This window comes from Leucopleurus acutus (assembly GCF_964270905.1).
Source record: "Leucopleurus acutus genome assembly, chromosome: 2".
Lineage (NCBI taxonomy): Eukaryota > Metazoa > Chordata > Mammalia > Artiodactyla > Delphinidae > Leucopleurus > Leucopleurus acutus.
Window position 1 is genome coordinate 113,078,197 of NC_139143.1, and position 288,358 is coordinate 113,366,554.

Sequence of the window (288,358 nt, forward strand, 5' to 3'; positions counted from 1 at the left end):
GTATGAAAGTACAGTATAAGTAATTGCATCCTCCATTATTGGAAAGGAGATACTGTTTTGTAGCATAAAGAGAGACAAATCTCTCAGGATTAGGAAAAAATAAAAAAAAGAAGAAGCAGCCAGCCTATTTAGTATAATATTTATCTATCTTTTTGTTTCGTATACTTGTTCATCTATCCATCTATGTGGTACATGTGGGTAGTTGTAACTCAGTTCCAAAATTAAAAACATGAAGAATGGAAAGATCTGTAAGAAATAACTGGCAATCTACCAAGGGAGAAAAAGTATTCATAAGATGAAATAAACATGCTATACTTGAAGGTGATTGAAGCATACAAAGAAAACAACCTATTTTTCCCCCTTAAAACATACAGGTTTCAAACACTTTGGAATAAATCCTGTTATTATCACTAAAATTCAGAGAGACTCATAGGACCAAATTCATATTTTTAAAGTTCAAATGCAAACTTATGAAAGTTGAGATTTTCTTTACATTCACTGGGCTCCAATATAATGTAAAATACTGTCAGGACAGGGAGGTCAAGGAGCAAGTACTGTGATGTGTTGAGCCTCATCTCCTGGGACTAAATCTTGCTAGCATGTTATACCACTCCAAAATGAGCTGACAATTTTCACTTCAGCCATTAATGGGAAAAATATTCACTACAGTGAAGTCATAATTGTTTGACTTCCATTTTCCTGTTATCTTTAAAGAAGATGATTTAAGGTTTTGAAAAATCACTAGAATTTCCAAGTTCAGGGCCTTCGTCTTGGCACCCTTTTGCTAGAAAAGAAATATGCTTGAGGAAAATTTTTAAATGATATATCAGTTTTGTATGAAACTTTTAATACTCCTGTTTTTTTTTTAAATGCCACTGCCATTCGCTTTTTTTTTTTTTTTTTTTTTTTTTTGGCTGCTTTGGGTCTTCGTTGCTGTGCACGGGCGTTCTCTAGTTGTGGTGAACCGGGCCTACTCTTTGTTGCAGTGCGTGGGCTTCTCTTTGCAGTGGCTTCTCTTGTTGTGGAGCATGGGCTTTAGGCACACAGGCTTCAGTAGTTGCAGCACGTGGGTTCAGTAGTTGTGGTGCGCGGGTTCTAGAGCACAGGCTCAGTAGCTGTGGTGCCCGGGCTTAGTTGCTCCGCGGCATGCGGTATCTTCCCGGACCAGGGCTTGAACCCGTGTCCCCTGCATTGGCAGGTTGATTCTTAATCACTGTGCCACCAGGGAAGTCCCTCCTGTATGTTTTTAAATTACAGAAGAAAATTATAATTAGTCAGCTTTTATTTAAAATACTTAAAGAGGTGAATGTTCATTATTTTTAAGACAGTTAATCAAGATATAGTTTAATACAGCAACGTTAGTTGGGGTTCAGTCCTAGTGATTTTTCAGATTTAGAACAACTGTCTTCTCTATTTTAGGTTTTAAATACCAAATTTTATCCCAAAGAAGAATTTTACAGTAAGGTTGTAAATCCTTGCCCCTCCCCCAAAATACTAAAATAGAATTTAAAATGGAGACACAGGCATGGTTTACTCTGAAGCTTTAAGCACAATGATAAACTGTAACTCTCATAAGTTTGATATTGGAGCATCAGTGATCTGTGGGCCAAATCTAGTTTGCTGCCTGTTTTCGTACACACGGCAAGCTAAAATGAATCTACATTTTTAAATTATTGAAAACACTTTTTTTTTAAAGAATACTATTTTGTGACACATGAAAATTACATGAAAACCAAATTTCAATGCCATAAATAAAGCTGTATTGGGACACAGCCATGCTCATTTGTTTATGTAATGTCTATGGCTGTTTTTGTCCTACAATGGCAGAGTTGAATAGGTGCCACGGAGACATGCGGCCCACAAAGTCTAAAATATTTTATGGAAAAAGTTTGTCAGCTTTTAGAGCCTCACAGAAGCAGCTTGCATTTTAGCATGAACATACGAATTAAACAAATGCCATTAAGGAGTGCAGAAGAAATTTTTACCATACAGTAAATCAGCTATTTAATACAGAGAAAGAGAGGATACAAATGCACTAGGATTTGTTGATTACAACAGTTAAGAATTGAGACTAGTACTTTCTAACGGTAGTTTCTTGTTCTTGATAGGAGAGCCCCAATTCACCCTCTCTGTGTGAAAAAAATACAGAAGGCAGAGTGGAGGAAATATGGCACAAATCCATATCCTGAAGTCTTTAACAGTGTGACTCTGGACGGACAATGACTTTGGTCTTTAATTTTTTTTTAATATTCTTTTTAAGACTCTTGATAACCAAGTGACATTATTTTTTTAAAAAAATAATTAGTTAATTAATTTTTGACTCAGTTGGGTCTTCATTGCTGCTCGTGGGCTTTCTCTAGTTGCAGCGAGTGGGGGCTACTCTTCGTTTGCTGTGCACGGGCTTCTCACTGAGTGGCTTCTCTTGTTGTGGAGCATGCGCTCTAGGCACCTGAGCTTCCGTAGTTGTGGCTTGCGGGCTCTAGAGCACAGGCTCAGTAGTTGTGGTGCATGGGCTTAGCTGCTCCGCAGCATGTGGGATCTTTCCAGACCCAGGGCTCGAACCACCCGTGTCCCCTGCACTGGCAGGCGGATTCTTAACCACTGCGTCACCAGGGAAGTCCCTGGTATTTAATTTTGATATGAAGAGGGAGAAGGCAGCAAATACTCAGTGCCTCTTTGAAGCGAAGGCAAAGATCCACTGAGCCTTTCCTTCTTGCATTTGTATAGCTGGTAATGGGTTATGGTAAAGCCAGTAAAATTACTTCAGTGTTCTCATGAGCAATGATTCTAATCCTTCTTAACAGTTTAAGTCACACTTATGTTGTTACTCATACATTCTAATACAGGCTTTCTCCCTATCCACATGAAAAGGATTGAGTAGCACATGTGTCTTAAAATTTGGAGCAAATTATAAGCTACATCATAAACTTTCTTGGAGAATTTTTATGGCGCCTGTATAGAAACCTGCAGGTTCCTCAGAAAGGGTAACTCTGATCTCAGAATATGTTAGAGGGACCTAAAGAGGGTCCCTTGCCTACTAGCCATCCTTGAAGGTAGTGAGTTATTGGCTTTAAGAAGGTATAGCCACTGTCTCTTGAATCCATCACATAGCTAAGAAAGTGGCAGAGGGTGGCAACCAAAATATAAAAGAGAAGGGAAAATAGAGGCCCAGAAATGAAAATGATTGGTGCCTTCTTTCATGTGACACACACATGAAGCATAACAACAGTCTCACCAAAAATGATTAAAATAAAAAATATATATATTCTAATTTTAGATCCTATAAGACAAACAATTGATTATATAAATACTCATCTTCTATATTGCAAGAAATCACATCTCCTTGATCTATGCTCAGCTCCAGTATGTCAATAATTCTGGTCAGATGAATCACATCTGGAACTTGTCAAAGCAAGTTAACTTTACAAGATAGTTCCTTGTAGCAAGACCCCTTCCAAGAAGCAAGGCCAGTGCATTCTTTCCACACATTTCCACTGCAGCTTACCCATGGATAGTCATCATGAATATTAAAAATGAAGGATAAGTTCCCTAAACTTTACACTTTGCTTGAACAAAGTGAACACTTTATTGTAAAATTGGTTTAACAGCCAGCATCCCAAATTATCCTGTCTTTTTTCTTATTTTTTTTTTTAGTTAATCTTGAGTAGGCAGTTATAGAAACTAATGTATTCATGGAATGAATATGCCCACTTCTCTCTTCCATGCTCTTTTGTGGTTATCAGTTTACATTTTCTCTTTTTCAATATGAAATTAGGGAGTCCTATGAAAGAAATTAAGAGAGGAACTAACCACTCTTCTTAAGGCACCTGAAAAGCATTGGATTCTGTTAGAACCCAGGATTTTTGCACTAAACAACTTAGTCCCAACACTGATAATTATAACTCTTCAAATATTCCAGACATTAATTTACAGGAAAATAACAATTGCTAAAACCAAGACATGTAAGATGGTGTCTTTGTGTGGGTTCCCCTTAAGACCAATAACATTTATTAAACTGTGTTATTCCAGGGAGCAGGTATAACAGGCAGGAAGGTGGAGAAGCCAAGACAAGGATGTGTTAAGGGTCTGGCCACCCCTGTGGGTGACTGGTGCACAATCTTGCAGAATCCTCTGAGGGGGCTTTTGAAATGTGTTATAGAGCATTTCACCCAGGTATAAAAGAGGAAGCAAGTATTTATTCACTGCTTTCTCTTCCCCGTTGGTCAACTCCCTCCTCCCTTCCAGGTTGCACGTGCCAGAGTGGCCACAAGCAGACCTGCTCAAACTTTTCCCTGGTGAAAGACATGATCTTTATTTTATTGGTCAGCAAATAAATCTGCCCTCTACTCCAGAGACAAATACTATCTCAGTCGTCCCAAGCTGTTTGCTATATAGACATCCTTAAAAAGACAGCCTAGAACAATAGCTATCAGTGATTCTATTAACAGGATGTGCAGAAAAGTGAGAGATCAATAGAAAATTATCTTCCAACATTTACGAGTGGTATTCAATAGAAATGGAGTTTAACAGGTTTGAGTAACAGAAATGTTAAGAGTCTTTTGAGACTGGTCACCTTGCTTAGATGAGATAATCTCTTCAGAGTCTCTTGCTCCTGGGTTGGGAAAATTCACACAATGATCTGAGCTAAACTATGAAAAAACTTAGAAGTTCTATGGGTCTGCCTTGACCCTTACCCATTCCCACACATTATTGTCATGACTAATAACTACATGTACTTATGTCATATTGACAACTTGTTCCATGCATACATGTAAAACAGAGCTTATGTAAATTTATGTTTCACACCAAGGTGGGAAATCTTCATTGTTTGAATAGCAGTAAAGAGCAGAAAGTATGAAAATTTTAGCAACATTACATTATCGATGGTTAAAGTGTTTGAACAATCTATTTTATACAACTTATAAGCTGTAATTAATTTTCCTTTTGGAGTAACTTGGATGGGAATAATATCTTATTTATTTTTATATCACTATCACCTAGCACATTACCTGGCACATATGAATTATTAAATGAATAAATGAAAAACTAAGGTCACCTAAAGGAAAAGTTAAAAGATTAAAAAGAAACATAAATACCAATATTGAAGTGTAGCACTCCTTGACATACTTAATAGGGTATTGCCATCTTATCTCTACTTAAACATTCCTGTCCATTCAATTAGCAAGCAGGCGGAAAATATTTATGAACACTTATATGGTGACACTACTTTGTATGTTTATGGGTTAAAAAAAAAACCTGATTTTTTTTCAATGTCACATTCTCTTTAAATAGCATAATGTATTTGACAGGTAACATGATACAATGGATAGTGTATGAGCTTTATGATCAAAGTTATTAGATTTAATCTCAGCTCATCATTCATTAACTCTGTGACTGTGGATGAATTACTTCATCTAAAAATAGCCACTGATTGTAATACTACCTGAACAGGTTCTTTTGAGGGCTAAATGACACAGCATGTTTGAAGCTCCTGTAAGACTGCTAGCATGCAGTAGATGTGATTTCTTTTTTTTTTTATTTTTTTGCTGTATGCGGGCCTCTCACTGTTGTGGCCTCTCCAGTTGCGGAACACAGGCTCCGGACGCGCAGGCTCAGCGGCCATGGCTCACGTGCCTAGCCGATCTGCGGCATGTGGGATCTTCCCGGACCGGGGAACGAACCTGTGTCCCCTGCATCGGCAGGCGGACTCTCAACCACTGCGCCACCAGGGAAGCCCCAGATGTGATTTCTTATATCAGTACCTGTGGCTGCTATAATAAACTACCACACACTGGATGGCTTACAACAGAAATTTATTCTCTCACAGTTATGGAGACCAGACGTCTGAAATCAAGGTGTCAGCAGGGCCACCCGCCCTCTGAAAGCTCTAGAAGGGTCCTTTCTTGCCTGGTGCAACTTCTGGGGGCTCCAGGTATACCCTGGTTGGCGGCAGCATAATTCCAATCTCTGCCTCCATCTTCACGTGATCTTCTTGTTTTCTCTCCCTGTTTGTCCTTATGTGTCTCCTATAAGGACACTTGTCATTGGATTTGAGCCCTACCCAGATTAACCAGAATGATTTCATCTTGAGATTCTTGGCTTAATTACACCTGCAAAGACCTTTTTTTTCAAATAAGGTCACATTTATGGGTTCCAGAGACTTGGAGCTGGGCCTGTCTTTGCGGGGCACTATTCAATCCACTATAGTTACTGTCCCATTTTTCCCTTCCTTCCTTAAATGTACACAGCATTTATCTTAAATTAAATCAGAGTATGTTCAAAAGGATATTAGCAAATTATACCTGATTGAGTGGCAGCTGAAATCTCAACAAAAAGAAAAAAAAAATGAACAAAGCAGTCAAGTGATTAAAAACAACTTCTTATGACTGATGAAAAGAGGTTTTATGTAGACAGTGACGTTGAGTGGGGAAGCAGATAGTATGAAAAAGAAGAAAACTAACTTTGCCTATTATGAACCAGACACTGTGCTTTTTTTCACATTAAATATTTTAGTGTAATATTTCAATAATCCTGTTAAGCAGGTAGTAAAATCAGGTTTTTCTTTTTTTCAAACACAGTGTGATGGTTAAACTTATGTGTCAACTTGACTGGGCTATGGAATGGCCAGATAGCTGGTAGAACATTTTTTTCTGGGTGTGTCTGTGAGGGTGTTTCCAGATTAGCATTTGAATCAGTAGACTGAGTAAAGAGCACCCTACCAATTCCGATAGGCATGATCCAATCCATTGAACCAAAAGAGAGTAGAGCAAAAAGGTAGAGGAAGGGTGAATTTGCCCTCTCTACTTGAATTGAGACATCCACCTTCTCCTGTCCTTGAACGTGGGTGTTCCTGATCTCAGCTTTCTGACTCAGACCAGGACTTCCACCATCACCCCCCCTCCCCCCCCACCCCCCTCTTCTAGTGATTTGCAGACACACTCAGACAAGTCTGGTCTGCAGAGTGACTCACTGCTTAGACTGTGCTCCCTACTGCACCAACAAAACAACAGTATCATTTTATAACAGATACCAAACCTTGGAAAGAAAAGGCACGAATCTCTTTGTTTTACGATGGAAAGGAAGTCACTATCTTTTCTCAGTTCCTCTTCTATTCCCTAATGTGGCCATTCAGTGGTACCTACCATGTGTTTACATTTTTTAATGACAAATTGAGGAGACTGCTATTTTACATTTTTATCCAGTTAGGACTATTCTGCTTATGAATTTGGGGTGAGGGAAGAAACCGAGAGCCAGAGATCATCTGAACTTTCTTTTGACTTAAGCCTTTGGAGCTGGCAAGACACTCTTTTAAAAAGCCATTCCCCGTTTATGCTGCCAGATACCCAGCTGTCCTACCTTACAGAGAACTTCAGTTGTTGTAGGACAACCTCAAACATACTTAGCAAACAACGTGGGGACAGGGATAAGACAGGAGGCTGTTTCTTAGCAGGGCACGGAAGTCCCTCATTAACCACCAGCCAGCGGTATTTTAAGAAAGGAAAATACAAAAACTTAAAAGGTAGCTTTGGACTTCCCTGGTGGTGCAGTGGTTAAGAATCCACCTGACAATGCAGGAGACATGGGTTTGAGCCCTGGTCTGGGAAGATCCTGCATGCCGCGGAGCAACTAAACCGGTGTGCCGTAACTACTGAAGCCCACGTGCCTAGAGCCCGTGCTCCACGACAAAGGGAAGCCACTGAAATGAGAAGCCCGCGCACCGCGACGAAGAGTAGTCCCCGGTCGCCGCAACTAGAGAAAGCCCATGTGCAGCAATGAAGATCCAATGCAGCCAAAAATAAATAAACAAATACATAAATTTATAAAAGAATAAAAATAAAAGGTAGCTTTGAGGAAAGCAACTGAGCAAGAAGTACTGTGCTGGATATTCTCTTTGTTCAATATCCCCTCTTCACCCTTCTGCACTCTGTGCCCTGGGAAGCTGATCTCTACTGACTGGACCACATCACCCAGGATCCTTTAACTTCTAGACTCTGGGCAAGGTTGGTTAACCGGCAGGAGAGAGGTGAAAAGGAAAGAGAGGTTGGGGCTTTGTTTCCCCATCTCCCTCCCTGCTGGGCCCCAAATTGACTGGCTGTGTTCCCTACATAAGGCTGCAGCAACCCATATCTCCTCTCCCAGTTTTCTCTCTCACCAGGTTGCAAGAACAGCTCCTCCATTCACCTTCAGGTCTAGAAAATGGAGAAGGTTCCCTGCCCCATCTCCCCATCTCTCCCACTGTTGTTAGTCCCCCCAGCAATTTCATTAGCCCTTAATTTTCCTCATATCTTTGTAAATAGTCCTTCACTAAACTCTCTTCAATTACCCTTTTAACTCTGTCTTTCTTTTTTTTTCCCCAGGACATCAAGCCTTACAAATTTTGGTAACTTTTTTTTTTCAGAGTAATTCTACTTATAATATTCTCACAAGGAAATAATCAGAGTTACAAAGATATATGACCCCTTCTCCAGTGGTGAGCCTAGTTCCCTGTATTTTGTTCCTCTGACAATAGTGATTGTTTGGAAAATAGCCACATGACCTAAGCATACTCAGTTGGGGTGAATTTCAGGTCTCAGGCGTCTTGCTTGGAAACCCCCTGTCAATCAGGGGATGCTTTCTGTCTTCCAGACCAGGAAGCACAGTGGAGTATGGGAAAGAAATTGGATCTCTGATGACAGTCACTGGCTTCTTTGAAGCCCATCCTCACTCTCTCTCCTTTTAAAAAATAATGATTTAAACTGCATATATTTAAATTGTATAATTTAATGAGTTTTGATGTATGTATACCCTGTAAAACCATCACCACAAACAAGACAGTGAACCTACCCATCACTTCCACAAGTTTCCTCCTGCCCCTTTGTAATCAGTCACTCCCACCCCTCCCATTCCCCAGGCAACATCTGATATGCTGCTTCCTTTCACTATAGACTAGCTGCGTTTTCTGGGTTTCATATAAATGGAATGTACTTTTTATATAAATAGGTGTACTTTTTTCCATCTGGCTTCTTTCATTCAGCATAATTATTTAAAAAATTTATTCATGTTGTATGTATCAAAAGTTCATCCCTTTTTGTTGTTGAGTAGTGTGCCATTGTATGGATGTACCACAATTGTTTACCCACATACCTGCTGATGCACATTTGGGTTGTTTCTAGTTTTTGGCTATTACAGATAGAACTGCTATGATCAGGGCTTCCCTGGAGGCGCAGTGGTTGAGAGTACGCCTGCTGATGCGGGGGACACGGGTTCGTGCCCCGGTCCGGGAAGATCCCACATGCCGTGGAGTGGCTGGGCCCGTGAGCCATGGGCGCTGAGCCTGCGCGTCCGGAGCCTGTGCTCCGCGGCGGGAGAGGCCACAGCAGTGAGAGGCCCACGTACCGCAAAACAAAACAAAACAAGACTAATATGATCATTTGTATACAAGTCTTTGTATGACATATATTTCCTTTTCTTTTAGGTAAATACCTAGGAGTAGAATGGCTGTATAACACAGTAGGTATGTGTTTAACTTTTTAAGAAACTGCCAAGCTGTTTTCCAAAGTGGTTATACACCCCACTAGCAGTTTATGAGACTTCCATTTCCTCTATATCCTTGCCAGCGCTTGGTATGATTAGTCTTTTTCATTCTAGTCATTCTAATGAGTGTATGGTAGTATCTCATTGCACATTTTCCTAATGACTCATGATGCTAAGCATATTTTCATTTGTTTGTATGCCAAATGTATATATATTTTTTGTAATGTGTTAAAACCTTTTGTTCATTAAAAAGAAAAAAATTTCTGAGTTTTGAGAGTTCTTTGTGTAAGACACACAAGACCTTTATCAGGTATTTGATTTGCCAATATTTTCTTCCAGTCTGTGGCTTGTCTTTCCATTTTCTTGACATAAGAGTTACAGGAGCCAGTAAATCTCCTTTATTATTTAAGGCAGCTGGAGGCCTAAATTTATAGGTTTATTTGTAATACTGAAAATCTGGAAACAACCTATATGTTCAAGAGAAGGGCATAGTTAAATAAAGAATGAAACATCAAGTTAAATAAAGAATGAAACATCAAATGGATGATTATATAAACTATATAATATATAATTATATATATAATCGAATATATTAATTATATATATAATTAATTATTAAAATATATAATTATATATATATAACATTATATATAAACTATATAAAAAATGAGAAAGAAACAGCCCCTGATATACAAGAGCTAGCCTGGTACTGTTGGCTAAGGCCTTACTGTTCCCCCGTTCAACATAAACAATTTCACAAAACAGCAACATCCGACAAGGCCAGTCTGTGAAGGGGATGGATCAAGGCAAAAGCAAGTCCACTCTATGCTAATGTCAGAACAGAACATGAACCTTGTCCAAATCACATAAACAAATGTTCCCTGGTCCTGGTTAGAGTGAATGACTCCTTGAACTCCATTCCCTTCCCTCCCCTGCTCTCCCCTTCAACTCACCTCATCTCACCATCACATCTCCTTCTCTGACTCTGAGTCTTCTGCCTCCCTGTTATAAGGACCCTTGTGATTTCATTTCACCCACCAGGATAATCCAGGCTTATCTCACCATCTCAAGATCCTTAACTTAACTACATCTGCAAAGTTTCTTTTGCCATCTAAGGTAACCCATTCACAGGTTTCAGGAATTAGGGCATGGAGATCTTTGATGGGACCATTATTCTATCTACCACACCACATAATTATGAAGATTAAATAAGAGAATACATGCAAAATGTTTAGTTTGATAAAATATTATTATTAAGCCTGTGAATTTGAAATTCATAAGCCAAGAATTTTTATATGGGCTGCTAGGTCATCTTTTCTTTGAGGTAATACATGCCTCATATTCTACCTGCCACCTGTGTAAAGAGGAGGGTTGTGAGGTATGAGGAAATGTGGAGTAAAAACTGTCTGTTAAATTGCAAAGATTCATTCCTGCCACACCTGCAGACATTTTCATTGTGGCCCAAATGCAAAGATGTTTACTCACCAGTGAACTAGTTGGCTTCAACGTTCACTCTTACTCTAATGGATCTTCAAATTTAGATCCTCTTTTCTGAGTGAGTGTGAGCTCATCTGGGACCCGCTCCTGGCTTTTCTTTGCACTCTTTTCCTCTCTTCCTTTCCCTTCTCCCTAAATTCCTGAGGAGAAGGCCCAGAAGTGTCAGGAGGGTGGGAGCATGAAGTCAGGGTGGGAGCACAGCTGGGACTGGCATCCTAAAATTGGGCACTGCTCATCTGGGTTGGGCAGCGCCAACCCCACCCCGCCCTGAAGTGGGAAGCAAATATTTTATGGTACCCCATGAGCATTAGAGAACATGAGCATTTCCAGGTGCTAGCGGAGAGGGGCTGGAGAGTGAAACTGAAGGTTGAGGAAGTCTTGCTTATTTCCTCTGAGCAGAGCCAGCTGCTTCTCTCACAGTCCTCCATAGCTGTGTGTAGGCAAGGCTGTAACTCATCAACTCTTAAAATGACAAGCAGCAGGCAGCATCCAGTTTCTTAAAGCCAGGAAGGAAATTCTTTTAAAATGCTGGGAAAAATGTAAGAATGTATTCTGCACAGTGGGGTCAGGAGGTCCCCAGGGGGGAGCTGTGTCTCATTTTGTGAAATGACCTGTAGAAATTAGGAATGTGGACCTTGTGGGAACCAAGGGTTAACACCAAGGATCAGAATGAACACTAAAGAATGGAAGTAACGTTCTTAGGAAAAAAAAAAAAAACGAGACATTAATTTTAAATTATGAGCAGATGTGGTATATCTGGACCAGCTTTGACATATAGTTAGGAAACATTAATAAGTCCTGGTACTTACAACAGATCAATAATTGTAAGGATCACCAGTTATTGAGTTACTGCTATGTTTAGTACTTGGTACTTATTTATGTTATTTTTTATTTTTTAGCGGTATGCGGGCCTCTCACTGCTGGGGCCTCTCCCGTTGCGGAGCACAGGCTCTGGACGCGCAGGCTCAGCGGCCATGGTTCACGGACCCAGCCCCTCCGCGGCATGTGGGATCTTCCCAGACCGGGGCACGAACCCGTGTGCCCTGCATCGGCAGGCGGACTCTTAACCACTGCGCCACCAGGGAAGCCTATTTATGTTATTTTTAATTCTCAAAAAATCCTGCAAGATAATACATTATTACCTTGTTTTATTCTATATGCACTTCTCAGTTTCAGTTTTCTTTATCTTTAAAACTGGAATGCTAATGGCTATCTTATAATATTGCCGGGAGAATTGAATTTGAAAGTATTTCAAAGTGCCTGGCATTTATATTTGTGAAATTATTGTTGAATTGAGCCGAATGGATGAGGATATGAAAGATATTTTGATTATTTCCTTTGGCAATTGTATTGAGTGCCTGCAACATTCTGGCCCAATACAAATAAAATCAAATATAGCCTGACTTTAGGATGCTCCCAGTGTAGTGGGGAAGATAGACAAAAAATTCACTAACCAGACAAGAAAGTTACTGATTAGAATTTATTATTATATATTTTAGGTTAGGATCATAAAAAAACATGCTTCCAAAACCAGGAAGCTCATAAGTGAACTCTTAAAAGGAGCAAGTGGGAATTTGGGTGTGTGTGTGAGTGAGACATCCTGTCCATTCATTTGGGTCAGGGAATATTGCCAGTACTATATGTCAGGAAAATTCTAGGAAAATTCCAGGAAAATTCTGCCAGGAAAATATGCCTATGGGATGGGACTGGACAGGCAGGAGCTGAATCATGTCAGCTTTCTAAGAAGTTTATATTTTATGCTAAAAATGATGGGAAGCCTTTAAAGGATTTTATGAAAGATATACTCTGTTCAGATTTATGGTTTAGAAAGATTATGTAGGTAATAATGTGGAAGAGAGAGGCACAATGTTAGATGCAGGGAGAGTTAGGAAGCTAAGAGGAAGCAGTATAGAGTAGTCATTTGAAATAGCTCTGGAGACAGGTGTCTGGGCCCAGATTTTCTGGCTTCATCATTTTCTAGCTCTATGGCTGTGGATGATTTACTTAGCCTCTTTGGGCCTCAGTTTTCTCCTTTGTGAAATGGGGATAAAGATAGTAACTACCCCATAGGATTGATGTAACAATTAAAAGAGTTAGTAGAGATACAGCAAACAGCACAATGCCTGCCACATAGGAGGTCCACATAAATGTTAGCTTGTTGTTGCTGTTACCGTTATTATTATTAATACAATACGTTAGTGCAAAAGAGAAATGGTGAGTGCTTGGGCTAAAGCAGTGGCACTGGAGATAGAAAGAAGGCGATGGTGTCAAGGAAATGGCATTGAAAGGACTTGTTAACACAGTGGTTAAAGTGGTTTGAAAAGAATGGAAGGGCGGAGGACCTATCTGAATTCACTGTGTGAGTGGAGGAGGTCTGGGTTCAAAGCTGTTCTGGTTGATATCCTTCCTCCTCATTCTTTTTGCATAGGTCGCACTACAATCTGTCATTTTGCATGTCCTTGTCTATATGCACTGGGCTCAAATTCTCATCCACAAACACATATGAATAAGAAATACAAATGTCTTTTCCTCTAGCTCAGCCTAAGTTCTGTTTTGAGCTTTCCCCTCGGATGGCAGAAACATAATATCAGTTAAGTTGGGGTTTCTCCTCCCTTTTCCCATCGTTGTACTTATGTTCCAGGAGTGCCAGGGTGTGAGGTGGGGGTTGGGCATTAGATCATCTGGCCAAACTGACATCCTCTGGGGCCACCATCGCCTCACTGAGTCCTCAGTCTGTGCTCCATGCGGGCTGTCGTTGAGTCAGCTCTCAGGCTCATTCCTAAAGCTCCCTTTGGGTCTGGCCCCTTCTCTTGGGCAACAGTGGTCATTCTGCTGCTGAGTCAAGTGCTCCCATGACCTGCTGGGCAGTGGAAAACTCTGTAAGGTGTCAGGGTCATTCATCACCCTCTTGGGCACACAGAAGGTATTCCATGCTTTCTGCACCCTCTTGGGGAATGGGTGAGGCTGTCTAAGGTGCCTGTTCTCCAGGGTCTTCCCACCTGCAGGACCTCCCCTCTGTTCTTGGCTCTCCTAAACCTATCCCAGATTTCTGTAGACCCCTGCAGGTCTCAATTCAACCTGAGGGATGGGGTGAGGAAGTGCAGATGCTCTTTTCTCAAGGACCCCAAGCTTCTAAGATCTTATTTCTTCCCCTTGACTCTCCTCTCCTTCCACCCTCCAGGCCTGAAGCCAGGTTCTTATTTTTGTTTCTTTTCTCCTTTTTCCTTTTTTTCTTAAAACTGCCCTGAGTCTGTTCAGGTCTCCTGAGGGCCTGGGTTTTGAAACTTAAAAGCAAGGAATAGGCTCTTTTAAAATCTGCTTTCTTCTGTAACACCCCTTCCCTGAGGCAACGAAGGAGGGGAAGTGTTAAAAGATGGGAACGTGTCAAAGAAAAATAATCTGTTAATACTTCATAGATAATATTCCACCACATTTTAAACAGAGTCATCAGGTGGTAATCTACAATCTTTTTTGTCTTTAGTCTTTGAAAGTCTTTTATCTTTTCTCTAGTTGACAGATATGTTGTATGTAATTTTGATAATCATTTGATTTATTGATGCTGGACATGTAGGCAAGTACTGAATATTGCCAGTGAAGAAATCTCTCAAAGGGAAGATGAAGCCTCTTTGAATTAAGGGGGAAATTAGGGTAGGGGTGAAAGATGGACTTCTCCCTCCACACTACCTTACAGCCATGGGGTAGGACAAGGCTGAAACTGGGAAATATCTATAAAAAGCTGAGATGGGAGAAGGGATTTATCTCCAGCTAGACTAGAAGGAGTACACACACTGGTTTGCCTGGGACAGTCCTAGTTTATGCCTCATTTCCTCATGTGCCACCTGGTCAGTGCCCCCTTTCTCTCTCAAAATTGTCACGGCTTGGACAATAAATTATGTGATCACCCTATTTCTAGTTTATATAAGCCTATTAAAATATTCCCATTTGGAGCTATGCTAGAGACACCAAAAGCCTTAATTATGAAGGTTTTTCCTGATGTAATCATTCAAGAGCCTGAGATCAAGAAGGATCTTTGTTTTTAAATCTAGGATGATGTAAGTCAACAGCTACTTTGATATTAAAATCATAACTTCAATATGTATATAAATAAATGTATACTATTTAGTCATTTCTCCTTTGTTTTATTATACACCTCTATCACTGTGGTTTTATAAACGTTTGCCCTTTCAACTTGTAGTGCCGAAGAGAATCTCAAATCATCTGTGGTTCTATGTTTCATACCAATATATTTAGAGTTCTTAATTATCCATGAGTAAAATAAAAGTAATGCTACCTAGATAAAATCCTCCTTTTCAACCACTGTGTGATCTTTCACTAAGACAATTTCTAGCAAAATTACCAAATTTGTATATGTTAGCCATAGATAGCATATATGTCTGTATATTTTGTATTCTATGAGGCTGATTATATTCTGAAGACCAAAATAAGAGACCTGAAGCCATGATGATTTCCAGTAAACACAGATTCTCTGCTCTAGTCCACTACCCTCTTCCCATGAAGCACCTCTTGCCTTTTTAGGAGATCAGGTTGTCAGGAATGGTCAGAGAGTCAGCAGGTCAACTAGTTGTCCTAGAACCTAATGAACTAACTCTAGAGCTTGGAACGACTCCCTGTCTTCTTTCATTTTTTCTTGTTGCTAGACAATTTTGTTGGCTGTCCTCATTGGCAACCTTTGGTTTTATGTCGGAAATTCTGTTTTTCAGCTTTATTATTAGGAAACGTAGTTCTTTGATTTTTGTTAATAAATAAGCTTTTCTGTGTGCGTACATGGCACTACAGTTACTCTTTTAAATGTCTCACTCTACCTTTATAGTATATTTAATGTAACTTTTTTTTTTTTGTCCTTGCCAAGCAGCTTGCAGGATCTTAGTTTCTGACCAGTGATTGAACCCGGCGGGCCACAGCAGTGAAAGCACCGAGTCCTAACCACTGGACCACCAGGGAACTCCCTAAAGGTCACTTTTTTTTTTTTTTTTTTGCGGTACGCGGGCCTCTCACTGTTGTGGCCTCTCCCGTTGTGGAGCACAGGCTCCAGACACGCAGGCTCAGTGACCATGGCCGACGGGCCTAGTTGCTCCGTGGCATGTGGGATCTTCCCGGACTGGGGCACGAACCCGTGTCCCCTGCATCGGCAGGTGGACTCTCAAACACTGCGTCACCAGAGAAGCCCCTTAAAGGTCACTTTTGATGAAGAAATATATTGACTCTATTTCTGCAAATTTATGTCTACTATTCAAACAATTTTAAGAGGTCACGTGTTATGAAATAATTCTTTCTATAATTCACAGTATTTCAAAGATAAAATTTAATTGTTCTTTGCTTTGAGGAACTTGTAGAATATGGCAGGGACTTCCCTGGCAGCTCAGTGGTTAAGATGCTACGCTTCCAATACAGGGGGTGCAGGTTCGATCCCTGTTTGGGGAACTAAGATCCCACACGCCATGCGGTGTGGCCAAAAAAAAAAAAAAAGAAGAATTTACTTTGAAACTGGATAATGTAACTTGTAATCAAATTATTATCAAGACAAGCACATAAAAATTATATGAGCGAATTTTTTTTTAAGAAACAGTGCATACTCCTGTAATTTGTTATCTTTTTGTTATTGAGTAAGTTATCAGCAGAGACTATTAGAAACATGAAGGAGCTCATTTATTCCTTCAGGTCATACGTGGAGAAGATGAAATACTCCAGTTCCTAGCGAAGAGACAGGAAAACTGAACATCCTACTGGGTCATCATTAAATGTCTATGGCTAGTATTTTGAAGATTTGGGGGAAATTCTCAGGAGATAGCAGGTTCTGCCTGGCGGGGAAGGGGTGGGAAATTAGAATAGGTGGCATATTTTCCATTGCAAATAAGACAGAAGATATGTTTTATTGGCTAAGTGAAGTGAAATCTTTCAACTGGACTTCTCTGACGCTTTGCAACATTGGAATCCAAGATAGTGGGAAGAATAAAATAGGAAGCATGGGCAGGTATGTAGAAGAAGCTGGTATTCTGGTTGAATTGTTTAGAATGAGATAAACATAGGCAAAGAAAAGGTAAAACATGATACTTATAAAAAGCAAGTGGAAGGCAGTTTCTGTGACAAGGTCTTTGTGATGACTGGCTCTTCTCATAATGATAACAGCAATACACATCTTTTGTGAATACTATAAAGTGCCTACAAAATGCCAGGTGCTCTGCTAGCTAATTTTCTATGCATTATCTTGAATTCTAACAACTGTCCATAGTAATTTAACCTGAGTTTTTCTGGCTTTTGCTCTTACCTACTAATGCTTTTCAAAACTCCCTGCTTACCCTAAAATATTTCTGAGAGTCCTCAGTGGGGCCTCACATGTTCACAGACAAGTTCAACCAGTGACCATCTTTCTTGGGTACCGCTGCGTCTGCCATGCACACGTTGCTGCGGATTGCCAGGCACTAGTGCTGCTTCCTCTGGACTTTGATGGGCATCAGCACTGTCCTACACTGCTGCTTCTGATTGGTACCATTGTTTCTGCTGGGCATCACTATCAATTCCATTGCCTACCACTGTCAATGGCCTGAAGTCTTGAGGGTTTCAAATTTATATGGTGTTCTATGGAGAAGTGAGGGAGAATGTATCTGCCACACACTGATAAAGGGGTACCAGTGTATGATAGCATTTTTTTCTTTTTTCTTTTTTTTCGGTACGTGGGCCTCTCACTGCTGTGGCCTCTCCCGCTGTGGAGCACAGGCTCTGGACGCGCAGGCTCAGCGGCCATGGCTCACAGGCCCAGCCGCTCCGCGGCATGTGGGATCTTCCCGGACCGGGGCACGAACCCGTGTCCCCTGCATCGGCAGGCGGACTCTCAACCACTGCACCACCAGGGAAGCCCTATGATAGCATTTTTAATGAAAACAGTTCTCTCAGCTTTTTGCTTTTTATTTCTAATCACTCCCTTGCCACAGTAGGTTTTATTTGACAAATTAGGAAACTGAGTTTCAAAAGAGCTAAGTAAGTTAAGTAACTTGCTGGATCACACGGCTAGTAAGTAGTGGAACTGAGGGTTGGATATCAGTTTGTTTAAAGCCTGGACTTTCTCAATATACCATCATCCTTGGTATTTCTAGGGCATTTGATGGCTCTGAGTCTCTGTTTGGAACTTGAAACCCTCTCTTCCTTTTGCCTTTAAGATTGTTTAGACAAATTCTCCTCTAAATTAATTCTTCTTTGTTTCCATTCCCTTTTCTCACCTACTAACTATTGTTCAGTTCTCTTCCTCTTTCCATTACATTCTTTTTTGTACTGACTAGTTTTGCCTGTTACCCCTAAATAAATTTTTCCAACATCACTCATTAATATTTACTCTTATAAGATACCAGGTACTGTGCCAAGCAAAGGAAATGCAAATCTAGCAAGGAATTTATAGTCTAGTGTGGAAAATATTCTGACTATTAACTATAGCACAGTATGATAGGTGCTGTGAATGAGCAGGTATAGAGTGTGATGGGGGCAATAAAAGTAAGGTTGTAAGAGTTGAAAACTACAGAGAAGGGCAAAGAAATGAGCCTGGGAACTAAGGGGAAATTAGAGAAGGAGCCCTTGAACTGTCTTGAAGGAAAGTTGGTGTTAGATAGGTAAAGGGTAAAGGCAGAATGTTCTAAACAGAGGAAGCAGCGTTTACAAAGTCACACAGTCTGGAAGCTACATTACCTATTGCAATATTACCTCTTCTTATAAGTAGTTCAGTAAAATAAGGGGTGTGGGAAGAAGTAATAGGGGATGATATGAGGGTATCCACAGGAAGCAAACAAAAGTGCTTCCGAAGCTAAGCAGATAGGTGAATGAGTGAAGCAGGTTGGGTAAAATACAATATGGAGAGTGGAGACAGTGATAAACCAGAGAGCACATGCTTTGTCCAAATGGGCAACGATTCCTCACTCCAGCCTGATGTAGTCATTATGAATGAAGGTCCAAATATTGTCAGATATTTTTTTGTTATTTTTTCAAGAGAAATCTAACATACAGATTTTTATGTGAATTTTCCCAAACATATTAAAATATGTGGCCAAAAATATACATCTAGCTGCAACATCTGGGCCAAATCAAGATAACCTTTGTATATTAGGATAAAGAGGTTGAACTTCCTTCTAAACACATTTAGCAGGAAATCACTAATATTTTAAAGTGGAATTGCAATAGTCAGACTAGAGTTTTGCAAAGGTTATCAGTTCACTGATAGAAGTATGGAGGATATATTGGAAAGGAGCAGGACTGGAAGATGGGTGATGTGTTAGGTATCTATGGTAGGAACCCAAATGCAGCAATGAGAACAGAGGCAGTGGAGATGGATGAAAAAGGGCAGATACGAGGGAGGTTTGGGATCTGCAGGGCTTGATGACATTAAATATGAGGGACAAAGAGGGAAAATCAAGGTAATTTTCTTGCCCTGTGGGCCAACAATTTTCTAGAAGCCTAGAAATCTTTCCCCTTTCCCTTATCTGCAGCTCAGATAGGGAACAGGAAAATGTTCCAGAATTTTGAGTCAAGGCATGTGTGATGAATGAAAGCCAAGGTGGGTGCTTATGAACATTTTATGGACCCCATTGAGAGACTCATAGTGCTAGGCCCTACACTATCTCTTACGCATGATAGCTGGTTATAACTATAAATTGGGTTATTTTCTACTGCACCATTTTCCTTTCAGAAATGTCTCTCTTTCTTACAGTGGCCAGTTTAGTTCACATCCTTAGACCCTGGTTATTACAATAGTCATCTGTTTAGTCTTCCTGATTCTTGGTCTCTGTTCTCCAAGCTGTCCTCAAGATGCTCCCTTTTTCCAACCAGTCAAGATTAAAGTCCTTTTCCTGGCTTTCAAGGCCCTCCACAATCTGGCACCAACCCTCCATTTGCACTGTGTTCCGAACTTTGGCCTGATTTGTACCTTCTGATTTCTGCAGGCTGGTCTTCTTAAAGCTCATTTTTGCTTCCAAAACTTGTCTCTGTCTGGAATGCCCTACCTTCTCCTCTTGTACTCAGGGAATGCTGTTTCCTCCTTGAAGTCTGTCTTTTTTAGCCTCATTGCTTATCATCGTTCTGAGTTCCTAAAGCAGTTTGTGGTTTCTACTGAATGGGCCACAAAAGGTGTCCTTGAAGCCCTAAAATGCCTGCCACACACAGAGAATGGCCAGTTGTTTCCCACGTAGGCCGCAATGATTCCAACAGGATACTTTTAGTGAACCCAATTCAGTGTTGCAGCCATGGTGAACTTGACTTGCATGGGCACTGTATATGCCAGAGTCAGCTGTATTTGGGCTGAACCATCTCTGAGGTTACTTGTCACAAAATGGACCCCAAAGGCATATTTCATATGGTGGTCAGTCCTCTTTGGGAGAAGGATAAAATGTTAGATGAACAAAGGCATTTATATTCAGGTTGCTATTATGAGAAACACCACATTGTTAATTCTCTGTGTAGCCACTATATTTACCAGTGTAGGAGGAATACCACATCCAGGCACTCTGAATGGCTGGTGAAGCAACTCCCTTTGCTATCCCAGCTTCTGGCATATTTTTGCAAATAATCCCCATCACCAAAGAAAGTCTGTGCATGCATTATACTAAATCAAGCAATTCTGTATATTTTTTTTCAACAAATGTTCAAGGGCTTTAGGCATCTTCCCAAGAAGACCTCAGAGGCATTGCAAATGGAAAGTACATGGGTATCTCTAGGCAAGATCAACTGGCCTCCTTTCAAGAGTCTTCGCAGGATGGATTATCTTGGTGAATTTACCAGAGCCTATGATCTGGCTCTCAGTCCTGTAGATTTAGAAACTGGATTTTATCAACTCTTACAACGTAGATCTATTTGTCATTAGTGGCTTATATTAATCAGCCCACAAAGACTGATGGAAAAAGCCAGAACATCTATATATTAGTTATATACAGATGTTATATATATATTAGTAACTGTCCCAAAGACTGGAATGTTTGCTTAGAAAATGAAATCTGAGTACGGATTACAGTAAGGAGAGTTCCATGTGTCATACATCTGTGAGAGAGAAATGGATGGAGTTGGTGTTAATGCCAGGAACTGCACGTAACCTGCTGCTGATGTTACTGCTGGGGCATCTGGCAGTGAACTACCATCACTGGGGGAGTGTTTGTCACAGATGTGATGGTCTTTCTTCAGTTCCGTGTTTGGTAATAGATAGATATACCTATCCCAAGGACTAAGATGCTTGCATCTGTGGCCAAGGACACTCTCCATTGGACGATGACAATGGTAAATCATATCTAAGAATTTGATTGGCTGACTGGATGGGAGGGATGAGGGAGAAGTAGGAGTCAAGGATGGGCCCCAGGATTATGACTTGAGTAACTGGATGAATAATGGAGCCATAAACTCAGGTAAGAAACACTGATCAATGTGTTCAGTCTTGGACATACTGAATGACTTGGGGATGCCTTTGAGACATCCACACTGAAGTGTCCTGTAGGCAGTTCCATATTCAAATCTGTCACTCAGAAGTGTGATCTGTGCCAGAGATACAAATTGGGGATTTGTCAGTGTATAGACAACTGAACTCATGGGAATTGATATTTTCTCAGTGGAAAGTATAGAGGGCAAAGAGTGGAAGGCCTAGGACAGAATTCTGAGGAACACTGACACTTAATTGTTGGGTAGCAGATGAGAAGCTGACATAAGAGACTAAGAAAGAACAGCCAAAAAAATAGAAAGAAAATGAGGAGTGTGCTAACATGGAAACCAAAACCAGAAACCATTTAAAGACAGGCGTGTAGGTACTTCCTGAACGGTGATGTAAGTTCCAAGTATAAAATGGCTTGGCACTGCATGGAGTTAAGTGTCTTGGATTTAGTAAGATTCCACCTGGTGCAGATACAGTCACTGGCAGCAGTATGTCCTGTGGGATTTTGAGGAGTCTTGGAAAAATCCACTGCATCTATCCGGCCACGGTAGGGGGTGGGAGGCATTTCATTTGGACTAAATTTATGTATGTTTCGCTATATAAAAAGGGGATAAGGAACTTGACTGGATTAGCAACAACAATAAAACAACTAAAAGAAGATCTTAGAATGTAGCAATATAAAGTTTTCTGGTGACCTTAACAAAGCAGTTTCAGCATAGTGATGAGGCTGGAATGAGAATGGGATGTGAAGCCAAAGGCCTGCTCCTAGAAGAGCGGGTGGAGAGTGTGTGTGGCAAATATATGTTACTTAACATGAGGGGAAGAACTGGATCAGAGTTTTGCAAAATACCTTTTAAACAGTTATTGTATACTCAGCCTTGGACATTTCACTTTAGCATGCTAGTTGGATCTTTCTTTTCAAGAGCCATCAGTGATGACTTTAAAAAATTAAGTCTGGAAATGCCAGACTTTTTCTGGGAATATCTGATGCCCAAGGAGTATGACCTGAAACACTGACACGAAAGGAATGCTGGTATCCCCATTTAGCTGCATATGCCTGCCCAGATTAAGGTCAAAGTTCAAAACTGAGAAAAATTAAACACACACTTAAGATGACATCTAACAACCTCAGTCTGCAGGATGGAACTCTAGTGAAATTAAGGGATCACATGCTGCACTCAGCCACATACTCAACTTTCACTGCTGTCTAGAAGCATCATTCTTGGCTTAAACTAGCAAAAAGAGATCTAAAAGCATGCCATTCCTTTGTACTCCCTTTGGGGACAAATTAACTTTGAAAACTTCCCAGAGATGTCTGATTCCTGCAGTACCAGGTAAAGAGGAAAATCCAGGTGCACCCATGAGCAGTAGGGTAGTGGGTGTTTTCTCCTTTGGGGCTGGAGAGGGCCAGGGAGAGGGTCCCTTTATTTCTCCTTAAACAGTCATCCCCACATCCTCATGCTCACACAATTTAAAATAGCTCTCTAGACTTCCCATTCTCTTTCATCTAAACCTCACAATTGAGCACAACTGTTTGTAACCCACTTTCCAAAGAGCAAGAATCCAGTGTACCAGGATGTAGCAGCTACTGTAGTGCACTAACCCTGGAAATGCAATAGCTTCTAACTCGTTCTCCTGTTGTACCATTTCTATTTGCCTCTGGCAAACAGGCAAATTCTAATCTGTATTGAAGACCTGGAAGGTATGCCAAAGCAATCAATCTCCCTCAAGGCTTTGCCTTTCTAAAATGCCCTCTCTCAGGACTGTGTTACTAGGGGACTTCGCCATAATGTTGCAGATTTGAAAACTGGAGGCTTTGGCATCTGGCAGATCTGGTTTCAAATCCTGGTCCTGCCATTTGCCAGCTGTATGATCTTGAGCACATTGCTTTGTTTCTCAGTTCCTGTTTTCTTATCTGTATAATGGGCACAAATAAGGTTATTGTGAGGCTTAAGTAAGATAATTCATGTAAAAGCCCCAACATAGTAACTGACATAGACCAAGGACCCTGAAAAAAATATTAGCTATTAGTATTATTAGATATAGTTTAAAAGCTTGAAAATATTATCATAAATTTAACATCATTGGCAATAAGATTTCCAATATTATAAGTGAAAATTTATTGGAATCTTAGCTTAATGAAAGAGCCTCATACATTAAAAAATCTATTTCTAAAATTTAAAGAATATTTAAAGAGATTTTGATTATGATTTTTAAAAAGGCAAGGATTGAATGACCCTTTAAAAAGACAGCCCTTTTCCACTACAAAAGTAGCCTGAGAAAGCTTCATCCAAAATTTGTCACGGCATCAGTTTTAGGAACTCAGGCTGAGACATCATGCCTCCCCTGCCCCAACGCCACCTTACATACATGACAGTTAAAGAGTTGAATAAAATAATTCAAAGGTCACTATGCCAAGATAAAACATATTTTAAAATTCAAGATGGAAGCAATGAATAAGCATTATAAATTTATACAGTAATGTAAAAACTGAAAAACCTTAACACCAAAAATTTTTAAATATAATTTTCTTTTTTAGAGAAGATAAAAGAAAAGGGTAGAAAGACAGTTATGGAATTAATAATATAGAATAAATTTAGTTAGCTCAACTAGGTATTTTATTTTCTTGAATTACTTTTAAAATTAATTAACCTATATCTAACTCCATTTAACGTAGCTGTCATTGACTGGAAATGCATGATTCTCTTACTTTCCATATTTGTTCATTCATTCATTTAACAAGTATTTATTGATACCCACTAAAGTTGGTTTATGTGGTGAGATAAAACAGATATAATAGATTTCATAGTAAAATATTCCTTTGACAAGAGTATCTTCATACATCGGCAAAAAATGTTTATGCTTACATCATTTTTTGGTGTTGTGATTCATTATGACCTTTTAAAAGACAGATTTTAGAGAATGAAGGTCAAGGTATTTTGTATCTGTGACACAAAATAATGTGAGAACAGACTCGAAAGAATTTAACTTGAAGTGGTTGCTCTTATAGCATACAAAACAGGCTTTGTCTCATTTTACTTGGCTAAGCTTGATAAAGAGGATAAGCAACAGTATTGTCCAGAGGCCAAAAGATCCTAGAGGCAAAAAATTACAGATGGCTTCACAATACAGCCCAAGTTACTGGCATCTAGTAAAGGATGGATTTAGAAATACAGTAAACTTTTGTTTAGCTTGGAATTCAAACAACCAGCATATGCAAATAGTTAAGATATTTTCCTGTCATATTCTGTACTCCATTTTTATGAAAAAAGACAAATAGGAAATATGCTGTTGTCAGAATTTTGGTTTAAAAACCAGCACCAATATATGCCATAGGGTCAGTATAGGTTTAATGTAATTTCTCACATCTTCCATATAGCTATACTGTGAAAACTGTTCAAGGTCAAATAAATCAAGTTACGCCAGACCGACAGTTACTCTGCATTTATTCATACAGGAAACAAGTATGTCTTGCTTCCCAGGTGCCAGGTATACAATAGACCTGCAATACAATTCTGTGCAAAGCATTCAGGGAATGTGTGTGGATTAGAACCTTCATTAAGGAAATAGAGAAAAGGTTGGGAAAATAACTTGGAGCCTGACTCTGAAAGATCTTTGAATATCAGGCTAAAGAATCATGGAAGAATTTTTGAGGCAAGGGGTGATATGATCAAAGAAGTGTTTTAGGAATATTGTACTCATCTGGAAGCAGTTTGCAGGCTCATGTTCTCCCTCTTCCCTCTCATGGGACCATTGCTGAAATGGGCAGAGGAGCAGGGAGTGGGGTTCTGAGGGATTAGGACTATAACAGAACCTTTCATCTGAGATGGCCAGTGGATTTGCTGGACCAAGGGAAGTAAGCTGAGTCACAAATCATAAGGGAAAGTTGAAGTTTAATGTGACAGTGAGTGGTCAAGGGTCACAAAATCACAAAGAGACCAGGAGCAGAGATAAAAGCTGGGGTATGAACCAAAAATTTAAAAATAAAGAGGTGAAAAAGAAGCTCAACATCACTAATTATCAGGGAAATGCAAATCAAAGCCACAATGAGATACCACCTTGCACCTGTCAGAATGGCTATTCTCAAAAAGACAAGAAATAACAAAAGTCACATGGGGATCTGGAGAAAAGGGAGCCCTTATGTACTGTGGGAATGTAATCGGTGGCCACTATGGAAAACAGTATGGAAGCACCTCAAAAAACTAAAAATAGAACTACCATATGATCCAGCAATTCCACTTTTGGGTATTTAACTGAAGAAAATGAAAACACTAATTCAAAAAGATATATGCACCCCATGTTCATTGCAGCATTATTTACAATAACCAAGACATGGAAGCAACCTAAGTGTCCATTGATGGATGATGAATGGATAAAGAAGATGTGGTATATATACACAATGTAATACTACTTAGCCATAAAAAAGAATGGAATCTTGCCATTTGTGACAACATGATGGACCTTGAGGGCATTATATGAAGTGAAATAAATCACAAAGAGAAAGACAAATACTGTATCTTTCACTTATATGTACAATCTAAAAAAACAAAACAAATAAACAAGCAAGAGAAAACAAAACAACCAAGCTCATAGACAAAAGGAACAGATTGGTGGTTGCCAGAGGGGAGAGGGGTGGGAGGAGGTCAAAAGGTACAAACTTCCAGTTATAAAAAAAATAAGTCATGGGGTTGTAAGGTGTAGCATGGTGACTATAGTTAATAATACTGCATTGCATATTTGAAAGTTGCTAAGAGAGTAAATTGCAGAAGTTACATAAGAAAAAAATTGTAACTATGTAGAGTGACAAATAGTAACTAGACTTATTGTGGGATTCATTTCGCAGTGTATACAAATATCAAATCATCATGTTGGAACCTGAAATGAATATAATGTTATATGTCAATTATACCTCAATTTTTTAAAAAGTGAAAAACAACAAAAATAGGTGAAAGTGAATGAAAAAAGTCAGAGATGGAAGAGAAAGGAGGAGAAAAGCTTTGGGGGAAGTGAATGGGAAGGCCTACCTGACTTGAAGGGCCAGGAATGGTGGCAGTGGGAATGGAAAAGAAGGGAAGAATGGGTGAGACATGATGTAGGAGACACCATTCAGGTCTGATGACCCATCTCTTCTCTAAGAACATAAAAGTGGACCCTCTGTTGCCATATTTGTGTTACTTGAATCTGCCCCTTGTCCATAGCTGAATGGATCAACATGGATTACACCTGACCTAAACTGGGTCAATCACATCCTTTCCTGAGAATTTGAAATTTGGATTGAGTCATCTAGTAAGTTGGAAATCTTCCCAAGAGCAAAGATGGTGTAAATTTGGAAGCTATGTTGGCCACATGAAAATAAAAACTGAGGGCAGCTTTGGAACAAAGACAGAGATAGAGGGGGTGGGGGTGATTTATAGTAAGATGTATGTATTTGGTCTTCATCCTCATTTCTGGCACAGAGCTCCTAAAACTCTTGGAATTTCCTAAGTGATGTGAGCTATAAAGGTGTCTTAAGTTATGTTAATGAGGTAATTTTTGGAGCCCACCTAAGGATAAGGGGTGGTGGCCAGGAGAACTAACCTTGTGATTAGAGGGTCAGAACTTTTATTCCCCACCTCCACCCCCCACCTCTGAGGGACTGAATCAATTGCCCATGGCCAATGATTTGGTCAATCATGCCTCTTACATAATGAAGACTCCATAAAAACCCCAAAGAATGGGATTTGGAGAGCTTCCAGGTTGGTGAACACATGGCAATTTGGGGAACATAGCATGCTTGGAGAGGGCATGGAAGCTCCATGCCCTTTCCCCATACCTTGCCTTGTATATCTCCTCCACCTGGCTGTTCCTGAGTTATATCCCTTTATAATAAATTGATAATCTAGTAAGTAAAATGTTTCTCTGAGTTCTGTGAGCTACTCTAACAAATTAATTGAACCCAAGAAAGGGGTTGTTGGAACCTCCAATGTATAGCAGGTTAGTCAGAAGCACAAGTGATAACCTGGACTTTTGACTGGTGTTTGAAGGCAGGGTTGGACAGTCCTGTGGGACTGAGCCCTTGCCCTGTGGAATCTGACACTATCCCCAGGTAGATAGTGTCAGAATTGAGTTGAATTGTAGGACACTCAGCTGGCGTAGGAGAATTGCTTGGTGGTGTGGGGAACCACCCCCATGAACACACACACATTGGAATTGGAGTCAGAATCATTACCAATAAATTCCTTTTGCTGAAGCTAATTCAAAATGTGTCTGTTACTTGTATCAGAATTAGTAGAGTCTGGTGCCCAAACTTTCTCTACCATCAGACAAGACTCTAGCAAGGGTGGAGGCGGTGTGTTGGTTACTTCTTTTCTTTGATAAGATTCCAGAAATTGTGCCTTGAAGGGATGCCAGGATTATAGCTATGACTAAAAGCAGGGTTACTAATCCATAGGGGTAGGGGAAGAGTGGGGGAATCAAGATATGGATGGGAAATAAAAAGATATGGAAGGCAGAGAGAGGGCAGACTGAGTCTGGTAGAAATACTAAGGACCCTTAGATGGGGTTTTGAAGCACTTTTGTTCTAGCTTATATAGGACTCCTGGGTGCTCTCAGAGTTGTAGGTGATAATGGTGACTAACTGGATATAGGGGACAATGACCTTGAGGTACTTCCGGGTTCTGAGTTAACTTCTGAATTATCTAATAATGATATAAATTTGTTAGTAAGTACTATAAATACTTAAATAGTTAAGACTATTGTCATTGCTGAATATATTTTATTATAGTCTAACTTATTGAGCATCTATTAATATGCAAGGCATTGTGTTACATACATTATCCATGTCTGTAATTCTCTAATAATATCCTCTAATAACTCTGCAAGGCAATTGCTGTTATATTCACCTTATACATTTGTGGTTAGATTAATTGGGAATATTTCAGTAAGTCTGAACTTTTGTGAATGCAGCCAGGGTAGCCTTAACTTTCCATGTGCTTTTTATGAAATAATGCAAACCCAAGAATATACAGTAAAACGGAGGTTTTATAGAAACATGTACATTGCCTGTGTGCTACTTTTCTGGGCTCACAAAATGGAACGATCACGGAAAGCACCAAAGTTCAGGCAGTTCTAATCATGCTCACAAATATGAATGGAGGGAAATTCCAAGATCTGGAAAAAGATCTTATATATTTGCTTTTTAAAAGCAGGACTTGCCTCAGTCTTGCTATGCCTTTGGGGCCTGGTACAGAGAGCTGTGCCAGACATATCTCATCTTTAATTCTTTTCTATCTACTTCCTTTCTAAATAAAGGACATGGGTTATTGCAGCACCAGTCATTTATATTCCAGGAGTGCGTTTAGAAAAGAACAGAGCTTTTGTTTTCCTTGTCCATCCTGTGGTCGAGGCACTAATGAGCAGGGAAATAACCAGTTGCACTTAAGAGAAGAATAGGGATTTGAGGTCTCCGAATTAGCTTACAGAATTAATGCTCAAGCCCTGAATAATTGCAACTTAAGAGAAGAATAGGGATTTGAGGTCTCCGAATTAGCTTACAGAATTAATGCTCAAGCCCTGAATAATTGCAAGTTCTATGAATGTAAAGGGAGAGAAAATTATATCTAAGGGTGTTTTAAAATTTTTTATTTATTTATTTATTTTTGGCTGTGTTGGGTCTTCGTTGCTGCGTGTGGGCTTTCTCTAGTTGTGGTGAGCGGAGGCTACTCTTTGTTGTGGTGCGTAGGCTTGTCATTGTGGTGGCTTCTCTTGTTGTGGAGCACGAGCCCTAGAACACGCGGGCTTCAGCAGTTGCGGCACGTGAGCTCAGTAGTTGAGGCACATGGGCTCTAGGGCATGCGGGCTTCAGTAGTTGTGGCATGCAGGCTCAGTAGTTGTGGTGCACAGGCTTAGTTGCTCTGTACCATGTGGGATCTTCCCAGACCGGAGATCTAACCCGTGTCCCGTGCATTGGCAGGTGGATTCTTAACCACTGTGCCACCAGGGAAGTCCCTATCTAAGGTATTTATTAAAGAATTTTAATGCTTTATGAACTCCAAAGGATTTTATGACAGGCATATGGTCTTTTTTTAAAATGAAGCCTCCTCATTGTTTTTTCTTAATGAAATGCTTAAAAGGCAATGAGTATCCTTCCAATGATGAAACTGTAACTATGTGGTTTGAAAAGAGTGTGATTATGGGAATTATACAGCTTATTCCTAATCATTTCCATAGCAAGATATTCTGAGAATTTTAAAAGGCAAATAGCATATAACATGTGGAAAATGATAAAATATAATAGTAGAAGTGGGAATAATCTTTTAAAAAATATATCAGGAAAAGTTAATTAAAGCTCAATCATTTCAACAAAAATATCTCAGTCCCATACCCTTACTTGAACTTAGTTCTCTTTACATACAGGGCAATTAATGCCAGTCTCCAATATAAAGTTGCTCTTAGACATTTTTTGAGAGGATCAGGCCGTCTAGTGGTAAGGAGACCTATCTATCACACGGGGCAGTGTAAATTCACTGTGGTTTACATCCGATGCTGAATGAGGATGGGGTAATTTTTAATGGGTCACTTACCTTTATACAACAAAGAACAGTCACGTAAATATCACCTTAGCCCCAGACAGTATTTCATAAAAGCATACTGTTTTTCCTAACATAGAGAAAGGGAGAAATTCATCACAAATATTGAAAAACAGCACAAAGGAAATACCTGATTTGACAGTTGAAATAAAAAAATTTAAATAATTGCTTATATATTTGAGAATCAGTTTCATATAATTGAGTTTCTTTTATCAAACTAAATGTTGGAGAATCCAGACAGCTGCCTAACAGCTAAGATTTAGTCCTGACAGAGTTTAATTTGCATTATGTACTTACATCATCTAAAAATTATAATTCCTTTTTATGGCTGAGTAATATTCCATTGTAAGTCAGAAAGAGAAAAATAAATACTGTATGCTAACACATATATATGGAACCTAAAAAAAAAAAACAAACGTTCTGAAGAACCTAGGGGCAGGACAGTAATAAAGATACAGATGTAGAGAATGGACTTAAGGACATGGGGAGGGGGAAGGGTAAGCTTGGAAGAAGTGAGAGAGTGGCATGGACATATATACACTACCAAATGTAAAATAGATAGCTAGTGGGAAGGAGCCACATAGCACAGGGAGATCAGCTCGGTGCTTTTTGTCCACCTAGAGGGGTGGGATAGCTAGGGTGGGAGGGAGACGCAAGAGGGAGGAGATATGGGGCTATATGTATATGTATAGCTGACTCACTTTGTTATAAAGCAGAAACTAACACACCATTGTAAATCAATTATACTCCAATAAAGATGTTAAAAAATATATAAATAAATAAACATGATAATTCCAAATAATCAGGGGCTATTACTTGATTAATTTAGTAAATAGTTCTTATGTTCTGGGAACTCTGTGTTGAAGGTAGAAATGTAACCAATTTATCTAGCAGTTTGAACTTACTGGGGAATAAACACGGAGTGGTTTTATTTTTCTCCAATCATTGCTCTCTCAATAGAATCGTAGGCAAATACATAACTTTCTAGTCACCCTCAGTTATTAAACGATCAGTTTAAAACTCTAACATCATCTTCTTTCCTCCCCAGCCCTGGCTTGATTGTGGCTCAGGGGACAAGGACAGGGAGACAAGAGCTGCTTTTTCATGCTCTCTTCTCCCTCTCCCTCTTCAAGCTCTCTTGGGCTTGAGGGCCAGGAGAAAAGATAAAAGGAAAAATGCACTAGTCTTTTTACTTAGCTGAGTCCATTACTGAAATGGATGTGCATCACTTCTCTGGTTAATGTTGATTCGACATTTGTGCCCTCTGTGCCAGATGTCTGACTGCTGTTTCTGGGGGGGGCATTTGTGGGATTCTTCAGAGGAACCACTTCCTTGACACCCTCAAGGATGGTTTACCCCATTGATTGCCTCTTGCTACTGGTGTCATGTCAACCAGCAGAATTCCCATCTAGCTGGGGCACTAGTACGATGGTTAAAGCCCTCCTACTCTCCTGATATTTGACCCATGGGGAATTCATGCATTCTTACTATGCCTATTCCCTAAAACCCCTTCTCTATAGCCCATTCCAATTGCTTTTCCCTGCTTAGGTAGATACAGGACAATCAAAAGGACCACTGCCTAGGAATCTGCCCACTTGGAGAATGAGATTCCAGTCTCATTGTATCATGAGCACCCCAGTCTCTATAAGTTACAGAATTAATAAGTTAATAGCTCTTTAATTTTTTTTGTGCTCCATTCATGACTTGGGGGTGGGGTATGCTCTGAGAGAGTTTCTAGGTCCCAGCACAGGAAGGAGGAACCCAGATGGAGTCTGGAAGAATCTCTGAGTTAAGGAGATAGAGCTGAAAGTATAGGGAGACCAACACAGCTAGAGCTTACAGGAAGGAGAATCACAGAGATGAGAGATATCAGAGAAAGAACTCCATAGATCTGCAGAGGGTCCTCTCAAGTATTCAGCTGAGTACTGATAAGCATGATCATGAAAGTAAAGAATCTCACCTTTGGCCAGGAAACATGTGCCTTTGGCTGGGAAGAACCACCCGCATGGATTAGAAGTAACAGGGCTAGAAATAATGCCCATTCCCCACCAGTCAGACAGGAAAACCTCCAAGTTTATGGGACACTAGGTACAGTATACAAATGCTACTTGCCGCAATAGTGGGTAATAATTAGTTCTAGACTGGGCACTGTTCTGCTTCTAACAATCTTATAAGCAAGACACAATGGGACCAAATTGTTTCCAAGTAACTTAACAGAGTCCAACAATGTTTATAGACATACAAAAATATCTAGGACCCAACAAGTTAAAATTCACAATGCACCCAATCAAAAATTACCAGCTATACAGAGAAACAGGAAAATATAACCTGTCATGAGGAGAAAATTAATCAATTGAAATTGACCCAGAACTGACACAGAGTTAGAATTAGCAAAGACATTAAAAAATAGTTATAATTGTATTTCATATCATCAAAAAGTTAGAGACACTGACAATGTAAAAAGGACCCAAGTCTAACTTCTAGAGATGAAACAATATGTGAGGTAAAAATATACTAGATAGAATTAACAACAGATTAGCTATGCAGACGAAAAAATCAGTGAACTCAAAAATATTAATAGAAATACACTAAAATGAAACAAAGAGAAAAAAGAATTTAAAAAATAGAGTCAAACAGTTTAATATACAGGTAACTGGAATCCCTGAAGGAGAGGAGAGAGAGAGAGACAGAGACAGAGAGAGAGAGAGAGAGAGAGAGGGAGAGAGAGGGAGGGAGGGAGAGAGAGGAATGGAAAAAATATTTGAAGAAATTGTAGCCAAAAATTTTTCCAAATTTGATAAAAAGTATGAACACACAGAGCCAGGAAGCTCAATGAAACCAAAGCAGAAGAAACCTAAAGAATATTACACAAAAGAACATCATATTCAAACTGCTCAACCCCAATGATGAAGAGAAAAATCATAAAAGTTGCCAAAGGGGGGAAAACAAAAGGACATGTTATGCTGTACAAAGGAACAAAGATAAAGATGACAGCAGATTTCTCACTGGGAGCAATGCAAGTGAGAAGATGTTGGAGCAACATCTTTAAAGTACTGAAGGGAAAAAACTGTCAAACAATTCTATAAGAAACTCTGAGAGAGTTTCTAGGTCCCAGCACAGGAAGGAGGAACCCAGATGGAGTCTGGAAGAATCTCTGAGTTAAGGAGATAGAGCTGAAAGTATAGGGAAACCAACACAGCTAGAGCTTACAGGAAGGAGAATCACAGAGACGATTCTCTGTGCAAATATCTTTGAAAGGCAAAATAAATACTTTTTCAGACATATAAAAGATGAAAGAATTCATCATCATCAGACCTTCACTGCGAGAAATGTCAAAGGAAGTCCTTCAGGCAGAAGGAAAATGACATCAGATGGGAAATATGGGTCTGCACAAAATACGAAGAGCAGCAGCAATGTTACCTACACAGGAAAATACAGGCATGCCTCAGAGATATTGTAGGTTCAGTTCCAGACCACCACAATAAAGCAAATAATGCAATAAGGCTAGTCACATGAATTTTTTGGTTTCCCAGTACATATAAAAGTTATGTTTACACTATACTGTGGTCTATTAAGTGTGCAATAGCATTATGTCTAAAAAATGTATACACCTTAATAGAAAAATACTTTATTGCTAAAAATGCTAACCATCATCTGAGCTTTCAGTAAGTCATAATCTTTTTGCTGGTGGAGGGTCTTGCCTCCATGTTTATGGCTGCTGACTGATCAGGGTGGCGGTTGCTGAGGCTGGGGGTGGCCGTGACAATTTCTTAACATAAGACAACAATGAAGTTTGCACATCAAATGATCCTTCCTTTCAAGAATGATTTCTCTGTAGTGTGCAATACTGTTTGATAGCATTTTACCCACAGTAGAACTTCTTTCAAAAGTGAAGTCAGTCCTCTCAAACCCTACCACTGCTTTATCAACTCACTTTATGTAATATGCTAAATCTTTTGTTGTCGTTTCAACGATCTTTACAGTATCTTCACCAGGAGTAGATTCTATCTCAAGAAACCACTTTCTTTGCTCATCCATAAGAAGCAATTCCTCATTCATCCAAGTTTTATCATGAGAGTGCAGCAATTCAGTCACATCAAATTCTAGTTCTTTTGCTATTTCCACCACATCTGCAGTTACTTCCTCCACTGAAATCTTGGATCCCTCAAAGTCATTCATGAGGGTTGGAATCAAGTTCTTTTAAACTCCTGTAATGTTGATATTTTGACCTTTTACTGTGAATCATGAGTGTTCTTAATGGCATCTAGAAAGACAAATCTTTTCCAGAAGTATTTCAATTTACTTTGCCCAAATCTATCAGACAAATCACTGATAGTGATTTGTCTTATAAAATGTATATTTCTTCAATAATCTTATAGTCTTATAAAATGTATTTCTTCAATAATAAGGCTTGAAAGTCAAAATTACTTTTCAATCCATGGGCTGCAGAATGGATGCTGTGTTAGAAGGCATGAAAACAATAGAAACCTCATTGTACATCTCCTTAGAGCTCTTGGGTGACCATGTGCCTTGTCAATGAGCAGTAATATTTTGAAAGGAATCTTTTTTTCTGAATAGTAGGTCTCAACAGTGGGCTTAAAATGTTCAGTAAACCATGTTGTAAACAGATGTGCTTTCATCCAGGCTTTGTTTTTATAGAGCACAGGCAGAGTAGATTTAGCCTGATTTTTAGGGCCCTAGGATTTTTGGAATGGAAAATGAGCATTGGCTTCAGCTTCAAGACACCAGCTCCATTAACCTCTAACAAGAGAGTCAGCCTTTCCTTTGAAGCTTTGAAGCCAGGTGTTCACTGCTACTCTCTAGCTATGAAAGTCCTAGATGGTATCTTCTTTCAATATAAGGCTGTTTTTGTCTAGATTGAAAATTTGTTGTTTAGTGTAGACACTTTCATTAATGATCTATCTGGATCTTCTGGAAAACTTGCTGCAGCTTCTACAATCAGCATTTCCTGCTGCTTCTTGCATTTTTATGTTTTGGAGACAGCTTCTTTCCTTAAATCTTATGAAATAACTTCAGCTGGCTTCAAACTTTTTTTCTGCAGCTTCCTCACCTCTCTCAGCCTTTATATAATTGAAGAGACTTAGGACCTTGCTCTGGATTAGGTTTTGGCTTAAGGGAATGTTATGGCTGGTTTGATTTTCTATGCAGATCACTAAAACTTTCTCCACATCAGCAATAAGGCTGTTTCTCTTCCTTATCATTCATGTGTTTACTGGAGTAGCACCTTTTTTTTTTTTTTTTTTTTTTGGAGTAGCACTTTCAATTTCCTTCTTTTCCTTTGCATTCACAGCTTGGCTAACTGGTGCAAGAGGTCTAGCTTTCAGCCTATCTCGGCTTTTTGACATGCGTTCCTCACTAAGCTTAATCATTTCTAGCTTTTGCTTTAAAGTGAGAGATATGCAACTCTTCCTTTCACTTGAACACTTAGAGGTCATTGTAGGTTATCAATTGACCTACTTTCAATAGCGTTGTATCTTGGGGAATAGGGAGGCCTGGGTAGAGGGAGAGAGATGAGAGAACAGCTGGTTGGTGGATCAATCAGAATACACACATTTATCAATTAAGTTCACTGTCTTGTACAAGCATGGTTTGTGATGCCCCAAGACAATTACAATAGTAACATCAAAGATCACTGATCACAGATCACCATAATAAATATGATAATACTGAAAACCTGGAAATATTGTGAGAATTACTAAACTGTGACACAGAGACATGAAGTGAGCAAATGCTGTTGGAAAAATGGTGCAGATAGACTCGCTCGATGCAGGGTTGCCACAAATCTTCAATTTGTAAAAAAATGCAGTATTTATGGAGCACAATAAAGCAAAGTGCAATAAAATGAAGTGTGCCTGTATATTTTGTGAGGAAAAAAGAAGGAAGAATTGAATTAAGCCAGCCTATCTAAGTTAGGCAGAAAACTAGAGGAGATTTTAGGGCAATGATGTGCTGGGTTGATGTTAAACAAGATCCTCCAGAGAAAACATGGCAAATGTTAGAAGTAAGGCAGCAGCAAAATGGTATAGGAGGAAGGGGAAGGAGTAAGGGTTAAGTTCTTCCTATAAAAAGGTATTTTGGGATGGGGTAAGTTTAACTACAAGTAAGAAAGAAAGAGTCAAGGGTCATTATATTAAACGCTCTAGATGACATTATAAGGTTAAGCTGGAACAATGCTTATTGCTATGTATGTCTCAGGAAGACTTTTTTTTTTTACCTTTTTTTGCTTTACTCTGGTTTTTATAACCTTGTAGACTAATTAATTTCAATAATTATTAAGTTTATAGAATGTCATTGAAATAAAGAGTATTAAAAAGTGTGATATGGCCTTCGATTGGCTCTTTCCAATGGATAACTTATTACCTCTAGTGGACAGTGAAAATATATTACAGTGTAAATTTTTAAAAGCCAGAGGAAAAATTTAACTATTGTTATTTAACTCAGAACCTTAGAAGGATTGAGTGGATATTACATAAAGGCTCAGGATTTTTTGTTTTTGCATTTTCCCCTCAGTGCTTGTCCTGGTTCCATATACATGTAAATATATAAAAAATAATCTTTATAATATAGTTAATAGAATCTAATACTTCAGTACATTCTCTAGAAAATAACAGGATCCTCATGTTCTTCATAGCCCATGTAGAAAGTGCTAATTTAGTATAAATAGAGAAGACCTACCTTTATAAATATATTAAAACTTATGTTTGTTTTTCTTCTCTGACACTTCAGGTATTTGATAATAATGACAATAATAATAACGATGCTCACAATGTAAGTTACTGGGCTAGGCTCTACATGCATAATCTCATGTCTTTACCAACACCTTTTTTTTGGCAGAGGCGGGGGGATTTTTTCTTTTTTAAAAAAATTTTATTGAAATATAGTTGATTTACAATGCTGTGTTAGTTTCAGGTATACAGTAAAGTGAGTCAGTTATACATATATATAAAAATATATATATTCTTTTTTTATATTCTCTGCCATTATAGGTCATTAGAAGATATTGAGTATAGGTCCCTGTGCTATACAGTAGGTCCTTGTACCAACACCTTTTGAGGTGGGTATTTTTTCTTCCATTTTATAGGTGAGGAAACAGATGCACAGAGAAGTTCAGTGACTTATCCAGGTGCTCTGGGCTCCAACACAGGTCTGGGTAATGCCAAAGCCCATGCTCCTAGCCACACCCTGTGCTGCTCCCCCATACCTCTTCCCAATAATAAACACCATGACGGCTTTGAAATTCTAATTTCAGGATATGGTAAGTAATCAGATGCTCATTAAGCATAATTATTCCAAGTCTGTGAGAGTTTCGAGGATAACTTTGGCATAATAATAATTTTGTGGACAGAAGAAGGAAGAAACTCCTGATGGCCTCAAAAGAAAGTAATTAACATGAATTTGTTAAGCACCTACTATGCACCAGCCTTGGAAAACACTCTTCCAAGTTAGTTTTTCCATAATATAACTTTGTCTACTTAACTTTCATTTGTAAGAAACCAAAATCTATAAACTTTTAAGTCACAAAGATTACGGATTTTAAAAGATCTTCTTCTGTACTGCTTAGGTGAAAAGTAAGCTGTAATAAGGTTTCTGCTTGTTTTCCATTCATTTCCAATATGAAAAAAAGGTTGAGGGTTTATAAGAAAATTATTTTAAACCCCATGAGAGAACAAAGAAGCACATTCAGAGAAAATCTTGCTTTACCCCTAAATCCAACAGCTTGTCAGAAGTGTATAGAAATCTCAGCAGCCAAATGTGTAATGTTTTTGCCATACACAACAGACCATCTACTGAAACCCTGAGACATAAAGCAACTCATCAAAGCAGGAATCATCTAGAGAGAGGAAGATAACCAGTATATCGCTTAAGGCCCCGGGTTTAAAACATTAAAGATGAGGAAATACTTTAGAAAAGATTCTGTGGCTATTGTTAACATAGAATTTGCTCAGGGATTGTGGTTTAGTGTTCCAAAGTAGCTAGATCCTTGAAGCTGTTTTTGTATATCCCCACTCTTCTCCTGTTCTAGGAACACTTAAAGGGCTACAGAATTGCAGAAAATTTGGACCTTGTTTATTCCCCCTTACCCTTGAAGTTCTGTTTCTAGTGAACATTATAGTATACCAAGGCCAGGCAAACTTAAAAAAAAAGAAATTTTTTCAGCATTAATGTTGCCAATTTTGGATTGGATAAACTGGATAAATGGTATCATAAAATTCTTAATTTTACCAAATATGATAAAAATTTATCAACACATTGTTATGAAACATTTAGTTGAGTCATATGATCTAGCATGTTTTTCTTTTCTACTTTTTGGCATGGAAATGATGTTTACCCTTTTTTCCTGATGATGATAAAGTTTCATATTAATTTTGGGTTACAAAAATTATAAAGAAGACATGCATACTTTTCATATTAAAGAAGTTATTGTTGGGACTTCCCTGGTCATCCAGTGGTTAAGAATCCGCCTTCCAATGCAGGGGACGCCAGTTCGATCCCTGGTTGGGGAACTAGATCCCACATGCCGCGGGGCAACTAGGCCTGCACTCTCTAGAGCCCATGCACCACAACTAGAGAGCCCTCTTTCCCCAGTGAAGAGCCCGTGTGCCACAGTGAAGACCTGATGCAGCCAAATAAATAAATATTAAAAAAAATTATTGACTTCTATCAGGAAACACATTTTTAGAAAGGCATTCTATTCTTCCCTCCATTACTAACAAGTCTTACATTATAATATGCACTGTGGCTCTGGGTCTGGCCAGAAGACTGCTCAGAACTGTGTTCAGTTTCATCTTCAAAATGGTCCACAGAGGACAAAGCCCAAGGCAACAGTAATAGCTCTGAATGAGTGGTTGAATATAGAGAGTGACTCAGAACTTAGCCTCCTGTAGATACTCAACCACGTTTTAAAAGTGGATGAGAAAAAGAGAGACATCTTTGGAAAAAATCGTGAAAGTAAGGAAGATGCTCAGGACTGTTTTTGGTCCTCTTTTTAAAACTAAAAATAAAATGTTGAACAATTTCATACTCAGAACCTAACCAAATATTTGGGGTTACTATTAAACAATACTTCTCAAATGGAGAAGTTGAAGGGAGGAAATTCTATGCCTACATTTAGGAAAAGGAAATAATGTCTGTTGTTAATCCACCAACCATGGGAAAAGGAGCACCTCATTTAAACTGATATTTACCAAAATGAAGGGTACTAAATATTGGTTAAAAGGGATTACTGTTTCCTTCCACTAGGCAATAAATATTTGCTAGCCAGGCAGATAGATATGAATGCTATCACTGATCAGTATAGCAAACCGATAACAATATAAATATGGCGTTTAAATGAGTCTTCATGGAACGTCTAAGATGTCAAGGAACCCCTTCCTATGAATAACCATCTGGAGCACGGGAAGGTAGATACAGAAAAACCGAAATATTTGGGCAGCTGGAGTTCTGGGCCCTGGCAATTGCTTCAGCCTTAGAAAGAGACACTCTGCTTACTGCTTGTTTCTTACTTTGGGCTTTTATACAAGATTATTTTTGAAAACAGATTAGCATCATTTTTAAGAAAAACCTTGGAAATGCTCCATCTTAAAAACCTTCTACTATGTGCTGAATAAGAAGAAAATGTGAGAAATCTGGTCACTTTTGCCCTCACTCCCAATCAGGGGCAAAGTTCATTTGAAGTTGAATTTATAGCTCATACCATTACTCACTTTCAGTCGCCCTCATTCTTATCTCTATCTGCATCCACTTTCATCCTCTTTCTATCATATCAATAATACATATTTTTTAAAAAAGTCAGTATATGTTAATTTCTTTTCAAACTTTTTCAATGACATTTCTGTCTTTGAATACCAACGTTTAGAGTCCCTAGGATTCTCTCACCAATTTCTCAAATGGAATTTTTGAACTTAGTTTATTTCTAAAAATCAACAAATTTATTACATGGTGTGGTTGATCCTGTCATTTCTCACCTTACTCATATTATAGCATTTTAATATTGTTTAGTCAATTTATTTTTTGAGCCTTCCCACATACTTCCCTATACTTTCTTATTGATGAAAGAAAGTATGAATATTATTTGAGATATTAAACATACAGTTGAAATTAGTAATCTTTTCCAGAAATCCTCATTTCCTTTCCACTAGTTTGAACAGAAGGATGTCAAATCTTTCTGCAAACTGTTATCAACTCAAAATACCAATTGCTCCCTGTTTAGGAGATAAAATATTTTGATTCCTTCTGATATTTTTGCTAAGCTTTGGAACATTATTTGCTATTTTTTATCGATTTTACCAATTTCAGTTTTCTGTCATCAATCTTCAAATGGCATGTCAGCCTTTTAAAAATATTTAAATTTAAATTTCTGGTTTTTACTGGTGATACTATTGCTTTGACTACATTTGAGTTCCTTTTTATCCTTTTGGACATAATTTTTAATTTTTCAGCCTTAGGGTATTTTTATTATTCTTCTAACTCATTGGCGTACTGGTATGTATTAGAATACAGGTTCAGTATCTAGATTGAGACCCAAATTGGTGACTGAAACAAGGTAGATATTTATTTCTTTATTTCCTCTTGTGTAACAGTCTGGTGGTTGGTGCTTCAGGGCTAGATGGTAGCTTTGCTCCAGGAAACCTGGTGGTTGTCCAGGAATCCAGGCTGCTTCTATCTTGTTGCCACAAGGTATTTCCCACACACACATTGCTCAAAACTAGTCAGCATCACTTCTGCATTCCAGTTAGCACAAAAAGGGAAAAAAACATGGAAGGCATACTGTTCCCTTTTAAGGGCAGATCAAGAGGTGCATACATCACATCTGCTCAGATTCCATGCACCAGAAGTCAGTAATGTGACTATACCTAGCTGCAAGCAGACTGGGAAGTGTAGCTTTTATTCTGAGCAGCTAAAAGTCAGTGGTTTCGTTACAAAATAAAGAAGGGGAGAATGGATACTGGATAACAACTAGCAGCCTTGACCACACAGACTTAATTTTGTGTTTCTAGAAATTGGTAACCACAATATTTCCATTTCTTATTAATGAGATTGCTCTGGATACTTCCTAAGCAATTTCATATTTATGGGGAATATACATTCACAATATGGGGGCTCTCAGTTGTGTTTAGGGAAAAAGGGAAAAGAATTTGGTTATTTTCCATGTTTCAGCCAGAGCCAGGTTTCTAAGGGGCGTGAAATCTGGGCATGGTGGTGGTACAAAAGAAACTCAAGGGGCTGTTGGAGCATACCGAGACATTCTGCTGTTCCCATCTGCTTAAATCTTGATGAGATTGGGAAAATGTTTTAAAAAGAAGGACCATTGTTTTCAAAGCTCCCCTAAGGATTTCCCTTCCCCTTGCCTTCCTCTTTCTTCTTTTTTTTCTCCTTCTCCCTTTCCTTCTATTCCCATACTAGCAGTTACCACTAAAGATGTCATAAGTAGTTTTACTGCCCTGAAGATCTTTAATAAAAGCTCAACAGCACTTTGATTGAGTTGGCTTAGACATGGTTGATTTAGTCTAAATATGAACAGGGCCAGTTCGGAATGCAAATACAAGACTTCCCATCTAAGCTCTGGAGATGGTGGTGGCAGGGGAATCATACCCAAAGAGGAGTCCAGAGATTTGTTCAGCTATCTGTTCAGCTAACGGGAGCAAGATATTCTTTTTTTAGAAAGATAGGCTTCCTTCATAGATAAGGGTCAATTTTTCTCCTTAAAAACAAAACAGGGTCAGAGGTCAGAATTATTTAATAGCAAAAGATTATTTAGAAGAGAACTTTCAGTTGAATATGGCTCATCTGACTATCTTATCTGTGCTTGACAACGCTGAGGGGAAAAAAGTGTTTTCCCAGAAGGAAATTTTGAAGGTTGCCTCGTTATCATTTAAATATTATTTTAAAAACATCTCTATATATGCACATCAGTATCCAAAATACAAAATAGAGTATGTTCAACAGAATTAGATCCTGCCTTCTAGCAATTCAAATATCAAAATTGGTATTATTGACTCAAGCTAACAAGTAAACAGAAACCAGCAAATTCTACACATAATAGAAAAAAATAGCAAATTATTTATAGTTTGCAGAAGTTCAGTGACCAGCTCTGAGTTTTTGTGGTCTGAAACTAAGCCATAATCTTCTGACTCCCACTCTGGAGTTAAGACTTTTAGATTTCCTCTTCACAGAGAATTAGCTAACATTTTTAAGACTATGATGTCTTAAAAGATGTGAAAATTAGCTACATTTGTGCAACCTCAATTCCAGGCTTTCTAAGTATTTTATACTACAATATATTTCATTAGACAAGAAAACAGAACCCAGCAGAATATCACTTTTTTTTTTTCTTTTTTTTGGCTGCGTTGGGTCTTCATTGCTGTGCGTGGGCTTTCTTTAGTTGCGGTGAGCAGGGGCTACGCTTCGTTGTGGTGTGCGGGCTTCTCATAGCGGTGGCTTCTCTTGTTGCAGAGCACGGGCTCTAGGCGTGCGGGCTTCAGTAGTTGCAACACGCAGGCTCAGTAGTTGCGGCACACGGGCCCTAGAGCGCAGGCTCAGTAGTTGTGGTCTTAGTTGCTCTGTGGCATGTTGGATCTTCCCGGACCAGGGCTTCAACCCGTATCCCCTGCATTGGCAGGCGGATTCTTAACTACTGCGCCACCAGGGAACAACCAGAACATCATTTTTTTTTTCCTGAGAAAATCTTGAAAGGAATCTATAAAATGTTGAACAAGGCATACTTGTTGGAAGTTGCTCTTTATTTTAGGAAATGCAGTGGCTATTATTTATAAAAGTATGACCAACTTGTAAACATGTTTCTAATATGAAAATAAATGCAAGGTAAATGTTTTTATTTATAAGAAGAAAAACACCATTATTATCAGCATGGACTAAATTTGTAAATCAAGCTGATTAAATAAGTTACATAATCATAATCCAATTTCATTGAGATCAAACAGAAGACAGTATTCTGAAAGAAAAGGAATTGAAACATACACACCTTTAAGACCATCACCAAAACCTTTCAATTAATCAAAGTTTGGGGCTTCAGTTCTTTGATTTACATGAGTGATTCTTAACTTTTAGAAATGGAGACTACCGTTCTTACTTGAAACCGAAAGAGTGATGGAATTAATAAATGAAGGCTGAAACTTTACAAATAATATGACTCTGCTCTACAGATGTCCCTTAACAGAGACTTCTATATATTTTAGAATGAAAGAGACTTGTTTAAATTACAAGTTTTAACAAGGAATGTGCTTGCAAAAGATCAGAAGTTGTAAGTGCCCTGTGGATGACATTAGTTATATTTTAGATTTTCTAGTGATTGTTTTGATAATGGATTTCTAATATGAAAATTATAAGTAATATTATTTTCTGTTTCTGTGAAATTATGAAGACTTGATCAATTAAACATTCATTTACTTCTCTCTGTGCCAGGGACTTTACTATGAATATGACACAATGCCTTCAAAGGACAGATATGATATGTAAGCAAATAACAGTACAATATGGGGTGCCACAAGCTAGCATAGAAGTATGTACAGCAGCTATAGGGACAGAAAGGGGAAAGACCCCTCACTCAGGAAGGTGGAGTGGAGGAAGGATACAGAGGCAAAGAAGAGGAAGGCTCCCCAGAAGTGGTGAAGCATATTAAAGAGAATATTGAAGAGAAATTATTTACCAATAAAACAATTGGGGAAGAAAAGGGCATTTACCCAGAGAGGATTCAATAAGTGTGAGAGCTTGGAACCTGTATGAGGAGTAACAAGTGATTAGTATGGCTAGAGAATAGATCTATACTCATAGGTTGGTGACTGATTCTACTTTGTCCCTTATCCACCACATCTACATTTATCAACAAGTCCCCTTGTTTCTACCTCAAAAATACCTCTGGAATATGGCTAATATCTCTAATTCCATCTCCACTGCACCAGTTCAATCCAAGCCACTGCCATCTCTAACCTGAACGATCGCAATAGTTTCCTTAATGTGTTTTTTCTGCCACTTTTATTCCCACTAAGAATAATCTTTAAAATTAATCAGATGGAGTTATTCCCTAATATGGCTCTGTTAAATGTAGCTTCTGTCTGTCCACTGTTCATATTCTTCTTTGCATTTATCTTGACTATGTTAATTAATTAATTAATTAAACTCTTCATTTTCAGTTATCCTCACTAGACTTTTAAAGAAAAGCCATGCTTGTTTATATGCCCAGTGTTTGGCACAGAGAAGAAGAAAACAAACAAATAAGGAAAGATGGAAGGAAAAGGAAAAAAAAAGAAAAGAGATAAAAAGAAAGATATCGGATGACTAAATGTAATGGGGTATTCTGAATGAGATCCTGGAACAGAAAATAGGAAAAAACTAAGGAAATCTTAATAAAAAATGGCCTTTAGTTCATAAGTACCAATATTGGTTTATTAATGGTGACAAAGTATAGTACTCATGTAAAATGTTAATAAGGGAAAATTGGGTTTAGAGTATGTAAGAACCCTCCATACTATCTTTGCAATTATTATATGAATCTAAATGTATTCTAAATTAAAAGTTTATTTGAAAAAAAGAAAGGAGGAGAAAATAAAGAGGAAAAGTAGGCAACTGGGATTGCAGCTGGGAAAGTAGGCAGGGGTTAGTTAAGAAGTTCCTCATAAGTCATGCTAATAAGTTTGAACCTTTTGCTGAAGTGCTTAGATTTGTATTTTAGAAAAGAAAACTCTAAATGTGAAGGTTGGAAAACTTTGTCTTAAAGTACCATATAGTCAATGTCTTAGAATTTTGTGCTGTATTAATTTCCCAAGATGACTGTAAAAATTTACCACAACCTTGGTGGTTTAAAATATCAAAAAAAAAATTTTTTTTCTCACAGTTCTAGAGACCTTAAGTCCAAATTAAAGGTTTCAGTAGAACTGCACTCCCTCCAGTGGCTCTAGGGGGAGATTCTGTGTCTTCCAAGTCTCTGGTGGCTCTAGGCATTCCTTGCTTTTTTTGGCTTGTATCCATATCACTCCAACCTCATCCTCAGATCACCTACTCCTTTGTGTGTATCTTCTATGTGTATCTCTAACAAGGACACTTATCAGTGAATTTAGTGCCCACTTGGATAATCTAGAATGTTAAGATCCTTTCTTTAATTACAGCTACAAAATGCTTTTTCTAAAAAAGGTAACATTCACGGGTTCCAGGGATTTGGAGGTGGACATATCTTTTGGAGGGCCATCATTCAACCCACTACCCAGGCCATCTGGTCTCTTTTGAAATTACTCATTTCTGCAGTTGTAGCACCAAAGCAGCCATGGACAATATGTACATGAATGAGTGTAGCTATGTTCTAATCAAATATTATGGGTTGGCTTTTTTTGGTCCATGAGCCATAGTTTGCTGACCCCTTATGGCAGTGCAAAAGAGGAATTGGAAGGCAGCAAATAAAGGCAGTTAATCAAGGCAGGAGGGAATTCCTTTTTTTTTTGGCCATGCCTTGCAGCATGTGGAAAGTTAGTTCCTTGACCAGGGACTGAACCCGTGTCCCCCGCATTGGAAGCACGGAGTCTTAACTGCCAGGGAAGTCCCAGGAGGGAGTTCTAAAGGTCAATATTAAGGATGAGAAAGGTTTGAATAAGACAATGGCAATAGACGTGAAAGGGAGAGTAAGAAATTGAGAGCTAGTGATTAGATTCAATAGCACTGGGTGTTAGACTACAGGGGAGAGATCATTAAAGTTCATTACAGAGGTGGAAATCATTATTACACTGAATAGGTTAATACTTTTACCTTTTCAAGAGGACAACCTGAGACTTTTCTACTTTCATTACCTGAAAAATATTACTTTTACCAAGGCAATTTTGTATAACCCATGCAGATAAGTAGTAAAAAATAGAAAGGTTCAAAAGTGTTAAGAGATTTTAGAGAATTCCCTGATGATCCAGTGGTTAGTACTCAGTGCTTTCACTGCTGTGGCCCAGGTTCAATCTCTGGTCAGGGAAATAAGATCCCACAGCCATGCAGCACGGCCAAAGGAAAAAAAAAAAAAAAAAAGATTTTACTGTGCAGCTGGAACTACACAGTATGGGACATTTTGAAGTCAGAGAAGACAATAGTTAGCCAGCTGGTTTATTTCTTACAAGGAATGAAGCAATGCTAGGAAGGATGTCCTTTCCCATTAAACTCACAGTGTATAAATAGTTCCTCTTATCATGCAAAGAGTTGGATGGTTGAGATTATTAATTATAATTAATATTTATACACCCGTTTATAGTTTACAAAGTTCTGACACAATACATCATGTCATTTGATCCTCACAACATTTCTGAGGTAGGGAGGGCAGGTATTATTACGCCTGGAGTAAAAAGCAGTTAAGTGACATTTTCAAGGTCACGCAAATTCTGGTTTCCTGTCTCAAAATTCCCTAAATATTGAGCTATTTCATTTTTAGTGTCTTTGAAGTTGGATCAGAGAGCTGTGACATCATGTGGCCCCTCTAGCTGGGGTGGTCAGCACGACCAGAAAGATAAAGATGAGATTAATGAGGTTCTTAACTAGGCAGTCAGGGTGGCCTTCCAGCTGTCCTTGGAGGGCAGATGGCCAAAGAGAAAATGCAGCCTTGAGAGCAGAACATGATATGGGCAGGCATGATGAGAGAAACTGGACCCAGAGCTGTGTTACAAAAATTATGGCATGCAAGAGATAAAGCAACAATGTCATGAATGTAATCCAAAGAAGTGAGTGCCAAACTCACCACTGCAACAGTTACTTGCAGAGTTTGTTAGAAACATACCATCCCAATTTCCAATTTAGGAGTCTTCTGATTCAGCCAATCTGGGGTAGGGGTCCTGAAGGATCCCCTTCCCACCCAGGAAATCTGGTAGAGAATGTCCACCACATAATCCAGAAGAAAAAATCAGTAGAAACATCTAGAAAGATTTTTGATGTTAGGGTAGTAAAGCGTTGGTAATATAATAACTTCTATTTTTAAGAAACAGCAGAGGGAGTCTAGGCTTCTTCTAGAGAATAATTGAATAATTTTTTTGACACCTGCCTTGTGTATGGCACCAGGCCAAGTACTGGGAGTATAGCAGTGAGTAAGAAATTAAGACAGAGTTGGTCCTTGTACTCACAGAGCTTACATTCTGTATGGGAGACTGATGTCAACTATTATTATTACAAGATAGTTTGTAGGTAATTGCTAAAAAAAAGAGAGAAGTACAGGATATCAGAATAGGTGACAGGTAACAGCGGAGCCTGTCCCAGTCTGGAGATCAGGTAAAGTTCCCCTGAGGATATGGCATATGATTTCAGATCTGAAGGATGAGGTGGATTGACCAAGATAAAAGGGGAGAGGAGGATAAAAAAGACATCTCAGTTAGAATATTAATTAATTACTTCAAAAGTATTTTGAGAACCTACAACATGCCAGGTATTATTCTAGGTTCTAGGTTTTGTTTATTGACAGAGCAATAAACAAAATGGATAAATTTCCTGTTCTCATGGAGCTTATATCCCACTTTATGAGACAAGGAAAATAAAAAATAAATTATTAAAGAGGAAATCATCTGATATCTGATAATAACAACAGTGTAAGATTTCAGTTCTCTCCAAATCAATCTATTGATTGAATGCAATGCTAATCAAAATGCCAGCAGGATTTTTTTTTGTAGAACTTGATAAACTAATTATAAAATTTATATGAAAACACATACAAAGAGAAAGTCTTAAAAAATAAAGTTGGAAAACTTTTATTACCAAATACCAAGACTTATTCTAAAGTGATAATTAAGACAATGTGGTGTCACAAGGGTAGACAAATAGCCCAATGGAATGGCACAGAGTTCAGAAAAAAACTCACACTTAATATATAGCAAAGATGCCACTGCAATGCCACAGGGAAAAGGGTGTTCTTTTCAATAAGTAGTGCTAGGTCAATTGAATAGCCATGTAGAAAATCAGTAAACAAAAATCAGTTCTTGTGCAAACCAGAGGAGTAATACTCCTAGTAGTTAACATAGGAGAATATCTTTATGAACTTTGAGTCAGCCAAGATTTCTTAAACCAGGTACTAACCAAAAAGGGAAATATTGATAAACTGAACATTATTAAAATTAAGAACTTCTATTTATCAAGAGACACTATTAAGAGGGTGAAAAGACAAGTCACAGGGTTGGAGAAAATATTTGCAACATATGTAGCTGACAGAAGACATGCCTGGAATATATAAAGAATGCCTACAAATCAGTGCAAAAAAGTGGCCGGGAGTGACACAGGCATTTCACACATGCCAAAAAATAAATAAATAAAAGATTACATAAAAGACCAATAAGCATAAGAAAAAAATGCTAAGATTTCTCAGTTAAGAGAAATACAAATTAAAACCACGATGGGGTATTACTGCATACCTGTAAGGATGGTTGACATTAAAAAAAAATGAACAATATCAAGAATTAGCTAACTAGAAAAAAAATAATAAAAGAATTAGCTAGGATGTGGAGCAATTTGAGGGGGGTGTATATTGATTGGTACAATCGCATTGAAAAGTGGCCTGGCAGTGTCTGCTAAAACTGAATATGTGCATATTGTATGCCCCAGAAATTCTACTCCTTGTTATATACCAAAGAGAAATACATTCTTAAGTGCACCAAGAGACATGTATATAAATGTTTATAGCAACACAACTTGTAATAGGTCCAAAATGGAAACAACCAAAATGTCTCTCTTAGTCTGTCAGGGCTGCAATAACAAAATACCATAGACTGGTTGACTTATAAACAACAAACATTCATTTCTCACAGTTCTTGGGGCTAGGAAGTGCAAAATCAAGGTGCTGGCACATTCAGTGTCTGGGGGTGAGGGTTGCTTCCTGGTTCAATGTCCATCAACAGAAGAAAGCTTAAACAAATTTGGTATATTCTTTTTTTTTTTTAATGTTTATTTATTTATTTACTTTCTTATTAGTTATCTTATTAGTTTACTTTCTTATTAGTTATCCCTACCCCCCACCACTTTCCCCCCTTGGTGTCCATACGGTTGTTCTCTACATCTGTGTCTCAATTTCTGCCCTGCAAACCGGTTCATCTGTACCATTTTCTAGGTTCCACATATATGCGTTAATATACGATATTTGTTTTTCTCTTTCTGACTTACTTCACTTTGTATGACAGTCTCTACATCCATCCACATCACTACAAATGACCCAATTTCATTCCTTTTCATGGCTGAGTAATATTCCATTGTATATATGTACCACATCTTCTTTATCCCTTTGTCTGTTGATGGGCATTTGGGTTGCTTCCATGACCTGGCTATTGTAAATAGTGCTGCAATGAACATTGGGGTGCGTGTGTTTTTTTGAAATATGGTTTTCTCTGGGTATATGCTCAGTAGTGGGATTTTGCTGGGTCATACGGTAATTCTATTTTTAGTTTTTTAAGAAACCTCCATACTGTTCTCCATAGTGGCTGTATCAATTTTCATTCCCACCAACAGTGCAAGAGGGTTCCCTTTTCTCCACACCCTCTCCAGCATTTGTTGTTTGTAGATTTTCTGATGATGCCCATTCTAACTGGTGTGAGGTTATACCTCATTGTAGTTTTGATTTGCATTTCTCTAATAATTAGTGATGTTGAGCAGCTTTTCATGTGCTTCTTGGCCATCTGTATATCTTCTTTGGAGAAATGTCTATTTAGGTCTTCTGCCTATTTTTGGATTGGGTTGTTTGTTTTATTAATATTGAGCTGCATGAGCTGTTTATATGTTTTGGAGATTAATCCTTTGATGATTCATTTGCAAATATTTTCTCCCATTCTGAGGGTTGTCTTTTCGTCTTGTTTATGGTTTCCTTTGTTGTGCAAAAGCTTTGAAGTTTCATTAGGTCTCATTTGTTTATATTTCCATTACTCTAGGAGGTGGATCAAAAGAGATCTTGCTGTGATTTATGTCAAAGCATGTTCTTCCTATGTCTTCCTCTAAGAGTTTTATAGTGTCCGGTCTTACATTTAGGTCTCTAGTCCATTTTGAGTTTAGTTTTGTGTATGGTGTTAGGGAGTGTTCTAATTTCAGTCTTTTACATGAGCTGTCCAGTTTTTCCAGCACCACTTATTGAAGAGACTGTCTTTTCTCCATTGTATATCCTTGCCTCCTTTGTCATAGATTAGTTGACTATAGGTGCGTAGGTTTATCTCTGGGCTCTCTATCCTGTTCCATTGATCTATATTTCTGTTTTTGTGCCAGTACCACATTGTCTTGATTACTGTAGCTTTGTAGTATAGTCTGAAGTCAGGAAGCCTGATTCCTCCAGCTCTGTTTCTTTCCCCTCAAGACTGCTTTGGCTATTCGGGGTCTTTTGTGTTTCCATACAAATTTTAAGATTTTTTGTTCTTGTTCTGTAAAAAATGCCATTGGTAATTTGATAGTGATTGCATTGAATCTGTAGATTGCTTTGGGTAGTATAGTCGTTTTCACAGTATTGATTCTTCCAATCCAAGAACATAGTATATCTCTCCATCTGTTGGTATCATTTTAAATTTCTTTCATCAGTGTCTTATAGTTTTCTGCATACAAGTCTTTTGTCTCCCTAGGTAGGTTTATTCCTAGGTAGTTTATTCTTTTTGTTGCAGTGGTAAATGAGAGTGTTTCCTTAATTTCTCTTTCAGATTTTTCATCATTAGTGAACAGGAATGCAAGAAATTTCTGTGCATTAATTTTGTATCCTGCAAATACCAAATTCGTTGATTAGCTCTAGTAGATTTCTGGTGGCATCTTTAGGATTCTCTATGTATAGTATCATGTCATCTGCAAAGAGTGAGAGTTTTACTTCTTCTTTTCCAATTTGTATTCCTTTTATTTCTTTTTCTTCTCTGATTGCCGTGGCTAGGACTTTCAAAACTATGTTGAATAATAGTGGCGAGAGTGGACATCCTTGTCTTGTTCCTGATCTTAGAGGAAATGCTTTCGGTTTTTCACCATTGAGAATAATGTTTCCTGTGGGTTTGTCATATATGGCCTTTATTATGTTGAAGTACATTCCCTCTGTGCCCAGTTTCTGGAGAGTTTTTTATCATAAATGGGTGTTGAATTTTGTCAAAAGATTTTTCTGCATCTATTGTGATGATCATATGGTTTTTATTCTTCAGTTTGTTAATATGGTGTATCACATTGATTGATTTGGGTATGTTGAAGAATCCTTGCATCCCTGGGATAAATCCCACTTGCTCGTGGTGTATGATCCTTTTAATGTGTTGTTGGATTCTGTTTGCTAGTAGTTTGTTGAGGATTTTTGCATCTATATTCATCAGTGATATTGGTCTGTAATTTTCTTTTTTTTTGGAGTATCTTTGTCTGGTTCTGGTATCAGCGTGATGGTGGCCACATAGAATGAGTTTGGGAGTTTTCCTTCCTCTGCAAATTTTTGGAAAAGTTTGAGAAGGATGGGTGTTAGTTCTTTTTTAAATGTTTGATAGAATTCACCTGTGAATCCATCTGGTCCTGGACTTTTGTTTGTTGGAAGATTTTTAACCCCAGTTTCAATTTCATTACTTGTGATTGGTCTGTTCATATTTTCTATTTCTTCCTGGTTCAGTCTTGGAAGGTTATACCTTTCTAAGAATTTGTCCATTTCTTCCAGCTTGTCCATTTTCTTGGCAAAGTGTTGCTTATAATAGTCTCTTAGGATGCTTTGTATTTCTGTCATGTCTGTTGTAACTTCTGCTTTTTCATTTCTAATTTTATTGATTTGAGTCCTCTCCCTCTTTTTCTTGATGAGTCTGGCTAATGGTTTATCAATTTTGTTTACCTTCTCAAAGAAGCAGCTTTTAGTTTTATTGATATTTGCTATTGTTTTTTTGTTTCTGTTTCATTTATTTCTGCTCTGATCTTTATGATTTCTTTACTTCTGCTAACTTTGGGTTTTGTCTGTTCTTCTTTCTCTAGTTCCTTTAGGTATAATGTTAGACTGTTTGAGATTTTTCTTGTTTCTTGAGGTAGGCTTGTTTTGCTATAAACTTCCCCCTTAGAACTGCTTTTGCTGCATCCCATAAGTTTTGGATTGTCGTGTTTTCATTGTCATTTGTCTCTAGGTATTTTTTGATTTCCTCTTTGATTTCTTCAGTGATCTCTTGGTTATTTAGTAATGTATTGTTTAGCCTCCAGGTGTTTGTATTTTTTACGTTTTTTCCCCCTGTAATTGATTTCTAATCTCATAGTGTTGTGGTCAGAAAAGGTGCTTGATATGATTTCAATTTTCTTAAATTTACTAAGGCTTGATTTGTGACCCAAGATGTGATTTATTCTGGAGAATGTTCCTTGCGCACTTGAGAAGAAAGTGTAATCTGCTGTTTTTGGATGGAATGGCCTATAGATATCAATTAAATCTCTCTGGTCTATCGTGTCATTTAAAGCTTGTGTTTCCTTATTAATTTGCTGTCTGGATGATCTGTCCATTGGTGTTACTGTTGATTTCCTCTTTTAGAGCTCTTAGCGGTTGCCTTATGTATTGAGGTGCTCCTATGTTGGGTGCATATATATTTATAATTGTTACATTTTCTTCTCAGATTGATCCCTTGATCATTATGTAGTGTCCTTCTTTGTCTCTTATAATAGTCTTTATTTTAAAGTCTATTTTGTCTGAAATGAGAATTGCTACTCCAGCTTTCTTTTGACTTCCATTTGCATGGAATACCTTTTTCCATCCCCTCACTTTCAGTCTGTATGTGTCCCTAAGTCTGAAGTGGGTCTCCTGCAGACAGCATATATATTGTATTGTTTTTGTATCTGTTCAGCCAGTCTATGTGTTTTGGTTGGAGCATTTAATCTATGTACATTTAAGGTAGTTATCGATATGTATGTTCTTCTTACCATTTTCTTAATTGTTTTGGGTTTGTTATTGTAGTTCTTTTCCTTCTCTTGTGTTTCCTGTCTAGAGAAGTTCCTTTAGCATTTGTTGTAAAGCTGGTTTGGTGGTGGTGAATTCTCTTAAATTTTGCTTGTCTGTAAAGCTTTTGACTTCTCCATCGAATCTGAATGAGATTCTTGCTGGGTGGAGTGATCTTGGTTGTAGGTTTTTCCCCTTCATCACTTTAAATATGTCCTGCCACTCCCTTCTGGCTTGCACAGTTTCCGCTGAAAGACCAGCTGTTAACCTTATGGGGATTCCTTTGTATATTATTTATTGTTTTTCCCTTGCTGCTTTTAATATTTTTTCTTTGTATTTAATTTTTGATAGTTTGATTATTATGTGTCTTGGCGTGTTTCTCCTTGGATTTATCCTGTATGGGACTCTCTGCACTTCCTGGATTTGATTGACTATTTCCTTTCCCATACTAGGGAAGTTTTCAAGTATAATCTCTTCAAATATTTTCTCAGTCTCTTTCTTTTTCTCTTCTTTGTCTGGGACTCCTATAATTCAAATGTTGCTATGGTTAATGTTGTCCCAGATGTCTCTTAGACTGTCCTCAATTCTTTTCATTCTTTTTTCTTTATTCTGCTCTGCAGTAGTTATTTCCACTATTTTATCTTCCAGGTCACTTATCTGTTCTTCTGCCTCAGTTATTCTGCTATTGATTCTTCTAGAGAATTTTAAATTTCATTTATTGAGTTGTTCATCATTGTTTGTTTGCTCTTTAGTTCTTCTAGGTCCTTGTTAAACGTTTCTTGTATTTTCTCCATTCTATTTCCAAGATTTTGGATCATCTTTACTATCATTACTCTGAATTCTTTTTCAGGTAGACTGCCGATTTCCTCTTCATTTCTTTGGTCTGGTGGGTTTTCACCCTGCTCCTTCATCTGCTGTGTGTTTCTCTGTCTTCTTACTTTGCTTTACTTACTGTGTTTGGGGTCTCCTTTTTGCAGGCTGCAGGTTCGTAGTTCCTGTTGTTTTTGATGTCTGCCCCTAGTGGCTAAGGTTGTTTCAGTGGGCTGTGTAGGCTTCCTGGTGGAGGGAACTGGTGCCTGTGTTCTGGTGGATGAGGGTGGATCTTGTTTTTAGACGAATTTTGAAGGCAAAATATGAACTATGTGACTAGAACAAACTACTTATTTATTTATTTGTTCTTTTTCATTCATTCATTCCCAGCTTTGTTTAGATATAATTGACATATAATATTGTGTAAGTTTAAGGTTACAATGTATTGCTTTAATACATTTATATATTGCAAAATGTTTACCACCATAGCATTAGCTAACACCTCCATCCTGTCACATAATGACCATTTCGTTTTTGTGTTGAGAACATTTAAGATCTATTCTCTTAGCAACAAGTATATAACAGCGTATTATTAGCTAAATCACCATGCCATACATTAGATCCCCAGAACTTATAAATTTTATAACTGGAATAAACGTCCCCATTTTTTGGATGCTTTGTTCAGAGGCCCATGTTACAACTCACCATGTGGTCTCCATTGACAATGTGAGGGGTACATAGTCTCACTATTGTTGGGTGATGGTGAAAGTCCTGATTCTCCATTAGGTATCTTCTGATACCTTTACAGCGGGGAGGGGGAATCTTGGGGATGCTCGAAATATTCTGTATTTTTTATTAAGATTGTGATTTCACAGATGTATATAACTGTCATAACTCATTCAATGGTATGTTTTAAATGGATGCAGTTTTGTACATAAATTATTTCTCAATATATTTGGTAAGAAAAAATGAGAAGATCTTTTTAATATCATTCTTCATAGCTGAAATCTATTTCTCAGTCAGTAATAACCCTAAACCAATTCTGTGGTCCTGGTTCTACCCTCTGAAACCATGCCTATCAAGGCATGAACAAATTATTTATTCCACTGCAAGAATCTTTCAAATATTTGAAAAGAGCCAGCTTTTCTTCTCCATATTAGGTAGTACCTTTCCCCAATTCCCCACCCCTGACTCTCTTTAAAATATATTCTTTAAATCCTAAGCTATTTAAACTTCCTGTTTTGCCACCTTGAAATATAATTTGGTTTGTCAACATTACTTATAAAAAGAATCATCCAAAACTGATTGCAATTGTCTTATACATTATCTATTAAGTCTTGTTCAAGGGACAAAGAATAATTGTAGAAAGAGCAGAGGACCAGGTATAGGCAAATTTGAGCTCACTGTCTCTGCCAGTGAGTGATTAGCTTGATCTTAAGCAAATCAATCCCTCAGTATAATGAGGGAGCTGGAATTATTTATTTGACCTAAGATTTGATTCAGGTCAAATCTTTAGCATCCAGAAATGAAAGCACAGGTAAGAAACCTCTGAGAAACTTTCTTAATTAAGAAATATAATTCAACTGAGACATTCTGCTTATAAGTGATAGAAGCTAAAAAAAACCCCAACATTTTGTGACTTGAAAATAATTTTTTTGTTTTGTATCAGATATGTGTTTGGAGGGATGTTCATTTTTCCATTTGCATGTGGATCAATGACCCCTAACTTCTGATATTAATAAATTTTCCAGTCATGTGGTTTGTGACTTGCTATGCAATCTCTGTGGATTGGAAAAATTCAAAACATATGGTAGCTCAGATGTTAGGCTGGAAGAAATAAAAAATTAAAAAATTCCAGAGCTGTTTAGAAGATGCTTTGCCATATATATATATATATATATATATATATATATATATATATATATATATATATATATATAATGTTATTGGTATATATGAATATGTTGGGGAAATGCCACTTGGGAATGAAGTCTAAGGAAAGATATATCTTCTTTATACTTTAAGTCCACTCTAGGTAACAGCATATGTTGCAAATAAAATACGATTTGTTCAAAGCTAGAGATTTTAAAAATAAACTTTTTCTAATTGAACATTTAAATAACAACAACAACCAAATCAGTGACAACCGTTGTTCAAAGGAAATAGTATGGTATGTAGAAGGAGCCAGGGGCCAGGTATAGAGAAATTCAGGCAAAATTACTATATTAAAAAATCAAGTACTAATTTCTAGAATATTTCTTGATTTGGAGAAATTTTCAGATAAATTGTGTGAATGGTACTTTTTTTAATCCACGAAAAAATTTCTAATTCTCCAATATTATAGATCATATCCTACCAAATAATTTATTTAGTTAAAATTTCCCCAAATGACTTGTGATACAAAGCATCCTGCTGGAAAAACAAGCTTCCTACCGGTTGGTTACTTGCCCATTTCTACAAGTGTGGGTGGAATATAAAGTGTGAACACAGGCTGCAGGGTTTGGGAGGACTTCTTTTTTGGAGTTAATGCTGTAATTGTTTCCCTAGGATAGCATGGTTTAAGTGTTCTGTTAATTAAGGGACACATAAAATAGGAGAATATGGTTCCTAATGATCAATGACACCTGAAAATTTGACAGTTCTTTTATTCCACGGTTATCTGAAAAAATTCTGACAGTACACATTAACTTGCTTCGCTTTTATATTAATCATTCTCTTATCTTACTTGTCGTTTACTAGGCTTGTAGCGTTTTTATTTCCCTCCCAATCTCCACGTATTTCCTTTATATATATATATATATATATATATACACATTTATTTATTTTATTTATTTATTTTTGGCTGTGTTGGGTCTTCGTTGCTGCATGCAGGCTTTCTCTAGTTGCGGTGAGCGGGAGCTACTCTTCATTGCGGTGCACGGGCTTGTCATTGCAGTGTCTTCTCTTGTTGCAGAGCATGGGCTCTAAGCACACGGGCTTCAGTAGCTGTGGCACGCGGGCTCAGTAGTTGTGGCTCACGGGCTTTGTTGCTCCGCGGCATGTGGGATCTTCCCAGACCAGGGCTCGAACCTGTGTCCCCTGTATTGGCAGGTGGATTCTTAACCACTGCACCACCAGGGAAGCCCTCGATGTATTTTCTTTTTTTTTTTACATCCTTATTGGAGTATAATTGCTTTACAACTGTGTGTTAGTTTCTGCTTTATAACAAAGTGAATCAGTTATATATATACATATGTTCCCATATCTCTTCCCTCTTGCGTCTCCCTCCCTCCCACCCTCCCTATCCCACCCCTCCAGGCGGTCACAAAGCACCGAGCTGATCTCCCTGTGCTATGCGGCTGCTTCCCACTAGCTATCTACCTTACGTTTGGTAGTGTATATATGTCCATGCCTCTCTCTCGCTTTGTCACAGCTTACCCTTCCCCCTCCCCATATCCTCAAGTTCATGCTCTAGTAGGTCTGTGTCTTTATTCCTGTCTTACCCCTAGGTTCTTCATGACATTTTTTTTCTTAGATTCCATATATATGTGTTAGCATACGGTATTTGTCTTTCTCTTTCTGACTTATTTCACTCTGTATGACAGACTCTAGGTCTATCCACCTCATTACAAATAGCTCAATTTCGTTTCTTTTATGGCTGAGTAATATTCCATTGTATATATGTGCCACATCTTCTTTATCCATTCATCTGATGATGGACACTTAGGTTGTTTCCATCTCTGGGCTATTGTAAATAGAGCTGCAATGAACATTTTGGTACATGACTCTTTTCGAATTATGGTTTTCTCAGGGTATATGCCCAGTAGTGGGACTGCTGGGTCATATGGTAGTTCTATTTGTAGTTTTTTAAGGAACCTCCATACTGTTCTCCATAGTGGCTGTACCAATTCACATTCCCACCAGCAGTGCAAGAGGGCTCCCTTTTCTCCACACCCTCTCCAGCATTTATTCTTTCTAGATTTTTTGATGATGACCATTCTGACTGGTGTGAGATGATATCTCATTGTAGTTTTGATTTGCATTTCTCTAATGATTAATGATGTTGAGCATTCTTTCATGTGTTTGTTGGCAGTCTGTATATCTTCTTTGGAGAAATGTCTATTTAGGTCTTCTGCTCATTTTTGGATTGGGTTGTTTGCTTTTTTGTTATTGAGCTGCATGAGCTGCTTATAAATTTTGGAGATTAATCCTTTGTCAATTCCTTCATTTGCAAATATTTTCTCCCATTCTGAGGGTTGTCTTTTCGTCTTGTTTATGGTTTCCTTTGCTGTGCAAAAGCTTTGAAGTTTCATTAGGTCCCACAGTCTTCACCTTTTGGAATATATTCTTGGCCAGAATGGTTTCACCTGGACTTGCTTTAACCCACACCACTCTATTTTCTAGTGGAAGGATAATGTTCCTTCTGCTTAAATATATAATTTTTTTCTCTATCGACTCTGGGCCCACTCTATTCTCTTGCTCTCCCCGTCATACACACATAATACACACAGACAATGCATCTCTCACACCCTCACTCAGACATGCACACACACTATTTGTGTGAATTCTTAGACATTTTGCCCATACATCAAATGAACAAATGTTTGTAAACTGTAGAGCAGGGGTCCCAAACCCCTGGGCCATGGACCGGTACCTGGGCCATGGCCTGTTAGGAACCGGGTCACATAGCCGGAGGTGAGTGGCAGGCAAGTGAGTGAATCTTCATCTGTATTTACAGCCACTCCCCATCGCTCACATTATCGCCTGAGCTCTGCCTCCTGTCAGATCAGCGGTGGCATTAGATTCTTACGGGAGCACAAACCCTACTGTGAACTGCACATGCAAGGGATCTACGTTGCACGCTCCTTATGAGAATCTAATGCCTGATGATCTGAGGTGGAGCCAAGGTGGTGATGCTAGTACTGGGGAGTGGCTGCAAATACAGATTATCATTTGCAGAAAGGTCTGACTGCACAGAGACCATAATAAATCAATTGCTTGCAGACTCATATCAAAGCCTTATCAGTGAGAATCAAGTGAAAACAAGCTCAGGGCTCCCACTGATTCTGCATTTTGGTGAGTTGTATAATTATTTCATTATATATTACAATGTAATGATAATAGAAATAAAGTGCACAATAAATGTAAGGTGCTTGAATCATTCTGAAACCACCCCCCACCCTGGTCCGTGGAAAAACTGTCTTCTGTGAGACTGGTCCCTGGTGCTAAAAAGGTTGGGGACTGCTGCTGTAGAATGCTATATACATTTTGTTGTGACACTGGTGTTTCATAGGCCACTAATCTGAGTTAGTTAAAGCAATGTAATAATGCAGGTGACTTTTTCCCCACCAAAGGCAACAAAGCAAGTTATTACTTTGAAACCATACCTCCTAATTGTTGGAATCCCAGCTCCTCTAACACTCCCTACCCAACTGTTTCCCAGCTGATAACTGAAGGAAGGGGTTTCATAAACTCTCCTGGCTTTAGCAATCCGTCCTATTAACTATCATACGCACAATTTCCTGGCTGATTTCGCAGCTCTTACTTAGGCTGCCACTGCAGCCATGGTGACAGTTCTGTTGCTCATATCCCTGCCTGTGTTTTGGCAGTGTGCTGTTCCGAGGCCAGCAGGGACCTACCAAGGAGGGACCTTCCATTCTGGAAGGCTTAGCAGCACCAGGCCCTGGGAATGGTCTGGGAGCACTGCTTAGCTGGCTCTCCTCCGCAGCCTGGTCCCCACAGCTTCTCTTGCTGCTTCGTTCTGAGTCTGATGCTCCCCGGATGTGAATGAGTCTTTCTCCTGTGCCTAGTACCGGGGGTGAGGGGGGCCTTAACCTCAGCAGTAAGCTACTTTTATTCTTTGTGCACTTCAACATGCCCACCTTTCCTCCAGAAAGTTATCGCATGTTCCCAGGCCTGGAAGCAGACGAGAACAGCCAGAAATGCCAAAGAACATCTTCAGATTTAGCCCTTTCCCTTCTCCGATGATTAGTAATGGTGGCAGTTGTGAGAAAACCGATGTGTCTACTTCTCTTTGTGGAGGCTTCAGACTCTGGGCAGACGTGGATGCAGCACTCCCAGCTTTGTTCCAGGGATCACCAAAAATGTTAAAATATACGCTATTACATGCCCTGTGCTTTCTCAATGCTTTGACATATTTAAACATGAGATAACCCATGCTTAAATGCATTCTAACTCAATATATATCACAAATGAGTATTTATCTGCCAGCTGTAATAACATCTCTCACCACTCTCTCCCCCTTCCTGGGAAGGATTCTAGGCAGATGCATTATTATTGTTCCTTCATGGTGTTTCTTATTTCTGTTATTCTGTCCGTACTCCAATCTGTCTAGTATCTTAACTGGTTACTTGTAACACTGAAAATCTCTTTATTTGTAATTATGATACAATGGTGATACAAAATTATATCACCTCTAGAAATGATTTTATTTCTAAGTAATATATAAACAACTTAATCTTTGATCATGTGAGATCTTGCCAATTACTCTTTTGTCTTTGATAAAAAAAAATGCCTATTCTTAAAATCTGTTTTATACTCTGATCCCTGATATTTAGATATCTTTTAAAATGTCTGTCAGTGGCTTTTAAAAGTTCCCTCAAAGAATCTTTTTGTAGATGTAATATATCCCATGTTTCATTAAGATGGTCTTACAGGGCTTCCCTGGTGGCGCGTGGTTGAGAGTCCGCCTGCCAATGCAGGGGACACAGGTTCGTGCCCCAGTCCGGGAAGATCCCACATGTCGTGGAGCGGCTGGGCCCGTGAGCCATGGTCGCTGAGCCTGCGCGTCCGGAGCCTGTGCTCCGCAACAGGAGAGGCCACAACAGTGAGAGGCCCACGTACCGCAAAAAAAAAAAAAAGGATGGTCTTACATAAATACTGGATGCCAGAATCTTGATTATAACAGTCAGGTAAAGCCTACCTCCTTCAGATACTAACTATCTGAAGGAATGTGTTAATTCCTATTTACACTGGGACTTTATAATAATGGCAGAAGAATTTGTTCAATTTGTTACACAAATCTAAGTACAACTACCCATAGAGAATGTGCACTGGTTATCCCTCTCCCATTTACTCATTCTAAAGAAACTGGTTTTAATTTTTAATTAGGAAATAATTCTATTCCAGTGTGGAATACTGCTATTTGTCCCAAAGCTGCTGTTCTGGGATGTTTGCTTCTTACTTCAGGGTTTGTGTTACATTTTAGACTCTACTTACATAGTTACGCAAAAAACAGCCATTGAATATTGAGTCTTTATCGACTAATTTCTATGGAAGGCTTATACTCTTTGTAATAATACACTCTGGCTAGCTGTGGCTGGGGTCTGGGTCTAACTGGAGCACACTATCTGGCAGTCTCATTAAAATCAACATTTTTGGCTTTGGAGAACAGAAGATACTTTAAATTCATTTTGGCTGAAGAAGTCAACTTCTGCCTAAAAACAAGCAAATGGATCTCCCAAAATATGGGTACTAGTCTCTTCTGCATCATCATTAAACATACCCCTTAGAAGCTGGAACTCAAGGAATTACTTTCTAATTAACATTTGTCTTTTATTTTCTTGGTTACATAGAGACTTACTAAATCCTTCCCTAAAGAACAATTAACCTTTGATTTTCATTCATTCATCTTTTTCTATTTAAGCATCTACTAAATGTATAGATAGCACTGGACTCTTCTGCACACAATTGTGCATAACCCTCTAAATTTTTTTTCTGCCCAAGAATCCCATCCTACCAGACTTGATTTCTTTTCTTTCTTTTTACTTTCTCAGATATTAACTGTACAATTTTCAGAGTCTCCCAAATGCGCATACCTTTTCTTTTCCAAGTCTGACAACAACACAGCATATTTCTGGCTGTCATCCAGAGAAAAACAGTCCTGAAACTACAACATGTCTTGGTTCCTGCTTCTCTAAAGCCATCAGTACCAATATTTCAATATCAGTTCCTCCTGATCAGAGTTTAAAAAGAGTGGAGGTTACAAAGTAGAGAAAAATTTTGATTATGTTGAACTTATGAGAGAGAACCTATGGCATCAGTTGTATCAGCAGAAATCTATCTTCCTCCTGTGTCATGAATACCTATTATTTGTCTTTCAAGCTCTTCCAGTCTTTCAAGAAACTATATTTTGACAACACCCCCCCACCTTTATTTGAAATAAATACACCTTGTTGGTCCATGGCATGCCCAAAATGGATCAAAGATGTAAACTTAAGAGCTAAAACTGTAAATCTCTTAGAGGAAAACATTGGAGTAAATCTTCATGATATTGGAATTTGGCAGTGACTTCATAGATACGACACAAAAAGCACAGGTGACAAAAGAAAAAAGATAAATTGGACTTCACCAAAATTAAAAACTTTTGTGCATCAAATGATACTGTCAAGAGAGCAAAAAGAAAACCTACTAAATGGGAGAAAATATCTGTAAATCATATATCTGATAAAGATTAATATCCAGAATATTTTTAAAAATATATAATAAAAAGATAATAATCAATAAAAAAATAATAAATAACACAAAAAAATTGGCAGAGGACTTGAATAGATATTTTCCCCAAAAGATATTAAAATAACCATTAAGCACATGAAAAGATGATCAACATCATTAGTCCTTAGGGAAATGCAAATCGAAACCATAATAAATGAGATACCACTTCACATCTTCTAGGATGACTAAAATTTGTAAAAGATGGAAAATAACAAGTGTTGGCAAGGAAGTGGAGAAATTGGAATGCTTCTGCATTATTAGTGGGACTGTAAAATGATATACTAACTGTGAAAGACAGTTTGGTTGTTTTTCAAAAAATTAGAGTTATCATATGACCCAGCAATTCCACTCCTAGGTATTTATCTAAATAATTGAACGCAGGGACTGAGAACAGATTTTTTTTTTTTCTGCTTCAGATGCTTTTTATTTATTTTTTTTAAACTTTTTATTTTGGGGGCTTCCCTGGTGGCGCAGTGGTTGACAGTCCGCCTGCCGACGCAGGGGACACGGGTTCGTGCCCTGGTCCGGGAAGATCCTAGATGCCGCGGAGCGGCTAGGCCCGTGAGCCATGGCCGCTGAGCCTGCACGTCCGGAGCCTGTGCTCCGCAATGGAAGAGGCCACAACAGTGAGAGGCCGGCGTACTGCAAAAAAAACAAACAAACAAAAACTTTTTATTTTGTATTGGAGTATAGTTGATTAACAATGTTGTGTTAATTTCAGGTGTACAGCAAAGTAATTCAGTTATACATATATGTGCATCTATTCTTTTTCAAATTCTTTTCCCATTTAGGTTGTTACATAATATTGAGCAGATCTCCCTGTGCTATACAGTAGGTCCTTGTTGGTTATCCATTTAAAATACAGCAGTATGTACATGTCAATCCTGAACTCCCTAACTATCCCTTCCCTCCACCCTTCCCCCGGTAACCACAAGTTCCAGAACAGATTTTTACAGCTGCATTATTCACAATAGCCAAAAGGTTGGAAACAACACAAATGTTCATCCGTGGGTGAATGGATAAACAAAATGTGGTATATACATACAAATAGAATACACAGCCTTAAAAAGGAATGAAACTCTGATACTTGCGACAACATGGATGAACTTTGCAAACCTTATGCTAAATGACGTAAACCAGACACAGGACAAATACTGTGAGTTCACTTATATGAGGTACCTAGGATAAGCAAATTCTTCGGGAGGGAAAGTAGAGTTACCAAGAGCTGGGGGAAGGATTAAGATTTCTATTCAATGAGAATAAGCCACAGTATCCTGAGAGGCATATATTAAAAAGGAATTATAGACTTCTGGGGAAAAGGAGAGGAGGGAAGATTGGGGGCCCTGGCGATCCATTGCTTGGAGCTCGGCTTAGCCAGGCTGGGGGGTCCTCCGGGGACCGGTGAATAGGCGCTCGGCTCTGAAGGCCGGCGGGGAGGGGAGAGCGGGCAGCTGGGACGGCAGCTGGGGAAGGTGGGGACTGGGGCCTGTTGCGTCTCACAGGGAGGAAGGGACGGGAGAACGGAGACCCCGCGGGGAGAGGGGTCAGGGTGTCCGTGGGGAAGTGGTTGAGCTTTCCAGCCGAGTGTCGGGCGGCAGCGGACGGGCGCGGCGAGGTATAGGACCGCCGGCGCGACCCCGACCGCGACCGCAGTCCGCGCGGCTCCTCAGTCGCCTTCGCGTCAGAAGGGGCGGGCGAGGCCTGAGGCGGCTCCGCCTCTTGAGGGGCCGGCTGGCGCACTTTTGTGTTGCTTTGATAGCTCCTGGAGCCCCACGTGTTTACTTCCAAGTGTGTTTCCTTCCCGGGGCTGGAGCTGGTGGCCAGCGCGCGTGTAGCCGCGTGCCCACAGCGACGCGACCTGCAGCCCCGCGGGCCCGGTGCCGGCGCCCGCGCTCGGGTCTCGGCCACTCACCCGGCCGGAAGTCTTCCGCTCTGCGCCCACGAGTCTGGGGTGGGCTTTCTCGGATTTAGGGAACGTCACGGGGGTATTTATTCTTCAGACCCAGATTCGGTTCCTGCTGGAACTTCCCGGCCCCGGGTTCCCCTGGAGATCAGGCGCTCCGACTGTAAGGACCTCTCGGCCGAGACTCGGGGTATTAATTTGTTCCCACGTTCATTCTCTTACTTAGTCAAATTCCCTGCAGTCATTTGTGATGGTTGGTTTTTCCAGTGAATTGTTGGTATGAGTCTTCACTGATTAACGGTTTCTGGCAAATCAATATTTCGTATCTGGGTTTCTGCACTTTTGAAATAAGTGTATTTCTGAGAATAAAAATTGTAAGAGATAACTAATAGATCTGAACATCTTATACAGTAAGGATTATAGAAGGTAAGAAGATGCTAAATTGTCACTAAAATAATTAGGTAAGGTGCAGGTCATTTCAACAATCAGCAAATTATGTAGTTACAGAAACAGTTTAAATATTTTAAGTGATTAGTTAGAGCAGAAGCAAGCACTTAAAAAAAGAAAACATAATTTTATACCACATGCTGAAACTAGAACTTTGTAAAGAATAATCTAATGTGGAAACTTAGAAAATCTGACTCTAAACCTAAAACTTAAAATTAATTAATCCAAAATCTATCATCTCCTACAATAACAAACTCATATTGAAATATGGTAACGTCTCTTGTAGGACCTATGTTTAGAAAAATATATTTATTTACATAATTCAAGTGCCGAATCCCACGGTCTTTTAGAACCTTCATGATTTGATTACGTGAATCCTGAATTAGAAAAACAGATCACATTTTTAAACTGAATATTAAAGATTGGGGGATAAAATTTTAAGCCTCAGAATTGACGGAAAATTATTTTTATTTAAAATTATTTTTATAAACTGAACATTGCTAATGTATTTATTCCACAGTGAATTGTTATGGACCATCTGCTATGTATCAGGCACTGTTCTGGGTTATAGGAATACATTAATGAGTAAAAAGTCCCTGCTTCCTCTACAGGGAGAAAGATAAACAACTGAACAGTTATAAATTAGTGCTATAAAGAAAAATAATGCAAAGTATAAGGATGGAGTATTTTAGATAAAGGAGGTTTTCTTTCGTAGGACTGCATCACAACTAAAATATATACATAATGTTTTTATTCTGGACCCAAACAAGTTATATTCTCTTTTATGCCAGAACTAGGAGTCAAATCAAAAGTTCTCTTGAAAATATTTGCTGTTTATATAGGAGGTTTTTAGATTAATTTATGAAATATTTTTTTCGGAAACAAATATTTTTAATTTGCAGTTTTATTGTTTTGTTTGCAGCTTCTTTTAGAATAAAGAGTTCAAACATGTGCGTGTCAGCCTTAAGAGTTTCTACTTAAATTCTGAGGTACCATATAAAAGTGGTCTGGAATGTTTTAATTTGGAAAACTCTTTTTGTTGTTTAAAATTATATAATTTTCCTAAGACTAGAAAGGGAATATTTTGTTACTTTTTGTATAATATAGAAACATGATTGGCATTTTAATTTATACTTTATTGGGTAATTGTTTTCAGCTTCTGAAATTCTTTACTTAAATAAGTTGTTAAAGACTCCAGTTAGCAATTTCTGAGTGACTCCCTTCTGCCTCCCACTCTGTTATCCTAGGCTTCTATTGTCCACATAATTAAATTGTTTTAGACATTTGTAGAACCATGCTAATTTGTTTCAACTTTACTGTTTCTTTTTGTTGGTGACTAAATGATTAATAAATTGAGAAAAATGAAGAGGACAACTAAGCTAAACAGGTAGAAAGGGGAAAAGACCAATAACTAAACCAATGAAAAACCCCACAGTATTCTGATAAAGTAAGAACAGTCCTTAATGTAATCAAATTTAGCCCTCTTGTTAGTAGCATTTTGTCAAGGGGTGCATGCGGAAGCGTTCCTCTTTCCCCCACGTACTTCCATGCGTGTTTCACTATCACATCAGGGAGGACTCAAAATTGAAGGGACTGGACTTCCCTGGTGCAGCAATCAATCAATCAATCAATAGGTACATACATACATACAAACATACATACACACACACTGCTCTGACTTGGTAATATGGATTTCTCCACGAGATGGCGCTCATATAGTGTCAGATTTTAGTTTCCATCCTAAGGAAAGCTTTGCAATGTATTAACTATCACAGAATAAATAGAAATGTGATTTTATATTTTTTGGTATGTGCGTCTGATTTCATGTTTTGTCATATAGAATCTTATATCATGTTTCATCAATTAGAAAAAAGTTGAGTTGTAGTGTTGATGTGTAGGGGGAAGAATTACAAGTATGTATCTGTAGAAATAATTCTACTCTCTCCTGTTAAATTTGAGGCTTTGCTCAGCCCTAGATTTTTGCTATATTCCCAGGTAGCCAGTGCTGAATGTTTTTATCCTTTACATTTAGATAACATCTTTGGATGTAAAAATTATCTTTTTAAAAAGGAATGTAAACATTTATATATATGTTAGGTAATATAATGTAAACATACGTATACATGTTAAACTAGTAAATTTGTTTATTTTGATAAATTCAAACATATATAAAAATAAACATTGAGGAACTCCACGTACCTATTACGTAGCTTTAGCAGTTATCAACTCATTGCCAATCTTGTTTCATCAATAACCCTCAACATTTCTCTCTTTATTTTGAAGCAAATCTACTCTATCCCTTGATTTTGAAGGAAATCCCTGCATATGTACACAGTACATTGTTAGAAACACACACATTCACAATAAAATGCACTATCCTAACTCAAAAATAATGGTATGAACAAAATATTTTAGGAGCCCGAAAGGAGCCATTAATTCTGCTTTTGGGTAATTCAGAGAAAACTTTGAAGAAGAAATGGCGTTTGACCTGTGCCATTAAGAATGGGTAGGAATTTGTCAGGTGGAGAATGGAAGAAAACACTCTTAAGCATTGGTGCAGAATGAAGAGAGGGGTACATATGTGAATATGTATGAATGAGTGGAGAACAGAGAATAATGTATTTGAATATTTTAGCACTTTGGAGGAAGTTACAAAAGATGTTGCTGAAAGGCTATCTGTGGTTATTTTGGGAAATTAATGATTATAGTTTATGGATCCAGAAATTTTGTTTCTACATCTTTGTAAATAGAATATAAACTACTTATTTTTTGGGTATTTTTTAGATTTGTGACAAAGTCCAGTTTTTAACAATGCTGAAATCAAATGACTCCTTGTTTTCCTTGGATAACTTGTTTTTTGAAAAAACAGATGAAGCTGAAAAGTAAGTCTGCTTTAAAGAATGATAATAGTATATTGCTTAAGGGTTTTTGATTTTTAAGGCATTTTAGTTTTCTCTCTGGTAAATTTATAAATAAAAAACGAGAGAACAACAGAATGGCATTTCAGGTATATGCTTGGTAAACATGGAATTCAGATATAAAGGAGTAACTGAAGTTTAACATGTTACATGTTACAATTTTAAAAACAGAGTAGATTCTTGTCTGTTTGGCTTTCATTCATTTGCATTTCTGGTTTGTTCAAATTATTTTTGGCTAAAGTAAAGACTGAAAGTAATGGTCAAAGAGTAGCTCAGGACAAGGAGTGATGATGGCACCTTTTGGAAACAGAAAGGGCAGTGTGCCAAAGGCCAAGTGTGATAGGCAGATTCAGTGCAGGCAGGAAGTAGGGGTGGAAATAAAGATGTGGTACCAAAGGAAATATGAATGGGGAATAGGGAGTCTGTTAAATACTGGCTTTTATGGATTTTCACATGTGAATCACTTTAATTCTAAGTTTTCTATGTATTTGTTCTATCGTACTACCCTTTTTAATGAAGCATTGAGTAAATTATTTACTGCTTCATTTATTCTTCCATTCATTCAAATATTAATTCAAATATTGACTGAATGCTGAAAGGGATATAAAAAGAATGAAACAGACTTTTACTTTAAAAAACTTAAAGCCTATTTGAGGTTAAATACACATATAGAAAGGTCATTCATAAATAATGTGACCATGTAATTCAGACTGGGACACTTTTGAGAGTGAAAGAGTGCATTCAAATGAAGCAACAGGTGTTAATCAAGACTGACCTGGGCAAATTTGGAACATATGGTCGCTCTTCTAACAATACAAAAAAAAAGTGCAAAGCAAATTATAAGCATATATTCACGCAAAGAAATTTCAGATTTGGAGAGAGACTTGGGCCAGACTGTTTAGGTCAGGCTTTATGGTAGTTGGGGGAGACTTCAGGCTTTGAAGGACTGGATAATTCTTTTTTTTAAAAAAATATTTATTTATTTATTTATTTGGTTGCACCGGGTCTTAGTTGCAGCAGGCAGGCTCCTTAGTTGCAGCACGTGGGCTCATTTGCTGTGGTATACGGACTCTTAGTTGTGGCATACATGTGGGATCTAGTTCCCTGATTTTGTGTGTGTAAGATTAGAAATGGATTTTTTTTTTTTTTTTTTTTTTGCGGTACGCGGGCCTCTCACTGCTGTGGCCTCTCCCGTTGCGGAGCACAGGCTCCGGACGCGCAGGCTCAGCGGCCATGGCTCACGGGCCCAGCCGCTCCGCGGCATGTGGGATCTTCCTGGACCGGGGCACGAACCCGTGTCCCCTGCATCAGCAGGCGGACTCTCAACCGCTGCGCCACCAGGGAAGCCCAGAAATGGATTTTTAATGAGCATATGCTCTGCTGCCTAAAACAATGCCTGGCACATAGTACTCAGTAAATAATTGCTGAATTGATTAATGAATTAAAAAAAAACAGTTGAACTTCTATAGTTGGATATAGGGGTAGTGTCGGGTATAGGGGCAAGCCAAATAAAGAAAATAGTTTTGAAGAAAGATAAGGACGGACAGAATGTGTTATCTGTTTGGTATACAAGTAGTTCACTTTGGTCTGTACTATAAGGGACATGTAGGAGAATTGAAACTGTAACATGACCTAAGGCCTCTAGGTAGTTTTGTGTTATTTAGAAGCCACTGAAGGATTTTGAATGGAATAACATGAAAACAATTCCAAATTAATGTGATAGGAGTACACGAAATATAGAGAGAAAGCCCAGAGGCAGTGAGGTCAATTAAAATACTGTTGTTCTCAATCAGACATAAGTTGCTTAGAGCCTTGATTAGGATAGTGCTAATGGAAATACAAGGAAGCGATGTATTCAAGAAGCTTTATAAGGAAGATGCAGTAAGAGACATGGATATAGTGGGTAAAAGACTGTACTATGGTTTGGATTCTGGGTGATGGGGAGAATGATGACACCTCTGGAAAATACGGATATCAAGGAAGATTTGATTTTATGGGGAGGCTGAATAGAGAGCTAGATGTGTGCTTTTTGTATCTTGTTAACGTCTTTCTTGGATTTTCAGGAATAGTCTCTGTGCAGAAAAGAGTTAATATACCAGGCCCAAACCACTATCTTTGAAAAGGCCTACTTGTAAGGTTGGCCTCTGTCTGGAGTCTGAGAACTTGGATTTTAGGAAGCTTCCTACCGTTAACTTATAAATTGGCTCACTGTGTAAAAACTGTTTATAAAAATAATGTGATTTAGGGCTTCCCTGGTGGCGCGGTGGTTGAGAATCTGTCTGCCGATGCAGGGGACATGGGTTCGTGCCCTGGTCTGGGAAGGTCCCACATGCCGCGGAGCGGCTAGGCCCGTGAGCCATGGCCGCTGAGCCTGCGTATCTGGAGCCTGTGCTCCGCAACGGGAGAGGCCACAACAGTGAGAGGCCCGGGTACTGCACCAAAAAAAAAAAAAAAAAAAAAAGAAAGTGGTTTATAATGAACATCTGCTCTTCTGGGAATCTGGAATTTAGGTATGTGCCAGAGAGGGATGCCTACATGAGTAGCCCTCAATAAAAACCCTGGGCATTAAGTCTCTAATGACTTCCCTTGTTGGCGACATTTCACGTGTGTTGTCACAACTTGTTTTGGGGGGAATTCAGCACATCTTGTGTTACTCTAGTGGGAGAGGACCTTTGGAAGCTTGTGCCTGGTTTCCCCTGGACTTCACCCCACAGTCATGAGTAGGACTATATGCTGAGTCCTGTAAGTCGTCCTAGGGAATCATTGACCCTGGTGGTGATCTTGGGGACTCTGTGACATAGTCCTAAATTTCAGTTGCTTTGGTGTATTGTCAGACAATCTGTCAGACATTGTCAGGTGATGTGTTGCAGATTTTTGATTTAGAAAATAGAGCTGTAGTAGCTATGTTTGAGGTGCTGTGAGAGGCAGAAAATTGAAAGACTGGGCCTCTCACTTCTGGGAGTTTAAAATTCTAAATAAAGAGAGAAGAAAAAATCATAAAATCCTTGGGACTTGGCTTAGACAGTTTATGTGGTATTCTTCTCAACTTTATTTTGTTACCTAATGCTTATCTTTTTCTTCTAATGAAGGACAAGCCAACTTTGGTTGGAAAGGAAACATTAAAACATTATATATTAATAGGATTGCAGCTGAAAGATAAGGAACGGTAGTTAACAATGCAAACAGGGTGACAAAAATCTCATCAATTACTGTAGGTTTACAAAGTGATTGTCAGTTTCAACTGTTTTCTTGGATTTTCCATGGTTATAGATGGTTCTGGACCAAGAATATTTGGATTAAGACATTAATTCGTAATAATGTTTTAGGAGTACTCGAGAATACCAATACTGGTGTCATTTACACACTTGTGACCCATGATGAGATGTCAGGTGTATCATCAGTAATTTGTTACTTGTATTCGTTAAGATGCTAAAGTTTCAGAATGATTTACTACTTCCTTTTTATATTGGAGCAGATTTAAGATTCCTGTCACAAGCATTTGAATTGGAGAAAAGAAAATGGAGTTATAGCCATTATTTAGGTAGAATATCTCACATAGCATTGTCATTAATCACATGACACACAAGGAAAAAAGAATGCTGCTATCTAGGGATAAGTCAAAGTCACCACAGAAAGGTAGTATATTAAGTTTAAGAGTCTATAATTGAGTAATGTTTCATTAATAAATACATAGTTTCTTTGTTTTTCTTAAATAAAATTATTTTATTTTTTATGGCTCTGAAAATTCACATTTTAAAAAACACATATGGAGAGGTATTACAAAACATTTAAGGTAGCCCATGATTACATTTATTTGTTCATAGGCTGTGTAAATCTTTTTTTTTGAATTTTATTTACTTTTTTATATAGCAGGTTCTTATTAGTCATCCATTTTATACACATCAGTGTATACATGTCAATCCCAATCTCCCAGTTCATCACACCACCACCCCCATCCCCCCGCCGCTTTCCCGCCTTGGTGTCCATACGTTTGTTCTCTACATCTGTGTCTCAATTTCTGCCCTGCAAACCGGTTCATCTGTACCATTTTTCTAGGTTCCATATATATGCGTTAATATACGATATTTGTTTTTCTCTTTCTGACTTACTTCACTCTGTATGACAGTCTCTAGATTCATCCACGTCTCTACAAATGACCCAGTTTCATTCCTTTTTATGGCTGAGTAATAGTCCATTGTATATATGGACCACATCTTCTTTATCCATTCATCTGTTGATGGGCATTTAGATTGCTTCCATGACCTGGCTATTGTAAATAGTGCTGCAATGAACATTGGGGTGCATGTGTTTTTTTGAATTATGGTTTTCTCTGGGTATATGCCCAGTAGTGGGATTGCTGGGTCATATGGTAATTTTATTTTTAGTTTTTTAAGAAACCTCCATACTGTTCTCCATAGTGGCTGTATCAATTTACATTCCCGCCAACAGTGCAAGAGGGTTCCCTTTTCTCCACACCCTCTCCAGCATTTGTTGTTTGTAGATTTTCTGATGAAGCCCATTCTAACTGCTGTGAGGTAATACCTCATTGTAGTTTTGATTTGTATTTCTCTAATAATTAGTGATGTTGAGCAGCTTTTTATGTGTTTCTTGGCCATCTATATGTCTTCTTTGGAGATATGTCTATTTAGGTCTTCTGCCCATTTTTGGATTGGGTTGTTTGTTTTCTTAATATTGAGCTGCAGGAGCTGTTTATATATTTTGGAGATTAATCCTTTGTCCGTTGATTCGTTTGCAAATATTTTCTCCCATTCTGAGGGTTGTCTTTTCATCTTGTTTATGGTTTCCTTTTCTGTGCAAAAGCATTTAAGTTTCATTAGGTCCCATTTGTTTATTTTTGTTTTTATTTCCATTACTCTAGGAGGTGGATCAAAAAAGATCTTGCTGTGATTTATGTCAGTGTTCTTCCTGTGTTTTCCTCTAAGAGTTTTATAGTGTCTGGTCTTACATTTAGGTCTCTAATCCATTTTGAGTTTATTTTTGTGAATGGTGTTAGGGAGTGTACTAATTTCATTCTTTTACATGTACCTGTCCAGTTTTCCCAGCACCACTTATTGAAGAGACCATCTTTTCTCCATTGTATATCCTTGCCTACTTTGTCACAGATTAGTTGACTATAAGTATATGGGTTTATCTCTGGGCTCTCTATCCTCTTCCAATGATCTATATTTCTGTTTTTGTGCCAGTACCATATAGTCTTGATTACTGTAGCTTTGTAGTATAGTCTGAAGTCAGGGAGTCTGATTCCTCCAGCTCCGTTTTTTTCCCTCAAGACTGCTTTGGCTATTCAGGGTCTTTTGTGTCTCCATACAAAGTTTAAGATTTTTTCTTCTAGTTCTGTAAAAATGCCATTGGTAATTTGATAGTGATTGCATTGAATCTGTAGATTGCTTTGGGTAGTATAGTCATTTTCACAATATTGATTCTTCCAATCCAAGAACATGGTATATCTCTCCATCTGTTTGTATCATCTTTAATTTCTTTCATCAGTGTCTTATAATTTTCTGCATACAGGTCTTTCATCTCCCTAGTTAGGTTTATTCCTAGGTAGTTTATTCTTTTTGTTGCAATGGTAATTGGGAATGTTTCCTTAATTTCTCTTTCAAATTTTTCATCATTAGTGTACAGGAATGCAAGAGGTTTCTGTGCATTAATTTTGTATCCTGCAACTTTACCAAATTCATTGACTAGCTCTAGTAGTTTTCTGGTGACATCTTTAGGATTCTCTATGTATAGTATCATGTCATCTGCAAACAGTGACAGCTTTACTTCTTCTTTTCCAATTTGGATTCCTTTTATTTCTTTTTCTTCTCTTATTGCCATGGCTAGGACTTCCAAAACTATGTTGAATAATAGTGGTGAGAGTGGACATCCTTGTCGTGTTCCTGATCTTAGAGGAAATGCTTTCAGTTTTTCACCATTGAGAATGATGTTTGCTATGGGTTTGTCATGTATGGCCTTTATTATGTTGAGGTAGGTTCCCTCTATTCCCATTTTCTGGAGAGTTTTTATCATAAATGGGTGTTGAATTTTGTGAAAAGCTTTTTCTGTATCTATCGAGATGATCATATGGTTTTTCTTCTTCAGTTTGTTAATATGGTGTATCACATTGATTGATTTGTGTATATTGAAGAATCCTTGCGTCCCTGGGATAAATCCCACTTGATCGTGTTGTGTGATCCTTTTAACATGTTGTTGGATTTTGTTGAGGATTTTTGCATCTATATTCATCGGTGATATTGGTCTGTAATTTTCTTTTTTTGTAGTATCTTTGTCTGGTTTTGGTATCGAGGTGTCCTTCCTTGTCTCTTGTAACATTCTTTATTTTAAAGTCTATTTTATCTGATATGAGTATTGCTACTCCAGGTTTCTTTTGATGTCCATTTGCATGGAATATCTTTTTCCATCCTCTCACTTTCAGTCTGTATGTGTCCCTAGGTCTGAAGTGGGTCTCTTGTAGACAGCATATATATGGGTCTTGTTTTTGTGTCTATTCAGCGAGCCTGTGTTTTTTGGATGGAGCATTTAATCCATTCACGTTTAAGGTAATTATCGATATGTATGTTCCTATTACCATATTCTTAATTGTTTTGGGTTTGTTTTCGTAGGTCCTTTTCTTATGTTTCCCACTTAGAGAATTTCCTTTATCATTTGTTGTAGAGCTGGTTTGGTGGTGTTGAATTCTCTTAGCTTTTGCTTGTATGTAAAGCTTTTGATTTCTCCATCGAATCTGAATGAGATCCTTGCCAGTTAGAGTAATCTTGGTTTTAGGTTCTTCCCTTTCATCACTTTAAATATGTCATGCCACTCCCTTCTGGCTTGTAGAGTTTCTGCTGGGAAATCAGCTGTTAACCTTGTGGGAGTTCCCTTGTATGTTATTTGTCGTTTTTCCCTTGCTACTTTCAATAATTTTTCTTTGTCTTTAATTTTTGCCAATTTGATTACTATGTGTCTTGGCATGTTTCTCCTTGGGTTTCTCCTGTATGGGACTCACTGCGTTTCATGGACTTGGGTGGCTATTTTCTTTTCCATGTTAGGGAAGTTTTTGACTCTAATCACTTCAGATATTTTCTCAGGTCCGTTCTCTCTCTCTTCTCCTTCTGGGACCCCTATAATGCGAATGTTGTTGCGTTTAATGTTGTCTCAGAGATCTCTTAGGCTGTCTTCATTTCTTTTCATTCATTTTTCTTTATTCTGTTCCGCAGCAGTGAATTCCACCATTCTGTCTTCCAGGTCACTTATCTGTTCTGCCTCAGTTATTCTGCTATTGATTCCTTCTAGTGTATTTTTCATTTCAGTTATTGTATTGTTCATCTCTGTTTGTTTGTTCTTTAATTCTTCTAGGTCTTTGTTAAATATTTCTTGTATCTTCTCGATCTTTGCCTCCATTGTTTTTCTGAGGTCCTGGATCATCTTCACTATCATTATTCTGAATTCTTTTTCTGGAAGGTTACCTATCTCCATTTAGTTGTTTTTCTGGAGTTTTATATTGTTCCTTCATCTGGTACATAGCCCTCTGCCTTTTCATCTTGTCTGTCTTTCTGTGAATGTGGTTTTTGTTCCACAGGCTGCAAGATTGTAATTCTTCTTGCTTCTGCTGTATGCTTCTCAATAAATACATAGTTTCTGATGTTATATCTTTATTGACATATATTCATACTTTTATATTTTATATAGCCATCCAGACAATGAAAAATCTTTGGATTGGTTTCTGCCACCTGCTCCATTAATTTCGGAAATTCCAGAGACTCAAGCATTAGAGGAAGAAATGGAAAGTCATAAACTGTTAGGTAAATTGTCCCATATTTTTTGGGAAGCCAAACCCATTCAGCTCGTGTCAATGTAAAAAAGTCTAATATTGAAATATTAATTCTTTTATTTTAATGCAATAAAATGAAAGTTAGAGACCCACTCAAAATAGTGCTTAGCAAATCTTAAAATCTGAAACATTTTCCCTCTCCATACTTACATATACACACATATGTATATTATATGCATAAAATATACTATCACACACACCTGTTATATTGTTCTGTGAATTTGTTTCCTCTTACCATTAAAATTGTCAGTGCTATTTAGTTTTTGCCTTACCCTTTACTAAAGGTAGGATCCTCTCATTTAGGGAACCAGATTCATGAAATATATTGAGTGAAAAAAACAAGATGCAGATTATATATAGTTTGTTACCATCTTTACAAAGCTAGAAAACCAGCACACTCAAACAGTATTTGTGGTCTAACATGATATTGTTGGTAAACCTGATTATTAAATTGAGTGGTAGGTTCATGCATGTACATTTTATTATTAAGCTTCGTAATTTTTGTATATTTTATATATTAAAATACATATTATATACTCTTGTATGTACCAAATAATATGTAGAATTTTTACATATATAAAATATGATAATTCTCTTATATGTTATATTAGAACACCCATATATAATATGTATTTGTAGTAGTATAGTATGTACACCTAAATGATAAAGCAAATTTAAGCCATGGGCTTCTCTGGTGGCGCAGTGGTTGAGAGTCTGCCTGACGATGCAGGGGACACGGGTTCGTGCCCCAGTCCAGGAAGATCCCACATACCATGGAGTGGCTAGGCCCGTGAGCCATGGCCGCTGAGCCTGTGCGTCCGGAGCCTGTGCTCCGCAATGGGAGAGGCCACAACAGTGAGAGGCCCGTGTACCGCAAAAAAAAAAAAAAAAAAAAATTTTAAGCCCTAATGAGGCCTCCAGACTCCTTCCAAACCTTTCAAAGATGCTTATAAAGTCTCTGTAAAGACACCTTTAAAATTCTGTCACCTTGATGAAAGCATTCCCTTATCTTGATTTTAGAAGCTAGATTACAAATTTAAAAGCATTGTGTCATGTATTTTAATAGTGAATCTATTCAGTAACATTTTATATGATTGGTCGCTGTATTTTTGTGTATAAATTATTTATATAATTTTTAAAATCTTCATAATTACTTATATAATTATATCATTTGTAGTAGATAAATACTTAAACATTATAATTATGGTTATTTCTGTGGGTCATAAATTAAACCTATTTTATAATGTAGGTTTAATATAAATTTCAAATTTAATTTCATTAATTCTTAACTAATTTCTGAGTATCCTGTAGTGTTATAATATACCATAATAGTAACAACTACCTGTTTTTCAAAATCACATATAGTATTACAGATTATCTTGTTATATTCATATTTACCTAGTAAGTTGTTTTGAAAATTTTTATTAAATTTTTCTATCATTATTTTTCTATCATTACATGTAGTAATTAAAATATTCCATTTTTGTAGGTCAGAGAAAGAGGTCAAAAATGTTACCATCAAATTTGAGGATCACTAATGAAGACACAAATTATATTTCACAAACACAAAAATTCCAATTTGCCTTCCCTTCTAATGAAGAAGATGATCTAAATTTTGGAGGGGCAGGTAACAATGACTTACATGTTGCTGGCAAGCTGACATATGGTTCTTCTCAGAAATGGAAAAATCACACTGGCACTGAGATAGCACTTGAGAAAAATGTTCCGGATGATACGAAGTTAATTAATTTTGCACAAGATAAAGGAGAGAGCACGTCAGCCTTCTGCAAGAGGTAATTAATTAAATGAAATAAATAACATTCAATGATAAAGTTGAATATTTATGTGTATGTCCAGACGTATGAAGTACGGTAGAATCTGAATGAGAAAAATATCAACAACAAATAGAGTCTACCAGGGACTTCCCTGGTGGTCCAGTGGGTAAGACTCCGTGCTCCCAATGCAGGGGGCTGGGGTTCGATTCCTGGTTGGGGAACTAGATCCTGCACACATGCCACAACTAAGAGTTCACATGCTGCAACTAAGAAGTCCGCACGCCACAACTAAAAGATCCCTCACACTGTAACTAAAGATCCTGCATGCCCCAATTGAGAGCTGGTGCAACCAAAATAAATAAATAAATATTAAAAAGCAAACAAAGAAGAAACCAAACAGAGTCTACTATGTACTAGACACTGTTAACTGTGGGTTCTAGCCATAGGTTCTTGCCTTCAGAGAACTTACAGTTTATTGAGGGAAAGGCAGATAGTAAATAAAAGTAATTGATTGAATACTTTTTGCACCACAATTATTTTGATGAGATACATGGTTAGAGCAGAGGTTCTCAAACTTTGTTTACAGGACCCTTTTACCCTTAAAAATTACTGAGGATTCCCATAGAGCTTTTGCTTATTTGGGTTATATCTATTGATATTTAACCATATTGTAAATTAAAATTATGGAAAAAAGTGTTATGGAAATTGTTTTGATCATATGAACTCTCTGAATCTTGACCACCATTTGAGAACTGTTGTTAATATGAGGTCCTAATCTGCTCTGCACAATCAGGGAAGACTTTCCTGAGGAAATGGTATTTAAGCTTAACATTAAGGAGGAATAGAATCAAGCTGAATGCAAATAAAGAAGGAGAGTGTGCCAGGCAGAAGGAATAGTATGTGCAAAAGTACTAAGGTAACGCAGAGCTTGGCTTATTCTTAGAAATTTTTCTTTAGTTTAAGTAAGAGAGAATGCTAAGAGATAAGGTGTGGAGGGGCCAAGTCATTCAGAGTCTTGTAGGTCATGAAACACTTTGTACATTTAGGCAGTGCTTATTAAACTGTGGCCCATGAACTCTCTGCATCAGAATTACCTGGAGTGCTTGTAAAAAATTTGGATTCCTGCTTTCTACCTTAGACGTATTGAATCACAGTCTGGATAAAGGTGGGGATGGGACCCAGGAATCCAAATTTTTAACAAATTTTCTAGATGATTGTTATGCACACTAAAGTTTGAGAACCGTTGTTCTAAGGTCCTGGGTTTTAAGCAGAGGAGTAAAATTAGATTTTCTTTTTTATTTAATGTCCATTTTGGCCCCAGTATGATAAATTAGAAGAGAGCTAGAATACATTGTGAAGGGTCACTTAGGCTATTTTATTAGTGTAGGTGAGAGAAGATGGTAGCCTGACCTAGGACTGAGATAACAGGAATGAAAAAGTTCAAAGTTTTTTAGGAGATAGAATTCCCACAGGACTTAAATGACGTTTGGATACGAGACCTGACTTCTAGGTTTCTGGCTTGAGCCAGAATGATGAAGGATGATAGTGTTCTTTCATGATACAGAAAACTGTAAAGGAAGAATAGGGGAACTTGGTGAGTACAGATTTCGACATGTTGATTTTGGGTACTTACAAATTGTCCAAAAGACAATTGGATGTATGGGTTAAGGATTCAGAAGAGATCTAGTTGACAGTTTTTGTTTTCTCTGTGACATAAGAGGCAAAGTCATCTGTGGAGTTTGAGGGGAAAAGTGGGGTTATTGAGCAAGTATGAGAAGAGTGGAAGAAATTGCGGAGAATGGGAAGGCAACTAATTAGAATAATGGTAGGATTTTTGGACACTGTAAAGGGCCCAGTTGAGGTTGATGTCTATGAATTTTAAAATAAATTTTATTAACATGTAATTCACGTATCATAAAATTCATTATTTTCAAGTGTACAGTTCATGGTTTTTAGTGTAGTCACGGAGTTGTGCAAACGTCACTACTCTCCAATTTTAAAATGTTTTTGCTGCCCCAAAAGAAACTCTATACTCATTAACAGTCCCTCCCCATTCCTCCTTCCCCCATCTAGCCCCTGACAACCACTAATCGTTTTCTGTTTCTGTGGCTTTACCTATTCTAGATGTTTCATATAAGTGGAGTCATACAATATCTGACCTTTTGTGTCTGGCTTCTTTCACTTAGCATAACATTTTCAAGGTTCATCCGTGTTATGTCATGTATCAGTATTTTATTCTTTTTTTATGGCCAAATAATATTTCATTGAATGGGTATATCACATTTCGTTTAATGATCTGTCAATTGATGGACATTTGAGTTGTTTCCACTTTTTGGCTATTATGAATAATGTTGCTATGAACACTCACGTATACGTTTTTGTGTGAATATATGCATTTGACCCTTGAACAACACAGAGGTTAGGAGTGTGTTGACCTTCTGGGAAGTCAAAAAATGAAGTATAACTTTATAGTTGGCCCTTTCTATCCACAGTTCTGCATCAGTGGATTCAGCCAACCTCAGATCGTGTAGTACCATAGTAGTATTTACTGAAGAAAAAAATTCCGAGTATAAGTGATCTGGTGCAGTTTAAACCTATGTTGTTCAAGGGTCAAATATATTTTAATTCTTTTGGATTTATACTTAGAAGTGGAATTGCTGGGTCATATGGTAACTCGATATTTATCTTTTTTGAGAAACTGCCAAATTGTTTTACAAAGTAACTATACCACTGAACAGTCCCACTAGCAATATATGAGGAATCCGATTTCTCCAGGTCCTTGCCAGCACTTGTTGTCTGTCTTTTTTATTATAGCCATACTAGTGGGTGTGACGTGTACCATTGTGGTTTTGATTTGCATATTCCTGCTGACTAAAGACGTTGGGCAACTTTTCATGTGATTATTGGTTATTTTTATATCTTCTTTGGAGTAATGTCTATTCAGATCCTTTGCCTGTATTTTAATTGCGTTGTCTTTTTATTGTTGAGTTGTAAGTGTTCTTTATTCTGGATAAAAATCCCTCATCAGTTATATGATTTACAAATAATTTCTCACATTCTGTGTGTTGTTTTTCACATTTTTGTTCGTATCCTTAGCAGCCCAAAAGTTTTTAATTTTAATGAAGTTAAGTCCAATTTTTCTAATTTTTGACTGGACTTTTGGTATCCTATGTTGATTGGACTTTTGGTGTCCTATCTAAGAAACCATTGCCTAATCCAAGTTTGCAAAGACTTACTCCCACATTTTCTTCTAAGAGTTTAATAAATTTAGCTCTTAAATTTAGATCTATGATCCATTGTGAGTTAACTTTTCAATATGGTGCAAGGTAGGAGTCCAACTTCATTCTTTTGCACATATATATCCAGTTGTTAAAAAACAAAAACAAAAACTATTCTTTCCCCATGGAATGTCATGGCACCCTCACTGACAATCAATCACCATAAATGGAAGGTCTGGGGGTTTTCTTACACCATCCAATTATCTGATTCATCAACACCAATGGGTGTCCAACAGTTCAATTCAGTTTTCATACTAACTCCTGGAGTTAGCATCAGACCACATGAGTTAAGGGTTCAGTCCTTTGCCCTACTTGAAATGCCAGCCACAAATAAGGTGCTAGGCTACTGACATTTCTGCCTTGCAGACTACAAATTTGGGAGTTCCCACTACCCCACATTGGGTGTAATAATTTGCTAGAATTACTCACAGAATTAGAAAAATGCTTTACTTATGTTTACCAGTTCATTATAAAGGATACAACTTAGGAACAGCCAAATGGAGGAGATGCATAAGGCAAGGTATGGAGAGGAAGAGTGTGCAGAGCTTCCATACCCTCTCTGAGTGTGTCACTCTCTCAGCACCTTGATGTGTTACCAATCTAGAAGCTCTCCGAACCCCCTGTCATTTAGGAATTTTTTATTCGTGGAGGTTTCATTACATAAGCGTGATTGATTAAATCATTGGCTATTGGTGATTGAACTCAATCTCCAGCCTTTCTCCCCTCCTTGGATGTTGGGAGTGGAGCTGAAAATCTCAACCCTCTAATCAAGTTTAGTTCTTTCTGGTGATCGGTCCCCATCCTGAAACTGTCTAGGTGACAAGAGTCACCTCATTAGCATAAACTCAGGTATGATTGAAAGGGGCTTATTATGAATAACAAAAGATGCTTCTATCACTTCTATCAAGCAGGGAATTCCAAAGGTTTCAGGAGCTCTGTGCCAGGAACTGGGAACAAAAACCAAACATATATTTTCTATTATACCACACAAAGGTTTTTTTCCATGCTCTCAATTCTATTCTATTGATCTGTATGTCTGTCCTTATGCCTGGCATAAGGATATTTTTCACAATGGCATATCCTACATTTTCTTGATTGCTGTAGCTTTGTATTGATAGTAAAGTTTTACATCAGGAAGTGTGAGTCCTCCAACTTTGTTCCTTTTTTTCAAGATTTTTTTGCTATTCTGATTTATTTGCATTTTCATATGAATTTTAGGATAAGCTGGTCAATTTCTGCAGAGAAGCCAGCTGGGATTTTGATAAGGATTGTATTGAATCTGTAGGTAACCTGATGACTATTGGTATCTTAATATCATTAAATATCCCAATCTATGAACTGGGATATCTTTCCATTTATTTAGGTTTTCTTTAATTTCTTTCAAAGATGTTTTGTGGTTTTCTGTGGACAAGTCTTATACTTATTTTGCTAAATTTACTCATAAGTACTTTATTCTTTTTGATGTTATTTTAAATGGAATTTCAGATTGTCCATTGAAAGTGTATAGAAATACAGTTGATTTTTGTATATTGATTTTGTTTCTTCAGTCTTGCTAATGATGACTTTGAATTTTAATATAACTCATCTACCTAACAGTTGTACTTTTTCCAGTAGTGCCCCACCACCCGGCTGCAATTATAAAAAACAATAGATAGTTAGATTCATCTAGAATTGTAGATTTGCAAGATAGTATGATAAAAGGCTAAAGGGGAAGAGGAGTTTAGAATATTGGTAAGAGAGTGGTTGAAAAGATAGGTTGTGGTATTAAATTCATTAAAGGTACGTGAGAAAAATGAAGGGGAAGATGGTTTGGGAAAAAATAAGGATATTAATTATAGTAATTTTGTTCTTTGACCTCATTGGTACCTTGAGCAAACAAGCTAAAAGGATAGGAGGTTGTGTTCAGAGAATGATATGTTGGAATCGTTGATTTGAAAAGAGGAGCAGTTCTGGATAATGATAATGTCTAAGGTGAGAGAGTAGGTGACTGAGATCATGTGAGGGATAAAGCCACTGAAGATAAAAGCCTAAGAAACTGAGAGGGTAGGATTTTGAATGGGTTGTCTACATGAGTGTTGAAGTAACCCAGATGATGGCAGAGTTTGGGATTGAGAGGAAAAGATTCTAAAGTGACCAGAGGTTGATATATGATACATGCCATGAGGAGGGTTACAAGGTGGTATAGCTAGACAGCACAGATACTTTTGTGAGAGAGTGGAAAAGTAATGATGTAGATTTGGGGTGGAGAAGAAGGCTCTCAACCATCAATACATTGGATGTGGGAGAGTTAGCAGTTTTTTCCACTTAAGAGTTTTTTAAGGAGCAAGAGTTTTCCAGGAAAAATAAATATTTTTGTTAAGACCAGGAAGTAAATATAAAATTCAGTAAAGAAGCTGAGGATATGTAGAATGTGGAGTGGGAGTTCCAGAGGACCTAGGAAGAATCTGAGGTTCAGAGAATTTAGATAACTAGTATGTGGATAATATTTTTATGGTTTGAAAAACCTATTTCAAACTCTAAAGTCATGCAGCTAGAAAGTGGAGGAGCTTTGGATTTATATTCAGGTTTGTCTGATTCCAAAGTCTGTCCTTTTAACTGATATCCCAGCATGTAGCAAGGAGTCATCTTGTGGCATAAGTGTTTTCCTTGTCCTCAATACCATTTCATAATGGGATTCTATTATATTATCTAAGACTAACCATCTTCTTTTGAATTTTCTGTCTTCAAAAATAGAACTGCTGGCCTTGGAGGATGCAACTCTACAGTTTGTTCTAAAATACATTTCTCTCTCTAGTTTTTTGAAAGATTGGTCTTTCTCATACAAAAACCTGTCATTAAGATTAATAGTCAAAATAATTTAGAAAGTATTCTGTATTTGTACAGTACTTATTTGGGTGTCATTCCTTACAGAATTCTGTAAGACTGATAACCTGCCATCACCCTTTTACTTATTCTGTAATGTGCTAGTGTTGTATTAGGAACCCTATTGGTCACTTCTTCCCTTAGGGCTATTGTGAACAAATTACTTTGACGGATTGTCTTTGAATCAATCGAATATAGTAAATTACAATCATACAATGGCCTTTCTTTGTTTTCTAGAACTTTATAAAGAACTGTTTCTTACACTAAAATGATTATTGAACAGTGTTTGGAAAGTTGGTGCTGGATACTGACAAGAAATCTCAGTACCTGTCCACATGGGCCTCTCTATAGGGTTGCTTCAGTGGTCTCATGATATAGTGGCTAGCTCCCCTTAGAGTGAGTGATCCAAGAGACCATGTGGAAGTGACAGTCTTTTATGACCTAGCCTTAGATGTCACACGCTTGTCCTTCCACAGTACTCTGCTAGTCTCATAGGCCAGTCCTGATTCAAGGAAGGTGACTAATAAAGGGGGTGAGCACCAGGAAACAAGGATCATTGGAACTATCTCAGAGGCTGGCTACCACAGATGGATTTATCTGAGTGTTAGGAAAAGAAATAATTCAGTGGTAAATTCAGCAAATTATACTTTAGGAGAATGATTAGCTTTTGTGTTCTAATAAACCAAAATCTGTAGGTATTTTTAAAGGGACCAATTTTATGCTAGTTTTTCACATTCTAAGTAACTATTATAAATGCAAATATGTTTTGTTTTGCAGATTATTTAAAATATCTGACAGTATACACGGAAGTGCTTATTCCAATGACAGAGTAAACTTGGACTCTCATATTGGCTCAGTGAAAACTGTCCAAATGGAAATGAGCAAAGGGAAATCATGGAAATATAGCAATAGTAAGCAGAAACCTCAATATTCAGACATTAATATGTTTAGAGCCAGTGATACTTTTTCTGCTTCTGAAATCAGAGAAGGCATAATCAAAGGACCATCTTTTTCAGTTGCCTCCCAGCCTCATGAAGTTCAAGGTAATTCCTTGCTTTTTCAGTTGGTTTTCTAAAAGTACAGTCTAGTCTGTTTTTCTTAGCATAGGTAAGGATACAAAAATTTGAGTAGGCTGTCTCTATGTACAATTTCTTTACTATATTGCATTGTTTTTTTAAACTGTGATCTAATATTGTTTTAACTGTGCTCTCAATGAAAAGTTATACAAATTTTATTGAAGTAGCTTTTATGGAAAAGGTTAAAAATATGCATAAGTATGTAGGATTTTTTTTTTTAGGGGTAACAGAAAATGGTTTCAATTCCTTGAAGGCTGTCACAGAAATCCGTATCCTTTAAATTATTTTACTATAGCAGCATTATATTTGAAGTCATAATTTTAGAACATTTTGTATCATTGTGTTTCTATTTGTTTGTTTTGGTTGACAAAGAAGAAGAGGGAAAAGTGAATCTTTTGGGTGATGTAAGAGTCCCAATATGTGTGATAGTGCTACTGAAAGTGTGATCTGTGGATTGGTACCAGTTGTGAACTGTTTGTTACCAATCTGTGACAAGTACAGATATGAGATTTGTATTACTGAATGAACTGTGAGCATATTTACTTACAAATTGATACAGATAATTTCCTATATTTTGTGTAAGAACAGCGTATTGGTATAAACATGGGTAGGGGAAATGACTGAGAATGGGATATTCTATGGACTGGGGACATTTTTACAAATCTAGTAATTTTTGAAATAACCTAATTTGTAGATTATACCTATTTACATGTCTGGGTATTTCCAACGTAATTATTTTGAGTATATATGTGTGTTCTGGAGGTAACATTCTCTTTGCTTCTTTGATACTTTGTATATGTCTGTAACAGTGTACTTATTCTATTTTATTATAACTCATCAGCTGTTTCTGTAACTACTTCCCTATGACCTATGAACTCCTTGAAGGCAAGGACCAAGCCTTATGTATCTTCTTATCTCCAAATTCATTGAAAGCCGTATAAAGAGGAGAAGTTGTTCTGGCAAAAGAGTAGCCATGAGCAAGGGCAAGGGTAAGAAAGTATGGAATATGTTTGGAAAGAACAAGTATTCCAGTTTGGGTGAAAAAAGTCATGATTAAAGGAGTAGTAGGGGGACTACCCTGCTGGCGCAGTGGTTAAGAATCTGCCTGCCAATGCAGGGGACACGAGTTCAAGCCCTGGTCTGGGAAGATCCTACATGCCGCGGAGCGACTAAGCCCGTGTGCCACAACTGCTGAGCCTGTACTCTAGGGCCCATAAGCCACAACTGCTGAGTAGTTGTGAGCCCCACAACTACTGAAGCCTGCATGCCTAGAGCCTGTGCTCTGCAACAAGAGAAGCCACCATTATGAGAAACCTGCACACCACAATGAAGAGTAGCCCCCACTTGCCGCAACTAGAGAAAGTCCATGCACAGCAATGAAGACCCAACACAGCCAAAAAAATAAATAAATTTTTTTTTAAATGCAGTAAAAAGGAATTGTATTTTTTTTAAAAAAAAAGGAGTAGGAGGAAATAATGATGGATAGGTATTTTAGGATTAGATCATTTAATGCCATGAATACCAAGAAGCTTTTATTTTTATTTTTAATATATTTACTAAGCCATGAAGAGAAACCATGCAATATTTTTGAGCAGGTCAAGTTACATTACCTAAGCCATGCTTTAGGATTACAGAATTAGTGACTCAAAGCTGGGGAAGGCTCTAGAATCCACGAAAGTTATGATCTAGTTGGCAAAACAGTGAATTCCAGATATGGGGCCGTTGAGCTAGAGAAATCTAGGGATGAGTGATTCTAATCCTGGGTACTCTGGGGACTGAGAATTCTGAAGTATAGTTAGAAAATGTTTGGTTGACCACTTGTGAAAAATTGCCTCCAGTGCATATAACTGAACTGAATTAGAATGGGAGGAGGGGACAATAAAAGGATTATATATGATATAATAATGTCAGAAATGGCCAGCCATTAGTGCTCCTCTTCATCATGTTGTCTCAGTCTTGTTGCACTTCCTTCTCTCTGGTGATCTAAACAGTGTGGGAATGTAGGAAATAGGTTAGCAGTAAACAGTTAAAAGTAGTTTCATTATCTGTATGATGGAAAATTCTTATCCCATACCTGAACTTGCCATAATGTGACTAATTTTTGAAGAGTTTTATAAAGATTTTCTTGCTATCTTAGCATAGCTGAAGTGCTTCTGTTGTTTAGGTCTCTTTGTTAGCTAGACTACTGCCTACTCTTGTGTCCATTGATTTATTGTCCAAAAAGTTCATTTGCTGTCAAACTTGTTGAACTTGCTGCACTTTATTGTTTCCAAGTGTATATTTAAAGTGGAAGATTGAATGCTAGTTACGATAATTTGAGAGTCTGGGGATTACTTGGACTTATTTTCTGATTATTTTACAATAGTTTACTATATTTGAATCCTCAGGACAATAGAAATTTGGTCAGATTGATCCTGCTACAGTACTGTTGTCATTTTCAGTTCTGCAGACATCCCGCTCCTTCCGCCCCGCATCCCGTTATAACATGTAATTGCAGTGAGACTGCTGAGAATTCTTCGGACAAAAGGAAAAATTTGGGGCTTCCCTGGTGGTGCAGTGGTTGAAAGTACGTCTGCTAATGCAGGGGACACGGGTTCGTGCCCCGGTCCGGGAAGATCCCACATGCCGCGGAGCGGCTGGGCCCGTGAGCCATGGCTGTTGAGCCTGCGCGTCCGGAGCCTGTGCTCCGCAACGGGAGAGGCCACAACAGTGAGAGGCCCGCGTACCGCCAAAAAAAAAAAAAAAAAAAAAAAAAAGGAAAAATTTGATATCAAGTGTTGATAGTGATGATAAATGCTATACTTAGTAGCTGAGTTTTCTCATGAGCTAGAAACTGATTTTACATCTACTCTGAATCATAGATTCATTTTTGTGAGTGTAAATTGATGTGGAATTACCTGATGAGAGAAAAACCAGCATGATGACCCACTTGTGGGCTTGTTACAAATAAATATTTTAAAGGAAGAGATAGATTTTGAAGGAAAAATGAGATTCGTTCAAAAACTGATGGATTGACAAACTCAGTATTACATTTTTGTTTTGGAATGAGTATTCTGACACAGTGCACAATTGAAAGTAAAATGAAGGTTTATAAATTATCTGCTTGATTTAATAAATGCAGGCCTGTATTAATTGAGTTCTTAATGTGTACCAGGCATTTGGGATATGTCAGTTAGTAAAACAGGCAGTGAATTCTTGCCCTTGAGAAGTTAACATTCTTGGGATGGGGGTGGAGAAGAGGATAGATCAGAACAATTGTAATAGTATATAAATAAGTCATATAGTATTTTAGAAGGTGATGAGTAATATGAAAAAAGAAAAAAATGGGGCAGAGTAAAGGAGATTACATTGGGAATTCTGGAATGGGGGCTCAGGATTAGAATTAAATAGAGTAATTAGGGTATGTCTTCTTTAGAAGTTGAGATGTAAGCACATGAAGGAAGTGAAAGAGCCAAGGAAATATGGAGGGAAGAACAATCTAGGCAGAGGGAAGGCTTTACAGCAAAAACATGGCTGATGTTTTTGAAAAACATAAAAGAGTCCAATAAAGCCAGAGGAAATGAGTCAGAAGCAAGAGTAGTAGGACATGAGGTCAGAAACACAAAGGTGGAGTGGGGAGGCAAGATTATGTAGGGCCTTGTGGCCATATACTTTGAGAGAAATGGGGGAATTTGAGCAGAGAAGTAATATGCTCTGATTTAACTTTTATCAGGATCACTTATCACAATCCATCAGTTTTTTAATATCTTCATAAAAATATAATTGCTTAAATAACTATGTATTTGTGTTCTCAGATATATTATCTGTTTTATATCTCCTAATTGATTGTAACAGCCTCAGTTGCAGGAACTCATTTTCTTCTTTATTTACAACTTCCTGCAGCTTTCTGAGTCTAGTATTCTGCACAGTGTTTCATAAATGTAGTTGACAAATGTGATTCAGACTAATAAGAATCCATACAAGTACAAATATCTCCCAAACTGGCAATAGACTCTTAACTTGGAGAGGGGACAGTTTATTCTTTATATCTATTAATATTTTTGAGCTTTCTTAGAGGAAGGACGATTTAAGTCCTTGTTGAGCCAGTATGCTGATAATTGCAATTAAATCCACCACTTAGCACAATGAAATTACCAAAAACAAAGGAATTCAGGGTTAGGTGACCAGCAGCAACACACATCAGCTAATGAAACATAATCAACAATTAAAAAATGAAATTTGGAATTTTAAAGAAGAGATAAATATCAAATGGCCTCATCAAGATGAATAAGAAAAAAATACCACTCTGGAAAAGATAAACTACATTCTTAGTTCTGATATACTTTTACATATGTTTTTGCATCTCTTCTATCAGATCTAATTGTCAAAGTATAACCCTTATATAACCTTGTTTCTCCATAAGGACTTTACAAGTTCTTTTCAGAATATGGAAGGTGACTGGGGACTGGAATAATTTTAATTCCTCCCCCACCCCAGCTTTACTGAGGTATAATTGACAAATAAAATTATAGTACATTTAAAGTGTTCAATATGATAGTTTGATAAATGTATACATTACAAAATGTTCCCACCATCGAGTTAGTTAGTTAATCCATCACCTCACATATTTACCTTTTTTTGTTTTTTTGGATGAGAACAGTTAACACTTAAGTTCAACTCTCTTAGCAAATTTCAGTTATACAATACAGTACTTTCAACTCTACTCACCATTTTATACATTAGATCCTCAGATCTTACTCATCTTGTAGCTGAAAGTTTGTACTCTTTTACCAGCCTCTGTTTCTCCCATACCCCCAGCCCCTGGCAACCACCATTCATTGTACTATTTTTATGTCTGACTTTTTTAATTTCCACTTATAAGTGATATCATGCAGATATCACAGAAAGGATCTGTCTTTCTCTGTCTGGCTTAATTCACTTTGTATAATGCTCTCCAGTTTCATCCATGTTGTCACAAAAGGCATAATTTCCTTCTTTCTAAAGGCTGAATAATATTCTGTTGTATACATATTTTCTTTATCCGTTCATTTCTTAATGGTTATGTTGTTTCCATACTTTGGCTACTGTGAGTAATGCTGAAATGAACGTGGCTATACAGATATTTCTTTGAGATACTGATTTTGTTTTGTTTGGATATAACCCAGGGATTGCTGGACCATGTGGTACTCTTATTTTTAATTTTTTGAGGACACTTCATAATGTTTTCCATAAGGACTGCACCAGTTTATATTCTTACCAGTAGTGTACAAGGGTTCCGTTCATCCATATCCTTGCCAGCATTTATCTCTTATCTTTTTGATTATAGCCATTCTAACAGGTGTTAGGTGCCAACTCACTGTGGTTTTGATTGGCATTTTCCTAATGATTACTGATGATAAGCACCTTTTCATGTGCTGTTAGCCATTTGTATGTCTTCTTTGGGAAAATGTCTATTCAGGTCCTTTACCTATTTTGATTTTTATTTATTTATTTTTTTGCAGTACGCGGGCCTCTCACTGTAGTGGCCTCTCCCGTTGCGGAGCACAGGCTCCGGATGCGCAGGCTCAGTGGCCATGACTCACGGGCCTAGCCGCTCTGCGGCATGTGCAATCTTCCCAGACCGGGGCACGAACCCATGTCCCCTGCATCGGCAGGCAGACTCTCAACCACTGCGCCACCAGGGAAGCCCTGGATGTTTGGTTTGCAAATATTTTCTCCCATTCCATAGGTTGTCTTTTCATTTTGTTGATGGTTTCTTCTGCAGTGCAAAAGGTTTTTAGTGTGACGTAGTCGCACTTGTTTATTTTTGCATTTGTTGCCTTCGCTTTTGGTTTCAAATCCAAAACATCATTGCTAAGACCAGTGTCAAGAAGCATTCCCTCTTTGTTTTCCTCTAGGACTTCTATGATTTCAAGTCTTATGTTTAAGTCTTTAATCCATTTTGAGTTTATTTTTGTTTATGGTGTGAGATGGGGGTCCAGTTTCATTCTTTTGCATGTGGATATACAGTTTTCCCATCACCATTTATTGAAATGGTTATGCTTTCCCAATTCTTGACTCCTTTGTTGAAAATTAATTGACCATATATGCATGGGTTTATTTCTGGGCTGCTCCATTGATCTATGTGTCTGCTTTTAGTGTCAGTACCATACTGCTTTAAGTACCATAGCTTTGTAATATAGTTTGAAATCAAGAAGTGTGTTACATCCAGCTTTGTTCTTCTTTCTTAGTATTGCTTTAGCTGTTTTGTTTGTGTGTGTGTGTGTGTGTGTGTGGTTTCATATGATTTTTAGGATTGTTTTTTCTATTTCTGTGAAGATGCAATTGGAGTTTGGATAGGGATTGCATTGAATTTGTAGATCATTTAGGGTAGTGTGGACATTCAGCAATATTAATCCTTTGAATCCATGAATATGAAATATCTTTCCATTAATTTGTGTCTTCAATTTCTTTCATCAATGTCTTATAGTTTTCAGTTTACAGATCTTTTACATCCTTGGTTAAATTTATTCCTCAGTATTTATTCTTTTTGATGCTGTTGTTAATGAGATTATTTGCTTCATTTTTCTTTCTGATATTTCATTGTTACTGTATAGAAATACAACTGATTTTTGTATATAGATTTTGTATTCTGCAACTTAACTAAATTTGTTTATTAGTTGTAACAGTTTTTTAAATTTGTTTATTTGTTTTGTTTTGTTTTGGTCTGTGTGTGTGGAGTCTTGGTTTTTCTATATATAGTTTCTTGTTGCCTGGAAATAGAAACAGTTATACTTCTTTGTTTCCAATTTGGATTCCTTTTCTTTTTTTTTCTTTTTTTTTTTTTTGTTGTCTGATTGCCGTGTCTAGGATATCTAATACTATGCTAAATAAAAGTGGCAAGAATGGACATCCTTGTCTTGTTCCTGACCTCAGAGGAAAAACTCAGTTTTTCATAATTGGATATGAATGTTAGCTGTGAGCTTGTTATATACAGCCTTTATTATGTTGAAGTGTATTCCTTCCGTACCCAGTTTCTTGAGAGTTTTTATCATGAAAAGATGCTGTATTTTGTCATATGCTTTTTCCTCATCTATTGAGATGATATGATATTTATTCTTTGCTTTGTTAAAGCAGTATATCACGTTGATTGATTTGTGGATGTTGAACCATCCTATATCCCAGGAATAAATTCCATTTGATCATGGGGTATGATCCTTTTAATGTACTGTTGAATTCAGTTTCATAATATTTCGTTGAAGTTTCTGCATCTATGTTTATTAGGGATATTGTCCTGTAATTTTCTTTTCTTATGGTGTTCTTATCTGGCTTTGGTATCAGTGGAATGCTGGCCTCATAAAATGAGTTTAGAAGCATTCCCTTCTCTTTTAGCTTTTGGAAGAGTTTGAGAAGGATTGGTATTAATTCTTTTAAAATATTTGGTAAATTCACCAGTAAAGCCATCTGGTCCTGGACTGTGTTGGGAAATTTTTGATTACTGATTCAGTCTCCTTACTAGTAATTGATCTGTTCAGATTTTCTATTCTTCATGATTCAGCGTTGATAGGTTCTTGTTTCTAGGAATTTTCCTTTTCTTCTAGATTATCTACTTTTTGGCATATAATTGTTCATAGTAGTCTCTTATGATCCTTAGTATTTCTGTCTTATCAGTTGTGTTTTCTCCTCTTTCATTTCTGATTTTATTTATTTGAATCATCTCTACTTTTTTTCTTAGTTATCTTAGCTATAGTTTTGTCAATTTTGTTAATCTTTTCAAAAAGACCCAGCTCATTGTTTCATTGATCTTTTCTATTGTTTTTCTGGTCTCTTATTTATTTCTGCTCCAGTCTTTGTTATTTTTTCCTTCTACTAACTGTGGACTTATTTTGTTCCTCCTTTTCCAGTCCCTTGAGATGTAAAGTTAGGTTGTTTATTTGTGATATTTCGTTTTTCTTCATTTTTGTACTTATCACTATAAACTTCCCTCTTAGAACAGCTTTTTATTGCATCCCAAAAGTTTTGGTATGTTGTGTTTCCATTTTCATTTGTCTCAAGGTGTGTTTTTGATTTCCCTTTTGATTTCTTCTTTGACCCTAATAGTTGTTCAGGAGCATGTTGTTTAATCTCCATATATTTGTGAATTTTCCAGTTTTCTTCTTTTAATTGATTTTTAGTTTCATGCTATTGTGGTTGGAAAAGATGCTTGATATGATTTCAGTCTTCTTTTAAAACTTAAGACTTGTTTTGTGCCCTAACATATGATATTTCCTGGAGAATGTTCCATGTGCACTTAAGAAGAATGTGTATTCTGTTGCTGCTGAAGGGAATGCTCTGTGTATATCTGTTAGAGCCATCTGGTATAAGGTATAGTTTAAGTCTGATGTTTCCTTATTGATTTTCTTTCTGGATGATCTATCCATTATTGAAAGTGGGGTCTTGAAGGCCCCTACTATTATTGTATTGCTGTCTATTTCTATGTTCAGATCTGTTAATATTTGTTTTATATATTTAGGTGTTCCAATGTTGGGTGCATAAGTATTTACAGTTGCTGTATCCTCCCAATGGAGGATTATATAATTATAATGACCTCTTTGTCTCTTATTACAGTTTTTGGCTTCAAGTCTATTTTGTCTGATGTAAGTAGAGCTACCTCTACTTTCTGCTGATTTCCACTTGTATAGAATATCTTTTTCCATCCCTTTACTTTCTTTGTGGGTCTTTAAAGCTGAAATGAGTCTCTTATAGGCAGCAAATAATTTAGTCCTGTTTTTTTAAATCCATTCAGCCACTTTATGACTTTTGATTAGAAAATTTAGTCCATTTACATTTAAAGTATTTATTGATAGGTTGGACTTATTGTTATTTTATTGTTTTCTGATGTTTTGTAGTTCTGTTGCTCCTTTCTTCTCCTCTTGCTCTTTTCCTTTGTGATTTGATGATTTTCTGTAGTGGTATGTTCTTACTCTTTTCTATTTATCTTTGTGTATCAACTGTAGAGTTTTGTTTTGTAGTTACCTTGAGACTCGCATCAAAACATCTTACAGTTTTAACAGTCTCTTTTGAGCTGATCAAACTAACTTTGAATGTGTACAAAAGCTCTACAATTTTACATTCACTTTCTCACATTTTATGGGTTTTTTTTTGCGGTACACGGGCCTCTCACTGCTGCGGCCTCTCCCGTTGCAGGGCACAGGCTCTGGACGCGCAGGCCCAGTGGCCATGGCTCACGGGCCCAGCCACTCCGCGCGGCATGTGGGATCTTCCCGGACCGGGGCATGAACCCATGTCCCCTGCATCAGCAGGCGGACTCTGAACCACTGCGCCACCAGGGAAGCCCTCACATTTTATGTTTTTAATGTCACAATTTGTATCTTTTAATATTGTGTCTCCATTAATAAATTATTATAGATACAGTACTTTTGTCTTTTAACATTTATACTACAGTTATAAGTGATTAACTACCACCATTACAATATTAGAGTATTCTGAATGCAACTATGTATCAACCTTTATCAGTGAGTTTTGTACTTTTGTATGTTTTCCTGTTACTAATTAGCATCCTTTCATTTCAGCTTGAAAGAACTTCCTTTAGCATTTCTTGTAAAGCTGGTCTAGTGATGAACACCTTCAGTTTTTGTTTGTCTAGAAAACTCTTTATTTTTCCTTCAATTCTGAAGGACAGCTTTGCCAGGTAAAATATTCTTAGTTGGCAGTTTTTTCTTTCAGCACCCAGAATATATCATTCCACAATCTGGTCTACAAGGTTTTTGCTGAAATATTCACTCAATCTTATGGGAATTCCTTTGTATGTAGCAAGTTGCTTTTCTCTTGCTGCTTTTAAGGTTCTCTCTTTGTCTTTAACTTCTGGCAATTTAATTACTGTGAGTTTCAGTGTGGGTCTCTTGAGATTCACCTTCTTTAGTAATTTCTGGGATTTGGGGATCTGGATGTCTGTTTCTTTCCCCAGGCTAGGATAGTTTTCAGCCATTATTTCTTTAAATAAGCTTTCTTCCCCTTTATCTCTTTTTCTTCTGGAACCCTTATAATGTGTATATTGGTCCACTTGATGGTGTCCCATAAGTTCCTTAAGCTGCTTTCACTCTTTCTCACTCTTTTTTTTTCGTTTTGCTCCCGTGATTGCATTAATTCCACTGCCCTGTCTTCAAGTTCACTGATCCTTTCTTTCAGTTGATCTGTCTTCTGTTGAAACCTTCTATTGAAATTTTCAGTTCAGTTATTCTGTTCATTAGCTCTATGATTTCTGTTTGGTACTTTTTAATATTTTATATGACTTTGTTGGAATTCTCATTTTGCTCATGCATTGCTTTCCTGACCTTGATGGGCATCTTTATGTGTTATTTTGAACTATCAGGTAAATCACTTGTCTCTGTTTCATTAAATTCAGTTTCTGGAGATTTATTTATTTATTTATTTTTTAAACATATTGCCCTGTTTCTTCATTTTTCTTGACTTTCTGTCTTGGTCTCTGAATGTTAGACAAAACAGGTACCTCCCCAGTCTTGAGAGATTGGTCTGGTATAAGAGATGAACCTTGTCAGTCAACCTGGCCTGGGCTCTTAGTTACCTGTCAAACCTTTGTGATTATCCAAGCCTCTGCCTTTGTTCTTAGTGGCTCACAGAAGTTAAGGGTGTGCCAAGATCCATCAGTGTCCCAAAGGGGAGGATTGCAGTCAGTCAGCACCTAGATGCAGGTTGATTAGAAGCCAGAACTTCAGGCAGCAGCTGAGAAAGTATGCAATAAAATTCCTTTCAGGGAGAAACTGAAGATGGGCATTTTTGCCTGCCCCCTCTGCACTGAGCCTGGATGTATACCTGCGGGGGTAGTGGGATGTTCCTGTGCCCATTTAAAAGATGCTTATTTTCTTTGCTTATAAATGCAAGCCCTTCTGGCTTCTAGAACTGGGTGTTCTGAGAGCCCATCCCTCAGGCAGGAGCCTTAAAAATTGGGGCACTAGATGTGTGGTCCAAACCCTCTGCTCCTCAGGGAGGATCTGGGAGTTGGGGGTTTCTTCCCAATTGTATGGTGATGTGCCAGGAGTGGGATTTATGGCAAGAGTTTCTCAGCCTTTCCCACCTATTTTGATGTAGGTATTTTCTCATTCATCTGTTGTAAAGGAATCATTCAGCTAGTTTGGGGATTTCTCTCAGAGGGAATTGCTCCACGTGTAGCTGTTTGTTCAGTGGATCCATGGGAGGATGGAAGTTCAGGAGGCTCCTATGTTGCCATCTCGGTGCTTCCCTCTATATCTGTTAATTCCTTTCTTATGATAAAATAGCAAGTATTAAGCATCATCATTAAATATTGTCAAAGTCAATATTAACTTAATTTTTAAGTTAAGAGTAACTGATTTTTAAAATTCTGAAATATTTCACTCCTTAATGTTATTCTCAGCGGCAAAATTTAGAAGTATTTTCAAAGAATTCCCATATTTCAACTATATACAGTCCAAAGCCTTTGATGATGTAAGTATTTTGTTTAATTATTTACTTATCTGCCTTTTCTTACTAGATTGTGTGCTCTCTAAGGGCAGAGACTAGATCACATTCATCTTTTTGTCTTCAGTGCTACACTCAGTGACTGGTACATTATAGGAGCTCAAAAAATGTTTGTTAAATGAATGCATGTAATTTTCATAGGTGGGTTGTTTATATTTATTAGATTTATAACAATTTTTCTGGAAGCTAAAGAAATTATTTTCTTCTAGGTCGATCTAGCATATTACTTTGACCAAACAAGATGATAAATTATTAATAGTTTTATTTTTTGAGGGTGATAGACCTAGAGCCAGCTTATAATTTTAATAAGTTTAGGGGTAAAGATGTTTGAACTATTATTCCATAGAGTCTTCTTAAGGCATATTTTCTAACAAATTGAGAATTGAAAATTTCTGTATATTCTATGGTTGATTAAATTTTATTTTTTAGCTTCTTTATACAGATAGGAATTTTGTGATTTGTGCTCCAACTGGTTCGGGGAAAACTGTATTGTTTGAGCTAGCTATAACAAGATTGTTAATGGAAGTACCATTGCCATGGTCGAACATTAAAATTGTTTACAGTAAGTATTTATATATTGAAAGAGTGATAATTAATTATAATAATGATAAACCATTGAGGTAAAAGTAAGAAATAAGTTCAAATTCAAGACATAAGAATTATTATTTGGTTTTCCATACTTTTTAAATAAAGACATGTCACATTTGGTCTTATCTGTTAACATTAAATTCAAAACACATTTTCCCAGATTTACAAATAAAAATAGTATTGGAATTGAGAATTTGGCCTTTACATGTTTATTTTTAAAAGGACAGGGAAGATGAACAAATAGAATCAAACATTTTGTAATCTGAGAAATTTCCATAGGAACCTCTATTCTCTTTTTTTAGGTATATATTAAAATGTTTTTCATCAAAATAATTTATACACATGGTTAAAAAAATCAGTGATCACAAAGGGTGATAATTTCCACCCTACCTTTCTTCATTCTTAGTTACAATCTCCTGAGGAATCACTTCTTTTTCTATTTTTAGTTCTGTTTGGTGATTACTTTTATAGTTCTAAATAATACTAGGCAGCACCTAGATGTGTGTTAACTTTATTAACTATTTGTGAAAATAATTTTTAAATTGCACTGATATTTAAAATAAATATCTTATATTGTTGTAGTGGCACCAATAAAAGCCCTGTGTAGTCAGCGTTTTGATGATTGGAAAGAAAAATTTGGACCAATAGGATTGAACTGTAAAGAACTCACTGGAGATACAGTAATGGATGACTTATTTGAGATTCAGCAAGCCCATATTATTATGACAACTCCAGTAGGTGTTGCTTATATTTTATTATTTCCTTGGTTTATTAGCAAATATCTCTTTCTCTTCACCATGGAAAAAAGTTAAAAGAAAATACAAAGTAGAAGACTATATTTGCAATGTGAAGCAAACAAACAATACGTACTAATATTCAGGGTACATACGGAACACTAACAAATCAATTAAGTAAAAGACAAACAACCAAATGGAATAAATAGGCAAAAGATATGAATAGGCAGTTTGTTATTGTGGTTGATTTGTAATCATACTTACTGCTTGTATTCTTTATCCAAATATTATGTATTGTAGCAGGAGGACCTTGGTAGAGCTTAGAAAGGGTAATTAGACTATACTTTTGAATATTTTTGATTAAACTTAAAAAATAAATGGGAGTTCAATTTTTTAAATACATGATTATCAAAATTCTTTAAAATTTTAAAAATCTTTAAGTATCTTTTGGGATACTTTTAAGACATCAACTAAAATATTGCCCATCATTTGTAACAAGTCATGTTAAAAGTTTTACCAACATCTTAATAATACTTATTATAATTCCTTATCATGTTAAACCACTTGCATTTTTTCTCTAGGAAAAATGGGATAGCATGACTAGGAAATGGAGAGACAACTCTTTGGTCCAACTGGTTCGATTGTTTCTCATTGATGAGGTAGTGAACGCGTTATTCACTTTCAGAGATAAACATGAAGAGATGATTTGAATGGATATAAAGAAACAAGACATTTTCAACCAAATTCTATGTTTGCTTTATCCCTTCAAGTGGAAAATGCTTATTTTCTTAAGAAAGAGTGTTTAATATTGTTTTACATTTTAATTGACTAGATAGATTTTTATTTTTATAGCTAATGAGTCTTAATTTTTTTCTCAGATACACGTTGTAAAAGATGAAAATCGTGGACCAACTCTTGAAGTGGTAGTCAGCAGAATGAAAACTGTGCAGTTTTTATCTCATGCTGTAGAAAATACCAGCAGTATTATTCCAATGAGATTTGTAGCTGTATCTGCAACAATTCCAAATGCTGAGGATGTAAGTTAGAATTTTAGTCTATCAGAATTTTTTATGACTTAGTGAAATATTTAATCTTAGAGAAAAGTGAGGGTTTTTTTTTTTCTGTAAATCACCTAACCAATTTAATAGGAAAGGTATATCGTGGAAAGTTATGGTTAGATCTCATAGGTATGACAGCATTAAGGCCATAAAATTTGGTTGATTGGGCTTAATAAAATACGTTTGGTGCAAGTCTATTGTTTAATAGTATCTAAAAGTCATACTTTCATGGGTTTTAGACACTTCATAATATGAGGTGTTATGTTACCCCCAATTCTATGTGCCTGGAATTGTGGTAAGCACTAATGATAGATGCAAAAGTGAAAACATATAGACCCTGCTCTTGAAGAGGATCTCATGGTTAATAGGGTACATGAACATGTAAAGAAATAATTGTACAGTATTATACTTTCTATAACAAACACATGTCCTAATTTTCTTCTTCAGTTTTTTGGCAAACTTGAAAAGTAGTACAATTTCACTCTGCTTTCTTACTCCTGTTTACTTCTCAGCCTACTGTAATATGACTTTTCCCCCAGCTAATTCTTAGAAATTGTTTCCACAAAAGCTGTTGTACAGTATTCTCTAATCCAATGTAAAATTTTGCCTCTATCTTTAGTTTAACACAGTTAATCCTTTTTGTTCTTAAAATGACTACTTGTTTTGTTTATATTCTAGAATAATAGAGAAAATTTTAAAGTATGTGTAAATTAAAAAAAACCCAGCATTTGTCCTTCTAGATGTATTGATGGAATCATAATATACATACACTTTTATGACTTGCATGTTAGCTACAAATGTTTCCATGTTATTAACTACTCTTCTTTAATACAATTTTTTGTGGTTTTATTGTAATTTATTTAATACCTTAATGGTGGAAGATTGTTTCCATTTTTTGCTATTGTAAATAGTCTTGAAATTATATCTAAGAAAACATCACATTTATTTCCTTAGGATGGTCTGCTAAAGTAGAATAACTGAGTCAAAGGGTATATAAAACTCTAAGAACACAGTGCTTTCAATAAATGTTATATTCATTTATACCTCTACCATCAGCCATTTCTCTGTATTCTAATGTTGGATAGTATAATAATGAAATTATTATTGTTCTTATTACTTTTAAATAGTTCTCAAATTTGTTATTTGAAATGGTACCTTATTTTAAAATTTTGTACTGCATTGATTACTACTGAAGTAAATATTAATATATTTGTCAACTATTTTAAGTTCTTTTTTTGCAACTTGCAAGGTCATATAGACTTAACCCTTTTTTCACATTGGGATACTAAACTTTTCTTATTTATTTGTAAGCAGTTACAAAATATCAATACTCTGTCATTCTTGAAACTCTCTTCCCCTTTGTGATAATCACTACTTCTGTGAATGCTATCTCTCTGTCTCTTTCTACAAGTCCTCTACCTCAGTTTTCCCCTGAGTTAAGGCCTTCAACCTTTGCCTTTTGCTCTGCTCAAACTGTAAATTCTTATTCTCATCCCTACCCATGAGAGCCTTGAAAATGTTTTAATATTTCCTTCCTGTGCCATTAAAAACTCATTAATTTATCTTCCTGTCAAAGAAACAATCAGTTTCATAGCAGGGCACGGAAGCCTGATTACTAACCAGGCTATGTGAAGTTAAGGATGGCTCTCCACAGCTCCAGAAATTAACTAAGGACTCTAGCATTGAGTCTGAAATGTGCTTTTGGCACTGCCATCTCTCAGTGTTTATTTGTTCTTTGTTTAAAAAAGTTGTCAGCCTTTGCCAGTCTAAGCCAATCATTACTTTGCTACTCTTCAGCTAATATTTAGGATAACACAAAAGAAGTGTCAGCCATATCTGGGCATCATTCTGAAAAATAGCAAAGAAGTTACAGTACTAGTGAGAAATTTGACTTCTCTGTTGAAATTAATTTTAATTTTACTTTAGACTCTTAGGAGGAAAATAAAACAAAATAATAGTAATTAATTGGAAGTTTACCATGTTAAAAGTGGGTATAATCTTGAACCACTGTTATTGAAAATATTTACCAATATATCAATAGAACAGTGTCACTAGAATATGTAATGTTGAAAAAGACTACTTGACTAAATACTTTTAAACTTGACTTTAAAGTGAACTATAATTGGGCTTTTTAGCCATAAAACTTTACTAGAAAAAAATTTAATGTGTATGTTTCTGTCATTTACAGATTGCAGAATGGCTTTCAGATGGTGAAAGATCTGCTGTATGTCTGAAAATGGATGAGGGACATAGACCAGTGAAACTTGAGAAAGTGGTCCTTGGATTTCCCTGCAGTAATAACCAAACCGAATTTAAGTTTGATTTAACCCTCAACTACAAAGTTGCCGGTGTTATACAAACGTACTCTGATCAGAAACCCACGCTTGTGGTATGGTTTGTTGGTTGCTTATTTTTTAGTGTAATGTTCAGTTTTTAATATGATTAATACAAAAATTATTCATTCATTTTTAGTTTTGTGCAACAAGGAAAGGTGTGCAACAGGCTGCTTCTGTTCTTGTGAAAGATGCGAAATTTATTATGACTGTGGAACAGAAACAGAGGTATATTTTAAATTTTTTTCTTGGAGGTAGAAAGACTTTTAGGGATAACCTAGATGAGATGAGAAAACTGGGTTGACCTTTTCAAGTTACTTGACCTCTCTAAGCCTTAGTTTCCTCATCTGTGAAATAAGGATAAAAGTAAGTTGGATGATTAAGACAATGAATCTTGATGCAACTGTGATCCTGTCTTCTTTATTTCATAGCCAGATTTGAAAGATTATTCATATTGCTGTCTTCAATTTTTTACTCACTTTCAATCCAGTATCTGTTGTAATCTTTTACTAAAGCTGATCTTGTTAATTGATCTCTCAGGAGCTTCTAACACATTTGACCACTCCCACCCAATTTAAAAATTCCAGACTCTGTGTTTCCATGATCATTTCTACCATGTTTCTTGCTATTTTGCTTTCTACTCATTCTCAGTCCCTTTTCACTTATAATACCTGATTCTTAAATGTTAACATTCTAGGGGTTCTATCCAAGGTTCATTCTTTCTAATGCCACACTCCTAGGTATTTGAGTCTCATTATCACATGGTTCAAAGAATATATGTATACACATATTTATATATGTCTGTGAATTTACAAATTTACAGCTCCAACACAGACCTCCATTCTGAGCTCCAGGTCTACCATCCACCTGCCTGACATCTCCGATTGTATATCTGTGGGCATGTCAAACTCAGTATATCCAAAAGAGAACCTTGGTTCTTTCTCTCTAGTCAGTTCCTCCTCCAGTGTTCCCCGTCCTGATTATTTATCATCTCCCTAGTTGCTCATGCAGAAACCTGTCATTGACATCTCCTTCACCTTCTTCCCCATAGGCAATCAATTACCAAGTCCTGTCTATTCTTACTTGTAAATATATCTCAAATATATCATTTTATCTTCATCAGCACTGCCACCTTCCCCATTCAAGTAATTATTAATCTCTTGCCTTTTATCTGATGACCACAAACACACTCTTATCCCACTTTAATCTGTTATATTCATAGCAGAGTGATTGTTTAAAATTACAAATCTAAACATGTCATTTTTCTGCCTAAAACACTTTAATAGTTTCTTGTTGTCATTAGGCTAAAATCCTAAATACTTAGTATCGCCTGCATTACCCTGTATAATGTGTTCTGTGAATACACCAAACTGTTATCCTACACAGAGCTTTCCTGAATCATATTTTCTTTGCCCAGAATTGTTTTTTACCTCTTATTCATCCTTCAAGTCTCACCTTTAATATCCGTTTCTTAAGAAGTTTTCCATGATTCTTAGTGTCCCTTTATTTGCTTTTACAGGCACCCTATATTTTTATTTCATAAAACTTACTGTAATTGTAATAAATATGCTTTTGTTTAATTGTTATTTAATATCTGTTCTATTCCTTAGATTTCCTCAACGTCTTGAGGAAAGAAGGACTCATGGTCATCTTATTTACCCCTCAATCTTAGCAAGACTCAGCAGAGTGCCAGCACATGCTTACTACTAATATTAGCTTATTATTAATAACAATTTTTGGAAATAAATAAATAAGTTTAGTGGTAGACCTCAAACCAAAGTTGGATTAGATCATTACATGTGGATATGAGCAGATACTGATTTTTCTGACTAATTTTCTATGGTGGGGGATGTACTTTTCTTCACTTTGGATCAGATCAGCTTTCCAATTACAGTCTACCCTGTGGCTACACCTCTGGTTACTTTTCAACCAAAGATGTGTACCAAACCTAGAGGATACCACTTTAGCTTTCCGACATTTGACTTTCTATCCACTAAAAGGGTGGATCTCTAGTCATTTAGTGCATTAAAGAATTACATATGCAGCCACCTATCCATGCTGTATATACTATTTTCATAATTTTACTTCTGCTTTAAGGATTTAACTTGATCTCCTTAGTTACAGCCATAAGATAAAAACTCTCTATGGTGCAGCTTTTGTTACAAACATCAGCAAAGCATGATTAAACAATAAGATACAGTAGAGAGCCAGAAAAAGTGAAACCAAAATAGAGCTTATAGCCAAAAAAGTACATGAGGTCTAAGAGGTAGACAGAAAGGGAAAATGTGAAATTAATGCTATCAAGATAACAATAACATAGATTTCTTTCTACCTACCTCTGTTTTATACTCTAGAGAATATTTATCATATATCACAGTCAGTCTGTTACTCAGGCACAATAAACAGTTGAATAGATTCTCATTTGTATGTTCGGCTTTTACTTCATTCCCTGAGAAAAGCATAAGTGAAAAGGAGTGGAACGCCATTTTGAGTTGCTATAGACTAGGGGAAGAGACTGCTGCTTATGTCAATTCCCCTTTAACCAGTCACATTCTAGCAGCTCCCACAAGATTTCTTTTTGCCCATAAACCCCAGATTCTGTTACTAAGGTTTCTAAACTTGTCTAACATGCCCAACTTTTTGTGTACTCTGGTCTCTTTAGCTTTTTTAAAAATAATTTTTCTGTTGTATCATGCATTTAACTTAAAAAATATTTCTATATTTTAAAAAATTTTAGTTAACTTCAGGAAGTTAATTGGTAGTATTCTCATTGTGAAAATGTTTCCTGAGCCTTTGGGGGTATTTTTCTCTCTCTTTTTTTTTTTTTTTGGTGATTTTATTTATAATTATTTATTTCCCTATTTTCCCCAGTTTTTTTGAGATATAATTGACATATAGCACTGTATAAGTTTAGGGTGTACAGAATAAAGATTTGACTTACATATAGCATGAAATGATTACCACAATAAGTTTAGTGCATATTCATCATCCATACATATAGATACAAAATTAAAGAAATAGAAATGTTTTTCACTTGTGATGAGAACTGTTAGGATTTACTCTTTTAACAACTTTTGTATGTAACATGCAGCAGTGTTAATTATATTTATCATGTTGTACATTGTATCCCTAGTACCTATTTATCTTATAACTGGAAGTTTGTGCCTTTTGACTCCTTCATCCAGTTGCCCCTCCCCACCCCCCCAACCCCTCGCCTCTGGTAACCATAAATCTGATCTCTTTTTCCATGAATTTGTTTATTTTTGAAGTATAATTGACCTTCAACACTGTGTTAGTTCCTATTACACAACACAGTGATTTAGTATTTCCATACATTTCAAAATGATCACCATGATAAGTCTAGTTACAATCTGTCACTATGCAAGATATTATATAATTATTGACCATATTCCCACACTCTACATTTTGTACCCATGACTCATTTATTTCATAACTGGAAGTTTGTTCCTTTTAATCTCCCTCACCCATTTCTTTCCTCCACCCACCTCTCTCCCCTCTGGCAACCACCTGTTTGTTTTCTGTATCTATGACTCTGTTTTTATTTTATGTTTGTTCATTTGTTTTGTTTTTTAGATTCCACACGAGTGAAATCATGTGGTATTTGTCTTTCTCTCTCTGAATTATTTCACTTATTTGTCTTTCTCTGTCTGACTTATTTCACTTAGCATAATACCCTGTAGGTTCATCCAGTTGTCACAAATGGCAAGATTTCATTCTTTTTTATGGCTGAGTAATATTTTACACACACACACACACACACACACACACACACACACACACACACACATAAGTACCACATCTTCTTTATCCATTCATCTGTTGTTAGACACTTAGGTTGCTTCCATATCATGGCTATTGTAAATAATGCTGCAATGAACATAGGGGTGTATATGTCTTTTTGAATTGGTGGTTTTGTTTTTGTTGGATAAATACCTCGGAGTGAAATTGCTGGATCATATGGTAGTTCTATTTTAAAATTTTTGTGGAATCTCCATATTGTTTTCCATAGTGGCTGCATTAATTTACATTCCCACCAATAGTGCATGAGGATTCCCTTTTCTCCACATCCTCACCAACACTTATTTGTTGTCTTTTTGATAATAGCCATTCTGACAGGTGTGAGGGTATATCTCATTGTGGTTTTGATTTCCATTTCCCTGATGATTAGTGATGTTGAGCACCTTTTCTTGTTCTGCTGTCCATTTGGATGTCATCTTTGAAAAAAATGTACATTCAGGTCCTCTGCCCTTTTTAAAATTGGATTATTTAGGGTTTTTTTTTTTCTTAGTTATAAATTAGGGACTTCTCAGTATGAAAGTTAGATATTCTCTGCTTCTTAAAGATGGTTTTCAAAAAATGATGTTGTGAAAATATTTTGATATCTGTAATCTTCAAAATAATTAACTAATACACTAAGAGTTTTGATGTTAATGGGAATAACTCAATAATTTTGTGTTTTTTAAAATAGGTTACATAAGTGTGCATATTCCATAAGAGATTCAAAACTGAGAGGTAGGTTTAGAGATAATTTTTGAATAGTATTTTCAGCTATAGATAAAAAGAGCCAATTACTGATGAAATATCAACAGTACATAACAGATGATATATTTCTTTTATAGATATCTTAATACATGGTGTTGCTTATCATCATGCTGGTATGGAGCTGTCAGATAGAAAAGTAGTTGAAGGAGCTTTTACTGTTGGAGATCTACCAGTTCTTTGTAAGTAAAACGTATTCTTGTGAATATTATAAGATCTTTTGGAAAAAGAAAAAGCTCAGGTATTCTGACTCATTTCTGCTTTTCTTCCAAGAATCTAAAATTATATAACTATCCATACATATACGTGCTATAGTAAACTCTCTGGCAATTTTAGTTCTTTATCATCTTACTGAACATAGTGCAATTTGAAAAGTAAGAATTAGTAGGTTTTTGGTTTTAAGATATATTATTTTACGTTGTAATGTTTTCTTTTTCCTTTTTATTCTAAATTTCCTATATATGAGTTTTATTACATTTATAAGAATATATCTTTTATAAGAAAATGTTTACTTGAAGCAATAAAGTTATATGACTTAAAAGTAATATTCCGTAATTTGATGCAGTTACTACCAGTACCTTAGCCATGGGAGTAAATTTGCCTGCTCACCTAGTAGTTATAAAATCTACAATGCATTATGCTGGAGGAATGTTTGAAGAGTACAGTGAAACAGATATTCTACAGATGATTGGTAGAGCTGGTCGACCTCAAGTAAGTGACAGTGTTTCACTTTTTGTAATTTATTGTAAAGACAAGATAAAAAGCAAAAAAAAGGAATAATTTTGTATTTTTTGTTAAACAAAAGATTAACATTTCACATTTAGATTAGCTTTAAGCATAAATGTAACTAAGAAAATGTACTTTAATGGAGGAGTAGAAGTAAAACAAGTCTCACCAAAGGAGACATACTCCCTTCATTCCCTCTAAGCTCCCATTGGTTGATGAATGGTTGGGTTGATGAATGGTTGGGTTGATAAATGTGTATGCTGTTAAAGAGTTTTTTTGGTTTTGAGTATTTTTGTTTTGTTTGTTTTTTATTCTGAATAGGGATGCTATTGGCATTTTGGATGGGACAGTTTTTCATTGTGTAGGACTGTCATACATTGCAGAACATGTACCATCCCTGGATCCTAGCACAAAATGCCAACAGTGGTCCCAAGATATTGCGACAATTAAAAATCAGCCCATACGCATTATAAAACATGGCCTAATCTGACAAATTCTTGAATAAAGAAGTCATTCATATAGGTACTAAGGGAAAATTTAGGAAGAATATCTTTTCAAAGAATATCAAAATATTGTGTCATACAAATTTATAATTATTATAGGATAAATTAGATTATAAATAAATTGCCCCGAATCTTACAGCTTTTAACCAGTTACCTAAGTTTGTTTTGATATTACTACTGCCAAAATTATGTTACATTGAAACCAAAGTGGTACTTTTACATCTATACTCTTGGAAGGTTTTTAAGTCAAATTTTCAGTTAATATTCAAATTCAGAAGCATTTTTAAGGCCTTCTTGACCTGTTGTTTAAGACAGGGAACTGTTTAATATAAAATGAAAATCTTGAGTTATTGAAGAAGACTGGTATCAACATGTGCTTTTCTTTACTAAATTTCTCTGTTTTCTTTTTTTTTTTTTTCCTTCCAGTTTGACACTACAGCTACTGCAGTTATTATGACTCGGTTAAGTACAAAAGAGAAGTATATTCAGATGCTAGCGTGTAGTGACACTGTAGAAAGCAGGTAATATGGAAAATATTCCCAAAAGATGTAAATATGTTAATGTTAATATAGGCTGTATTTTTCCTTTTAATATATTAGGGGATTTTCTAAGACCATTTTCTTGAAACTTTTCAATAATCTAATTAGAAAGTGTGTACTTTTAAGAAATTTAATAGTTAAAAAAGAGACAGTGTAATATCTTTGTTCAGCAATGCTTCTTAGCATGCAGTTGCATGTATCCTTGTTATAAAAGGCCAAATTAGTAATGGGAGGAATGTAATTTTCACATCTTTTTACATCTTTAAAATTTGCATAATAGTAGGAGACAGGCAACCTGAGACCTTTTAGTAAAGTGTTTAATTATAATACTTCTGGGGAAAATAGGATGTAATCCACTCCCCACCCTTTTTTAAAGCAATAATGTCTTCTAGATCCATGGAGTAGAGAGAAATCTATAATGTTTTTAAAAGTTAAACTGACATTTTAAGGTTTTGTCATATTTTTGAAAATTAAGTTAACTTTCATGAATTATTAAAGTAACAATATTATTCAATTAAATTATTGAATTATTCAAATATTATTCTAAACAAGTAACAGTTGTATGGCACTGAAATATATATTACTAATGAAAAGGTTTTTTTTTCATTAGTTTGCACAGACATCTTATTGAGCATTTAAATGCGGAGATAGTATTGCATACCATCACAGATGTGAATATTGCTTTGGAATGGATACGATCAACCTTGCTTTATATCAGAGCCTTGAAAAATCCATCTCATTATGGTTTGTTACTTTGATTTTGAAGAGTAGTAATTTTATCAAGCCAGTTGGGCCTACTTTATACTAATAAGTTACAGAATAGATTATAGAAACTAATAGTTAGCAGAAGTAAAAACAATTATAACAAATACAGTTAGAGCAAGAGTAGAGAAACGTGAGAAATATTTATCTGTTTTACTTCTAGTCTTTTAATAAGGCTTGAAATCAACACCATTAAAAATAAATCTTTTAGAAAAAAATTATCTCAAAAATTTTTTAAAGGCCTAAAATTATTTAAAATAAGTTAAAGTCAAAAAGAAATTTTGAATTTTGTCTGAACTGGTGTTCAAATCAAAGTATATAGTAATACTGTTGCTGCTGGAATTTTCTTCTTGCTTCTGAAGCTAGCACACATATGGTTATGTTGCTTCTAGAGGGTTCTTTCATGTGGTACAGGTTATAAAATAAAAATGCTTGGGATTGCAGAATATCAAATTAAAACCTGACGTGTTATAATACCATTCTAATACACATAGGTTCAAAACTTTCAGACCTCTAAGGAAAAAAAATACATGTAGTATTCCTGGTCACTGTTATACAATAAAAATAACGAGAGATAGCCAATTGATATTGAAAGGATTTCACAACAGTGTTTATTTTCTATAGATGTTTAAGCCTTGTTTTAACTTTAAGCTACTTTTTTCTTCTATTTAAGACTGAGTTAGATTACTCTTTTCTAGTTAACTGGGGTATAAAGTGAGCTTATAAAGATGAATTTATCTCATTGTATTTTATTTTTAATAAATTGTCATAACATATAGGTTTTGCATCTGGATTGAGCAAAGATGGAATTGAATCAAAATTACAAGGTTAGATGCATTTCCTTCTAAAAAATTATATTCTATACATTGTAATGAAAAAGTTTAGTTATTTTGAAAGTAAGAATGCTCCAGGAAAGTATTTTTTAAAGTAACCTTGTTTGCAGAAAAGAAAATATGGATTTCTTTTTCACAGGTAAATAAAGCTTGGCACATGTACTTTTTTTCTGTATTAATCTATTTATTAATTCTATCAGAATATCTTCCTTTGTATAACATGTTAACTTGGTTTGTTTTTATTTTTAAAATGATCCTGGTCTTTGGAAATGTTGCCTATAGATACTCAACTCTTTATATTCCTTTTCTAGTTTACTTTTAACTGAAAATATAAGCCAAGCTTGATTATGGGCTTCTTATCTTAATCTGTGCTAATGAAGTATTCCTATCAAACCCAGTTTTAGTTTTCAGTTAATCACTCAGTATTTCATTACCTATCTTTTAAAATATCAAAATATTGTTAAGCATTTATTAGGAGTAGAAATTGCTGCCTCTTCATTGTATTGAGACTGTCTTCCAGGAAAAGAAAACATGTTAGATCCCAAAAAATATTTAGCCAATTTTAATTTATTCTCTACTTGGATATACACATATGGCAAATAAAAATGCAGAGATAAGGATGAAGCAGTAAAATTGTCTTTCTTAAAGAATAAATATATTGTTAAAACATGCTGATTAGGGGCTTCCCTGGTGGCGCAGTGGTTGCGAGTCCGCCTGCCGATGCAGGGGACATGGGTTTGTGCCCCGGTCTGGGACGATCCCACATGCCGCGGAGCAGTTAGGCCCGTGAGCCATGGCCACTGAGCCTGCACGTCCGGAGACTGTGCTCCGCAACGGGAGAGGCCAAAACAGTGAGAGGCCCGCGTACCACAAAAAAACATGCTGATTAGCAATAGCTTATGTTCATGATGCAGCTGTTGAGAAACAGATCTATAATATAGTTGTATTATTCTTTATGTATTGACCAAATTTGTAATGGAGTTTTAAAAGCATATATTTTTTATCATAATGATCAAATACACAAAATGAGACAGACCAAGAAATATCTTGCTATATTCTGGTAACTGTAAAGATTTAACTTTTCTTAAATGTTCTTTTTTTTTTTCATTTTAACATCTTTATTGGAGAATAATTGCTTTACAATGGTATGTTAGTTTCAGCTTCACAACAAAATGAGTCAGTTATATACATACATATGTTCCCATATCTCTTCCCGCTGGTGTCTCCCTCCCTCCCACCCTCCCTATCCCATCCCTCCAGGCAGTTACAAAGCACTGAGCTGATCTCCCTGTGCTATGCGGCTGCTTCCCACTAGCTAGCTACCTTACGTTTGGTAGTGTATATATGTCCATGCGTCTCTCTCGCTTTGTCACAGTTTACCCTTCCCCCTCCCCATAGCCTCAAGTCCATTCTCTAGTAAGTCTGTGTCTTTATTCCTGTATCACCCCTAGGTTTTTCATGACATTTTTTCCCTTAAATTCCATATATATGTGTTAGCATACGGTATTTGTCTCTCTCTTTCTGACTTACTTCACTCTGTATGACAGACTCTAGGTCTATCCACCTCATTACAAATAGTTCAATTTCGTTTCTTTTTATGGCTGAGTAATATTCCATTGTATATATGTGCCACATCTTCTTTATCCATTCATCCGATGATGGACATTTAGGTTGTTTCCATCTCCAGGCTATTGTAAATAGAGCTGCAATGAACATTTTGGTACATGACTCTTTTTGAATTATGGTTTTCTCAGGGTATATGCCCAGTTGTGGGATTGCTGGGTCATATGGTAGTTCTATTTGTAGTTTTTTAAGGAACCTCCATACTGTTCTCCACAGTGGCTGTATCAATTTACATTCCCACCAACAGTGTAAGAGGGTTCCCTTTTCTCCACACCCTCTCCAGCATTTATTGTTTGTAGATTTTTTGATGATGGCCATTCTGACTGGTGTGAGATGATATCTCATTGTAGTTTTGATTTGCATTACTCTAATGATTAGTGATGTTGAGCATTCTTTCATGTGTTTGTTGGCAGTCTGTATATCTTCTTTGGAGAAATGTCTATTTAGGTCTTCTGCCCATTTGGATTGGGTTGTTTGTTTTTTTGTTATTAAGCTGCATGAGCTGCTTATAAATTTTGGAGATTAATCCTTTGTCAGTTGCTTCATCTGCAAATATTTTCTCCCATTCTGAGGGTTATCTTTTGGTCTTGTTTATGGTTTCCTTTGCTGCACAAAAGCTTTTAAGTTTCATTAGGTCCCATTTGTTTATTTTTGTTTTTATTTCCATTTCTCTAGGAGGTGGGTCAAAAAGGACCTTGCTGTGATTTATGTCATAGAGTGTCCTGCCTATGTTTTCCTCTAAGAGTTTGATAGTTTCTGGTCTTACATTTAGGTCTTTAATCCATTTTGAGCTTATTTTTGTGTATGGTGTTAGGGAGTGATCTAATCTCATACTTTTACATGTAGCTGTCCAGTTTTCCCAGCACCACTTATTGAAGAGGCTGTCCTTTCTCCACTGTACATTCCTGCCTCCTTTATCAAAGATAAGGTGACCATATATGCGTGGGTTTATCTCTGGGCTTTCTATCCTGTTCCATTGATCTATATTTCTGTTTTTGTGCCTGTACCATACTGTCTTGATTACTGTAGCTTTGTAGTATAGTCTGAAGTCAGGAAGCCTGATTCCTCCAGCTCTGTTTTTCGTTCTCAAGATTGCTTTGGCTATTTGGGGTCTTTTGTGTTTCCATACAAATTGTGAAATTTTTTGTTCTAGTTCTGTGAAAAATGCCAGTGGTAGTTTGATAGGGATTGCATTGAATCTGTAGATTGCTTTGGGTAGTAGAGTCATTTTCACAATGTTGATTCTTCCAATCCAAGAACATGGTGTATCTCTCCATCTATTTGTATCATCTTTAATTTCTTTCATCAGTGTCTTATAATTTTCTGTATACAGGTCTTTTGTCTCCTTAGGTAGGTTTATTCCTAGATATTTTATTCTTTTTGTTGCAATGGTAAATGGAAGTGTTTTCTTGATTTCACTTTCAGATTTTTCATCCTTAGTGTATAGGAATGTATCAAGTATCTTTTCTGACCACAACGCTATGAGACTAGATATCAGTTACAGGAAAAGTTTTGTAAAAAATACAAACACATGGAGGCTAAACAATACACTACTTAATAATGAAGTAATCACTGAAGAAATCAAAGAGGAAATCAAAAAACACCTAGAAACAAATGACAATGGAGACACGACGACTCAAAATCTATGGGATGCAGCAAAAGCAGTTCTAAGAGGGAAGTTTATAGCAATACAATCCTACCTTAAGAAACAGGAAACATCTCGAATAAACAACCTAACCTTGCACCTAAAGCAATTAGAGAAAGAACAACAAAAAAACCCCAAAGTTAGCAGAAGGAAAGAAATCATAAAAATCAGATCAGAAATAAATGAAAAAGAAACGAAGGAAATGATAGCAAAGATCAATAAAACTAAAAGCTGGTTCTTTGAAAGGATAAACAAAATTGATAAACCATTAGCCAGACTCATCAAGAAAAAAAGGGAGAAGACTGAAATCAATAGAATTAGAAACGAAAAAGGAGAAGTAACAACTGACACTGCAGAAATACAAAAGATCATGAGAGATTACTACAAGCAACTCTATGCCAATAAAATGGAGAACCTGGAAGAAATGGACAAATTCTTAGAAATGCACAACCTGCCAAGACTGAATCAGGAAGAAATAGAAAATATGAACAGACCAATCACAAGCACTGAAATTGAAACTGTGATTAAAAATCTTCCAATAAGCAAAAGCCCAGGACCAGATGGCTTCACAGGCGAATTCTATCAAACATTTAGAGAAGAGCTATCACCTATCCTTCTCAAACTCTTCCAAAATATAGCAGAGGGAGGAACACTCCCCAACTCATTCTACGAGGCCACCATCACCCTGATACCAAAACCAGACAAGGATGTCACAAAGAAAGAAAACTACAGACAAATATCACTGATGAACATAGATGCAAAAATCCTCAACAAAATACTAGCAAAGAGAATCCAACAGCACATTAAACGGATCATACACCATGATCAAGTGGGGTTTATTCCAGGAATGCAAGGATTCTTCAATATACGCAAATCAATCAACGTGATACACCATATTAACAAATTGAAGGAGAAAAACCATAGGATCATCTCAATAGATGCAGAGAAAGCTTTTGACAAAATTCAACACCCATTTATGATAAAAACCCTCGAGAAAGTAGGCATAGAGGGAACTTACCTCAACATAATAAAGGCCATATATGACAAACCCACAGCCAACATCGTCCTCAATGGTGAAAAACTGAAAGCATTTCCACTAAGATCAGGAACAAGACAAGGTTGCCCACTCTCACCACTCTTATTCAACATAGTTTTGGAAGTTTTAGCCACAGCAATCAGAGAAGAAAAGGAAATAAAAGGAATCCAAATCGGAAAAGAAGAAGTAAAGCTGTCACTCTTTGCAGATGACATGATACTATACATAGAGAATCCTAAAGATGCTACCAGAAAACTACTAGAGCTAATCAATGAACTTGGTAAAGTAGCAGGATACAAAATTAATGCACAGAAATCTCTGGCATTCTTAAATGTTCTTAACAGTTCATATTTGTCTTTTTTCAGTTATTATAGGTGGCTAAGTTTTGCCTATAGAGAATAGCCAAATTTATTATATAACTGGATAGAATGTTTTGGTTTGCTTGGAGGTCTGCCTTAAATTTCTTAGGAAGGGTCTTTAGCATACAATATGCTGTTTCCTAAATTTTGTTATACTTTCTTACTCAGTATCCTCCAGTACCTCTCCCATCACTCTTAGAATAAAATGCAAACTTTCACCAGAACCCACAAAGTCCTATTTGGTATCCCCATGCCTATTTCTCTAACTTCATCTCTTGTCACACTTTCTCCCCATTTATTCCACTCTGTCCAAATTGGCTATCTTGCTGTTCCTTAACCACATCAAGCTTGTTCGCACTTCAGGTCCTTGCACTCTCTTTATTCTTGAAACACTTCTTGCATATTTTACATGGCCTGAACCTTCATTTTATTCAGGTCTTTGTTTACATATCAACTCCTCAGAGAGACCTTCCTGGACTACCTTATTTAAACCCACATTTACAGAGACAAAGGAAAAACAATTTCCATATTGTTACTGCTGTTTTCCTGCTCTTGGAAAAGGTGATGTGTTTATGTTGAAAATTAGGATGACTACATCCTTACTTTAATCAGAAATTATAAGCTGTGTATCTGAAATACACGTAAGCTTAATTAAATAAAAGCTTAAAAAACTCTGTTGTTCTTTAGTTCCTGTCTCAGCTTTATTTTCCTTCATAATACCTTTCTTTTTTTTAATTTTTATTTTATATTGGAGTATAGTTGAGTAACAATGTTGTGTTAGTTTCAGGTGTACAGCACAGTGGTTCAGTTATACATATACATGTATCTATTCTTTTTCAAATTCTTTTCCCATTTAGGTTATTACAGAATATTGAGCAAAGTTCCTTGTGCTATACAGTAGGTCCTTGTTGGTTATCTGTTTTAAATATAGTGGTGTGTACATGTCAATCCCAATCTCTCCCTCCCTCGTAATACTTATCAATACCTGAAATTATTTATTTGTTATTGATTGCTTTCTTCAGTAAAATACAAGTTTTATAGAAGAAGAACCTTGCCTTGTTCACTACTATAAACTTTAAGCTTAGAATAGTGCTCAGCATATAGTAAGCATTCTTGTTTGATTAACTTACTGAATATTAATTTTTTTGAAGTTGAAACTTGAGAGCATTGTTTTTTTTTTTATTTAAGTGTAGTCGATTTACAATGTCATGTTAGTTTCAGGTGTACAGTATAGTGATTCAGTTTTATATATATGTATATTTTTCTTCAGATTCTTTTCCCTTATACATTATTACAAAATATTGAGTATAGTTTCCTGTGCTTGTACAGCAGGTCCTTGTTGGTTATCTATTTTATATATAGTAGTGTGTACATGTTAATCTCAACCTCCTAATTTATCCCTCCCCCTCTTTCCCCTTTGGTAACCATAAGTTTGTTTTCTATGTCTGTGAGTCTCTTCCTGTTTTGTAAATAAGTTCATTTGTATTATTTACTTTTTTTAGATTCTACATATAAGTGATATCATGTGATATTTGTCTTTCTCTGTCTTGCTTACTTCATTTAGTATGATAATCTCTGGGTCCATCCATCCATCCATGTTGCCACAAATGGCATTATTTCATTCTTTTCTATGTCTGAGTAATATTCTATTATGTGTGTGTGTGTGTGTGTGTGTGTGTGTGTGTGTGTGTGTATATATATATATATATATCACATCTTCTTTATCCATTCATCTGTTGATGGACATTTAGGTTGCTTCCATGTCTTGACTATTGTAAATAGTGCTGCAATGAACATTGGGGTGCATGTATCTTTTCAAATTATAGTTTTCTCTGGATATATGCCCAGGAGTGGGATTGCAGGATCATATGGTAACTCTATTTTTAGTTTTTTAAGGAACCTCCATACTGTTCTCCCTAGTGGCTGTACCAATTTACATTCCCACCAACAGTGTAGGAAGGTTCCTTTTACTCCACACCCTCTCCAGCATTTATTATGTGTAGACTTTTGTTGATGGCCACTGATTGTTAATTTAATAGTGGGTAATTAAGAAAATTAGCAAAGACTTCAAAAGCCTTACTTAACCAAACACTTAAAACTATCAAGCTGCCTTAGCAATGTTGCTTAAACTAAAGTATTTTTCAAAGAACCCTGCTTTCTAAGGGCTATGTTTTTGTGAGTGGCTATTCTATATAACATTGAATAGGTTGTGGTATTCCCATTCTCTGCTGTTAACTGCCTCCAATCTCCTGGGCTTTTTTTTTTTTTTTAACATCTTTATTGGAGTATAATTGCTTTACAATGGTGTGTTAGTTTCTGCTTTCTAACAAAGTGAATCAGTTATACATATACATATGTTCCCACATCTCTTCCCTCTTGCATCTCCCTCCCTCCCACCCTCCTTATCCTACCCCTCTAGGTGGTCACAAAGCACGGAGCTGATCTCCCTGTGCTATACGGCTGCTTCCCACTAGCTATCTATTTTACGTTTGGTAATGTATATATGTCCATGCCACTCTCTCACTTCGTCACAGCTTACCCTTCCCCCTCCCCATATCCTCAAGTCCATTCTCTAGTAGGTCTGTGTCTTTATAGCAGGGAACAGAGAGAACACTGAATGCAACAGGTTACTACAATTGCTCTGATCCCCATCAATCAGTGAGAGTGAACTTGCATTGCTTCCTATTCAGAGGTTCCTTCCAGGTACAATAGTGTCATATTCAGAGATGCTGAAGTAGATACTAGAAACATCAGCTAAAATAGTCATAATGGTTACCTTAAGAGAGTATGGCAAACTAGGAGGAGGGGAAAGACTGGTGATTTTTGAACAATCTCTGTAGAACTATTTGACTCTTTATACTTTGTGTGTATATATCTTAAAGCTTTTTTAAAAAGAAAAACTACTGCCGTATTAGAAGTCAAATGGCAAAACAGTTATTTAGACCTGGAGCAAGTCACTTAGCTTCTCTATTCTTTAATTTCCTAACTTGTATATGAAATAATATTAATACCTGCCATGTTGTGTTTTGAGGATTAAATGAGATAGTACAAATATATCATTTTAAAAGCTCCAAGTTGTAAATGTTATCACTTGAGTGTTATTTTTATTATTTGTATTATTTTTACTGTTAGAAAATTTTTTCAGCATATTAGTCAGCTCTTTTGTTTAAATGAGGTTTTTTTTTTAACCACTTAAATAGGGACTACAGTTCTTCCCAGAACAATTACACTGAAATACACCTTCAGGATATTTTATAATAAATTCTATTTTGTGTTGATTCTTTATTTTACTAAAGTAAAAAATGTGTTTTCTATAATTGAACAGAATTATGTTTGAAGAATCTGAATGATTTATCATCTCTGGACCTGATAAAGATGGATGAAGATGTTAATTTCAAACCAACTGGTAATTTTTCCATCATTGTTAGTAAATTTAACAATTGCTTACTTAAGGCTAAATTAAAATTTTTTTTCTACTAAAATTTAGATGATGGTAAAATTGTGGTTTCAGTTCTCAGTAGGGTATCATCATTATTAGTATGATCAATTTATACGAGTTTTATTTCTGAAATTATAGATCTTCTTTTTGACAGGCACAGAATTTGTGTTCGCTAACTCCGGTGACTTTTAGCCGAGGATTAAAATGCTCACATCTTTGGGTTGCTTCAGTCCTGTCGTAACTCTTGTAGCTATCCTTTTGCCAATTCTTAATTATTCAAACATTGCTTATATGGATGGTTACTTAGGCTCCTTTTCTCTCTGTCTCTCTCTTTTTGATTCTATATAGGGTATAACAGAAGCAAGAAAGAATGTTTTGTAGTTTTTACCACTCATGATTAGAAGTTTCTTAGGGGAAAATATTGACTTCATTATAACAAATTAAACTTTTTAAGAAGATATACTTTACTGAATAAAAATTGGGAAGTATAGGAAAGTTTAAAAAAATCAGACTATCTGTTAACATTTCATGTATCTTTCCATTTTTAAATGCATTTTTACATACTTGCAACTGTACTATAGAAATGTATGATTTTATATTATGTTTTTATTTGTATTTATTTGTATAAGGTTTTTAAAAGCAATTTACCTCCCTAACTCTCAGCCCTAGATTTATAACATTTGTTTCCTCTCCCATGGTTCTCATTCTGATAAACCTAATTTGTTTGTGAGAATTACCTTCTTTGTATTCTAGGATGTCTCACTAAAGGGGGCATGAGAATCACTAATATAACTTCTTCATCTATTCTTCAGATACTTTAATTCTCAAGAATCTTATTCCCACTATAATTCTTTCCCTGTGGAACTTCTTGAATCCACTGACAACATTCCTTCTGCCTTTAAACATACCTAATAAATGATATGTGTAATATTTGTCTTCTTTCTCAATCATCAGTGAATACTACCTGATTAATTTTCTTCTTTTTAACATTCTTTTGATTCTCTTTCTGCTTCTTTAATCAATTTCTCTTTGCTGACCTTTTTTGCTTTACTATGGGCTTCTTAAATGTGTAGATGTTGGACCTTTATTCCCAGTTTATGATAATTTCTTTGAAAACATAATTTACCTTCACAGCTTAAGCTATGGTCATTATGTAAATGAATTGTAGTTTTGATCCTGGTCTCTCACCTTTGCTATGACATTTGAACGTTAGTTTTCTATTGGAAATCTTTTCTTACCTATATGACATGAAACTTGACACCCAGAGCATATAACAGTTAATTTGACCTGGAATACTATACAGTGGAATGAACATAAAATTTGTGTTCCAAATGCCTGGATTTCAGTCCCAGTTCTGCCACTATGCTTGCTGTGACCTTATGCTTACTGAGCCTTAGTTTATTTATCTGTAAAACAAGAATATATTACACATCCTACTTACCTTACTGGGTTGTTGTGATGATGAAATGGGATAATGAACATATACAGCAAAAAAAATTCCTCTGAAAACATGAGTCGTTGCTTTGTCCAAGGTTAGGAAAATGTATCTCTACTTGCCTCTTATTCTCAATAGCATAACCGGTTTGTTAAGCCTATTAAAAAATGTTTGATGTCTTTTGTTTCTCTTTCATTCCTCACTCATTCCATGTCCAGGCAGGAATGTCCAAAAGGACAATCCAATCTTGGAGCTGAAAATATTCCTTATCACGTAGCAGGGTAATGTTTCCTAAAGTGCAGTTGGGTTAACTACTTCCTCTCAAAGTCAACTGAGGGTGCTGTTATGTTAAAAATGAAATTAATGAACCCTACTCCAGACCTACAAACCTCACCTTCTAGGAGTAAAACCTAGTAATTTAGATTTTAAGCTTGTTCCCTGGATGCTTCTTTTGCACATTAAAATTGAGAACTGCCTTGGGATTGATGTTTCAATAAATGGTATAGTGAAAATCTATTTAGATCTTCATGTCATACACCAATTTATCTTAGTGAGTGTTCTGGGGTGGGGGGTGAGAGACTCCAAATTAAAATAGAGAATGCAGTTTTACTCTAAACTATCTTCTCTAGGAGATTCATGGGGTTCAGTAGCATACTAAATGTGCTAAGAAGAAAGGTAGTAAAAAAGAGATGAAATTGATTAGCCTAAGATTTTTACATTCTTATTTGTCTACAGAAATCTTTTAAATGGAAATCCATTAATATTGCAAAGAGCACTAATATTCTATCAGTGTTCAGTCTTATCAATTTAAATGTTAATATCATCCAAAACACCTTTACAGACATACCCAGAATAATATTTGACCAAATATCTGGGCACCCTATGGCCCAGTTAAGTTGACACATAAAATTAACCATCACAGCAGCTTAACATAAAATATACATTCTAGCTGAATGTAGCTGAGTTTTCAGAGGAATACAGTATTGTACATGATGCTGTTTTACCTGTTCCTCCTCTGGACCCAGTTTGGTCATGTACTCTGCTTTGAAAGCACATATTATGCAATGCCCAATCATTGGACATTTTGTCCTCTGTATTTATTAACTCAGCAGCCTCAACTCTTGTTACACCCTACACCATCAAGCTACTTAAAACACACACACATAAAGTGTTACATACATGTATGTATATATAACTTTATGAGGAATTTAACATGTCTTTTTAACTGTGCCAGTATTTTTATTAGGATCATTTAGGTTAGTGCTCTTGTTATAAGGTTGTATGAATTTTTTAGTTGTTTGCCTCAATACTTTTTCCCATAAACCTTGTTATTTTTAGTATGTAGTTTATAGAATACAAGATTTTATAGGAATGCATATACTATATATTTACAGGAAATAAAGGTTTATGTAAATGTATAGGAATACTATATATTTATTTAAGGCTAAGAATTTTTATTAGCGGTGATTTGTAATAGTTTCATTATCAATCAGTTTGTTGTATTTTCTAATTTTCATTATTTCTTCTTTGACCTATGGGTTATTTGGAAATCTAGTTCTTAATTTCTGTACATATGATGGTTTTCTAGTTATTTTTCTTTTCAGTTTTTTTGTTGTTGCTGTTGTTTTTGATATTTGATACAGTTGCTTTGTATCAGATAATATTTTCAGTATGATTTCAATCTTTTGAGAATTGTTGAGACTTGTTTTATGGCCCAGTATGTGGTCAATTTTTATAAATATTTTGTGTGTGCTTATCCCTTTGGTTTTAAACCCTCTCCCAGATAAATATCTTGTTACTTCTTTGCTGCCTTATAAAAGATATTTCATATGTTTCATTTATCTGACTTAGTTGCCTTCAGCAGAGGCATTGGTTCATAATTACTTAGCCTGCTGTTAATGTGGATAGAAGCTCCTTACATATTATTTCTAATTAATTCTTTCTTTATGACTTCTTGTTCCTTTGTGTTACTATTACTTCTTTTATCTCTTTGAATATTTATTTTTTGTATTTAAATTTTTAGTCTGTATGTTCCAGTAATTCTGCTTCATATAGTTTTTGCTTTTTTAGTTTGTGGTTATAATACTCAAGTATCTAGGTATTTTTATCTGTATGCTTGTGTTCTTGTCCAGATTTTTAGCTATTCTGCCTGCTAATGTGTATAGAAGAAGGGCTCAAAAGGCCAAGTCTTAGTTTGTGCAAATTTATGAAGGATTAACAACCTTATGAAAATGGGCAGTAATTGCAAAAGGCATGGAAAGTCATTAAACTGGGATGCAAATCTTACCTCTGTGAAGGAGAGTGAAGGAAGGAAGGAGAAAAGGAAGGAAAGAGAGAAGGAAGGAGAATTTTATCCTGCAATGCAGTCCTAAGACCATTTGGCAAAGTTGATGGGGAATCTTCAAGTCAAAGTTGCCCATCCAAAGAGTCCCTTGGCTTATAGATCTTTCTTAATATTCCTGCCATGCTCAGTCGTTTGTTTGTATCTCCTGAGAAGTGTGATCTTGGTGTGTACATAGTGATAGATTCAGAACATAGCAGTTGGGGCCATCCATCAGAGCACTTCTTGCAGTAGGATATGTGAGAGGTGCATTCTCATGACCTCTGCTTCCACTCTCCTTACCCCAACTCTATGACTTTTACTTTGAAATACCCTGTATTTGCTATTATTCAAAAGCTGTATTGATAGCAAGTTGCCTCTTTATTTTCTCTCTTCACTTGCAAATTTTAAAAAATTATTTCCATTGCTTCTGCCTTGACTCATTTTCTTTATAGCTTTCTTTCTAGTTTATTTTTATACCTTAACTAGGAAACCTTCGTCCTTACTAATAAGCCAGCAAATATCAAGCCTTTTCTCAAAACCTTTCATTTTGACTAGCAGGGAGATACCCTATATTAATTTATAAACATCTAGGATAAGAGGAGCATCTTAAAATTTACCCTAAATATAACATATACTAGTTCCCTTGGTAACCATATTCTCGCTATCTCACACACTGCTCTTAGAATCTCCCTTTGGTGAACCACTGCATTACTCACGTTTTGGCTGAACATATTCACTAGACTCCTAATTGAGAAAGTGGCTATTCCTGAGTCTAAGTTCTGTCTACTGTACCTTATTCTTGGTGCCTATAAGTGATGGAGTGTCAAATTCTTTCCTCTTCAGCAAAACCTGTAGCACATACTTAAATATTAGCCTTTTCCTTGAGCAACAGTATGCCTTTTTCCTCTTCTCAGCTGTTTTTTGTGTGTTCACAAGACTTGAAATTCTTTGTAATGTTCTTGACAACTTATAATTGAAGCCAGTAACCTTTTAAATGAATTCCATTTCATCAATTACTTATCCTCACTCTACCCATCCTCCTACCCACAGCCTACCTGATGTTTTATTTCCAAAACAATTTAGTTTCAAATTCAAATTTAATTGAAATATTGCTCAAGAATTTTAAGTGGTCTTCTGTTATTTTACAAATCAAAACCAAAATCTAAACTCCTTTATAGCATTTAAAGGCTATTTCAGGGCCTCTGTATTCTACCTTTCATCATGTTTTGATAACAAAAGTAGGCAACATCTATTTAATGTTGGGCACTATGCTAAGTACTATGCATGTATTATTGCATTTAATCTTCTTCACAACAAACATATGAGATGCATACTTTTATTATTCCCACATTACATTAAGAAACTGGTAAAGTAACCTGCACATGATCACCTAGTAACTAGTAAGTGGTGGCCCAAAGATTCTAAGCAGGTCAGTTTGACCTGAATTTTAGTCTTATGTTTATCAAGCCATATCTCTCATTACATTATTCTAAAGAGTCTTTTAAACTTTACTCTTTTGATAAACAAGTTTTGTTTTTTCCTGAGGTCTAGAAGGTAATCCCACATGGACCATTCTTTTAGGCTTAATTTCCTCTGTACTTAAGTTTGTGTATGTAAACATTATCATTAACTGGATTTTGTACTCTAATCTAGCTATTTCACATGTGGTTATCTCCCTAGCTAACCTGTAGGTTCCAGAGACCATGTCTTCTAGATTTTTTGGTGTCTTTTGTACCTGATGCTGTTAAAGTCACAGCAAAGATGCTAAGGAAATGTTTGTTAAATTGATGAAAATTCAAGTTGTTTCAGCTGATGGGGAATGTTTATTTTTCTGTCTTTTCCCACAGAGGCAGGAAGATTGATGGCTTGGTATTATATTGCATTTGAGACAGTGAAGAAATTTTGTACAATCAGTGGAAAAGAAACTTTATTGGATCTGGTAAATTAATTTTCACAAGAAAATAAATATATAATGATATAGTATAAAATAATATTGGAGTAAATAATTTGTGTATCTCATGCAATTTAAGAATAAATGAGCAGAAAAGAAAGCATTTCTAATAGTGCTTATGTTTTTCCTCCTCATATGCCTTTGTAAGATATAGAATAGTACTCCTTAGAATATATTTCCAATTGTATCTCTGTGTTAGGGCTAAGAAAATTCATATACATACCCAAAGTCAGGATGGCAACTGCCTTTCAACTTATGTGGTAATGCTGATTACCTTGGTAGTGGTTACCAAGTGTAATATGTTGAGAAAGAATGTGCTGAGAAAGATTCCAAGATGGTGTGGCATGGTATATTGGGAAAGTCTGCCATGAATGAGGGACACTGAGGGACGCATGTGCCTCCTACTTGCAACTCTTCCCTAAATCCTTTGCATCAGAATAATGATAACAGTAGAAAGAGAATAGTATTGGTGATAGACCAGGAAAAAGAACTGATTTTGGAGAAGATGGGAGTAAAAACAGGCTATACTAAGATAGCACCAGTGGGGGCAACTTTGTAGCTATAGCAGTGAATAGAACCATAGTCATGTTTTTGGCACCTGGTAACTGTATTTGTCCTTTCTTCCATTACTGGAGATATGAACATGAAACATGACATTTATATTTATTGTCAAATCCAAACTATTTATTTTTATTTAATATATCTAAGTTGATTATTGTGATAAGATTATTATACTAAAAATTGCATTAAAATTGATGAGTAGAAGGCTTGTATTTTCATGTAAATATTATTCTTTTTAAATTTATTTTTTATTGAAGTATAGTTGATTTACAATGTTGTGTTGAATATTATTCTTAACTGAGAAGAAATCAAGAATAGAAACTCCCTAATGTTAACATTAACTCATCTGATTTTGAGTTCAGTAAGTGTGAGAGAGAATTAGAAAGGGTGTTAGTTTCATTTTACAGGTGTGAAAAACCAAAGCAGAGTCATTTGACAGAATTAGGCTCTAGAATACAGATTTCTTAATACCTACAACATTGTTTTCATTACAAAATAATCCTCAATAGGAATAATAATTTGCAAACTATAGAAGGGTAAATAATAATATAACAGTAGTAATAGTGATAGTAATGAAATCTTCATTTATTGAGTGCTTATTATGTGTTAGGTGCTACGCTGAATATTTTAAATTTTATCTTGTTAATCTTTACAATCTTACTGATATAGCCCCAGTGTGTAACACAGTGTCAGACATATAATAAGTGTTCGTAAACTTTCGTTAGTGAATGAATGAATTCTTAAAGAAGCAAAATGTATAAGGCAGGTTTTTAACTCTATTATGCTAAACGTGATGTCCCAAGGCAGCATTAAAAATAAATAAATACAGAAAAAATAAATGAGAGAAAAGAAGTAAAGAATGGACATAACTAAATGAACAAATGCTGAAATTTTATAGGTCACAATGGTAGCCAGCTGCAAGGAATTTCTAGATATACAATTAAGAACAAATGAAAAGAAAACACTGAATACTTTGAACAAAGATCCAAATCGGATAACTATCAGGTACAGAAATTAAATATGTTTTAAGTAATTTTAAAAAGGTTTCATTCAGTTAAAATAAATAATAATAATAAAAGTTTTGCCTTGTTTATTTACAGATTTCCAATGGGAGGAAGAATTAAAACAAGAGAAATGAAAGTAAATTGGTAAAGAAAATCAGTTGTTAAATGTCTTAAAATACTGATTACCTGTCCCTGATTCATATTTATGAAGGTTTTTTTTTTAAACTTATTTTAAATTTCTTTTCCTTAATACAAAAAAGAACATATTTATATAAGAATGAGGAGTCAGAATGTAGGTGCGAAATTAATTTCCCAAAACTCAGACTTTAATTAAAAGAGATAATTTGTGAATTTTTAAATCAACAAACGTTGAGAGTGTAATCTGTTGAGGGAAGTTAGACAATAGAAGAAGATATGCTTCTCATCCACAGGAACTTTCAAGTTGGCTTGAATGAGAAACATTTGTGTATAAAAATAATGGACAGTATGAAAACACATACAGTAAATGTCTATTGAATGATAGTGGTATTCTGGGAAAGACATACTAAATGCAACGATATCAGTGAAGGAATGTATTTGTGACAATGGTATGACTATTCTCCCAGAAAAGGGAAGTTTGTATAGAGGAGTAGTAGCTGGAAGAGTAAACTAAAGTTACATTGTATTGTAATGACTTTACCCAGTTTCCAATCACAAATGGTGCCAAGTGCTTGGTTTTCTGAGTATATAGGTCTTAGTGTTAAACCATTTGATTTAGATCATTTCAGGTAAAAATGATTTTTTTATGTGGCTCAATAAAACCAGTTGGCCAAAGAATTTCCTTTTTCTCCTTAGCTAAAGGAGGTCACTCGTTCTCTGGGATACTTCCTAACGTCTCATTGAATTTTATCTCCCAAATACCATGGCATCTCATAAACAAACTTCCACTGCTGTGTACAACTCATCAGGCAGATCTACAGCTTGGACAACAGAAGTTAATGTTCTGTTTCTTAGATACATTTCTTTAGAAATTTAAATATCCTTAGAGATCATACAGAACTTAGAGATCCTGTACCCAGGTCCTCTCATTTTACAAATGAAGTAAGTGATGCCTAGATAAGTTGTGACTTGCTCGAGGTTATGTTGCTATACTGGGGGCTGATCTAGAACTAGAATCTAGACCTCTTGATTCTCACAATGTTTTTTTCAATATACTCTGTTGTATCAACTACTGAGTCAAATTAAATCAAGGTATTTTTCCACAAGCACCTTGTTGGGAACACTCTATTTGCAATTTTAACGCTTTCATTTACCTTACCTTAGATTGGGTCATACATTCTTTTCATTGGGACTGTCAGATTTTAAAATTGATGACTTTATAATTGTTTTTATATGTATCATAATTTAACTTCCCATTATAATTTCCCACCTTTATGCAACTACTTGAGTGTGGCTAGGAAGAGTGAATGTGTGTGGGGTATTTTCTTAATCCAAAATGTACAGTCTTTTGGTGGGTGATGATGGCTAATAGTTACCACTTTTATGTCTCTCTCATATTCCTGTTACTTTGCTGAATTTCAGATCAGTTCTTTTTCAGGTAGGTGTTAATCCTTTTAATTTTAAAATTTTATCCTTCACCTTTCTGCCCTTTAAGGCTGTTTTTTAATTTTTCATAATTCCTGGGTCTTTCATCTTAAGCACTAGCTCTGTTTTCTTTATTTGGTATTTTTCAATGAACTTATAGGGTGTATTTCCAAGTCAGTGATTTCTTTTCACATTTGTTTGTTTCTTCTTATTATATAAGTAACGCATGGATTCATTTTTAAAGATTCAAAAATAAAATTTATAAAGCAAAAAGTCAGGTCTCCCTTGACCCCCAGAAGTAACTGTTATCAGTAGTTTGCTGTGGGTCCTTCCAATTTCCTTTCTATTTATTTCGTACATATATATGGGCTAATAAACATATGTTATGTCTACATATAAAAAAGGTCATACTATAATTATTGCTCCTGTCATGAAGTTCTTCTATATCAGTACATACACGTCAACCTCATTTATTTTGATACCAATGTGTGTGTGTGTGTGTTGTTTTTTTTTTTTTGCCGTACGCGGGCCTCTCACTGTTGTGGCCTCTCCCGTTGCGGAGCACAGGCTCCGGACGCACAGGCTCAGCGGCCATGGCTCACGGGCCCAGCTGCTCCGCGGCACATGGGATCTTCCCGGACCGGGACACGAACCCGCGTCCCCCACATCGGCAGGTGGACTCTCAACCACTGCGCCACCAGGGAAGCCCCCAATGTGTGTTTTAATAGCAGTGTATTCTATAGTATGAACATATTGTAAATTTTAACCACTCCTTTACTGATGAAGAGTTAGATGGCTTACAAACTTTTGCTATTACAAATAGTGCTGAAATGAACTTCCTTTTATTTACACCGTATTTTTCAAGAATTTCTGGGTGAAAAGGTATATACATGAAAAGATTTAATATTTAATGCCAAATTGCCTTCTAAAAAGCTTACCTTATTTACAGTTCCCACCCACAGTGTAAAAAGAATGACCATTTCCATAAATCCTCCCAATACTTGTTTTTTATCTTGAACTTTTGTCAATCTAATGAGTGAAAAATTTTAAACTTTTCAAATCCCTAATTATTAGGAGGGAATATACATATTATTTGGTTTTATACAGAAATTTTAAATTGTTATAAAATCATGCATGTCAGTCATTTCCTTATGACTTCTAGGTTTTGTGTCTTGCTTACTTAGGAAGGCCTTTCCCATCCTGTATTTCTTTTTTTTTTTTTCATCCTGTATTTCTTAAGATTAGGTTCAACTACATAAAATGGTAATAAAATGAATTAACAGTAGATTCAACAAAATAGGCTACTTTTCTCTCACAGAATATACAACTCAAGGTAGATAGTCTAAGGTAGATATAGTGGCTTCAAGGTGTCATGAATACTATGTTCCTATCTTTCTGCTCTGCTATCCCACACGTGACTTCTATTTCAAGGTCACCTCATTGTCCAAAATTACTACTAGAGCTTCAGCCATTACACTTGAATATCCTCTCTCTTTTCAGTAGGTTTCTTGGAAGTCCCAGATAACCCTTTCTCACCTAATACAGCTAAGTGCAAAAGAGACTGGGAAATGTCTTGGTGATAGTGTGCCTATATTAAAATTAAGATTCTGCTATTAATAAGGAAATAAAGAATGAATGTTGGGTAGGTAAAGCAGTCTCTGCCACACATCCTAAGATCATAGGACTTTTTCTATCGTTTCTTCTAATACTTTAAAATAATTTTATTTTTACCTAAAGGCTTTTCATAGGCATCTGGAGTTAATTTTTATATGTGGTATGAGTTAAGAATTTAATTATATTTTGTCCCTGAAAGATAGTCAGGAGTGTTTGATAACTATGTTGTCTTTCTCTCTTTGCCTATTGATTTGGAATGCCACCTTCTCATAAACTAAATTCCTAAGGATCTGATTCTGGACATTTACTGTTAGCCTGTTTATTTTGTTGCCATGACAATACCACATTGTTTTACTTGCTATTCTTTTATTGCATGTTTTGTTATCTGGTAAGGCAAGTCCGTTCTTACTGTTATTTAAAAAATGTTTTTGGATATTCCTGCATTTTTCCTCCCTGTGAAATTTAGAATCAGTTTGTCAAGATTTATAAGAAGTCCTATTGAAATTGGCTTTATAGATTAGTTTGTGGAAGAATTCTTCCTTTAACAGTTCTGAAATCTTTCTATCTAGGAATATGGTATCTCTCTCCATCTATTCAGATCTTTATGTCTTTCTGTGATATTTTATAACTCATCATTTAGGTTTTATATTTCTTGATAGGTTTATTTCTTGGTATTTTATGGAGTTTGATATTGTGAGTCCTTCTTTACATTGCATACCATTGCATTTTATGGTCAATTATTGATGGTATATAGGAAGGCTATCAATTTTTAAAATTTTGATTGTTTTATCTGGCTATCTCACTGAACTCTCTTAATAGTATGAGTTGTCCTTTAGTTGGTTTGCTGGGATTACCTAGATAGACAATCATATTATCTGTAAATAGTGATAGTTTTATCTCCTGATTTCTAATAGTTGCAACTCTATTTTTCTTAACTTCTTGTAGATAGAAACTTTAGTATATGTTCTCTAGTTTTAGAGAGAGCAGACATCTTTGTCTTTTTACTGTTTTTAATTGTCAAGTTTCCAGTGTTTCACCACTGGGGAATTTCTCATACTTTTTGGATTCGATTGTGGAATCCATTAACCTCCTTCTCACTTATTTGTAAAAACAGATTTGAATTCAGAGAGAAGAGCGAGCAATCCATTTTAGCTCACCATTGTCTCTGGATCTAAAAGTTGGGTTTCTCTACGATTTCTTTCATTTTTTGTTCTTTGCAGGGTTGCTAACTTTTTTTGAATCAATTTTTCTTACTTTATATGTTCCTGAGCTATTCATTTCACCCAGCTTGTCAGTTTTTATGGCATAAAGTATTTTGTCCTCTAATAAGTTAAAAATTTCCCCTAAATATATAATGTCTTTTCTAATATCTAATATTATTTGTATCGTCTCCTTTTTTCTTAATCAGATTTGCTAGAGGTTTCTATATTTTGATCTTTTCAAGCCATTTATTTTTGACTTATTGATCATGTTTAATAGTCCTATTAATTTTACATTTTTAATCTTTCTATTATTTTTTATTTCATTAATTTCCCATTTTGTCTTTATTTTTTTCCTTCTACTTCTTTTTGTAATCTTTTAAATTGTATTTTTCTCCATTTATTATTTTTTTTAATTTTCTATAAAATATGTAAAACTACAAATTTTCCAGTGAATACCACTTTGACATTGTTCTATAGATTTTCTAAATCTATTGCTATTCTTTCTAAATAGTTTGTAATTTCAGTTTTAGTTTCCTCTTAAGAATTATTTAAAATTATGTTTAAAATTTTTAAAGTTATACTTTTTAAAAATTGTCATTCTTTTATTGTTAATTTCTAATTTTATTGGATTGTAATTAGAGAATGTGGCCTGTTAGCGTTCTGCTTTATGATAGATATTGTGGTTTTACTTGTGGCTTAATACATGGTTAATTTTTATCATTATTCCATGTGGATGGTAAATGGATAAATGAATGATGTGTTCCTTAGGCACTAAATTGCATATTTTGCCATTAGGAAGAGTTTGCTAATTGTGTTACTCAAAGTGAAATATCACTCATTTTTCATGTAAAGTTTTATTAATCAAGAGAGTAATTTATTATATTGGAAGAGGAAAATATATTGAAAATATAGCCAGATTATAGAATGGATCTAAAGATGTAATGTCAGATAGTTCAAGGGAATATATATATACCACCAATATATTTGGAAAAGCAAACAGAAAAGGAACAAGTACACAGTAAACAGAAGAGTGACATATTGTCTAATCAGCTGTGACTTGTGGAAATGACTATAAAAGTATAGGATGGATTATACAATAAAGGAACAAATCATAAGGAAATTGTCTTCTTAGGATTGTACATAAAAGGAGTTGTACTTAACCTGTGTATTTACACATTTGTTAGGTACTACAGGCCTATTGGCCCGTTTGTCCATGTTGCCTTTCTTGTCCTGTCTTGTCGTTTCTGCTGATGGAAAGAGGCAGGTTAGATGAGTCAACTAACTGTCCTATTGAATACATTTTGCTTTTAATTCCGTTTTGTCTACTATTAATAATATTGCCATACTTGTTTTATTTAGTATATCATTTAATCTTTTTCTTCTTAACATTTTCATATTGTTTTATAATTTGTATAGATTGAATATAGTTAGATTTTATCACTTTTCTTTTTACCTGATCTCAGAATTCTTTAATTGAGAATAAGTTCATTCACATTTATTATAATTACAGTAGTCCCCCCCCCCCTTATCCACGGTTTCGCTTTCCACGGTTTCAGTTACCAGTGGTCAACTGTGGTCCAAAAATATTAAATGGAAAATTCCAGAAATAAACAATTCATAAGTTTAAAATTGTGCACTGTTCTGAGTAGCAATTCATAAGTTTAAAATCTCACTTCGTTGTGCTGTGTCCCACCTGGGACATGAATCATCCCTTTGTCCAGTGTATCCTGCCTGTTCTTCACTTAGTACCCATCTCAGTTATCAGATGACAGTTGCCATATTGCAGTGCTTGTGTTCAACTAACCCTTATTTTACTTAACAATGGCCCTGTGGAATTAAAGGAACCTCAGCTAAAATTGGAATCAGGACAGACCTGTAGGGGAAGCTCTCACACTCTGCCATGCGTCATCAGTTGCTCCAAGCAGAAAGAGGTGTACACCTACCTCTCTGATAGGAAAATCCCTCTACTTTACTATCCAGCAGGAAAAAGAAAACTTCTCTTTGCCCTGACAGCCCAGCCAGTCGGAGACTGTACCAGCCCGACTAATGAGAAGCCTCCATACTTTGTACTACCAGCTTCCTCCAATGGACCCTGGTTTTCATAGCCCCTCCTATCTCCCCCCTTTTCCCTGTAAAGCAAATTTCCTTGTTCTCTTGATTTGCCTGTGCTTTGCCATAGTTTGCATATCCTGAATTGCAGTTCTTTTGGCTCTTCCTCAATAAACTTGCTTTTGCTATAAAGCAAGTTTATAAATAATACAGTAGCCAGTTATAAAATAACTGGCTACTGTATTATTAAAGTTGACAGCTCCAAAGTGCAAGAGTAGTGATGCTGACAATTCAGATATGCCAAAGAGAAGCTGTCAAGTCCTTCCTTTAAGTGAAAAGGTGGATGTTCTAGATTTAATAGGTTCTAGATTTAATAATTTAGAGGTTGCTATGCTGGTTAATAAGAGGTTAATATGCTGAGGTTGCTAAGATCTACAGTACGAATGAGTCTTCTACCTGTGAAATTGTGAAGAAAGAAAAAGAAAGGAAACTGTGAAGAAGGAAAAAGAAAGTTCATGCTGGTTTTGCTGTCGCACCTCAAGCTGCAAAAGTTACAGCCATAGTGCATGTCAAGTGTTTAGTTAAGATGGAAAAGGCATTATATTTGTACAATAGCATATTCTGAGAGAGATAGAGACCACACTCACATGACATTTATTAACACTATTAATTGTTCTATTATATTATTAGTTATTGTTGTTAACTTTTAGTGTACCTAATTTATAAGTTCAACTTTATCCTGGGTATGTATAGGAAAAAACAGTATATGTAGAGTTTCATACTATCTTTGGTTTCAGACATCCGCTGAGGAATCTTGAAATGTATCCCCTGAGGATACTGTGTTTGGACTTAATCTTATTGTATGTTTTCTAATTTGCACGATTATTGCTTGTTTCTTTTTTCCTCACTTATTTCTTCTGCCTTTTCTGCCTCTTTTTGGATATGTCAAGTTTCGTTTGTTTTTGTTCTTCTAACTAGCTCTTCTTTTAAAATTTTATATGTTTTTAACCAATGTCTATAGAAAATGAACATTTAAAAACTTGCCATATGAGATAAAACTTTTATCATATTTTCAATTTCCTCTTGCCTCTTGCTCTCTCCCATGTTCAGATCATCTTGGATTTTAGTTCCAGATTGTTAAATTTAAAATATTTTACTGTGCATTAAAAATTGTAGACTTAACCTAATTTCTTTTTTTACTGATTGCTTTGCTTACTTTCTGCTTTTTAAAATCTCTATCTTCCTTTTCCTTAGATATATAATTTATTTTTTTTGGATACATTCTCAAATAATTTTCTGAGTCCTTCTGAGTCTTTGTAAGCCTGAAATGTATTTTGCCCTATCATTTGAATAAGTTTGGCTAAATCATTCTTCAGATGTTTATACTGCTCTTCTTGCATCCATTGTTGGTGATCTAATCTATTTTCAGTACTTTTTTAAAAAATTAATTAATTTATTTATGGCTGTGTTGGGTCTTCTTTGCTGCACGCAGGCTTTCTCTAGTTCTGGCGAGTGGGGCTACTCTTCCTTGCGGTGTGCAGGCTTCTCATTGCAGTGGCTTCTCTTGTTGCAGAGCACAGTCTCTAGGCATGCGGGCTTCAGTAGTTGCAGCACATGGGCTCAGTAGTTGTGGCTCGTGGGCTCTAGAGCGCAGGCTCAGTAGTTGTGGCGCACAGGCTTAGTTACTCCACGGCATGAGGGATCTTCCTGGACCAGGGCTCAAACCTATGTCCCCTGCATTGGCAGGTGGATTCTTAACCACTGCACCACCAGGGAAGTCCCCATGTTTTCAGTTCTTTATTAATAACTTTTTTCTTTATCTGATTTAGGAAATTCACCAGAAAGTCTGCGTGTGTCTTTATTCTTTATTTTGCACAGCATTCTGTGGAACCTCTTAATATGTAGACTTGTATCTTTCTTCAGCTCTGGGAAATTTTCTTCTATAATTTAATTATTTCTTCTCTATTCTCTCTGTTCACTCCTTCTGGAACTCCTGCTGGATGAATGTTGGAACTTCTGACAATCTCCTCCACATATTATACTTATCCTTTCATATTTTTTATCTGTTTATGCTTGGCTTTTAGGAGAATGTCTTAGCTCAGTTAGCCATCTCACTGATTTGCTCTTCAGCTTTATCTATTGAGTTTTTTCAGTGATAATTTTTTTTTGTTTTTTTGCATTAAAGCATATCAGGGATTTATTAGAATTCTTCAAAGAATTTTAGGTGAAATTTTAAAGCATTGATATTTTGAAAGCTCCTACAACATTACAAAGAAAATAACTGATAAAATTTGTATTTTACTGTATCTCTGCTTGGCTTTCTAAAATATACATGGTATTTCTTTTTCTGTGTGTGTGTGATTTTAAAAGTTTATTCTGATAGCAATACAAAACAAATTGCATGAGTAAGATTAAAGGTAAGGACAGGGTTAAGAAATAAGTTTCTTTCTTTCTTTTTTTTTAAAATTAAAAAGAAAAATTTTTAATTTAATTAATTTTTTTACACAGCAGGTTCTTATTAGTCATCAGTTTTATACACATCAGTGTATACATGTCAATCCCAATCTCCCAATTCATCACACCCTCACCCCCACCCCCACTGTTTTCCCCCCTAGGTGTCCATACGTTTGTTCTCTACATCTGTGTCTCAATTTCTGCCCTGCAAACCGATTCATTTGTACCATTTTTCTAGGTTCCACATATATGTGTTGATATATGATATTTGTTTTTCTCTTTCTAACTTACTTCACTCTGTATGACAGTCTCTAGATCCATCCACACCTCTACAAATGACCCAGTTTCATTCCTTTTTATGGCTAATAGTCCATTGTATACATGGACCACATCTTCTTTATCCATTCATCTGTTGATGGGCATTTAGATTGCTTCCATGACCTGGCTATTGTAAATAGTGCTGCAATGAACATTGGGGTGCATGTGTCTTTTTGAATTATGGTTTTCTCTGGGTATATGCCCAGTACTGTGATTGCTGGGTCATATGATAATTCTATTTTTAGTTTTTTAAGAAACCTCCATACTATTCTCCATATTGGCTGTATCAATTTACATTCCCGCCAACAGTGCAAGAGGGTTCCCTTTTCTCCACACCCTCTCCACCATTTGTTGTTTGTAGATTTTCTGATGAAACCCATTCTAACTGGTGTGAGGTTATACCTCATTGTAGTTTTGATTTGCATTTCTCTAATAATTAGTGATGTTGAGCAGCTTTTCATGTGCTTCTTGGCCATCTGTATGTCTTTTTTGGAGAAAGGTTATACATGGTATTTCTAATCTCTCTGAAAAAAAATTTAATTATATAAATCAATTATGCTTATTTTGAAACTCTTTTTCTGTGCACTTAACTCTGTTTCCTCAATTGTTATTTCATTTATTAATATTGTGTGTCTTTTTAAATTTTTTTCTCAAATGTTAGGTAGTTCTTCATTGTTTGCTTTTGCATTTGTAAATATATTTTTGCCTACCTATTCTGTTACTTACTATCTCTAATGATTGTGGAGAAGTAATTAGATTGACTCCCATAAAAGTGTGGAAATACCTTGCAATTTAAGAGTAAAGTCTTTCTACTTCTACTGGGGTTTTCGTTCCTACCTGGAGAACTGTCCTGCCTCTCTGGCCTCAGTGTCTACACTCCCTACTTTAGCCTCTCAATATATACTACAACTGCTTAATGTTTTCCACAAATGAGAGAGAGTGACAGGGGTAGACTAAACTACCTGCTCAGAATACAGCATTCCAGTGAATTGCTCCAACAAATACCCTAGGACCCTCTCTCCTTCTTGATCTATTAATTCTTCTGCATGTACTATGGATAATGTCCGGTTTTGTTTTTCTCATAGATTTGATCTTTTTCATAGATATGATTTCTAACATTCAACTTTCTGGCCCACCAATGGCATGCTTTCTTGCTTTCCTGTAGTTTTGTGGATAGAGACTAACACACAAAAACACACCTATATAGTTGTCCATCATTTTATGGAATTTAAAGAGGAGTTATATGTATAGAAGGCTCCATGTGCCATCTTGATTTTTTTCTTTCATTTGATTCTTTGGGCATTCTTATTCTATGTTTAGGCAGAAAAAGATGACTTCAGAATAACTTTTTCTCCTCTCAAGAGAGTTGTACAGCTTTATAGTACACCTTTAACTTATCTTCATATGAAGGATTTCTACTCTTTCTATACCTTCCTTTACTAAGTTGGCCAGTATACAGAAGTCTTTTGGGAAGTTCTGGTATCATTTTTATTAGTTGGCTAACTGTGGAAGCTGAGAGCAGGTCATAAATGGCTCAACCATTGATAATAATAATAGTAATAACCATTGCTTGAATATTTGCTGTGTTCCAAGCACTGCATTAGATGCTTTACAGGCATACCTTGGAAATATTGTGGGTTCAGTTCCAGACCACCACAATAACATGACTATCTCAATAAAGCAAGTCACACAGTTTTTTTGGTTTCCCAGTCCAGTGCATATAAAAGTTATCTTTACACTAGACTATAGTCTGTTAAGTGTGTAGTAGCACTGTCAAAAACACAGTGTACATACCTTAATTTAAAAATTCAAAACAATTACAACAGTAACATCAAAGATCACTGATCACAGATCACCATGACAAATATAATAATAATGAAAAGGCTTAAAATATTTCAGCACTTAACAAAATATGACACAGAGACATGAAATGAGCAAATGCTGCTGGAAAAATGGTGCTGATAGACTTGCTTGATGCAGGGTTGCCATAAACCTTCAATTTGCAAAAACCCCACAATATCGGCAAAGTGCAATGAAGTGAAGTGCAATAAAATGTGGTATACTTGTACATACCTATGGCAGAAACTGCTAGCTGACTGTCCAGTATTTATCTTACCTTCACAGGGAAAAGATTACATTTCCCAGTCAACTTTGTAGCTAAATAGGGCCCTGTGTCTAAGTTTGTCCAATTAACGAGATGTAGGCAGAAGATGTAAGTCTTCCTAGAAGGCTGCTTAAAGGAAATGGAGTCAGGTGGTAAACAGGGCATCAATTGTTGTCTTCCACCACTTCCTCCAACATGTTGTATGGAGTGAATGTGTAATGGCTGGAGATCCAACAGTCATCTTAGACCATGAGATGGCCTGAAAATGGAAGCCATACATGGCAGAATAGAAATATAGTAGGATCCTAGGTCTCTGGTGACTTGTTGGACTACCATACCAAGCCCTAGACTGCCTAACTCTGGAGTTCTTTTACATAAGAGAATAAACCATTTATATTTAAGCCTCTATAGTCTGGTCATGGTTGAACCTAATTCAAATTGCATTATTACTTTATTTCATTTAATCCTTACAATAACCCTGATTTAGTCATATAACTATCATGCAAGTCTGACCCCATTAGTTGAGATGGCAGAGGTGCCATCTTACCTGAGGCTGTGAGACTTTTACTTCTACTGAGGATAAGCTCAGGCTGGCCTTATCTGGTGGAGAGAGACAGACAGCCCTGCCAAGGTTCTGTACCTACTAGAATAAATCCCTGTTCTCCCTTCCATTCCTGCTTATTGTTACCAAGTTCAAGCTTGTACTGCTCGCTGCATGACAGGACAGTAAAACGAGAGACAGGTGTTGGGGCAAGGAAAAGCCACTTATTTGGAAAGCTAGCAGACCAAGAAGATGGTGGACTCATGTCCCAAAGAACCATCTTACTCGAGTTAGAATTCAGGCTTCTTTTATACTAAAAGGGGAGAGGGTGTAGCTGGTTGTTGTTGCAGACTTCTTGGTGCCAGAATCCTTTGTTCTTGCAGCTGTCCACGTAAGTTTGGTCCCAATGTTCCTGTAAACCTCTAACATGACAATCAACAATCATTATTTTCTGTTCTGCAACTTTTTATCTCTACATAAATGTAAACATGTTATACTTTTAAAGGTCAAGCCTAGGAGGCAGAGCATTGAGAAAGGGCTATTATGTATATTTGAAGCCATAGGCAACATTTTTACAAAGGTTCAGAGCCAGCATGACTAAGTATGGGCAACAGACACAAAGGTTAGAGCTAAAGGAATAGATCCAATATGGAGTCAGGTTTCTTCTCTTACATACTGCTTTTTGTGGTAAAGTTTCTGACAGAGAAGTATGATGTTGAAAAGTGTACTATTTTTTAAGGTATATTGATGTTAAACATAAATATTACCTCAAAAGTCTTATTTTTACTCTATAATTTTGTATATATTCTGCATTTGTGCATTCCAGAATAGTTTCACAAGAAGTTTTATTTATCCAGCACTTGAAAGCACCCCATCCACATTTTCCCATCAGTTCCTTCTTTGTTAACAAACCATGTAACTTTATAACCATTTCTTTCTTTCCTTTTTTTTTTAGTTTCCAACTTTCTTTAATGCTAATCTTAATGCTAATAGGTTGTGAGATATGTTTTTTTAATTGAATGAAATATTCTTTAAATTCTATAGTGCTTTACAATTTTCAGAAGTTTCACACACATGATTTCATATAATCCCATAATAATCCTATATTTCCCCACTCTTGTATTGCCCCTCCCCCTTCCCTCTTCCCATGGGTAACCATTAATTTGTTATCTATATCTGTGAGTCTGCTTCTTTTTTTGCTTTATTCATTAGTTTGTTGTATTTTTTAGATTACACATATAAGTGATATCATATAGTACTTGTCTTTCTCTGACTTATTTCACTTAGTATAATGCCCTCCAGGTCCATCCATGTTGCTGCAAATGGCAAAATTTCATTCTTTTTTATGGCTGGGTAGTATTCCACTGTGTATATATATGTGTGTATATATATATATATATATATATATATATATATATCTCACATCTTCTTTATCCATTCATCTGTTGATGGACACTTAGGTTGCTTCCATACTTTGGTGATTGTAAATAATGTTGCTATGAACATGGGGTATACAATCATTTCTAAGTAGATGATATAAAATAATTTTCAGAAGCATATATTATAACCAGAAGAAGTAATCATTCTGTAGTTTCAGCTGTATGCACCCATTCTGTGAAGTTAGTTGCTTCTTTCTATTTTCATATATTGTTTGCTAAAACTAAACCATAAAATATAACTATTCTACCCTTTCTCTTTGTGTACCTGTTTTTGGTCTTACAAGAGATCCCCCCAGAGAGTAATACAAGTCTAATAATTTTAGTTAGAATCATAGGGGGACTTGCATATCAAGGTCCTGTTAGATAAGTAAACAGACGAAAGAGGTAGCAAAGACCTGGGAGATAATAGGCACAATAGATGGTAACTTCTTTTCTCCCCTCTTTCCACCCCTCAAATTTTGTAGCCAAGCAACTGCTTGTTGCTAATAATCAACTAATAAGCTACCAACCTTCAAATGTTGAACAGAATTTTATCACCTAACAGTATGCTTTTTACTCAATAGGTACTTAATAAATATATGGTGATTATATAAATTGTGTTGTTTTCTATAATACCTATATATAGTAAAGCCCAAAGTCAGCTGCACTGGAGAAGAATATGATAACAAATTATAGATGTGTTGAAATGAAAAAAACAAAGTGCAAGTGCCCTGTGATCATTTGAAATTTATCAATCTAGAGATTATAACAAAAATCTTGAGAAGAAATGAGATTTTTGAGAGAAAGAGAGGTTGAGTGAATAAAGAAGAGTAGAAAAATGAGAACTGACCTTTTAGAGGCTGGGAAGAGGAAGTCAACAATTACTTGCAATAATGATGATACAAGATGCAGAGTCATGTAGTGTCACAGAAATCAAGGCAGAGAGGAATTTTAAGAAGAGATACTTCAGTCACTGATGTCAAACACTGTGAGATAGTAATTTTTAAAAAGAAATAATAAAATTTCTTCTTTCCTCAGTCTTATTCAGGCTCAGCTAGGATGCATTCCCATACAAGACTTTGCTTTGACGCAAGATACTTCGAAGATTTTCAGAAATGGCTCACGAATTACAAGATGTATGTTAAAGGATTAATGGATTTTCAATATTTTTCCAGTAAAATAGTATACTAGATTTAATATTGGAAACTTTTTTTTAGGGTTGTCAGATTTTATGGCTATTCAAGAAAAGTTTGCTGTACTGTTGAACAGTTTGATTTTAGCGAAGTGTTTTAGATGTAGACTTTGGGAAAACTCTCTGCATGTATCCAAACAGCTGGAAAAAATCGGTAGGTACTGAATACAGGTAGGCAATGTATCAATGTCTGCAATTTATTTTGTATTTCACTGTTAGAAAAATTGTTCTAAGATGGTTATAGACCTTTAAGGAAAAATGTGTTTATGGGCCTAAATAAGTTACTATACTTTCCTTCCCTTGAAAATCTGATTTTCATTTGCTTATGCTTAAAGAATTCTATTTGAAATCAATTTGGAAACCTAATAAAAATTAATGTTCTTATTTTTAAATTTGTTCTCAAACCAAGAGTGAAATTTTGTTTTAGTAATTAGGTAACTATGTGTTGTTCTCTCTTCTACTTTTATGACTGTTTTGTTTTGATCTCAATGACAAGGTACAGAGCTAGCAGTCCTGGTCATTCCTAATTCATTACAGAAAATTGTCACTTATTTATATCTTAACTTTTTCTCTTTTTTCAATAACATTTCAATATTAGTAATGATTTTCATAGAGATTCTATAGACAGGTTTCTTTCCTGTCTGTTGGGATCTAGCTCAGGATGTGAACTGAAAAACTCTACACGGTGCCATTTACAAAGACTGGGATATGCCTAAAGCACTTTGGAATTTTTCACTTTGGTGTCTTTGGCTTTGTGACCCTGTTCCTTCTTAGATAGCTAGAACTCCAAAAAGAGAGTTATTTCATGGCTGACAGTCTTATTAGCTTTATAATTTTGTATGCATCTTGGGGACATTAAAAAATTAGGTAATGGGTCACTGGGGATTGTCTAATTATTCCTTAGAACAAAGATCTCCAGCTATTTTGTGAGGAAGTACTACTTTGTATTTCCTTGAAGTTTGAAATTGGTGGGGGAAATCAGTCAGAGAGCTGAGCAGTCCTGGGAACTGGGGTGAAGGTGGAGATTGACTGGTGAAAGCAAGGTCAAAGTAGAAGAAAGATTCCTGATTAAAGGCTCACCTTCCTATCAATACATAAGTCCTGGCAAACCAAATGCCATGCCCATCCCACAGAGATAAGAGTTCTGAATTGGGAAGAAGGTTACATACAATATTTAGGAGATTTCAACTTACAGAAAAATTTGAAATTATATAGAATGATTATTAATAGTATAGCACTAAAACACTTATATTAGAAAAGTAGAAAGTTCTCTAGAGTGATTTCAGTTTCCATGTGATAAGATGAGAAAAAGAACAAATTAAACCCAAAGTGGGCAGAAGAAAAGAAATAATTTTAAAAGAGCATAAATAAATTGAAAACAAAAAAATCAACAAAACAAAAAGGTGATTATTTTGAAATATCAATGAAATTGATAACACTAGTCAGACTGATCAAGCAATAAAGAGAAAAGACACAAATTTCCAAAAACAAAAATGTGAGATATAACTATGGATCTTATAGATGGCAAAATGATAGAAAGGGAATGCTATAAACATTTAATGTCAATAAATGCCACAACTTTGATGAAATGGGAAAATTCCTTAAAAAACACAAACTGTCAAGAGTCCACTCAGGAAGAAATAGACAACATGAGTAGGCTTATATTTATTAAAGAAATTAAATTTGTAGTTTAAAACCTTACAAAGAAAATCCCAGGCACAGAAGGTTACACTGGTGAATTCTACTGAACATTTAAATAAGAAGCAATATCAGTTCTACACAAACATTTTCAGAAAATTTAAAAGGGGGGGTAATACTTCCCAACTCATTCTATGAGGCCAACATTGCCTTGTTATCACAACCTGACAAAGACATTCAAGAAAGACAGACCTCAGTAATATAAAAAAGATATCCCTCAGTAATATAAATGCAGTAATTCTTTATAAGTTTTTAACAAATTGAACACAATGATAGATAAAGGGGCTAACATATCTTGGCCAAATGTGGTTTATTCTGGCAATACAAGATTAGTTTACCACTTGATGTCAATCAATGTAATTCCTCATATTAACAAACTAAAATAGACCATATGATCATCTCATAATGCCCAAAAAAGTTGACAAGATCCAAAATCCATTTCTAATTAAAACTTTCAACAAATTTAAAATAGAAGGAAATTTCTCAAATTGATAAAGGACATCTATGAAAAACCTACAGCTAACATCATATTTAATAGTGAGAGACTGAATGCTTTCCTTCTAAGATCAGAAACAAAAAGGATGCTCACTGTAACTACTTCCAGTACACATTGTACTAGGGGTTCTAACCAGTACAGTAAAGCAAGAAAACGAAACTAAAAGCATACAGATTGGAAAGGAAAGAAGTAAAAATGTTTTTATTCATACATGATCACATGATCATCTCTGTAGAAAATTCCATGGAAGGTAGGAAAGGTTTAGCATGGTTGAAGGATGTAAGGTCAATATATAAAAATTAACTTTATTTCTACATACTAGTAAGAAAAATCAGAAACTAAAATTAGAAAAACTATGCTATATTAGTTTTCTATTGCCATTGTAACAAATTACCACAAACTTTGTGGCTTAAAACAACACAAATTTATTATCTTAAAGTTCTGTAGATTAGAAATCTGATGTGGTTCTCACTGAGATAAAATCAAGGTTCGGCAAGGCTGTTTTCCTTTCTAGAAACACTAGGGATGAATCCATTTTCCTGTCTTCAACTTCTAGAGAATACTTGATTCCTTGATCATAGCCCTCTTCCTCTACCTTCAAAGTCAGCAGGTGATCTTGGATTTGGCAAAGAATTTCTTAGATACAACACAAAAGCACGAACTATATAAAAGAAAAAAAGTGGATTTAATCAAAACTTAAAACTTTTGCTTTTCATAGTATACTATTAAAGAAGGAGGAGGAGGAGGAGGAAACAAGCCACCAGACTGGAAGAAAATATTTGCAAAACATATAACTGATGGAGGACTTGTACCTAGAATGTATAAAAAATTCTTATAACTCAATAATAAGACACACCACTGAGTAAAACAATGAGCAAAAGATTCAAACAGACACATCACCAAAGAAGATATGTATATGGCAAATAAGCACCTGAGAAGGTGTTCAACATCATTAGTCATTAGAGAAATGCAAATTAAAATGACAACGCAATACCAGTACACATCCACTAAAATAATTAATTTTTCTTTTTTTTTTAAATTTATTTTTGGCTGTGTGTAGGCTTTCTCTAGTCATGGCGAGCAGGGGCTACTCTTTGTTGTGGTGCATGGGGTTCTCATTGTGGTGGCTTCTCTTGTTATGGAGCTCAGGCTCTAGGAGCATGGGCTTCAGTAGTTGCAGCGCGTGGGCTTCAGTAGTTGCGGCGCGTGGGCTCAGTTGCAGCACGTGGGCTCTAGGGCACGCAGGCCTCAGTAGTTGTGGCGTGCAGGCTTCAGTAGTTGTGGCTCATGGGCTCTAGAGAGCAGGCTCAGTAGTTGTGGCACATGGGCTTAGTTGCTTTGTGGCATGTGGGATCTTCCCGGATCAGGGATCAAAATCGTGTACCCTAGCGTTGGCAGGTGGATTCTTAACCACTGCGCCACCAGGGAAGTCGCCACTAAAATAATTAAAACTTGACAGAGTGCTGGAGAGGATATGGTTCAACTGGAACTCTCACTGTGGGAATGTAAAATGTTACAACCACTTTGGAAAACCATTTGATTGTTTCTTTAAAAGTTCAACATAAACCTACCATTGCAACCGGCCCTTTCATGCTTAAGTACCCAAAAGAAATAAAAGCATGTAGACACACAATTCTAATAACCAAGACATTTGAAAACAGCCTAAATATCTATGAACACGCAAATGGAAAATAAATTGTGGTATATCCCATAGTATGGATATATATACTCAGTAATAAAAAGGCATGAAGTGTTGATACAAACAACAACATGGATGAATCTTACAATAATTATACAGAGTAGAAGAAGCCAGACTAAAAAGAAAACTATTTAATTCCATTTAAATAAAAGACTAGAAAATACAATAGTGATAGAAAGCAGATCAGTGGTTGCTTGGGGACTGTGTGGGGAGGGGACAGAAGAGGTAGCGAAGAATTACAAAGTGGCACAAGGAAACTTGTAGAGGCAATGGTAATGTTTATTAGCTTGGTTGTGGTGATAGTTTCTCATACACACACATACATAAACACACAAAATCACATGTCAAGTATATTGTATGTGAATTATACTGCAGTCAGTAAAATTGTAAAAATAAATAAATAAATCCAAAGGAAACTGTATTCACTCACCAAATGAGCAAAAATTAAAAGTCCTGTAGTGGAGATAGTATAAGGTTATGAACATTCTCATGCAGTGTTGGTTGGAGCCTAAGCCTCATTATATCTACCAATTAAAATGCACAACCTCTTTAAAACAGCAATTTCACTTTAGCAATTAAATTTATAGAAATATTTCCACATGGATACAAATATAAGCATTGTTTATAATCACATAATCTTAAATGTCCATCAATAGCAGAATGATTAAGAAAAGTATGAATTATCCATAAAAATTGATTAATAAAATTTCACTATACTGGAAGAAGCCAGTCTTTCTGACTTTCTAGAATATTGTCAGTCTGGGCATCAGTTGCATTCTATCCCTTCCAAATTGTTGAACACGAACATGTTTTTCACACTTAGTACAGCTGAACAAAAAGAAACAAATATTGACCAGCAAAATTCATGTAATAGAAAAGTGAGAGAATCCAAACAAAAAAGTAAATCTAAGTTCTTATTGAGCACCAGGAAAAAATAATGAATGCAAAATGATTTTCAACAATGTTTATAAACTAAAAATTAAAAACCAGGAAAGGTTATAAGGGAAAATGGAAATGAACATTAAGGAATTAAGAATACTAGGAGTTGTGTCTAAAGATTGAGTAAGAGAAATTCCCAAGAATAGTTAAAGATATGAGTAAGGAAAGGAGTATCATACCCTCATCAGTAATATGTGTGCCTTAAACAAGGTGGTACTAGTTTAGAATTTTATGCTTCTGACAATATCTTCTATTTTGGGATTTGGTTAAAATCATTCATATGAGTGTAAGAATTAAAAATTACAGTTTCTCAAAGCATGAAGAAACAGAGAATGTCCAAAGATCGAAGAGCACTTGATGTATTTAAGGAGCAAAATTAAAGCCGGTGTGGCTGGAGAATAGTCAGCAAGAGGGGAATGGTAGGAAATTAAATGGAAGAGGTAGGCTGTGTTCAAGTCATATAGGTAAGGGAGTTTGGCCATAGTAAGGAAATTGCCATTTTATTCTAAATGCAATGGAAAGGCATTGGAAATTTTAGGCAGAAGAGTAAAATTATCTGAATTAGTACAGAGAACTCAGTTTCTTGAGTTCCTGTTTCTTTAAAAGTTCAGCATAAACCTACCATGAACTCATTTCAAGACAGAAATGCTCAGAGAGCCATAGCTTCATGAAACAATATTCCCATCCCTGAATAATGTTGCCTTTTTTAAAAACATGAGTATAACCATAGATGTTTCTTGGTACTTGCTCTATGACATAAGGTAAAACTAAGGGTTGAGACATCATGTGGACCAAAGAATTCCTCTTTCTTTTATAAAGCACATGAGTGTTTTATTTGAGTTTGAAAAAATAAATATGAACAATCAAATAACGTCACAGCCCAATTAATCCAATTGAGAACATTTTTTGACAACTTTAAAAATAAGTCATTAGTCTGGCTCTTTAAATTTTTCTTTTTTACTAATGTAGTTGTTAAATATTTAAGTGTAGATTTAGTTTTAAGTGGATTGTTTAAAAACTATTTGATTAATTTTCCACAGGTGTAACATTATCAAATGCTATGGTAAATGCAGGTTTGACTACCTTTAAAAAGATAGAAGAAACAGATGCAAGGAAACTTGAACTGGTATTTAATATTTACTTATTCCTAATGTTACCTGAATTCTGTATAAATTCTAAAGCCTGACTTTTGTATCTTTATTTCTGCCAAAAAATGATTTCCCTCTCATAGTCATACATATATATATATATATATATATGTATATATATATATATATATATTTTTTTTTTTTTTTTTTTTTTTGCGGTATGTGGGCCTCTAGCTGTTGTGGCCTCTCCCGTTGCGGAGCACAGGCTCTGGACGCGCAGGCTTAGCGGCCATGGCTCACGGGCCCAGCCGCTCTGTGGCACGTGGGATCTTCCCTGACCGGGGCACGAACCCATGTCCCCTGCTTCGGCAGGCGGACTCTCAACCACTGCACCACCAGGGAAGCCCAGTCATATATATTTTTAACTTAAGATTTTAGATAATAAGCATGTTAAAACTATTGACTCTAAAAAATATTTTACTAAAAGAGTTTTTAGTGTTGTAATAAGAACATAATGACATAAATATGTTTTAGATTTTAAATAGACATCCCCCTTTTGGAACTCAGATAAAAGAAACAGTGATGTATCTACCAAAATATGAACTTGAAGTGGAACAGGTAAATATTTTCTATTTTTCATATATTTTGATTTTCAGGAATAAAGCTACCCATAGCTGACTTGGAGGTGAGTATGAGTAGTAAGGTTATTTTTAACACTTTTTATGCCTATCCTTTTTTAAAGATTGCAAGATATAGTGATACCATGGCAGAAATATTAGTGACTGTTACATTAAGAAATTTTGAACAGCTACAAACTAAAAGAACAGCACCAGATTCCCACTACGTTACCTTAATCATAGGTGATGCAGATAATCAACTGGTTTCTAAGCACAAAATTATGTAAGTGTGAAATTTCTATTTGTTTTATTTCTAAGCATATACTATAAAAGAAAAATTCTGCTGAGGAAAAGAGTAATAAAATCATGGTGGGATCAATTAAATTACATTTTCCTGATTCTATAATGGGATAGTTTGTCTATTAAAGAAGATACTAATATTGGGTCTGTTGGTTTAGATAATATTTAGTACTCAAATGAACAAAGTGTAAAGTCTATCACCATGGTTTGAAACAAGTAATAGATGACCTTTAGGAGTAGCTCTAATTCACTGTTGCTGAACTTTCTTATTTTGTTGCTTTTCTCCTATCATTCATGACCTTACTACTCTTTGAGTGCAATCTTCCTCCTACTTACTTCAAAATATATCTTCTATTTCCAAATTAAAATCTAACAAACTACTACCGCCATTGTAGGATCCAGGCAACCAGATCCAATAGATAAAGGAGGTACCTTGCCTTATATCTAGTTCTCTAGCATGTCATTCTATAATTTTACTTCAGCCTTTTTTCTAATACTATTGCATATTGATATTTTCTCCCAGGATGTCATAAACAAACTCTAAAGATAATAGTTGTAGCTACAGCTAATATTTTTTGAGCACTTAGTAGGTTCCAGGTATTGAATTGTTTAGTCTTTGTATGAGATAGGTGCTATCATTATATATACTTTATAGAGGAGAAATTTGAGACCAAGGTTATATAGGTAGTTTACAGCAAAAACTAGTTTTGAAGCCAAGCATTCTTACTCCAGAGCCTATGCTCCTAGCATATAACTGTACCTGTAAGTTCAGGATGGCAGTGATTCTGAAATGGGAATCTCCTAATTTTTGCCAGTGTACTGGAATATGGCTTCCTAAAACATCCTGTGCAAGGTTCCTAATGGGACTGCAGTGACTGATAAGGATATCCTTTTCACTGATAATTACTCTCCTGCAACTAGCCGTGATACACTTACAGAGAATATATAATTATACAAATCTTTATTCTCTGTGACGACTAAATCTAATGACAGCCTTGACTATAGGAGGCTAAAATAAGTTCAATCACAAAATTGGTTGGTGGTGTTGTGTTATTAGACACAGACTATTTCATATCATTTAAAAAAATACTGTTGAAGTTCTCACAAATCCATGTAACTTATGTATAGCCATTTTAAAGTGATAGTGATTTAAGGTCAAGGTCATAGGTTATTGATAGTAATTATATATTCAAGCAGGCCTGAAATGATTCAGTGCAACTTAGAACCAGCTGTTGGGTGAACATATAGTTAAGAAAATTATGGTAACGGTAGCTCCATTGACACTCCATTTACCTATTCTCAGAACTTGGGGAAGGTAGTTTTCAGTCTCACTTCAGTTTACTACCAGATAGGACCTATCTTAGGATCAGTTAGCCCTTGAACATTAATTTATTATTTCATTTCATTTAGTGTTCAAAATCACTATTAAATGATGCATTACTCTTTTTCAGGGATTCTGTTTTGCTAAAAGCTGGAAATTGGGCTAAAAAGATTGATGTGAGGCGAGCTCTTAAATCTGAAGATCTTAGCATAAATCTAATTAGTTCTGAATATGGTAAGTTCACTGAAGTAATGAAGACATGAATGTAAAAAATATGATAGCATTTAAAAATTATTTCCTTTATGTAAAACAGAAAAACAACATAAGTGATATTGTGTAAAAATAATTTATTTAAGTAAAATGAATAATTTTAAAGGAGGCTTCATATATTTGGATATGTAAAAGATGGCAGAGACTAGGATAATAAAATTAAAATTTTATCTGTTCATTTATAGACATTTTATTTTTTAAGATAAATTTCAATTACTGTAGGAACATTGATTTTTATTTTTATGACAGATGTATAAATTTTCATTTGTTATACTTTTTAAAGTATCTTTAAAACATTTCTATTTCCTGGACTTGTTAGACTTTCCAGTTCAAAAAGGTATAAAATATAGCAGGTATAAAAACAAACAAATGGTCTCATGTGTGGATTTATATGACTTAAATAAGCATTTGTATGCTTTTTTTTTTCTTTTTTCAGTTGGACTTGATATACAGCAGAAATTTACAGTCTTTTACTTAGGACCCAAGAGATTTGGAAATCAAATACTTATGCGAAAAAAAACAGAAACAGAGATGTCCCATTTTAAACATTCAATAGCAGGGCCCAGTAAAGGTAAATAGCTGTATTTAGTCCTGTTTTGCATTAAAGCAAAGATATGGCTAAGGGTAGTATCATCAGTATAGTACTGCTTTATTCAGATTGTGGATACTGTGGAATTAGATGTTTAGACTTTCTAATAATTGCATTAATAATGTACAGTAGGAATTCTTAGTGTTAATATTTGTCAAAATTGGGGTGATTTTTGGAGTAAAGAATTATTTGACTAGTTTTTTGTACACATTTCCCCCTTTTCATACCCACTCCTTTCTTATGGCCATGGCATGGGGAGAGCAAGTGATATACAAGAATTAATGGATTTGATAAGGCAAAGCAGGTGACAATTTTTTTTTTATTATGGGACATTCAAATAAAGACGAAAGTAGAAAGAAGTGTATATTGAACCTTCATGTACTCATCACCCACCTTAAACAATTATCATCTCAGGGCTAATATAGTTTCATCTGTACCTCTGTTTAGATTTCCCCTTGTATTTTTTGAAGAAAATCAGATATCATATTATTTCCTCTGTAAATGTTTCAGTATATATTTGTAAATGGTAAGGATTTAAGAAAAAAATACTGCGTTACTCTTAGACATAAAAAGCTAATAGTAACTAATAATTATCCAATATTGAGTTAATGTTCAAACTGCTGATTACTCATAAATGTTGTAGATATATCATCTTGATACCATCTAGACATACCAGATTGGCTCCTGAATCCTTTTGTTATGTCCCTAGTAGTCTTGACAGCTTCCTTGCTTTGTGAGGTTATATGATGTTCTAGGTTTAACCTTTTATAATTCCAGACCCAGACCTGTAATAAGCCTTTTCTCCAAAGATACCTGGTTTCTTTTCATGATAAATAGTTTTCTGTGTGCTGGAAGAGCTCATTGCCATTGACTGATTACTATCTCTTGCCTTTTCCATGAACAGATTTAGGAAATACGTGATTTTTTTCTTTTTGAGATAAAATACATAATTGATTCATAGTTAAATGTCCAAATCAAATTCAGGGCTATAGTATTTATCCTTAAACTCAATAATCTGTATCTCCTTTCTGCCATGCTGAGAGATTTGTTTCGCAATAACTCCCAAACTGATAGAATGTCACTAATTTTCTTTTTTTTTTTAACATCTTTATTGGAGTATAATTGCTTACAATGGTGTGTTAGTTTCTGCTTTATAACAAAGTGAGTCAGCTATACATATACATATATCCCCATATCTCCTCCCTCCTGCATCTCCCTCCCACCCTCCCTATCACATCCCTCTAGGTGGTCAAAAAGCACTGAGCTGATCTCCCTGTGCTATGCGGCTGCTTCCCACTAGCTAGCTATTTTACATTTGGTAGTATGTATAAGTACATGTCACTCTCTCACTTTGTCCCAACTTACCATTCCCACTCCCCATGTTCTCAAGTCCATTCTCTACATCTGCGTCTTTATTCCTATCCTGACCCTAGGTTCTTGAGAACCTTTTTTTTTAGATTCCATATATATGTTTTAGCATACGGTATTTATTTTTCTGTTTCTGACTGACTTCACTCTGTATGATGGTCTCTAGGTCCATCCATCTCACTACAAATAATTCAATTTCGTTTCTTTTTATGGCTGAGTAATATTCCATTGTATATATGTGCCATATCTTCTTAATCCATTCATCTGTCGATGGACACTTAGGTTGCTTCCATGTGCTGACTATTCTGAATAGAGCTGCAATGAACATTGAGGTACATGACTCTTGTTGAATTATGGTTTTCGCAGGTTATATGCCCAGTAGTGGGATTCCTGGGTCATATGGTTTTTCTATTTTTAGTTTTTTAAGGAACCTCTATACTGTTCTCCGTAGTGACTGTATCAATTTACATTCCCACCAACAGTGCAAGAGGGTTCCATTTTCTCCACACCCTCTCCAGCATTTATTTTTTTATGATGGCCATTCTGACTGGTGTGAGGTGACACCTCATTGCAGTTTTGATTTGCATTTCTCTAATGATTAATGATGTTGAGCATCCTTTCATGTGTTAGTTGGCAATCTGTACATCTCCTTTGGAGAAATGTCTATTTAGGTCTTCTGCCCACTTTTGGATTGGGTTGTTCGTTTTCTTGACATTGAGCTGCATGAGCTGCTTGTAAATCTTGGAGATTAGTCTTTTGACAGTTGTTTCATTTGGAAATATTTTCTCCCATTCTGAGCGTTGTCTTTTCGTCTTGTTTATTGTTTCCTTTGCTGGGCAAAATCTTTTAAGTTTCACTAGGTCCCATTTGTTTATATTTGTTTTTATTTCCATTTCTCTAGGAGGTGGGTCAAAAAGGATCTTACTGTGATTTATGTCACAGAGTGTTCTGCCTATGTTTTCCTCTAAGAATTTTACAGCGTCTGGCCTTACATTTAGGTCTTTAATCCATTTTGAGTTTATTTTTGTGTATGGTGTTAGGGAGTGTTCTAATTTCATCCTTTTACATGTAGCTGTCCAGTTTTCCCAGCACCACTTACTGAAGAGGCTGTCTTTTCTATATTTTATATTCTTGCCTCCCTTATCAAAGATAAGGTGACCATATGTGCATGGGTTTATCTCTGAGCTTTCTATCCTGTTCCATTGATCTATATTTCTGTTTTTGTGCCAGTACCATACTGTCTTGCTTACTGTAGCTTTGTAGTATAGTCTGCAGTCAGGGAGCCTGATTCCTCCAACTCTGTTTTTCTTTCTCAAGATTGCTTTGGCTATTTGGGGTCTTTTGTGTTTCCATACAAATTGTGTAATTTTTTCTTGTAGTTCTGTGAAAAATGCCAGTGGTAGTTTGATAGGGATTGCACTGAATCTGTAGATTGCTTTGGGTAGTATAGTCATTTTCACAATGTTGATTTTTCCAATCCAAGAACATGGTGTATGTATCCATTAGCTTGTATCATCTTTAATTTCTTTTATCAGTGTCTTATAGTTTTCTGCATACAGGTCTTTTGTCTCCCTAGGTAGATTTATTCCTAGGTATTTTATTCTTTTTGTTGCAATGGTAAATGAGAGTGTTTCCTTAATATCTCTTTCAGATTTTTCATCATTAGCGTATAGGAATGCAAGAAATTTCTGGGCATTAATTTTGTATCCTGCTACTTTACCAAATACATTGATTAGCTCTAGTAGTTTTCTCATAGCATCTTTAGGATTCTCTGTGTATAGTATCATGTCCTCTGCAAACAGTGACAGCTTTACTTCTTCTTTTCCGATTTGGATTCCTTTTATTTCTTTTTCTTCTCTGATTGCTGTCGCTAAAACTGCCAAAACTATGTTGAATAATAGTGGTGAGAGTGGACAACCTTGTCTTGTTCCTGATCTTAGAGGAAATGGTTTCATTTTTTCACCATTGAGAGCAATGTTGGCTGTGGGTTTGTTGTATATGGCCTTCATTATGTGTAGGTGAGTTCCCTCTATGCTTACTTTCTCAAGGGTTTTTATCATAAATGGGTGTCGAGTTTTGTCAAAAGCTTTTTCTGCATCTATTGAGATGATCATATGGTTTTCTCCTTCAATTTGTTAATATGGTTTATCACATTGATTGATTTGCATATATTAAAGAATCCTTGCATTCCTGGGATAAACCCCAATTGATCATGGTGTATGATCCTTTTAATGTGCCATTGGATTCTGTTTGCTAGTATTTTGTTGAGGATTTTTGTATCTATGTTCATCAGTGATATTGGCCTGTAGCTTGCTTTCTTTGTGACATCTTTGTCTGGTTTTGTTATCAGGGTGATGGTGGCCTCGTAGAATGAGTTTGGGAGTGTTCCTCCCACTGCTATATTTTGGAAGAGTTGGAGAAGCATAGGTGTTAACTCTTCTCTAACTGTTAGAATTCTCCTGTGAATCCATCTGGTCCTGAGCTTTCGTTTGTTGGAAGAGTTTTAGTCACAGTCTCAATTTCAGTGCTTGTGATTGGTCTGTTTATATTTTCTGTTTCTTCCTGGGTGAGTCTCGGAAGGTTGTGCTTTTCTAAGAATTTGTCCATGTCTTCCAGTTTGTCCATTTTATTGGCATATAGTTGCTTGTAGTAATCTCTCTTGATCCTTTGTATTTCTGCAGTGTCAGTTGTTACCTCTCCTTTTTCATTTCTGGTTCTATTGATTTGAGTCTTCTCCTTTTTTTTTTCTTGATGAATCTGGCTAATGGTTTATCAATTTTGTTTATCTTCTCAAAGAACCAGCTTTTAGTTTTATTGATCTTTGCTATTGTTTCCTTCATTTCTTTTTCATTTATTTCTGATCTGGTCTTTATGATTTCTTTCCAACTGCTTACTTTGGGATTTTTTTTGTTCTTCTTCCTCTAATTGCTTTAGGTGTAAGGTTACGTTGTTTATTTGAGTTATTTCTTGTTTCCTGAGGTAGGATTGTATTGCTATAAACTTCCCTCTTAGAAGTGCTTTTGCTGCATCCCATAGGTTTTGGGTTGTCATGTTTTCATTGTCATTTGTTTCTAGGGATTTCTTGATTTCCTCTTTGATTTCTTCAGTGGTCTCTTGGTTATTAAGTAGCATATTCTTTAGCCTCCGTGTGTTTCTATTTTTTATCGATTTTTTCCTGAAATTGATATCTAGTCTCATAGCTTTGTGGTCAGAAAAGATACTTGGTATGATTTCAATTTTCTTAACTTTACCAAGGCTTTATTTGTGACCCAAGATATGATCTATCCTGGAGAATGTTCCATGAGGATTTGAGAAGAAAGTGTATTCTGTTGTTTTTGGATGGAAAGTCCTATAAATATCAATTTAGTCCATCCTGTTTAACGTATCATTTAAAGCTTGTGTTTCCTTATTTATTTTCATTTTGGATGATCTGTCCATAGGTGAAAATGGGGTGTTAAAGTCCCCTACTATGATTGTGTTACTGTCGATTTCCCCTTTTATGGCTGTTAGCATTTGCCTTATGTATTGAGGTTCTTCTATGTTGGGTGCATAAATATTTACATTTGTTATATCTTCTTCTTGGATTGATCCCTTGATCATTATGTAGTGTCCTTCTTTGTCTCTTGTATTAATCTTTATTTTCAAGTCTATTTTGTCTGATATGAGAATTGTACTCCAGCTTTCTTTTGATTTCCATTTGCATGGAATATCTTTTTTCATCCCCTCACTTTCAGTCTGTATGTGTTCCTAAGTCTGAAGTGGGCCTCTTGTAGACAGCATATATATGGGTCTTGTTTTTGTATCTATTCAGCCAGTCTATGCCTTTTGGTTGTATCATTTAATCCATTTACATTTAAGGTAATTATCGATATGTGTGTTCCTATTACCATTTGTTTTGGGTTTGTTTGTTATTGTAGGTCTTTTCCTTCTCTTGAGTTTCCAGCCCGGATAAGTTCCTGTAGCATTTGTTGTAATGCTGGTTTGGTGGTGCTGAATTCTCTCAGCTTTTGCTTCTCTGTCGAATCTGAATGAATTCTCTGCTGGGTAGAGTAATCTTGGTTGTAGGTTTTTCCCTTTCATCACTTTAAATGTGTCTTGCCACTCCCTTCTTGCTTGCAGAGTTTCTGCTGAAAGATTAGCTCTTAACCTTATGGTTATTCCCTTGTATGTTATTTGTTGTTTTTCCCTTGCTGCTCTTAATATTTGTCTTTGTATTTAATTTTTGATAGTTTGATTAATATGTGTCTTGGTTTGTTTCTCCTTGGCTTTATCCTGTATGGGACTCTCTGCACTGCCTGGACTTTATTGACTATTTCCTTTCCCATATTAGGGAATTTTTCAACTATAATCTCTTCAAATATTTTCTTGGTCCCTTTCCTTTTCTCTTCTTCTTCTGGGACCATATAATTCGAATGTTGGTGTGTTTAATGTTGTCCCAGAGGTCTCTGAGTCTGTCCTCAAATCTTTTCATTCTTTTTCCTTTATTTTGCTCTGCAATAGTGATTTCCACTATTTTATCTTCCATGTCACTTATCCGTTCTTCTGCCTCAGTTATTCTGCTATAGATTCCCTCTAGAGAATATTTAATTTCATTTATTGTGCTGTTCATCATTGTTTGCTCTTTAGTTCTTCTAGATCTTTGTTATTTTCTCCATTCTGTTTCCAAGATTTTGGATCATCTTTACTATTATTACTTTGAATTCTTTTTCAGGTAGACTGACTATTTCCTCTTCACTTGTTTGGTCTGGTGCATTTTTACCTTGCTCCTTCATCTGCTGTGTGTTTCTCTGTCTTCTCATTTTGCTTAACTTACTGTGTTTGCGGTCTCCTTTTTGCATGCTGCAGGTTCGTAGTTCCCATTGTTTTTGGTGTCTGCCCCCAGTGGCTTAGGTTGTTTCAGTGGGTTGTGCAGGCTTCCTGGTGAAGGGGACTAGTGCCTGTGTTCTGGTGGCTGAGGCTGGATCTTGTCTTTCTGGTGGGCAGGATCGCTTCCGGTGGTGTGTTTTGGGGTGTTTGTGACCTTATTATTATTTTAGGCAGCCTCTCTGCTAATGGATGGATGGGGTCGTGTTCCTGTCTTGCCAGTTGTTTGGCATAGGGTGTCGAGCACTGTAGATTGCTGGTTGTTGATTGGAGCTACGTCTTAGCATTGAGATTGAGAGCTTTCGCTGTTTGATATTACGTGGAGCCGGGAGGTCTCTAGTGGATCAAAGTCCTGAACTCGGCTCTCCCTCATCAGAGGCACAGGCCTGACACCCAGCTGGAGCACCAAGCCTGTGTCAGCCACACGGCCAGGCACGTGGGGAGTTTCTTGCCTTTTGGGCATCTGAGATTCTGCCAGGATTCAGTAGGTGTTCTGTAGGAGTTTTTCCACATGTAGTTGTATTTCTGATGTATTTGTGGGGAGGAAGGTGATCTCCATGTCTTACTCCTCTGCCATCTTGAAGGTCTCCCCACTTATTTTCTTTATTCTACATTATACACACAACAAAGTCTCAGGATAACAACACCAAAGTGCACTTTTTTTTTTTTTGGTCACACTGTGCAGCTTGTGGGATCTTAGATCCCTGACCAGCGATCGAACCCATGCCCCCTGCTGTGGAAGCACAGAATCCTAACCACTGGGCTGCCAGGGAATTCCCCAAAGTGCACTCTTAATGTCATTATTAAAAATACTTTAAGGTTTTTATGGTAAATATTTTTATTCTTAGACTATATCTCACTAGGCATGTGTAATCAAATTACTGTGTTTTAACATTACTTGGAATAGATCTTCTGCGTGTGGGTATCCCACCAACTGGCTACACATGTACTATTTTATTTATTATTTTATTTTCTGTTGTTTGAATAGTTTTTAAGAATTAATTCTGAGTGATAGTAATGTAAAACATTTACAGTGTTCCATAGCAAATCTACAAAACAAACACTAAATGTTGTTAATACTTGAGGCATAGGCAGTCTACCATACAGCTCTTCCTTATTCACTTGGTTCTATTTTCACTGCTTTGTGAAAGGCCCAGTAAAGGGAGCAATTAACAGGTACTGGGGAATGTGAGAGCAGCAGCTACCTACCAAAGTAATCTAAACAGTCATGTTCTCTGAATAGTATAGGTAGTTATAATAAACAGTAATTGCAGTGAATGATGGCAAAAGAGGACATACAGAACTACTCTGTGAGCCGAGGAGCACTCATCCTCCTCTTTAAAGAATTCAGAGGAGCTTCCACTTCTGGGTAGGATGAGGTAATTTGGGACAGGCCAATGCTCTGATAGCAGCAATTATAAAAGCCTACATAAGTTATAAAAATTACAATTTTTAGGACATCTATGAAAGCGAACTAAAGGGACTAAAATTCCAGAGAGGGAGAGCCATTCCAGGGCTGAGGAGTCAAGGATCCATAGGCTCTTAATTGAAAGGCCGGGTAAGCCATGCCTTAAAAAGGGTTTTATATGATCAGCTACTCACCATGTTTGCCTGACAGAGAAAAAAAGAAACCCTCTATGGTGGAATATAACATAATCTGGAATCTGTAGATATAATGTCTGCCATACAATAAAAAAATTGTGAGACCTGCAAAGAGGAAGGGCCATATGACTCATAATTAACTATATAAGAAAATGAAGCAACTCTGTGGATGATTCACATGGTGGCGTTGGCATTTAAAGATTGTAAAACAACTATGATTAATATTTTCAAGAAAATAGAGGAAAAAAAAGACGAAATGAATGAAATGATGGAAATTTTAACCAGAAAATTGGAATCCATACAGAGATTTAAGTGAACTTCCTAGAACTGAAAAATAAAATATCTGAAGTGAAGAACTCTTTGGGTAGGTTTAGTAATAGATTGGGTATGGCCAAACACAGGATTTGTGAACTGTTAGACATATCAATAGAAAATGTCTAAATGGAAGCCCAGAGATAAGAGAACAGAAAGAACAGAAAAGAGCATAATACTCAAAGTGCTAACATATGCGTAAAGGCTGAGAAGCAGTGTAGAGAAAGAATGGGACAAATGCAATATTTAAAGAGACAATGGCTGAGAACATTCCAAAATAATGAAAGACATCAACTCACAGAGTTTAGAGTTTCAGCAAACCCAAGCAGAGACAAATACATAGAAAACCACACTGGGGCACAATATAGCAGAATTGCTGAAAATCTTCAAAAGCAAACACAGAAAAACTACACACTACCCTCAAAGGGCAACAGTGAAACTGACAGCTAACTTCTCAGCAGTGATGATGGAAACCAGACGATAATGGAACAATAGCTTCAGAATGTTGCCAGCCTAGATTTCCATGTGCAGTGAAAAATATCCTTCAAAAATTAAAGTGAAATCGAGACATTTTGAGAAAAAAAATAACTGAAGGAATTAATTATTACTGCTAAATTTATCAGCCAAATTTATTGGATTTGGTTCTTTGAAAAGATGAATAAATTTAAGAAGTCCCTACCAAGACTGATAAAGAAGAGATAAAACATGAATTAACAATATCAGACTTCCCTGGTGGCACGGTGGTTAAGAATCTGCCTGCCAATGCAGGGAACATGGGTTCAGGCTGTGGTCCGGGAGGATCCCCCATGCCTCAGAACAGCTGGGCCCATGTGCCACACCTGCTGAGCCTGCGCTCTAGAGCCTGTGAGCCACAACTGCTGAGCCGCATGCCACAACTATTGAAGCCTGCGTGCCTGGAGCCCGTGCTCCACAAAGGGAGAGGCCACCACAGTAAGAGGCCTGCGCACTGCAGTGAGGAGTGGCCCCCACTTGCCACAGCTGGAGGGGGCCTGCATGCAGCAACGAAGACCCAATGCAACCAAAACTAAATAAAATAAATTAATTAATTTTAAAAAAATATCAAGAATGAAAAAGGTGATATTATTACAGATCCTACAGGCGTAAAAAAGACCCCAACAAGATACGAATAACTTTATACCAATAAATTTGACATAATTGGGTAAAAAGGAACAAATACCTTGAGGAGAAATCTTACCAAAACTGACAGAAGAAATAGAAAATCTGAGTAGTCTTAACACTAATAATGAATTTGAAGCAATTTTTAAAAAATCTTTCCATAAAGAAACCCTGAGCCTTAGATAACTTCATTGGTAAAATTTTCCAAATATTTAGGAAGAAATAACATCAAACTTACCCAAACTTTTCCAGAAAAAAAGAAAGAATATTTTCTAATATTTTAATTTTTTTGAAGGCCAGCATGACTTTGATTTCAAATCCTGACAAGGACATTAAAAGAAAGAGAAATTATTCATCAGTCTATTCATGAATATAAATCCAAATGTTCTTAACAAAATATTAGCAAGTGGAATCCAGCCACATATTTAAAAAGCATAATACAGCACAGTTAAGTATGGCTTATTCCATACATGCAAGAGAGCCTTAGCATTTAAAAATGGATCAATATAATCCTTACATTAACAGGGCAAAGAACAAAAAGGAAAAAAAAACATGTGATCCTCTTGATAGAAGTCAAAAAAACTTTGACAAAAATTCAATGTTAATTTTTCATTAAAAATATACAGCAAATGTATATATATAGCAAATACACAATACTGAAATATTTTTAAACTTTTCTATTTAAAGGGAGAATGATGAATGTTCTCTCTTACTATTCAATACTTCTTTTCAACATTGTGCTAGAAGTCCTAGTCAGTACAATTATATAGAAAAAGAAATATAAGGGATAAGGGTTAGGAAGAAAGAAATAAACTGTCATTACTTGAAAGCAACATGATTATGTACCTAGAAAATATAAAAGACTCTATGGACACACTATTAGAATTAATATATATATTTAGAAACATCACTGGATAAAGAGTCAATATTAAAAATTGTACAATAACATCAAAAAAGAATAAATTAATAAATTTAACAAAATAAGTGCAAGATGTGAACACTGCAAACTTCAAAACACCATTGTAAGAAATTAAAGAAGACCTAAATAAATGGAAAGGTATGCCATGTTCATGGATTGGAAGTCTGAATATCATTAAGGTGGCAACATTTCCCAAATTAATTCACAGATTCAATACAGTCCTTATCAAAATTCTAGCTTTTTTTTTTGGCAGAAATTCACAAGCTGATTCTAAAATTCATATGCAAATGTAAGGGACTCAAAATAGCCAAATCAATCTTTAAAAAAAAGAACAAACATGGAGACTCACAATTCCTGATTTCAAAACTTACTATAAAACTACAGTAATCAAGGCAGTCTAGTACTGGCATAATAATAGACATATAGATCAATAGAATATAATTGAAAGTACAGAAATAAATCTATACATCTATGGCCAATTGATTTTGAACAAAGATGCCAAAACAATTCAGTGGGGAAAAGATAGTATTGCAACAAATAGGGCTGGGCATCTGGATAGCCAGTTGAATTAGTTTGAACCTCTACTTCATACTATATATAAAAATTTTCTCAAAATAGATTAATGACCTAAAGATAAGAATTAAAACTGTAAAACTCTTAGAAGAACACATGGGTGTATATTTTCTTGACGTTGGATTAGGCAGTAGTTTATTAGATACGATATCTGAAGCTCAAGCAACCAAAGAAAGAAAAACAGATGAATTGCACTTTATCAAGGTTAAAAATTTTTGTGCTTCAACTGACACTATCAAGAAAGTGAAATACAACCCAAAAGATGAGAAAATATTTGCAAATCATATATCTGATAAAGGACTAGAATCTAATATATATAAAGAAATCTTACAACTCAACAATAAAAACACAAATAACCCAATTAAAACTGGTCAAAGAATTTAAGTAGACATTTTTCAAAGAAGAGCTACAAATGGCCAATATACAACATGAAAAGATGTCCAACATCATTAATCAATACAGAAATTCAAATCAAAACTACAGTGTGGTATCACCCAGTAGGATGGCTTTAATAAAAAGATGGACAGTAACAAGTGTTGGCAAAGATGCAGAGAAATTGAAACCCTCATGGTTTGGTAGTGGGGATATGAAATGGTGCAGCTGCTTTGGAAAACATTTTGTCAGTTCCTCAAGAAGTTAAACATAGAATTACCCAGGAATTCCTCCTCTAGGTATATATCCAAACAAATTGAAAAATATTCATACAAAAACTTGTACATGAATGTTTATAGCAGCATTATTCATAACAGCCAAAAAGTAGAAACAACCCAAATATCCATCAACTAATAGATAAGTAAAATGTGGTACATTCATTCAATGGAATATTATTCAGCCACAAAGAGGAATAAACTACTGATACATGCTACAACATGGATGAACCTTGAAAATATTATGCTAATGAGAGAAGCCAGTCACAAAAGATCAGATATTGTATGATTCCATTTATGTGAATGTCTAGGATAGGCATATACATAATGACAGGAAGTAGATTAGTGATTCCAGGGGCAAGGGGTAGGAAGAAATGAGGAGTGACTACTAGTGGGTTCATGATTTCTTTTTGTGGTGATGACAGTGTTCTGGAATTAGATAGTTATGATGGTTGTACGACCTTGGAAATATACTAAAAACCCACTGAATCATGTACTTTAAAAAGGTCTTTGTGGTAAAAATTTAAACATCAGTTGTATTACTACTTACCAGCAAAAAAAATGATAGAAATCATAATTCTGAAAATACCATTTACAATAGCATTAGAAATCTCAAATATCTAGTAATACAGTAGCAAAAGATATGAAAGACCACACTACAGGAAAACTAGAAATCTCATGGTTTATATGTTTAGATATAAAAAAGGAAGAAGGTTTCTGTCTATCTTTCAATGACTCCCTTTTTCTTAGAACTGACTGCCACATCACAGAAGTAGGTTGTTTGTCTTGTTTGTACTGCATTCTCCTCGGACCCCCATTCTGGCCACTATTTTTCTGACAGCAAAATTATCAGGAACCAGGGTGACCTTCTTTCATGCAGTTCAAAGTCCAAATTCCTAGAAGAAAAGAAATACCTCAGTTTAAGAAAGACAATTTAGAATTAGGACTGCACTAAGAGAATATAAAATCAGAGGTGTCGGTGGCCATCCTTTACCATGTACAGAAATAAAGTTAGCTGGACCATGTAAGAGAAGACTAAATCAGAGGTATAGAAAGAAGCAAAGGTGAGAAGGCCAGAGCTGAAGTTCTGATGACTTTCCATTTCTTGGTTTCAGTCCCTCGTGATGCCTAGCTGCATTGCTGCTTTTGGATTCTGTGACATAGCTATGTTCATGTAATACATTTCCACCACCCACCACATGGGTTTTTTTTTAAATAGCTTGAATTGTTTCTGTTGCTTGCAACTGTAGTGAAAATTACGATATTTACTATACTTCCTACTAGCATGAGACTTTTTTTTTTTTTTTGCGGTACGCGGGCCTCTCACTGCTGTGGCCCCTCCCGTGGCGGAGCGCAGGCTGCGTCCCGGACGCGCAGGCTCCGTCCCGGACACGCAGGCTCAGCGGCCATGGCTCACCGGCCCAGCCGCTCCGTGGCATGCGGGATCCTCCCAGACCGGGGCACGAACCCGCGTCCCCTGCATCGACAGGCGGACTCTCAACCACTGCGCCACCAGGAAAGCCCTAGCATGAGACTTTTATGAGAGCAAAAGTCCCCCACATTTTCAGCATAACCCTGTGGAAAACAGATAAAAGATGCTTCCTATCAGGCAAATGTTTTATTATACACATACCCCCTTCACATACATATATTATATATAAAACCATCCCAAATCTTATGAACATTCTGATTATATAATTCAGTTCTTATGTGCAAATTCAAGTATCCCCAAATAAAGTTGGATAATTATACCTTTATATATAACATACATACACTATCTGTATTTTTTTTCTCAGTAACTTACACAATGAAGGGGTCATAGATTTACCCTACTAAGGTTGTGACAACAGCCTTTTCAAAACAATACAGATTTCAGTTTTTCTGACCTCTTGTCAGACCATTTTATTAAATGATAAAAACTGATATTTAGTTCAGAGAATATAGTTGCTAAATGATTATTTCCAAATGTGCTTGTAGGTTCAACAAATATTTTAATATTTTATATTGTCAAATTGTAGGACCATATTTAAAAACAGAAGTATGCACCTTAGAGTACAAATATAATTAGAAATTTTTTTATGCTTCCTACAACTCTTTCAAAAAAATTTATTTTTTAGTTGTTTCTCATAGTTATAGTCCAAGAGATAAAATTTTTGTAAAATTTTAGGAAAAATATTTTTGCTATTTTTAAGATTAGACAGTGTGAAAAATACACCTTTTTAGTTGTAAATTTTTTAACTTTTATTTTTATCATTTAAACTTCTTATCCTTTAAATGCATTCTCAATAAGAAATATGGGCTTTGTATACTTTGAAGAAAATTGATTTGACATTAATAAGTTCATCTGCATTTGCTATGCCATTTTGAGTGTGAAAATTTAATGTACTTGAAGAATGCAAGGATAAAACCAGTGCCCAAGCAGTTTGGAGGTGTGCACATTTAAATACTAGTCAAAAGGCAGTCTGCTTTTCTTTGTACTCTTTGGTGTATACATGCATTAAATTGCAAAATCAAGGACTCCAATTCATTAGTGCTATCCTTTTCTTGATAAATAACAAAATGATAGTGTAATATTTGACAAAAAAAATGAAAGGAGATTTGCTTTCTCATTTAAAAAGTAAAATTATAAAGTGCATAAATATGATTAGCATATATCAGGAACTGCAAAATAAAAAGTAATATTCTTTTAAAAATATTAATTCCAGTAGCTTATGCACAGACCACATTATTTGAATTTATAGTTAGGTTGTGAAGCTGTGTCAGGGATGCCGCCTATTTTTAATTTTTTTCTGGATTTTTTTTTTTTTTAAGCAACTGACCCTTACCCCACTGGTCATTATCGACCCTGTTAAAGTAATTTTAAGTATTTACTTCAAATATATTTCTAGTTCACATTAATGATTTATTTTGCTTTAAATACTTGGAAACGGGAACTTTAAAAACATGTAAATTAATATATTATGTGACAGAACTAAGAAAATATATGCATTTCAGATTATGATAGTGATGGGGTATGGGATCTGTTAATTTTATACCTAAGTGTACAGCTTAGGTCAGTTTTCTCTCAGAACCTTATTTTTCCCTCAGAACCTTATTTTTACAATTGACAATCTCTGTAAGCTTGTGTTTGTTAATAAGACAAATTCAGACAGTTCTCAGACTTAGGGAGTGGAGTTGCACTTATATATAAGTGGAGGAGCACTTATATTTTCTAAGTATCATTTCTAACAGAAATACAGTAGAAGTTTTGTCACTTAGGTAGTAATAGCCGTATGCTAGTATTCTGTAAACAAACTTGTATATAGTTCTCATTCCTAGCAAGACTTGCCAACACTGCCTTGAAATTTTGGGGTGTCCCCAGAATCTCTATAATTAAATTTCCAGATCCTAGTTATTTTCCACCACTGGGAACAAATGTGTATAGTCATTGTGCACCATCTTGTGGTAATGTTTAGAAGTTCATCTATTAGAAATTGTTGGATAAGGGACAAAGTGACTCCTTATCACTTACTTCAAAACAACAACCTTCAAGGCGTTTCCTCCTATTCTTCCCACCCCACAAACTGTAGATTACTTCCCTAAGTAAATTAAATGCATTATATGGGGAGAAGTAAGGCAGCTAGTATAACTAGTAAACTAGCAGGGTGGTTGAGAGATCAGGCTCTGGAATTAGACCACCTGAATTAGAATCTCAAATTTGCTACTTATTATTTCATAGTTTTGAACATGTTACTTAACCTCTTTATGAATTAATTTTCTCATCTGTGGAGATATAATAGGACTTCTGTATAGGCAGACAACCAAGGATGAAGAGACATTTGAGGAAAATTTGGAACATTTGAAAGAAAGCCCAAAATAAGTAAACAGAAAGTGGACGAAAGAACAACCGGATAATTCAGAGATGTAATAAAACGTAATATAAACTAATCAGTAACATCAGAGAAATTAAAGACTAAATTGAAACCATAAAACAGAAGAGCATGCTGTGAAAAAAATAAAAATTAAAGAAGAAGAGCGAGCACAGGGAAGTAAAAATTATGATTTGAAAAAAAAAAAAACCAGCTTAGCTGGAGAGCCAGAAAATAAAATCAGTATAATCTGAATGAAAGCAAAAAGACAAGGAGACAGAAAACATGAGACAAGAGGGCAATCTGGAGTCTGATACCCGACTAATAAAAGTTTCAGAAAGACAGAACAAACAAATCAGAATAAATAATTTGAGAAGATTCACTAGACTTAAAGTGAGACATATATCTGCGCATCAAAAAGGCTTACTTAAAGCTGGTTAGGATGAATGAAAGAAGATCTACAAAGGAAGCAATGTTTCAGAACATCATGGATAGAGAGAAAATCATAAATGTTTCCAAGGAACAAAAATTGAAGTAGTTTTAATGTTTTTATCAGCAACACTGGATGGTAGAAGACAGTGGACTTAAAAATCCAGGGGGAAAATGATTTCCAACCCCGTGTTCTATACTCAGGAAAACTATTAATTAAGTGTGAAAGTAAAATAAAGACATCTTAATACATTCAAGGATTCAGAAAGTTTAACTCTCATACATCCTTTCTCAGGCAGTTGTTCTAGTATGAGCACAATCAAACAAAGCAGTTAACCAATAAAGAAAAAGTCAAAGAATCCAGCAATAGTGGATTCAGCCCAGAAGCTTAATGAAGTTCCAGGATGACAACTATAGCACAGGCCTAGATTGCATTGGGAGGAAGATGGAGGGCTCAAGAAAGGAGGTATATATTGGGGGAGTAAATGGGTGAGGTGTTTTCATATAGTTGCCTTTATCTTTGAAATATTGAATGAACTAAAGAAACTTTAGGTAGATATTGCTAGACTAAAAGTCAGTAAAACTTCAGGGAAAATAATATGTTTCTCAAGAAAGAAAAGCACTCCACTTGATTCTGCATTAAAAATATTTTTACCTTCTATGTATCTCTCAAATTAGTCCATTCTCTTTGAATCTACTAATACTACCACTCTAGACTGTTACTGTAATTTTCTTTTATCTGCTCCGTCCTCTCTCAAATCCGTTCTCCTACAGTAGCCTCTTAACTAGTTTTCTTTTTTTTTTTTTTTTTGTGGTACACGGACCTCTCACTGTTGTGGCCTCTCCCGTTGCGGAGCACAGGCTGCGGACGCGCAGGCTCAGCGGCCAGGCCTCACGGGCCCGGCCGCTCGGCAGCATGTGGGATCTTCCCGGACCGGGGCACGAACCCGCGTCCCCTGCATCGGCAGGCGGACTCAACCACTGCGCCACCAGGGAAGCCCTTAACTAGCTTTCTTGTATCTACTCTGTTCTCTCTCAAATCTGTTCTCCATACTACACTCCATAGATTGCTTTTTTCAAAATGCAAATTCAGTTATGTCCCTTCTTTGGTTAAAACACTTCAGTGGCTCCCCATAGCTCCTAGAATAAAAGATCCACATCATTAACATCCACTACAAGGTTCCATACTAACACTAAGTCAATCAGTTCCTAAGTAGCAGTGGGGTGCCAGCTGCTATGTAGTCTTGCCTCACCTCCATAGGATTGACTGGTAAAGACACAAGAGACCCAAATATATTTAGACAGTTTACTACTTACACAGACAGCAAAACATGATCAGCATGGTATCAGTTGCATGGATCCATAATCCCAGAGGATGACACTGAACTGGAGGGACCAGATGAGAATGATGGGTTGCTTTGTTTTTGAGGAGTCAACTCTAGGCTGCAGCTAAGCAACTTTATAGCCTCCAGCTGTACCTGAAAGGGTCAAGGTGGAAAGTCCTATGCCTTACTAGAACCAGGAGACGGATGAGAAACTGCCTCATGGCAGCCTTATGCAGGATAGGCAGCCTCCTGCAAGCTAAGGAGGCAGATGAGAAATAGCCTTTAACAGTTCCTCGCAAGACTGCCTATCTTGACATGTCCCAGGGAGGATCAGAGGGCATTCTGTAACTAACTGAGCCTTGCCTAGGTGGAGACATGCAATCACCAGGGTGCCATGGTGGAGCTGTTTCCCTAGGAATATAGGCTGATCTTACTACCACTGTAGTCTCATCTCATGCACTCTCATTTTTTGAGCATCAGCCACATTGACCTTCTTTTAATTTCTCCACATGTCATGCTTTCTCTTGTTTTTGAGCTTTTTCTTGAAAAAAAGCTTTCTCTTGAATGCTTCTTCATATGCTATCCCTTTCTTTCTCCTACCCTTTGCCTTGTTAATGCCATTCTTTTTTCAGTCCTCAGTCCAATTATCACTTCATTAGGAAAGTCTTCCAAGACATTCCTGACCAGGACCATTCCCCCTGTTATGTAGCATTGTGCCCCTCTCCTTCATAGCACTCAGAACCATTTTATATTTACTTGTATAATCTTTAATTAATGTAATAATAGAGATAATACATACACTAATATATTAGTTTATTACTTAATTTTAAAATGCTATCACATACGTAATTTCATTTTATCTTTTTACCTCTGTGAGGTAACAAAACAGGTAGTATTATTTTTTTAATAAATTTATTTATTTATTTATTTATTTATTTTTGGCTGCTTTGGGTCTTCATTGCTGCGTGCGGGCTTTCTCTAGTTGGGGCGAGTGGAGGCTACTCTTTGTTGTGGTGCACGGGTTTCTCATTGCAGTGGCTTCTCTTGTTGCGGAGCACAGGCTCTAGGTGCACAGGCTTCAGTAGTTGCATCACACGGGCTCAGTAGTTGTGGCGCACGGGCTTAGCTGCTCTGCGGCATGTGGGATCTTCCCAGCCCAGGGCTCGAACCCGTGTCCCCTGCTTTGGCAGGCGGATTCTTAACCACTGCACCACCAGGGAAGTCCAAAACAGGTAGTATTATTTTTAATCCCTGCTGTTGTTGTTTTTAACAGAGAACAATCCATATTAGAACTCATGTTTTCTTACTCTAGTTTAGGGTGCCCTGTACTTCACCACTGTGTTTTTCATGTAAATACATTAAATATAAAGCAGCATACAGTAGGTGAGAGGGGCAAAGAAAATGCCATAAGGGCTTGAAGGAGAGAGAAATCACTTCCAATTTAGGTGATCAGTATAGATTTCCATGATAGAGGTGCCATTTGAGTTGGTCGTGAAAGCAGATAGATAGGCTTCTGGTAGACAAAGAAGGGTCTTCTAAGACAAGAGGTAATATCAAAGGTACAATCATAGAAAGGCTTGGGACTATTTGAACACTAATGGCAAGTGAATGTATGTTTTTGGATGTAGGGTTAATATGGGTGCTAGAAGGGAGGCTAGAATTACATTGTAGAGGACCTTAAATATGGAATTAATTTTGTTGGCAGCAGGAAGTAACTAACGTTTCTAAGTGGGCAAATTATCTGATCAGAGTTGAATTTTGGGAGGATTAATTAAGGAACAGCATATAGATAAATTGTAGCATGGTAGGACTGGATTCAAGGAAAACAGAGATCATGAACTGGGGCAAAACTTCTCAACCAGTAAGCCGTGACATACCTTGTAAAGTATAACGTTGAAACCTTTCAGACAAGGATCACTAAGAGCATACCTATATTTGAGGAAAGTTAGGTATTTTTTAATTTGCTGCAGCAAAGGAGAGCACAGCACCTGCAGAACTGTGGGTCATCTCAGGGAATTGCGAGGAGCCTATTATAGGAGTTCAGCTTGTGCCAGGTGATTCTTAGAAGGGTTTGGGAGAAGCAGAGGTCAGTTCTAGATTGGGTGCTCTCAGCAAGTGGGATATTGGATATTTTGGTATATCTTATCTTGGAGATGGGAGAATTAAAAAAATAGTAGTCATTTGTGTTAGCCAGAAGAGGGAGATGTTTAGTTATTTTTGTGGTTCTTCAGCGTCCTTGTCTCTACTTTCAGAAATAATTACACACTAGTCTTATATCTGTCTTCTACTATGATCATAGAGTGGCCTTATCTGATTATTGTTTATATTCTGCCGAAATTGTTTATGTTCAGTTGGGAACACTATGGTTCAGCTGTCAGCTACCAGCTGCCAGGGTTATTTTATTACTTTTTCAGTACCCAGTACATTGATCTGCTCAGCCCCCAAGGCATCTAACCAGTTGCCTCATATGGTGAGCAGCCTTATTCATTTACCCCTGGGTGCTATACATATATTATCATTGTTCAGATGTGCCATGCCTTGAAAAAGTTGACTGAGCAACACGCTGAAAATGAAGATTAAAGGACCGAGAAAGATTACAAAAGTTTTCAGAGCTCTTCACTACCTCCAACATTTCTAATTTAAAATCTGTGCTCCAGCAAAAATAAACTGATGTGTTTCTATAGTCTGTGGTTGGTTGCCTTTGGATATTATGCTGTCTATCTGGAACATCTTCCTCTGGTCCCCTTCTCATGTCCAGATCCTGTCTGTCCTTCAAGGACCACTTCAAATGTCTCTCCCTTCTCCCATGTTACTCGGAGAATTAAAATCAAGAAAAAACCTACTTAAATATAATAAATGAAGAATAGATTATATATTTCGATATATTAATTCTAGCTTAGAGGGGTCAAGCTGGAAGCAATCTCTCCTTTCTATGAATTCATATAGCAAATTTGTTTATATCCCTAAAGCACTTATTTCTAACATTTATTAAATATGCATGGTGTCCTATCTACTAGCTGCTGTCAGTGGTACCATCAAAATGCCATGAGGTTTCCTTCTTTCTGGGTTCTTCATGCTTAAGTATAAAGTAGAAAAGTTTCAAAACTCCACCCTCATTCTTATCTCATTCAGCAGGAGTTAAGTGATATTTGGTTCTATTTATATCAGGGAGGTTAAGAGAAGCTTACAGGTGACTCAGTGCTCCTTGTGAAAAGCTGGGATGGGCCCCATAGTGGGCAGGGACTGATTGTTATCAGAATATCTTTTTAAAAATACATATTAAAGGGGTTAACTTTTGAGGGAGTGTGAAAATCATAATCTTTTTATACTGCCAGAAAGGACAGAGCTGGATAAAAATTAATTATAATTAGTCACATTAATAGATGTAGTGAAAAAGAGGCTTTCTTTTCTTATATTAATTTAGGAATGACTGCCTGCAAAAAACCTGGGAACCGAGAATGTAAACATCACTGTAAAAATAAACATACATGTGGACACGACTGCTGTGAGTTCCATAAAACAAGTTTATTTCAGGTTTTAAAAATTGAAAGGTCATTGAAGAATAGTAATAATATCCTAATTATCTATGTATGATATTTATATTATGCAGCTTATAACTCAAATAATTTTCTTTCTTTTGTGGTTAACATTTTTAAAAAGTAAATATTAGATTAGAAATTTTGAAGAAATTTGGCTTTATATGAACAATACATAAAGTTTAACTTAAACAATCTAGAATTTCTTCTCATAGGTAAAAATGGAGTTGCACAGAAGTCAGAAATGAAAGAGTCAGCAGTTTCTTCATATTTATCTGATTTAAGAAACAGAAATGCTGTTTCATCTCTTCCTCCAGTGAAACGTCTAAAGGTTAGTTTTAATAACATTTATCCCTTGTTCTGTAATTAAATGTATATGAATATCCCTTTATTCTGGGTATCAGGTAGGTATCCACAGAGTACTTTAGAGTTACATAAAGGCTTGAGTAGGAAAATGACTATTATTCATAATACTGTTTCTATAGGAAAAGATACTATAGTTTTTAATAATTAATCTATAAATCCACTTTTGGTGCATAGGGGCATAGTTATACATCCCTTTGCTTCATTAGCCTTTTTTTTTTTTTTAAACCAGAGAAGAGGGATATGTAGCTTGCTTTGGTTCAGCAATTGAAACTAGAAACTCTTGCCCTTTTGTGGCTCCATCTGTGGTGGACTGCGCTGGAAAGTCTGAAGTTGATTTTGATTGACGAACATAGATGAGTACTGAGCAAGAGTCTCCCTTTCAAGTGGTGAAGAAATGGGAGTCGCCACTGGTTGATAGGCTAGTCACTAGCAGACTTACTCTAAGCCTAAGTCATCATATCCGGGGCAAAATAATTGATCAGGCCACAAAACAGAACGAAGAAAATGGCAGAGTGCCTGATTCTTTTCTAGGTCTTTTTTTTTTTTAACATCTTTATTAGAGTATAATTGCTTTACAATGGTGTGTTAGTTTCTGCTTTATAACAAACTGAATCAGCTATACATGTACATATATCCCCATATCTCCTCCCTCTTGCGTCTCCCTCCCACCCTCCCTATCCCAAACCCTAGGTGGTCACAAAGCACTGAGCTGATCTCCCTGTGCTATGCGGCTACTTTCCACTAGCTATCTATTTTACACTTGGTAGTGTATATAAGTCCCTGCCACTCTCTCACTTCGACCCAGCTTACCTTTCCCCCTCCCCGTGTCCTCAAATCCATTCTCCACATCTGCGTCTTTATTCCTGTCCTGCCCCTAGGTTTTTCATAACCATTTTTTTCTTTCTTTTTTTTAGATTCCGTATATATGTGTTAGCATACAGTATTTGTTTTTCTCTTTCTGACTTACTTCACTCTGTATGACAGACGCTACGTCCAACCACCTCACTACAAGTAACTCAATTTCATTTCTTTTTATGGCTGAGTAATATTCCATTGTATATATGAGCCATGTCTTCTTTATCCATTCATCTGTCAGTGGCCACTTAGGTTGCTTCCATGTTCTGACTATTGTAAATAGAGCTGCAATGAACATTGTGGTACATGACTCTTTTTGAATGATGGTTTTCTCAGGGTATATGCAATGCCAAGTAGTGGGATTGCTGGGTCACATGGTAGTTCTATTTTTAGTCTTTTAAGGAACCTCCATACTGTTCTCCATAGTGGCTGTATCAATTTACATTCCCTCCAACAGTGCAAGAGGGTTCCCTTTTCTCCACACCCTCTCCAGCATTTATTTTTTGTAGATTTTTTTGATGATGGCCATTCTTACTGCTGTGAGGTGATACCTCGTTGTACTTTTGATTTGCATTTCTCTAATGATTAGTGATGTGGAGCATCCTTTCATGTGTTTGTTGGCAATCTGTTTATCTTCTTTGGAGAAATGTCTATTTAGGTCTTCTGCCCATTTGGGGATTGGGTTGTTTGTTTTTTTGATATTGAGTTGCATGAGCTCCTTGTAAATTTTGGAGATTAATCCTTTGTCAGTTGCTTCATTTGCAAATATTTTCTCCCATGCTGAGGGTTGTTTTTTCATCTTGTTTATGGTTTCCTTTGATGTGCAAAAGCGTTTAAGTATCATTAGGTCCCATTTGTTTATTTTTGTTTTTATTTCCATTTCTCTAGGAGGTGGGTCAAAAAGGATCTTGCTGTGATTTATGTCATAGAGTGTTCTGCCTATGTTTTCCTCTAAGAGTTTTATAGTGTCTGCCCTTACATTTAGGTCTTTAATCCATTTTGAGTTTATTTTTGTGTATGGTGTTAGGGAGTGTTCTAATTTCATCCTTTTACATGTAGCTGTCCAGTTTTCCCAGCACCACTTATTGAAGAGGCTGTATTTTCTCCATTGTATATTCTTGCCTCCTGTATCAAAAATAAGGTGACCATATGTGCATGGGTTTATCTCTGGGCTTTGCATCCTGTTCCATTGATCTATATTTCTGTTTTTGTGCCAGTACCATATTGTCTTGATTACTGTAGCTTTGAAGTATACTCAAGTCAGGGAGCCTGATTCCTCCAGCTCCATTTTTATTTCTCAGGATTGCTTTGGCTATTCAGGGTCTTTTGTGTTTCCATACAAATTGTGGAATTTTTGGTTCTAGTTCTGTGAGAAATGGCATTGGTAGTTTGATAGGGATTGCACTGAATCTGTAGATTGCTTTGGGTAGTATAGTAATTTTCACAATGTTGATTCTTCCAATCCCAGAACATAGTATATCTCTCCTTCTGTTTGTATCATCTTTAATTTCTTTCATCAGTGTCTTATAGTTTTCTTCATACAGGTCCATGTCTCCTTTGGTAGGTTTATTCCTAGGTATTTTATTCTTTTTGTTACAATGGTAAATGGAAGTGTTTCCTTAATTTCTCTTTCAGATTTTTCATTAGTGTATAGGAAGGCAAGAGATGTCTGTACATTAATTTTGTACCCGGCAACTTTACCAATTTCATTGATTAGCTCTAGTAGTTTTGTGGTAGAATCTTTAGGATTCCCTATGTATAGTATTATGTCATCAGCAAACAGTGACAGCTTTACTTCTTCTTTCCGATTTAGATTCCTTTTATTTCTTTTTCTTCTCTGATTGCTGTCACTAAAACTTCCAAAACTATGTTGAATAATAGTGGTGAGAGTGGACAACCTTGTCTTGTTCCTGATCTTAGTGGAAATGGTATCAGTTTTTCACAATTGAGAATGATGTTGGCTGTGGGTTTGTCATATATGGCCTTTATTATGTTGAGGTAAGTTCCCTCTATGCCTACTTTCTCGAGGGATTTTATCATAAATGGGTGTTGAATTTTGTCAAAAGCTTTTTCTGGGGCTTCCCTGGTGGTGCAAGTGGTTGAGAGTCCACCTGCCAATGCAGGGGACACAGGTTTGTGTCCCGGTCTGAGAAGATCCCACATGCCACGGAGCAGCTGGGCCCGTGAGCCATGGCTGTTGAGCCTGTGCGTCCGGAGCCTGTGCTCTGCAATGGGAGACGCCACAGCAGTGAGAGGCCCGCATACAGAAAAAAAAAAAAAAAAAAAAAAAAGCTTTTTCTGCATCTATTGAGATGATCCTATGGTTTTTCTCCTTCAATTTGTTAATATGGTGTATCACGTTGATTGATTTGCATATATTGAAGAATCCTTGCATTCCTGGGATAAACCCCACTTGATCCTGGTGTATGATCCTTTTAATGTACTCTTGGATTCTCTTTGCTAGTATTTTGTTGAGGGGTTTTGCATCTATGGTCATCAGTGATATTGGCCTGTAGTTTTCTTTCTTTGTGACATCTTTGTCTGGTTTTGGTATCAGGGTGATGGTGGCCTCATAGAATGAGTTTGGGAGTGTTCCTTCCTCTGCTATATTTTGGAAGAGTTTGAGAAGGATAGATGTTAGCTGTTCTCTAAATGTTTGATAGAATTCTCCTGTGAAGCCATCTGGTCCTGGGCTTTTGTTTGTTGGAAGAGTTTTAATCACAGTCTCAATTTCAGTTCTTGTGATTGGTCTGTTTATATTTTCTGTTTCTTCCTGGGTCAGTCTCGGAAGGTTGTGCTTTTCTAAGAATTTGTCCATTTCTTCCAGGTTGTCCATTTTATTGGCATATAGTTGCTTGTAGTAATCTCTCATGAACCTTTGTATTTCTGCAGTGTCAGTTGTTACTTCTCCTTTTTCATTTCTGATTCTGTTGATTTGAGTCTTCTCCCTTTTTTTTCTTGATGAGTCTGGCTAATGGTTTATCAATTTTGTTTATCTTCTCAAAGAACCAGCTTTTAGTTTTATTGATCTTTGCTATTGTTTCCTTCATTTCTTTTTCTTTTATTTCTGATCTGATCTTCATAATTTCCTTCCTTCTGCAACCTTTGAGGTTTTTTTGTTCTTCTTTCTCTAATTGCTTTATATGTAAGATTAGGTCGTATTTGAGATGTTTCTTGTTTCTTGAGGTAGGATTGTATTGATCTAAACTTCCCTCTTAGAACGGCTTTTGCTGCATCCCATAGGTTTTGGGTGTTGTGTTTTCATTTTCATTTGTTTCTAGGTATTTTCTGATTTCCTCTTTGATTTCTTCAGTGATCTCTTGGTTATTAAGTAGTGTATTGTTTTGCCTCCATGTGTTTGTATTTTTTACCTTTTTTTTTTCCTGTAATTGATATCTAGTCTCATAGCTTTGTGGTCAGAAAAGATACTTGATATGATTTCAATTTTCTTAACTTTACCAAGGCTTTATTTGTGACCCAAGATATGATCTATCCTGGAGAATGTTCCATGAGCATTTGAGAAGAAAGTGTATTCTGTTGTTTTTGGATGGAAAGTCCTATAAATATCAATTTAGTCCATCCTGTTTAACGTATCATTTAAAGCTTGTGTTTCCTTATTTATTTTCATTTTGGATGATCTGTCCATTGGTGAAAGTGGGATGTTAAAGTCCCCTACTATGATTGTGTTACTGTCGATTTCCCCTTTTATGGTTGTTAGCATTTGCCTTATGTATTGAGGTGCTCCTATGTTGGGTGCATAAATATTTACAATTGTTATATCTTCTTCTTGGATTGATCCCTTTATCATTATGTAGTGTCCTTCTTCGTCTCTTGTAATAGTCTTTATTTTCAAGTCTATTTTGTCTGATATGAGAATTGCTACTCCAGCTTTCTTTTGATTTCCATTTGCATGGAATATCTTTTTCCATCCCCTCACTTTCAGTCTGTATGTGTCCCTAGGTCTGAAGTGGGTCTCTTGTAGACAGCATATATGTAGGTCTCATTTTTGTATACATTCAGTCAGTGTATGTCTTTTGGTTTAAGCATTGAATCCATTTACATTTAAAGTAATTATCGATATGTATGTTCCTATTTCATTTTCTTAATTGTTTTGGGTTTGTTATTGTATGTCTTTTCCTTCTCTTGTGTTTCCTGCCTAGACAAGTTCCTTTAGCATTTGTTGTAGAGCTGGTTTGGCGGTGCTGAATTCTCTCAGCTTTTGCTTGTCTGTAAAGGTTTTAGTTTCTCTGACGAAGCTGAATGAGATCCTTGCTGGGTAGAGTAATCTTTGTTGTAGATTTTTCCCTTTCATCACTTTAAATATGTCTTGCCACTCCCTTCTGGCTTGCAGAGTTTTTGCTGAAAGATCAGCTGTTAACCTTATAGGGATTCGCTTGTATATTGTTTTTCCCTTGCTGCTTTTAATATTTTTTCTTTGTATTTAATTTCTGATAGTTTGATTAATATGTGTCTTGGCATGTTTCTCCTTGGATTTATCTGTATGTGACTGTCTGTGCTTCCTGGACTTGACTGACTATTTTCTTTCCCATATTACGGAAGTTTTCAAGTATAATCTCTTCAAATATTTTCTCAGTCCCTTTCTCTTTCTCTTCTTCTTCTGGGACCCCTATAATTCTAATGTTGGTGTGTTTAATGTTGTCCCAGAGGTCTGTGAGACTGTCCTTAAATCTTATTTCTTTATTCTCCTCTGTGGTAGTTATTTCCACTATTTTATCTTCCAGGTCACTTATCCATTCTTCTGCCTCAGTTATTCTGCTATTGAACACTTCTAGAGAATTTTTAATATCATTTATTGTTTTGTTCATCACTGTTTGTTTTCTCTTTAGTTCTTCTAAGTCCTTGTTAAACGTTTCTTGTATTTTCTCCATTCTATTTCCAAGATTTTGGATCATCTTTACTATCATTACTCTGAATTCTTTTGCAGGTAGACGGCCTATTTCCTCTTCATGTGTTAGGTCTGGTGGGTTTTTGCCTTGCTCCTTCATCTGCTGTGTGTTTTTCTGTCTTCTCATTTTACTTAACTTACTGTGTTTGGGGTCTCCTTCTCACAGGCTGCAGGTTTGTAGTTCCTATTGTTTTTGGTGTCTGCCCCCAGTGTCTGCTTGGTTCAGTGGGTTGTTTTGGCTTCCTGGTGGAGGGGACTAGTGCTTGTGTTCTGGTGGATGAGGCTGGATATTGTCTTTCTGGTGGGTAGGACCGTGTCTGTTCGTGTGTTTTGGGGTGGCTGTGACCTTATTATGATTTTAGGCAGCCTCTCTGCTAATGGGTTGGGTTGTGTTCCTGTCTTGCTAGTTGTTTGGCATAGGGTGTCCAGCACTGTAGCTTGCTTGTCGTTGAGTGGAGCTGGGCTTTAGCGTTGAGATGTAGATCTTTGGAAGAGGTTTTGCCATTAGATATTACGTGGAGCTGAGAGGTCTCTGGTGGACCAATGTCCTGAACTCGGCTCTCCCACCTCAGAGGCACAGGCTGACACCCAGCCAAGAGCACCAAGACCCTCTCAGCCACACAGCTCAGAAGAAAAGGGAGAATAAAAGAAAGAAAGAAAATAAATAAAATAAAGTTATTAAAATAAAAAATAATTATTAAAAATAAAAATATTAAAGTAATAGAAAAAGAAAAAACAGAAAGAAAGAAAGAGGAGAGCAACCAAACCAAGAAACAAATCCACCAATGATAACAAGCACTAGAAACTATACTAAAAAAGAAAAAACAAACCAAAAAAACCCAGACAGGCAGAACCCTAAGACAAATGGTGAAAGCAAAGCTATACAGACAAAATCACACAAAGAAGCATACACGTACACACTCACAAAAAGAGAAAAAGGAAAAAAATATATATATCTTTGCTTCCAAAGTCCACGGCCTCAATTTTGGGATGATTCGTTGTGTATTCAGGTATTCCACAGATGCAGGGTACCTCAAGTTGATTGTGGAGATTTAATCCACTGCTCCTGAGGCTGCTGGGAGAGATTTCCCTTTCTCTTCTTTGTTTGCACAGCTCCCAGGGTTCATCTTTGGATTTGGCCCCCACCTCTACGTAAAGGTAGCCTGAGGGCGTCTGTTCTTCACTGATACAGGACGGGGTAAAAGGAGCAGCTGATTCGGGGGCCCTGGCTCACTCAGGCGGCGGGGAGTGAGGGGTACGGAATGCGGGGCGAGCCTGCAGTGGCAGAAGCCAGTGTGACGTTGCAACAGGTGCAGGCATGCCGTGCATTCTCCTGGGAAAGTTGTCCCTGGATCACGGGACCCTGGCAGTGGCGGGCTGCACAGGCTCCCAGAGGGGAGGTGTGGATAGTGACCTGTGCTTGCACACAGGCTTCCTGGTTGCTGCAGCAGCAGCAGCGTTAGCATTTTATGCCCGTCTCTGTTGTCTTCACTAATAGCCGCAGCTCGTGCCCATCTCTGGAGCTTGTTTAGGCGGTGTTCTGAATCCCCTCTCCTTGTGCACCCTGAAACAATGGTCTCTTGCCTCTTAGGCAGGTCCAGACTTCTTCCCAGACTCCCTCCTGGCTAGCTGTGGCGCACTAGCCCCCTTCAGGCTGTGTTCACGCAGCCAACCCCAGCCCTCTCCCTGCGCTCCGACCGAAACCCGAGCCACAGCTCGCAGCCCCGCCCGCCCCGGCGGGTGAGCAGACAAGCCTCTCGGGCTGGTGAGTGCCGGTCAGCACCGATCCTCTGTGCGGGAATCTCTCCGCTTTGCCCTCCGCACCCCTGTGGCTGCGCTTTCCTCCGTGGCCCCAAAGCTCCCACCACCACCACCCCCAGTCTCCAGCAGTGAAGGGGCTTCCTACTGTGTGGAAACTTTTCCTCCTTCACAGCTCCCTCCCACTGGTGCAGGTCCTGTCCCTATTCTTTTGTCTCTGTTTTTTCTTTTTTCTTTTGCCCCACCCAGGTACGTGGGGAGTTTCTTGCCTTTGGGAAGTTTGAGGTCTTCTGCCAACATTCAGTAGGTGTTCTGTGGGGGTTGTTCCACATGTAGGTGTATTTCTGTTGTATTTGTGGGGAGGAAGGTGATCTCCAAGTCTTACTCTTCCGCCATCTTGAAGGTCTCCTCTCTAGGTCTTTTATAAGAAAGAAGATTCTCAGTCATGAGGCTAAAACAAGGAGAATATTGGGAAACATGGAGAGGTTTACAGTTTGAAATGGCAACCACCTTTTCTGAGACAATTATTTTTTAGTGTCCCAAGTTTTTCCTACCTTTTTTTTTGTACTTATTCCATATCATCCATCCCTCCCTTCATCCCTCCCTCCCTCCCTTCCTTCCTTCCTTCCTTCCTTCCTTCCTTCCTTCCTTCCTTCCTTCCGTATTCATCGAGCACCAAGAATGTGCCAAGCACTATAGTAGGTGTAGAAGATCCAGTGATAAGACCGTTTTAGTCCCAGACCTCATAAAGCTTACAGTTTGAGTGAAGGATACAAATAAGTAAATAGGCTTTTTCAATACAGTGTGATGAGTGATTCTGTGACAGAAGTGTAAGATAACTTGAACTTATAGAAAGTGCATTCACTCCACATTTGATAGGCCAGGGAAGGATTCCTAAGAAACATGATTGAGACCTGAATGATATATGGGTATAAGCAAGTATGGAGAGGTGAGTACCAGAGTGGTGGTAAAGAGGGATAGAAAAGTATTTCAGCTATAGAGAATATGCAGTGGTTCAGAGCTGAGAAAGAGATAGAGATCTTTTAAAAACTGAAGTAATATGGTATATCTGGAGTTCATTTACAAGTAGGAGGGTGGAGAAAGATAAGGCTGAAGAAGTAGGAGCTAGATCATGAAAACATTTTTGCTATTTTAAGGATTTGGATTATCCTGAAAGTACTGGGAAATCACTGAAGGGCTTTAATCAGTGGCATGATTGGAACCGCATTTTATAAAGTTCACTCTGGATGCAATGTAGAGAATGCATTAGAGGATAATAGAAAAGGAACATAAGGACTCATTAGGGAGGTTTTGCAGTAGTCCAGGCAAGACGATGGCCTAGTCTAGTGTAATGGCAGTAGCAATGGAGAGAAGTGGCTGGGTTTAAGATATTTTTCAGAGGTAGAAACAACTACCTTGCTACTTATTGGTTATAAGGGGTGAAGTAGAAGGAATAAAGATGATGCCCTTCTGGCTTGAGCAACTGGGAAAAAAGTGGGGCCTCACTAGGGTAGAAACTCTAAATGGAAAACAAGTTTGGAGGAGTAGAGACTTGATAAGTTCATTTGGGAAATACTGAATTTAGAGGCCTACAAGATGTCTAGGTAAAGATGTTCTATAGACAGTTGGATAATAGCTGTTTGAAAGTCAGGAGAGAGTTGAGCTAGAAAATCAAGAAAGAGAGCTAAGCTCAAATCTACAGAGAGCTATAGATTTGAGAGTCATTCATGTGTAGATGGTAATTGAAGCCATGGGAGTAAATGAGATCTATGATTGAGAATGAGTGAGAATGAGAAGAGAAGAAGGCCTCGTGATGAAGAACCATGAAGAATATCAACATTTAAGAAGGGCCTGAGAAGGAGATTTGAGTTGAAAACTAGCTTGAGTTTCTCACAATTTATTGGTTTGGGGACTATATGTATCAGCAGGAATTTTGCTGTTTGGCTTATTTGTTAAAAGGTGTATTGATATGAAATTGATAGTTGAACTTGTTAATTTTTCATTAATAGATGCAGATGAATAAATCTCAAAGTGTGGACCTTAAAGAGTTTGGTTTTACTCCAAAACCTTCTCTTACCAGTATATCAAGGTACAAATATAATGTTAATATCTGAGGTAAAATATTCATCATAAACTCTCTGTTCCTCCAAATAGTCATTTATTCAGAGAAAGATTGTTACTGGCTACCTTTGAATCACAGTAATCATTTAGTTCCATAATGAGGTAATTACATCAGGAGAGTTTTGTTATCTTTTACACCCCAAATTTATTTAGAACTCTGCAGTCATAAGGATACTTTAACATTGATCTAATCTGCTCTTTCCTGGAAAACTACCCATCCTATGTGTCATGCCTCCAGGCTCTCTCTGCCTTCTAAACTTAAGATGACAAGAGTATACTTTAAAAAGAGAAGTCATGTTGGTGTATAAAGTCTAATATTTTCCATTTAGGGGCCCACTCTATATTAATAATACATCAGATTTATAAAATACTTTATAATTTAAAAATTGCATGTTTGTGCATTCTTTCTTTTGAACTTAACAACAACCTGGCTCATAAACCAAGGTATTTTTATCCTATTATATAGATGAAATAACCAAAGCTCATATTCAGAGGGCCCTAGATGATAATTCAGCATTCTTTTCCTATTATGATACCTAAAAGGTAACAGTATATGAATTTCCCTTCCAGATAAGGGCATTTTATATGCTGGGATGACATTTAATATACTTAACAACCAGTACAGAACAGCCGCTGACCAATCAGAATAGATGCCAACACTACTTCAAGAGATCCTAACTTTTGTTATCTAACTGAAAGAAGCATTAGAAATAAATTTTTAAGGCTACACACAAATAGCAGAAATCTACCCAATGGGGGAATGTAAAGATGACTAAGTGACCTAAGTAGTTGTCACTTCCATTAAACACCTATTTTTTTACCTTTTACTACTCAGGCTAGTACAGTTTATCATAGAAGTGTTGAGTGGCTGAACCAGTTTTTTCCCATTTATATGAATCAGTAGTTTTCAAAGTCAGATTAATTTTAATATTTTCTTTAACATTTTTATGGTTTTATTTATCTTTATAAAGGTCAGAATATTTAAACATACCCGAATTGCCTATAATGGAGCAGAGGTATCAGCATGAGATCTACACAAAAAGTCAACAACCAGAACCATCTGCATATCAAGACAAAGGTAAATTACTGTTGATATTGACTTGAGAGAGAAAATGATTTCTCACTACTTTGGATTGACAAGCAATGTTATTGAAAAACCAAAATCTAAAATTATGATTATTAACTTGGCAACATTTTTCTCTTCACTTATTGAAGCAGTTTCAAATTCTTAGGTCTGTTATTTCAGATGGTCTTGTTGTGTCTATCATAGATTCCTAAAAAATCTTTTCGTACATAGCATTGACTATTTTAATTTAAAGATAATATGAGGGGGCTTCCCTGGTGGCGCAGTGGTTGAGAGTCCGCCTGCCGATGCAGGGGACACGGGTTTGTGCCCGGGTGTGGGAAGATCCCACATGCCGCGGAGCGGCTGGGCCCGTGAGCCATGGCCGCTGAGCCTGCGCATCCGGAGCCTGCGCTCCGCAACGGGAGAGGCCACAGCAGTGAGAGGCCCGCATACCGCAAAAGAAAAAAAAGATAATATGAGGAAAAGCTGAGAATATAAGGGATCTTAGGATATGCAAAGTATTAAAATGCTGAACGATTACTTTTATATGTCTTTAGAATTATTTGAAATAATTTTTTATTTATAAAATTAGTCCATTTTATAAAATAGCTGTGTGACCTTGGGAAAATTATTTAACCTCTTTGGGTGTTAGTCTTATCTTTAAAATTAAGGGATTAAATTGGGTGGCCTTTAATATCTCTCCAGTTCTTAAACCTATGATTCTTACAATCTCTATGATATGTGAGACTATAACCTAGTTTGTGCGATATAGCTGGTTTGTAATATAGATTTGCTTTTTATCTGTGTCTGTCATTAAATTAAAGACATAATGCATATAAATTCTTCAACTTTGGGCCTGTTTCATCATTTCTCAGGGTCCTGCCATTAATAGCACCATTTCTCTGGGTCATGCTACTATACTAATAGCAGTCTGTTAAAACGTGTGAGAAATAATTCTGGCCACAGAGTTGTTTGTTCAAGTGGCTGTATGCGGAAATGGTAAACTTGGGATTTTCTAAAAACAATTAATTTCATGTGTGTGTTGTTTTTGACTTCTATTGCCACTCTTTCCTTCATTCTTTCACTCTATTGCTTTCTCTGGCCATAATTTAAGATCTTAGGTAGGCAAGGGCTGGAGTACCCATCACCCCTTATGACACCGTGGCAGCCATTAGGCCCAATATCAGATCAAGAAAAATCCCCTGGTCTTACCTAGACTATCAGAACATTTATCCAATTTGTTCAAAGCCTGAAAATATTATTACAACATGAATAGAAGATGTAAGAGTGTCAATCCTCTTATTTTTATCTCTCTTCAACCTGTAGCTCTCTAACTTATTCCTTGTATGGCTGATCTATTCCCTGCCCTTCTCCACACCAGAGTTTGTCCTTCCCTACTTTCATGTTGTCTTTACATAGTTTTTCTACTTTTATATCTTTCCCACCCACTATTCCAAATGTGATTTGTATTATGATATAAAAGTCTCATCTAGATAGTTTAAACCTCAATAATAACTGTATCCCTCTTTTACTGAATGCCCCCCCACCTTTTTTAAAGAAGCTGTATAATATAGTAGTTCAACTTACAGGATCTAGAGATTATCTGTCTAGGTTCAAATCCTAGCTCATTTAGTAGTTGTATGACTTTTCATAGTATACTTACCCAGTTCATTTCAATTCCCTCATCTGGTTATATTTTAGGGTTAAATGAGATAATATATATAAAGCTCTTAGCATAATATCTGGTACTGTTATTAATAGTAATTGAGTATATTCATTATACTTTTTCCACATTAGTCTTTGGTGACAAAACATACTTTAAATGTATTCAAATACTGCTCTTAAGAATGTTTTAAGAAAAACATGGCAATTTTTATCATCTGTATTCCAGGTGCAAAAAGAGAAGAAGAAAAAATGTCAGAAATTATGAGAAAGCATGTTGAATTGTAAAATTTAAATTGTAACGGACCTTTGTGCAATTTCTCATTTTACAATGAAAGAAGCCAAGACTCAGAGATTAAATGACTTGCCCAAAATTACATATCTAATTAATAGCAGGACTAGAAATAGATTTCATATCTCTTGATTCCCAGGCAATGCCATTTCTATAAAATGAAATTGACTTTTAGTTATCAGTGGAGAATTGAAAATCAAACCTGTAATATACAAACTCTTTCAACTTTCCACCCCCCCCAAGTATTATATTTCTCTGTTTCTGCACCCATCCATAACTTTCTATTTATTTTGAAAGAAGAATTATCTTTTCTTCTATTCAAAGTTTATCTCTCCACCTGTAATCGTTATCTTTCCAATTCTGCCCCCTCTGGGTCTTTAGAAGACCAGCTATCTCTCTCCTCTTGCCCTTATTTTCAGTATCTTCTCCCTGTGGCCTCTTTCTTTTCAGCATATAAATATGCTCAAGTCTCTTCCTTCTTTAGCTGCCAGTCCCCATCTAGCCAGATGGTCTTCTTCTCTTTATATTTCCACTGCACTTTGTACCTACTTCTCTTTTCAGGACATAGCATACTGTGTATGTGTATCAAGGCACAAAAGTAGAATAATGTGTACTGGAGTTGTAGGTACAGTTGAAGGATAGAGAAGGATTTGGATAGTGAAGAAAAGGATAGAGGTTATTTAAAGTGAAGGAAACTCACTTTAAATTTTACTGGAGCAAGCTTGTACTAGCTTGTGAGATGATTATTAAATTTTGGGGAATCAGGCATCATTAAAGTTTAATTATATAAACTTACAATTAAGTTATATTAAACACAAAGGTTATAAATATTAAAAACTAACCATTTCCTAATTATTCTACTACATTTTACTGTTATCTGTATTCTTGAGATTATTTGCATCTATATTTATATCTGTATGGTGGAAATACTGTATAAAGGGGTGCTATTGTGCATTTCTTCCCAACTTTGCATTCAGTTACGTCACATTTATAGCTTGAAATCAGTCATGGTGGGAATACTTATAGAATGGAAATCAGCAAACACTACAAATCAGGGCCTAACTTATTGTTTTGTTTATTGTTTATACCTAAGAAAGTGATGGAGAAAATGACAGTAGTGCAGATTTAATTTATCAGTGTGTCATGTCTGTAGCCCTTATATTGTGGATAGCAAGAAAAATTGAAGGAATATTCTTCTAGCATTTGAAAATTATTATCTAATTCAGCAAGGAAATTGCTTAAGGCTATGGGTGAATGAGTGAAATCCCAACATATGTCTTTATTGTTTTACTTTTATTAAAGTCAACAAAAATATCAAACAACGCTCGAATTGACAAATGAATGTGAGAACTACATTCATTTATAAATTGTAACCATAGGTTGATACAGATACAAGAGTTTGGCAAAATTCAATGAAAACGTTCAGTGATAATCAATTAGATATATGGAATTTACAGTTAAGCATGCTGTATATTTTATCATTATTTGTAAATTGTGTGCTATACATCCTTTACATATAATACATATATATGCATAAAATTTTTTGGAGAAGCGAATTATTGAATATTTATTAACCACTGCTATGGAAAACTGTACAAGTAAACACATTTAGTCCCCATAACAATCATATGTATTAGGTACTATTATTTATTTATTTATTTGGTTGTGTTGGGTCTTAGTTGCGGCAGGCAAGCTCCTTAGTTGTGGCTTGCCAGCTCCTTAGTTGTGGCATGCGAACTCTTAGTTGTGGCATGCAGGTGACATCTAGTTCCCGGACCAGGGATCGAACCCGGGCCCCCTGCATTGGGAGCGGGGAGTCTTAACCACCATGCCACCAGGGAGGTTCCATGTTAGGTACTATTATTATCCCCATTTTGCAGAGGAGAAAACTAAGCTCAGAGTTTAAATTACTTGTCTAAGATCATCCAACTAGTAAATGATGGAGGTGGAATTTTCACCCAGGTAGTCTGGCTCTAAACCCAGGCTATAAACAATGGATAACACTGAGGATATTTTAGAAGGAGAAAAATAACAATATATTTTCGTAACAATACTCAAAATTAACTGCTTGTAGGGAGAAGAGATGGGGGAGGAAGCCCATTTTAGAAGCTATTACAATCCCATCTTGGAGTAAGATTATTCTTATGTAGGAATTAAGAGGGAAAATTAATTCTGTCTAGAAGAATACCTTGAAAATTAAATTTAGTGCAGCAGTCAATCACTACATGTAATACAGTAAATAAAATTGTTGAATACAATACTCAGCAATGCTTTAGAACACTACTACTCAAGACCTCTGTTTAGTAGTTGAAAGATGTGTTTGATATGTCAATAGATAATGATGCTTAAGGTTTAAAAAGTGCCTATACTCATTTATACATACACATGACAGATTTTTCTAGACGGACCTATTCTACAACTTCAAATGAGAAAGCCCCTCAAACAATGCTGTTCAACAGAAATCTTAATGCATCTGAAAACCAGGATTTGACAGATGCGGTTAAAAGTAATTCTTCATTTTCAGAAGTTTTGAATGTGAACTTTGAATTGGGAAATGAAGTTTGGGATGATTTTGATGATGAAAGCTTAATAGAAGTTACTAGCTTTTCAACTGATACCGAGAAGACAAAAACATCAGGTAAATAGCATGAAATATATTTCATTTGTATGTATGTATTTTTGTATATATGTGTGTATTGTATTTGAAATATATGTTAGAATGAAATAATTTTATGAGAAATTATTTGAATATTTTTCAGTTAAGCTTTTAGGACTAATTTTCTTTTTTGTGTGCTTGCTTAATTAGTTTCAGTTTGTTAAGATTATAATTTTTAGCAAAAGTAAAATTTGACCCTCCCACAAATAACATTTCCTATCCCTAGGGACAGAGGTCAAGGTTATTCCATGACGACGATATAGGAAATGAGCTTTTTCTATTCTGTTGCTCCTTATCTTGTAAAGGCTCTATTCAAATTCAGATTGTTTATCGAATTTTCCCTCATAAAACAGACTATCCTGCTCTCCATTTTAAGATCTCACGTAGTCTGGTAATGTTTGTGAAAAACAAAAATGTTCCAATTTAAAAAATATTCTTTTTTCACATGCTAGCAAAAAACATAACTTTTATTTCTAATAGAAATATTGACTTTTCAAGTATAAATAAATAAACAGGAAAAGATTAGTTTCTCTTGTATTAGATATTGTGCTTAAATCATATACAATCCAAAAATAATGGGACTAGGCCTTTGAGTTACTGGTGAATCCACTCTATTTCACCAAAACAGAGAAGTGAAAATCTTGGTAAGTATAAGACAAGATAGGGAGACGGAGATACTCTTTCCCAGAATGGCTGACAGATGGAAATCAGTCCCTTGCAGACCATTGAAAATATTGAATGAACTTCGACTTGATCATTTACATGGCTTAAAAATAAATAAATAAATAAATAAATAAATAAATAAATAAATGATAGTGGTTGGGGACCTTTTAATATAGTGACTAATAAGCTAACCTATGTGTTTTATAGTTTTATTCTCTTAGCTTTGCTCCTTTGTTTTGTCTATGCACATTAAATTTGATTATTGAGAAGAATTTTTCATTCTCTCCTTAACCAGATCATATCTGTTTGGAGAGATATTCTACTCTAGAATAGAATACAGATATTCTATTCAATTTATTTCAAAATGTTATCTTTTTACCTAGGATTTGGAAACCCTTTGAGTTCAAGAACCAGGGAAAGTAAGCTACCCTTTGAAGAATCAAAAAGCAAATTCCAAAGAGAAATGTCAAACAGGCAAGTTTTAGAACTTTATTTTCAAACACTTACAACTTTATATCCTCCTGACATGTAAGTGGAGATGGGGATAAAGTCATTAGATGTCAGAGAAGCAATAGGGTATTAGCCAACTTAAAGCCTCTTAATCTTAGAGCTGTGTTTCTCAAAGTGCTGTTGTCAGACCACCCCAAAATCAAAATTACCCAGGGGTGCACATTAAAAATGCACATTCTTGGGCCCCATGCTAGACTTACTGAATCATGGTCTCTGGGGCTGGAGCTGAGGAATCTTCACTTTTTATAAGATGTGAAAACTGAATAGGAGTTTGACAGGTAGAAAAAAGGAGACTAAGGCATTCCAGGTAGAAGAGTACATGTAAAGGGATAAGGCTTGAAAAGGCATCCCATGCTCAAGGGTCAGTAAAGTGTGGTCTATGTAGCCATAGAATTAAGGCTGAGATTGCTGAGGTCTGTGAGGGGCCATGAATGCCATATTTAGATACCTGTGCTGTATCCAGTAGGTCAGGGGTCACAAGCTCAAACTGCCTTTGGCATTTCATGGGCCAAGGTTAACTGTAGAGTGTCCCATCTAAAGGGAATAACCACTACTCAGCTCCAACCAGTTGTTGCTGTACAGGAAATGTGAGTCGAGTGTTGTCAAATATCCTGATTTTTAAAAAAAGCTAAGATCAAAAATTTATGTGACATCTCCTAACTTTTAATTTTTTTTTAACATCTTTATTGGAGTATAATTGCTTTACAGTGGTGTGCTAGTTTCCGCTTTACAACAAAGTGAATCAGTTATACATATGTCCCCATATCTCTTCCCTCTTGCATCTCTGTCCCTCCCACCCTCCCTATCCCACCCCTCTAGGTGGTCACAAAGCACTGAGCTGATCTCCCTGTGCTATGCGGCTGCTTCCCACTAGCTATCTATTTTACGTTTGGTAGTGTATATATGTCCATGCCACTCTCTCACTTTGTCCCAGCTTACCCTTCCCCCTCCTCATATCCTCAAGTCCATTCTCTAGTAGGTCTGCATCTTTATTCCCATCTTGCCCCTAGGTTCTTCATAACCATTTTTTTTTTTAGATTCTATATATATGTGTTAGCATACGGTATTTGTTTTTCTCTTTCTGACTTACTTCACTCTGTATGACAGTCTCTAGGTCCATCCACCTCACTACAAATAACTCAGTTTCATTCCTTTTTATGGCTGAGTAATATTCCATTGTGTATATGTGCCACATCTTCTTTATCCATTCATCTATTGATGGACACTTCGGTTGCTTCCATGTCATGGCTACTGTAAACAGAGCTGCAATGAACATTTTGGTACATGACTCTTTCTGAATTATGGTTTACTCAGGGTATATGCCCAGTAGTGGGATTGCTGAGTCATATGGTAGTTCTATTTTTAGTTTTTTAAGGAACGTCCATACTGCTCCCCATAGTGGCTGTATCAATTTACATTCCCACCAACAATGCAAGAGGGTTCCCTTTTCTGCATAACCTGTCCAGCATTTATTGTTTGTAGATTTTTTGATGATGGCCATTCTGACCGGCATGAGATGATATCTCATTGTAGTTTTGATTTGCATTTCTCTAATGATTAATGATATTGAGCATTCTTTCATGTGTCTGTTGGCAATCTGTATGTCTTCTTTGGAGAAATGTCTATTTAGGTCTTCTGCACATTTTTGGATTGGGTTGTTTGTTTTTTTAATGTTGAGCTGCATGAGCTGCTTGTAAATTTTGGAGATTAATCCTTTGTCAGTTGCTTCATTTGCAGATATTTCTCCCATTCTGAGGGTTGTATTTTGGTCTTATTTACGGTTTCCTTTGCTGTGCAAAAGCTTTTAAGTTTCATTAGGTCCCATTTGTTTATTTTTGTTTTTATTTCCATTTCTCTAGGAGGTGGGGCAAAAAGGATCTTGCTGTGATTTATGTCATAGAGTGTTCTGCCTATGTTTTCCCCTAAACTTTGATGGTGTCTGGCCTTACATTTAGGTCTGTAATCCATTTTGAGTTTATTTTTGTGTATGGTGTTAGGGAGTGTTCTAATTTCATTCTTTTACATGTAACTTTCCAGTTTTCCCAGCACCACTTATTGAAGAGGCTGTATTTTCTCCACTGTATATGCTTGCCTCCTTTATCAAAGATAAGGTGACCATATGTAAGTGGGTTTATCTCTTGGCTTTCTATCCTGTTCCATTGATCTATATTTCTGTTTCTGTGCCAGTACCATACTGTGTTGATCACTCTAGCTTTGTAGTATAGTCTGAAGTCAGGGAGCGTGATTCCTCCAGCTCCGTTTTTCTGTCTCAAGATTGCTTTGGCTATTCTGGGTCTTTTGTGTTTCCACACAAATTGTGAATTTTTTTGTTCTAGTTCTATGAAAAATGCCAGTTGTAGTTTGATACGGATTGCATTGAATCTGTAGATTCCTTTGGGTAGTAGAGTCATTTTCACAAGGTTGATTCTTCCAATCCAAGAACATGGTATATCTCTCCATCTATTTGTCTCATTTTTAATTTCTTTCACCAGTGTCTTATGGTTTTCTGCATACAGGTCTTTTTTCTCCTTAGGTAGGTATATTCCTAGGTATTTTATTCTTTTTGTTGCAGTGGTAAATGGGAGTGTTTCCTTAATTTCTCTTTCAGATTTTTCATCAGTATTGAATAGGAATGCAAGAGATTTCTGTGCATTAATTTTGTATCCTGCTACTTTACCAAATTCTTTGATTAGCTCCAGTAGTTTTCTGGTAGCATCTTTAGGATTCTCTGTGTTAAGTATTATGTCATCTACAAACAGTGACAGCTTTACTTCTTCTTTTCCAATTTGGATTCCTTTTATTTCCTTTTCTTCTCTGATTGCTGTGGCTAAAACTTCCAAAACTATGTTGAATAATAGTGGGAGAGTGGGCAACCTTGTCTTGTTCCTGATCTTAGTGGAAATGGTTTCAGTTTTTCACCATTGAGGACAATGTTGAGTGGGTTTGTCATATATGGCCTTTATTATGTTGAGGAAAGTTCCCTCTATGCCTACTTTCTGGTGAGTTTTTATCATAAATGGGTTTTGAATTTTGTCGAAAGCTTTCTGTGCATCGATTGAGATGATCATATGGTTTTTCTCCTTCAATTTGTTAATATGGTGTATCACGTTGATTGATTTGCATGTATTGAAGAATCCTTGCATTCCTGGGATAAACGCCACTTGACCATAGTGTATTATCCTTTCAATGTGCTGTTGGATTCTGTTCGCTAGTATTTTGTTGAGGAGTTTTGCATCTATGTTCATCAGTGATATTGGCCTGTAGTTTTCTTTCTTTGTGACATCTTTGTCTGGTTATGGTATCAGAGTGATGGTGGCCTCGTAGAATGAGTTTGGGAGTGTTCCTCCCTCTGCTATATTTTGGAAGAGTTTGAGAAGCATAGGTGTTAGCTGTTCTCTAAATGTTTGATAGAATTCTCCTGTAAAGCCATCTGGTCCTGGGCTTTTGTTTGTTGGAAGAGTTTTAATCACAGTTTCAATTTCAGTGCTTGTGATTGGTCTGTTCATACTTTCTATTTCTTCCTGGTTCAGTCTCGGAAGGTTGTGCATTTCTAAGAATTTGTCCATTTCTTCCAGTTTGTCCATTTTATTGGCATATAGTTGCTTGTAGTAATCTCTCATGATCTTTTGTATTTCTGCATGTCAGTTGTTACTTCCCCTTTTTCATTTCTAATTCTATTGATTTGAATCTTCTCCCTTTTTTTCTTGATTAGTCTGGCTAATGGTTTATCAATTTTGTTTATCTTCTCAAAGAACCAGCTTTTAGTTTTATTGATTTTTGCTATCGTTTTCTTCATTTCTTTTTCATTTATTTCTGATCTGATCTTGATAATTTCTTTCCTTCTGCTAACTTTGGGGTTTTTTGTTCTTCATTCTCTTATTGCTTTAGGTGTAAGGTTAGGTTGTCTATATGAGATGTTTCATGTTTTTTAAGGTAAGATTGTATTGCTATAAATTTCCCTCTTATAACTGCTTTTGCTGCATCCCATAGGTTTTGGGTGTCGTGTTTTCATTGTCATTTGTTTCTAGATATTTTTGATCTCCTCTTTGATTTATTCAGTGATCTCTTGGTTATTAAGTAGTGTGTTGTTTAGCCTCCATATGTTTGTATTTCTTACAGATTTTTTCCTGTAATTGATATCTAGTCTCATAGCATTCTGGTTGGAAAAGATACTTGATACGATTTCAATTTTATTAAATTTACCAAGGCTTGATTTGTGACCCAAGCTATGATCTATCCTGGAGAATGTCCCATGAGCACTTGAGAAGAATGTGTATACTATTGTTTTTGGATGGAATATTCTATAAATATCAATTAAGTCCATCTTGTTTAATGTATCATTTAAAGCTTGTGTTTCCTTATTTATTTTCATTTTGGATGATCTGTCCATTGGTGAAAGTGAGGTGTTAAAGTCCCCTACTATGATTGTGTTACTGTCAATTTCCCCTTTTATGGCTGTTAGTAATTGCCTTATGTATTGAGGTGCTCCTATGTTGGGTGCATAAATATTTACAATTGTTATATCTTCTTCTTGGATTGATCCCTTGATCATTATGTAGTGTCCTTCTTTGTCTCTTGTATTAGTCTTTATTTTCAAGTCTATTTTGTCTGATATGAGAATTGCTACTCCAGCTTTCTTTTGACTTCCGTTTGCATGGAATATCTTTTTCCATCCCCTCACTGTCAGTCTGTATGTGTCCCTAGGTCTGAAGTGGGTCTCTTGTAGACAGCATATATACGTGTCTTGTTTTTGTATCCATTCAGCCAATCTATGTCTTTTAGTTGGAGCATTTATTCCTTTACATTTAAGGTAATTATCAATATGTATGTTCCTATCTCCACTGTCTTAATTGTTTTTGGTTTATTATTTTAGGTCTTTTCTTTCTCTTTTGTTTCCTCCCTGGAGATGTTCCTTTAGCATTTGTTGTAGAGCTGGTTTGGTGGTGCTGAATTCTCTTAGCTTTTGCTTGTCTGTAACGCTTTTAATTTCTCCATCAAATCTGAATAAGATCCTTGCTGGGTAGAGTAATCTTGGTTGTAGGTTTTTCTCCTTTATCACTTTAAATATGTCCTGCCACTCCCTTCTGGTTTGCAGAGTTTCTGCTGATAGACCAGCTGTTAACCTTATGGGGATTCCCTTATGTTTTATTTGTTGTTTTTTCCTTGCTGCTTTTAATATTTGTTCTTTGTATTTAATTTTTGATAGTTTGATTAATATGTGTCTTGGTGTGTTTCTCCTTGGATTTATCCTATATGTGACTGCCTGTGCTTCCTGGACTTGATTGACTGTTTCTTTTCCCATATTAGGGAAGTTTTCAAGTATAATCTCTTCAAATATTTTCTCAGTCCCTTTCTCTTTCTCTTCTTCTTCTGGGACCCCTATAATTCGAATGTTGGTGCGTTTAATGTTGTCCCAGAGGTCTGTGAGACTGTCCTCAATTCTTTTCATTCTTTTTTCTTTATTTTGCTCTGTGGTAGTTATTTCCACTATTTTATCTTCCAGGTCACTTATCCATTCTTCTGCCTCAGTTATTCTGCTATTGAACACTTCTAGAGAATTTTTAATATCATTTATTGTTTTGTTCATCACTGTTTGTTTTCTCTTTAGTTCTTCTAAGTCCTTGTTAAACGTTTCTTGTATTTTCTCCATTCTATTTCCAAGATTTTGGATCATCTTTACTATCATTACTCTGAATTCTTTTGCAGGTAGACGGCCTATTTCCTCTTCATTTGTTAGGTCTGGTGGGTTTTTGCCTTGCTCCTTCATCTGCTGTGTGTTTTTCTGTCTTCTCATTTTGCTTATCTTACTGTGGTTGGGGTCTCCTTTTCACAGGCTACAGGTTTGTAGTTCTCGTTGTTTCTGATGTCTGTCCCCAGTGACTAAGGTTGGTTCAGTGGGTTGTGTAGGCTTCCTGGTGAAGAGGACTGTTGCCTGTGTTCTGGTGGATGAGGCTGGATCTTGTCTTTCTTTTGGGCAGGTCCACGTCTGGTGGTGTGTTTTGGGGTGTCTGTGGACTTATTATGATTTTAGGCAGCCTCTCTGCTAATGGATGGGGTTTTGCTCCTGTCTTGCTAGTTGTTTGGCACAGGGTGTCCAGCACTGTAGCTTGCTGGTTGTTGAGTGGAACTGGGTCTTGGCATTTAGATGGAGATCTCTGGGAGATTTTCGCCATTTGATATTACGTGGAGCTGGGAAGTCTCTTGTGGACCAGTGTCCTGAACTCGGCTCTCCCACCTCAGTGGCACAGCCCTGCCACCTGGCTGGAGCACCAAGAGCCTGTCCTCCACATGGCTCAGAATAAAAGGGAGGAAAAAAGAAAGAAAGAAGATAAAATAAAATAAAGTTATTAAAATAAAAAATAATTATTAAGAAAAAGAATTTTTAAGTATTAAAAAAAAGTTAAAACAGACAGATACCTAGGACAAATGGTAAAAGCAAAGCTATACAGACAAAATCACACACAGAAGCATACACATACACACTCACAAAAAGAGAAAAAGGGAAAAATATATATATATTGTTGCTCCCAAAGTCCACCTCCTCAATTTGGGATGATTCGTTGTCTATTCAGGTATTCCACAGATGCAGGGTACATGAAGTTGATTGTGGAGATTTAATCCGCTGCTTCTGACGCTGCTGGGAGAGATTTCCCTTTCTCTTCTTTGTTCACACAGCTCCCAGGGGCTCAGCTTGGATTTGGACCCACCTCTGCGTGTAGGTTCCCTGAGGGTGACGGTTCTTGGCTCAGACAGGACGGGGTAAAGGAGCAGCTGATTTGGGGGCTCTGGCTCACTCAGGGAGGGGTACGGATGTGGGGCGACCTGTGGTGGCAGAGGCTGGTGTGACATTGCACCAGCCTGAGGTGCGCTGTGCGTTCTCCCGGGGAAGTTGTCCCTGGATCCCGGGACCCTGGCAGTGGCGGGCTGCACAGGCTCCCCGGAAGGGGGGTGTGGATAGTGACCTGTGCTCGCACACAGGCTTCTTGGTGGCGCAGCAGCAGCCTTAGTGTCTCCTGCCCGTCTCTGGGGTCCGCGCTGATAGCCGCGGCCCATTCCCATCTCTGAGCTCCTTTAAGCGGTGCTCTTAATCCCCTCTCCTTGTGCACCAGGAAACAAAGAGGCAAGAAAAAGTCTCTTGTCTCTTCGGCAGTTCCAGACCTTTTCCCGGACTCCCTCCCGGCTAGCCGTGGTGCACTAGCCCTCTTAGGCTGTGTTCACGCAGCCAACCCGTAGTCCTCTTACTGGGATCCGACCTCCAAAGCCCAAGCTTCAGCTCCCAGCCCCTGCCCGCCCCAGTGGGTGAGGAGACAAGCCTCTCGGGCTGGTGAGTGCAGGTCGGCACTGATCCTCTGTGCGGGAATCTCTCTGCTTTGCCCTCCGCACCCCTGTGGCTGTGCTCTCCTCGGTGGCTCCGAAGCTTACCCTGTCCGACACCTGCAGTCTCCGCCCGCGAAGGGGCTTCCTAGTGTGTGGAAACCTTTCCTCCTTCACAGCTCCCTTCCACTGGTGCAGGTCCCATCCCTATTCTTTTGTCTCTGTTTTTTCTTTTTTCTCTTGCCCCACCCAGGTACGTGGGGAGTTTCTTGCCTTTTGGGAGGTCTGAGGTCTTCTGCCAGCGTTCAGTAGGTGTTCTGTAGGAGTTGTTCCACATGTAGATGTATTTCTGATGTATTTGTGGGGAGGAAGGTGATCTCTGCGTCTTACTCTTCCACCATCTTGAAGCTCTCCTGACTTTTAAATTTTGACAGCTCATTTTTTAAAATGTGATATGGTCTGCAGCACCCTCTCTCCAAAAAATAATAATAATGCTTGTAGACCGTATGTAGCCTAGAGGCCTCTAGTATTTGATCTCCATAGTAAGTAGTGAGGGCCCATCCAAAATATTTAAGCACAGTTTGTATAATTTAATCAGAAAAAATCATTCTAGCAGTGATATCTAGAATGATTTGTAGAGGGTGGGACCAGCAGGGGCATGGTGGCCAATGAGAAAGGCAGGCTATGATGAGGCCTCAACTAGGGTAGAGGTGATAGAAACTGAGAGGTAGAATTGGATTTTCAAATATTTCATAGATAACACAGATTAGATTTAGCAATTGCTAGAATATGGTAGTAAAGGAAGAGGGAAGAATAAATGGCAAGTGGGTAGATTGAGGTATTATCTGAGAATATAGAACATAGACGTTTGGGAAAAAAACAATAATTTTAGAAATGTTCAACTTAAAGTATCTTTTTTTAAATTTTTATTTTATTTTTTATACAGCAGGTTCTTATTAGTTATCTATTTTATACATATTAGTGTATATATGTCAATCCCAATCTCCCAATTCATCACACCACCACCACTGCCCATCCCCACAACTTACAGTATCTTTGTAGAAATGTAAAATGCATTTGGATATTGGACCTGATTAGAACTCAAGGGAGAGAAATTATAGCCAGAGCCAAAACTTTCCCACAGAGAAGAAACATTGATAACTTTTTATTCATGGTCCAACTTTCTACTTAAGGATTATTTATGTCTCCTGCTTTAAAAAAGTTTTGAATTTGTGGTGTCTTTTGATACTTTTGCTATTATTTAGTCATTTTACTAAACATTAGTATCAACATCACAGAATCATAGATTTCAGAGAATTCCAGAGTTGAAGGGGGCTTAACTTAAATGTCATTTAGTCTCACCACCACTGGATCCTTGAATAACCATCCAACATCACTGGCAAGTAATCATGCTGTTTATACCAAGACAACTCCAATGTCCAGGAGCTTATTCACTCTTCAGTGCTTGTTTCATGTTTGTATCTCTCAGATCACTCAATAGCTTTTAAAAATATTTGTCTAAAATTTGTCTTTTTATCATTTACATTCATTGCTTCTAACTCTGAGTCATACGGAATAAACAGATTAGAAACATCAAAGTGGAACAAAGCCGGAGGTATAGAGAAAATAGGCAAATCACAAGTCGGAAGATAACAAGGCATATGAACAGTTTTGTGCACCACACTTTTAGAAAAGTACAAATAATTCTGGGAGAGTTTAGAAGTGACCAACAGAAGATAAGTGGGTTTAAAAAGGAATCCTATCAAGAAACCTCTGAGAAACCGATGCCAGAATTTGCGGCTAGGAAGAAGGCCTGTGGAATCTGAGGGTCTGAGATGAAAAGGAAACACGTGCTTTTCCTTTCATACCCTTTTTACTATATTAATTCCTTGCCATTCATCAGAGATAAAGAGATTCAGTTCTTATCAATATATGTGATTCTTCCCTACCCATATCTACTGTTTATTGCTCCTTGTATGACTGTCACATTTTAGCCTGTGTCAGCTTAAATTGTCTCCTCCTCATAGCGGCATCCATGACCACCTTTTTAAAGTGGATTTGTGCCTCCACACTGTTATTTCCTATAATATTGCTCATTTCATTTCTTTCATATCACTTCAGGATCTATAATTATATTTATTGTTTATTCATTGTCTGTCCCTCTATAGATGATAACCACCTGAGGCTGTGTTTACTATTTCATACTTAGCTCCTAGTATAATGTGTGGCATACAGTAGTGAATAGTAAATGTTTTTTAATGAATTAATTTAATACAAAAGATTAAAGGTGAATTCTAGTATACAGTTATACATGAACAGATAGGTAGAGATGTCTGTCTACAGTGAGACCAGAATAGGGAAAGGAGACTAAAAGTTAAGCAAGTGGGATTTAGAAAAGATTTACAAACTGCTAGATGATAGATGATTAAGCATAAGACAGTTTTAATGAAAATTGTTGAATGATTATTTCTGTAGGCCTTTAAAAGTAACATTCTTATTTTATTTGGACTATATAAGTTGTTGTTTTATCTAAAAGAAAGGAGATACACCAAGTTCTCCATGAGTCTAAGAAATGGAGCATTAATTTTGGTGTTGATAAATATGATAAACTCTAATCATATTTTCCAAAGAATCACTGTTGATCTAAATTAGAATGGTTTGTTTCTCTTATTTGCTGTATTTTATAAATAATTCATTTTGATTTTTAGTTTTGTTTCATCACATGAGAAGCCAGATATTTATTTATCAAATTCTGCTATGTCCAAGTTTGCTGCATCCTCCATGACAAAATTACCTCAACAAGCTGGAAATGCAAGTATTATAAGAAGAAGCACTTCTTTGTTTTTCTTTTAAATACCACCTGAATAGTTAAACCTTCAATGATTGTTAATTTTTTTAACCTCAAAATATAGGTCCATTTACAAGAAATAAAACAACAAAGTCTGTCTCCAGAGATTGAAAAGCTGTGCTTTACGCACTCTGAAAAAATACCAAGCTCTTCAAATTTTGTTAAGAAAGTGGATTGCTTTATTAGAAACAGTGAACATAAAAAGGAGATTGATTTCAGGTAAGAACTCTTTAAAAATATTTTGAAACTACACTAGTAAGAACTTTTTACAAAGAAGTTCAGTATTCCTTATTTCATTTTAAAGATCAGAACCTAAATTTTTTATTTACTTAAAGACATTAAAATTTTAGACCACTGGTGACCTAAGCTCCTTAAGATAATTCAACATATCAAATATCTCAATTTTTGAGAACCCATATATTTGATGCTAGTAATTAAAACATTATATTATGTTGATAAACTTTTTTTTACTGATTTGAATACACTATGTTGATAATATGAAGTGTAAGGTCACTTGAGAAATGAGATCAGCTAATTTTTTTAACATTCAAGTTGTATTTTAGCCACCAAGTTCTGTTACAATTCTACAGATTCAAAGAGAAGGTCAGACTAAGTCTAATCAGTGCCCCAACTGCTGGTCATTTTTATGGGTAACTCTAGCAGTTTCCCTCTCCTTGAATAGTCAAGGTTTATAGACCTGTTGACACTGATTAAATGGCATTACTTTCCAATATGTTTAAAGAAATATCTAAGACACTTGTCTCTATCTTTCACAGTTTATGAAATCTTAATTTGCTCCAGACTTTTTACAAGGTTATGCACATTGAAGTTTGTTTAATAAATTAACCCTCTCAGCAATCTTCAAGTTTATCCATTTTATATTTATTATTATTTATTGTAAATTTAAAAATAAATTGTGTTACAAAAATAGTTATTTTTACGTTTGCTTTTTCCTCCAGTCGGTATTATCCTGAGGATGAAGCTGATGAGATGAAGTCTTTTCTGGGAATATTTGATGGTATTTTCTAAAACAATCAGACAAAAATGCTTTTTATATTAATAAGACAAAGTATTAAAGACACCTAATTACAAAGCATGATTTTTATTTTTAAAAAGTAGTTCATATTTGTTCAGATTTTTTTTCTCTTGGATTTGACTAGCTTTGTTGACTCTTTTGCAACAAAATATTTGGACTGATTTTTTCCCCCATCATATTGATAACTTCATATAAAGCACTTTTGCAGTGGCTTTGTTTCATAAGTTGATAATTGTTTCATTTAGAAATAATTATTGGTTATTAATTGGGTTTTGACGGGAACCAATTTTATATTTTCTTAACAAGAAGAAAGGTATTCTGTGAAAGCAAAATGATGGTAGGTCAGTGAATCTATTTACTCTATCGATTTTTCACCATTATTGTTTTGTTTTACTAAAGATTTTTAAGAATCCAATGGCTGCCTGAACCTATTGTTATATCATTTCAAGCAACAATAAATGAAACATTAATCAATATAGACTGTTTAACTTGTTTCTCAATGTGACAAATTCTAAAACTTTGTTATGTTGACTTTTACTATAGCAAAAGCTATTTTATGTTATTTTCCAGTGGGATATATCTCAAATTTCTTTACTGTTAAGTAGTATATAGGCACTGTAAGCAATGTTTGTTTTTATATAGTTGGGTTTTGCTTTCTAATCCAGTCTGACCATCTTTGACTGTTTAGATCATTTACGTTTTTTAATTTTCCCATGAATCCATAGGTATGGGTTAATTTTATCTTTTTTTCTTATTAGTTACTTATTTTATACATAGTGTATATATATCAATCCCAATCTCCCAATTTATCCCATTACCACCACCCACCTACCACTTTCCCCCATTGGTGTCCATATGTTTGTTCTCTACATCTGTGTCTCTATTTCTGCCTTGCAAACTCGTTCATCTGTACCATTTTTCTAGATTCCACATATATGCATTAATATACGATATTTGTTTTTCTCTTTCTGACTTACTTCACTCTGTAGGACAGTCTCTAGGTCCATCCACGTCTCTACAAATGACCCAATTTCATTCGTTTTTATGACTCATTGTCATAAATATACACATAAATGTCTCATTGTATATATGTACCACATCTTCTTTATCCATTCGTCTGGCGATGAGCATTTAGGTTGCTTCCATGACCTGGCTATTGTAAATAGTGCTGCAAGGAACATTGGGATGCCTGTGTCTTTTTGAATTATGGTTTTCTCAGGGTATATGCCCAGTAGTGGGATTGCTGGGTCATATAGTAATTCTATTTTTAGTTTTATAAAGAACCTGCATACTGTTCTCCACAGTGGCTGTTTCAATTTACATTCAAATCAACAGTGCAAGAGGGTTCCCTTTTCTCCACACCCTCTCCAGCATTAGTTGTTTGTAGATTTTCTGATGATGGCCATTCTTACTGGTGTGAGGTGATACCTCTTTGTAGTTTTGATTTGCATTTCTCTAATAATTAGTGATATTGAGCAAGTTTTCATGTGCCTCTTGGCCATCTGTATGTCTTCTTAGGTCTGTTTAGGTCTTGAGCCCATTTTTTGATTGGGTTGTTTGTTTTATTAATATTGAGCTGCATGAGCTGTTTATATAATTTGGAGATTAATCCTTTGTCTCTTGATTTGTTTGCAAATATTTTCTCCCATTCTGAGGGTTGTCTTTTCATCCTGTTTATAGTTTCCTTTGCATGCAAAAGGTTTTAAGTTTCATTAGGTCCCATTTGTTTATTTTTGTGTTTATTTCCATTACTCTAGGAGGTAGATCAAAAAAGATCTTGCTGTGATTTATGTCAAAGAGTGTTCTTCCTATATTTTCCTCTGAGAGTTTTATAGTGTCCGATCTTACACTTAGGTCTTTAATCCATTTTGAGTTTATTTTTGTATATAGTATTAGGGAGTGTTCTAATTTCATTCTTCTACATGTAGCTGTCCAGTTTTCCCAGCATCACTTACTGAAGAGACTGCCTTTTCTCCATTGTATATCCTTGCGTACTTTGTCATAGATTAGTTGACCATAGGTGTGTGGATTTATCTCTGGGCTTTCTGTGCTGTTCCACTGATCTATATTTCTGTTTTTGGGCCAGTACCATATTGTTTTGATTATGGTAGCTTTGTAGTATAGTCTGAAGTCAGTGAGTCTGATTCCTGCAGCTCTCTTTTTTTCCCTCAAGATTGCTCTGACTACTCAGGGTCCTTTGTGTCTCCATACAAATTTGAAGATTTTTTGTTCTATTTCTGTAAAAAAATGCCGTTGGTAATTTGACAGGGATTGCATTGAATCTGTAGATTGCTTTGGATAGTATAGTCATTTTCACAATATTCATTCTTCCAATCCAAGAACATGGTATATTTCTCCATCTGTTTGTGTCATCTTTGATTTCTTTCCTCATTGTCTTGTAGTTTTCTGAGTACAGGTATTTCGTCTCCCTGGGTAGGTTTATTCCTAGTATTTTATTCTTTTTGTTGCAATGGTGAATGGGATTGTTTCCTTAATTTCTCTTTCTGATCTTTTGTTGTTAGTGTATAGGAATGCAAGAGATTTCTGTGCATTAATTTTATATCCTGCAACTTTACCAAATTCATTGATTAACTGTAGTAGTTTTCTGGTGGCATCTTTAGGATTATCTATGTATTGTATCATGTCATCTGCAAACAGAGACAATTTTACTTCTTCTTTTCCAATTTGGATTCCTGTTATTTCTTTTTCTTCTCTGATTGCTGTGGCTAGGACTTCCAAAACTATGTTGAATAATAGTGGTGAGAGTGGACATCCTTGTCTTGTTCCTGATCTTAGAGGAAATGGTTTCAGTTTTTCACCATTGAGAATGATGGTTACTGTAAGTTTGTCATATATGGCCTTTATTATGTTGAGGTAGGTTCCCTCTATGCTCACTTTCTGGAGAGTTTTTATCATAAATGGGTGTTGAATTTTTTCAAAGGCTTTTTCTGTATCTATCGAGATGATCATATGGTTTTTATTCTTCAGTTTGTTAATATGGTGTATCACATTGATTGATTTGCGTATATTGAAGGATCCTTGCATCCCTGGGATAAATCCCACTTGATCATGATGTACGATCCTTTTAATGTGTTGTTGGATTCTGTCTGCTAGTATTTTGTTGAGGATTTTTGTGTCTTTGTTCATCAGTGATATTGGTTTGTAATATTTTTTTTTTGTAGTGTCTTTGTCTGGTTTTGGTATCAGGGTGATAGTGGCCTCATAGAACGAGTTTGGGAGTGTTCCTTCCTCTGAATTTTTTGGAGGAGTTTGAGAAGGATGGGTGTTAGCTCTTCTTTAAATGTTTGATAGAATTCACCTGTGAAGCCATCTGGTCCTGGACTTTGGTTTGTTGGGTAATTTTTAATCCCAGTTTCAATTTCATTACTTGTGATTCATCTGTCCATATTTTCTGTTTCTTCCTTGTTCAGTCTTGGAAGGTTTTACCTTTCTAAGAATTTGTCCATTTCTTCCAGGTTTTCCAGTTTATTGCCATAGAGTTGCTTGTAGTAGTCTCTTATGATGCTTTGTATTTCTGCAGTGTCCATTGTAACTTCTCCTTTTTCATTTCTAATTTTACTGATTTGAGTCCTCTCCCTCTTTTTCTTGATGAGTCTGGCTAAAGGTTTATCAGTTGTGTTTATCTTCTCAAGGAACCAGGTTTTAGTGTTATTGATCTTTGCTATTGTTGTCTTTGTTTCTATTTCATTTATTTCTTCTCTGGTCTTTATAATTTCTTTCCCTCTACTAACTTTGGGTTTTGTTTGTTCTTCTTTCTCTAGTTTCTTTAGGAGCAAAGTTAGATTGTTTATTTGAGATTTCCATGTTTCTTGAGGTAGGATTGTATTGCTATAAACTTCCCTCTTAGAACTGCTTTAGCTGAATCCCACAGGTTTTGTATCATCATGTGTTTGTTGTCATTTGTCTCTAGGTATTTTTTGATTTCCTCTTTGATTTCTTAAGTGATCTCTTGGTTATTTAGTAACATATTGTTTAGCCTCCATGTGTTTGTGTTTTTTTCCCTGTAATATACTTCTAATCTCATAGCATTGTGGTCAGAAAAGATGCTTGATATGATTTCAGTTTTCTTAAATGTACCGAGGCTTGATTTGTGATCTAAGATGTGATCTATCCTGGAGAATGTTCCATGTGCACCTGAGAAGAAAGTGTAACCTGCTGTTTTGGGATGGAATGTCCTATAAATATCAATTAAACCTATCTGGTCTGTTGTGTCATTTAAAGCTTGTGTTTTCTTATTAGTTTTCTGTCTGGATGATCTGTCCATTGGTGTAAGTGAGGTGTTAAATTCCCCCACTATTATTGTTTTACTGTCAATTTCCTCTTTTATAGCTGTTAGCATTTGCCTTATGTATTGAGGTGCCTCTATGTTGGGTGCCTATATATTTATAATTGCTAGATCTTCTTCTTGGATTGATCCCTTGATCATTATGTAGTGTCCTTCCTTGTCTCTTATAACATTATTTATTTTAAAGTCTATTTTATTTGATATGAGTTTTGCTACTCCAGCTTTCTTTTGACTTCCATTTACATGGAAAATCTTTTTCCATTCCCTCACCTTCGGTCTGTATGTGTTCCTAGGTCTGAAGTGGGTCTCTTGTGGACAGCATATATATGGGTCTTGTTTTTGTATCCATTCAGCAAGCCTGTGTCTTTTGGTTAGAGCATTTAATCCATTCACATTTAAGGTAATTATCGATATGTATGTTCCTATTTTCATTTTCTTAATTGTTTTGGGTTTGTTTTTGCAGGTTCTTTTCTTCTCTTGTGTTTCCCACTTAGAGAAGTTCCTTTAGCATTTGCTGTAGAGCTGGTTTGGTGGTGCTGAATTCTCTTAACTTTTGCTTGTCTGTAAAGGTTTAAATTTCTCTGTTGAATCTGAATGAGATCCTTGCTGGGTAGAGTAATCTTGGTTGTAGGTTCTTCCCTTTCATCACTTTAAATATATCGTGCCATTCCCTTCTGGCCTGTAGATTTTCTGATGAGAAATCAGCTGTTAACCTTATGAGAGTTCCCTTGTATGTTATTTGTTGTTTTTCCCTTGTTGCTTTTAATAATTTTTCTTTGTCTTTAATGTCAATTTGATTACTATGTGTCTTGGCTTGTTTCTCCTTGGGTTTATCCTGCCTTGGACTCTTTGCACTTCCTGGCCTTCAGTGGCTATTTCCTTTCCCTTGTTAGGGAAGTTTTCGACTATAACCTCTTCAAATATTTTGTCAGGGCCTTTCTCTCTCTCTTCGCCTTCTGGGACCCCTATAATGCAAATGTTGGTGTGTTTAATATTGTCCCAGAGGTCTCTAAAGCTGTCTTCATGTCTTTTCATTCTTTTTTCTTTGTTCTTTATTGCCAGCAATGAATTCCACCATTCTGTCTTCCAGGTCACATATTCATTCTTCTGCCTCAGTTATTCTGCTGTTGATTCCTTCTAGTGTATTTTTCATTTCAGTTATTGAATTGTTCATCTCTGTTTGTTTGTTCTTTCATTCTTCTAGGTGTTTGTTCTTTCATTCTTCTAGGTCTTTGTTAAACATTTCTTGCATCTTCTCGATCTTTGCCTCCATTCTTTTTCTGAGGTCCTGCATCATCTTCACTATCATTATTCTGAATTCTTTTTCTAGAAGGTTGCCTTTCTCCACTTCATTTAATTATTTTTCTGGGGTTTTATCTTGTTCCTTCATCTGGTACATAGTCCTCTTCCTTTTCATTTTGTCTATCTTTCTGTGAATGTGGTTTTCGCTCCACAGGCTGCAGGATTATAGCTCTTCTTGCTTCTACTGTCTGCCTTCTGGTGGATGAGGCTATTTAAGAGGCTTGTGCAAGCTTCCTGATGTGAGGAACTGGGTGGTGGGTAGAGTTGGGTGTTGCTCTGGTGGGCAGAGCTCAGTAAAACTTTAATCCACTTGTCTGCTGATGGGTGGGGCTGGGTTCCCTCCCTGTTGGTTGTTTGGCCTGAGGCCACCCAGCACTGGAGGCTGTGGGCTCTTTGGTGGGGCTAATGGGGGACTCCAGGAGGGCTCATGCCAAGGAGTACTTCCCAGAACTTCTGCTGCCAGTGTCCTTGTCCCCAGGGTGAGCCACAGCCACCCCCACCTCTGAAGACCCTCCAACACTAGCAGGTAAGTCTGGTTCAGTCTCCTACATGGTCACTGCTCCTTCCCCCTGGGTCCTGATGTGCACACTAATTTGTGTGTGTCCTCCATGAGTGGAGTCTCTGTTTCCCCCAGTCCTGTTGAAGTCCTGCAATCAAATCCCACTAGCCTTCAAAGCCTGATTCTCTGGGAATTCCTCCTCCTGTTGCCAGACCTCCAGGTTGGGAAGCCTGACGTGCAGCTCAGAACCTTCACTCCAGTGGGTAGACTTCTGTGGTATAATTGTTCTCCAGTTTGTGAGTCACCCACCCAGTGGTTATGGGATTTGATTTTATTGTGATTGCGCCCCTCCTACCATCTCATTGCGGCTTCTCCTTTGTTTTTGGATGTGGGGTATCTTTTTTGGTGAGTTCCAATGTCTTTCTATGGAAGATTGTTCAGCAGTTAGTTGTGATTCTGGTTCTCTCACAAGAGGGAGTGAGTGCACGTCCTTCTACTCTGCTATCATGAACCAATCTCAGCAATGTTTATTATCTAATTTATTCATAGTTACAGTGTGAAGTTGAAGCCACTTAAGATATTTTAGGAATTTTTCTTTAGATATAAAAGCCTTAGAGACAAGAGAAGCAAAGAAAAAGATGAGGTTGTTAGTTATTATTAGTAAATATTTATGAGGCATCATATGTATTAAACTTAGAACAAATCTAAGAGGCTTTGTCTCTGTTGAAAAATAAGAGCAACCAGCCCTTATTTTAGTCATCTTTACAATTGGTGTTTCTTCATCTGAATCCATCATACTACAACCTTTAAAAGTTATTAAACATTATTAAAATGAAAAATTGGTACACTACAATCTGCTCATCTAGCATATATAGACTTTGATACTAAGGAAATAGCAATTTAGCTCAATAAGACTTATTGTGATCTGCTAAGTGAAAAGTACTATGCTTGTTAATGCAAGGGACACCAATGATGAAAACACTGTTTTTGGTCTCATAGAGCTTACTTTACATTCTGGTAGAGAAATTAAGACCTATAATGAAGCAATAATAAAATAAAGAATACATTAGAGAAGTGGTTCTCAAGCTTCAGGGTGTGTTGGAATACTCTAGAGAGTATGTTTGAAAACAGATTGCTGGGCACCATACCCAGTTTCTGACTCAATAGGTCTGGAGTGGGGCCTGAGAATTTGCATTTCTAACAAATTCCCAAGTGATGCTGATGCTGCTGTTCCAGGGATCACACTTTGAGGATCACTGCAATAGAAATTTAAAGAACTATGGGAGTTCGTAAGAGGGAGAATATTATCCTGACTGTGGGGTCAGGGAAGCCTTTACAGAGAAGTTAAAATTTGAGCTGAGCCTTGAAAGATGAATAAGATTTTGATGGGAAAATACATGAGAAAAGGACATTGTAGGCAGAGGGGACAGCTTGAGCAAAGCTCCGAGGGAGGAAAGTATGTGGGGAATAATGAATAGATAATTCTAAACATAAGTTAATGTTGTAGGAGATGTTTGAACTGTACCTAAGGTCACTCTGTGGAGTACTTTAGATGTTAAAATAAGAAACCTGAGCTTTACTCAGCAAACTGATGTTTCCCAAACTTGCCTCATCATAAAAAACATATAGATAATATGTTAAGTGTACAAACTCCCAGACTTCATCTCAGAGCTACTGATTCAGAATCTCCAGTGGACAAAACTGGGAGTTCTGTAGTTTTAACAAGCACTCTAGGTCATTCTTTATGATCAGGCCAATCTTAGAAACACTTGGGTAGATAATTTGCCATTTGTACAAGTACTTACCTGAAAAATTATATGTATGTTAAATGTATTAATTCAAAATCCTGTTACGTATACTGATCACTTAAAGGAGTACAGTCACTGGGTATTCTTTCCATGAAGTGAATAATAACCCTAAGTTTTCCTATTTATTAGTTATGTTCTAAATATATTGGGTTTATTTATTCTTATAGAATGAACCATACAACAGAGCTTTCACAAAAATCTTTGTTGGGTTATATTTTTTCAGAAGTTTTTTTCAATTAAAAATGTCCTTAATTGGCTATATTTTTCTCGTCCATAATGTTAGCATAATGGCAGCTACCTCACACATATGGAGTGAGAATTTAATAAGCCACTGCATAGGAAGTTCTTAGTTTAAGGACTGATACATAGTATGTGCTCAATGAATGGTACCTGTTTGTGCTAAAAACAAAGTGTCCTTAATGGCACTTTAAATAACCCATTGGGAAGGGGTGAAATAATACAGTTTTCAGTTGTCATATTTGAGTTGCATTAAATTGCATAGGACTTGAAAAATGAACTCTTGACTTCCACAGATTATCATCCATGGAAAAACGTTAATCTTAGACCTCCCTCCTACATATACTTCCTCATGCTTTCAAATAGGTCCCCTCCACTCCCATTCCCTCCTTGCCAACACTCTTAGTTGGTTTATGGTCAGAGCATACAAATCTATTTTAATATTACCTTAAGTAAAATGTAATTATAAAATAAATCTTCGACATATTCTATTATAATACATTCTAAAGCCAAATCCAAATGATTGCTGGATTATTCACTCTTTTAGGTTTTGGCACAATTTACTTCTTAGTAGTTTATGGAGCATCCCTTACCAAGATCCCATTTCTTAAAAATGGGAACAACACAACAAGCACAGTAGAGAACCACTCTCTGAGGACCTCTAACCGAGGGGGAGAGCATTGGATAAATGGATAACATTTACGTTTGCATCCTAGATAATAACAGGTGTGTATAGAGAAGGCACCAGTGAGGAGGAAGTCAGGGCAAAGAGGAGTAAACTAAGCTAAGCTTAGAATTAAGCTAAGTAAGTAAGCTAGGAATTTAGTGTGAGTTTTGGTTAGTTAGTAGAACAAACAAAACAAAAAGGAAAATGCTGGTACTTCTTGTCTTTTGGCATTTCAACTCCTGGCTGCCAGTAGTTAAAGATCTTGCCACTCAAAGTCTGATCCAAAGACCAGTAACAAAGGAGATCCCTGGGAGTTGGTTAGAAGGTCTTAGGCCTCACTCCAGACCTTCTGAGTCAGAATCTGCATTTTAACAAGATCCTCATGTGATTATGTGTCATGTTAAAGTGTGAGAAGCACTTGTTTTCGTTGGAAAGGAAAGGAAAGGGACGATATCAGACTTTTAAGAGACTCCATTCCAGAAGACAAGTATAAAAGAGTAATGATGATTACTTGGTTTTCTGCACATATATTTCCTATTTTAAATGTAACATGGTGGTATAGCTATTGTTTAATGCCTTTTAGTATAGGTTGTTTCTTCACCAACTGTGTAAATTATCTTTATAATTCTCATACATCAACTAGGTATTTTGTTATGTAGCTTGAGAGGCACTTAGATGCTCTATAGAGTTTTGTTTTATTAACGTAATAAAATCAGATAATTCAAAAGAGCAATCTTTGTCTTTCTTATTTTCACATTTCAATTCAGAAACCTTTCCCTAAACTAACACATGCCTTAAAAATCCCTACATACTTCAGCAAAACAAAATGAAACAAAATAATCCAAACCCTGTATAGCACTCTGAAAGATTTAGAAAAGTGTGCATAAACCTACAGTCACGAATTATATGTTGTAGCTATAAAATGTTTTATTAAAAGAGGAATTAAAATTCTGCTGACATTAGCATTTTGCCTAAAATACCTCCTTATGACAGTTAGATGGCTTCAATCCTTTAAAATTACACACACGGGATTTCCCTGGTGGTCCAGTGGTTAAGACTTTGCCTTTCAATGCAGGGGGTACGGGTTTGACCCCTGGTTGGGGAGCTAAGATCCCACATGCCTCACGGCCTAAAAACCAAAAATAAAACAGTAGCGATATTGTAACAAATTCAATAAAAACTTTGAAAGTGGTCCACATCAAAAAAAAAAATCTTAAAACTACGCACACGATAAAGTCACCTTTTTTTTGTTTACTTTCCAAATTGATGTTTGGAAACTTAACCTTTTACCATTTAGAATTTTTTTAAAAGCTAATTTTACTGCAATATTTTTTTATCATTTCAAGTTTATTAAAACTTTAGCAAGGCAAATTATACAGGTTACAGATTATCAAATATCAATTCAACTAAGTCCACATTAAAAAGAAAAAAAAAGTCAAAAACCTAAAAACAGTGAAAAGATGAAAACAACATAAAGGAGATTCATCAGCAAGTCTCCAAACTTAAAAATTTAGACAAAATGGAAATTGATTTGCACAACTCACTGATCCACTTTTGTCTTCATTTGTCCTAGAGCTTGATTCAAATTTTTTTATTTTTGTCACGTACATGGTCATTTTCTTGACCATTTGATTTTTGGTTTTCCGTTTCCACTGAGGTTCTGGTTTTCCCATGCTCCTGATTAGGAATCTGTTTTCAATTATAGGAGGATATCTTCTGGATGGACAATAGACTGGGGTCGTGCTTCAAGATTTTCAGCCTCATTTCACTAGATACATTTTTCTTTCATTTTTCCTTTTTTGTGTTTTCAGGAATTTTTCCTATGTTTCTTTTTAAAAATTTCTCTTCAGAAGCACTTTCAGAATCAGAAGAATCAGAAGAGCACTGAGAATCTCTTCTGAGTCATGGGATGATGATGAGGATGGTGATGATGACTTATGCCTTTTCTTCATTTTAGTTTGGGAATTAGCTCTCTGCAACTGAATACATGCACCTCAGCAAATGGTTTGCTAGCTGCATCTGTTTTCTGATTTTCTCTCTCTCACAACTTCTTGACCAGAAATCACTTTCCCCAAAACAACATGATGCCCATCTAAATGAGGAGTTGGTTTCACTGTTAGGAAGATCTGTGAACTGTTTGTATCCTTTGCTTTCTTTGTTGGTCATTGGTAAGAGAAATTCTCTCTTGTATTTAATAGCAAAACTCTCGTCCAAAATATCCTCCATTAATAGATTCCCCTCCTTCTCCATTTCCTTCACTGAAGTCACCACCTTAAACCATAAAATTTTTGACAACCCTGTGAAAAAGACAATTCTTAAAACATAATGGCTTCTGAGTTGATTTCTCTGTCCCCTTTTCACTGGCACAAAGACAATAAATGTTCTCCCATGTTTGGGGGCCCACATCAGAAAATAATTCAAAGACAACTCTTCCAGCAGGTTGATTATTAATGGTGATGTCAGAAAGAAAACATTGAGGGTGCCGAAGCTTTATCCCGATGGCTCCAATACTTCAATCTTTAAATAAAGAAAAATCAAGGAAAACTGATCCAAAAATCTTTTGGTTCCTGCACCAGTGCACTCTCTTCTTCCTGGGGTCCTGTCCTTTAAAGTGTTTCAAATCTACCACTGCCAGAAAAGGCTCTGAAGCCTACTACTACAATCCTTTTTAATGACTAATTTGCTACAAGAGTTTTATTTAAAAAAATAATTTTTAAGCTTTTTTTATCTGATATAGTTTTTAAATAAGGGAAATAATTGAATGGTGCAATGGTACAATGAAAAAAATGTAAAGATTCTAACTCAAAATTTTGATTTGCAGAAGGGAAAACTGAGCGCCCCCAAATACTAAATTACTTGCCCATAATTTCTCAGCTAATAATTGGTAGAACCAGAACTGAGCCTAGGTTGGTTCCATACTTTTCCTACTTCAGTTCTAACATTAAGGGTTATATCTCATGCTCAGTTTTGTATAACGTTTTTTGTTTGTTTGGTAAACTCTTAATCTTTTGATTAGAAATGTAAAATGTACTTCACTCTCTTCTTCCTTAAATGTATTAAGAAATTCTTCTCTACCTATGAATCATAATAACTCAATTCCAAACACAATTTTACTCATAGTTGTTGCTACACTTATATTTTTGAAATATTGTACACATATATTGTAGTATATGGTGTATGTAGATTAGAATGCTCTTGCTATGCATTACTGTTTAAAAAAAGGCAAATATCTTATTGTTCTTTCATTCAATGTACTGATTAAACAATTGCTATACTATCTATTGTATCATGAACTAGTCCTAGAAAGATAAATATGACCACGCCATGTTTCAAAGGGCTCATAGATGATCCAGGTATCAGGGATCAAAATTCAACAAAAATATATGACCTTTCACATTATCAAGTTTTTTAAAAAACAAACATCATCACCATCAAATAATATTATCAAATGTCTCTGACTTCAAGGCTTTTCTAGACTCTACATAAGATGTACAGTGTCTGGACTTCTTAAGAAGGTAATATGCAGACATAGTCAAATTTTACAAAAAGGAAAGCTACACATTCTTTTGGATAGCAAATTATAAATAAAAAATGTGAAGCTAAAGGATGGAATAAATTCAGAGAGTAACAAGAGATCACTGAGGAACATTGACAAACAGGTTAAAGAAGGAGAAAAAAAGCAAGGAGAGAGTAAAGAAAAGAAGCATCCTCATCTGGCAGACTAGTGTTAGAATCATTATATGCATAAAATTTATGTAATTAATAATTATAAAGGAAATTATAAAATCAAATACTTAATAGTATATAAGGTAACCCATGTTTTTAACCAAAGACAAATATTTTAGTTGGGAGACTTTTTAATTCATTATGGAGAGTATTTAAAATGTAAGTTTAGATGAAAATGATAAAACATACATCTCTCCCTACTTCAGTGTATTCTGGTGTATTGAACTATCGTGTTTGTTTGTTTGGTTCGTTGATTTTGTTTGCTGTTGCCCCCTCATTGAAGCAACTAGACTATGAAGTAGATATTCCTCAAGGGAGATGTCAAATACTTGATTTTTTTAATTTCAAAAGTCAAGATCCAGACTTGAGATGAAAGAATTGGAAAAATACCTGATGAGTCAAAACCTTTTTCCCTGTCCCCAAGACTGAAGACTCTCTAGACTTGTAGAGAAGGAGAGAAGTCAGAGGAAAAGTAAAGATGCTAGGTACCTGAAAAAGGACCTGTGCCCAGCTTTCTCCTGGATTCATCTGAAGCAGGGTGTGGTAAGGTTTAGGGAATAATAGAACACTCATCTCTGCATAATTTTGGAGATTTAAGAGCAGAAAGAATGTCACTTTTCCTACTTCCTTTGAGAAACTGATAAGACCCTACAGTCGATGGTTTGGGAGCAGTAGAGTAGCAATGGCAGTGTTGTGTGTTAGAGTTGGAAAGGGGGACTGAGATAAGCTCACAGAGTCCCTTTGTGCCCCAGGATAGCATGGGGCACAGCAGAAGCATTTTCTATGAGCCAGAGGCTAGAAGGGGATGGAGTAGGGCCTTTTAGTGCCCCATTCATTTTTCCACTCTCCCAACAGTCACAGAAGCTGATGTCCAACACAAGGAGGACACGGACATAAACTTTGTACATCAGGACCAGGATGTACACCTTACCAGATAGTAGCATAGAGAGAGGGTGACAACTGACAACAGGTAACAGCCCCCTGGAACATGGATGCAATCCCAGTGTAAGGGGAGGGAAAACTTGAGTTGACTGTGATTGTTTTTCCAACATCTAGTGGAAGGGGGGCTTGAAAGAAAAATTAAAACTTTTTTAACTTTTTAACATTTTTTTTAACATTTTTTAACATTTAACATTTTTTAACATTTTAACTTTTTAACTTTTTAACATTTCTTGCATCCTTGAGCTAATGGACCGAGGTTTGTACCCACTATATTATTAATAGTGATAGATTTGTGCAAGGTCTCATTTCTTAATATTATTAGTAACAAACAATGTCTTCTTCAGATTCAATATGATCTATCAAAAACATTACAAAACACTAATCTCAATTGCTATAAAAATTCAGATCTGAATCTCAGGTGGATGCTCAAATGTTAAACATACTTCCTGCATAAGGCCATTGGGCACATAGTACATGGATGGCATATTTAGCTTAATCCTTACAATAGTCCTATGAGGTAAATTCTCTTGTTGTGTATATATTTTATACATGAGGAAGTTAAATAAATTGCAAGAGGTCAAAAAGCTTGAACTTTGTGCAATCCAAGAATCCTTTGTGTAAACATTATGCCATTCTGCTTAGAAATGAGTGAAACACTGACTAATCTTTATAGCCGCATAAAATTATCAAAATCCATGTTTTTCCTAATCTTTAGAGTTTCTGTGTTAGAGAATTTAAGGCAAATTCAAGAGGGCTTTTAGCCAAGACACCTCCTACATTCTCAGTGGCCAGTTTAACTCTAGTTTCCAGAGAAGCAAGACTGCTGTGACCTCCTCCCTGGAAAACCTGGTCATTGTGCTAGGCTGTTCCCCTTTGCAGGTCACCTGTCAACATTAGTAGACATCTCTTCTTCCCAACTGGCCCTGAGCCCTCAGGTCATTATTTTGTTTCTTGGTTCTCACACAAACTTCTGTACTTTAACCTGCTTTTTGTCCTGCCTCCTGATCCCTGGAGACTATTTGTTTGTCTTTCCTAGGTCAGTGACTTCATTTTGAAACCCAATATTTTGGAGAGAGAGAGAGAGAAAAAAAAAGACGCTGTGTTCAACAAAATTCTTTTCGTAAAGACAGCTTGGTTTTGTCTGCTAGTGGTATGTCATAAAGCTTCTCTCTGCTGCCAGTGAAAACTAACTTTAAAAAGAAAGAGAAGAAACCCAGTTCTTTGTGACCTTTTCCAGGATCGAAGGACTTAAGTAACATCTGCTTGAAATATGACTCTCATCTTGCCACTTTCCCCCATAATAAATAGTTATATGTGACTTTTTTCCACATCTCTCATCTAGGAATATATTGTTTTGAAGAAAAGTTTGCAAGTTAAACACAGTCTTGCTGAGAGTATTTGATATCTATCTTATAAAAATATGATTGAATAAAGTTATTCTTAAAGTTCTATTTTTATCCTTAAATTAAAATTTAAAGAAAAGAAAGGGATTATCAGTTATTATTAGATTTTTATGTTAAAAATTATGAACTTTCAATATATAAATTTCAAGTTTTTCCCAATAGGCTTTATTACTTCCTCTGATTGTCTTTTCATTTTCCTGTGCTGTCCATCAACCATGTCCTATCCTTCTGGGATATTCCTCAATTTCTGTTTGTGTTACAATGTCATATTTCTTTTATTTTAAATGATTTTAATTTCATTTTTAATATATAGTGAGAACACTGTAATAAATTCATTTCACTACTTTTCACTTTCAAAATAACTTTGTCTTTTGAAATTTTTGCCTCCTAAAATAAATCATTTTAGAGTCTTCATAGAAAGAAATATTCTCTTTTCTCTTTGAATTTTCTATACTTATAGAAAAGAGTTCCATATGTCCAAACACTTTTCTAAAGTAGGTGTGTTTAGAAAAATAGAATCTTCAGTGTAATAAATATTTCTCCAGTTGGATATTTCATTTACAAAATTATGTAAAGCAATTTATGCTCTTATGTTAGAAGAAATAATTATCTTTCATTTTTCCTTCTTCATAATAAAAAGAGCTTTGCTGGATTTTTTTCTGATTATGAAAGTAGCATATGCATATTTACAGTGCCTATACTATGAAAATAGTTCAGCAATAGACTAGTACGCAAACAACAGAGGCCTAAACAAACAGTACTAGGTGAAAAATGTTAAGGAATAGAATATTGGAACTAAGAATAAGTTTCAATAGAATATTGAAACTAAGTAAATTTAAAATATCTGAACAAGAAAATATATTTTATAGAAATATATGCAAACTAAAAAGATTTACATCAAATGCATTAGAATTGTTGTCAGTGGGGGGTGGTTTGGGTGATCTAAGTGGGAAATGTGGATAAAAGAAAATTTCAGATGATACAGAAATATACAAAGAAGTTAAAATCACCCTCAATCCCACCACTTGATGATAATCACAGTTTGCATATTTTGGAATACAGTCATCCAGATACACACACTCACACACACTTTAAAGTGAGATTATAATCTGTTTTTTAATCTTTATTTTCTTCTTCATTTAGCAATACAATATAAATGTTATACATAATAATTTTTCATGTAGTACAAGCATGGATGTGCATAACATTTAATGATTACCCTACTGATATATATTTAGATCGTTTCCAGTTTTTTTAATAACTAGTATTACAATGAGCATTCTTAAGCATACATCTTTATCTATTTGCCTTTTAAATTATTGAAACAAATTGTTATCAAATTGCCCTCCAGAAACTCCATTTTTACATTCCCAATATGAAACTTTCTGATTCTTGTAGGAATCTAAAACTTTTGTAAAACAAACCAACAGAAACAAAGTTATCTCCATATTCCAGGTCACCGAAATGTCCACATCTTAGCAATAGAGTAAATTTGCTCACAGAGTCCTTTCTGTTCTGTGGAAGATCAAAGACTACACAACATGTTAATGTCAGGGTGCAACCGACAATTTAGCACTGACTTCTGATCTAAACATCAGGAATCAAGTGAACTACAGCAAGAGAAAACAGCAAGGGATGCACCTAGAACTATCGCTCATGCCATTTGTATGTATTCGTTTAAGTAGTACCTCAACGTTTTTGCACTTGTATATGTATCAGAATTCTGAAATTTAGAAAAAAAAATTAAACCCTTTAATTACTAGGGGTGGGACTTTTGTTCTAAGTAACTATGAGTTCTCTATTTTTGAACCTGATTCCTAAAGTGCCTTTAAACTTTTCTTGAAGGTTCTGACTTCATTAGTAACCTTATGTCCCAAACAGTCCGGTGAGTTTTCTAACACAGCTTTCAAAGGAGACAGCAATTCTAGTGCCCCCTCCCGCAATGGGGGTAGCCTGGTGGGGTGCACGGAGCCAAGCTGGAGCCAGTCAGACGCTGGGTTTCCTGCAAAACCCCATGCTGCGGGACGGTAGGCTCCTCACTAAGGTCCTCTATCTCAGTTTCCTCAACTGTTACATGGACATAGGATATCCACTTGACTATCTCCAGTATCTAGAGCAAATATTTCAACAAACATCTGTGTAGTGACTTAACTCATGGACAATTAGGAATAACAAATGTGAAATGTCTGGAACCTAGCAAATATTCATTGAGCGGCAGCTATTGTCAATATTAGGATAAAATATGGGGATGTTGTTGAAGGAGAGAAGCAGAGAGCAGAAAAATTCAGATAGTCCTGTCAGCAAGTGGGAGTCCCAGTTTAGGTGCTGGGGCCAGTGTGAGTCTAAAAATATGGGAATTCCTATTGACAGGTTAGAAAAAGAGAGGGAGTTGCTCTGAATTAGGCTCAGCATTCAGGGCTACCAACAGTTTCTCTGAATGGAGAATACCCACGTGGCTTTTAACAGTGTGTGAATGTGAATAATCAACTCATCAAGGTGAAGTCCTTAAGCTTTTTCTACCCAGTTTCATTGCTACACCCAAACCACATTGCAGAAAGAATTCCTAAATGCATGTTTTTTTAATGCTACTATGTGGCAGGAATTTAAGTTGATAATCTCTTTTCAAGGCACATCTTTATTAAAAGGGAATTATTCAAAACCATCTGACTGGTAATTACTACATAAAGGCTAATTGACCTAATTAATCTAATATGGGTCAATGGCTTTATAATACCCAAAGAAGAGCATTTTCAAATGAGAAAAAAAGAAACTCCAAAAGGAATTTCTTTAAGTGAACATCCTTAAATTTAGTGAATCTGATTTATTTCTTGCACACAGATGTTATATTGCTGCATATTATATTGCTGGAGTGGCTGAGCTGGGATAAAGAGAGATAGAGAACCTAATTCTCTGAGGGTACTGAGGAATATTCTGTTCATCACTCAGGGGAAGGCACTATATAAATTACATTTAAACAATACTGCCTCTTTCTGATAACATAGCACTGAAAGAAGAATTCAACGTGACAAGAAGTCAAATTTACTATCATACTGTTTTGATTCTCTTGGTGATGTGATAAAGTGCATGCTGATACCTGCTTTTTATTTGATTAACTTTGGCTTCTCTGAATGCCACCTTGTCCCATTTGAAGTATTGACTGTAAAATATAAACCAGTACTGCTAATATCTGGGCCCCATGCTTGAGGAAAGAATGTATAATCCACACCTGTGGTAGACAAAATAAGGCCCTCACAGATGTCCATATTTTAATCCCCCACATCTGTGAATATGTCAGTAACATGGCAAAAGGGACTTTGCAGATGTGAAGTTAGGGATCTTGAGATGGACAGATTATCCTGGATTACCTGGGTGAGCCTATTCTGAAAGTGAAAGCCCACTTCCATTTACAAGTGTCCATATAAATGAAAGAGGGAGGCAGGAGAGTCAGAGTCAGAGGAGATGTGACGGTGGAAGCAAAGCTCAGAAAGAGAAAGAGAGAGCGGGACAGATTTGAAGATACCACAGTGTAGCTTCTATGATGGAGAAAGGGGTCACAAGTCAAGGAATGCAGGTGGCCTCTAGAAGCTGGAAAAGGCAAGGATATGGATTCTCCCCTAGAACCTCCAGAGGGAATGCAGCCCTGGTTTTTAAAATCAAGTAACCTTGATTTTAGCCCAGTAGCCCAGTGAGACTGGGTTTTTTTTTTTTTTTTTTTTGACCTCTGATCTCCAGAACTGTAACTAATAAATCTGTATTGTTTTAAGCCACTAAATTCGTGATCATTTGTTACAGCAGCAATAGAATCTAATGTACCACCTTTTGCCTCATGGCACAGAACCACACGGATGTCATTTTAATTGAATCGAAATGACTTTCCCATGCCTGTAATCCAAAACAGGGAGTCCCTGCAGCAGAAGCTCACTTTGCTCCTGTTTATTTTCAGGAGAATTGGAGTGTTAGTGAGGGTTCCTAAGTATGGGAAGAAACCAGTGAGCTAATTTCCCTCTCCCAGGTTTTTAAAACCCAAAAATATTTTCTAAAAAACTATTCACAACTATACACGATGTCTTTTAATCAATTTGGCCCCTGTTCTGTACTCAAAATTAAACAAGAGTAAACCACTTGGAGGATGAGAATGTTCACAAAGCCTTTAGAAAGTGGTTAAGTGTTTTCACTGGGGTCACAAGCTTCAGCTACACCCTTGGGCTGATAGTGTAGGCTGGGAAGGAGTTTGGGGCAGCTGATCAAAATCTCGCTGGGGGCCAAGGAGTTGAAGTTTAACAGCCACTGTGCTAAGGCACACTTACATCACATTAAGGAACATTTGCATTAACGTATTATCCCATTCTTACCATCCCTATTTTCAATGGAGGAAATTAAAGCTTGAGAAATGGCACCATCTCCACATCGCCTACAGCTGACTCACGGTAGATTTTATGCACTCCAAGTGTGAGCTGTTAACAGCTACTCTACAGCCCTTCTCCACATCAGAAGCTCTATGGCTGACAGCCAAGAAAGTTTTCTGTATGACAGAGTCATGGCATATTTATTGTTTTCTTGATATTCTAAGTGCACTACCCCAGCAGATTCCTTAGAATGCAGGAAGGTTTTGCTAGAGGAAAAACATATATCACATACAACACCAGGCAAAGTTCTACTGCCAAATGCAGTCAGAGAATGGGCTGATTGTGAGTGCAAGCCTGGCTGTCTCTGAGAAGTGTACTAGTTCTTACAGCCCCAATGGGAAAGTTTGCTAACTGATGTCATGATAGTGAGTCCATCAGAAGTAAGGCAAACAATGAAAATGATTAAGTGCACAATTTGATCCTGACTATTGCAGTGGTTCCACCAAGGAAGAAAAACTGGAGGAATCAAATGAGATCAATTGGATTGGACAATAAGCTTTCTGATGAGCATGGATGAAAGCTGAATGGGATGACATGTACCCAAGATTTGGAGTAGCTCAAGTCTTGGAGGAAGACTAATATTGGAACCAGACAAAAATAGTAAAGAAAATAAGAAATTCAGAGTGGGAAGAATTCTGAGAAGGGAACGGCCCAGGGCTTGAAAATAATGATGCTAGGTTGGCATGTAACAACAGTGAGGAAGCAGAACCTCTCCACTCCTGTTGTACTACCTTTAAATATTTTTTCTGGGTAAGAAGACTGCTCATCAGACTTGACTGGAAAGGGTGTTGATGAGTGTTGATAAGAAGGAATTGGAGCCCCAGTTTATTCAAGACTCCACATCTGAACCACTGCATTCCAAGGGAAGGTAATATAGTATGTTGATTAGGAAAACAGGCTTTGAAGTCAGACCTAGAGTCCACTTTGTTTTCCTAGCAAGTTACTTAACAGATTTAAATTTCAGTTTCTTCACCTGTAAAATCGGGATAATGGTATATACCTCATAGGGCTAGGGTGACAATTCAATGTAAGCCACTTTAACACAGCACCTGGCACATAATAAATGCTCGATGTACAGTAGCTATTCATTTTATCATTATTATTTTTATAGACTAAAACTATAGTTGAAATGACATCAGAAATCTTTAAGAAATTGTAAAGAATAAATGTTGTGAATAAGTAAATCGTCAATAAAACTAGGACTAATTAAATTAAAGATAGTTTTAAAGAGTTTCCAAAGTAAACAGTGATCTCTAGGAATAGTGTAGGTTCAGTAAGAATAGAGCCATATCAGTCTAAATGCATCTTGCTTTTTCTAAAGGGCTATATACTGGAAATCAGAGGAATTTTATAGACAGAGTATTGGGACTTCAGTATGACCAAGAATTCAAGATATCCTTATGAAAGAACTGTGGGCTCGTTGTATTAGGTAAGAGGATTTTTAACTTGTTGAATAATACAAACAATGCTAGTTAAGAAATATTATAAATTCAGAGGAAGTTTTCCAGGAGGAATAAATTAGAGGTTGATCCCTCAGCCCTAAAATGTTCAACATTTTCACTAATGACTTTTATGCTAATATCTGCAGCTTGGTGATCAATGAAAGAATGCTGGGTTACAAAATTAGAATTCAAAAAAATTCTCATATGGCTGAAACAACAGACCAAATCAAACAATACAAAATTTGCCTACAAAAAAATCTAGTCTTTTACTTTAGTCCAATATTAAACTTTATAAGCAGAGTATGGGGTACATGTCTTAGCAGCTTGTATTTCTTATAAATAGGTTTTATTCAAAAGCATACTACAGTGCAAGGATTTGAAAAGAAATAGTGTGTGGTTGGTGGTAAACAACTTCTCTCCATCTCCACTGATGAGCCCTTCTCAGACTAATGTGTATATGCCTTACCTGGGGGTCTTGTTATAATGCAGATTCTGATTCAGTAGGTCTGGGGTGGAGCCCGAGATGCTCAGTTTCTAAGCTCTCAGGTGATGATGATGATGATGATGATAATGCTGACGGTGATGATGACCCAAATCCACAGTTTGAAAAGTAAGAGAGTAACAGATTTAAAATTGCAGTGGAATGGATACAGGGCAGCAGTGGTTCACCACACGGGTTGCTCACTAGAATCATCAAAATACTGACATCTGGGCCTGATCAAGACCAACTAAATGAGAATCTCTGGAGATGAGGCTTGAGCACCGACATGTTTTTCAGCTTTCCAGTGATTCTTATTCTCTAGATTGACTGGTTGATATATCTCAGAAGTTTTGTAACTAAGAAGCTTATTTTTTATAAAAAAAAAAATATATGTAACTAAGAAGTTATATATAACTAAGTTTTATACATATATAAAACTAAGAAGGTTTGTAATTTATATATACATATATAAATTATAAAACTTCTTAGGTATCACTATTTATATATGTATGAGTTACATATATAATTAACATATAAATTCTGGGGGGCAAATTTCCATTAAAACTATATATGTAAATACCTGTATATATATATATATATACACACACACACACAGGTGTTAGAGGAGCTCCTAAATTACTCTGTACTATAGTTGTAAACATACTTGGCAAATCTAATTTATGGTTAAAAAATATGCCATTCTAATATTTGTAATAACCTGTAAGGGAGAAAAATCTGAAAAACAAAATAGATATATATGTATGTATAACTGAATCACTTAGCTGTACATCTGAAACTAACACAACATTGTAAATCAAGTATACTTCAATAAAAATAAAATAAAATAAAATGTCATTCCAAATGTGAAAACTTTCATGATAATATTAGACAATGGTTCTTGTCCTTCATTGTATTAAAAATAAACCAATGTATACCACCTTATACCTGTTAGGATGGCTGCTATCTAAAAAAAAGAAAAAAAACAGAAAATAAGCCTTGTTGATAATGTGGAGAAAGTAGAACCCTTGTGCACTGATGGTGGAAATGTAAAATGGTGCAGCCACTGTGAGAAACAGTATGGGAGGTCCTCAAAAATTAACCATAGAATTACCATGTGATCCAGCAATTCCGCTTCTGGGTATATAACCAAAATAATTGAGAGCAGGGTCTTGAAGAGATATATTCATACTCATAAATAGAATATATTCCTATTTTCCTATTCATATAAATAATGGTATTATTCACAATAGCCAGAAGGTAGAAGGAACCCAGGTATTCATCAACCCATAAATGGATAACCAAAAACGATTTATAGATACAATGAAATATTATTAAGCTAAAAAGGAAGGAAACTTTGACATATGTTGCAACATGAATGAACCTTGAGGACATTATGCAAACTATAATAAGCCAGACACAAAAGGATAAATACGGTATGATTCCACTTATATATCTAAAGTAGTCAAATTCATAGAGACAGAAGATAGGATGGTGGTTGCCAGGGGCTGGAGGGAGGAGAGGAATAAGACGTTATTGTTTAACGCGTACAGAGTTTCAGTGATGCAAAATGAAAAGAGTTATGCAAATGGATGCTGATAAAGGTTGTACAATAATGTGCATATTTAATACTACTGACCTGTACAATTTAAAATGGTTATGATAAATGTTATATGTATTTCACCACAATTTTTTAAAAAAGTAAACCAATGTAAAATCTTAAATATAACAAGAGCAACTTGTACCATAATGTTATATAGATACATAATAATATATTATTATCACCTGGTATTTTGTATCTTTTACAATTTTGTTACTGATAATAATTGTGAGATGCACAGGACAGACATGATCTCTGTTTTAAAAATGAAAGAAACTGAGGGTCAGAGAGATGAGCTTAGAGCCCAGGACACCTGACTCAAGGACCAGGTATTACTTCTTTCCAACTCATCCCTGGCCACACTTTGGTCCTAGTGGCTGGAATTCTGGGGTGTGTGTGTGTGTGTGTGTGTGTGTATGAGATTTCAGTTATTAACATTAATATTGTGCTTGGATGTTTTTGCAGTTATAAACATCTCTGATAGGTTGATGTGGTAGAGGTGTTTGTCTCTTTGCCAAGCTGGTGACAATTTAATGATAGTATTGTCAACCAGTGTCTTCAATGATTATACACATGTATTAGACAGTATAATCATCTCTACTATGCCAGTTGCTCAAACACCAGAAATGAAGCTCCAGGAATAGTCTATTACTCTGACAGGGATAATAGGTCATTATTACCAAATCAGCAGCACAGTGCTTTAAAAATAAATGACCCTGCTTCACATCAGTATTTATTTTTCATAAATGCCTCAGGTTTGTCTTAGTATCTAAGAGCAGGAGAAAATTATCCCCTTAATATTCTTCTATTTTTTTTTGCATGTCTTAAGTGGTCTTAAATGGTAAATGGAACGTTTCTGTTGACCCCAATATAGAAGCCTGGGTGGTTTTATAGGAGCATTAATAGAAAATGGGTAGAATTCATCTTATATGCACACCAAATGCATATATAATCTTTTCCTTTTCCATCCAATTCTGTTGACAAATAAGGCCAGCTAGGAAGATGGGAGTTGGAGGGGGAAAGGAGAAATACTAGGTACTTACCCCATGAATTAAGGTGAGTTTTTTTTTTCCAGTGATATATATCAGGAATAAAAATAATTTGGCACCTTACGTTTCTTTTTTTAGCATCTTTATTGGAGTATAATTGCTTTACAATGCTGTGTTAGTTTCTGTTTATAACATAGTGAATCAGCTATACATTTACATATATCCCCATATCTCCTCCCTCTTGCGTCTCCCTCCCACCCTCCCTATCCCACCCCTCTAGGTGGTCAAAAAGCATGGAGCTGATCTCCCTGTGCTATGTGGCTGCTTCCCACTAGCTAGCTATTTTACATTTGGTAGTGTATATGAGTCCCTGCCACTCTCTCACTTCGTCCCAGCTTACCTGTCTCCCTCCGCATGTCCTCAAGTCCATTCTCTACGTCTGCATCTTTATTCCTGTCCTGCCCCTAGGTTCTTCATAACCTTTTTTTTTTTTTTTTTTAGATTCTGTATAAATGTGTTAGCATACGGTATTTGTTTTTCTCTTTCTGACTTACTTCACTCTGTATGACAGTCTCTAGGTCCATCCACCTCATTACAAATAACTCAATTTCGTTTCTTTTTATGGCTGAGTCATATTCCATTGTATATATGTGGCACATCTTCTTTATCCATTCATCTGTCGATGGACACTTAGGTTGCTTCCATGTTCTGACTATTATAAATAGAGCTGCAATGAACATTGTGGTACATGACTCTTCTTGAATTATGGTTTTTGCAGGGTATATGCCCAGTAGTGGGATTGCTGGGTCATATGGTAGTTCTATTTTTAGGTGTTTTTTTTTTCTTTACCTTTCTCCCAAGCTTTTATTAAAATACTCATAAAGATTTTTAAAAAGACAAGACTGCACCAATTACTAAGACTGCACTTAGACCAATTACTAAGTATACAGAAACATGATATTCAAACATCATTAAAATGACAGAAATCTTTTAAGATCTGCTTCCCATCTCAGTCTAAATCAAGGATCTGGCATTGTCCTCAAGGAACTAACCACAAATAACTCAATGCATGCCTAATAGCTTTTTTTGTATTCTCTTTGTTGGTCCAGCTACTTGCTTTATAATTCTTCCTTACCTGAATGACATTATTAGCAATAGAAAACACACAAATATTACCATAGGAATTAGCTAATTATTAAAAGCTGATTATCAGCTATATTTATCCTATAATTTAATTTCATCTGTTTTTTTGTAATTTTGCTTTTACATACAAAATTTACCACCAAATATGTATCTCTGGCTCCCTAATATATAAACGACTTGTGTAAGAAAAAACATTTGATGACGTACATAAAATCACAATCACAGTAATTGAACCATAGTTAACACTAATTCAGAACAGAGGAATTTATGCTCATTTATAAATGATTGTATAAAAGAAGAGAAAATGCGTTAGGTAACAAAATGATATTAAATTTTTTATATGAACAAATTACATGAATCCCAAATTCTTAAAAGAGTTTATGTTCTATTTTTAGTTTTTTAAGGAACCTCCATACTCTTCTCCATATTGGCTGTATCAATTTACATTCCTACCAACAGTGCAAGTGGGTTCCCTTTTCTCCACACCGTCTCCAGCATTTATTGTTTGTAGATAAATTGATGATGGCCATTCTGACTGGTGTGAGCTGATATCTCATTGCAGTTTTGATTTGCATTTCTCTAATGATTAGTGATGTGGAACATCCTTTCATGTGTTTGTTGGCAATCGGTATGTCTTCTTCGGAGAAATGTCTATTTAGGTCTTCTGCACATTTTTAGATTAGGTTGTTTGTTTTTTTGATATTGAGCTGCATGAGCTGCTTGTAAATTGTGGAGATTAATCCTTTGTCATTTGCTTCATTTGCAAATATCTTCTCCCATCTTGTTTACGGTTTCCTTTGCTGTGCAAAAGCGTTTAAGTTTCATTAGGTCCCATTTGTTTATTTTTGTTTTTATTTCCATTTCTCTAGGACGTGGGTCAAAAAGGATCTTGCTGTGATTTATGTCACAGAGTGTTCTGCCTATGTTTTCCTCTAAGAATTTTACAGCATCTGCCCTTACATTTAGGCCTTTAATCCATTTTGAGTTTATTTTTGTGTATGGTGTTAGGGAGTGTTCTAATTTCATTCTTTTACATGTAGCTGTCCAGTTTTCCTAGCACCACTTATTGAAGAGACTGTCTTTTCTATATTTTATATTCTTGCCTCCTTTATCAAAGATAAGGTGACCATATGTGTGTGGGTTTATCTCTGGGCTTTCTAACCTGCTCCACTGATCTATATTTCTGTTTTTGTGCCAGTACCATACTTTCTTGATTACTGTAGCTTTGTAGTATAGTCTGAAGTCAGGGAGCCTGATTCCTCCAGCTCCATTTTTCTTTCTCAAGATTGCTTTGGCTATTCAGGGCCTTTTTTGTTTCCATACAACTTGTGAAATTTTTGGTTCTTGCTCTGTGAAAAATGCCATTGGTAGTTTGATAGGGATTGCATTGAATCTGTAGATTGCTTTGGGTAGTATAGTCATTTCCACAACGTTGATTCTTCCAGTCCAAGAATATGGTATATCTCTCCATCTGTTTATATCATCTTTAATTTCTTCCCTCAGTGTCTTATAGTTTTCTGCATGCAGGTCTTTTGTCTCCTTAGGTAGGTTTATTTCTAGATATTTTATTCTTTTTGTTGCAATGGTAAATGGGAGTGTTTCCTTAATTTCTCTTTCAGATTTTTCATCAGTAGTGAATAGGAATGCAAGAGATTTCTGTGCATTAATTTTGTATCCTGCTACTTTACCAAATTCATTGATTAGCTCTAGTAATTTTCTGGTAGTGTCTTTAGGATTCTCTATATATACTATCATGTCATCTGCAAACAGTGACAGCTTTACTTATTCTTTTCCAATTTGGATTCCTTTTATTTCTTTTTCTTCTCTGATTGCTGTGGCTAAACCTTCCAAAACTATGTTGAATAATAGTGGTGAGAGTGGGCAACCGTGTCTTGTTCCTGATCTTAGAAATGGTTTCAGTTTTTCACCATTGAGAATGATGTTGGCTGTGGGTTTGTCATATATGGCCTTTATTACGTTGAGGAAAATTCTCTCTATGCCTACTTTCTGGAGGGTTTTTATCATAAATTCATATTGAGTTTTGTTGAAAGCTTTTTCTGCATCTATTGAGATGATCATATGTTTTTTATCCTTCAATTTGTTAATATGGTGTATCACGTTGATTGACTTGAGTATATTGAAGAATCCTTGCATTCCGGGGGTAAACCCCAATTGATCATGGTGTATGATCCTTTTAATGTGCTGTTGGATTCTGTTTGCTAGTATTTTGTTGAGGATTCTTGCATCTCTGTTCATCAGTGATATTGGCCTGTAGTTTTCTTTCTCTGTGACATCTTTATCTGGTTTTGGTATGAGGGTGATGGTGGCCTCGTAGAATGAGTTTGGGAGTGTTCCTCCCTCTGCTATATTTTGGAAGAGTTTGAGAAGGATAGGTGTTAGCTGTTCTCTAAATGTTTGATAGAATTCTCCTGTGAAGCCATCTGGTCCTGGGCTTTTGTTTGTTGGAAGAGTTTTAATCACAGTCTCAATTTCAGTGCTTGTGACTGGTCTGTTTATATTTTCTATTTCTTCCTGGTTCAGCCGGAAGTTGTGCTTTTCTAAGAATTTGTCCATGTCTTCCAGGTTGTCCATTTTGTTGGCATACAGTTGCTTGTAGTAATCTCTCATGGTCCTTTGTATTTCTGCAGTGTCAGTTGTTACTTCTCCTTTTTCATTTCTAATTCTATTGATTTGAGTCTTCTCCCTTTTTTTTCTTGATGAATCTGGCTGATGGTTTATCAATTCTGTCTATTTTCTCAAACAACCAGCTTTTAGTTTTATTGATCTTTGCTATTGTTTCCTTCATTTCTTTTTCTTTTATTTCTGATCTGATCTTTGTGATTTCTTTTCTTCTGCTAAATTTGGGCTTCTTTTCTTCTCCTTTCTCTAACTGCTTTAGGTGTAAGGTTAGGTTGTTTATTTGAGATGTTTCTTGTTTCTTGAGGTAGGATTGTATTGCTATAAACTTCTCTCTTAGAACTGCTTTTGCTGCATCCCATAGGTTTTGTGTCGTTGTGTTTTCATTGTCATTTGTTTCAAGGTATTTGTTGATTTCCTCTTTAAGTTCTTCAGTGATCTCTTGGTTATTAAGTAGTGTATTGTTTAGCCTCCATGTGTTTGTATTTTTTCCGATTTTTTCTTATCATTGATATCTAGTCTCATAGCGTGTGGTCAGAAAATATACTTGATAAGATTTCAATTTTCTTAACTTTACCAAGGCTTGATTTGTGACCCAAGATATGATCTATCCTGGAGAATGTTCCATGAGCACTTGAGAAAAAAGTGTGTTCTGTTGTTTTTGGATGGAATGTCCTATAAATATCAATTTAGTCCGTCCTGTTTAATGTATCATTTAAAGCTTGTGTTTCCTTATTTATTTTCATTTTGGATGATCTGTCATTGGTGAAAGTGGGGTTTTAAAGCCCTCTCCTATGATTGTGTTACTGTCGATTTCCCCTCTTATGGCTGTTCTCATTTGCCTTATGTATTGAGGTGCTCCTATGTTGAGTGCATAAATATTTACAATTGTTATACCTTTTCTTGGATTGATCCCTTGATCATTATGTAGTGCCCTCCTTTGTCTCTTGTAATATTCTTTGTTTTAAAGTCTATTTTGTCTGATATGAGAACTGCTACTCCAGCTTTCTTTCAATTTCCATTTGCATGGAATATCTTTTTCTATCTTCTCACTTTCAGTCTGTATGTGTCCCTAGGTCTGAAGTGGGTCTCTTGTAGACAGCATGTATATGGGTCTTGTTTTTGTATCCATTCAGCAAGTCTATGTCTTTTGGTTGAGGCATTTAATCCATTTATATTTAAGGTAATTATTATGTATGTTCCTATTACCATTTTCTTAATTGTTTTGGGTTTGTTATTGTAGGTCTTTTCCTTCTCTTGTGTTTCCTGGCTAGAGAAGTTACCTTAGGATTTGTTGTAAAGCTGCTTTGGTGGTGCTGAATTCTCTTAGCTTTTGCTTGTCTGTAAAGCTTTTAATTTCTCCGTCAAATCTGAATGAGATCTTTGCTGGGTAGAGTAATCTTGGTTGTATGGTTTCTCCTTCATCACTTTAAATATGTCCTGCCAGTCCCTTCTGGCTTGCAGAGTTTCTGCTGAAAGTTCAGCTGTTAACCTTATGGGGATTCCCTTATGTGTTATTTGTTGTTTTTCCGTTGCTGCTGTTTTTCCCTTCCCTTTTAATATTTGTTCTTTGTATTTAATTTTTGATAGTTTGATTAATATGTGTCTTGGTGTGTTTCTCCTTGGATTTATCCTGTATGGGATTCTCTGTGATTCCTGGGCTTGATTAACTATTTCCTTTCCCATATTAGGGAAGTTTTCAAGCATAATCTCTTCAAATATTTTCTCAGTCCCTTTCTTTTTCTCTTCTTCTTATGGGACCCCTATAATTCGAATGTTGGTGTGTTTAGTGTTGTCCGAGAGGTCTCTGTGACTGTCCTTAATTCTTTTCATTCTTTTTTCTTTATTCTGCTCTGCATTAAAATTTCCACTATTTTATCTTCCAGGTCACTTATCCATTATTCTGCCTCAGTTATTCTGCTATTGATTCCTTCTAGAGAGTTTTTAATTTCATTTATTGTGTTATTCATCATTGTTCGTTTGGTCTTTAGTTTTTCTAGGTCATTTTTAAACTTCTCTTGTATTTTCTCCATTCCATTTCCAAGATTTGATCAACTTTAATATCATTACTCTGAATTCTTTTTCAGGTAGACTGTGTATTTCCTACTCATTTATTTGGTCTGGTGGGTTTTTACCTTGCTCCTTCATCTGCTGTGTGTTTCTGTGTCTTCTCATTTGTTTAACTTACTGTGTTTGGGTCTCCTTTTCACAGCCTGCAGGTTCATAGTTTCTGTTGTTTTTGGTGTCTGACCCCAGTGGCTAAGGTTGTTTCAGTGGGTTGTGTGGCTTCCTGGGGGAGGGAACTACTGTCTGTGTTCTGGTTCATGAGGCTGCGTCTTGTCTTTCTGGTGGGCAGGTCTGCATCTGGTCTTGTGTTTTGGGGTGGCTGTGACCTTATTATGATTTTAGGCAGCCTCTCTGCTAATGGGTTGTGTTGTGTTCCTGTCTTGCTAGTTGTTTGTCATAGGGTGTCCAGCACTGTAGCTTGCTGGTTGTTGAATGGAGCTGGGTCTTAGCATTGAGACGGAGATCTCTGGGAGAGCTTTTGCCGTTTGATATTACATGGAGCCGGGATGTCTCTGGTGGACCAATGTCCTGAACTTGGCTCTCCAACCTCAGAGGCACAGGCCTGACACCTGGCCAGAGCACCAAGACTCTGTCAGCCACACGGCTCAGAAGTAATGGAGAAAAGAAAAAAATAAAATTAAATTATAGTTATTAAAATAAAAAAAATTATAGAAAATAAAAAAAATTTAAAGTAATAAAAATACAGACAGAAAGAAGAGAGCAACCAAACCAAAAAACAAATCCACCAATGATAACAAGCACTAGAAACTATACTAAAAAAGAAAAAACAAACAAAAAAACCCAGACAGGCAGAACCCTAGGACAAATGGTGAAAGCAAAGCTATACAGACAAAATCACACAAAGAAGTATACACATACACACTCACAAAAAGAGAAGAAGGAAAAATATATATATATCTTTGCTCCCAAAGTCCACAGCCTCAATTTTGGGATGATGTGTTGTGTATTCAAGTATTCCACAGATGCAGGGTACCTCAAGTTGATTGTGGAGATTTAATCCGCTGCTCCTGAGGCTGCTGGGAGAGATTTCCCTTTCTCTTCTTTGTTTGCACAGCTCCCGGGGTTCATCTTTGGATTTGGCCCCCCCTCTGCGTAAAGGTAGCCTGAGGGCGTCTGTTCTTCACTCATACAGGACAGGATTAAAGGAGCAGCTGTTTCAGGGGCTCTGGCACACTCAGGCCGTGGGGAGGGAGGGGTACGGAATGCAGGGCGAGCCTGCAGCAGCAGAGTCCAGCATGACATTGCAACAGCCTGAGGCACGCTGTGCATTCTCCCGGGGAAGTTGTCCCTGGATCACGGGACCCTGGCAGTGGCGGGCTGCACAGGCTCCCAGAGGGGAGGTGTGCATAGTGACCTGTGCTTGCACACAGGCTTCTTGGTGGCCGCAGCAGCAGCCTTAGCATCTCATGCCCATCTCTGGTGTCCACGCTGAGAGCCATGGATCCCACCCATCTCTGGAAGCTTGTTTAGGTGGTGCTCTGAATCCCCTCTCCTTGCGCACCCCAAAACAATGGTCTCTTGCCTCTTCCGCAGCTCCAGACTTTTTCCCAGACTCCCTCCTGGCTAGCTGTGGCGCACTAGCCCCCTTCAGGCTGTGTTCACGCAGCCAACCCCAGTCCTCTCCCTGGGATCCGACCTCCGAAGCCCGAGCCTCAGCTCCCAGCCCCTGCCACCCAGGTGGGGGAGTAGACAAGCCTCTCGGGCTGGTGAGTGCCGGTCGGCCCTGATCCTCTGTGCGGGAATCTCTCTGCTTTGCCCTCCGCACCCCTGTGGCTGCGCTCTCCTCCGCGGCTCCGAAGCTTTCTCCCTCCGCCACTCGCAGTCTCCACCCGCGAAGGGGCTTCTAGTGTGTGGAAACCTTTCCTCCTTCACAGCTCCCTCCCACTGGTGCAGGTCCTGTCCCTATTCTTTTGTGTCTGTTTTTTCCTTTTTTCTTTTGCCCTACCCAGGTACATGGGGAGTTTCTTGCCTTTTGGGAGGTCTGAGGTCTTCTGCCAGCGTTCAGTAGGTGTTCTGTAGGAGTTGTTCCACATGTAGATGTATTTCTGTTGTATTTGTGGGGAGGAACGTGATCTCCACATCTTACTCCTCCGCCATCTTAAAGTCTCCCCTAAGGTGAGTTTTTAACGTTCTTTTAATGCTGTTTGATCGGGCCGTCAGAGTGTACAAGCATTTCCCAAATGCTGTCCCTTCCCTATGTAGAGTGTTTTAAAGGGAAACTCATAACTCATGAAAGGAAAAATTCCCCTCCACTTGCGGAGGGATTCCCCTCCTCCTCTTGGACAGGACAGCCTGTGGGGTCCTGAGGGGTCTTCCTGGGGCTGGACACCTGTTCTTACCACCTGGCAGGAGACTTCTGCTCAGAGAGCAGTCCCCCTTTGTACTAAAGTCTGGATTAAATCACAACCTGGCTGGAGACTGGCGATACCCACAGCTGCAGTGGCAAAAAGGTGCCAGGAAGGACGGGAGCGTTTGTTTCCCAAGGAGGGAAGGAGCGAGCTGGCTGGGTGAGGAGTCCTGTTTCTTTGATAACTGAGAACCGTCCTCTTAGAGGTGGCCGCTCGCTTTCAAAACAAAAAGAAGCTTGTAACTGTAAAAGGCTCTGATGGGTTTCCTGCTCCCCCACCCTTTTAGAGGCAAAACCTATTTATGAGGCTTTATTAAGTGCAAATAAGTCCCTCAGCTTCAACGGAGAAGCAGCAGCTGCTGAAGATGTGGTCATTTGCATATAAATGACATAATTTCAGCTCAGAGAAGAATATTGAAAAATATACATGTCGACAATGGAATCCTGATAGATTCACACATACTAACGTCAGATATTGTAATTTTTAAGGCTGCTGCATGCTGATGGCTTCATGCTGATGACTTCATCCTACCACACATTCAATTCTGTTTGGGTTATATGAATTTTATCTTCTATGAAATGGAAGATTTTTTATTGTGAATTAATTAGACTACATTTTTTTTCTAAACATGAGAACATTTAGGTCAATAAGCTAAATGCTCTACAAATGCATAGGCTGTGTGACAGCCAAAGTTATCAGCTTCAAACTTGGTTTTCTGTATAGCTAACAAAGAGGGTTGTGTGCCCAGGGGTCTCCTGGGGAAGAGACAGTGGTGCTTTCTCTGCTTTCATTCTGTCCTCTGCAGGGTCAACCTTCTTTTGAAGGGTGAAAGGAAGCTCCAGTTTCCATATTCTAAAAAGTTTTTCCAACAGCCTGGCTAAAAGATTAGGGGAGAAATTACTGTGGCCTAGAAACCCCTGAAAATTTACCAAGTACCCACCATATGCCCTTGCACCATGGCCTGTGGCTTAAAGGGTCACAGCTGGTGAGAAACAGCTCCTGGAATCATCTGCCCTGCTTCCAGGCAAGTGTCCCGCATGCTCTCTGGAGGAAGGAGATGGGTTCCTCTGAGATTTGCCCCAAATTTTGGCCCTGCATCAGTCCAGTGCTTATTGGCTCCTTCCCCATCTGCAAAATAGAGCTTGTTTAGAAACTGCTTGCTGTATACTGGCTGCTGGGAAGGCCAGAGAAATAGATAGTAGCACCTTCAACTTGCCAGCCAGTCCACAGTCCCCTCAGGGAGAACATCTTCCTGTAAATGATGATCCCTTAAGGGATAACTTTAGATTCTCTTATAGAAAAGTAGTATCTTGTGATCCTTTAAGTAACAGACTTTACTCATTGATTCAGCCTTTGATCATTGCATTATTTATTCATTAAATAAGTTAGGTAACTAATTCTCAATATATTTTTAAACCTTACATATTAATATTTATTGGATGACAAAAGTCTTTGGTATACACATCCTTTTTAAAAGAGAGAAAGATGACTAATAAATAATTAAATAGCTAGCAGGGTAAAAGAAAAATTTAGAAACTCACCATAAAGAGATGTTTTCATAGAGAACTTTAGAGCCTTTAGAGTACTCTATTATGCTAACTTGAAAAAAGAATCTCAATGTTGATTTGCTGAAGTATTCGATATATTCCCCATAAAGAGGTATATATAAAGCTTCGGGTTTTTTTTTTTTTGGCTGCACAACACGGCTTGTGGGATCACAGTCCCCGACCAGGAATTGAACCTGGGCCATGGCAGTGAAAGCCCAGAATCCTAACCACTAGGCCAGCAGGGAACTCCCCAAATCTTTAGGTTTAATAAAGATTTTAAAACTATAAATTCTAAAAAGCTTAGTCCTGGTAATCGATCAGATTATACACATAGAAGATGATTATATTATCCAAAGTTTGACATCCCAGGATTAGAGAAGGGTGATTAAACCACCCAGGGGTAGATCCAGGTATTGTGAGGCCTGACGCTTATTCAATTTGGAGGACTCTCTTTAAGGAAAAAAAAAAAAAAAAATCACTGATACAAAATTGAGTACAAAGTGAATATTTATTTAAGTGGAGGGAAAAACACAACAAATTATAAATTAAAAAAAGGAAGCAACACATTGTAAGCCTCACAAAAGCCACAAAACTAACCTATGTTAATTAACTGGCTACACCTCTATGACACTTTCCCTGCAATTGACTACCTACCTGTTCAGTCTGTCCTTTAATGTGGTTGATAAAAATTCATTTCTTATTAATGATAGCTTTTAAAAGTTTACTCCATCTTTACAATGTGTTATATGTAATGTCACGTAAAGTTTTAGGATCATTATCAAACTGGGGAAAGCCTCTACTTCTTTCATACATAAGCTGTGAAATGTCAGGGAATTTCAAGTTTTCCTGTGGAGCAACTGATCCTAAATACTTTCACATATTCCTGGCACCTTGGGCCACAGAACACATTGGTTTCTATTGCAATGTGCTCTTGGGTACTGCACTGTTGTGTCCCCGAAACAGTGTTTATAGAAGCTGTCCCTATATCAAGACAGTTAGCATTATCTTGACTACACACAGAATTGACCGTAAAACAGATAATTAAATGTACTCCCAACTCAACTGACCTGGGTGAAGGGAAAGAATCTATTAGAAGAGCTCTGCGGGGGCAGAAGTTGAGACACAGATGTAGAGAACAAATGTATGGACACCAAGGGGGGAAAACTGCGGTGGGGTGGGGATGGTGGTGTGCTGAATTGGGCGATTCAGATTGACATGTATACACTGATGTGTATAAAATGGATGACTAATAAGAACCTGCAGTATAAAAAAACAAACAAACAAACAAAAAACCAACTAATACTAAACTTTCTTTGGGTTATTTGTATGGAAATATGTTAATGTTTCAGATATTACATGAAATTTCTAAAAATCTTATATGTTCTGGTATAATGTTATAAGTCATAATTCTAGTTATTACTTTAAAATGTATATCTCAGAAATAACTAAATTTCCTTGTCAATTACATTATTATGAACTTTCATCAAATCTTTAACTGTGGTCATTTTTAAGTCTTTTGTCATCTACAGACAGTTTTGAGTGTACTCTGATGCTTTTGCAAAAATGTTCCTATAAAAGGGTTTCATCTTCAAGGAATTCATGGAAAAGACTGACAAGTACAGGTTTCTGGTAACTGACTATACTGCTGAACTGAATGAATAAGCATTTTCAGAACTCTAATGGAAAACTGATGAATTCATAAAAGTGCTAACAAAAGATCAAGGTGAAAAAATAATTAATTACATGGGACTGAGTGAACTGATGAGGTTGATTATAATTTTTGTGACTTTCTGTTTGAATAAAAAAAAAAATTCCCCCTCCGAAAAAAAGGAGAGCCTCTGCGGAAAGCTTTCTGGGCCCTTTCTGCCTTTGGTCAGTCTGGTGGTTCTTATACACCTGGTCGTGGCTGATTTTCAAGGCACGGTGTCTGGGATGAGAGAAGAGGGGCTGTAAAAGCAGAAGACAGGTGAACATTTTCCCTCTGGCAGCACAAGCCCCTGAAAGTTAAAAAAAAAATGCTATTCCCTAAGTTCACAAAAACAATACCCCCCAGACTCCCTCCTACCAGCATTCTCTGTATACCAGTTCAGTTCCTCCAGAGTAGAATTTAAACCAGAAAATGCCACGAGAAATAGAAAGATAAGAGCCCCAGGTGGATGCAAGTCTCTCTGGGGTGTGATTGCCTGAACACAACCAATTCTCTGGTGGATCAATGGTCATCGTCTTTTGGCAGAGCTTTGCTAAAAGCAGCACCTCTCGGAGCTGCCAGAGAGGAAATGGACACTTTGATCTGTCCTAGACAGAAGAGGAAGCAGGTAGTTTAGACTGCTGAAAAACAGTTTGAGGTGAGCTTCTAGTTCAGTAGAAATTAATCCGTGCCTCTAGATAGCACATAAGCCTATTGGAAAGCTTCTTCAATTCAAGCAGTTAATAATTTATCAAGTCTTGTAGCTTAAGGGATACAGTTTTCAAAATTATTGTACTGAGGGAATCATAAATTCCACCAAGAGGAAGGTTGTAGTCCAGATATTTTATTTTAGATTTCCAACCAGGGTGCATTATGACACGCCACATGAAAGTCAAATCGTCAATGTAAAACGGTTTCCAGGTGATAAGTTTACCCCAAGGGGTCCAGTAAAGTAATACATTCAGAGTTATATCTGACTTTCACAATCTATAAAGACTAGTTATCAATTCTTTGAAAGATTTGATAAGCAGGAAGAAAAAAATAGCTTGTGGATGCTGACATTTGTCTCATTAATGGGAGCAGCATAAGAAGTACAAGCTCCTTCTGGATTTGGCTGTAAATACACCACTGACATACATTTTGGAAAGTTGCTGTTTTGTGCTGGTGGGAATGTATTTGTCTAACCTTGCCCTGACTCTAATAGACATAAGGAAGCAGTGATATTACTGTCAGCCACATTCAGCTTTTTAAAACAGGGGCACCCACTCTGCCAATATCTGCCAGGTTCCAGGCCACTGCATATTAAAAATTATGTTCAAGCAACACTATCTGGCCTAGTGAAAGTTTTATTAGGAAATAATTCTCCTGTTTCGCTTGGTGAAGGGAAGAAAAAAAACCCACTTCACCCAACAGGATTCCAAGGAATAATTAATGTTTCTTCCATCCTCAGAATAGGAATGCTGCCGCCTTCTCTAATGTTTCACGTGGAAGACACAACCCCACATGGCAAGGACAGAACTAATCAACATACTAGAAACAGGCAGGAGATGCAAGTTCTAATTAATTGTCAGTTTGAGTGTTGCCTGTCATTGCATCATTCTTTGTACTGTAGGCAATATTTTCATAAGTTACTCCCTTGTCAACAGGGAAAAAGAACTAGATTCTTTTTTTTTTTTTTCTGGAAGATTGGTAGGTTTGCTGAAGATGCTTATTAAAACAATAATAGTAATAACCAAGTGTTGAATTTTGCTTGGCTTTGGTTAAACTCTCTAGTTTAAAGTGAATTCCCTGGAGGATGCTGACTGCATCCTTTCTGCATCCTTTCTCCTGCTGACTGCAGGAGAAATTCTTTGAGCATCATCGCTTGAGCTCATCGGGTGAAATACAAAAAATGGGTGGGTACACTGTTCACCCGTGCAGAACTTATGACTAAACCCATTCTTTAAAAACTCACCATGCACTTGAACAGAAGTATACTGCAGGGCTACTTCATTTATCTAGCTAGCACCATCAGGAAATGGGTTGTTTTCCCTAGAAGTAAATCGTTCCTAAATGATATTTAAATTTTAATCCATTCAGTGTAAGCACATTGCATTTTAGCATTTCTACAAAAATTGCATACTTGCCTACCTTTTATTTTTTTAACATCTTTATTGGAGTATAATTGCTTTACAAATGGTGTGTTAGTTTCTGCTTTATAACAAAGTGAATCAGCTATGCATATACATACGACACCATATCTCCTCCCTCTGGCATCTCCCTCCTACCCTCCCTATCCCACCCCTCTAGGTGGTCACAAAGCATGGAGCTGATCTCGCTGTACTATGCAGCTGCTTCCCACTAGCTATCTATTTTACATTTGGTAGTATATATAAGTCCATGCCACTCTCTCACTTCGTCCCAGCTTACCCTTCTCCCTCCCTGTGTCCTCAAGTCCATTCTCTACGTCTGTGTCTTTATTCCTATCCTGCCCCTAGGTTCTTCAGAACCCCCCTTTTTTTTTTAGATTCCATATATATGTGTTAGCATACGGTGTTTGTTTTTCTCTTTCTGACTTACATCACTCTGTATGACAGACACTAGGTCCATCCACCTCATTACAAATAACTCAATTTTGTTTCTTTTTATGGCTGAGTAATATTCCATTGTATATATGTGCTACATCTTCTTTATCCATTCATCTGTCAATGGACACTTAGATTGCTTCCATGTCCTGGCTATTGTAAATAGAGCTGCAATGAACATTGTGGTACATGGCTCTTTTTGAATTATGGTTTTCTCAGGGTATATGCCCAGTAGTGGGATTGCTGGGTCATATGGTAGTTCTATTTGTAGTTTATTAAGGAACCTCTATACTATTCTCCATAGTGGCTGTATCAATTTACAATGGAGCAAAGACAGCCTCTTCAATAAGTGGTGCTGGGAAAACTGGACAGCTACATGTAAAAGAATGAAATTAGAACACTCCCTAACACCATACACAAAAATAAACTCAAAATGGATTAAAGACCTAAATGTAAGGCCAGACACTATAAAACTCTTAGAGGAAAACATAGGCAGAACATTCTATGGTATAAATCACAGAAAGATCCTTTTTGACCCACCTCCTAGAGAAATGGAAATAAAAACAAAAATAAACCAATGGGACCTAATGAAACTTAAATGCTTTTGCACAGCAAAGGAAACCACAAACAAATTGAAAAGACAACCCTCAGCATGGGAGAAAATATTTGCAAACGAAGCAACTGACAAAAGATTAATCGCCAAAATTTATAAGCAGCTCATGCAGCTCAATATCAAATAAACAAACAACCCAATCCAAAAATGGGCAGAAGACCTAAATAGACATTTCTCCAAAGAAGACATACAGATGGTCAAGAGGCACATGAAAAGCTGCTCAACATCACTAATTATTAGAGAAATGCAAATCAAAACTGCAATGAGGTATCACCTCACACCAGTCAGAATGGCCATCATCAAAAAATCTACAAACAATAAATGCTGGAGAGGGTGTGGAGAAAAGGGAACCCTCTTGCTCCGTTGGTGGGAATTGCCTACCTTTTAGATTTGAGTGAACACCTACTTTTTCTTTGTGAAAATGAATTCTTGTTACTGGTCACCACCCAGCAGTGGCTGCTGGGTCTGCTGGGCCGCATATGGCTCTTCGGTTGTGGCTTTCAGCCTCCTCCTTTGCTTGAGCATTTCCTTCTCCTGCTCACCCACTGTGTGCTGCCCCTAAATCCCCCTCACCACTTCTAATCAGACAAGGCAGGATTTTGCGGGTGAGACAGAGCAGGGGTTTTGGAGTCCAACATTTTAGGGTGAATTCCAGCTCCACCACTTACTTCCTGTGTGAACTTAAACAATTAATTTCCTCAGTTTTCTCATTTATAAAATGGAGAAGAAATACTTGTCTAGGGTTATTGTGAGATGGAGGGATGTGGGTACAGAACTTGGCACAGACTTCTGGGGGCCGCAGCTTACCACGAGGTACCCCGAGAAGTGAAATGTTTTTAAGAGAGGACCCGGGGCTTTATGGCAGCTCAGTGGACAGTCGGGGGATGTTTTCACTCACTTGCGTGTTCATTGCTGGTCACTGGAGGGCTGACCTTTCCAGCACCTCACCCCCAAAGACATGGATACACAGACCATTGCTGTGCCTAGTGATTTAAAGCAACACCATCCAGCATCCTCTCTGTGCCTTTTTTGTTCATCTATCTATATAAATAATTTTTTTTTGTACTGTTTTCCCATTACATGGGAAGGATTGAGCGGATTTCATCAGACTTGGAGGCCTGACTTTGCATATGGGCTGTACAGAATGCCAGGTCGGTGGTCCTCAGACTTGAGCTGCATCAGTATTGCCTGAAAGGCTCATTAAAACACAGATTCCTGGGCCTCACTCCCAAGGTTTCTGATTCAGTAGGTCCGGGGTGGGACATGAGATGTACCTGTCTAACCACTTCCCGAGTAAAGCTGATGCTGAGGCTGACATGGCTGGTCTAGGGACCATGCTCTGAGAACTTCTGCCTTGGGTGAGCCAAAGTAGAATGGGTGGTGTTGATCCGCAATCAGCCAGCCACACACACTTCTCCTCTATGGGCTAACAATTCTCCAGAGGTGGCTGGAAGGCCAGCTAGTCCTCCTAAAGCAGCAGTCCCCAGCCTTTTTAGCACCAGGGACCAGGTTCGTGGAAGATAATTTTTCCACGGACGGGGAGGGGCGGGAGGTGGGGGATGGTTCAGGCGGTAATGCGAGTGATGGGGAGCCATAGGGGGTGATGGGGAGCGGCAGATGAAGCTTTGCTAGTTCGCCCACTGCTCACCTCCTGCTGTGCAGCCCGGTTCCTACCAGGCCGAGGACCAGTACTGGTCCATGGCCCGGCGGTTGGGGACCCCGACACTAAAGTAAAGCCTGCTCTTAGAGGCAAGTGGGGTTTTTTGTTTGTTTGTTTGTTTGTTTGTTTTGTTTTTGCCGTACGCGGGCCTCTCACTGTTGTGGCCTCTCCCATTGCGGAGCACAGGCTCCGGACGCGCAGGCTCAGCGGCCGTGGCTCACGGGCCCAGCCGCTCCGCGGCATGTGGGATCTTCCTGGACCGGGGCACGAACCCGTGTCCCCTGCATCGGCAGGCGGACTCTCAACCACTGCGCCACCAGGGAAGCCCAAGGCAAGTGGTTTTTTGCAACTTGATCCCTAAAAAGCGTATGACAGAGGTGAGGTGCAAGGCAGATTTTTTGTAGCTTTAATTCCTTTCCACACCCCATTGTCTAGTGAGTGCAAATAGCTGAGGCACCCTCTCCAGTGCCTGACCTTCTCTTATTTCCTCCCCTGAATCCACAGTGGCTGAAAAAGTCGGGGTTTGAGTGTGGGTTGTGGTCTGAATTATTAGCTCTTGGGTAAGGTGAGACCCATTTAAATTGTTCTTAATTTCCCACCACAGGCTTGGGTTGAGAAGGAAGCAATTTTGTAACTATTTGCAAGTCAGAAATAGTGCTCACAAAATATCTAATTGAGATAACCCAAACCACATTTCCAAAATCCAAATCCCACATACTTAATTGAAATGGAAATAGCTGTGTGAGACCTGATCTCAGTGTCCTGACATTGCAGGTGAGGGTGTTTCTGGGAACTCTGCCAGAGCCAAAGAGGAGAGCTATAGTCACGGGCCAGGCTTATCCTACTTGTGTCTGTGTGAGGTCTGAGGAGAAAAGTGGGGCAGTGAGAAATCCTGGGTTGGAGTGTGGATGGTCAGTGTGAGAGAAGCCAAGGAACTTTTAGGAACAGGGATAACGAATTTTCAAATTAAATGTGTGATGTATTGTTGTATAACCCCTAATTTTAGAATGAGCCTGCTGTAGTCACTACTCTGTATTACCAGGACTCACAGGGGGGGGGTCTCCATGGGACGAGAGAGGGGAGCAGCCCTCATGTCAGGTGAAGCGTTGGCAGGCCTCGGAGGTTAGTGAGAGAGGTGACTCAGCAGAGGCCTAGGGATTTACAGAGATCCTCTGGCGCAGTCACTGGACTTCCCATAGCTTGTGGCCCACAAGGTTTGAGGTGTTTTCATTTAAGTAGTAAAGAAAAAAGTGGCCTAGCAAGGGGGCACCCAGGTGACAGACTCCTGGGTAACCTGAGGTTATAGGAAGATTCTGAAATCAACAACTCTGGTTGTTTTTGCCCCATTCCTTTTTCAGATTTCTCCAATCTAAAGAAAGTGTGTTCATTGCAACAATATTTCCGAGTGGCTGCTGGGGCCTGGCCGTGTGCCAGATGCTGAGGAAATCTTGGGGACCATAAGGCAGGCCTTCATCTCTAGGAGCCTGTTTTCTTGGTTCCCCACCCCCCACTCGTGTCTTCTTTTCCTCCAAAGCCCAGTTCCATCATGTTTGCAGTGCAACCACCTTCCTCTTCTGTGCTCTCACCAATGACCCACTCCCAGAGCCTGGGGTATTCACCCATCTATTAAACAACTGTGTGCCAGGCACTGTTTGGGGCAATGGGGGGACTCAGTAGTGAAGAAAAGAGACAAAAATCTCTTGCCTTCTTGAAAAAGACAATCAATAGGATAAAATAAAGCAAAGACACAGTTTGTAAAACTTCAGTAAGTTAGGCAGTGATAAAGAAAAAATGAAGCAGGGAGGGGAATAGAAGGAGTCTGGAGTGGGGTTTAATGGACCAGCCAGGGCAGGGGCTCTTTGAGAAGGTCTGAACTGAGCCAGGGAGAAAAGGCAAGTGCAAAAGCCTGAGGTAGAAGCTCACTTCTGGAGCCTGAGGAAGAGTGGGGAGGCCGCAGTGGCAGAAGGCAGAAGCCGATGCAGGAGGGAAAAGCAGGAGATGAGGTCGGAGCTGGGCAGGCTGGGAAGACACCGGGTATGTCTTGCAGGGCCTAGTAAGGCCCTGGCTTTGCTCTGCACCATGTGGGAAGTCATAGTGGGGTTCTGAGCTGAGGGGTGGCCCAGCATGTCTTAGTTTTAGCAGGGTCATGCTGGGTGCAGTGTGGGGAATGAGCTGAAGGAGAGCAAGGGAGAATAATTAGGAGGCTACGGCAGAATCTAGGCAAGAAATGATGGTGGCCTGGACCAGTCTGTGATGGTGGAGATGGTGAGAAGTGATCAAATCCAGGATGTATTTTTAAGGTAGAGCCAACAGGATTTGTTGACAGATTCTGAGATAGAAAGAAAGGACCCAAAGAACGTCAATAGACATTTTTTCCAAAGAGGATGTACAAAAGGCCAACAGGTACATGAAAAGGTGCTCAATATCACTAATCATCAGGGAAATGCAAATCAAAGCCACAATGACCTATCACCACACACCTGTCAGAATGGCTATCATCAGAAAGTCAAGAAGTAACAAGTGTTGGCAAGGATGTGAAGAAAAGGGAAACTTGTGCACTGTTGGTGGGGATGTAAATTGGTGCAGCCACTCTAGAAAACAGTATGGAAATTCTTCAAGAAATTAAAAATAGAACTGCCATGTGATCCAGCTATTCCACTTCTAGGTAGATATCCGAGGGAAATGAAATCACTATCTTGAAACGATATCTGTACCCCTGTGTTTATTGCAGCATTATTTACAATCACCAAGACATGGAAACAATCTAAATGCCCACCAATAAATGAATGGATAAAGAAAATTTGGTATATTTTCAGACATAATGGAATATTAGTCAGCCATGAGAAAGAAGGAAATTCTGCCATTTGCAACAACATGGGTGGAACTTGAGGGCATTATGCTAAGTGAAACAGGACAGATGAAGACAAATACTGTATGATCTCCATTATACGTGGACTCTGAAAGACAAATCAAACTCATAGAAACAGAGAGTAGATAGGTGGTTGCCCAGGCAGAAGAGTGGGGGAAATGGGAGAAGGTGGTCAAAGGGTACAAACTTCCAGTTACAAAATGAGTAAGTTCTGGTTGTGCTAATGTACAGTATGGTGACTATGTTAACAATACCGTATTATATACTTGAAAGTTGCTGAGAGAGTAGAACTTAAAAGTTCTCGCCCCAAAAGAAAAAGGTAACTGTGTAAGGTGATGGATGTGTAATCATTTCCTAATATATACATTTATCAAATCATCACGTTGTACACCTTTAACTTACACACTGTTACATGTCAATTATATCTCAATAAATGTGGGAGGAGAAGGACCTAAAGATGGCAACAAGTTTCTTGACCTGAGCAATTAGAAGAAAGGGTCACTATTTATTAAAACAGAGGAGACTGCAGGAGGAGCAGATGGGAAGATTCTGAGCTTGATTTTGGACCAGTTAGAGATTGAGAAGCCCATTAAACATCCAAGTGGAGATGTCAAACAGACAAATGGATATGTGACTGGAGCTCAGGAGAGAAGTCCAGATTTAAATTTGGGAGTAATTGTTATGACCCACCACGGACTTAAGCTGGGAAAAGAGGACATGAGGGGTTTGAGGGTCAGCGAAAGGGGGAAAGGATCAGTTGATTTGGAGCCGGGGAGCCACTGCCACATAGAGCCACAGAAGAAGCAATGCCTCAGAAGAGCAAGTGTCAGCACGAAGTAAGGAGCATTCAGAAAATAAGTGGAGGATCGAATAGAGGGATATTGCTGCCAACTGACTGAATTCCAGGGAGCACAGAGGAAGAGCTTCAGGAGAAAAGGAAAGGTGGGAGACGGGGTCAGAAAATGTGACGTACTGGACTTACTGTGCATGAAGTGTCCAGGGCATGAGGAATGATGGCTGAGTTTCGGCCTCTCTTGGGGAAAGAGGTAAACAGGGATGAAGCTGGGCGGAGACCCCGACTGCCGGTCCCAAGGCTCGAGGGGGAGGGTGGATGTGAGTGCGCATGCGCACGGGGAGGGGCGTGGCCGGGAGTGTCCTCCTTGCTCCCGAGCTCCCTTCGTCCCGGTTCTTTTCAACTTTTACCCTGGGCTGGGCAGGTTGTATTCGTTCCATCTCAGCCTCCGGTCGGGGCTCTTTTCCTGCTGGACCGGTTGACTACGTGTTCCCTAGGCGTCCGTCTGATCTGGGGCTCTTCTAACACCTGCCCTGCTTTGGAAACACCAACCTTACAAAGATTCCTTCTGCTGATTCACACAGGCGCTGCGCTCTCGCCTTCTTCAAGATCCTAAAAGTAAAGATGCATTTGGGACTCGAAGGATTGCCCAGTGTGTGCCTGAACCAAGCTCATCTTTTTTTTTTTCCGGTACGCGGGCCTCTCACTGCTGTGGCCTCTCCCATTGCGGAGCACAGGCTCCGGACGCGCAGGCCCAGTGGCCATGGCTCATGGGCCCAGCCACTCCGCAGAATGTGGGATCTTCCCGGACCGGGGCACGAACCCGTGTCCCCTGCATCGTTAGGCGGACTCTCAACAACTGCGCCACCAGGGAAGCCCCAAAGCTCATCTTTCATAATCCGTCACATTTCTGTCAATATATCCTTTCTCTCATGTCCACCCCCTTAACCAGCCATAAATGACGCCAGACTTTTTAAGGCCAGTGTTTTGCGTTCCTTATTTTTAATTTTTAAAGAGTTAAAGTCAACTTTCTTCTTTGTGGCCTTTTTCTTTTTTAATTCCTTTATGTCTATAAGATTGATGACTTCTGTGATAAAAAGGATTCCCTTGTCCTCTTCTAGCACTTGGAATCATTTATTTTCCAACAATTTTTCTGGGGGCCTTCTCCTATCTGAGGACAGTGGTCTGACCACAGCCTTTCAACCGCCTGGGGTTTCCACCCTCTTGCCCACATTGTCTGGACTCCTCTTCCTGACCAACGACTTGGCACTGGCTCTCCAGGACTGCATGGTCTTTGAGCTACACTAGATGCAAAAAAGTCACCCAGCAGAAGAAAGAAATGAGAAGATGGAGTTTGATTTACTACCCACCCAAGGATGAGGATGAACAGAAAAGACTTATTGCATGGGACTCTGTCATATCTAAAATACAAGGGCAATTAGAAGGACAGAGAGAAGAGACCCCTTTAGTGGCCTGGTTATTCTCTCTAGAGATGCAGTCTTTTTTAGTTATTGTTTACAGCTCTGCCAACAGTTTTCCTGTCAGAGATTCCAGGGCGGAATGAAACTAATAATTATTAAATGTTCAATAGCAGCTACCACAAAGTTGGCTCAGAGCAAGTGATTGCTGGGTTCTGGCTTTTAGTTTTCTTCTAACACATGAACACAGAATTTGGTCATCCTGACCGACAGGCAGCTGGGCCTGCACCCGGCTTCTGCCAGGCTCTTCAGAAAGCATCTGTTACAGATCATGGAGGAATACATCTCTCTTGATGTGCTGTGCATTGTTTCCTCACTTTGGTCACATCCCCTTTTTAATTATGATGACGACCCAAAGCTTGAGGAACTTTGGAAAGTCACCCACCTGTCTCTGCATGTGTGCGCAAACGTATGTGTGCTCTCCAAGAAAAGAAAAACCATCCTTTGCTTTTTAAATTATCTTATCATGCTATTCCTTAAGAAAATAACCAGGGCAAAAGGCATGAGAGATGGTTATACTTAGGGTTTTTTAATATACAAAGTGATATATAGGTATAAAAATAAAGTTAATAGACAAAACCAAATTTTAAATTGTTTTAACCAACATTTATTTAATGCCTAGATGTTGTAGGCATTTTATATATAAGAACTTGCTTAAGCTATATAATAGCCCTGAGTAGGTAGTAGGCATTATTAACCTCATTTTATACATAAGGCAAAAAAACTTGCTAAAGAATATGCAGTTAATAAAAGACAAAACAGAGGTTTGAACCCAACTCTGACTTACTCTGAAGTCTATGTTTATTCCTCTACATCATGATGACTTTGAAAGAGACCATATGGCCTATCTAGAAGGTGAAAATGTCCTTTGCCTCAAGAATAACCAATACAAATTTACTGAGTACTGGCTGGATGGGAGCACTTCACGCATTCAAATGGGATGGAAGTTAATTCTCCTGAGTTACAGTTGAGTAGCAGCCAGGAAAGTGGCATGTCTTTTATTATGTCAAGCTTGCGTCTCAGGTAGCAAGAGATGAAACTGCTGATATTGTTTGTCTGAAGGAGGCAGAAAAGAACTAGACATCTTCTACACAGGGAAAGAGCGGACTTGGGTTGTGTATCTGCTGTGATATAAATTGTGACGTTACCTGAAACTGTGTCTCCATCTCAGCCTAGCAGGCAATCCTAGCTGCACTGTATTCTGGCTGGAACACACATACACACTCCTCTTCACGCTTCACCTGCCCCTCGCTGGTGCTGGTGCAGATCAGGAGTGGTCAGCAAAGCCCTCCAAGGGTTTCCATTCACTCCAATGTCTGGGATTAGTATCATAAGTTACAGCAAGCTATTCCTGTCCTCTCTCTGGCAGTTTGAAAGGGCCACTGCCACATCTGGTCAAAGTAACTTTGTTTTTCCAAGATGGAATCTTTCTTAGAATATTTTCTTTTCTTGCAGAGTTCTACTAGATTTCAGATAGCTTCAGAACAAAACTAGAAATATATGTGGATAAATAGGTAGATATTGTTATATAGATAATATCTTAATAACTACATATTTTAGTAATTATTGCTTGTAATTCATAATTATTATTATCTATGTTATATAGCTATACTAGATAATATTATATATTATATAACTATATATTATATATAACTAGCTATATAGATAGATATAGAGAGGAATATATAGGTGTAGATATATAGATAGAGATATATATCCTTTCTCCTTCATTGTTTTAAATAATATAATATAGAAATATTTCTGGCTTAGGATACCACATCTATATAACTGTACCTATATCTATAACTATATCTACATATCTATATCTATATCATATCTATATATTCCTCTCTTGAGAGACACTAGTCTCCTCTCCTGTTGGCCTTGATGACAAACACTTTGCCTTCCTGCATTAAACACATAAGGGTGCGACTTAGACCCTATTGCTCTTGCTGGGCCCAGACAAGACTGTGGGCAAGCCAGGCTACTTGGTCACTCTAGGGGTCTTGCCAAGGCCACTGCCACTGAACTTCTTTGGGCAGCAACCCCAGGTCTTATCCTGATCTAAATAACAAGCCAAAAGCAAAGAGGTGACTCAGAGGCAGAGAAAATGTGTGCAGGGATCCCGAAATTTGTCCTGCTATTGGCTATCTTTCCTTGAAAGAAGCCACCAGCAATTAAATAGCAAACAAAAGAGAGATCACGCACATGCACATCCCCGCCCTGCCCAAGGTTCTGGAAGAGAGACCCCAAGGGTAAAATAAAATTTAGGAGGTGTGTTGAACCCACTGTAGAGCCGATCCAGAATTTAAATTGATTCCATAATTTATTGCATTTTAATTAGCAATCACAAGAGACCAAGTATTGTTTACTCTCTTGTTATAGGAGCTCTAGCTGGAAACAAATACCAGAGAGTCTTAATAAGGATGAGTTATATTTACTGTTTTCCATTTTACAGTCTTGTTATAATCATCACAAGAAGAGATTCATTTAGTGCTCATCTGTTCTTGGTATGACATTTGTTGACCACTAGGGTGACATAAAATCAGAACATACCCCATAAGCCAAGAAAGAGCCTCCCCACCTCCACCCCACCCCATGTTTATGCCTTCATTGTTTTCAATCATATAATTTAATGTGGAAATACTTCTGGCTTAGGTTAGATGACATGAGTTCGCATGTGCCATTGTCACCCAAAATGCATCTAAATGACTGCTCTTGGTTATTTATTTAGGGCAGAATAATGCTACAAACAGCAGACAGCTGTATTTATATGCACCACTCCAACATGGAAAGAGCCACGTGAACAGCTGAGAAGCTGTCAGTCTGTGGCAGCGTACACCCGGCAGCCTATTAGGCCCCCATCTGATGGGTTACCACACTTGTTTTGTTTCATTCCATTATTTTTGTTAGCTTCTAGAATATCAATTATTTTTAATGACATTTCCCCAGGGTCAGAGCTTTGGGGGTTTCTAAAGAGCTCTTGCTATTATTACTCAAGCAGGAAGAACTCTAAGCTTCTCTACTTGTGGGATGGGACTCTGGTACAATGTATTTCTTTGAGAGCATGCTGGGTCCTCACTGGGAACATTATAAAGTACTTTAAATACCACTGCATATTATTACAGTGATTCACATCAGTCAACCAGCTCTGCCTCTTGGATCAGACACCCTGGCAGGTAATCGAGCTCATTATCTCAATTCTAAAGGATATTTCATTAAACTAAGTGGAAGGACTTGATTCCAAAGGCCACTTTCAAAAAAGGCATGTTTTGTGTAATCTGAATACACATACCCTTTTGAGGCCTTTTCATTCAAAATGGACCTTCTTCCCCAAAAGTAGGTGAAGTAGGTGCCATTATTTACCCTGGTTTTTCTCCTTTAACCCAGTTTTTCCACCCAGGCACAGAGGCACCAATCCGGTGCTCGGGTTTTAATTAAACCTTGTTCCCTGTTAAAAAGCTCCTATTGTTCCTTTCATTTAAATAGGATTCTTCTTAGATCTTTAACAAGACCACAGAGGAGTAATAAATCTAAGTAATTGTCCTTATTAAGAGGAGATTATTCTCACAAGACTATAACAGTCACCAAAGTAACTAAAGCCATTTCCAGGTAGCAATTAGAGAATCCTCCTCCTACCCAAATACAGAAATGCCTCGTTAGTCACTTTCTTTGTATTTCAAATTAAATTAGATGGCATTCTGTTTATTTTTCATATCTTTTGCTAACAGAAGAAGATTTTCCCTTTGATGATATTAATCAGGAAACCTGAAGTCCAACTGCACTGAGTTCATGGAATGGTGGTGACCTCTCCCTCCCTTCCTTCCTCCCTCCCTTCTTTCCTTCCTTCCTCCCTTCCTTCCTTCCTCCCTTCCTTCCTTCCTTCCTTCCTTCCTTCCTTCCTTCCTTCCTTCCTTCCTTCCTTCCACAGCTGATGCCTGGGTGCCTGCTGTGCTAGGCACTCTGCTAGGCACTAGTGGTTCAAAGATGAAAGACATAGTCCCTTGGATGGTATATTAACAAGTCATCTAATACTTACCAACCATCTTCCATCTTTACAGTGCAGGACACTGTAGTAGGTGCTGAGTTTTCAGAGGGAAAAAAAGCCAGACATAGTCCCTGCCTTCTTAAAACTTGAAATGTTGCAAGAATATAGACATTAACCCAACAATTCCGTAACTGGTTAACTGCAACCATGGAAAAAAGTTATGAGAGGACAGGGTGCCATGTGAGCATATTTTAGGGAGTTATAAGCAGTCCCTTCAGAATTATCCACTTAGTTTGTTTTATTACATATGACCGGACATCTGCTTTCTTATCCCACAAAACTGCCTAAGAAACTTCCTCATTTCCCAAGTTCCTACGAAGGCAGTGGCTCCTGATGTTTTCAATTTTTATTTAAAACCCACGTCCTAAACTGGCCTCCCTTGGTTAGAGAAATCTAACTTAACATGTGTAGAGTTGTCAAAGAAAAAAAACGACAGCAGACTCAAGAACCCATCAAAGCTTTATTTCAGAAGTATACTCATGTATGCATGCATGTGCACATGGAAGCCTGCCAAAAAACACATGCCCTAAAAAGCTTGGGGAGGGGGCTTTACACCAAAAAGGAGAAAGTATGGGTTGTCAACCTTATCCGCTGCAGTCTTTGTTTTCAGGTCTGGAGGACATAGCTTACATCAGCTCAGCTCTTATACTGAGCTGTGAGTACACTGTGATTTCTTTTTCGGAAATTGTTAATAAGAACTGATAAGTTTGTTGCCTCCAAAATTGCCAGTAACATAGAAATTTTGGGTGTTACGTGCAAAATTCATTCCTGGTGCACTAAAGAGAAGCAGCCTAGAGCTGTGCAGAGATGGGGATTGAAAACTTATCATTTGAAACAGAAAGCATCTATCATATGACCAAAAACACAAACAAACAAACAAAAAGAACGCTCTCTTTCACTCACCCAACAAGTCAAAATGTTTTCTTGAAAAACAAGATCATCAGTCCATCTGCAGGGAAGCCTTGACTTGTGGCCACCACTACCTTTGCGGGTTGTCCGGGGGCTGGTCTAGATTTCAGCCTTGCGGACTCAGAACTTTAACAACCCGCCAGGAGCAGATCCATTTCTTTTTTATTATTCTAGATAAAGATTCATTAGCCAAGTAGTGAGGCTGAAGAGTGAAAGCAATATACCAGGGTACTAATTGGCAACAAGAAGTAACTCTCATAGGGACCAAAATGCTCAAAAGTCTACACGAGGGCTTCCCTGGTGGCACAGTGGTTGAGAGTCAGCCTGCCGATGCAGGGGACTTGGGTTCGTGCCCCGGTCTGGGAAGATCCCACATGCCGCGGAGGGGCTGGGCCCGTCAGCCATGGTCGCTGAGCCTGCGTGTCCGCAGCCTGTGCTCCGCAACGGGAGAGGCCGCAACAATGAGAGGCCCGCGTACCACAAAAAAAAAAAGTCTACACGAGCACTACATTCTTTTTCTGAAGGCAGACACTACATATTCATCAGAAGATTGCCTGCGGGTAGAGGGAGGGTTATGGAATCAGAACAGCAGTGCTAAATGACCTGGATGTTTAGTGAAAGCAAACTAATATAAACTGATGCTTCCATCGAAAACTAACCAGGGCTAGTTAGAACATTAGAACTCAGCTGGCCTCAACCCTCTGTGTTCATCTTCATATTAAGGATGTCTTTGCCAAGGGGGCCCAGTGACTCAGTTCGTTGGGCTGGATCTCCTTTAACCTGGATGAATCTTCCCCAAACAGCACTTTGCTATTTGCTATTCACAGTAAAGTAACTGAGAGAGCAGCTGCATGAGAGCCTTTTTGGGGTCTTATATATAAGCCTACTTTCTCATTACCCAGGGATCATTTTCTTTCTTTCTTTCTTTCTTTCTTTCTTTCTTTCTTTCTTTCTTTCTTTCTTTCTTTCTTTCTTTCTTTCTTTCTTTCTTTCTTTCTTTCTTCCTTCCTTCCTTCCTTCCTTCCTTCCTTCCTTCCTTCCTTCCTTTCTTCCTTCCTCCCTCCCTCCCTCCCTCCCTCCCTTCCTTCCTTCCTTCCTTTCTTTCTTACTTTCTTTCTTTCTTTCTTTTGTTGCACCACCACGCAGCTTGCAGAATCTTGATCCCTGGACCAAGTATTGAACCTGGGCCCTCTACAGTGAACACACAGGGTCCTGGACTGCCAGCGAATTCCTACCAAGGGATAATTTTTTTAGGAAAAAAAATCCTCATCTTATACTTGAGCATATATGATAGGCATTTAAAATTAAGAATCAATAATTAAGTATATTCCATATACCCTGAGAAAACCATAATTCAAAAAGAGTCATATACCATGATGTTCATTGCATCTCTATTTATAATAGCCAGGACATGGAAGCAACCTAAGTGTCCATCAACAGATGAATGGAGAAAGAAGATGTGGCACATATATACAATGGAATATTACTCAGCCATAAAAAGAAATGAAATTGAGCTATTTATAGTGAGGTGGATGGACCTAGTGTCTGTCATACAGAGTGATGTAAATCAGAAAGAGAAAAACAAATACCGTATGCTAACACATATATATGGAATCTAAAAAAAAAAAATGGTTCTGATGAACCTAAGGGCAGGATAGGAATAAAGACGTAGACGTAGAGAATGGACTTGAGGACATGGGGAGGGGGAAGGGTAAGCTGGGACAAAGTGAGAGAGTGGCATGAATTTATATATACTACTAAATGTAAAATAGATAGCTAGTGGGAAGCAGCCACATAGCATAGGCAGATCAGCTCCATGCTTTGTGACCACCTAGAGGGGTGGGATAGGGAGGGTGGGAGGGAGATGCAAGAGGGAGGAGATATGGGGATATATGTATATATATAGCTGATTTACTTTGTTATAAAGCAGAAACTAACACACCATTGTAAAGCAATTATACTCCATTAAAGATGTTAAAAAATAATAATAAAGTATATTCCAGAATCATGACTTCTATAGGGTAAGATTCCTTTCCATGGTTTCCTATTGCATCCGAAAAGCTTGGTTTTTGGAAAAAAAGCAAGATAGCACAGTATTGGCCATCTGGAGGAAATGGAGGAAAAGGGGTCTTAAAAACAGTTGAAATAGGTAAAAAGGAGAAAATAGAAGGACACTGAAGACAAATGTAAATATTTCATCATTTTGGGGACGACCAGTCCCAATTCCTCTGCCCTAGTATTCGAGACCCTTTGCTTATGCCATCAGCACATGTCCCAGATTTTCTTTTTCTAGGCTTCCAGGGCTGACTAGCTGCTCTTCTAATGGACATATTCTTCCTTTGTATATGTCACACCTTCTCTGAATTGCTAGCGGGGCTTTACAGACTCCTGAGACATTTTGTCTCCTTTGAGTGACTTTGCTTCTCTTTGATGTTGATCTTGGTTCTCAAAGGGCAATCTTATTTCCTGGTTCTCGGGGAAGTGGGTGCGGTGAGGGAATACCCCAAGTACACAAATAAAGGCATTATCATCATAGCATATTTGAAACTACCAGCATTAACAGGGTTTGGACTTTGGCAGGTACCACAGTGCACATGTGTGAGAACACACACACCCAACCCTCCTCTTTTGTGGACTCTACCTTGAAATTCTCTAATGAGAATATTCCTTTGAATGAAGGTATGATTACGTGAAGTGACAAAGGGGGAAATTTTCATTTTCTCTAAACTTAATAGAGTTCATTAATAAAACTTTTTTAGGACAACTTAGCACAACAGATTTTCAATGACAAATATTTGCAGATAATGAATAGAAAACTATCAAGTGCTTTAGATCTAACCATATATTCCCAATTAGGAAGAGAATGATGTTTTTCAAACTTAAGACTGGGTCCCAGAAAAATAGGATGGATTTATCTTTCTTACTAGTTTCCTGTATAGAATCCTTGCTGCGTATAGTTGCACTTCTTGTATTATCCCTTTCTTGAAAAGCAAAAAGGCTGTCCACTGTGAGCTGCCTGTCCTAACACATAGGGCTGTCCTGTGACTCGGGTCAGGAGGTGAGCTACTCAGAACACTTGTGTCCAAGGGTCTCTGGTTTAATGACTATGGATATAGAAGAAGAAAGGCCTAGTAGATGGGATATAAAAATTTTAGGAAGAATGAAAAGGACCTTTTAGTTTCAAAATCATCCCCAGTGGAAGTGGCTCCCTTACTGTGTGTGGCAGATACACGGGTGTAAATGCCATTTTAGGGCCTGGCCCCTAAAATGCCCAGCAAGCTCTTCCGTGGTCCCTGGCTTCACCATCTCTGTGCCTGGAGCAATGGACTCCGAGAGGTCAGAGCTGGACCCTTGAACTCATGACACAGAGTCACCTGACCAGTGACATTCACATTGAACTTCGTGTGGTTGGAGCCTAGCTCTCATTGTGTTAAGCCACTGAGATTCTTAGAGTTGTCTGTTACCTGCTTAATCCAGCCTAGCCTGAGTGCAGGAAGCAGGCTAGCCTAGGGGGGAAGGTGCTGCCAACACTCACGGATTTCATCCTCAGGTGCGTCTGTTTATTTCGACCTGATGTATGAACATGGGATGGACCTACCACCCAGGACATTTGTAAATAATATTTTTAATCAAATCAATATTTCATATGGAAAAGCCCATCAGACCTCCTATTGTGCCCAAACTCACCTGGGGCCTCTTCTAGGTAGACGCTTGAAGACCAGGTCTGAGCCAAGCTTGAGCCCAGGTGTAAGCCACTGCCTGGCGCACAGCAGAATCTCCACTGCAAACATTGATTGAACATCTGGGTCCTGAGGGACAAGCAAGAAACAAAGTCCAGGGTTCGGATCTGGCACAAAATATAGCGGAGCTGGAAGGAGCAATCTGAGGACACGGAGGGTTGGCAGGGCCAGGGCTGCTGGCATTGGCTGGGAAGGTCTGCGTATTGTGCTGAGCTGTCCAGAGGGTCTTTTTTTTTTTAAGTCCCGTTTTAGGTTCATAGCAAAGTTAAGCAGAAAGCCCGTGCAGTTTCCATATACCTAGTGTCCCCACACCTGCATAGCTTCCCCCATTATCAACCTTCCCCACCAGACTGATGCATTTGTTCTAATTGATGAACCTCGCATTCCACATCCTTATCACCCAAAGTCCATGGTTTACATTACGGTTCACTCTTGGTGTTGTACATTCTATAGGTTTTGAAAGGTGTAGAGTGATGTGTATTCACCATTATAGTATCAAACATACTATTTCAGTGCCCTAAAAATCAGAGGTATGTTTTTACAGTGGACACAAATAAACAGCTCTGTCCACAGCCTTCTCTTAGGAGGCATTTTCCCAGCACACAGCCAAAAGGCCCCAAGAATTCTTCAGGTATCCATGTGGGAGAGAAAAGCCCATGTAGGATCCTGGAAGATGTGAATGGGGCTTGTGGCTCTGTTCCCAGCATTCTCTGGAGTTTAGCCTGAGAAAATAATAAGAATCCTATAGGATCAGTGATCTCACTCATTCGGACTACAGTAAATCTCTTCTATATTACTGCTCAGCCTCTGAGAATATTATGTTGGGTCTCACTTTATTAAAGAATGTCGTGCATACCCAGAAGTAGCTATTTAATTTTTAGCTGCAAGATACAATTTTGAAAAACCATTATCTAGAAAGTGCAATAATCAAACAATGCAATCATGAATGTTAAACCTTCTTGAAATACTATTTTAAATGCTTGCCAGCTGGAATCAAGGGTTGACAAGAAAGTGTGTGACTTGGTTGGCTTTCTAATTTGTCAAAGCATCTATGCTTTCCAACGAGTTATATTTGTTAAAATATGTTGTTTCTCTGCATGATTGCTTTGAAACTATCAAAGAATGCAAAATCCTTAAAGAAGGAAGGCAGATTTGCATTTTCTATTCGTTCCAGCCTAAGATTTAGTATTAAATCACTTTAAGAGACACAATTGAAGAATCATGTCTTGGAGGAGCCAGAAGGTCCACATACATCACCATTTGCCTCTGAGCTTTCTGGCTGCTCTGAGAGACTCGTAAATTTTGTGACATATGGAAAATATCAGAAAACCACAGCATGTGTTAAGAGGGCCCAGAAAGCAGGACTCATACTGTCATGAAACATCCCTGGTGATTCTTCCCATCACCCAACCCTGAATCTCTACAGAAAGGGCCACCTGGGTGTTTGGCCAGTGGCTGGGAAGCTCAGTGGCTGATCCAGCTGTTTGGTGGGTATGTGCCACCCGCCCCACTCACAGGAGGTCCAGCAGGGCTGTGGGTCACAGTGCAGTGCCCCAGGAAGGAAGGCCTCTTTCAAGGCTCTGAACTTTGGTACATGCAACCTCCCCTGTGTAACACCCTTCTGTCTCAGTGAATTCCCCATTCTGTTCCCACACACTTCCTACCTACCCTCTCTTAGCACTTGTTTCATTGTGCTATAACTTACATGTCTGTCTTCACTATCAGGCATTGAACTTACAGAGGCCGAGGCCTAAACCTTATTTTCTTTGTATGCCCTGAACTTAGCAGGTACCCGAAGAGATGAGTGGATGGATCTGCCCACCTGCTTGGGGAGTCTAGGGATGGAGCGGGGATTGATCTAGCTCCTGGCTTCTCTTATTCACACTAGCTTCATGGCCTTTGGCAGGTACCTTGCTATGCCTCAGTTTCTTTATCTATAAAATAGGAAGGATAATGGTGCTTACTTCATAAGATTGTGCATATTGAATGATTTATACATCCAGGGAAGCCACCAGGCTTCCCTGGTGGTCCAGTGGTTAAGGTTCCGAGTTTCCACTGCAGGGTATGTGGGTTCGATCCCTGGTTGGGGAAGTTCCGCATACTGGGCGGTGTGGCCAAAAAAAAAAAAAAGGAAAGAAAAGAAAGAAAAGTGACATCTTGTAAGAGTAGGAGCTCAGTGAATCTTAGCTAACAAAGTGAGCTCTCAAAAAAATTGTAAGCTCTCCTTATCAGTCATAATAACGTCATTCCAGATGGCCCAACTCCACTGACCACGCTGCAACAGCCCAGGTCTCCATGTGAGTAAGAGAGGGTGACTGGATTTCTGGGAGGAGTGATTTGCTGGGGGTCTCAGGGATTCCAGGAAAGAGAAACGGGGAATTTTTTTCTTCCTGGAGCGAGCTTTCCTTAACTGTTTGAATGACCGAGTAGTGGTGCTTAATCAACATCTACCCCGAGAGAGGAAGACTAGAAACATGACCTTCTCTCCTCCCAGCACCGTTTCTAAGGGGTCCTTGGATGGACCCTGAGAAGGGTGGTGAAGTGCGGGCCTGACCTTGGCCAGCACTTCAGGCTCTAATGTCCCTGAGAGTCCAAGGACCCAAGAAGGACTCCGATGCGAAGTGGGAAATGACGGCCCATGAAAGCAATGAGCCTGCGCTGTGGAAAGCAGCAGGGTTGCCCTGGCCACCAGCTGGGGTTAGTTAGTGACTCAGAGGCAGAGCCTATCAAACCTCAAACATTTCTTGGCAAAATGAAAAGGGGGTGTTTGGAGGAAAGGAAGTGGGCACAGATTGGGGGTGGGGAGAGGGGTGAAAAGTCATCCTAGGCACGGAGGCAGTTCTCTCCATCCTCTGACCTGCATGGCCCTCTGGGCAGGGGCTGGAAATGGGGACAGCAGGGAATGGAGACTAAGGACAAGCTGCCTCAGAGCTGTTTTCAATAGAGATTCTCCTGAAATTGAGAGCCCACGCCCCCAGGGAAGAAACTCTGCGATGCGGGTCCTGAGTCCATAGACAGGTACCCCAGGAGTGAGTCCCAGCTCTCTGTTCACTTGTTTGGGGCATTTGAGTGGCCACTTAGCTTTGCTGAACCTCACCCTCTCCTCCTAGAAAACGGAGTTAATATGCCTCCCTCACAGAGCCATTGTCCGTCTCTAATGAAATAAGGCTGCTGATGCGTTCTGAGAGCTGTAACATGATAGATTAGTAGCAGGCATTTTACTCACCATAATCAGTATTTAGGATGGTTTAAAGAGCCCTGGGTCGATAGAACTGAGCCAGGTTTGTCTTTGGAGGCCAGCAGCCGTGGTGGCAATGGAGAGAGGGTCCCACCAGCGTGGATGCCCCTTTCCAAACTGGCCTCTCTCCCTCCCTCTTCCTCCACAGACTGGAGAAGACTGGCAGTATAGGATGGTGGTTGAGGGTCTGGGAGACCAGACTGCCTGCCTTTGAATCCTGGCTTGGTCACTGAGCAGCTTCACGGCCTTAGGCAAGCCACCTAATCTTTCTACACTTCAGTTTCCTCATCTGTGAAATGGGGATGATAGTGGTGCGTGTACCTCATAGGATGTTGTAAACATTGAATTACATATGATAATTAATAATACATTATTATACTTAAAATGATAGCTAGTAAAGTGAGCCCTCAAGAAATGGGAGCCTTCCTTAATAGCCATGGTAATGTCATTCCAAATGGCCTGACTCTATTGACCTCCCTGCTCATTCAGAGAACACCAGGACATTTCCACCTTGGCAAATCAGCCAGAAACTGAGAAGAAAAAAAAAAAAAACACTTTAGAAATGTCCGCAAAAAATGAAAATGTTTTTCTTGGGGGAAAGAAGATGGGGAGGTTGCAGACCATGGGCAGCTTGTATGATTTACTCAGAACCCCGTACATCCAAAATACGGGGCTGTTCCCAGCGATCCAATCTGACTTCCTATAACAGGAAGCTCAGATTCTCCACCAATCTGATCAGTGGGACCAGCTCTCTTCTGCTCCTCAAATGCTATTTCCAGCGGTGAATCATACACTTTAGGACTGGAAGGGATCCCAGAAGATCACTCAGGCCAATGCGATGGGAGGGTTCCTGGGGAAAAAGACAACTGACGGAGGAAGTTCAGTTCTTGAGTGGAAAACCACTATCTGCCTCCTAGAGCAGAAAGCGCCCCCCCCCCCACCCCGCTGCTGAGGAAGGGTTGAGAATGCATTCCAGCAGTTCCACAAACACCCCTTGAGCACCTGCCTCAGTCCTGTGCCATCCAGAATTGCACAGTTCTGGAGACGGGGGCGCATGGCTAGCACATCATTGCAACACCACGTGGTTAGAGCCGTTTTGCGGGTTTTCGCCCTGTGTGGTGTTTGAGCCAAGGGCAAGGGCACCATGCAGCCCTGGGGGCGTCTACAGAAGGTGCTTTGGAGGAGTTGGTGATACTTGAGCTAACTCTGGAAGGAGGAAGAGGACTAAACTCAGGTGAGAAAAATGGAAAGACCCTCCCATCAGAGTGAAGAGATGAACAAGCAGATCAGTGCAGTTGGAGGCTAAAGTGCCAGAGATATTAGAGGCCGATGAGGCTGGGGAGACTGTGGGCCAGAGGGGTCGGGGCCTCGTGTGCCATGTTGAGGACTTGTGCTTGGAGAACAGGAGACATCGATCGGGTTTTCAGTAGAGCAATGTGCAGTGAAATGTGTGCAGCCTGGACAAGCCATTCAGGGGCTGGCTGGGTGGAGGGTGGATCGGAGTGCGAAGGCCTGGAGGAGGTTGTCAGGTTTGCTACCTTGAGGCTTGGTCCCTGGTAGGACTTCTCAGAGACATAAGGTACCAGAGTCCCACTGACATTCCATGCGAGGCCACCAAACATCCACCCACCTCCCATGTTAACTCTTCTTAGTCACTCAGGTATTTCCCTCACCCCAACATAGCCCATGTACTTCGGGGGAAACTTGGCGGCTCTCCTAGGGCATGAAGCTCAGGCCCCAGTGCGTGAGCACAGCTCCATCCTCCCGTCACTGTGTTTGCGTTCAGAAAGGGCAAGTGATTCAATTCAGGCTGCTGAGACCCAAGGCAGCATTTGGGGGAGAGTGTGGGGCAGGGGTGGGAGGCACTCCAGAAGGTGAAACATGCAGAGATGAGGCCTGGAACTGTTGTGACTGTTTTCCAGCGGGAGGGAAGGCAGTCCTAGGACCAAGGTGGCCGTGGACAGTGGAAAACGTCAGGAAAACAGACCCAAGGCCCTAATGATGGGATGAAACCAGAACAAATCCCTGGACTTTTCAATTACGTATGCCAATAAATTCCCTTTGTTTTCTAAACTTTTTTTTTTTCTTGCTCTCGAAAGCTCAGAGCTCAGGGGCAATAATCTAGGGCATAGTGGCCAGAACTGACCATGTCTCAACATGTAAAACAATCACTACGAGGTTTTCCTGACATCATTTTTTTAAAACAGAAATTGTTTTAAAGCCGTTTTACACAGCTCTCTGCTGGCTGGAACTTACCTCTCCAATCTTCTTTCCTGGGTCCCTTTAACGCAGTGGTGTGCTGCCACCTGCTGGTCACAACACAGAAGAACGTACCCCAGAACGTAGATTGAGACTATTAATGCTGGAAAAGGCCCTAGAGACCAGCGTGGGGAGTAAAGGGGAGATTCATTTTCTGCTAATGGATATTTCTGAGCTGTTTGAATTTTGATTAGCAAGCATTATGTTTTTCATCAGAAAAAAATAGATATTCACTTTGGGAAATATAGTATTTCATACCTTGTGATGTTTATTACTCTTGGCTATTTACATCAATACCTGCTATTTCCTTGCAAAGTTCCAGGGCGGCCAGCCCGTTTGAAGCTTGTTGGATCTTATAGGCAGAAGGTAGATCCTAGTCCTGTGTCTTTCTATTCAGGAAGCACTGATCAAGCCCTCCAAGCATTCTCCATAGAGTCTCTCTCTCTGGGCTTGAGGCAAGGAGCAGCCGCAGACAGCCCCGCACCTCCCCAACCCTGTGAGGGATGGGATTTGATAGCTGTTCACTCTAAAAATTCTCTTTGCAAATCCTTTTTGCCTTTGCTTAGTGGGTAAGGAATTTAAGAGTTGTCTTCCCTGTTCTTGATACGACTTTGAAATTTCTGCACAGTGGCCCCTTTGGAATTTAGCATCTGTTGTAGTCATACCCCAAACAAAACAGAGATAGTAAGAATCCGATCATAAATGCTGTTACAAATTCCCTCCTGGCCTCAACTGGAGGTGGACCTGACCAGGACCAAGATGCTCTCAGCCGCTGAAGCCCACCAGTAGGTGGCGCCCGAAACAGCCTTATCGTCAGGGCTCTTGCCTAGGACTGAGGGGCTGAGCTTGAGCTTGGAGCCGGTGCCCACCCCACCCCCACGCATCCCACCGCCTCCATCCCCTTTCCGCCGACCCTCCTCCACTACAGCCACCTTCAGTCTGTCCGTGTTCTCACCCAGCGATTACCTGGGCTTTGGCTTCTCTTACCCAGTTAGCCCTGAAATTCACAGAGTCCCTATTAACCTGCCCAGGATCTTTTCCCGTGTTACCCTAAACCCAGCCCCTTTACCACTAGCTCAGACTGACGTGGCCGGGAACTTCCGTGGTGGACTCCCAAAGCCATATTCTGCTCTGCATTCAGGCACCTTATATGTCCGTGTCCCCTTATACCAAGCTTTGATTTTGCAGGTCCCTTTGGACACGACACCCTGGACTGTCAACCAGCCTCATAGGAGTTCACCCTATGGCCCAGCTAGTTTTCCCTGAACCCTTCCCAGCTGGTCCAGGAACCTCTTGAGGGTAGTGTTGAGGCTTCTCCAATGCGTGTGCATTTATATCCTGGAGGCTGCAAGGCCCAATATGTTCTGGTCCCCTCCCAACCTCATCTCTTACCTTTCTTTCCCCAACGTTCCCCACTGACCACACTGACCTTCCTCCTTTCGTCAGACAGATGTGTTCAAAGCTGCAGGAAAATAAGCTCACACCTGCCTCAGGCTTTTTATACCACTTTCCCCTCTGCCTTCTGCACTCCAGCTCATGCCCACCCCATCTTACCATTCAGGTCTCAGCTTAGATATCACCTCCTCAGAGAAGCCTTCCCTGACTATTTTATCTAGATTAGTGACCACCATCACATTCTATGCTCCTCCCCCGTTTTCTTCATATTCTTGTCACTCTCTGAAAATTTCTTATATAATTTTTGTTTGCTTGTGTATTATCTAGTCAGATAATAAACTCTACCTAGAATGAGCTCCCTGAGGGCAGGGAGTTCACCTGTCTTGTTCACTGGGGTGTCCCCAACATCTAGAACATGGCCTGTAAAAAGACTGCATCACTAGGCTGTGCACCTGAAACTAGTTTAATATTGTAAATCAACTATACTTCAATTAAAAATCTTGATTTAAAAAATTCTTTAATAAAAATAAAACAGAGCATGACACTCATGGGGACTCACTCAATTAATGTTTGTTGAATGAATGACATGTGCCCCAGGCCACCCTGGCTGAGTGTCACAGCCCCTGCATCTACAGTTGGGTTCATTTGCCTAAAACAGTGCTGCAACCCCTGCATGCAACTACATTTCTTAGTCTCCACCCCATGCATGTTGGTAGAACCTCCAGTCACTGTTGGAAGCCGCCCTTCCCACTATTTCAAGAGTCTTCAACTTGAGCCCACTCGGCTGCCAGGTGGTGCCTGACACCTTCCTCTAGTCCTATTGTGGGAGGAGTGTCTGTTGCTGAGGTCGCTAAGACCCACAAGCCCCATGCAGGTACCCAGGCCCTGCCACAGCTGCCACCTCCCTCAGATGTCCCTCCACATTGTGTGATGTCACCCTTCACTGTGCCACCGCTGGGCGTTGAGGGCTCCATGATATTGGCAGCCACTCTCCCCTGCCCTGTGTTAACCTGTTCTATGTGGCCAGTGGGACCTTCCCCATTTCCTTCATCTCTCATCCTTCAGGAATCAGCATTCATGACTGCTATGGACTGAGTGTTTGTGTCCCCCAAAATGCATATGTTGAAATCCTAACCCCCAGAAGTGATGGTATTGGGAGGTGGGGTCTTCGGGAGGTCGTGATGGTGGAGCCTCATGAATGGAATTAGTGCTCTTATAAAAGAGACCCCACCAAGCTTCCTCACCCCTTCTGCCATGTGAGGACACAAGAAGTCTGTGACCTGGAAAACGGGCCTCACCCGACCAAGCTGGCACCCTGATCTCAGACTTCCAGGCTTCGGAACTGTGAGCAATACATTTCTGCTGTTTACAAGCCACCCAGTCTGTGGTATTTGGATATAGCAGCTCGAACACACTAAGACGATGAGCTCTGTGAAACTGCCGTGCGTTTGGAACAGGAGACGTGCAGGACGCTTAATTTCATGGAGAGCGGCACCTGGGCCTCAGTCCTGAGCGCCCCCCCCCCTCGCCCAGCCTCCTCAGCACTCCTGCCTCCCGAGCCCCATCGATCTCTGCTGGCTAATTACACCAGGGCTCTTGAGCCCCCTCTGCCGTGGGCTCTGGAGTCAGTGTTTGTGGGCTCAAAACCTGGCTTCTCCACTCTCTGGTGCTGTGTGACCTAGGGCAAGATGCGGACCTCTCTGAGCCTCTGCCACCTCTTCTGTAAAATGAGGTTGTTAATAGTATCTGCCCCATAGGGTTGCTGTGAGGCTCAAATGAAATAGCCAGAGAACACAGAGCACTTTCTAAAGTGCCTGGCAGGGAGTTATCATCTATCAACTGCAAAAGCCTAGGCTGCTCCCAACATTACTCTCATCTCCAAGTAGAAGCTACATTGAAGACAGGAATTAATTTTCCTCAGCTTTCTATTCCCAGCACCTAGGATGGTGCTGCACGCACAGTGGGTGCTCAGATATTTGCTGAGTTGAAGTATTTGATAGCACTAAATTTTCTCTTTCCATTTAGGTGTTTTCTTGGTTAAGGATAAAAATTATACGTCGTTTTTTTTTTACAGCTTGACATTTTTATTGTTGTGAAATATAAATAACATAAAACTTACCATTTTAACCGTCTTTAACTGTACAGTCAATGGCATTAAGTATATTCACATTGTTATGCAACCATGTGGTTTTTTTTTTTTAACCCTAGCAGCCAGCATGGGGCCAGGACTGGAAGCTGAGTCTACATAGACTCAGTGGATATGAATAAAGGAGCCTTCACTAGCAGATTGACTCCTTTCAAATAGGGACTGTGTCTGCCCCCCAAGCACTCAGCACAGTCCCTTGACATAGTAGGTGCTCAATAAATGTAAAATGAGCCACCAGGAGTTGTTGCAAACTGGTGGGAAAACAAAAGAAGGCCTTAAGACATGCTACTTAGGGCTCACAAAATTGTTTTTGTTTTTAGTTTTCAATAAGCTGTTTTGAATAAGTTGCAGTCTCACACACATACACACAAATCCATACTATGGAGTGAAAAACTGGAAGGCTCTGGTAACTCTGGACCTGAGTTCTCAGATGGCAGCGCCCTCTTTTGCTGAGGGTTGCTGCCCCTGTGGACGGGCTGTGTGGTCTCCAGGCCACTGCTGTCCCGTAATTACTACCCCGTTCTCTCAGGCATCTGAGTTTGAGACCCCTGCATTAGAGTTAGGCAAAAGGGGCTTGAGACTCACTTCCTCAATTTAATAGTAAGTTAGTCAGCCCTTTGAACCTCCACATCCTCATCTGTAGGACGGGAAAGACGGCAGCGTCTTCACCAGGCTTTTCTGAAGAGTATTACAGGATAACATATAGGAGAGTGTGTAAGAAAATGTGAAGGCTGCTATACAAACCACAGCCCTCTATCACGGGCCTGTTGCTTCCCAGTCTTTCGTGCTCACGTTGAGGATGTGTGGGTTTGCCTGCCATTTGGCACCTCCATGTTTTTGCACATCAAATACTCAACTGGGAGGGCACCAGCATCTGGAAAAGCTAGGGCACTATCTGTCAGCACACGGCAGCTGACAGGTACCACCATCACCTGTCAGTCATCTCAAGCCTTCGCCAAGTCCCTGCCGGTGGCAGGGAGGGTTGGTGGCAGGGGGACGCAGTTGAGAGTAAGTCATGCAGGCACAGGCCTGCTCTCCAGCATCATCCATCCAAGACCCTTCAACACACTGGACGGTGGCCCAACAGGCATCTGACCCCACGTTACATATCAGTGCAGAAATGTATTGCCTATTCATCACATCTTAAAACAAGCTCCTAGGGTGCGGTTTTGGGCATCTGAGCACCATCAGTTTCCCTTCCCTTCCTTTAGAGCTGGGGCTTGGTTTCTGTGGTGTCCTTGCAGACACAAAGCCTAGAGGAAATAAGAGCACTTTCCCTTTAAGTCCTTTTGACAAACCTCTGTCTCACTATTCACCTCAAAACTCAGGTCAAGGACTAGTATGGAGGTTCCTTAAAAAACTCAAAATAGAACTATCATATGACCCAGCAATCCCACTACTGGGCATATACCCTGAGAAAACCATAATTCAAAAAGAGTCATGTACCACAATGTTCATTGTACCACTATTTACAATAGCCAGGACATGGAAGCAACCTAAGTGTCCATCAACAGATGAATGGATAAAGAAGATGTGACACAAACATACAATGGAATATTACTCAGCCATAAAAAGAAATGAAATTGAGTTATTTGTAGTGAGGTAGATGGACCTAAAGTCTGTCATACAGAGTGAAGTAAGTCAGAAAGAGAAAAACAAATACTGTATGCTAACACATATATATGGAATCTAAAAAAAATAAAAAAGGTTCTGATGAACCTAGGGGCAGGACAGGAATAAAGACGCAGACATAGAGAACGGACTTGAGGACATGGGAAGGGGGAAGGGTAAACTGGGACAAAGCCAGGGAGTAGCACTGACATATATACATTACCAAATGTAAAATAGATAGCTAGTGGGAAGCAGCTGCATAGCCCAGGGAGATCAGCTCCGTGCTTTGTGACCGCCTAGAGGGGTGGGATAGGGAGGGTGGGAGGGAGACTCAAGAGGGAGGGGATATGGGGTTATATGTATACGTATAGCTGATTCACTTTGTTATACAGCAGAAAATAACATAACATTGTAAAGCAATTATAGTCCAATAAAGATGTTAAAACAAAAAACAACTCAGGTCAACTGTGTTTCATTAGGAGCATCTTGATACCGGAAAAGAATTCAAGACAGGCAATAAATAGAAAGGTAAGTCGGGTGATACGATTTTGAAATAAAACAAGTTTGCACAGTAAGTGGTTCCAGATTGCCGTACAGTCTTGCTTGGCAGGTAGAGATTTATTCCTGATAGCAAACCAGATGTCACACTTGCTCCTCTAAGACATTTGCTTTTATCTCCAGCCGTTCCTGATGAAATAGATACAAAGAAAAGACTAGAGCCTTGTTTAAGCATCCTGACACTGGAGAGGATCAGATCATCTGAGAGTTTCCAATCTAGGTCTTAACAGCTTTCAAAAATCAAACACGTTAAAACAAAACAAAACAATGCAAAACAAAGGCTCTGAGAGGCAGTTGAGTATTTTGCAAGCCTTTGTGTAAGAGAGATAAGTGCCTGTGGTGCAAGAACCACCTACAATAAGAGGTGTGTGGCTTGGCTCTTCTAGAAGAAAACAAGGCCTCCAGAAATTGGTTACTGGCATCATAGAAAACACGGAGTCATTTGACAACATATCATTGTAACAAGGAACCCGGAAACTCCTCTGAGACTCTTTCCTTCCAGGAGTGGCAGCCTTCTCCCACACCAGGGAGCAGCATCCTGCCCTGGTTTTTTCTGCATCTCTCTTTCCTCCTCTCCAGTGCAGTCTCGGTGGGACTTTCTGGGTTAGCCAAGTGCAAGTGCTCAGGTTCTCTGGCAAGTCATACAAACTCGCTGCAAACTGTTGTAAGCAGAGCAGCACAGCCCTCAGAACCTCAAGAGAGCTAAGCCACCAACCTTCTCTCCAGACCCCTGTCATTAACAGGAAGCAGCTCCCACCTCCTGGTCCCAGAGCTTCTTAGCTCGAGATCTTGAGAGAGACCGTCCTTCCTGCTCAACAGCTCAGTGCAGGCAGGAGGGTGTCCTGTAACCGTGCTGTCCAGGCTCACCCTGACGTCGGGGGGTGCACAGTGTAGTGGCCGTGGGCTGGCCAGACACTCTGCCAGGAATCTGACACTACCTGACTCGGTTTTGATCAGTGGCTGTGGGGGAAGTTCTTTGGAGAGTGACTCCCAAAAGAGAGGCATTATTTATGGGGGATTGGGATTGCGTGGTGAATTTAGGGGCTGTGCTTGGGAGGGGGTTGTGTTTGTTTTCGATTGCTGACGGACGTAGTGAATTACCACAAACTTAGTGGCTGAAAACAATACAAATGTGCCCTCTCACAGGTCTGTGGGTAGGAAGTCTGACAACAGGGCTCACTGGGCTTAGATCAAGGCATCGTCAGGGCTGAGGTCCTTCTGCAGGAGAATCTGTTTCCTTGCCTTTTCCAGCACCCGAGGCCACTGGCGTTTCCTGACTTGTGGCCCCTCCTCCGTCTTCAAAGCCAGCAACGTTGCTCGCTCTGACCGCCATTCTGTCATCACAACTTTCTCTCATGACCTCAGAGGGAAAGGTTCTCCACTTGTTAGGACTCGTGTGATTAGATTTGGCCCATCTGGATAATTCAGGGTCATCTCCCCATCTCACCGTCCTTAACCTTAATCCTATCTGCAAAGTCCCTTGGTATGGGTTGAACTGTGTCTCCCAGATTCAAACGTTGAAGTCTTCAACCCCAGAATGTGAACTTCTTTGAAAATAGGGTCACTGTAAATATAATCAACAAAGATTAGGTTCTTAGGGCAGGCCTCACTCCAGTATGGCTGATTTCCTTATTAAAAGGGAAAATTTGGACACAGACACAGACACACGTAGAAGGAAGGTGAGGTGAAGAAATACAGGGAGAAGACAGCCATCTACAAGCCAAGGAGAGAGGCCTGGAACAGCAGAGACTTTCCTCACTTCCCTAAGGAGACCCAACCCTGCTGCCATCTTGATTTTGAACTTGTGGCCTTCAGAACTGTGAGAGACTAAATTTCTGCTGTTTGAGCCACCCAGTTTGTGGTACTTTGTTACAGCAACCCCAGCAAACCAATATATCCCTTCTGCCATGTAAGATAACATATTCACTGGTCCTGGGGATTAAGACAGGGATATCTTTGGGAGGTCATTGTCCTGCTAACCACAGGTTTAATCAGTGGATCCCAGTGAAATATTTTTATTTTATTTTATTTATTTATTTATTTTTTGCAGTACGCGGGCCTCTCACTGTCGTGGCCTCTCCCGTTTGCGGAGCACAGGCTCCGGACGCGCAGGCTCAGCGGCCATGGCTCACGGGCCCAGCCGCTCCGCGGCATGTGGGATCTTCCCGGACCGGGGCGCGAACCCGCGTCCCCTGCATCGGCAGGCGGACTCCCAACCACTGCGCCACCAGGGAAGCCCAGTCAAATATTATTTACTTGACCTTACCTTGGGCCTGTGCTCAGTGGCTCCTGTACCATAAATGAAATACTGGACTGGACCACAGGCTTGCTGCTCAGAAACACCCCTGAAAGTGTGAGAGGAAACTCGAAACAATTGGACTTTGCACTGGAACGCTGTCCAGCTTCAGACACACTACGTTTTGTGGGCTACATGCAAAGGTGCTGGAATTTATTGCCTTTTTTGAGGGGGAGACATTGTGTTTGCAGAATTTAGTGAACTGGACATTATTAGCTATTTTCTTAGAATAAATAAAAACACATAGCAGTGATGTCAGCAAAATGGCGAAATAGGAGTTTTCTCTTGTAGTCCCCCTAAAGAACAGCAATTTTAACAGTCACCCATGGAGGAGAGTGCCTTTGCGGCCATCTATGAGACCGGTGGAGAAGTTCCACGTGGCACTGGAACAAAAACAAATCCAACACTGGACACACTGAAGAGGATAAGAGGAACAGTTTCCCTTTACCCACGTTATCTTTTCCCCAAGGTAGCACAGCTCAATGCAAGAGAGAACTTCTCACAGGGGAGAGTGAGTGTGTGAGGGAGCACCTAGCTTCCCCAGCTGTGTGGAACGCTGCCAAAGGGGCCCCCTTCTGTCTCACCCCATCCAGAAGCTGGAGGTGTGCTGCATGGCATGGGGGTGGGAGGGCCCTGGGAGAAGCAGACAGGGCTCTCAGAGGGACACGGATCCTACTAACTGCTTCACGGAATCCCCCAGGAAGCCTGCCCATGAGCTGCTGGGGACACCTCACCTGCCGGTCCCCCCAGCTGGCTCACAGACAACCTGACTGCTCCATTTGCCTCCCCCACACACACCCCTGCCCCGTGTCTGATTCCCTGTGTACCCTGAAGGTGGCAAGTATGAGCCTTTGCAGAGGGCTGGTGAGCACACACAGAAAACCAGCCTGCGAGATTCAGAGAAAGCACGCCAACTCAAGTATCAGCACCACACTAAGGGAAGCACATGGCCGTCAGCACATGGCCTGGCTCTGCAGGGTTGAGAGAAGATTTCCCCCCAAAGAGGGAACCAGAGGTGTGAAGCAGGTTATCCATAGAAAAGATCTGAGATAATAAGTGTTGGCAAGGATGTGGAGAAAGAGAGCCCTTGTGTACTTTTGGTAAGAATGGAAATTGGTACAGACATTAGAGAAAACGGTATGGAGGTTCCATAAAAAATCTAAAAATAGAACTACCACATGATCCAGCAATTCCACTTCTAGGTATAAATATGAAGAAAATATTTTTCAGAGATATCTTTACTCTCATGTCCTTTGCAACAGGGGTCCCCAACCCCTGGGCCACGGACCTGTAGTTTTCCACGGCCCGTTAGGAACCGGGCTGCACAGCAGGAGGTGAGCAGGAGGTGAGCGAGCAAAGCTTCATCTGTATTTACAGCCGCTCCCCATCGCTGGCATTACCGCCTGAGCTCCGCCTCCTGTCAGATCAGCATTAGATTCTCATAGAAGCGCAAACCCTACTGTGAACTTCGGATGTGAAGGATCTAGGTTGCACGCTCCTTATGAGAATCTAAGGCCTGATGATCTGAGGGGGAGCTGAGGCGGTGATGCTAGCGCTGGGGAGCGGCTGCAAATACCGATTATCATTAGCAGAGAGGTTGGACTGCAAAGAGACCATAATAAATCAATTGCTTCCAGACTCATATCAAAACCCTGTCAGTGAGTGGCAGGTGAAAACAAGCTCAGGGCTCCCACTGATTCGGCATTATGGTGCATTGTATAATTATTTCATTATATATTACAATGTAATAATAATAGAAATAAAGTGCACAATAAACATAGTGCACTTGAATCATCACGAAACCATCCCCCCTCCCACGGCCTGTGGAAAAATTGTCTTCCATGAAACTGGTCCCTGGTGACAAAAAGGTTGGGACCACTGCTTTGCAACATTATTCACAATAGCCAAGATATGGAAACAATCTAAATGTCCTAGAAAGGACGAATGAACAGATAAAGAAGAGGTGGTGTGTATGTATCTTGGCTGTGAGAAAGAAGGAAGTATTGCCATTCCCAATAATATGGACAAACCAAGAGGACATTATGTTAAGTGAAATAAGCCAGAGAAAGATAAATACTGTATCGTTTCATTCATACATGGAATCTAAAAAAAAAGCCAAACTCTGGAAACTGAGAGTAGAATGGTGGTTACCGGGTCCAGTGGCAGGGAGATAGGGAGATGCTTGTCATAGGGTACAAGGGTATAAGATGAATAAGCTCTGGGGATCTAATGTACAACATGGTGACTATAGTTCATAATACTGTGCTGTGTACTTGAAAGTTGCTAAGAGAGTAGACCTTAAGTGTTGTGACCGCACAAAAAAGGTAACTATGTGAGGGATGGCTGTGTTAATGAAGCTAACTGTGGTAATCATTTCACAAATATACATGTGTCAAATCATCATGTTGTACACTTTACAATATACAATTTTGTCAATCATACCTCAATATAGCTGAAAAACGGTTATAAAAATCTTGAAATTGCAGAATCTGAGTAATTAGTTATGAGGATTCACTACTGTCCTCTCTATCTGTTTATGAAAACAGAGTTTTAAAAATGTGTCAACATAAAAAAGGAAACAAAAAAACTGTACACACTATGTGACCCTCCAATGTGAGTTCATCGTGAGAGAAGTGGTCTCCCCTACGTGACAGTGAACAAGCGTCCCTCACGGCTCTTCAAAGCCATCCCACCCCCTACACGTGGACCACACAGAACTCAGCAAGGACCCTCTCCCCTGCAGATCACTGGGGCTGCTTGTTGGTTTAAGCCAGATGCCAGAGAGCAGAAACTGAAGTCAAATAATACTAGGTGAGACATGAAAACAACAGATTAACCAGAAAAGTAAATCTGTGACTAATAATACAATAACAGGTTTGTGCTCACTGCAAACAAGTGTTCACCTTCTCCATTTCCCCTGTCATTACCCTAAGCACATCCTTATCTTCTTTGATTTGGACCCTGCAACATTCCTAGTTGGTTCCCTGCTTTGGTCTCTTCCTGCTTTTCATCCTCTAGCTGTTGCATTTCTAATCAGGGAAAAGAAGAGTAAAACACAGGCCCACACACGGACACACACAGATCTGATAGTGTCATCCGCCTGCTTAGGCTTTTAAGTGCCAGCCGTCCCCCATTACCCGTAAAGCCTATGTTTCTGACTGCAGCATACAAGGCCCATTCCAAATGGGTCCAGCCTCCTCTTCCAACGTCATCTTTCACTGTGCAACACCGGGAGAGTCTATTCCAGTGTTTCTCCAAGTCAGGTCACTCCGCACTAGAATTAGCGTTCTGGAGTCCTTGTGAAAAATCCCAGCCCTACTGACTCAGAGTCTTAACAAGCACCAGAAGCAATTTTTACGTGCACATATCTGGAAGTCGCTAATCTAGGGTCACTGTACTCTTTCCCGCTGACTCACACACCCTTCTCCTCCTTGTACCATCTTCTCCTTCTCAAGCCCAGTAAATTGCTGCTCTCTCTCTATTCCCTCAGCACTTTATACGGACCGTCATAATACAGCTTTGCTTTACAGCTGTTCACTGAGATCTGTCTCTCCTGCTGGATTACAAATTCCTTGTCATTAGGAACCATGTCTTGTTCATCTTCCTCTCCCTAAGTACCTAAACAGTTTCTCTGTTTCTGCAACGGGAAACGTGTATCCGACCATGTTTCCCTTTTCCCTTAGCCACTTAACGCACTTAGAGTCAAATTCACAGCTCAGAATCACAATTACAAAGGCTGTCACTGGCCATGGATCTGTGTCCTCTTTTTCCCCTGGATGTGACCTATTTTAATTTATATTTGCCTTACCCAGAGTTTTAAAAACCTGTATTTGGCCATTTTATTTTACAGGTTTCTGCTACAAGCTGCCTCAGATCCTTTCTGGCACAAGACGAGAGAGAGATATTACTGAGATTATTCATCTCAGTATTCCTACCACCCAGGACAGCACCTGGCATATAGAAAATACTCAATAAGTTTTTGTTAAATTTAATCAAAGAAATAAAGTTATGTGGATTCTGTGACAGCTATTTGACTCGTCGCTTTAGAAGACTTTCTTGTTTACTTCTGGTTTTTATCACATTGCTCAAGAGCTAATGCTGCTGGGAGAGGGTCTGATGGACTGGGTCCTGTTATGACACAAAATTCACTTAATTTCAGTGACCCAATTAGCTCAGTTTTCCACCTTGGTCTATGTGCGACCTATTTTAGGAACTCAGGCTACTCGTCAACACTGTAATCTAGGATTAATCTTAAAAGATGGCGAACAGGTAGAAATCTGCCAGGAATTTGGGAAGGGAAATAAGGATAACCGTGTCTCAGTGAACAGGGAGAGAGGAGTTCAGAAGAGGTTGCACAGGATGGGGCCAGGGACGGCACATAGCACGCTGAGGAGGGGATGGCGGAGGCAGGGCGGCACCTCAGGAAACAACGGTCCAGCAAGTGTGGGGAGCCATGGGGAGGAGCGAGACTCCTGGTTCCCGAAGATGCCCCCCTGTAGTGTCCCCGGGTGCTGCTGGAAAGCACAGAGTTAAAGATGTCAACATCAAACAATAAAACTATGACGAGATAAGGGAAACATCTTGAGAAAGGAAAAATGTCACTTTTCATATTCATTTTAAAACATTTACATCCTAATGTTTCATTAAGAAAAGCCATCTTTTCCATTCTTACGCATTATATCTGAAGAAATGGCAGCAGCGCCCAAGTCTCTTTAAATTGGAGATGTTTTCCCCTAGGAAACACAGGAACATGTGTGGTCTTGACTTTCCGTTGTCACCTCAACTTTCTAAACAAGTCCCTCACGCTTCCAGTTAGCTATTTTCAAAGCATCATTCAATTGGAATTTTTTCCTTTGAAGAAAAAGAAAGGGAAGCTAACTTATCATTTGTTACATAGCCAACGATTTATAAAACCACACGTCTCATTTAAATTTGCTTTCAACATCTTTGTTTCAATCAAAAACATCTATTCGTTGTGTTTTCTCCATGAAAACCTAGAGGATCTGAGATCATTCTTTGAACACCATGAAAGAAAGGTATTGATATTAAATAGAATAAAAACGGAAAGTTTGTCGAAGTGAATTTGCTTACATTGTTACCGTGTGCGGTAGGATACAACAGAGATCCTGGTCCATTATAATAAAATATGGCTCTTTCCCCCCAAATGAAATTAACAGAGGAAACATGAGTTACAGTTTGGGATAGCTGGTGTGTTTATGCTGTCCTCGGTCAGTGAGCTATTAGTCCCGGCTGAGAGTTTGGTCTCAGCCTCAAAGGATTAGGTGTTAGTGGTGGGACAGTCACCCCGTCAGCCGAGGCAAGGGGGCCTGGTTAACCTGCGGTCTGAGGGTCAACCGGCAGGTTATGTCAGATTGGGATCAGGGTCAGGGGTTATGTGCCAACCCCGCTAGGGCAGAGGCCTCCTGCTCAGCTGCAGTTGAGCTAAGAGTCAGGCAAGTTTCTAGTTTGTCATCCCCAGCCCCGGCCAGGGGAACCAATCCCCTCATTCTGAACCCGTGAATCACACCATGTGTTCAGGCGAACAGTCGATTCAGAGGGACCCAGTGCCTGGCGTGAAGTTAGTCTGGCTTCTGTAAGCCTGCGGATGGCGGTGGGGAAGCCTCCCTGTGCCCCAGAGGCTGCCTAAGCATTCTTTCAATCCTTCTGCAATCCCCCAATTTCTGAAATCTTACAACTGCTTCTATTTCTTCTGCAATGCTCTAGTTTCCCGTCTGCGACCTCAGTTCCTTTAGTGGAAGTCCTGACACCTTGTCAGACTTGGGCCAGCCCCATCTCAGGGCCTGCACTCTGACTTGTTGAAAAACAGATGCACCATCCTCCACCCCACATTCCAAACTGGGGGCCTGTCTGGTTCATCCTTGCTGCAGTCCGAGTCCCTAATAATTCCCTTCCGTGCTGTCTTATGTCTCACAACTACTGTTCTGATGTCAGAATCATAAGATGGGAATGGCACGTCGTTCCTAGGTGGACAGCTCAAAATGCAGGGCTGCTGACACTCTGGGGCCCCTGGTGATGAGGGGCAGATAAGAGCTGATAAATATGTGTTTCTTTCTTTCATCCCCCATGGACGTTCTGGAACACATTTCGTATGGATCCTCAGAAAATTCTGCAGGGTCGCCCAATTGCCTATGCCATGGTCAACTCAACAACACATCCTTATGTTGGCTTTCCTTCCTTCTCTGTTGTTTTTCACTCACTCCTGCCCCCTGGGACCACATTCTCAAGTAAACTACCTGTATGTAAGCCTTTGTCTCAGGCTCTGCTTTTAAGGGAACCCAGGTAGGTGGACAGAAAAGAAATGACCATTTCTCGAGAAAACCACTCCACTCAGTTACATATTGCTCCCTGCTAGTGACCACAGTGATTTTTCTCTCTGTCTCTATTCAATCTTTTTTCATCTTGGAGACATGATGGGGTGGATCCTGAACTTCCTTCTCCTTTGGAAGTCACCACAGAGTAAAATGTCCTGAAAATATTAGGAGGAAAATCTGACTGTGGCAGAAGGCAGCCAACATCTCAGCCAAAGCCTTAGTAAGGATGAGGCTTCCATAAGGCAGATGAAGATATCAATTTAGACGAAAGATGAGAGCTTTTCCTGCACAATGATAAAATAATTATTTTGAGAAGAAGACTCTCTCAGTACTGACAAAGCACAGAAAGATCATTGCTCATCACATAAATGCAGGCATCTGGGCTGGAGCTTCAAGTCTCTCTCTAACCTGCTCCCACTGGGAGTCTCCACACCTCTCTCCTGGTAGCAGTCAAGGTTCCATACTCCTTGTTTCCTTAAACAATTGTTGCTTTTAATCAATGCCGTCTCCTCTTCTCCCCACATACACTCTCAGTGGGGAGGTCAGTGTTATCACTGTCAGTCTAAAGATGTGCCAAAGGAAATCAGGAAGATGAAACAAATCAAGAGAATCCCTATTGCAGCCACAATTTGCATCTTATCTCACAGCAGAGGTGTGCAGTGAACATCCCTGAGTGCCGTACTTGAATTCCTCCCAACTTCCTGAGCATAACCGAGGAGTTTGTCAGCCTCTTCCCAAGATCTGAAATAAGATTTATTCATTTGCTCAGTTGCTTATTTAGAAGTGATTTTATACGGAGACTTTCTGCTAAAATCGGCTTTATCCTTTCAGTTATTTTCATTATGGTGACCATTATTTGCTTTTGGATGAAATTGTTTATTCTCTAATTCTAAGAATCCCAGACTTTAATGAAATCATGTTACCACAAAAAAGATGCTTCCTTTCTTTTGTAAAATCTAATAATAATCTAATGATTGCTCAAGAGTACCCTAAATCACTGCAGCCAAAATCATCTCAATGGTCATTATACTGCATTAACCTGACCTCAAAACCAGACAAAGACATTACAAGAGAAGAAAACCACAGACCTATATCCCTCCCTCAAGAACATCATGAAAAATCCTTAACAAAATTGATAACATGTCATAACCAAGTGAGGTTTATCCCAGAAATCTGAGGTTACTTTCACATGAAAAAAATCAATTAATATAATTTACCATAATAACAAACTAAAACCAAAATACGTATGCTCATCACAATAAATATTAAAAAAGCATTTGACAAAATTCAACACCCATTCATGATTCTAAAAATATATTTTCTAGCAAAGAAGGAATGGAAGAGAACATTCTCAACCTGATAATGAGGTTATTATCTCAAAAAAAATTAATCCTAATATCATGCCTAATGGTAAAAGAGTGTATGTTTTCCCACTAAGATTAGAAACAAGGAAAGGTTGTCAGCTCTCACCACTTCTATTCAGGATTGTTTTGGAGATCTTAGAGCAATAAAGAAAGAAAAAGAAATAAAATGTGCAGATTGTAAAAAAATAACTCTCTGTTTGCAAAACTGTCCTTAACCATTCATGATAGATAAACCTTAGAAATCTGCAAACTAGATAGATAGTTCTTGCAAATCTACAAAATAGATTACTAGAATTAATAAGTGAGTCTAGCAAGGCTGCAGTATACAAGGCCAATATACAAAAATCAATTGTTTTTCTCTATGCTAGCAATAATCAAAAAATTGAAATTAATAAAACAATATTTAGAATCCTATCAAAAATATGAAATACTTAGAGATAAATTTAACAAACTAAATATAAGTCTAGGTCAATGAAAGCCGTATGTCATTGTTGAGAGAAATTAAAGAACACCTAAATAAGTGGAGAGATACACCATATTAATGGATTAAAAGATTTAATATTGCACATTCTCCCTAAATTAATCAATCGATTTACTGTAATTGCATTAAAATACCATCAGCCTCTTTTGTAGAAAGTGACAAGCTGATTCTTAAATTTATATGGAAATAAGACTTCCCTGGTGGCGCAGTGGTTAAGAATCTGCCTGCCAATGCAGGGAACACAGGTTTGAGCCCTTGTCTGGGAAGATCCCACATGCTGTGGAACAACTAAGCCCATGCTCAGCAACTACTGAGCCTGCATGTTAGAGCCTGTGAGCCACAACTACTGAGCCCACGTGCCACAACTACTGAAGCCTGTGCACCTACAGCCCATGCTCCGCAACAAGATAAGCCACCACAGTGAGAAGCCTGTGCACTGCAATGGAGTAGCCCCCTCTCTCTGCAACTAGAGAAAGCCCACGCACAGAAACGAAGACCCAATGCAGCCAAAAATAAATAAATTAATTAATTAATTTAAAAATTTTTATATGGGCCTAGAAATAGCCAAAACAATTTTGAAAAAGAAGAACAAATTGCAAGACTTACATTCCCTGATTTTAAGATTTACTATGAAACTACAATTACCAAGACACTGTGGTATTGGCATAGACACATAGCTCAATGCAATAGAACAGAGTCTAGAAATAGACCCATAAACATAGGGTCAATTAATTTTTGATGGGGAGACCAATGGCATTCAATAGGGAAAGGATAATCTTTTCAATAAGAGGCGATAAAAAGAAAAGGAAAAGAGAAAGGAAGGAAAGAACAGAAAAGGAAAAAGAAAAAGATTTTGACAATTACATCATACAATATAAAAAATTAACTTGAAATGGATAATAGACCTAAAGGTAAGAAGTAAAACTATAAAAATTCTGGAAACAAGCATAGGATGAATCTGAATGACCTTGGGGTTGGAAGATATTTCTTAAATATCTTTGTGTTTGTTACTCAAAAAACACAAAATAAGGGAAATAGATGAGGAAAAAAATTAATAAATTGGACTTCACCCAAATTAAAAATGTTTGCTCTTCAAAAGGCATTAAGAAAATGAAAAGGCAAATCATAGATAAGAGAAGTATTTACAAATCATACCAACAAAGACATATCTGTTATACTTAAAGAACTTCTACAGTAGTGTCTTAGTCTATTCCAGCTGCCATAACAAAATACCACAGACTTAAATACAGAAATTAAACACAGAAATTTATTTTCTCACTATTCTAGAGGCTAGAAGTCCAAGATCAAGGTGCCAGAATATTGGATTTTGGTGAGAGATGTCTGCCTGGCTTGCAGAGGGCCCTGTGCTATCACGTGGCAGGAAGAAAGAGACGAAGCTCTCTGGTGTATCTTCTTATAAGGGCACTAATGCCATCATCAAGGCCCCACCTTCATGGCTTCATCTCAACCTAATAGCCTCCCAAAGGCCCCATATCCAAACACCGTCACACTGGGTGTTTGGTTTTCAATATATGAACTGTGGTAGGGGGGGACACAATTCAGTCCATATCAAGTAGGAAAACAAACAACCCAATTAAAAATGCGGAGACATGATATCTCATTGTGGTTTTGATTTGCATGCACAACTACCGATGATTTTGAGAATATATTCCTGTATTCACTCACCATTCCTGTTTCCTTTTCTAAAGCCTTTAATGGGATGTGTTGCTTTTCTTTTTGTTATTGATTTGTAGATGCTCTTTATATTTTTTGGATGCTAGCTCTTGTTATTTGTATGTCCTGAAAATATCTTCTCCTGTTATGCAGTTTGTCTTTTCACCTTTTAATATTTTAGTGGAAAGTAGTTCTTAATATAATCTAACATATTAAAATTTTTCTTTATGATTTCTCATTTTTATCATATTTATAATTTAAAATTCCCTATTCCAATGATGTAAGATGTTATTCTGATTTCTTTTAAAAATTGAAGTATTATCTTTCATTTTTAAACCATAAAAAATGGGGAGAAAGATTTGAACAGTCACCCCACCAGGAAGATAATATAGATAGCAAATGAGTGCATGAAAACATGTTCTGCATCATTAGACATAGGAGATGCACACTAAAAACGAAATAAGACACAACTACACACTCACTAGAATGGCTATAATAAATAAGAGAGATAGTATCAAGTTCTGGGAGGATGTGGAGAGACTGGAGCCCTCATACGTTCCTGGTGGGAACGTAAAACGGCACAGCCAATTTGGAAAACAGTTTGGCAATTGCTTTAAAAGTTAAGTATTGACTTACCGTATGGACCAGCAATTCCACTTCTAGATATTTACCAAAGAGAAATGAAAGCATATGCCCAGCCAAAGATTTGTACATGGATGGTCACAGTAGCATTATTCATAACGGCCAAAAAAGTAGAAAGAACCGAATGTCCATGAACTTGTGAATGGATAAACAAATTGTAGTATACGCCTATATTGGAGTACTATTTAACAATAACAAGGAACAAGTTACTGATAAATGCAAAAACATGACTGAACATCAAAAGCATTATGCTATGTGAAAGAAATCAAACACAACTGACAACATATGTATGATTCCAATTACTTGAAAGGGAAAACCTGATTGAAAGCTGTTGCCAGGGGCTAGAGAGTGGTAACCAGGTATTAACTGCAGAGGGGCACAAAGAAACTTTGGGGAATGATGAAACTCTTCTTTATCATGATTGTGGTAATGACATGACTATATACATATATTCTTGTGAAAAGTTATCAAATCGCCCAGCTAACATTGGTGAATTTTATTGTATTTAAATTATACACCAATAAATCTGACAGAAGAAGAATGTGGGGTGGGTGGGGAGGAAGTAAAGGGGGAGGAGGATGGCAATAACACCACCACCCACCGTCACCACCATCACCAAGTAGGAATGTTACTATACCTGAATTCAAGACTTTCTGTAGTAATCAAGACGGTGTCATTTTTGTGAACAGATAGACCTAGAGATCAATGGACCAGGGTGCCTGGCTACCAGGAGGAGCTTTTTACCACCACGCCTACAGAAGGTGATGGTGCATGTCATGGACCACTAAGCACTCTGTGTTCATTTCTTTTCTCTTTCTTAAATGGGGAACGAGGGACCTAATCATCACACCACTAACAGAATAAAGGTCAACAAATCTTAACTAGAAGGATACACAGATTATCCAGTTTACCATGCAGGAATCCTGCACATCTAGAGATGTTACGGTATAAGTGTACAATGTGGAGAGTCTTCCTGAGAATGGGAACTTAATTCACAGGGATGCAGAGCTAAGAAATTAAAGGGGGGGACAGAGCCTCTTGTGTGATATTGGGCTCGTGGATCTAGCTATACCTGAAGCCAACATCTCCTTGGACTGCTTAATTATTTGAACTAATAAATTCCCATTTCTGTGTAAGCAAGTTTGAGTTGGGTTTCTGTTCCTTGTAACAGAAAGAGTCCTGAGTAAGGTACATGTGTACTCTGGGGTGATACTAGAGAAGCACTGGCTTATGCACATACTAACTGGCCGCCCTAGGGCAGGCCTTTCAAAAGCTCTTTGCCCAGGTTTCCGATCCCTGAGTAGAAGTAGTTGGAACGGGACAAGAATTTTTCAGAAGACTTGCACAAATCTAAGGAACCACAGCGCCCTCAATGGGAAATGAGGAAAAGGCACAGCAAGGGACCCCAGCTTCTGCCTCAACTAAACCAGAAGTAACCCCTCCTTTAAAAAGAAATGTTTTAGATATTGGAATTACACAGAGTTTGATTTGAAAAAAAATTCCTTTGTTTAAAAAAGAGCAATGATCTCCTCTAGTTCCAAAAATTCCAGTATTGTCTGTTGATTTCTGACAGGCAGTGCAGCACAGGGCCTTGCATTACAGCATGTCAGACTCCGTAGAGTCTGAATCCAGCTCCGTCCCTTACTAATTGTGTCAACTCGGGCAAGCTTCTCTGTTGCTTGGTTTCTTCATCAGTAAAACAGGGACAATAATAATACCTACTCCAAAGTGCTGTTGTAAGGGTTAATTGACAATATGTGAAAAACCCTTCTGAAAATGTCTGGCACGTGGCACGTGCCCAATACCTGTTAACAGTGATGATGATGATGACAGGCCTGGGAGACCACAGTGAATCTGGTTTGGCTTCATCAACTCACCCAAGGAATAAGCTGGAAAAAGAACGGAGACCTAAGTAAGGTCACCTGCTTATTCCCTGTAATTGTGTCAACAGATTGGGGGTAGTGAAAGCTTTGATCTTTGTTCTGTTTTTCTGAATGTAATCATCCTTTCAACTAATGACTATTCCAATGATAATTTTGTGTGTGTGGCTTAAATAAAATTTTTCCTGACTGTATTCATAGTATACATGCATTGAGGAAAATTAGGAAAATTAATGAAAAACAAAAATATTAAAGCATTTGTAAACCTACCACCGAAAGACAAATGCTATTAACATTTGATTATTGCCTACGGTCTTTGATCTGGAGTATTTTCTCCCAGGTTTTCTTTTAAAGCATTTAAAAATGTATATAAATACATACCCAAAACTTTACATATATGTATATGTGTGTTTGTGTCATTTTATGTCCTTTTCTCAAATAAGGTTATATTGTGAATAATTTTCCATGAATTAAATATCCTTTGAAAACATTTTTCTGACTTCTTAATAATTCATCACATGAATTATATACCATAATTTTATTTGGTAAGTTCCCTATAATTGGATCTTTCAGTAGTTTTACTTTGGATTTAATATAAATAATGCTGTGATAAATATATCTGATTAGGATACTATTCCCAGAGGCGGAATTTCTGAGTCAAAGCACGCGATCACATATAAGGCTCCTGATACATATCGTCAAATCGTCTTCCAGAAAGTTTGCACCAACTTACATATTGACCAGCCCTGAGGGTCTGTAAACAGCAGTCGTTAGAAGTTGTAACTGCCGATTTTCATTATAGGAACTACAGTTAGGGACTCGAGCTCTGGAGTATATTACCCTTGTTTGAGAGAGTGGACTAAATTTAAAGTTTATGAAACTAGGCTTTTTATGGCCTAAATCAGATCACATATTTCTTTCTAGACCCCTTAAAGTTTACAAACTTATAGGACCATAAGTCCAGCACACCACACAGTGACTCAGTCTTTTTAAGCCACAATGTTTACTAACTACAAAATAAAGAAAAATGTATTATTATTTTAACTGCAACTTCATAGCCAAGGTTTTCATGCCATGCTTCATGAAGGACAAACATCCCATCACTTCAATATTGTGGTCAACGGGATTCCATGTATCACACGATGCTGACTTCACTCTGGTCCTTGAACAATTAATGCTCTCTGGGTTACAGCAGCCGCCTGTGGTTCATTAGACATGAACATCTGAATTTAAGTGTGAAAGACAATATGAAAATATTCCTTAAACATCTTTCCTTCAAGCCCTGGGAACTTAAAGTAGGAAAGTATTCCAAGGGGGCAATACTGTGATTGGAATACTGAGTTGTGAAAAGCAAAATGGCATCATCTAGAATTTAAAATAATTTTCTTAAGGCCTCGATTTCAGTTCCCTAGAGCCATGGCTGTGTGCTGACTGACATTCTGCTTCTCTATGAGACCTGAATGTGCAGCTGATGTGAACATTTCTTGGCCTCCTTTTTCTCAGTGTGTCTTTACTAGTGTTAACAGTATTTGTAACCCAAAGGAAACCAACAGAGAAGTGAATCTGATCACGTCCCATCCCTCACCCTGCTTAAGGATCTCGTCCAAACCTCAGCGTGACAAGCAGACCCCTGACAATCTGGGTCCTACTATTCCAACCCCACAGCCTGCCATCCCCCCCCTCATGCTTCTTGTTAGTCATATGGACCCACCTTGACCGTCCATGCCTCTATACCTGGAGCAGCTGTGTCCCCTAGAAGAATCCTCTCCGCTGTGTGGCCTGGTAAATTCTAGTCATAAGTAAGATTTCCCCACACAACTCCAATTCATAAATACTGAGACCAAGATTTACACATTGTTAGAAATTCCTTCAAGTTTCCTCAAGTAATGGGAGTTGTTAGTCACGTATCTATCACTATTACATGACGGTTATAGACGGGTAAAGAAGCTCATGGAAACCAGGAGCAGCTCCTTTTCAAGACCCAAGACAGGCCTAGGATCCGCTCTTCAGATACGAGAGTCGAAGGTCTTCATTCTCATGCCCTGTTGCTATGGTGATTCCTACTCTCACGAGCTTACCACTAAAAGTGTTAGTTCATTTTTCCTCCCTGAGCAGGCAGGGAAGTTTCCTGGGCAGAGCTTCCCAGACAAGACCATCTCACAGGTGTGTATCCATCCCCTGGACAGCTTCTTTGGTGGCCACTCCAGCCTGGTCCAGTCCGGTGGCCACCTTTGTTTCAACCCCAGCCTTAGAGTCAGCTTCCTGCAGCAGGGAACTGTGGGAGGGCCGTTGTCCTTATCAAAGGATACAGAGCAAGCTTGGCATCTTTCCAGATAGCTCTGATGCACAAAATTCCTAGGTTTGGTCCTAAAACTCTTATTTTTGTGAATAGAAGATTGAGGACCATAGTTCTAATTTGCTTCATATATTATAAAGGAGAGGGTTTATAGTGTGATCTCCAAGCACTGTCCTAGAGCAAACTCAGAGAGAGAATTTGGGAAATTTGTTTTACTTATTTCTAGAACTATAAGGGACACATGTGCAAAAGAAAAAATGGTATCATTTTTCCATTCACAATTATCTTAGAGGTTTCTACCTGTCGGGTCTTTGTAAATTAATCCTTCTTAAGCCTGTCCTTAAAGGCTTTGTTACACTGTGCTTGGAATGACTACTGAAGATCTTACATTCAGAATATTAATGCATGGATATATAATTATTTGTCCCTCTCTTACCCTGTGAGGCTTCCGGATTCCCTCACCCCTCATACCCGGGAAACAGAGCAATGATTCTGAACTCTGACCTCTCCCTTCTCCCCAGTTTCCTTCAGACCAAAGGAGTCAATCTTAAGCTGCATCTGAGGTTTTTCTACTGACTGAGAGCCCTCTGAGGTTTGACTCCTCCTGCCCAGGGTCTAACCACCGAATTTTGCCAACCCTTGGACTAAAAGGGAGAAATTCCTTAAGGAAGGAATACCTGACTCCAAGTAACAGCCTGGGGGGAGAGCAGAAGCCTGGCCCCAGATACCCCTTTGAATTCGTCCCTTTGAAAATTCATTTCTTTGCTTTCTCTTTTTTTTTTTTGCAGTAAGTAAAACATATTTATTCCCTTTTAATTATAAAGGTAAAAAACTGTATCATAACAAAACAAAATCAAATGCAACAGAAGTATAAAAAGTAAAATTCTGTACCCAGTAATTTATTTTTTTATATATATATAACAACTTTATTGAGATAAACTTCACATACCATACATTTCACCCAAAGTGTATAATTTTTTTTTCATTTCTTTGTTTTCTACTTCATATTGCCAAGTCATGCCCATGTGTGTGTTTGGGGAGATGGGGAGGGGTGGGAGGAGGTTAGGGGGTGCCAGGACTGGAGCATAAATGCATTGAGGGCAGAGCTCTGTCTACCCGTATGCCTCTGCGTCCCACAGCAAGTGCTCAACAAATGTTTTTGGACTGTACCAAGTTTCAAGCACACAGATTTAAGAGCAACAACTTGTTGTTGTGTGATTACCAGTGCCAGGCACTGTGATCCACGCATTGTAAAAATTATCTCTAATTCTTATAAGAACTCTCTTTGGTAGGTGAATCATTATTCCCATTGTATAGACGAGGAAACTGAGGCCCAAAGTAGTGAAGGGACTTGGATAAAGTCATTGAACTAGTTTAAGTGACTGAACCATATAGTTTTTGCAGTGTGCTGAGCTGCAGAGCCAGCACATAAGTCAAACTCCAGGAAAAGGAGGGGAAGGGCAGCTGGCATCTCCTTCCAAGGGCTTAGCAAAACGCATTTTCCAGCCAAGTGTCTGCTCAGGCAGAGAGGCAATTGTGTCATCATCAGAGAGGAAGGAATCATTGACCTCCTTTTCAGACTCTCAGCTCTCTGAGACCATTTAGGTGCATTAGGAAGCAAGGGGTAGGGCTCAGACTAGGACCGGCTCTCCTGACTGCCTATCTGGTGTTTACCCACCCTGCAGAGACCAGCAAAAGATTAAAAAAACTCATTGTATCCATCAGAAGAGGCAAGCTGCTATGATCACACCATAAGTATCAGTAGCTTGAAACAATAAGAATGTCTTTCTCATTTGTGTCACAATCCAGTGTAGGTAGGAGGTGGGCCTTCCTTATTCCCTCTGGGCTGGCCCTCTTTCAGGCTCTTCACGTCCTTGGTGTCCTCTCCATTCAGCCAGCAAATGAAAAGGAACAAAGCTTGCACCTAGGAGGGTTTAGCAGGCCAGACTCGGAAGTGGCCCCACCTCACTTCCATTGTCCAGAATTCAATCAGGTGGCCACAACTAACTGTGCGGGGGGGCTGGGAAATGTAGTCTGACTGTGTGCTCAGAAAAAGAGCACCCATCGACACTCATGGGTTCTAGAAGTCTCCTCTGAGAACAGCAAGTATCACGGGGCTAGTTCTCATTTTTAATTTTTTTTTTTTTTTTTTTTTTTTTTTTTTTTTTTTGCGGTACGCGGGCCTCTCACTGTTGTGGCCTCTCCCGTCGTGGAGCACAGGTTCCGGAAGCGCAGGCTCATCGGCCATGGTGCACGGGCCCAGCCGCTCCCCGGCACGCGGGATCCTCCCGGACCGGGGCACGAACCCGCATCCCCCACATCAGCAGGCGGACTCTCAACCACTGCGCCACCAGGGAAGCCCTAGTTCTCATTTTTGTCCTGAATTTATCAAGGGCGTTTGAACTCTAGACCCCTATAACGTACGATATTTATACTATAACATACTAAATATATTTTACTTTGAGGTCACTGCGATTATCATGCTCGCAGACGGGAGTGGAAAGGAAGGGAACAGTGCCAGTTTCAAGTAGCTAAAAAATTTTCTGTAGCTCTTCAGGGCTTCTTATCCTACTTTTGTTGTTGTTTGGGTTTTAATTTGTTTTGCTTTGTTTCTTTGTTCTGCTAACATTTATTGTGTATTTACTGCACGCCAAACGCTGTCCATGTGTTATCTTTGTTAGTCCTCATAGCAACCCTGGGAGGTGGGTACTAATATCCTCCGCATTTTACACATGTGAACATGGAAACTTAACCTGGTTAAGAGACTGACTGACCAAGGTCATAAAGCCAGTAGGTGTGAGAGTTGAGATTCTAACCTGGGTCTCCGCCACTCCAGATCCTATGCCATCCACTCCATTGAGCTCTGGCTGGCAAGCTTCTGGCCATAGATGGAACCCACTCCAAGCCTGGTATGGTTCTCTGACGTCTGTGCACCTCTGCCGGGCAAATCCCATTTGCTGACGCACAGAGGTCACCATATATCGTCCCTCTATTGATGAAAGCTGCTGGGGCATACAGGCTCTTACAAATGTTCTAACCAGGGGAAGGGATGTCAGTGTTGCAGCAAGTCTTCCTTGAGTACAAAACAAGTGCTTTCATGTTCCTACATTTTGGTCCACATTTGAAAGACTAATCTTGCCCCCAATGAATTAATTTATGTTCAGCCCAATATCTCCTAAAAAATTTTTAGTTCAGTGGTATATTTCAAAAGGAATACTGTAGCAGCTCTCTTAAACCACCATGGTTACAGGCTAGTCAGATCTTTCCTTACATGCTTTTAAATACTTAGAATGCCCTGGGAATGAAGCACTGGATCAATTAGGGCAAACTGACTAAAGGTTAATTTAACAGAGCCCTGAGCAGATGCTCTGCCTGTCCTTGAGGCTCGATGGTCTAGCAAGCTGAGCTACTTTGACTGTGTAAACACCATTAAAACTATAACTGAACCTGGGTGGTGTATCCGTCCCACCATTAGAAAGTAGATTAAAGAACCCTATTAGAGGTAAACCATTGGGTGGGAGAGTGGGGAGGAGAAGTGGGAGAGGGGGGTTGTTGAGTTATTGAACTCAAACTGAACTATAAACAATGGTTTATTATAAGCACTGCTCCTGGAACTCTCAGCATGTGACCCCCTGGGGAGTTTCACCGTAAGAGGAATTTAATCGCACACCTGTCTTTCTAGGGCATCATGCCACTCCACTTGCCTCTAGTTCAAGTAACTGAAAGATGTGAAGAACAGATTTTGAGACGATGGTGCTTTAAAGGTGGATTATGCAAGGAACACTCAAGCATCACAAGCCTGAGACCACTCAGAGGTGGTCCCATGGCTCAGGAATCAGGCATGGAGCTGCTTCCAGTCCCATGCATGCTTCTCTTGCAGTGACAGCCATCATGGCAACCAACAGCCATATGGTAATTTCTCAGGGACGCATTACCTGGTTTTTGACTCATTCTCATGGAGATAGGGGGAGCCCCATGAGCACCTGAGTGGCCCCCTCCTTGTCTGGCTCAGTGGTTCTGTATCCTGGCTGCATATCAGAATCACCTGGGGACCTCCTCAGAATACTGATGCCTGGGGTCCTCCCTAGAGAGATGGTATTTTTCACAAGATCCCCGGGAGGACCTAATGTACAGCACTGGTTGAGAACCATGGGAGTGGCCCCAACCCTTCTCCAGCAAGGTGGAGTGGTTTAGCCCTGGACATCTTGGATATAAAAAATAGAAAGGGGATGGGTCTAAGAGCTGCTAACTGTGGCCAACAGCAGCCGTTAGGACAGGGAAGATGGTGGGGCTGGATAATCCTTGGTGGTCAGCTCCCAACTCAAGTTCTTTGCCTTTCCTTCTTCCTGCCACATTGCTTTATTTCTTCCCACATGACAATTTAATGAACATTCATTGAATGTTTTCTGTATGCCAGGTGCTGGGCTGGGCACTATAGACAGAAAGAAAGGAGGAGAAAGACATGGTGCTCATCCTCATAGAACTTACCAATCTTCACAGGGGAAGCAAATGCATTAGTACAGAAATCAATTTCCTACTTATTAGCAGCTCTTATTAAAGGTTCCATGGGATGAGATAAAAACATAGAACTGCATAACATTTTCAGATATTGTTAGCACTTTGCCCCGTTATAGAGGTAATTAGGAATAGTCAGCGTCCCTTCCCCAGACCCATTTTCTCTCATGTGCACACGTGTACACGTACACACACATACACACACACACATACACACGACTTTTTCAGAAACAGGAAAGAGCAGAGCATAGATACCAGTCACAGGCCTGCTATCTTTTTAACATGGAATCTGTTTGTGGGAAAACCTGGGTGAGCGAAAGTTTAATCGAGGTCTGGGAGTCATTCTAGCTGCTCCCAAATCAACAGGAACCTCCATCAGGCCTTCTCACATGTTGTTTTCAGAACCACATGTTTACTCAGTCAACAAAGATTTGAGTCCTAGTATGTACCGGACACCATGCCAGACACTGAAAATGTAATAGTGAGACCGTAAAACCCATCCCAACGCTACCTGTGCTTAAAATCTAGAAAGGAAGATAGATGTCAATGTAAATTACTATTGTGGTAAGTGAAGATGTACATGAGGTATGCGGGAATGTTTAAAGGGGAATAGACTTAGGAAGTCAAAGAAGGATCCCTAAGGTTGGTCATGAACCCGGGCATCATATCTACAATGATAAAGAGGTGGGGGAGGGGCTACACTCCAGCCAGAAGGAAAAGTGTGAGTGCATTAGTGAGCACAGGCTGGATTGTAGTGCTCAAAGTGCGGTCCTCAGAACACTGTGTGTACCAGAGATCCTTCCAGAGGTTCTCTGAGGTCAACATTATTTTTATAATTATTACTAAGATTTCATTGCCCCTTTTCAGCTGGAATGACATTTGCACTGATGATACAAAAGCACTGGTGGGTAGCACTGCTGAGGCCTTAGCACGAACGAAGGCAGTGGCACCAGACTGTACTCGTAGCCACTGTATTCTTTTTCCATGCACTTGCAGGGGGGAAAAAGTCAGTTTTACTTAGAAACGCCTTTAATTAAGCAGTAAGAGTTATTTCTTTTATTAAATCACTACCCTTGAGTACACAGCTCTTCAATATTCTCTGTGACAAATGGGAAGTATGCACAAAGCACTTCTACTGCCTACAGAAATGCGATGGTTGTCTGCAGGGAAAGCAGTTGTTTGAGTTGTAAATGGAACTAGCTGCTTTTATCATGGAACACAGTTTTTACTTGAAAAAGAACTACTGCCAAACTACGGTTATTCCATCTTGGGTTCTTGGTAGATATATATATTTTTAAGAATGCATAAAGCGAATCTGTCACTTCAAGGAAAATAACTGACAGTGTTTGTTGCCAAAGATAAAAATTTAAGCTTTCAAACAAAAATTAGAATTATAGAAAACTTGTAGCCATTATTATGAGCTTGACAGCTTCCTAATACTTAAAGACTCCAGTGAGATGGATGCTGATACTAATTAATGTGATTTTTAAATATATTATATAATGAAATATGTCAACATTTGGAAGATCTGTATAACTCAGTGAACCAATCTTTTCCAAGTGACCAATGCATGAGGTCACAAAATCACGCATGGGTAAATAAGGGATCCATTCAAAGTGCAAGAGAGCCTAGTGGACTTTAATGTAACAGAGTATGAAAAGTTCATTGGTATGATTTCAGATTCCATATTGTAGCTAGCTTTTAAAAATCTACCACTTGTCAAGTTTTGATGTGGTATCCAAAAAGAATATTCGTAATCAGCAGAAAAGACTATTTAACTACATTATCTGTGTGTAGCCAGATTTTCTTCACACACCTCAACACAAAAACAGAACAGATTGCAATTAATTAAATGCAGGAGCAATATGAGAATCCAGCCGTCTTCAATTAATCCAGAGATCTGCAAAAATGTAAGACACTATAATTCTCACTAGTTTGTTTTGGAAGCTAGCTCTTTTTCATAAAATGTGATATTTATATTAAGTAATGGTTTTATTCTTTTTACTTTAAAAGGAGTTAATAGGTACACATTTAAAAGGTTTTCTCAGTTTTAAAAGTCCCAGTTTTAATCTCTGATATGGAAATATTGCTGGATGTTATCCACATTAGTAAAAACTCTTTAGGATTACCAGTAATTTTTTAAGAGTTTAAAGAGGTCCTGAGACTCAAAGGTTTGAGAACTGCTAGACTAAATTATTTTGTGGTAACAAAATTGTCTTGAATCTCAGTGGCTAAACAGAACAAATGTTTATTTCCCTGACATCCACAGACAATCAGGCAGCTCTCTAAAGACAGCTGTTCTCCATGTGCTGACTCAGCAATCAGGTTACTTCATCCTGTGGTTCTGCTGTCTCAACATATGGCCTCCACGACTGCAGCTGTAGAAGAGAAGGCTGGAAGATGGCACATCAGCTCCTAAATCTTCTGCTACGTGTCACTTCAACTCACAGCTCAGCTCACTCAGCAGAACTGGTCACATGGTCCCGCCCAACTGCAAGTGGGCTGGGAAATGTGAGAAAGTTTGTGAATATCTGGTGAGCAGCAAATAACTCTTTACACGGCAGTACAAAGAGCTTGTGCTTTAGAACTTGTGGTGAGAAACTGAAGCTGTGTTGGAAGAACTGATGGAGCACATAAAGTGAGGTGAAGCCTAATGCAAAAAAAGGCAGGGGAGACTTGTAGGGGCCAGACTGTGCAGGCTGGCCTCATAAGCCATGGTAAAGACTGTGGTCCTTTTCAGAACAACGGGAAGACAGTGGATGTTTTGTTTCATTTATTTATTTACTTATTTGGCCGTGCCCCACGGCTTGCGGGAGTTCCCTGACCAGGGATTGAACCCGCGACCTCGGCAGTGAAAGTGCGGAGTCCTAACCGTTGGACCGCCAGGGAATTTCCTATGGTGGATGTTTTAAACTACAGGTGATGACAATCAGTTTTATCTGTTGATGAGCCACTACAGCTGTGGAAGGAAATGAAAGTAGGGGGACAGGAGTGGAAGCAGCAAGGTGCTGTGCTGATGAGTCGATCTTTCGGGAAAAACAAAAGCCTTGATTTGTGGCACTTGACAATTTCTGTAGTGTAAATTCTCCCATCAAGGCCAATTTCAAGCTTACCAGTTTGATGTCACTGAACACAGCGTTAGGACCGAGCCATGCACAATCAACTCTCATGAGCCAGCAGGGCAGGTTTCAGTGCACTGAGACAAGAAAGGTAGTTAGGAGGCTAGTCCAGACAAAAGATGCTGGTAGTCTGAACTTTCCTCTCCTTTGATCACAGCTGGAGCTAGCCCCACGTTCTATGCACGTCAGTGACTGAAACACCCTGCCTCCACCACCAAATGTCAGCAAGGCTTTCCAACTATTGCTATGACACATGAGGGTGAGGGATGTGGCTATCTTCCCGCAGCCCTCCACAGTCTTGCCTCCGGTACAAAAATGTGGACCTAGATCCTTTCACTATCTTCCCAGAGCCATGTTTGCAAACACCCTCAGATATTCTGGCATATCATTGCTCCCCAGCTGTTCCAAGGGGGGCGGGCAGCCCAGGAAGCTGCCAGAAGGGCCCTGCTTGGGTTTTCAGCCTCCCTTGATTTACATGAAATGATTCACAAGAGTCAAAATAGTTACAGTCTACAACTATAGGTTACAAGAAAAGCCTTCGCAAGCTTGTGAACAGGGTGAAACTTTGGCTTTTGCTGGCTAACTCAGAAGGGATCCAACCACATGCCTGTCTTACAAGAATGCAGATGGAGGGAGAGTGAGGCTCCCACCGCGGAAGTTACCAGTTACCGAGGCTGGCAGCGTCAGCCAGACATGCCCCTCCTCTACCCAAGCTTGGGTTTAGCGAGCTCACCCAGACTCTTTCCTTCTCCCTTCTCCTCTGCTCAAGTTTCCAGCGCAGAATAACAGCTTGCGTTCACCGGAAGTGACGCCCGGCTGCTGCTATTTAAATAACTCCGCCTCTAAACACAGCAGGTGTCGCTCACAGTGTAACTCTCAAATTTTAACTGCTTTTGGTTTTCTTTTTTTTTCTCTAGAGGGCCATATGGATTTTTTTATTTAAAGAGCCTGACTCTCTCAAATAATAAGCCTCTCCTCCTTCCCTTTCTCCCTCCCTCCCTCCCTTCCTTCCTTCCTCTCACTCTCTCTTTTCTCTTTTCTCTTCACATAAAGCCACAGGCTGAAGTCTTCCTCAGCAGCTTCACCCATCCCCCCCGATGGTTCTGGAAGTTACTGACCCATGAGCAGGGTGGAACGCCACTGTGCTGGCTCCGAAGTTCTCTTCTCCTGGTTCTACCTGCTGGACAAACCTCCCAAGAGGAGTTAGGGACTCCAACCAAGTTCAGGCGTAATTTCTGCACCCCCATTAATGGTCTTGCATAAAACCCAAGTCACCAGACACTGGAGTATTCAAAGAAAGGCAAAAAAGGTAGATATGGTAGGCAGATAGGGGACAGCATGTCACAAAAATCTGGGTACCACCAAATGCTAACATTCTCTCTTGAGACAAATTAGAAGTTTGAGACTGAATAGCATGGACTTAAAATTTTCTATTTTAGAAATTTCAGCTTTTATTCCTAAATTCGCTGAAACCACTAACCAAGTAGAAGACCTACAAGCAAAAGAGGGTACACTTCCTTATTTTGCTGCAGTCGCTTAATCCAAATATTCCTGTAGATGCAGGCACTAATCCTGCGTGACTAGATTAAGAGATCGACTTCTTATGCAGCTAAGTATGAACGTTTTTTAGAAAACTGATCTCTTATCACCATCTTTTGGTGAAATAAAGGACATTTTGACATCAAATATTTCAATGAATTTAGCATGATGAAAACTCACTCTATTGTCTTTTTTCGCCTAGAAAAGGACAGGTGGAAATTACAGCCCACTTAACAGCATTTGAGAACCCAAATCTCAGTGCATCCAACACCATCTAAGAGAAGGAGATGGTATATTTGGTAGGTAACCCCACTGGACCTGTGGAGAAACGAAGTCTCAGAGGGGTCAAACAACCAGGCAAAGTCACATAGCTAGTAATGTCAGAGCTAAAATTCAAACCCAAGATGCAACTCTTTCCATGAAAAAAGGAGGGGTGACAGTAGATATTCCCAGCCCAAATATTGAATAAATTTTATTAGACCTATTCTTCCTGCTCTATAATTCTCTGCCTATCAGGCAATTTTCCTACTATGTTTTTGATTTCACAAGGAGGCCTCCTACCAGGTAAAGAGATTCTGGAATAGACTGTGTCCCCCTTGTAAATTATTAGCTTTCTTGATTACAAATCAACTTCAGGAAAGTCTGGTTATCATAAATCGATTTTCTGAGGACTTCGAGGCTCGGCTGGGGAAGTGAAGAACGGGTTGTGGGGTTTCTAGACCTGAAAAACCTGATTTTCCAGCCCTAGAACTCAGAGGCAAGGAACATGCTGACAAGCACTAACAGTGCTGTGGGGAACAATCTGGTCAGCCTGTGACCAAGTGGGGTGCACCCTCCACCTGCCAGCCGGATGGGTCTCCAGTGGGTCATCTCGGCCAGGTGATGCTGGTACTGACTATGACCTTGGGCATGTCACTACACCCTCAGCCGACCTGCAGTTTCTTCATCTCTGAATGGCAGGGATTTGGATAAAATTATCTTGAGGGCTTCTTCAAGGTTGGCAAACAAAAACAACAGCAGCAACCAATGACTCTCACAGGATATTTTCTGCTGCAACTGGGGGGATCAAGCATTTCTCCTCTAAGGCTACGCACAGTCTGGGAACCAGGCAAGACTTCTTTCCTTTATTGTTTTTTTCCCCAGGGTCCTCCACTTTCATCAGTCCTCAGCAAGACAAATAGTGGGCCAGCCAAAAACTTCTCTTTGAGGAGATCACATGCTTGACTGAAGTGAGGAAATGGCTGTAATTCACGTAGTCAGCAGTG

General features: G+C 37.9%; 1 protein-coding gene across 1 annotated transcript; it reads left to right on the forward strand.

Annotated features, from left to right (window-relative positions):
• Positions 1-67,313: 67,313 nt before the first annotated feature.
• Positions 67,314-195,812, forward strand: HFM1 (helicase for meiosis 1; the record flags this gene model as incomplete). The annotated part of the gene is made up of 38 exons (XM_082833123.1): positions 67,314-67,384; positions 75,116-75,228; positions 76,747-77,050; positions 83,950-84,215; positions 84,470-84,517; positions 95,620-95,690; positions 96,153-96,285; positions 96,894-97,045; positions 97,627-97,704; positions 97,924-98,082; positions 100,292-100,492; positions 100,576-100,664; positions 104,926-104,969; positions 105,077-105,178; positions 105,562-105,707; positions 106,652-106,746; positions 107,375-107,508; positions 108,306-108,353; positions 116,348-116,428; positions 122,067-122,158; positions 123,630-123,736; positions 123,832-123,879; positions 138,037-138,134; positions 138,216-138,344; positions 144,063-144,148; positions 144,645-144,728; positions 144,853-145,010; positions 146,479-146,582; positions 147,055-147,189; positions 167,655-167,735; positions 167,982-168,097; positions 177,661-177,740; positions 178,744-178,850; positions 183,317-183,430; positions 184,495-184,585; positions 194,644-194,755; positions 194,848-195,002; positions 195,743-195,812. 38 exons carry the CDS (start codon positions 67,314-67,316, stop codon positions 195,810-195,812), a joined length of 4,302 nt encoding a protein of 1,433 aa, XP_082689249.1.
• Between the last annotated feature and the right edge of the window lie 92,546 nt (positions 195,813-288,358).